General features: G+C 50.3%; 13 protein-coding genes and 1 long non-coding RNA gene across 90 annotated transcripts; 6 read left to right on the forward strand and 8 right to left on the reverse strand.

Moving 5' to 3' along the window:
- The first annotated feature begins 7,771 nt into the window (after positions 1-7,771).
- LOC122378683 (upstream-binding protein 1-like) lies at positions 7,772-75,363 on the forward strand. 6 transcript variants are annotated; one of them, XR_006256064.1, is made up of 15 exons: positions 7,912-8,013; positions 9,258-9,529; positions 10,172-10,364; positions 55,539-55,656; positions 58,640-58,723; positions 59,089-59,241; positions 60,189-60,333; positions 61,059-61,182; positions 66,714-66,802; positions 67,271-67,417; positions 69,006-69,359; positions 71,139-71,564; positions 72,239-72,290; positions 72,689-74,224; positions 74,274-75,363. XR_006256064.1 is itself a non-coding variant. In XM_043360024.1 (14 exons), the coding sequence occupies exons 2-14, from the start codon at positions 9,299-9,301 to the stop codon at positions 72,817-72,819; spliced, it is 2,247 nt and encodes a 748-aa protein (XP_043215959.1). In that variant the 5' UTR covers positions 7,799-8,013; positions 9,261-9,298; the 3' UTR covers positions 72,820-75,363. The 6 variants fall into 6 exon arrangements, 4 of the variants coding, with proteins under 4 accessions (XP_043215962.1, XP_043215959.1, XP_043215960.1 ...); XR_006256063.1 differs by having other exon boundaries at positions 72,689-74,220; positions 74,271-75,363; XM_043360024.1 differs by having other exon boundaries at positions 7,799-8,013; positions 9,261-9,529; positions 72,689-75,363.
- Positions 75,364-76,174: 811 nt separating this feature from the next.
- On the forward strand, positions 76,175-79,303 carry LOC122378690 (ankyrin repeat domain-containing protein 49-like). 2 transcript variants are annotated; one of them, XM_043360065.1, is made up of 4 exons: positions 76,175-76,244; positions 77,206-77,923; positions 78,209-78,369; positions 78,555-79,303. In XM_043360065.1, the coding sequence occupies exons 2-4, from the start codon at positions 77,755-77,757 to the stop codon at positions 78,888-78,890; spliced, it is 666 nt and encodes a 221-aa protein (XP_043216000.1). In that variant the 5' UTR covers positions 76,175-76,244; positions 77,206-77,754; the 3' UTR covers positions 78,891-79,303. The 2 variants fall into 2 exon arrangements, with proteins under 2 accessions (XP_043216000.1, XP_043216001.1); XM_043360066.1 differs by lacking the exon at positions 76,175-76,244 and adding an exon at positions 76,245-76,389.
- Positions 79,304-79,558: 255 nt separating this feature from the next.
- On the reverse strand, positions 79,559-126,680 carry LOC122378685 (ATP-binding cassette sub-family D member 3-like). Of its 15 annotated transcripts, XM_043360043.1 has the most exons (14): positions 105,009-105,128; positions 104,718-104,757; positions 98,746-98,826; positions 97,034-97,194; positions 96,815-96,857; positions 85,899-86,086; positions 85,305-85,472; positions 84,322-85,064; positions 83,872-83,968; positions 83,392-83,533; positions 82,931-83,032; positions 81,973-82,146; positions 81,388-81,549; positions 79,559-80,964 (listed from the first exon to the last, which is right to left on the reverse strand). In XM_043360043.1, the coding sequence occupies exons 4-14, from the start codon at positions 97,171-97,173 to the stop codon at positions 80,887-80,889; spliced, it is 2,037 nt and encodes a 678-aa protein (XP_043215978.1). In that variant the 5' UTR covers positions 97,174-97,194; positions 98,746-98,826; positions 104,718-104,757; positions 105,009-105,128; the 3' UTR covers positions 79,559-80,886. The 15 variants fall into 15 exon arrangements, with proteins under 15 accessions (XP_043215978.1, XP_043215974.1, XP_043215965.1 ...); XM_043360039.1 differs by lacking the exons at positions 104,718-104,757; positions 105,009-105,128 and adding an exon at positions 126,627-126,680; XM_043360030.1 differs by lacking the exons at positions 104,718-104,757; positions 105,009-105,128 and adding an exon at positions 125,871-125,931.
- Positions 125,084-137,940, forward strand: LOC122378687 (coiled-coil domain-containing protein 92-like). Of its 8 annotated transcripts, none has more exons than XM_043360044.1 (5): positions 126,012-126,164; positions 133,992-134,156; positions 134,518-134,693; positions 135,170-135,630; positions 135,684-137,940. In XM_043360044.1, coding segments are annotated over exons 2-5 (768 nt in total). In that variant the 5' UTR covers positions 126,012-126,164; positions 133,992-134,026; the 3' UTR covers positions 135,685-137,940. The 8 variants fall into 8 exon arrangements, with proteins under 8 accessions (XP_043215981.1, XP_043215986.1, XP_043215985.1 ...); XM_043360045.1 differs by having other exon boundaries at positions 126,164-126,194; XM_043360046.1 differs by lacking the exon at positions 126,012-126,164 and adding an exon at positions 125,084-125,222 and having other exon boundaries at positions 135,170-137,940.
- LOC122378691 (superoxide dismutase [Cu-Zn] B-like) lies at positions 136,512-144,964 on the reverse strand. The gene is made up of 5 exons (XM_043360068.1): positions 144,401-144,964; positions 141,645-141,840; positions 141,190-141,304; positions 139,499-139,593; positions 136,512-139,176 (listed from the first exon to the last, which is right to left on the reverse strand). The coding sequence occupies exons 1-5, from the start codon at positions 144,424-144,426 to the stop codon at positions 138,970-138,972; spliced, it is 639 nt and encodes a 212-aa protein (XP_043216003.1). The 5' UTR covers positions 144,427-144,964; the 3' UTR covers positions 136,512-138,969.
- Positions 144,965-145,707: 743 nt separating this feature from the next.
- On the reverse strand, positions 145,708-159,623 carry LOC122378689 (ran-specific GTPase-activating protein-like). Of its 11 annotated transcripts, none has more exons than XM_043360057.1 (5): positions 159,362-159,623; positions 152,482-152,517; positions 151,531-151,879; positions 148,169-148,297; positions 145,708-146,486 (listed from the first exon to the last, which is right to left on the reverse strand). In XM_043360057.1, exons 1-5 carry the CDS (start codon positions 159,446-159,448, stop codon positions 146,302-146,304), a joined length of 786 nt encoding a protein of 261 aa, XP_043215992.1. In that variant the 5' UTR covers positions 159,449-159,623; the 3' UTR covers positions 145,708-146,301. The 11 variants fall into 11 exon arrangements, with proteins under 11 accessions (XP_043215992.1, XP_043215993.1, XP_043215988.1 ...); XM_043360058.1 differs by having other exon boundaries at positions 159,307-159,615; XM_043360053.1 differs by having other exon boundaries at positions 159,370-159,390.
- Positions 159,624-159,714: 91 nt separating this feature from the next.
- On the forward strand, positions 159,715-179,905 carry LOC122378695 (phosphorylase b kinase gamma catalytic chain, skeletal muscle/heart isoform-like). 30 transcript variants are annotated; one of them, XM_043360088.1, is made up of 12 exons: positions 159,715-159,754; positions 161,706-161,804; positions 162,869-163,032; positions 163,386-163,506; positions 170,400-170,563; positions 173,984-174,074; positions 174,871-174,900; positions 175,262-175,368; positions 175,662-175,762; positions 177,181-177,237; positions 178,339-178,494; positions 178,753-179,905. In XM_043360088.1, exons 2-12 carry the CDS (start codon positions 161,710-161,712, stop codon positions 178,885-178,887), a joined length of 1,221 nt encoding a protein of 406 aa, XP_043216023.1. In that variant the 5' UTR covers positions 159,715-159,754; positions 161,706-161,709; the 3' UTR covers positions 178,888-179,905. The 30 variants fall into 30 exon arrangements, with proteins under 30 accessions (XP_043216023.1, XP_043216029.1, XP_043216039.1 ...); XM_043360094.1 differs by having other exon boundaries at positions 159,724-159,742; XM_043360084.1 differs by lacking the exon at positions 173,984-174,074 and adding an exon at positions 172,366-172,456 and having other exon boundaries at positions 159,733-159,754.
- On the reverse strand, positions 179,901-193,881 carry LOC122378693 (prolyl endopeptidase-like). 8 transcript variants are annotated; one of them, XM_043360071.1, is made up of 12 exons: positions 193,429-193,881; positions 187,384-187,495; positions 186,823-187,046; positions 186,436-186,609; positions 186,020-186,116; positions 184,219-184,358; positions 183,696-183,861; positions 183,306-183,503; positions 182,868-183,053; positions 181,937-182,563; positions 181,103-181,282; positions 179,901-180,864 (listed from the first exon to the last, which is right to left on the reverse strand). In XM_043360071.1, the coding sequence occupies exons 2-12, from the start codon at positions 187,450-187,452 to the stop codon at positions 180,802-180,804; spliced, it is 2,124 nt and encodes a 707-aa protein (XP_043216006.1). In that variant the 5' UTR covers positions 187,453-187,495; positions 193,429-193,881; the 3' UTR covers positions 179,901-180,801. The 8 variants fall into 8 exon arrangements, with proteins under 8 accessions (XP_043216006.1, XP_043216014.1, XP_043216009.1 ...); XM_043360079.1 differs by lacking the exon at positions 193,429-193,881 and adding an exon at positions 193,003-193,021; XM_043360074.1 differs by lacking the exon at positions 193,429-193,881 and adding an exon at positions 190,795-191,016.
- On the forward strand, positions 193,433-195,354 carry LOC122378697 (non-structural maintenance of chromosomes element 1 homolog). The gene is made up of 2 exons (XM_043360116.1): positions 193,433-193,493; positions 194,510-195,354. Exon 2 carries the CDS (start codon positions 194,526-194,528, stop codon positions 195,231-195,233), a length of 708 nt encoding a protein of 235 aa, XP_043216051.1. The 5' UTR covers positions 193,433-193,493; positions 194,510-194,525; the 3' UTR covers positions 195,234-195,354.
- Positions 195,355-195,499: 145 nt separating this feature from the next.
- On the reverse strand, positions 195,500-205,785 carry LOC122378692 (CRACD-like protein). 3 transcript variants are annotated; one of them, XM_043360069.1, is made up of 10 exons: positions 203,321-203,341; positions 202,645-202,836; positions 201,909-201,968; positions 201,234-201,370; positions 199,178-200,959; positions 198,582-198,944; positions 198,145-198,242; positions 197,070-197,179; positions 196,198-196,305; positions 195,500-195,848 (listed from the first exon to the last, which is right to left on the reverse strand). In XM_043360069.1, exons 2-10 carry the CDS (start codon positions 202,664-202,666, stop codon positions 195,664-195,666), a joined length of 2,865 nt encoding a protein of 954 aa, XP_043216004.1. In that variant the 5' UTR covers positions 202,667-202,836; positions 203,321-203,341; the 3' UTR covers positions 195,500-195,663. The 3 variants fall into 3 exon arrangements, 2 of the variants coding, with proteins under 2 accessions (XP_043216004.1, XP_043216005.1); XM_043360070.1 differs by lacking the exons at positions 202,645-202,836; positions 203,321-203,341 and adding an exon at positions 205,472-205,785; XR_006256066.1 differs by lacking the exons at positions 197,070-197,179; positions 203,321-203,341 and having other exon boundaries at positions 195,795-195,848; positions 202,645-202,730.
- A 136-nt stretch (positions 205,786-205,921) lies between these two features.
- LOC122378696 (WSCD family member GA21586-like) lies at positions 205,922-209,703 on the forward strand. Its single transcript, XM_043360115.1, has 5 exons — positions 205,922-207,018; positions 208,063-208,205; positions 208,458-208,591; positions 208,858-209,070; positions 209,375-209,703. The coding sequence occupies exons 1-5, from the start codon at positions 206,585-206,587 to the stop codon at positions 209,648-209,650; spliced, it is 1,200 nt and encodes a 399-aa protein (XP_043216050.1). The 5' UTR covers positions 205,922-206,584; the 3' UTR covers positions 209,651-209,703.
- A 127-nt stretch (positions 209,704-209,830) lies between these two features.
- Positions 209,831-223,557, reverse strand: LOC122378694 (anaphase-promoting complex subunit 7-like). Of its 2 annotated transcripts, XM_043360080.1 has the most exons (9): positions 223,524-223,557; positions 214,544-214,714; positions 213,145-213,364; positions 212,726-213,020; positions 212,109-212,499; positions 211,603-211,845; positions 211,372-211,500; positions 210,966-211,111; positions 209,831-210,690 (listed from the first exon to the last, which is right to left on the reverse strand). In XM_043360080.1, exons 2-9 carry the CDS (start codon positions 214,607-214,609, stop codon positions 210,498-210,500), a joined length of 1,683 nt encoding a protein of 560 aa, XP_043216015.1. In that variant the 5' UTR covers positions 214,610-214,714; positions 223,524-223,557; the 3' UTR covers positions 209,831-210,497. The 2 variants fall into 2 exon arrangements, with proteins under 2 accessions (XP_043216015.1, XP_043216016.1); XM_043360081.1 differs by lacking the exons at positions 214,544-214,714; positions 223,524-223,557 and adding an exon at positions 216,196-216,212.
- Positions 217,220-223,045, reverse strand: LOC122378715 (protein RFT1 homolog; the record flags this gene model as incomplete). Its single annotated transcript, XM_043360152.1, has 9 exons — positions 217,220-218,200; positions 218,582-218,710; positions 218,964-219,214; positions 219,995-220,234; positions 220,589-220,816; positions 221,112-221,301; positions 221,783-221,899; positions 222,223-222,308; positions 223,034-223,045. Coding segments are annotated over 9 exons (1,527 nt in total), but the record flags the coding sequence as incomplete, so codon positions are not given.
- Positions 223,558-234,014: 10,457 nt separating the features above from the next.
- Positions 234,015-234,917, reverse strand: LOC122378698. Its single transcript, XR_006256067.1, has 2 exons — positions 234,631-234,917; positions 234,015-234,386 (listed from the first exon to the last, which is right to left on the reverse strand). It is a non-coding gene; the product is annotated as an uncharacterized LOC122378698 (long non-coding RNA).
- Positions 234,918-253,107: the final 18,190 nt, after the last annotated feature.

Below are 253,107 nucleotides of genomic sequence, written 5' to 3' on the forward strand. Positions count from 1 at the left end.
ATTTTAGGCTAGCACAAAAATAAAACCACCACAGGACATTAAAGTCAAATTTTCCCTTTTATAGCGCGCTTTGACAGCTTTTCTTCCAGCTTGTGATTTAGAGGACCTAGAACACTGCAAACAAAACATTTGATAGCTTTTTTTAGGACTCGCTCGCGAGTAACATTTCAGGTGAACATGAAAACCAATCGTTTGTCTTCAAGAGGGCCACAACTCAAAATTAACATTTTTGTGTGGAAAAAAGTTTCGTCTTTCTAGGAAATACCCAAGCTCTGCAAATGACATGAACGCAGACTTTTAAAGCATGATTATCTAGCAAATTCGACCAGTGATGTCCTGACCCTAGGTGACCTGGGAGCGAAATTCAGAACCACGATGCGAAACTGATTTATTATAACCTTAACTGAATTTCACACAAATGCTTGCCGCGGTTTCACCTACACACGTAAAATCATCTGGGGACTAAGGCTAGCAACGCCTCCGGCCCCCAACACTATCGTGAAACTTAGTGAAACACTGAGAAAACAGTGTCCCGATTTTCGGGCTCAGAGACCAGTTTTCGGGCTAATGTACCATATTCAAAACAGACAGCACATTTCGAGAATACTTTCTGAGCTAGCGCCACATGGGCTCATACGATCCCTTAAATCGGTATCATTGATCGCAGAAACAGAGCTCAGTCAGTACCCATTATCGGTGTCAAGCTCTAAAACTAGTCTCACTATGATACCAGTTTTCAGCCTGATCCCCATTTTCGAGCTCACCTGATTCCAGTTTGAGGGCTCAAATTGTGTGGTGAAGCCAATATTAGGGCTCACGTCATCGCTTTTCGGGGCTTTGGTAAAAGCTGGATTGCGTCAGCTGGCTGGCCAGCTGGCGACGCACGAAAGGTATTTAATTTTAGATATACCTAAGCGCGGTAGTAGGATGGACATAAATATTTCAAATGGCTTTAAATGAAAAATTGATTGGTAAATATTCATTCTTTTATATCTAGCATTGATATGTAAGAAGCTCTGCTAGCGCCACCATACGGCGCCAGCTGGCAAAAAATCCAGTTAATTCCAGAGCCCGCTTTTCGTCCGATGCAGCCCCTCCTCCCCCCTCCCCCGTGTCCAGCAGCTGCGAATAAGACGAAGCCGCGGACAAACTTTTTTTTTTGCTCGGCCAGCCTAGCGCCAGTCTCGAGCGGTGGGACAGTTAACCGGCAATTTTGGCCGGGATGCAAAAGTTACGTTAAACCGGTTTATGTTAACCCGGGAGCAAATAACAACGTGGGAGCCTATCTTAGGTGTGGCAAAGCTAACGGATTACTTACTTGTTGCCGAGGTGCCCAAAGAAGGTACTGGAACCGAAAACACAACATTGGTTCATGTATTTATTAACATTCATACACACAGTCATACTTGTGCAAGGTGTCAGTGTTCGGTTGTGGGGTGTAATAGCCAGGGAAAAAATTCTATGAACTGAAAAACCCGGCGCCTATTACTTCGCAACATGGTTGTGTATTCAACATGAACTGCAAGGAGTGCAGACGACATTGCCTGTGCTAACTTAACGTCTCACGGGCAGCGCCGCGCTCTGACACCTTGGTCCCAGAAGCGGCGGCGTTTCTGACCGCAAATCGCCGGAGAGCCGGTCGACGCCGTTGAGGGGACTGAGCAGGCCGCTGCCAGCTCCACCTTCACGTCCGCGCGGCGCAGCTCGGTGTGCGGCGGCGGCTCATCGCGCGGGCCGCACCCGTCCGTCCGCTGCACGAGCCGCTTTTCGATCCGACAGCGCAACACCGGCACGCCATTGTGCTGGCTGAGCGGCGGCAGCGGCACGTAGGCAACAAAACAGTAGAAATCGATGGGCCTGGATCGGCGTTGCCAGCAACGCCGGCAGCGGCGCGGCGGGAGGCGCCAGTGCCGCCGTCGGGGACGTGTGCCCTTCGCTGCGCTCATTCGAGTTGGCCGGCCGGCCGCGCGGCGTAGTCCTTTTGACACGGTGCGAGAAGAGCCGGATGAAGGTGGACTTTTTATTGGCGTTGCTGGTGCTCACGCCGCCGGCGTCCAGTTTGGGCGGCAAGTCCGAGTACCAGGAGTCGGACAAGTCCCGCGCGAACGCCGCCAGCCGGTCGTCGTCACTGCTGGCGGCGGCCCGCCGACGGCGCTGCCTCAGAATCGGACGAGTCGGTGGTACTGAGCACCTCGCGGGACGGGTAGCTGGGAGTGGGCCGGCCGCGGCCCCTGCCAGGCCGCGCCACCTTCACCGGCGCAGCCGCCTTCAAACTGCCCTTGCTGGGCGGCGGGTTGGTCGGCGGAGGCGGCAGCGGTGCCTCGACGTCAGTCCGAGTCGCTGTCACTGGGCGGCCGCCGCGGAGACGGCTTCTGTTTGACCCGCAGCCGGCCTGGGCCGGCTCGGCGCCCTCGGCCGGCGGCGCGCGCCGTTTCGAGCGTTTCACCTTTTCACTGTTACTCTCGCCTGGTCCTCAGCGTCGAGCGGCTCGGCGCTGTTCGGTTTCATGTGGCCCATGCTGCTGGGAAACTCGGGTGGGGACAGCTTTCTGACTGGAGTGCCGTCGAAGATGGAGGAGACGGGGGTGCTCGCAGAGTCCTTGCCCAATGCCCATGATAGAGCCGAGGCTCCACTGGACGCCCAGCTTAATCGGGCTATCGCCGCCCTCCTTCTATGGTGGATTCTTCGGCCCCCTACAGCCACTAGGGCCATCATATACTCCCAGATGGCGGCACCTAGGGGATGAGGGGGGGGGGGTGTCTGGGCCACTTGTCCACCTCGTGGCGTCGCCAGCGACGCCTGCGAGTCGGAGCAAATGATTATGGGGTCTTCCTCGAAGGACGGGTGCTTCAGGAGATGTTGCTTTGCCGTTTTGGGCGCCACCATCTCAGATCGGTAAATGGAGCAAATCCTCCCCGCCGCCTCCCGCAGTACCAATGTTGTACTGTCTGGGTGCTCGGTGAGGACCCCAGCGCCGCCTTCCTATTACTCCCCCGGTCGCAGACCCGTCGACCCAGGCCCACGTCGCACGCTGGGGGAGCGCTCCCAGTCACGCCTCCGCAGCACTCCTCCTCGCTGTCGCGGACGCCCCGATCGGCAGCAGGTCCAGGTGGACCGTGACGCCGTCTGTTGGCGTCTACGGGGGCAGTCTCGTGGATAAGCGCGCCTCGGCGGGCAGCGCCACTCCAGTGGTCCCACACCGCTCCCCCGCGCTCTCTCCAGCCGGTCACTGACTTCAGTCACGGTTGGGGGGAGGGGGGCTTCCGCCACGACGCGGCGGGTCCTCCGACGGGAGGGAGAGCGCCTTCGCCAGTAGGCGCGATGCCAGCGCATCCCTCCTCATCTCTCCATCGGCACGACGCCCGCCTCGGCCCTCACGGCGAGTCTTGGAGCATGGAAATCGGGCAGCCAGTGATGACTCATGCCACCATCAGCATCTCCGCCTCCAGGACGCCAAGATGTGTGGCCGCAGCCGCAGGCAGTCACGCCGACCCCGCTGCCCGCATGCCCAAGTAGTCTCGAATCGCTGACACCTCTCCTGAAACAAGAGTGGTGTCGTAAACTTAAACCCCTTGCTGGAGCCCACCAGCCGCGACAGCACCGCCACACCAATTTTTGTGACCCCGGAACTTCCGTCCCGAGCCTTATTTCACGGCACGATGCTACAGTGCGCTACACGTATTGTGGTATTCAGCTTCCATGGAAACATCAACTAATTTGGACGCTCAAACATGGGAGTCAGGAGTGGTTAAGGCCCAGAGCGTTCTGTCTGGTTTATAAAACCTTGGCCAGCAGATGTAAACGTGCTTTTTGTATAAGTGGCTTAATTTTGACGCAAAAGGGCACTAACCTTCGGCGCAAATAATGCAGAAATTTCAGCGCAAATTGCAAAATAGCTTGCGCCGAACTTCGGCGCATGACGGCTTCACGGGCGTCCGGCGTACCATATGGATGTTTTCCAGTTTGGGCTGCAGGTTTTAGCTCTAGGTTTTAGACTGTAGGTTTTGGGTTGGGTTGGGCTGGGCTGGGCTGGGCTGGGCTGGGCTGGGCTGGGCTGGGCTGGGCTGGGCTGGGTTGGGCTGGGCTGGGCTGGTTGGGGTGGTTGGGTTGGGTTGGATTAGGTTAGGTAAGTTTAGGTTAGTTTAGTTTAGGATAGATATGAATACCTATTTTTTTGTAAGTTGAATTATTTTTTTCATTTTGTAGCATCATATGCCTTCCATCTTTTAACTGCCATATTCAAGCACCAGAATAAGTATGGACTTGAACCTTTTCCAGTCTGGATGCCTGTATGGAAGTTGTGCAAAATCATGCAGTTGAAGGTATTGTAACCACAAATAAGAGCTCATGACTCAAGTCTCAACTTGTCCATAATTGGTTATCTTGATGTATACTTGTAGACCCTTCCTCTTACTTGGCACACAGGCATGGTGTCACAGTGTTCTAAAATTGGATTTCAATTGGGTGTCCCAATAAAAAAAATCTGAAGACAAAATGAGATAGATTTAGTCTTTCCGCAAAACTGCATAATGCCATTTTTACCTCAGATTTTGTCAGAACCTTCACAGGATCTGAAATGAAATGATGTAGAGTAGATGCATCAACTGTCAAGTCATGCGTAACCTGGCAGCTGGCTGTTGAATCAAACTTTTGACATATTTTTTTAGCAAAGATGAAATAAAGCCACTTGTCATATTTTTAGGATGAAAACATTTTCCCCATCATGTGTGGTAGTATTCACCTAAAATTCTGAAACATGGAACACTGTCATACCAGCATTCCATCATGTCAACCAGCATTCCGCAGCATGTTAGCAGAAGCAGCAGCATGTTATAAGTATATGAAAGATCCAAATAGGTTGTAGGTTGGTAGGTATTGGTACTAAGTTTAACTTAATAGGTTAGTAGGCAAGGTTAGGATTAATTTTAGTTGAGCATCAAGATAACCATTACGAACAAGTAACAAAATCCTTACCTACCCTTGAAAGCATTGCTTCAATCACATCATCACGAAGAACCAGACAAAATTTTTGCACATTCTTACACTATTTGACATCCTGAATCCAGATATGATGCTTTCATGTGGCGCAAATACAAGAAAAACGAATAATCAAACCCGTGCGTATTCGTATCAACGGCGCCACAATTGTAGATCAGACCTTTTCTGAACAAATGCCACCACAATTTTAATTGATAAGGGATTAAAATGGCATGAGCATCAACATCTTGATTTTTTCTAAAAGATAGCGATAACTGATAACTAATAACTTACCATTCATTTTGAAATCACGGCGGTAGGTACACCAACACATGGCACTGAAAACAGCAAAAGACGGAATGGCGGAATGTCGTATGGAGCCCTAAAACGCAGCTCGAATTGAGCCCGAAAAGGAAGACGAACTGATGCCGCTTTCGGGGCTAATGTACTTTGAGCCCGAAAAGGGCGCCTAACTGATCCCGATTTTAAAATCATACAGATTTGAGCCCTGTTTTGGCACTCATATGAGCCCTTATTCAAAAATGTTCTCAAAGTGTTTTCTGAGTGAATGAGACGAGTTCACTTGATGTGACCTGTTGGCCTGACTTGAATGAGCTGAGTTAGGATAAAATGTTTATCCTTTAGCAAACACAACATCCATTATTACATTAAACGGAGAATGGGTTTGTTGATAACCGTTTACAAATACTATTGAGCATGTCGTCTTTCCCATGACTACCAGTCGCCGGCCGGGGTAACTTTTTCAAACATTCTCCACCCATGCCGGTGACCGCGTCACCGCGGCCAAGAAGAAATGGCTCCAACTTGACTGAGTTGCGGTAAATCAGCATCTGATATTAAGTTATTATTACGAGACCATGTTTGGCCGGAATCGTGATTCGGCGTACGTCGGCGCGCACTAGCAGCGCGTTTGCTGTCTTTTCGTGGCTTCAAGCGTTCAAACATGTGATGTGATGTTGGTCACATGCAATATGGTGATTGGTGGGTGTCAAGGTCACGTGAAAATTAGGTCAAGGTCACTGACCTTTAATGACCTTGGTTCACCTTTTCGAGTTTTACATGTTTCTAGGACAGTTTTTGGAGCTGATTTGATTTCGAATTTAGCATTCAGTTCAACATTTAAGAAGTTATAGTTTTAGTGCATTCGTAACATGTTACGACGCCATCAGTGGTGGTGGACACCTACTATGGATAAGCTACTTTACTATGGATAAGATACTTTACTATGGATAAGATACTTTACGTATACCTATATGGTGCTCTTAAAGGAAATAGTTCACTTTTTAACATGGGTTTTGAACTGGAATAGCAGTTCCGTAGCCTGGGCTGAGACGAGCATAAATCAGGAGCTTTTACAGCCCAACGATCACCCTAGGCAAAGATATTCTATTTCTCGTCCCGAAAAAGGTGTCTTGCGTTGAGGATGTGTGCCTTGCATATATTCGCATCCAGTATGAAAAGAGCATGGGTACCGAAAATTCTTCAGAAACTAGAGAAATTATCTACGAGAACTGTAGAGAAATTCTCGTACTGATCAATAAGGACATTCAGCAGCAGCAGATCGCCCAAATGCCGGTGGCCGCGATCATTTCTCTAGTTTCTGAAGAATTTTCGGGACCCATGCTCTTTTCATACTGGATCGCCTGTGCCTTACAGAAACTGAAAAGTTCTTCTTATTATCAAAATATAGAAAATAATCTTTTGTTATAAATAGGTTTTATTTTCTTTGCTGATCATTTTGAACATAAAAAATCATAAATCCATTGCAAAAAAAATAATTTCGTGAAAGTGAACTATTTCCTTTAATAATCGCCGCCAACGTTTTAGACCGATTGTTCAGTCTGTGTAGCATGACGGGCATTATAACTTTTCCTAAGGTAAGGCCACTTGGACGTAACCTGGTGACCTAACCTTGAGTGACCTGGGTCTGAAAGTTATGCAGCATGCGTGAAAAAGATGCATGAAAGGGTGTGCTAAAAACGGCGGCGCTCCACAACGCCGTTTTCGAGATATATTTACATAAACCTACATGGGGTGTCCAAGCATCCCCACCGCCCGGCGAGGATAATTTCTTGCACGTGCAGAGCGCACCTTTGGGGTCCACCAGGCACCAGGAGATAGATATGCTCAATAACTATGCTGGAATGCATTCTGGGTGGCCTGTGTAAATTTGGCACTTTGAGCTTGCCAGCGCTACCCGCCCTATACCCGCATGTGTGACACAGAGTGCAACATCAAAAGGTTTGCACGTGCACAGCACGTGCACCGTGTACCCAAGCACGCCTATTTATACAGCACCTTAAAGCGCGTGTCCATCAGTGTCAGTGTACCAAATTTGGTGTGCCTAGGTCAAGGTTTTCCGGAATCGGAGGATGCATCCTCAAAACATGTTTTTCGCCCCTGGCGCGTGCATTCCGCACCCCCTGCTGCCGAGCATACCATATGGTAATGGTCAAACACCGGGACATGTGACCTGTGAATTTGGCACCTGTGCCGTCCACGGTTTAATTTGGAGCGTCTTGCCCTTCCCGACTTTGTCGGCACGTGGCACGCGCCACGTGACACCGAATGACCTGTGTCATGCATCATCACCTGCCTCAAAGCATTACCCATCGAACGGTACCACCAGCATCTCGATCCGATCATCCGTTTAGACGCAATTCCAATTGTAATGGTTCGATGACCTTTCAGAGCATGGGTTTTTGGCAACGTAAAATGGCGCCTTGTCGGCTTCACCTGAATGGAGGTGGTTGCGGGTCCAGTTTAATTATACGTCCGTGGGGTGAGTGGTGTGCGCGATATGAGCGCTGTTCGGCAGCCGGCTATTTTGTGTGCAGGGTATGACGTATTTCGCGAGCCGACGTCACAGGCGGTGACGTCGGCTCGCGCGCGAGCCGAGCGCCAACGACAAACTAACGGGAACCCTCGGACACCCTCAGTGAAATGCTCGCAATTTGATCAAGTTTGATGCTGTTTATCACATTTTTAGTGCATAGAGAATAGTTTGACAAGCATGTGAGTATCTGTTGCTTTCTTTGGTTGAATTTAATCGAAGTGGTATCCACAGCAATGTGTGTGCATCTCACATCTGTGAGCTTGATCTTGATTTCATCTTGATCTGCTTCATTACTTGTGTTATAATCAAGCTGGTTAATGTTGATGTATTTTTTTCATATTGTTAGTTACTTGATATCCCTGTCCCATTGTTTTGCCAATCCAAATCACACCACATAATTTTGCACTTTGTAATGTCATTTGCGCAGACTTGTTACCTAGTTGCTAGTGATGACAGCTCTGAAATTTGTACATTTAGATGAAGATGTTCATTATTTTACAATGAAATCATTAAAGGATTAATTAAAAAATAGGCATTAGTAGAGCAGACGTCACACGAAGGTTTTCCAACCAAGGAGAGGCGCTGTAGGTTTGTAGGTTGTCATACCTATGTAGTAACCTTGTGTGTTATTTTATCTACAATTTCTTCAGCCACCTATTCCCAGTGGCGCGGGAACTTCTTCCAGACTGGGGGGGCTGAACCATAATAGAAATCAACCTAGGGTTCCCCCAAATCTAGTTTTCTCACCGGTTTTAGGCCACTTATTTTTCAGACCTTGGCCTTTTCAACAACAAAAAAAAAACACGAAAATATTTTCAAAAAGTGAGGTATTCCGTCTCAGCTGAGTGAAGAAATTACCGTTTTGGCAACCTGGAGTAAAGGTTTTAATCTGCCAAATGAGTTGCCGAGCCAGTGAAATAGGTGGATTTTTCACTTACATGTTTTCTTCCTTTGCGACCCACAACCCCTAATTTGGGGAGGACAAGCTGCCCAACGGTTCCTGGCCTCATGAAACGTTGTGGGGCACCGCCCCCACTGCCGCAGAGTTGTGGGGGCAAGCTTCCCCCACTGCCCCCTCCCCAGTTCCCGCGCCTATGTATGAATCTATGAAATTATGTTGGTAGATTTCCGATTTCGATTCCTCCAGCTTGGGGGGGGGGGCTCAAATACATTACGAGCCCCCCCAGCCGAAAAGCTGGGGGGCTCAACCCCCGCTAGCCCCCCGGTTCCCGCGCCACTGCCTATTCCTTGCATTTTTTGTGCTCTATGCTGGCGACAAGGCATGGGTGGGCAGACAACTTGGAATAAGTTTAGCTGGCGATTGAGCAGTTTTAATGCTTTCATCAGTCTGCATGTCTATTCCATCCAATTGCCTTAGCAGTGAGCGTTATTACGGCGGCGTCCGTGGGTTCTTTGCTTCCAGCAGCTCTCCTGCCGCACGTCTAAAGACTCCGCCGTCAGCCAATGGCCCGCGTGGACCGCGGCGCAGGCATCGGCAACCGCGGCCACGGCATTGAGCTCGACGAGAACGCCTCGGACGAGTCCGACTTTTTCCTGGTGCAGACCGGACGCGGCGACAGCACCATTCACAAGATTCGGCCGGCCGGCTTCGCCACGGTGCCGGCCGGCGGCGCGCCGCTCAGGGAGGCGCTGCCGCACCCGGGCCGCAACAGCTCGCCCTCCTTCTCCAACACGGTGCGTGACGCGCCGCCGGCCGGCCGAGGAGCGGGGGCGGGCGGGTCTGGTTCGGGTCGCTGGGAGGGCCTGATGGTTTATGGGCGGTCACGCCATTCAGAAGCCACCGTCTCGAAGCCAGCCACAGAACCACTATTGTGCAGATGGCCTGACGTCTCTGGAAATGGCTGCAAAAAGGTGTATTACGTGATGTGATTTTCGAGTGCGCCGTGGCTGCTTTGTCTGGCGGGGCTTGGTAACGGGCCTACACAGTCACACTGAGCTATATCGGCACACATCCTGTATTCATTTTGATCACGTCTGTCGTCAACGGCCGCCGGATACTGCCCGCCCACCCATTTACCGTCCCAAGGGGCCAATCGTATAAAGTGCCGTAGGTACTTTCCTATGCACGGCATTTGGTAGCATATGCAATGATGCTGATATTGACAAATGTGTATCTGACTAGAGAACTCTATTCCTGGGAACAACAAATTATGATGGACTGAATTGCTTACAAACATTTTTGCATTTAATAGGCGTTTGTTATAGCTGAACTTTTGCACCAGCGATCCCAAACCTTTGGTATGACACTTGTCGCGAATGGATCCAGGGACCGTCAGACCCGCCGTCTGACATTCTCCTGCCCTCGGCGGCCGGCAGGGCACGGTGCCGGCAGCGCCGCCGCCGCCCTCCAGCGTCACCCGGAAACGGAAAATCGAAAAGGAGGAGAAGGACAGTGCCGAGCGCGAGGGTCGCAAGACGCGCACCGACCAGCACCACGGCGGCGCCGGCCACGGCGTGCCGATGGTGTTCGAAAAACAGTATCTGCGCGTCGAGCACTCGCCTGTCGACGGTGAGTGGTGGCCGGCGAGTGGCGACTCTCGCCGGCCTGCCCGGTTTTTGTCTGCTCCGCTCTCTGAACACACGCTTGAGTGTCGTTGAATGCAACCCTTTGGACGGCAGCAGGTGCGGCGAACGCAGGCAATAACAACGCAGTTGCGCCCATAATTCCTAGTAGTTAAATTAAGGCAATGATAACACAAGGATTAAGGATATCAAGCATTCATACCAGACGTAGTCCGAATAAAATATTTACCCCAATTACGTTTAGATAAATGTGCTAGGGCATTCATAAGAAATTATCAGCGAACATCTTTCAGCATAAGGCACATATCTCGTGTTTGGTGATGCTTCCAGGCCAACATTAAGAGTTAAGACGCTGGAAAATCATTTTGGCGTTCATTGACCATGCATTTTTGTCGTTTAACCCGCGCCCCGCTGGGGCTCCTGGATTTCCACGCCCTGCTAGGGGGGAGGGGATTGAACATCCCTTTTACTTCGGTTCCTGGTCCACGTAGCGACACGTGGTAGGCGTTGCTCGAAAGAGCGTCAAAACTAATGACGAATTGATTCGGCTATTTTTTAGATCATGTCAACGATCAGGTTACCAGACGTCACCGAAGGTCAAATTTCGCCTATTCTGATTATTTTTGACAAACCAGCGCATATCTCGGAGATGAATAGAGCTCCAGCGCCGCAGAGAAGCGCATTTGTTAACCCTGGTAACGTTCTTTCTGAACAATCCTCTCAGATCCAACCTAAGATCGACACCCAACGCTTTGGCCTGCAGGGGGCAAAAACTACCAAGTACCAACATAGGCGTTTTCATTGCAGAAGCGGTTTTTCTGCAATAACTTTTGACTAAAAAATGCACGAGAAAACTTGCATGAGCTAACTTTTGCCGGTATCGTGTTCCTCTCGTCGAGACGTGTCGAATGAATTATAATTTGACGTTGAAAGGTAAATTTGAAAATTTGACCTCAGTTCAAGATCATGACATGAGCGAAAAAGGTCGTCTTGCATATCAGTCGATCTGTATCGTCGAGCTGAATACATGTAAGGTGTTTTCATCGCTCTATTATGCCTATATCAAAAATGATAAGCAAAAAAAAAACTGATGAATACCTTTCGCGACCTGTGGTGACCTCAGGGACATAAAGAGAGTTCACGAGCTTAATCATTCAATTCGATACCTTATATTTATATGTTTATAATGGATACTGGAGAGAAAAAAATTGACCTGACGCTAGGTCACCGATATCAAAATTCCGAGATATACACCTTTTACGCCCAATTTAGGCGGCAGTGCTGAGTGCACACAGTTCAGTAAAAGTGCAGGTGATTTCGACAGTACGGCATAGTCTGTCAAGTGTCAATAGCGAACTGTCGAAATGGGTTGCGCCATTACTGAACTGCACTATGTCACTATTTGCACTATGCACTATGTCTGCATAGTATTTGCATTTGCACTAGTTATATGCACTATGTCTGTATTTGGCTGTAAAAAGGGATACAATTTATACATACTGTTGGTCTTATCAATTGCTGAAAGTTTCAAAGGGATCCGTCACTCGGTGGAGCTATGTCAAGCACTAAGTTCCAGTTCTGAGGTGAAGTCACTTGACGTGACCTGGTGACCTGACCTTGAGAGACCTGGAGCTGACATTTTTAAATGTGCAAAAAAAGATGCATGATAAGGTGTGCCAAGCGCCTCCCGTTTTGAGGATATTCGCAACAACCCGCAAGGAGAATGTTCTTACCCCCCCCCCCCCCCAGCAGGACTGGGGTTAATGAGGGCGTGTTTTGTGGACCGAGATCATCCGATTCAGGTCATAAAGGCAGACATGCGCCGTCCTGGGTTGTAAAATTGCAGAATGGCCATTGCCGGCGAGGTTTAATTACACTGAAGGACATATTTGTTGTCTCCGGCGAATGAAGTGATGGGGAGACGAATATTCTCGCTTTTTTCGCCGGTAAGCACAAACCCAATGCGCATATTTAATGATATTTTCTAAGGTACATATTTTCATCCAGTTAAAAATGATTTATGTATGATGGAGACCTGCACTCCTTATTATTAATTAAAACGTCTGACATGTCTTAACTTCGCTGTGATTATAAGGCCCAGACTATAAGGCCCAGACCCCAGACTGTTTCCTGTTTTCATTGAAAATGGAAAACGCAGCAAAAGATTAAAACTAAGAATTTTTAAAAACTGCGAGCAAAGCTATGGACATTGCACAGGTATCCTACAAAATGGCTCTGTTGGCCTTTCCATTTTACTTAGGAACACCTTTAATCGGATCTATACAGTGCACTGAGCCGGGAGCCTATTTACATGATTTCAATCATGTGATGCCCGTCCGAGCCGGTTAGTGCGCCGCGAATCGCGCTGGTATGGTGTCCGTCAATAGGCCGTATAGCTGTGGCGTTACCGTGTCATTGCGGACGTCCACGGCGCGGTCTCCGTCGGCGCCCGGCGCCTGACGGGAGGCGCGCTGTGCCTCGCCGGGGGCGGGAGCGCGGCGCCAAGTCTCGCTGCTAGCGCGGATACGCTGACAGATGAATACGCCACCGCGGTAACTGGTGACACCTCGGCTATACGGGTATTCCTGTCCACGGGCTCCCCACCCGCGCTGGAGCGAGCATCCGTGTGCTGACGCCTGTTGATGTTTTGATGCTAATTACTATGCAATGTCGTGAGAAGTTTGCAAACGGACAAGCACTACATGGCGCGATGTACCGTATCATTGGTTTCTGAACGCAATGCTGGTACCGTAATATTAATATCAAACCTTTTTGTGTGTGGAAAATTATGTGTTGCCTGGATACTTCTGTCGTTCTCACTTCATACCGATAACGGAACAAATATATTCGAATACCTAGTTTATGTTTGCCTTAAATACAGGCACGACCGAGCATGCGTAGCTGTTGTGACAATGTGACGTACATCGAAGTTGTCGATATTAAACGAATAGAGTTACAGGCTGCTGTAACGAAAGGAAAAAGTGGCATCCTGCACGTGTGCACGGGCAAAGTAAGACTACGACTGGCTTGTGTTGGTCACTTGTCTACGCACTCCCTACTAGCGTGGCTACCCACTTCAGAAATTGGCCTATCCGTTATTGAGATGTAGGAGTGACCCCGTGCGTGCGAAATGATCCTCAGCTGGCTAAGTGCGGCGTGCACCCTTCGAAAGAGTCCTTAACGGCCCACCAACTTCGAGCGCTATCGGCCCAGCCGTACCTACCTATTTGAGATGTAGGAGCGGCGCCCTACACGTACTCTCGTGCCACCCCAATCGTGACAGATGGAAAACATTGCCCCGTGGGTTCCTATTGCCCATTGCCCAGTGCCCACACATGGACCAAGTTCTGTTTATCAACACATCACACCCATTGATAATGTGCTTAAACAAACAAACAAACAAACGAATGGCGTAGGTTTTCTTGCCCTTAATTTTGTTATGGTAAACATTTTGAACATTTGGACCAAATACAAACAAGCAAACAAACAAACAAACAAACAAACAAACAAACAAACAAAAATATTAAATTACCAGTTCTCGGTGAGAGCCATTCCCAAATAATTTGAAAGTTATTTGCATGGCAGCGGGACGGGACAATGATTGACTGCACACAATTAATTTAATTAAATGCCGTTTTGCTGGCAACTCTTCAGAAATATCAATCTTTTCCGCTTCCGCACAAACAATTTTTTAAATCAGCCCCACTGCATTTTTATCCGCAAATTTAACATATAGAATCAGGGCTGCGGAGTCGATGGATTTTCGGCGACTCCGACTCCGACTCCGACTCCGGCTTTCAAAAACCAGCTCCGGCTCCGACTCCGACTCCGGGCAGAATTGTCGACTCCGACCGACTCCAACTCCCGACTCCGACTCCGCAGACCTAGCAGGGCTGCGGAGTCGACAGATTTTCGGTGACTCCGACTCCGACTCCGGCTCGGGTTTCTAAAATCGACTCCGACTCCGACTCCGACTCCGGTCACAACTGTCGACTCTGACCGACTCCGACTCCGACTCCGACTCCGACTCCGCAGCTCTGTATAGAATAACATTTTGAATCTGTATTTGATGGCGTAAAAATTAAGCCCTACGCTGATGTGTATGTTTTTTTTGGGTTTGAAGCTGCACTTGATGTAATTTATTTTATTGTAATTTATTGCACTTGCCGTGAATAAATTACGTGAACACCGATTCGAATGTCTGGCCGAACGTCTGTATAAGCTGTCCAGTGTCCAATGTGTGTATTAGTTTTTACTGTGCGTAGCATACACGTCATGCCCTCTGGTATGACGAGATATTAATCTGTCCACAACGCCTTGAGTCTTAAGATCGCTCTTTTCGCTGAAAAGTGAGGATGGAGATCAGAGGAATTCTCACTCGTTTTCTAAATTTTCGGTCCCCCTACTTAGTCATGTGGAAGCTTTGCGTGACCGCCTTCTCGGAGCGGCTGTGGGCCCGCGGCGGCGCGCCGGTTTGCACCTCTGCGGGTCAGCTGACTGCCGGCTGGCCGGCCGGCCGGGCGACTGCGTCTCAGTGGTGAAGAGCTGAGGCGGTGGACACCTCGCGCGTCGACCGCGTCACGTGATCGTCTCCCTTCTGTGCACGGGTCACGTGGTTGTCCGCCGCCCGTGGACCAATCGAGTGCCATCGGAACGTGTCGCGGCCACGTGGTCCCGTGTCGTGTTCCGTGCGCGGTCGCGGCAGCCCGAGTCGCCGATCTGACCGATCGGTCGTGCCCGTGTGCGCGCCGAGGCCGCCCGAGCTGACCTGTCCGGCGGCCCGTCCGTCGGCGCTGACTGAGGCTGCAGGCTGTGGGTGGCGGCGCCGGCAGCGTTGCGGCCCGGATCGACCCCTCGGCGGCCGGCGCCGGCTGGCTCGTCCGCTGGGGACGGCGGCCCCTCGGCGCCGGCGGCCGGCATGTGTCCGCGGCGTCAGTCGGCGGCCGAGATGGCTGCCACCGGCCGCTACCTGTCCGAGGCCTCCTCCGACCACCTGCTCTCCTTCTGGGATTGCGGCTCGCCCGGTGAGCGTCCCCTCGTCTCTGACGGCTCCTCCTTCCCCCTCAGAGGGCCGGGAGCCGGCCACTGACCTGTCACAGGGATTGACCGGTCCTGCGGCCCCCGACTCCCTGCCTGACTGCCGCGATGTCGGGGATCGCTACTTGTTTGGGTCCTTGCGTATGCTTTGACTTGCGCTTGTCTTCTTCAGTAATCACAGTTTTTATCGACAACTGTTGCTTAGGGTGTTTCACATTTTCAAAGTGCCATATTGCGAGTCATATCGATGTTCCCCTAAAATGTCATCTGCTCACAAGTTTCTGTGTAAAATTTCACTTCATTCTGATGATGTTTAGAGGTCGCACATTTCTGCGACTTTTCATCTCTGATTTTGTTTCTGGCCGTAACATGAGTAGTCTTCCTGCGAACTGATTTGGTTGAGAAAGCCAGGCAGTGGCGGCGGAATAGGGGGTGCAGGGGGTGCAGCTGCACCCCCATCGAAAAACATGGGGGTGCAAACATATCTTTTTTGCACCCCCAAAATCCATACAAGGGGCCCGTCGCACCATCCTATATATTTTCTCCTGAAAACCAGTGATCGGGAAACGAACACTGATGTTGAATCATCCGGGGTGTCTATTTATGGTCAGGAGCGCCCCATGCTAGTCGGGGCCTCCACACCGGCTAGAAGTGTCCCGAGCCGCGTTTGGTGCTCCACACGGCATCTGAGGGCCCCCACGACGGCCTCAGAGGGCCCTTTTATGACGATCTCTGAGGGCTCCCACCTGAGGGCTTTGTCCCCTGGGGCCCTACAACGGCCACTAAGGGCCCTCGTGACGACCGCTGAGGGTCCCACAGAGACTCCAGGGGCCACGCTGGCCTCTGAGGGCCCCTATGACGGCCTCTGAGGGCCCTTACGATGATCTCTGTGGGCTCTCACGACGAACTCTGTCCCCTGGGGCCCTATAACGACCACTAAGGGCCCTCATGACGACCGCTGAGGGTCCCACAGGACTCCAGGGGCCCCACTGGCCCCTGAGGGTCTCTACGACGGTCTCTGAGGGCCCTCGTGACGGCCCTAGACCCAACTCAAGTCTGAGGGCCCATTTGGCTTCAGGCGGTCCAGCGACGGCCTCTGAGGGCCCCAACACAACCAGGCTGCGGGGGCTATGCTGGCATCTGAGGGCTCTGCAACGGTCTATTGAGGGCGGCAGGGCCCTAACAACGATGGCCTGCGAGTCGTGGAACTCAACCGGAAGGCGCTGCCCAAGCGCACCAAGGAAGGATGTGCCCCCTTCTCTGTGTAACGAGTTTTGGTGACAAAAGTGTGCGACCCCTAAATATTGGGTTTCAAGCGTATCAATCGATTCAGTTTTACTGGTAGAGTTGGGGCAAAGTCGATATGGCTGAGTTTTGAACCAAAATTATTTTACCATAGTGTAATGAAACACCCTACGTGTTGCTGGCATCCAGTGAACCTATAATTCGTGGCGTTTTTGGCTGTTGTATGGTCTGGTTCAGGGTGTTTACTATTTATGGCTACCACATTGTCAGGATTTTCAGTAATCCCGGGCTTCTCTAATATCACCGGCCAACAGACTGGAACGTTCCCGGGCAGTGCCGTGCTCAACATTATAACGGGACTGGTTGCTGGCAGTCTCTGCGGTTATTGAACGAAGCTGCGGCCGTTTTTTGCGAAGTTCTATGACGCAGTCATGCACCAAGGCAGGGCTGCGGAGTCGATGGATTTACGGCGACTCCGACTCCGACTCCTACTCCGGCTTTCAAAAACCAACTCCGACTCCGACTCCGACTCCGGGCAGAAATGTCGACTCCGATCGACTCCAACTCCCGACTCCGACTCCGCACACCTGGCAGGGCTGCGGAGTCGACAAATTTTCGGTGACTCCGACTCCGACTCCGGCTGAGGTTTCCAATATCGACTCCGACTCCGACTCCGACTCCGGTCACAACTGTCGACTCCGACCGACTCCGACTCCGACTCCGACTCCGACTCCGCAGCCCTGCACCAAGGTGCCTCGTCCGGTTTTACCAGCTGCATGTTATCCTGGTTACTGTTATTACACACAGAGTGGTGTTGTCATGTCCAAGAGCGGGGTTGTCTGTGATATGCTCATTATACGAGTATAGGTGACCTTAGACCTTTGTTGTACTGCGACCGTTTTTACCTTAACCTAAAGTTACTTATTTATTTCAGCTTAAGTTCGTTCCATTAGAAACAGTTTTGGCACAAATGTCCTTGACTTTTGGCCCGGCTGTCGCGGACAGATACACACCATGGCCTTCGTTCTGTTCGGCGTTCAAGATGTCTGTGCTAATCGCAGATATGACATGTCCCAGGTGTCCGTCTGGACAACATCTTTTAGAAGAGATGCGAAATCCCTGGGCCTGGTGTGTGCCATAACCAACTCGGCGGCTCCCGAGTTGTCGATGCTGATTGATTATGAATTAGTTCTTACAGGGTGTTCCAGCTACATACATTACTGAAATATTTTGATCCCTACATACTGAACTATTTTGCATCGATTGTCAGAAGGAAAGTAGGATATAATTTGAAGTTGAGAGGCATCAATAAAGGAGGAAAATTGAGTTTAGCAACTGAAAGTTGCATCCAAGGATGGCCGTCATAGACAGCAGGGCACTTCGGAAGCCGAAGCACCGCAATCGCTCGGCGTACAGCTCCGGGCCCTCCATTCCAACCCGTCCACTGTTGGGGAGGTCCGGAGCCGGTTCCCGTCTGTCAGCTTCATGGAGCTCAGTCGTGAATAGTGAATACCCACGATCTCCGTCCGGCCAAGCTGTCCTGAGCCGCGGTTCACGACTTGCGTCACGGTTATCAGAGGTCCAAAACAAAATTTACGCGGGGAAAACAGTCGATGCATTCATCATCACATGTCCGTCAAGACAGTACATACTACATATTCAGTCCACATTAAGCTTGGATTCTTGACACCTTGAATCGACTTGAAAGTCGTACACCATAGGGATACAGGATATGTGGTCCGAAACCATTCGGTTCCAGCAGTTTGACTCGAGGTGAACAAATTGTCACAGTCCCCAAATTTAGACATTAGACTGATCCACCCCGGTAGGTAGAGCCAGAACACTGCAAATAGTGCCAAACGTCTCACCATGACGAGGAGGCAGGAGCTTCTTTCTTTCATCAATTTAAAGGTAGTGTGCCACCTTTGAAAGATTTCCCATTTTATTTTTCCTAGGATAAGAAGCTTCTGTTTTTACCTAATATCGCAAAAAAAAAATCAAAAATGGGCCTGGAATAGTGCCTTTTTCGCCTAAAAGATTATCGGTTTTTCGATATGTATAACAACTGTAGTGGGCTGACCTGCAAACAGGCGTCGGCAACAATCGCGAATGCGGCGCACATGGGACAATAAGCAAAGGTCATTATAGAGTTACGACGTACGGGAATGAGTTATCAGCTGTCTAATCGTAGACAACACAATGTCGAATTTAAACTGTAAGCCTGTATTGGTATTGTTTCTTTAATTTGGCTGTCGAACATTATTTATGGTTTGAAATATGATTCTATGTAAAATAATTGATATGAAAAAGCCGTCTCTTAAGTTATGACCCCATTTCACCACACGCAAGTGGCAGAAATGACAATGATCAGCTGACGCATTTTTCTTGGCCGAAGTCAGAGCGCGCGGCCCGACGCACCACCACCGTACCACAAAGTATGAGCAGAAGCCGCGCCCAAAGCCAGGGCCCCGGTAACGTGAGGTAGCCGAGTCGGGGCAGCGTGCGCTGACCCAAGCCGGGGCCGCAGCTTTGGGCGCGGTCTACCGCATCCCCGCGGGCAGCCCCGGGCTATCACATGACACCGGGAGGACGCGCGGCCCCGGCTTGGGTCAGCGCACGCTGCCCCGACTCGGCTACCTCACGTTACCGGGGCCCTGGCTTTGGGCGCGGTCTACCGCACCACCTAACAGGCGTGTTCGAAACCGCAGGAGATGATGCTGAACGGGTTTATCGAAACTTGATTGGATGAGCATATCGGTAATAGCGATTTCAGTGTGTGCATTTATTGTTCATAGTGGTGTGAAATGTGGTTGGGGTACGACCGACAACCCGTCGGGGCGAATTTCGCACTGGGGTACTCAAAATTTGAAGAATTTAAGACGTTTCCATGAGTTTTGAAGGTATGGATAAGTTCTAAAAATCCGGTTCTCCTTATCTGGGCCATTAACTCCATACGGTCCAGGAAAGCTGGCACACTACCTTTAACTCATTCTATCATAATTCAAATGCACTATGATCTTGGTTATTGCACAATGCACATTGTTATAAAACTGCGACAAAATCGTGGGTATATAGTGTAGGTATGCTTAGCTTAGAGTAATTACGGGAATGGAATTTGTAAGTCGTTTTTAAAGCTCTTGTTTTTAAATGTTGAGTAAATAGTATGAAGAGTTGAGAAGTCAGAGTAGGTATCAAATAAGAGTATGCTTGTATGCATAGGCAACTCAGGCAACTGTGCCTGCTGTTTACCTCATTGCAAATATCATAGGTACCGTAAAGTGGGGCTATTTGAAACGGAATTTACTGTTTTTGGCCTCTCCCTTCAAAACGGTTGATATTTCCTATAGCACGTTAATAGCAAAAACGTAGTTCTCTGTAACCGCTTTCAGATAGGTCAATTTTGGTTCACCTATAGTAACCATGAATAAAGTTATTTTTCTAATTGAAGCCTGTTTCAAATAGCCCCATAGTGTGGGACTATTTGAGACAGTTTAACCCGGCAGGCGGTGGGCCTACCAGCCACCTTCCGCGCGGTGGGGGGGGGGGGCACTTTTTTGCCCCCCCCCCCCGTATCTCCGAAACTACTGGACGGATCCGGAAAATTCAAACGGCGTTCGATAGCCCTGTCAAATTTGTCGAAGGAAACCAAATTTCATTGACCTCGGGGTCACCGATGACGTCACAGGTCAGGTCAAAGATAAAATGTTTCACCGTTCACGGGGCTTCTAGGGAAAGCGCTATAACACCAAGTAAAACGCATTTTGTCGAAAATCAGCGATAAGGCGTCAGTTGTCTAGTACATATGTTGCTATTAGAGGTCACTGGTCATACCAGGTCAGGTCACAGGTCAGGTCACCAAAGGTCACCAAGGGTCACCACATGAGCCCAACTTTACTAAGGTTATGCGATGCATGTTTTATGGCCATTTTTTCATTTCCAACTCAATGGTGTTGGTTATAAGACCATTAGGTACGGTTTAGGTCACTTTCTGGTGGAGGTCAGGTCAAGGTCAGGTCAAAAAAGGTCAAATTTCAAAGTTGATATTTTTGCATAAAATGGGTATCGATTCGATGCAGCTCGTCACGGAGAGTCTAATGGTGGTCTTTGTTTTGCGCTACGAGGTCTAGAATGGCTAAAAATTGAGTTTGAAAATTTGACGTCATCAATTTTGAACAGTTTTTTTCGCTATAACTTGGCCAAAAAAAAGAGGTATCGATCTCAAATTTGGTATGTAGATAGAAGGCGGTAAGGGCTATCACATATATTCCGTTTTTTCGAAATTCAAAAAACTTTTTGGATTTTTTGGCTATTATATTCAAAAAATCTATTTTTTCCTTTTTCGGGGGTCAAAATCCACAAAATTCGAGAAACCGAAATAGCAGTTTTGTAGCCCTTTTATTTCCATACCTTTTATGTCTGAAACATTTTTCTGTATCTCTAAAGCTGTAGTCCTGACAGCTCTTCCCGCGAAACCTTTCTTTGGGTCGAAAATGGCAAAAATGACGTCACTCTGACGTCATTAGCGGCCAACCTATCATAGCCTTTGGAAAAATTTTTGGTCACCATGTGCGCTAGCTGCTCCCGGGAGGGTACTGAAAGTTTGGTGACGATCGGCGCAGCGGTTCTCTAGATATATCGAAAAAACTAAAGGGGGGGGGCAAAAAAATGCCCCCCCCCTCCCACCGCCTGGAAGGTTAAGTTGCAAGGAAATTGAAGAAAACTGGTCAATTGCTAGGGATAATTCTTTTAATGCCATGCGATTTGAAATTAAATTGTTAACTTCTGGCAACAAGTATTTCTTTCAGCTACAGTTATATAACCCTTATAATCAATTTTTTTTCGTTTTTCGTTGCACATAGCATTTCGGTCTGCTAAAAATTGCATAACTTTATGCTAGGGCTGTCATAATATGATGTGATCCTAAGCTCTAACAATCACAGGATGATTATCTAGGACTATTTCTAAGTAAACGATAGTGAAATTTTCAAATAAAGTTGTGTTTATATCTGGCGGCGTAAAACATATAGTCCGAAAGTTGGTGGGGCTGTTTGAGACAGGCTCGCTACTGCATTAAACGCACCGTAATGCATTTAAAAAGGGAAAGCAGTTTCCAAAATGGTTGAATGAATGATATGCATGATCGATTGTTCCATTGCGCATCAACCTGTGAAGAAATAACAGAAAAAGGTCAAACGGTTTTGATTTTATACCGATTTTCCTAGATCACTGCATGTTGTATCAAATGGCCGGTTACCGCACTGTATCAAGTACAGTCGTGTACAGGTTGATGGTCCTCCACTCTTTATCTACCGGGTTCCTATGGCTCAGCATTGGCAGCAGCCGCCTGGTACCGGTAGGCTGTGCCGCATGACCCGAGAGTGAAGCGGCACAGCCTACCCACACTGTATGACACCGGCTCGGGTCGCCTGTTAGAGCGATTTGACCGGACGCTGCGTCACACCGGCTGGGGGGGGGGAGGGTCAGGCTTGTCGATTTGGCTCGGCTCGGTGGATAGGCGGGCTGGTTGTGGTGTGGGGAGGGGGTGATGTGGGGAGGGAGGGAGCGGACCTGGGGCTGGGCGTGTCCTGGGGCTGGTCGGGTGTGTGTGGTCACTTGCTGCATTGCAGATTTTGCGTCGCTTAACAATTGCACTCTTGTTTTTGCTAAGCACAATGCACGGAAGACCCAGCGAATATAATTTACTTTACTTGTGCATTGTGCAATACGTGATTTGGCACGGTATCGAGGCAACGGTCTTGTGCCTATGCATGATATTTAGGCAATACGTTTATGGATTGATGCTGGATGTCAATTCGTATGCTAAATTCGGCACGTATTAAATGAATGAATGAATCAATGAATCAATCAACCAATCAAACAATCAATCGGCATGTATAAAACCGTATAAACGGCTCGCAACCACTAATAGCAATCAAACCATCCTAACTCGGAAAAGCAGCCGGAGCCCTGACGAGGCTCGAACCGGGACTCCACGCTGTAAGTTTTTCCAATGATCCACCATTATTCCACCAAGCTAGAGTGATCGGCACCCGAACCCGCAAAAACATTAATTGACTTTGCCGCCGACCTCCCGGCCCCGCCGCCCGCCCGGCCAGACTTTGCCCCGGCTGTAGCCACCATCCGGTGTAGCTCAGCGTAGGGGTGCTTGACTATCAAACTGACCGGTAGTGAGGGCCCGGTTCGAAGCGCTTGGCGTGCTGGATATTTATTTCTCGGTGGGAGGCTTTGCGTTTAGTCCACTTTTCAGAAAGACTATTTGGTGACTGACCTGTTTTCTTTCTTTGCTGCAATTCATGAGGAGACCGTATGCACCCTTACCTGTCCTTCCGCACCCCACTTGGGAGATGGGTGGTTGACCCCCCCCCCCCCATGGGTTTGTGAATATCTCTAAAACGAATTTTTGGAGGGGATACGATCGGTTCTATGCGACAAGTGACCACACACGCCCAGCCCCAGTCATGAGGAGACCGTATGCACCCTTACCTGTCCTTCCGCACCCCACTTGGGAGATGGGTGGTTGACCCCCCCCCCATGGGTTTGTGAATATCTCTAAAACGAATTTTTGGAGGGGGATACGATCGGTTCTATGCGACAAGTGACCACACACGCCCAGCCCCAGGACCAGGGGCGTCGCCACGGATTTTTGAGTGGGGGGGGGGTCGGGTTTCCGGTCTTCGTCTTGATGGGTAGTGGTGTTTTTAGCCTCACTCCCGGTTTTTTCGTGTGCCCGGAGAAAAACCTCGGCGCGCAGCGCCGCGAAAGCAGCGGTATATCTTATTATACATCAATTTTGCATCGTGCATAAAAATCAAGCAGAGGTCACCTGAGGTCAGGTCACAATGTCATGTCAAATTCAGTTTTAATGCCTCTTAAAACTGCAATCTTGTCATTCCTATAGATTATGTCCTGACTCCTATAAGTCTGAAATTTGGTGTAATGAATGGGATTATAAGTGCCAACAGTTCATGAATCTGGGATTTTACACCTGAGAAGCGAAGTCAGGTCAAATAGGTGTGTGACCTCACCAATCATGATAAGATATGGGAAAAAGCACGATGCCCTCTGCTTTGAAAGAAAATGCTAAAAACGCTAGATACTTTTGTAGCCATGGCACCTTGTTCATTTTAGAGATAAGGTGCAGCTAATGACCAGTGGCGACTGAAATGGTCAGTCATTAGGTCATCAAAGGTCTCTAACACATTTTCGACAACAACTTTTGATGGAGACGTTGTAGAGCGATGACAGCACCTGGAGTGTGTTCAGCTCAGTAACACAGATCGATCCATATGCAGCAGGTTCTTTTCCGGTCAGTTCATGACCTTTACCTGACCTGATGTCACGTTTTCTATTCGAGCTTTTAAGTTCAAATTGTAAGCCATGCGACGTGTTTCGACGAAACAAAAACGATGGTGATATCATGAATATCATACACATTCACTGATCATAGGTTGTTACAGAACAAATGTTTCGGCAAAATCCGTCCGTTTAGCTGTTTGGACTCTATGGTACACAAGCCATAGACCCGAAGTCATATCTGAGGCGAAGTTGGCTTTTACAGCCAACTTTAGCAACAACTACAGCAACACGCTTTCTGTGTTGCTGTAGCTCTTATTCGTATTTTGCGGGTCGCTAAGGTAAAACGTTTACCAAGGTAACGCATAAGGCATGCTTTCGGCCCCTGATCGAGGTAGAGTTTCGCGGAAGAGCGAAAATGTTGCCCGTAATGAGAGAAAGCCGATGATGCCCAATTTCAAGGTCTTGGCCGGGTCATCTTAGGTCAACGCCCAAAAGTAGGAAAAATCTGGCCGCCTGCTAGAACTTAGTAAGCCGTAGCTGTTATCGGGGTCCCGAGTACGAGTTCGATGTTAGTCTTGAACAAAGATGATGACTCCATGCATTTTGGGTAGATCGGGTCGGGTCAGGTCAGGTCGACCAGCAGGCTTCCTGCCGGCCATCTATGTAGAGTGGGTGACTGACAACCACCAACGATAGCTTCGTAACATGTTACATAACGATCATTTATCAAAACTACTTCAAACGGTTCAAACCGGCGCTAAACTCGAAATCAGCCCCAAAAACCACACTTGTAAGTGGAAGCAAATAAAACTCAAAAAAGTTAACCAAGGTCATCCATATTCGAATCAGGGCCATTTTTTTAGAATAGGTGTAAAATTCATTAACTCGAGGTCAGTGGAAGTTTCGTTGCAATATACTCCTTTTTGCGCGTCTTATTAGGGAAGCCCCAGAGGGATCCACCATCTGACCCCATTTCCCCTATGCAGGCAGGTCCGAGGGTAGCAGGGCTGAGGCTAGCCAGGTACAGTCTGTCTTAAAAGTACCGCGCAAAGTGGCGGTGGATCCATCGAGCCTGACTGAGGAAGGGCCTGCCAAATTTGGGTCACCGAAGCAATTGACATCCTCGTCCATTCCCTAGGTCAATTGGTCGGTGACTTTCAAATTAAAGCAGACCCTTTCTCGGTCAGGCTTGATGGATCCACCGCCACTTTGCACGGTACTTTTAAGACAGACTGTACCTCGTAGTTACTGATACGTCATCCGACGAATCGACTGCAACCATTATTTTGACAATCAGACGAACGCTTGGGTCAGTTTTGACGCGCTCGCTCATTTGAGGGATAAAAAGGGACTAAAATCATATTGTCATGCTGATGTTCTAGCCCACAGCCTATTGACCTATAAGCAATAGGGACTACTGTTAACGCCAGACCCTTTGAGACCCTAATTTTTCACGATTATTTTTAAATGCGTGGAATAATTTCAACCATATTTAGGAAATAGCCGTTTCAAGACCTGCCGAAACTTTTTCTTCAAATACATTTTGTTGTCACTTAAATATTTGTGGCACTTGTCATTGACTCGTAATGTTAACTGTTTTTCCATCCTGGATAGAGGCTTTCATACGTCATATGACATTAGGCTCCGCCCACGACTGCGGCATTGACCCGTGCCCATTAGCGACCTCTGTATGTACAGTCTGTCTTAAAAGTACCGCGCAAAGTGACGGTGGATCCATCAAGCCTGACCGAGGAAGGGCCTGCTATAATTTGAAAGTCACCGAACCAATGGAGCTGGGGAATGGACGAGGATGTCCATTGCTTCGGTGACTCAAATTTAGCAGTCCTTCATCGGTCAGGCTTGATGGATCCACCGTCACTTTGCGCGGTACTTTTAAGACAGACTGTACAGTCTGTCTTAAAAGTACCGCGCAAAGTGACGGTGGATCCATCGAGCCTGACTGAGAAAGGGCCTGCTAAATTTGGGTCACCGAAGCAGTTGACATCCTCGTCCATTCCCTAGGTCAATCGGTCGGTGACTTTCAAATTAAAGCAGACCCTTTCTCCGTCAGACTTGATGGATCCACCGTCACTTTGCGCGGTACTTTTAAGACAGACTGTACAAACGGCACCCCTGCCATCTGTAAAGGACTATGAATTTCGCTGACGCTTCACGTGCTATGAATCAATTTCAGCAGACAGTCAAGTAAATGTTAGGCTCGCTCTTGTTGACTCTTATATATAGAACCAAGAGGACCATCACTCCTCAACCTACTACTCACACATGCTTCGAACAAACGTTAACGATTCCTAACAAATACGATTTTCGATGGAGGTTTTCTGCTTGGTGAAATGGGAGCGAGCCTTATGATGTGAAGCGAAGGCAATTAACTAATTATTGCGTTGATCGATGGGTGCACAGTGATGTACAAATCAGCAGTTACTAGATGACATCCGACATCCCATTATCGCATTATCTGCAACGCCATAGGCTTTAAATCCAGGTGAATATTTCCTAACCTTGTGTCAGGTATATGTCATCCGCCTGTCAGTTGCAGCTTATAAAAATAAAACAAATATCCGCGAACATATCAGCCGTGTACAAGCAATGCGCATTGAGCATTTATTGCTCTTCAGTCATCATGTCGCTCTTTGGGCACTGCCAGACAAGACGTTACGCACAACTCCGCCGACTTTCGGCACCGCTCGACCGTCCCCGCCACAGCGCGAGTGAACGCGCGCCGGCCCGAAACGCGTATTTACAAATTGCAACCGAGCTCCGCCGTGGGGTAAGGTGGGCAGGGTTTTTCGCACTACGAAAACAACACCTAAAAATGAGCTGCGGTTGAACTACCGTCTGTGGTAGAAAGTTCAGGACGATGGCGCGTTTCATACGAAATCTGGCGCAATGTTTGTTTGCTTCTGAACTTGTACTGTTATTGCTGTGAATTCTTGAAGTGGGAGTGTTTCAATAACAATTTGTGGATAATTTGAGTTTCTTTATATAAACATAGAATAATATTATGAAACATTGTGTGGAAACTGCAAATACTGATATGATCAATTACTTAGTTTGGGAATTGATACACATTTTGTAGCGATTTGTCTGGCAAATGGTGTAACAAACCTCAAGCCTATCATGATCTGAAGCTGCTGTAACAAATCAAAATTGCTTTGATGTTACATAGTACCTTGTTGGAAAGACTGGAGCATGGTTCAAGATGATGTGTAAAAATTCAAGATTTGTGCGAAAGCTTGTGACTGAAGAACGAAAACAGTTCGATATGATGGCTCAATCAAACGTGGAAATGGAAGACAAAAGTAGAGTTTCAACGTTCCAGCATGTGAGAATAACTTCAGAAATTCATAGTTCTTGTAGCATTGCATTCTTTTTATGTACATTTATAGGTTTTGCTAGGGTATTTCTATTGGGGAATATTTGTTTCTGGTCCCTAAAAAGCTGTTTCTGGCACCTAATTGCTGATCAGCCCCAAAATGCTTACTCGACCCTAATATCTGAATCTGGCACCTAATTGCTTCCACACAGCCTAAAGTTGCCAGATCGTCTAGTTGAACTCCGTATTTGCTGTTTGCTGATTCAGCACCAAAACCAAAACATCCAGCACCTATTTTATTCCACGTTTGCCTACCTAATTCGCGTAATCTTCCTGATTTTATGTATCCTAACAAACATGAACGTTGATTCGGTGATGTCAAGTGCCATTTTCGCCAGTGGAGATAATGATTAATGCCATTTCTAGCCAAAAGAGAATCACTAGCCAGCTATGGTGCAGCATAGCAAGACGCTCCTATACCAGCCCGCTATGTAGAGATTATTGCACCCTCAGCCATTTTAACGTGAAAAGTTTGGATCCGTCACTTCCAGCCAGGCTCTCAGGTCATAAACTGGAGTAAAGCAAAATGTCAACTCCACTGGCGGTCGCAGCCGCTAGCAAAAGGGGGGGCCAAAGTCGCACTCGCGGGACATAACATTTATCCGTCACCGGGAGGGGGGGGGGGGGTGATCGGCTAATTTTTTACGTCCACGAGGTGCCGCGCAGTTGGCATTACTTATGCTTCATCCATCTGATTCTTGCGTGAATTTTTTAAGCTCAATTTAAGGCAAAATCACCAATTCCATTTCCCGTCCCATGGTGCTTCCACCGGTCGGCCCACTGCACCATGACGACGGATCGGTGTAGCATAGGTATACTGGAAGGTCAGGCACGCGGATTCATGACCTTACCACTATAAAACAATTCGGAAAAGTACAGATACCTCTTGCTTTGAACAAGCATGTGAAACCCAGAGAGCATTTTCAGACTATGACATTTACCCATATAGGTAACATACCTACAAAGTTGTGTGGCGGCGGGAGAGAGTAGGTACACCGACCTCTGGAGACCCCCCACAGGTTCCGAGCTTTCAAAATTGGCATCTGAGGGCCGCGCGCGACTCCTGCGGGGCTTCGCAGCGGCTCTATTGGGGCTCACTCAACCTGCCTAGTCTTACTGCTAAAAAGACTGGCCCTGAGCCCTAAGGACTTCATCAGTCTCTGCCAGCCCCAGGACCCACACCGGCTCATGGGGTCCCGACGTCGAAATATGAGGGAATCTGCGCCGGACCATCAGGACGCAAAGTAATCTCGATCAGGACCAACGTAAGGCTGTGCCGGAGACTGCGTGAGCCCTCTGATCTTCAGAAACCCACCCGTATGTTTTCACGTAGAGGCCAGTTTCGGGGCCCTCAGAGACCAGTACAGGGCCTGCAAACTACAAAGGCCAGTAGTTTGAGACAATCAGTGACCGAGTTGGGCTCTCAGAGGCTAATGTGGGTTATTACAGGCCAACATGGGCCCTCAGAGGTCAGCGTGGGGCCCTAAAAGACCGGCATGAGCCGTCGTTGGACCCCAGAGGCCAGCAGAGGGCCCTCAAAAGCCAAGATGGGCCCTCCTCAAATGCCAATGCAAGCCCTTAGAGGCCGGCATCGGGTCTTCAGCAGCCAGTGCGGGGCCCTCATTGGCACCTTAAGGTTCGTCTTGGGACACCACAGACAGAAATAAGGCCACCAGAGACCGGTGTGAGACCCTCAGACGCCGGTTGGGACCCCTGAGGCCGGTTAGGGGCCCTCATAGGCCAGATGTGGGGTCTCAGAGGTTGATGTAGGCTCTTAGCGGTCAACGTGGGCACTTGACCGCCACTGAAGTTCCCTCAGAGGTCAGTGTAGGACGCTCAAAGACCGGTGTGGGAGCTATATTAATAGCTGGGCGTGGGTTTTTTGAGCCTCGTGACGATCGAATAATTGCCAGGGCCCCATACACCTATATGGGGGCCCATTGGTTGTTTGAGGGGGGGGGGGGGCAAATGATATGATGGCCCCCTTTATTGACTTTTGGGGGGGGGGGGCATGGCCCTGATGCCCCCCTCCGCGACCGCCACTGTGTATACACACATGCCTCTGAGATTACATACTAGCTCATGCAAACTCTATGCAGGCCCCGGAGTTCCCACGCTAATCCTTAAGAAACCAAGCCGGCATACGGCGTCACCACCGGGCTTCTGAGGTGCACAGCATCAACCCATGAGGTCTTACTTTACATAGTGTCTTAGAGCCAATCTCCTTTAGCAGGGCCCACCCACCACTGCCGAAGAGGGTCTCATGCCAGCCGTTGCTGGGCCTACGAGAGCCTCAAGTAAACCCACGCTGATATTCCATATAAGTGTAAAAGGTAGTCTTTGCCAAATTGCTTTGTATTTCTCGCTCACCCTCACACACCACCGTGCGGTCCCATGGCTCGGACACGACTCCCTCTCTTCCCTATCCGGCGCGCCGGCATGGCCCCGAAACTGGGACGAACGGCCGCCGGGACCGCTCCGACGCCAGATGTGCCCTCCGTCCACACCGGAGGGGATGGGGCAGACGGCGGCCGGCCGACGCTCCCCGCGGCGCCGAGGCGACAGCCTCCAAACCCAACTCTCACACTACAATAAGATCCGGCCATACTCGTGAACCGGTGCCAGCGACGCTGACCACCAAATTGACAGAATGCGAAACTGAGCCCACTCATGAGTGAAATTTACGTCCTTTGATGGCGCAAGAAAGAAAATGAAACATATGAAAAGCTTTTCTAGGACTTTTGTTCGATCTGAAAGGTGGGGCCAAAAGATAGTATGGCCCCACCTTTCAGCACCAAAGGGGGGGCCATGGCCCCCGTGGCCCCCCCTGGGACCGCCAGTGGTCAACTCTGAACAGACATGCCACGCAACCGGCCCGGGCCCTCTTTTCAATAGCTTTCTGCAATCATCGTCTGACTCCATCTCGATCAAACGCAGCATCCAGTTTCTACAGGGGCGTTTGACTGACCGGCCACACAATAACCAAAAACAAAATCAAAGCTTCATGCACACATAAGTAAGAAACGGATGAAAAAGGCACAACCACGGCACAACTCTGCGCGGCAAACAACGGACAATGTCCCACGCAAGATCTCGCGTTTCTTCAGCGGCCTTGAACGGAATGAAAACATTACATTTCTTTTTTGGAGCTATTTGATGACGTCAAAAAATGCAATACCCGTTTGAATGGTGAAAATCGAGACAATTACTCACAAAAATGTTTCCCTTTAAGCATTACAAATAAATACTTTCAAATATTTAAATGACATTGTTTTTTTTCGAACAAATCAATATTATTTGCTTACTTAAACGTCATATACAATGCTGAGATCACTACGGGGCTGTCTTAGAGTGTAGCTGCACTGGCAACCTTTAGGCTAGACTCCAGGGGTCATTATACCAGAACAACATGATTCTACCAGCCAGTAGTTCATTTTTCTACTAGATTGGTGCTACGCTCAGCATTTAGGTGCCAGATTCAGAAAAAAGAGTAAGGCGTACCGATGAATAGGTGCCAGAAACAGCTAATTAAGGTCATTTTCCATGATTGGTGCTGGTATCCACCAAATAGGTGCTGAGGACCAATTTTGGGGCGAGTCAGCTTTTAGGTGCCAGAAATAGCTTTTCTGGGACGCAATTAAATGGCGTCCATTTCTATTCATTGTGTCAGTTGAGATATAGATAGATGGATTGCGGAAAATTTGTAGAATCATTGTATGGTAGCTAGGTACTTGTTCTGTAAAAAGGTATGTGATGAATGCCATGAGAAGGTTTTTTATGATTTAATATATGATCGTTGTGGTACCTACAAAAATGCAAGCTTACTAGCAACTAGTTTCTGAATCAAATCGAAAGTATTTGCCATGAATGTAAATATGTACCTGCAAAGTATGTCAATAAATTTGTGTGATGTTGACCAGAGAGTTTTATCATCTGGGCATTTATGTCGCTTCTTACATTAGGTGTTAAGCATAGTAATTACGGATGAACTTTGTGCCAATATCTTCAATGCACAATGTATGTAGCATGTCTACAACCCTCACTGATCCTGCTATAGCTATAGGTATTTGGCACCAGCTTGACCAAGGGCATGAACTTCACAGTTGCACAACCTTTTGTCATGTACCACCAGTCACTTTTTTACTTTAAGGTGCACATAGCACTGCACACAACAATGTGCAGAGGGCCTACACAAAAACAACATGATTAGTGTGCACTATGCAAAGCATTGTACCCTGATTATTTGAATATTTTGATCACTCAACAGTCAGCAGTCACGAGATAATTATTGAATATCACATTTATTATACATCACTTGTCAAACAAGAGCATGATGACACACATTTTGACAAGCAATCATGGTAGTACCTATTCCAATAAGTTGGACAGTCACCTCCCTGGGCGTCATTTTTCCAGGAAGGTACCTCTGCAGGTGTTGTGGTAGGCTAGGTTGAATTGGGTTAAGTTAGGCGAAGTAAGGTGGTTAGGACCAGGTCAGACCGTAACCCAAGATTTAACCTAGTGTATCCAGAACCTACTCGACGAGATCGGGACCTTCAGGCGTTGTGCCTTTCTAAATCCCGATAAGTGTAGGTAAGGTAAGGTAAGGTAAGGTAAGGCCTGGTCGGGTTGATTTTAATCTTTCATTCATAATTTGACATAGATACCTATTACCTATGTTTTTGCTCCAGCCTAAATTTCATTAGGTAATGAGTTAATTTTGCTTTGTTTTTATCTGTCTTGTTTTGTGTTTTTGTCTTTTATATTTTGCCCCATAGGCAAGGGTGGAGCTTTTCCAGGGAAGGTGTAGGAGCATGATTGGAGGCGCTCAACCAGACGGCATAGGAGGGCACGGTTTCTGAACGCGCACTGATGCCTGATTCAAGCCACACTGTCTTCATGCGGGGCGGCGCGCTACTTAAAAGTCCCTAAAAGAACGGGAAGTGATGCCGATAGAACCTTCAATCATTCTGGGCTAACGCTTATGACTTGGAAAAAGTCGCGATCCCTATTCAATCGAAAACCTGTGGGGCGTGGTCTCTTGTTCAGCAGGAGGTGTATGAAGAGCCACCCGCCATAAGCACTGCTCAACCGCAGGCACAGGTTTAGACGGCGTTGGTCCGCATCAAAGTCAGTGTGCTGGAGAATCCATTGGCTGAAATGCTCCAGAACATTCATCACTGTGTTTTTATGAAAGGTGGCTACAAGCTCAGTTAAAAGAAAAAGTACCAGATTTTTTTTTTTTGCTTTTTAATTACAGCGGGAAGAAAGGTGTTCGGATAATTTCGTTACACCCCCCTGTTATGTTCAAATGGTTGCTAAATTCGAAATCAGCTCCAAAAACTAGCCTAGAAACATGTAAAACTCGAAAAAGGAACCGAGGTCATCAAAGGTCATTGAGCTGACCTGACCTTCAGGTGACCTTGACACCCACCCTAATGCATGGGACCAGCATCGCTGCATCATATCACATGTTTCAACGCTTGAAACCACGTGAAGACTGCAACTGCGCCGCTAATGCGAGCCGACATACGCCGAATCGCGATTCGGGCCAAACATGGTCTCGAGAAATAGGTCACAGGTCAAAGGTCATTTGGTTCAGGGTAGGTGTAAAATTGATAAAATCGGGGGCATTGAAAGTTTCGTCGCGATCGGACGGTTTTTACGCGAGTTACTCACGAAAAACCGATAAAGCGCACCTAAAAAGGCAGAAATATGCACATGCGATATCCTATACTGCGAAAAAAAGGTGCATCATTTTTTAACGTCGCCGACAAATTGTAATTACCCTGAGCTCAGGCAAATGTATGGTAGAAAATCCCCCAAGTGAAATACACTACGGCGGAAATAAAATACCCTACGGCGGAGCTCGGTTGCAATTTGTAAATACGCGCCCGAAACCGCCGCAGGCCAAGACCACAGAGGCGGGGCTTAGCTGTGACGTCATAACGTATCACAGACTGACTGGTGATAGCCTCTACGCACCGGGTGAAAATTTTGCTCGAAATTTAACATTACGAGTCAATGAGAAGTGCCTGAAATATTGAAATGGCGACAAAATATCTAAATTCTAAAAGTTTCGGCAGGTCTTGAAACGGCCATGTCCTGAGCTTGGTTGAAATTCTTCCACGCATTCAAAAATAATCGCGAAAAATTAGGGTTTCAAGGGGTCTGGCGTTAAAGGTAGTGTGCCAGCTTTCCTGGACCGTATGGAGTTAATGGCCCAGATAAGGAGAACCGGTTTTTTAGAACTTATCCATACCTTCAGAACTCATGGAAACGTCTTAAATTTTTCAAATTTTGAGTACCCCAGTGCGAAATTCGCCCCGACGGGTTGTCGGTCGTACCCCAACCACATTTCACACCACTATGAACAATAAATGCACACACTGAAATCGCTATTACCGATAGGCTCATCCAATCAAGTTTCGATAAACCCGTTCATCATCATCTCCTGCGGTTTCGAACACGCCTGATAGGTGGTGCGGTAGACCGCGCCCAAAGCCAGGGCCCCGGTAACGTGAGGTAGCCGAGTCGGGGCAGCGTGCGCTGGCCCAAGCCGGGGCCGCGCGTCCTCCCGGTGTTATGTGATAGCCCGGGGCTGCCCGCGGGATGCGGTAGACCGCGCCCGAAGCCGCGGCCCCGGCTTGGGTCAGCGCACGCTGCCCCGACTCGGCTACCTCACGTTACCGGGGCCCTGGCTTTGGGCACGGCTTCTGCTCATACTTTGGTGGTGGTGCGGTGGTGGTGCGTCGGGCCGCGCGCTCTGACTTCGGCCAAGAAAAATGCGTCAGCTGATCATTGTCATTTCTGCCACTTTCATGTGGTGAGATGGGGTCATAACTTTAGAGACGGCTGTTTCATATCAGTTATTTTACATAAAATAATATTTCAAACCATAAATTAATGTTCGACAGCCAAATTAAAGAAACAATACCAATACAGGCTTACAGTTTAAATTCGACATTGTGTTGTCTACGATTAGACAGCTGATAACTCATTCCCGTACGTCGTAACTCTATAATGACCTTTGCTTATTGTCACATGTGCGCCGCATTCGCGATTGTTGCCGACGCCTGTTTGCAGGTGAGCCCACTACAGTTGTTATACATATCGAAAAACCGATAAACTTTTAGGCGAAAAAAAAGCACTATTTAAGGCCCATTTTTGATTTTTTGCGATATTAGGTAAAAACAGAAGCTTCTTATCCTAGGAAAAATAAAATGGGAAATCATTAAAAGGTGGCACACTACCTTTAACAGAAGGGAGCTCTTGAAGCGATTCTGAATCTGACGTTGTATTTGTTGATGTTGCTGACGCCAAATTCCCTGACATGATAGCTAAAAAAAAGCATACTCAGCATCGCCAAAAGTGGGGGGGGGGGGGTCGACCCCCCCCCGGTTCTGACGAGTGGGGGGGTCGCGACCCCCCCCCCCCCCCCCGACCCCCCGTCGGCGACGCCCCTGCCCAGGACACGCCCAGCCCCAGGTCCGCTCACTCCCTCCCCACATCACCCCCTCCCCACACCACACCAGCCCGCCTATCCACCGAGCCGAGCCAAATCGACAGGCCTGACCCTCCCCCCCCCCCCAGCCGGTGTGACGCAGCGTCCGGTCAAATCGCTCTAACAGGCGACCCGAGCCGGTGTCATACAGTGTGGGTAGGCTGTGCCGCTTCACTCTCGGGTCATGCGGCACAGCCTACCGGTACCAGGCGGCTGCTGCCAATGCTGAGCCATAGGAACCCGGTAGATAAAGAGTGGAGGACCATCAACCTGTACACGACTGTACGTATACTGAAGGCTCACATAACAGTAAGTATGTGTGATAAATAACCTTCAATGGTGCTTATGGTCAACCAGAGTAGACATGGGTCGATTACCGACCACGTCAGTGACTGATGAACCACATTCTATGCACATTGCAAATATTCATAAAGGTAACTTATATCGTTTCAAACTGGATGGTCGTATTAAGTTACAATGTGTAAATTTTGCTTGCTGCTAAAAGTACCATGAACCCATGGCATTCATCGGTGCCCGCAGGTCGAACGTTTGATACACCTTAGGCAGATGGCGGTAAGTCTTTAGGATGCATCATATCACCTGTTTTTTTTTTGGGGGGGGGCCTTGGCATCACAATCATCGGTATACGTTGAGGTTTGACGAGGTGGGTATCATCGGGATTCTGAGACATCGGGTTACACAATTGTCACTACCGCTAACAATATATAAAATGCCTTCATGTAAAATGTGATTAAGCAAAACTATGTTACGATAGATTCGGTTGCAAAGTTTTTAAAACTTCAACCATGTTAAGCTGCAGCTAGGGGTGCTTTTCGTATAACTTAAATTGTGGTTTTTCTGTATTTCTCATTTACCTAATACCAAATTGCTTTCAAAATTTTCAAAATTCTCAAAAAACTATCCATGGAATTCATTGTTAAATTCCACATTAGTTTGAGCAAAAACTGATCAAAAATATCAAACGGTTTTAATTTTACATCAATTTTACTAAGCCACTACCGTACTTTCTCAAATAGCCCCACTGTCTCAAATAGTCCCACTTTACGGTACCAGACACGACATTTACCACGTACCATTATTTCCTGCATGAGGTTCGAGCTAAATATAACTATATACATACCGCTATTCTTTAATTCATCTGTTTCACACATATTGTCTGTGAATTATGTATGTATGTTGTCTGGGGAGCATAGGAAGCGATTAAAGGGACCCTCCCACCTTAACATTAGATTTGAGTTGAGATAGCCAAAATGGGGTCCCTGGCTCACAATTACCGGTTTTGGCACGGCACTCACAACATCGAGAAATGCCTTAACCCTCGCCGGCCGAGGGGGGGGGGGGGCGGGTGCCGCCCCCCATAGGGTTTTTTCGCGATAGCTCCGAACACGCTGGCGATAGAGAGCTGAAACTTGGCATACCTGACCTTTGATCCAAGCCGCATCTTTTGACACCAACCGCATTTTTGGGTCAGGTCAGGTCACTGACCTATGACGTCATAAGTGGACCTATGCACGGTCTTCAGATGTCGCAACTTCGCAACGCCCTCAATGCCAGAGGAGATGTCACAGGGAAATGAAACTTGCAGAATCTAGTATCCATTATGAGTCCCACAACTTGTATATCTCGGATTTTTCCTAAAGGTCATATGAGGTCAGGTCATTTTCGTGACCTCACCATTATAAGTCAATGGGGAAAAATGAAAACTGCTATTCTGGCGCCGGGAACGATCTCCAACTATCCCAAGCACACAGAATCGTGATTTGATGCACTCCTTGCAAGGTTAGATGCGTCACTTTTGCAATGTTGACCTTGCGTGACGTCATTTATGACGTCATCAAGGTCAGATTAGTTTTTCGTCAATAACTCTTGATCAAATTGAGCTAGCGAGTCGGGAAAGCCACCAATGGACTCAGGAAGACCTGCCGAATCGAATGATATGCGACATGACCTCTTTCGACCAACTTCGTGACCTGAGGGTGCTGACCTGAACTTGACCTGAGGTCAACACCCCAAGTTGACCTGACCCGGACAAAAAGTATATCATTCGACGCGCCTGAGCGAGACGAACACGATGCTGCCAAAATCGGCGCTCTGCGGCCGTTTTTTTTGCGAAGTTATTCACCAAAAACTGAACCGTACCTTGGGGCACTTGACCTGACCTCAGAGGTCACCGGTTGACCTAGGACCTTAAAATCGGGTACCAATCTCTGCGTCTCGTAACGGCGCACACGCTCGTTTTTTCCGCGACGCGCTAGCTCCACCAGGGGCGAAACGGCGAGGGGGGGGGTCGTACTCGCCCCCCCCCCCCCCTCGGCCGGCGCGTATGTAGAAAACCAATAGGTCCGGCGAGGGTTAAATCGGAAATATTGAATTTCAAAATTGCAGCATTTTGATTCAGAGGGGCTAATGCATAGGAATACCCCCCTGAATGTGTGACGTCAGCGCAGATATCTAACGATTTTTAAATGTTTGACTAAAACGTTTTGTAGCACGCGGTGGTATATGCTGCTTTGCGCGCAACAAGTGCCGCACTTTCAGCTGCCAAACTATTGCTTCCAAATAAAGTCGCTAGGAACAGCGGAGATCCCAAAAAGTAAATAAAAGTAAGTCTAATATCTTGAAAACCGGTGAATATTTTTCGGTGAAATTTGGTTGATATTCGTTTTCGCTCTTTCTGAACCGAGCGACATCACTTTCATGCCAGTTCATAAACTTTTTTGAAGGTGGGAGGGTCCTTTTAAGTTCAGGAAAGGATGTCTTAAAGAGGGTCAAACGAGAATATTTCACCCCTAGCCTTTCCCAATGCCTCCGGCACCCACAACTACTCGCGGAAAGTTTCAAAGTTTGGCACCATGGCGGATGCAGTAGGCCCTAACCCGGGAACCCCAGGGGCACATATTATGCATTATGCATCGCCGGGGCTGACGCCGCACTATGCCCCATGCTTTGACGGGTCTTATGCTTGTAACATTTTTTACGGTTCTAGTTTTATCTACTTTTGTTACTTTTTACTTTTAGTTTTACGATCCGCGTCAGATAGTCCGATTCTCATCCATTAGGTGACAACTCCTGAGTAGTTAAGAGTGGGGTAACTTGCCCACTTTTTGTAAAGCGATATACGAGTATATTGAACGAGCAATTTTGCCGTCCTCATCAGCAGCTCAAAAGTTGCTCATTTGGTTGGCGGCGTTGTTGGAAAACCTTATGATATGTTATGTTAATCAAGTGCCACCTAAGCTAACCAAATTTGACGCAATTTTTTACAGCAATACTTAATCATTGACCACATGCTTCTTGCAAAAGTGCATGAAATAATTCGAATAAATTTTAACCGTCCTCATATTTAGCCTTCTCATCGTCTTCTCATCTCCATCGTCATCTACGAGACCGGCAGCTGAGCTGCGGAGATTCTGGAAGCATTGACCATTTTCTTGAATGTACTGGTAGACTGTGCCGCAATGTCACCGCTGGCGGCGCTGGCTGTTATGAAACCAGGCCGATCGGTACCACGCTAAGCATTTACAGTAAAACAGCTCTGAGGGAACCGGCCAAGTAACTCCGCGTGTCCCGGCCTAATAACCCCGCATTGACATTTTGAACCACGTTGTCTCGTTACCATTATCAAAAAAGATACATTGGTCCGAGGGATGCCGAACCCATCAACACGATTATCCATTCTCCACTCCACGATGTCTTATTTTGTTTACACAAATTCAATACCTACTTAATACAACTTTTGCAACGGAAGTAATAGTGGCCATTTTACACACAAATTCATGTTGATTAAATGGAAGGAAAATTACCATGGCTGAATTTTGATACTTTTCCTCACAGTGGCACTGGTAATGGCAAATAATTAGAGATTGTAATCACTAATCATTTCATTCACTTGTCAATTATGGCACAGGTGGGGCGGCCAATCAACCCCACTCTCTTCCACTAAGTATGTACTAGTCCTAGTACACTGTATAGCTGTAGGAGTAAAGTCCTAGTACACTGTAGGAGCTGTCGACTGTTCTCGCGTCTGTGCCCTGCTAGTATATCTGATGTAAACTTAGCCTAGCCGACTCTCTAGTGACTCCGAGTAGCAACGGGTGGAGACGTGCTGGGTGTTTGTAACTGCATGCAAACACGTGTGGTATGTTCCAGCCAACTCTCGTATATGATCACATAAGTCTAACCATAGACCTCTGTACGGTGTACAGAGGTCTTTGGTCTGACGTGTAGCTAGAGTCTCGCTCAAGGATAACCAATCAAGTATTTCGTGGCATCTGCTTCATAAGCCGTCGGTCGTCGTTGCGAGATCGCATCGTCTACATTTCGTGATTATCAACAGTTCCGAAGGTTATTGGAAGGAATAAAATGTTTGATTCTTGCCTGCCTGCATATCAATACAGCCGACACGAATGGATCATCATGATCAAGACCACGATTCTTTGTCAAGTCAGGCTATATCATACCTTTCTATGAAGCATTCGTATGCTTTGTCATAGTCGGTCGTCTGGAAGCCGGGTAGGATTTGAAGGTTGTGCGAGCATTAACTTTGCGTGTATGTGCGTACTGCGACACTTAGCGGCCCAATTCTCGGGATGGCCCAGGCAGTATGTGCAACATGCAATTACATGACGAAGTTCAGGTTTGGTAGTCGATACCAGTGGTGTGGGACAACTCTTAACAGCTTTTCATTGCTTTCTTTCCTGCCCGCATCTCTGTGCCTTCTGGTTTGGGAACATTAATTTTTCGCATTTATAGGGAGGGGGGGGGGGGTCGAACGGACCCCTTCCCTTAGTTTTTACAAATAACTTGTGTAAAAAGCAACTGATGGCGGTGATTCTTTTGGTACCATCGAGGTTATAAATTTTACATCAGTTATAAAAAAAAATTAATAATCATGGTCCAAATAGCCCTTGAACCGGGGACCTTTTTCTAGACCATCTCAGGCTAGAATAGCCATTCGGCGTACGCCAGCACATATTATCCGTGCGTTGCCAGACTTTTTGTGGTAAGAAACGTGCCTACATCAATATGTGAAATGCTGTTTGTCTATGGATGGGTATCATGGCTACATGAAGGCCCCGTCAAGGCCATTGACCCCACATAAATTGACCCTAGATGACCTCGGTTGACTCTTTCAAGCTTTGTTACTTCTTGGGAAGTTTTTTTGGAGTTAATTTCAAGTTAAACACCCAGCTGAACATTTGAGGACTACATAGTTTTGGTGCCTATGCAACATGTCGCGTAGATGTCGGCGGCGATTGACATTCAATTTAGATAACCGGCGGGACGCCCTCTAGCCTCTGGTTGACCTGACCTGACTCGATATACCCCAAATGCATGAATACATCATATTTGATTGAAAAATTGCATACTTGCCTAAATTCCTAACTTCAACCTAACCTAACTTCAAGACGTTCTAGCAGGTCTTAACTTTAAGACATTTGGGTCATTGACCTGCTCTTGAAGGTCAACCAATGACCTGGGACCTTACAATCGGGTATCTTCGGTTTCCTCTCGTTACGGATAACACGCTGTTTTTCCGCGAAGCTCTAGCTCGCTCAATGGCCGAACAGCTGGGCGTGGTATTACGCCTCCTTCCCCCCATAGGCCCTAGGGTAAGGGCGGGTAAGAGTACGCGGGCGATGAGAGTACGCATCAGCTGTTTCGGTTGCTTAGCAACGCGGGTTTGTCGAGTTCATGAAGTGACATGAAGCCGCCAGTGCGTGCATGTCACCAACGGAACGTGGGCGTTGTGTTGAGTTTAAAGGGACACTCCCACCTTAACATTAGTTTTGAGTTGAGATAGCCAAATTGGTGGCCATGGCCTGCAAATACCGGTTTGGGCACTCACAACATCGAAAAATGCTTTAATTCGAAGATATGGAATTTCAAACTTGCAGTTTTCGGATTCTAAGGGGCTAAGGCATTGGAATGCCCCCTTAGAATTTGTGACGTCAGCGGAGATCTAACGATTTTTAAATCTTAGACTAAAACCATCGTTAACACGTGGTGGTATACGCTGCTTTGCGCGCAACGTCTGCCGCACTTTAAGGCTGCCAAATTATTGCTTCCAAATAAAGTCGCTAGTAACAGGGGAGATCCCAAAAAGTAAACAAAAGTAAAAGCCTAATATCTTGAAAACCAGTGAATATTTTTCGGTGAAATTTGGTAGATATTAGTTTTCGCTCTTTCTGAACCAAGGGACATCACTTTCATGCCAATTCATTAACTTTTTTGAAGGTGAGAGGGTCCCTTTAAGGCGATGAATATTATTTTCGAGCGTTATGATAATATTATGATATGGTACAATAATTTTGATACTTGGCAGTTGAGATAAGGTACATTTCCGTGATTGTTGTGGAAAACTTGTGAGGTTATCTGGGGAAATACTGTACAGTCTGTCTTAAAAGTACCGCGCAAAGTGGCGGTGGATCCATCAAGCCTGACCGAGAAAGGGTCTGCTTTAATTTGAAAGTCACCGACCAATTGACCTAGGGAATGGACGAGGAGGTCAATTGCTTTGGTGACCCAAATTTAGCAGGCCCTTCCTCAGTCAGGCTCGATGGATCCACCGTCACTTTGCGCGGTACTTTTAACCCGCGCCCCGCTGGGCTATTCAGCCATACGCGCCCTGCTGGGGGGGGGGGGGCAGATTCTGCCCCCCCTGTCTAACTTCCGAACCGATGGTCGTAGAAAGACGGGGAAAACGGCAATCGAAAGCTCTCAACAAGGCGGATCTTAAGAGCCCAAATTTTTTTTGCTTAAGTAGGTCAGAGGTCAGGTCAAGGTCAGGTCAAGGGTACAAAATGCAAGTTTCTACAGTATCGGCCTTGCACCGTAGTTGCCGAAGAATGGACTGAGACTGATTGCCCAAAACGTGTTCTTAGACTACCAAGACAATATTCGTTGCATACAATGTCATTCAAAGGTCAAGGTCAAGGTCAGGTCAGGTCAGGTCAGGTCACCAAAAACAAAATATAGTAAAGGGCATGTGCGACACATGTTTTATGGGTCATTTTACTCATAGAATTCAATAGGCACACTCAATAAGTGATATGGACCACCTCTGGATGAATTTCAGGTCGAGGTCAGGTCAAGGTCAGGTCAAGTGAGGTCAAATTTTGAAGTTGGTTTTTAAGGCCTAAAAAGGTGTCTATCTGATGCAGTTTTTCACGGCAAATCGAATGGTGCTATTTTTGTTGCCGTACGAGGTCTAGAACTTCCAAAAAAATCATTTTTCAAAATTTTTGTGTGTCGTGACGTCATAAAATTTTGAATAACTCCCACATTTTTGAACCGATTCTTCTCAAAATTGGTATGTAGGTGCACATAGACCACTTCTCTGACATATATTCCGGTTTTTTCGATACACTCAAAATTTTGGATTTTATAATTATTTTCCCAAAAAAGTCAGTTTTTTTTTAAATTTGGGCCAAAATCCAAAATTTTCAAAAAACCGAGATAGCCATTTCATAGACAAAGTGGAATCACGCATAACCTTTTTTGTTACGTCTTGATTCCTTTAAAAATGAAGATGTTAGCGGCGTTTGAAATTTTGCCGTTTTTGAGGCGAAAATGGCGAACATGACGTCACTAAAACGTCAATTTCTCAAACATTTTCCGACGGATTTCGCTCAAATTTTCAGGGAACGTGTCAAATTGATGTATGATAAGGTACCGAAAGTTTGACGTCGCTGGCGTAACGCGTTTAGAAGTTATTGGCGAAAAACGGGAGGGGGGCAGATTCTGCCCCCCCCCAGCGGGGCGCGGGTTAACCCTCGCCGGCCGAGGGGGGGGGGGGGGGCGGGTGCCGCCCCCCCCCATAGGGTTTTTTCGCGATAGCTCCAAACACGCTGGCGATAGAGAGCTGAAACTTGGCATACCTGACCTTTGATTCAAGCCGGATCTTTTGACACCAACCGCATTTTTGGGTCAGGTCAGGTCACTGACCTATGACGTCATAAGTGAACCTCTGCACGGTCTTCAGATGTCGCAACTTCGCAACGCCCTCACTGCCAGAGGAGATGTCACAGGGAAATGAAACTTGCAGGATCTAGTATCCATTATGAGTCTCACAACTTGTATATCTCGGATTTTTCCTAAAGGTCTTATGAGGTCAGGTCATTTTCGTGACCTCACCATTATAAGTCAATGGAGAAAAATTCAAACTGCTATTCTGGCGCCGGGAACGATCTCCAACTATCACAAGCACACAGAATCGTGATTTGATGCACTCCTTGCAAGGTTAGATGCGTCACTTTTGCAATGTTGACCTTGCGTGACGTCATTGATGACGTCATCAAGGTCATATTAGTTTTTCGTCAATAACTCTTGATCAAATTGAGCTAGCGAGTCGGGGAAGCCACCAATGGACTCAGGAAGACCTGCCGAATCGAATGATATGCGACATGACCTCTTTCGACCAACTTCGTGACCTTAGGGTGCTGACCTGACCTTGACCTGAGGTCAACACCCCAAGTTGACCTGACCCGAACAAAAAGTATATCATTCGACGCGCCTGAGCGAGACGAACACGATGCTGCCAAAATCGCGGCTCTGCGGCCGTTTTTTGCGAAGTTATTCACCAAAAACTGAACCGTACCCTGGGGCACTTGACCTGACCTCAGAGGTCACCGGTTGACCTAGGACCTTAAAATCGGGTACCAATCTCTGCGTCTCGTAACGGCGCACACGCTCGTTTTTTCCGCGACGCGCTAGCTCCACCAGGGGCGAAACGGCGAGGGGGGGGGGTCGTACCCGCCCCCCCCCCCCTCGGCCGGCGCGTATGTAGAAAACCAATAGGTCCGGCGAGGGTTAAGACAGACTGTACAGTGCAATATTCTGTTTGCGAAGTTTTGCACAACGTTTCGGGGTTGTTTTGTGCGCGAATTGCATGTACGGTAAGAGGACGCACTGTTCAGGAGGGTAAGAGTACGCAGAATTATACATTAAATCGAATATACAGAAATATAGAATTATTAATCTATCGCTCAATGACGTTTGTTTTGTAGGTATATCATCAATGGAGCACTGTGATGCAGATGCGTACATGAAATTCTTCCAAATACGAGATATTCTCCTTTTTGATTGTGCATTTTTTAAAAGAAACACACGACATAATTATTTCCTGATTTATAGACTTGAAAGATTTATTTTATGTTTTTCTTTTTGGATACTAGAATTAACTTAAATGCCTTCTGAGTTTGAAGTTAAGCATTTGGACAGTGCAAGCTGCATAGGTGTGTGTTCATATGCTTGCGTACTCCACCCGCCTGGCGTGCGTACTCTTACACACCCCATATGGTAAGAGTACGCAAGTGCAACGGTTCAGAAAATGTCAGTTTTAGACCACTTCCATTTACGCTGAAGGATCGTTGCCCCATGGGTTGATGGCTAATTCAATGAACTTTAATATTCCCTATTTGCGATTTCTTTCCTTCAAATATTAAACAAATGAGAGCAAGAAATCCACTAAGTGCGTACTCTTATACGACTTCACCCTATATTAGACGCTGTAAAAAGGCCGATACGGGCACAAGTCTTATGATTGATGAAGCTGTTACAATCACATAAGTGCATTGTTGATTTTGTAATGCGATGAGATGTGATTTGCGGCTCTCCATTCGACGGGCGTCTTTCTCGGAGGTGCCTTTTTTAAGTGATATCTTGTATGGCGCTGAATAGTGCGCCAGATTTACCTATCTAGCTCTTGTCAGGTGTTTGGTTAACGATTGATTTACATAGCCGTGAGGCGATTGTTGGTTGCTCGTATACCGTGTCCCTTGAATCGGCTCCCTGCCAAAGCACTCGACACCGGCTCAGATAGCGGCGTGTGGGCGCTGTCGTCACACTGCCAGCGGGTCTGTCTGTGACGGAGCCCGCGCTGCCACCCGGCGCCGGCCCCGTGTTCGTGTACCCGGTGGCCCCACTCGGGACGGGTCGTGGCGCCGTGCGCCGCGCGCGCCGCCTGCCGGCCTCTGTGGCGCTGCGGGTCAGTCGGGGAGGCGACTGGTGTCCGTTCCGTCAGAGCGACCGTCGCCGCCGCCGACTGACAACAGTCCGGTCCGGCCCCGCGCCGCCCTACGCAGCGCTATGCAGCGACACGCGGCGGCACACGCCGCGCCGCTCTGATGTGTCTCACTAGGGCCGCCGAGCCGAGTCTCCGGCCGGTCCTCAGCCCCAGAGTTGTCTGCCACCGGCGCCCGGGACCGGCCCGGCGGCTGCTAGTTATCACTGCGTTAGGTGTCCGGTGTCCCGTGTCCGATAACCGGTGTCCAGTGTCCGTCGGGCGTGTGGCACGGCCACCCTCGGTCATCTGGCGTCCGGCTGGCCAGTCTTCCCTGCCCGATCGCAGGCCCGTCGGCTCGGAGTCGCACCGGCAGCACCGGCGGACGGAGAACGGTCATTAACGCAATCATAGTCGCCTGCCGGATGCAGCTCGTGAAGCCGGGTGACGGACAGCGAGGCCGCCGGGCTTAGAGAGGCTGGGCAACGGACATGAGAGAAGCGCGTCAGCGAGTAGGGGGCTGTCTCATATTGGTGATGTTTGTGTGTGCCGCACTTCCTCTGCGCCCACAGAGCCAGCGCAGTGCTGCGCTATGGGGCGGTTCTTCTGTTAGACTTCATTCGTAGTGCGAATCTCCGATCCGCCCTGCCTTGCCGTTACAGCCCCAGCCAACTGCACCGGTATGATGGTGCTGACTGCTGTGGTCGTTGTTCACTGTTATTCCTTGCACTTATCATCCCATTGGACGTCAAGTACATGTCATGCATTATTTGGTGTCAAAGTAGCGAAGCATGGAATGGCCCTTCCTCCGAAGTTAAAGGGACCAGTAGATATCGAAAGCAGTTGCAATATTTGTGCAACACTCCTTCAAATTTCAAACATTACGTTTGTGTCATTTGTCCTATTTTTCAGACGAGATTAGTTATGAAGGTTTGCTGTTAATCGTTTGTGGAATCTGCACTTTTTTACAATTAGCAGGGCCAGCAGCGTATTTAGAAAATCGCGAAGGGGGGGGGCCAAGGGTTTGGAGGGCGCCACCTCACCCAAGGAGGGCGCCATACGGTCGCGAGATAAAAAATCACTCAACGGGGGGGGGGGGGGGGGTTGGGAGGCGTTTTTTACCATGCCACCAGTTCATGGTAAAAAGTTTTTTGAGTTTTTTTTTTGCGTAACCTCGTATAGGTCGTGCTGCATTGATTTTGCATCGTGTGTATTCTTTATACTCCAGCTCACAAAAGGTCAAGTGGTCTTGAAATGCTGCGCCGAAGGCGCGCGAAATTTTTGAAAACAACCTTTTCCTCCGCTTTTTAGGCACGCCTTTTATACGATCAGTGTTCAAAGCTCCTCTCGCTCTTTTACCAAATTTGAAGGTATAAAAAATACCTAAGGTTTGGTCGGGCCGCTGCCACACAAACTGTATAGAAAGCTTGGCTCATGGGTGTCGATGTATAAAAGTTTATTGGCGGTGGCATATCTACGCACCAGATCACCGTATCGGATTGATACCGGAGCGCGAGATGCGTAAACATCATCCAAATTACCTCAGACCAGCCTTCATAGCCTTCTCACAGGTGCATACAGTGTACCCACATAACCAGTTTCAATCACCGAAACTTCAGATGCCTGCTGTTGCGGCCGAACCTGTTGACAATACTTAATCGTAATACATATAGATGCCATGATGCACGTAAAGTAGGATCAATCCGTTAAGACCAAAGACGTGTTTTATGCATCGTAGAGCGTAGATAGTTTTGGTAGGTATAGGTACTTCATTCATTGTGCTGAATGCACGTTCATTTGTGGCAGTTTTCACAGGCAAGACATCAACTATGTGCAATAGAACGACTAAGTTGAAGAACATGCCAAAGGAGTAAATAAATGATAGGAGGGCAGCGATCAACGGATGTTGCCAATAGGTAGAAGGGCTGCGATCCACAGGAGGGCGCTAATAGGTAGAAGAGCCCCGATCAACATCCCGAGTTTCGACAGTAGGGCACCGATAGGTAGGAAGTTGGCGAGCAGCAGGAGGGCGCCAATGGATAGAAGGGCAGCGATCAACAGGAGGGCACCAATAGGTAGGAGGGCCCCGATCAACAATCAACAGGAGGGCGCCACCAGGTAAGAGGGTGGCGAGGAACAGGAGAGCACCAATAGGAGGGTGGCGATCAACAAGAGGTCGCCAATAGGTGGGAGGGCGGTCATCAACTGCAAGTCGCCAATGAGCGGAAGGGTGACGATTAAAATGGGGGTGGCAATGGTGAGGAGGGCGCCTTTGCTCAAGAGGATGACACGAACAGGACGGCGTCTGTGCGGAGGGCGCTGGTCAACAGGAAGGTGCCAGTAGATAGGAGGGCGGTGATCAACAGGAGGGTGCCAGTGGTTAGGAGGGCGGCGATCAACACGAGGGCGCCAATAGGAGAAGGGCCCCGATTAGCATTCAACAGGAAGGACTAGGGAACCAATAGGTAGGAGGGCGGCACTGAACAAGAGGGTGCCAAAAGGGAGAAAGGCGGCCTTCAAAATTTCACATGAGGGCGCAATAGGTAGAAGAGCGCCAATAATTATGAGGACGCCGATCAGCAGAAGGGCGGCAATGTGTAGCAGGGTGGCGACCTACAGGAGGGCGCCTTCGGGTGAGAGGGCGCTTATTTACAGGACAGCGGCTTACATAGGCGACCACCGTTACGCTTAGAGAGCTACAGCCTACAAATGTGGTTGGAGGGCGCCCGAGGGAGCCCTCCAACCGTATTTGGAGGGCGTATTTGGAATGGGCGTCCTCCGAGGGCGCCCTCCATCCGTATTTTCCCTGTAAACACATTCGCGATTGGAGGGCGCCCTCCAGTCGCGATTGTTTTTCGATTCGATTATATCACAATTGCATTTGCGATTGGAGGGCGCCTTCGGCGCCCTCCAATCGCAAAGGGCGCCTTCGGCGCCCAAGGGGGGGGCCATGGCCCAGTGGCCCCCCCCTGCCTACGCCCCTGAGCAGGGCAATAATACAACAGAAAATACAATTCTAACATATCGTGTTTTTGACTATTGAAACAACAGGCTATGGTTATAGCACATCAAAAGGCTGTTTTCCGGCATTCCATCCAAACCGGATTAAAGTTCGAGGTGGCAGATTAAATTTCGAAGTAAATGGCGTTTGGCTTTGATCTGAGCGGGCAGGACACTGCGGCTGATGGTTGTGGCGCGTTGGTGTTCACCCGCCGCCGCCGGCACGCGCTGTATGTGACTCGGCTCCTGGCCTTTAGCTGACCTCTGTAGATCAGTGGCTCGCTGCCGCTGGTGGGTGAGCTTCTGAGTACCACCAGTCAACTAAACAAAGTCGCCGAGAATGTGGCACGTTGAAGGGGTCGGCGACACTGCTAGCATGATTGCCATTTATCTTGACGCGCTCAAGATCAGGTCTCGCTCAACGTTTTTGAACCGCAAACTGCGTACCTGGTAAAGTTGCGTCATCGTTCCGGATAAGTTTGGTAACAGTCGGAACCCGTGCCAGCCGAACGCTGTATGGTCGCACATTTAAGCCCTCTTCCGAAAAAAAGAACGCTTTCTTTTCTCTGTTTCTCTGTTTCTTTGCCTCCGCTCCGACCATTTCTGACCTTTAATTGTTTTATATTATTTTTCATGTTACGCACCATGAATTGTGAATCATGCAGGGCTTCCGAGTTCATTCCCAGATTTGTTTATGCTCAATCATTAAATGAAACTGGAATGGAACCGTTTTGAGGTCATTCGTACTCTACCAGCGCTTTTAATTTAACCAAATCAAAAAGTGGACGTTTGCTCATCGATTGCCCCTGCTGCTTACACTGGGGTCTCCAGCAGAGCGTGCATATCTAGGGTAAATATTACCCCAGATCTCCGCTTATCCAAAATTGTTGTTCGTGGTAGGTGGGGAAGTTGGGAAGTAAAAGCTTTCGATGAGATTATGCTAATAACGCCTTGAATTTTTCCTAAACGCTGAAACATGAATAAACCGTCAAACGATCAGGTTAGTGGTAAAACTGCAACTCAGATGCAGTTTTACCATCAGATGCAATAATTTTTGTCAGCCGATTCTGTCAGCGCCCACTTTTGGGCAATGTTATGGGGATGCCTGCCATGTCCCTAAATTGTCTTGAATATCCGATCGGTGCTTATTATCCTATGTCAATGGGGTGACGTAACGCCTGCTTAGGCTGTGCCGCCGTGCGCCGGCGCGGGCGGGACAGTCTACGCTCCCGGCGGGGCGGGCCATTCCGTCCATTCCGTCCACATCAGTATTCAGACTGCTAGCGGCCGGCTGACGGAGCAGTCATTGCCGCAAGGCCCTATATACCCATTGCCGGGGCGGCGGCGGCTCTGTGGTGACCCGTCAGAGCCGACCAAGTTATGCTTGCGCTCCTGATGCTTATAAAGTAAAAGAACCGTGCCAGCTCCATGCCTAATGTGCGCTTACTTATTGTGTGTGTATCCTACTTCCTAGATCAGTAGGCGGAACTATGGTCAAGCGTACCCATTTTCGGGAACGCATTTTCGTTCCCATCTTTGGGAACGATAAACCCAAATATGGGAACGCCATGTAGGAATTATTTAAAACAAGAAAAAGAACCGTTAAATGACGTCCAAAAAATATAAAACGATCGTGAACCGCCTGATATTTGTCTCAATATTGTTGGGAAAGAGTTTGATATTGTAAGGCCCATCGTAGTTTCAAATCGTTCCCCTATTTCTAAAGCAGTCCATCATCCGGGCCGCGAGCCCAAATTTGGGAACGCTCTCGTACACTGGCGCTGCAAGCGTTCCTTATTATGGGAACGGCGTACCCAAAATTGGGAACGATTTCACCGACGCCTTTCATGGGCTCTTTTCATTAACAAGCATCACGTCCAACGCCGCAAATTATTGTTAACGTAACAATCATCAGATGACCTTTCCGGCAAGACCGTCGCATGTTTCGCCCGGTCTTCTGCGCTTTTATTCCCGTCGATCTCGCAGCGGGCACGCCCCCCTCTGCAGGATTACGTAATTCACAACGCTCAGCGATGTTCAACAAGGTCTTCCATACCTATATCCACCGTCCGCGCCGAGGGTGGAGACATGTCAAGCACCTGTCTGTTTATCACCGATAGTTGACGAGCACAAGGAAGTATCCAAAAATGGGAACGCTGAATATGTTACACCCGCAAAACACCTAGTCCCATGGAAAATCTAGTTTTTTCCTTTCTTAATGAGTGTAAGTGGCAAAAGGCCTGGTAGGATGGGCACGAGGAATGATCGAAATCAGCATAAAAATTATAAATAAGCCACACAGAGCGACCTATATAAGAGAAATTCCCCCAAAACGATCATGCTTAGAAACACGGAAGACAAAAAACACGCTCATGACGCTCCTTATAAAACAACGCTAAACAGCTAGCATCCAAATAAAATATGTCTTTCCGGACTGTTAAAATACAGCTGAATAATTTTAAACCACTGAAACTGAGTTTACAACAGTAGTTCGGTAAAATCACTGACGTTCCACGCGGTCGTGCGCCTCGACACCAAAAGTCAACAATATTACCTCGGGACTGTCCGCGTGTTCGCTTGCATATGTCAGCATCTGGTGTCGCTAGTACGAAACTTCATAACCAGGCGAAAATGATTATACTTGACCTCAAAATGTAAAAACGCTTCATTTTCCTTTAAATTGCATGTTAAATGTAGTATAACCCATGTTTTCATCATTCCGCCATTTCAAAAAATCATTAAAAATATCATTCGACGGTCAATTTCCTTGTTCAACGGTCAGAATAAAGATAATTTTATAGAGATTTAGTAGATACTTAAATTAGCGTGCACTTTTTTGAGACGTGATGCACTAATGAGTTTTAGTGGGCGAACGGCCGAAAAATTATCTTCCGTTCTCATAAATGGGAACGCCCGTTCCCATATTTGGGAACTCCGTTCCCAAAAATGGGAACGTTCCTATATTTGGGTACTCATGACCATAGTTCCACCTACTGAGATGTTGAAATAAACGGTGTGAAAAAAAAACGTTACACGAAATTCACGACACGAAAAAAAGAGCCGACCACGTGACGCCGCCGCCTCCGCCGTGCCGCAGCTGGGACTCGGGACGGCCGGACCCAGAGGTCGGCCGCCGCCCATCCAAACATTCCTACTAGCGGCGCGTGCTGCTGCACCGGCGGGCTCTGCCGCCCCTCAGTGATACATCTCCGTATAAAACATGGGCGAGAACCGTGCAGAAACCCCCTCTTTGGGAACCTTGTTTGTATCGGTTTGAGTAGTTGTTAAACGCTTTTGACTTTTTTAAATGCCTGATCCTTACGTAATGTATCGTTGTAAACTAAAAGGTCCTAGGATGTTACATTCCGGCATGAATGAGCGTTCGCAAGATCTTTGCAAGTCTGCGGCCCCGATTGAGTCTTCACGTGGTAATGGCTCACGGGAACCGTTCCACCAATGAAGCAAGCAGAAACAGATTTGTGCAAATAGGTATCATGACCTCTGGAGAATAGGGTGAGATGGATGACAGTGTCAACAAAGCAAAACAATGCAATGCTTGAGCAATAAGCATTTGCAAGCAAAGTCGTCTAACATGACAAACGAAAGGCTCGCAAAATACTCATTGTTCAGTCTTTCGAATATCTTCCATATCTGTCTGCCAAACCCAACGACAACCAATTTCAATAAAGCCTTGTGTGGAATGTAAGGCACATAGGCATGCAAGACGGCGTGCCTAGGTATCGTAGAAACGAGTTGCCATGGCATCATGGGGATGTTGCTGTTGTAGACGCGGTGAGATTTCTGATCATTCGACAAACGTGGAGCTCCAAATTCGCATTGCTCTTGGTGAGGAATTAGTTCGTCTTGTGTACCGGAAAACGTCAGGTAAAGCAATAAATGAACGGTGGGAGCAGGAGCAGTGTCATTTTAATGACTTACATGTCAGTTAAGAAAGTATCAAGTTTAGCTCCATGAGTATTGCGTTTAAATGATATATTCTTATGCTTTATAGCATTTTGTATTCGAATTGTGTATTTCTTTCCTGGGAGTCTTGAGGTTCATAAAGTCTAGCAGACAATGAGGTATTTCGTAAATGCCTAGCATGAGGCGTCATAGGGGAAGGTGGGGTAAGACGGACCAGCTAAGGTTTGAGGCCGCATATCTTGCTACACTGCTCTCGTAATTCATATTATTTATAGTCTTCGGAATGCTCAATCCTTCCTCTGTTGATATGTGTAAAGACTAAAGTTCAACTTAAAGGAAAAGGGCCACCTTTAACATGGGGATTGAAACTGAGATAGCCATCTTGTAGCCCGTGTCCGAAAACCTGCCTGTCTACCTCCTTACGGCCGATTTCGGCCTCCATTCGTAGTTATCGGCAATTTTAAAAGAAAATACGCCAGGAATGCGTCCTTATCCCAGGAATGCGTTCTTATCCGACAATACAGCCACCCGCGGCGAGGCTTTGGTTTTTTACCAATCAGCTCCAACCAGCTCAGCTTTAACCAATCAGCTTATCTGACACAATCCGACGAGTCTGTCTTCTGAACGCTGATTGGCTTGAGTGTGACGTCATCGCTATGCCATCATACAGTAGGTGCCGTAGAGAGTATCAACATAGTACCAATATGTTAAATAGTTTTAAATACTTTTTCGCGAATTGTGCACTTCTGGCACCAGTTTTAAAAAGAAAATGAAAAATAATAATGTCAAAATGAAAAACAACGATATCTTCATATTTCACGAAGGTGGCCCTTTTCCTTTAAAGACATCTAGGTGGTGGATGCTCTTAAAGAGGGACATGTCAAAAACTCAGACAATAAAAAACGTGGGGTAAGACGGACCACCCAGCAGTGCCTGCTATTCGTTCATGTGTGTTACACTTCTGAGCCATCTTGCACCAAAATTCTCTTGCACCAATGCTTGGATTATTTTGCATCGTATACCCAGTCCAAGTCTCAAATGTAACAATTTGCGTGCAAAATTTAGCAAGCACATGTAGGATTATGTATTGGGCTATTGCAAATAAATTTACCACCGTTAGATTAGCTTATTCTGAAACCGGTTTTTCGATTTTACCTAGCTAGGTAGTTTGGTGCAAGAGGCCTCTGCTCTGTACTCTTGTAAGAAAAAGTAACCAGAATGGTAAAATAACAAAATGAGCCTTTATTCTTTACTCATGTGTGATGGAAGTGCAGCTAAAAGCTGGGAACATGTGTGTTGATTGTCGTTTGGCATGAATACATGCTAACTGAGCACTTGCATGCATGACTCACATGCAAAAAAAAGACTCCTTCCTGAAAATTAGCTTACTTAAACTTGTGTCAATGTTTTGGAAAAGAACTTTCCATATGCAGGGTACAATGGACCACCACAGGGTAAGATGGACCACAGTGGTCCGTCTTGCCCCAAATCTAAATTCTGTCATTATCATAACGTATATGTCAAATAGCCCAACATTGCGAAACCTTACCTTTCCTAAAGTGTGACTATAACTAAGTTTATAACTTTGTTCTTCACAGTAAAGTGCAAAATAGAAACTAATCATGCAAGAAAGGCGCCGTAATTGAATCACCCGTAGACCTCTTATATTAGATCTGTTTGACGAAAAACAACATTTTTCTCAATAACTCAAAAGCTGTGCATCCTAGCAGCATGAGCTCAATGTGGCCATTGTTACGAAGGAAAACAAATATAGTGAGTGTATAAAGCAGTAGATACCAGCAGCGGTTCAGCCGGGAGGGCTGGTGGTCCGTCTTGCCCCGCTGGGCCGTCTTACCCCACCTTCCCCTACTTGCTCGGGGTGCCTAAGACGGTTCTCCCCTCATACCTCCTAGGCATATAGTAAAATTGATGTATACGTTGTAATGTACACCATCCACATGGGAAGTTGCGCTAATGAACAGTTAACAATGAATTTGTTAAATGGATCGGATCTTCAAACTTTTAACCGATTGGGAGAGTTTTTTTTTTTTTGCAGCCAGGGTTCGCTAGTAGAACACCGAAAAGAGTGTAAAATCTGAAGCTGCTGGGAGAACATCAGGAGGTGCGAGTGCTGTGTAGCCGTGTACCGTGTAACCACGAGGGAGTTACTGGGAGGTCACACAGCGGAGACTGGGAGGTCGCCGCGGGTCAGTTCACTACGCTCGGCTCCGGCCGTCAGTCGGCCGCGTGCCTGTGGCACCTGTCGCGGGACTCATACCGAGAGGCGAGCCAGCTCAGCCGCTGCCGGCCGGTAGTTGGGTGACAGGTGCCTTCAGAGCTCGGCCGAATGAGCCGGTCGTCGGGCGGGACGCTGTGTAGATCGGCGTTTCCCCGTCAACGGGAGGCTGCCAGATCGCGATGGAAAGCTACAGCAGCGCGCTGCGCGCATGGAGATTACCATCACCGCCGCAGATAGCCTGGTAACAAATACCCATGCTGACAGACAAGCCACAAGCTTAATTGATGTGGCTGCGGTACCCAACAAAAAAGTAAATATTCGGCATATGGAAAACTGAGGCATGTGAACTCATATTACGCAAAAACGTTGCGCTGGTATTGAACGATGACGGAAGCCAATCAGAGTAAATGTGCACCAGTTATGCTTTGTGCTGTAATTCCATTTATGCTGTAAGTATGATAGAACAAGCCGTACATATTCGTAAACCAGCAATACAGTGGTACACACCAATACAGTGGTACGGTATCCCAAGCTGCGAGAGATTTCACCGATGCTTTGTGTTACCACCAATAATAGTTTTGAGGGAAATGTTTCGCAGGCGTGCCTCTGCTGCACAGCTCCTTTTATGACATTTTCTGCGTTTATACAGCTTCATTTGATTTTCGGTGTTTCATTAATTAATACGATCAAGTAGAAAGGATAACAGAATTAACAAAGCCAGAAACGGCGGGGATGGCGATTCCGTATTTCGATTTCAGGCTGTTTGAGACCTCCTCTTTGTTTCCACTTACTTTCATCGGCGCTACAGGAAGCGATACCTTACTGCTGTGCAACTCTATTTTGAACATACTCGCTCCTTTTTATTCATTTCCGAGCTTATGTGGCTTGCCACTACGTCTCAAATACCGCTTTGTTGCTGGTTCTGGATACCTACTGGCATAGATAACATGATTCATGTTATCTACTATGCTACAGGCGATGCGCATCCGGTGCTACTAAGACGCATCATCGGTCTAGTCTGGAACAGGAATTAGCATACGGGAAGTTCGTCTTTGCCTTTTCCGAACACTCATTATTATGGACATCGGGCTCATCTTGTTGCAGACATCGATTCTCTAGGGGCATCTGATCCGAAACTTTTCAGGCTACCGAAGCCTTTGGCCTTTGGCTCTAGCTGACGGCCAGAACCTGTTTTCCCAGCATTGACTTCCAGCGGTTGCACTCAGTTGCGAAACTTTCGGTTTTGAGCACCAAGGAATGCGTACTTGTCCTGGGAAGCAAACTGGTTTAGGTCAGACGATGGCGATCGGGCTAGTCTTCCTTTGGCTATGTCGCGTTGCATCTAACGTTACTGTCACTTCCGTGCAGTAGCAAGCTACACATAACCCCAGTGATGAGTGACCAGCAGCCCGAGGCCGGCGGTCCGGGCGCCGGTGTGCCGTGTCGCTCGACTGACGACCGTCTCCGTGTCGACAGGGGACAAGATCGCGCACTGGCAGGGCGGCGCAGATGTGGACCAGGGCCTGGCCGCCGACTTCGACGACTCCCTTTCCGGCCTGGGCGTCAACCTGTCGTCCACCACGTACAACATGAGGTGGGTCAGCCGGTAGCAGCTGGTGCGCCCTGTCCCATCAAATCATCATCATGAGTAAGGCGGTAACGTGTCCGAGCGGCGGCCTTGCGATCCGTTTGAAGCGGCCGCTGGGGTAAGCTGTGGTGGTTGTTGATGAAGCTCCTTCCTTTCAGCCGTAAGCTCCTGACGGGGATTATTGATGTGTTGGGAGTGGAAGAGTGAGCCACACTGACACTACAGAATGAACAGTTTTGGGGATATTACAGTCGCACTTGCCGCTCCACCTTATGTCGATTGACGCCGGAGACACTAGTATCGATGCTGGCTGTGCCGGTCCCTGTTGGCACGATGGGACAGGGACGGGGCTGAGTGCCAGGTCGGGGTCCCGCAGCGAGTCGCCGGAGGCCGCGCCGCCGTCGGACGGACTGCCGGCCACCCGTGTCTCGGCTGCGTAAATGTGTGATTGGATATCCGCCGCGGCCTGACTCCGGCTCGGACCACCGTGAGGGGCGACCTGGGGCAGCGGGCAATAGAGATGACGCACGCTTGTCATCCGGCCGCCCCTCCCCATCCAGCCCCCTTCCCCCCACCGCCCGCACCGCTGTTGTATTGCCGGTAGAAATTCTGCACGAAGAAACTTCCCCGGGGACCCGTCAGCATAAAAAGCATTTGTGATCAAAGCTGGATATGTAGGAATGCGCGGTGGGTAAGTAAATGCACAAATTTTCTAGCAAAACACTAATGCACTGGTATTCCGTGCGGAATGAGACATTCCGTCAATCAATTAAAGGTGATGTTAAGGTGATGCAGAGACGATTTGTTATGGGGACAGAGTACGCGGACAATATCCGGCTCGGTTTATAGTAAACAGTATTAACCCGCGCGGGGCTGGGGTCTCCAGCCGAACGCGCGGGGCTGGGGGGGGGGGGTAAATTTTACCCCCCCCCTGTTATCTCCCGAACTAATGGTCCGATTTGGAAAATTCAAACGCCAATCGAAAGCTCTCATCACGAACTACTAAAAACATGTACTTAATTTAAAGTTTGAGGTCAAGGTCAAGGTCAGGTCAAGGGTACAAATTGCAAGTTTCTACAGTATCGGCCTTGCACCAGAGTTGCCGAAGAATGGAGTCATGGACTGAGACTGATCGCCCAAAACGTGTTCTTAGGCTACCAAGACAATATTAGTTGCATACAATATCATTCAGAGGTCAAGGTCAAGGTCAGGTCAGGTCAGGTCAGGTCACCAAAAAACAAAATATAGAAAAGGGCATGTGCGACACATGTTTTATGGGTCATTTTACTCATAGAATTCAATAGGCACACTCAATAAGTGATATGGACCACCTCTGGATGAATTACAGGTCGAGGTCAGGTCAAGGTCAGGTCAAGTGAGGTCAAATTTTGAAGTTGGTTGTTAAGGCCTAAAAAGGTGTCTATCTGATGCAGTTTTTCACGGCGAATCGAATGGTGCTATTTTTGTTTCCGTACGAGTTCTAGAACTTCTAAAAAAGTCATTTTTCAAAATATTTGTGTGTCGTGACGTCATAAAATTTTGAATAACTCCCACATTTTTGAACCGATTCTTCTAAAATTTGGTATGTAGGTGCACATAGACCACTTCTCTGACATATATTCCGGTTTTTTCGATAGACTCAAAATTTTGGATTTTATAATGATTTTCCCAAAAAAATCAGTTTTTTGAAAAAATTTAGGCCAAAATCCAAAATTTTCAAAAAACCGAGATAGCCATTTGATAGACAAAGTAAAATTACGTATAACCTTTTTTGTTACGTCTTGATTCCTTTAAAAATGAAGATGTTAGCGGCGTTTGAACTTTTGCCGTTTTTGAGGCGAAAATGGCGAACATGACGTCACTAAAACGTCAATTTCTCAAAAAATTTCCGACGGATTTCGCTCAAATTTTCAGGGAAGGTGTCAAATTGATGTAAGAAAAGGTACTGAAAGTTTGGCGGCGCTGCGCGCCGCCGTTTTTGAGATATCGCAAAAATTCGCGAGGGGGGGTAAAATTTACCCCCCCCCCAGCCCCGCGCGGGTTAAAGCCGGCGCCCCTCGGTGCTCTAATAGTGCAGTAGGAGCTCTGTTGGGTGTGTTTACGTGCAGTGTGCTTGCTGTGTGACTTGTGCCACGTCTATGTGCCGTGTACCACGTCTCTGTGCCGTTTATCGTTTTTATATACGTGTGCCACATCTGTGCGTGCTGTGTATCGTGTCACAGTGTGCGGTGTGCACTGCAAGCCCCAAAGCCCCAGTAAACAAACAAACAAACAAACAAACGGTGTGCACTGCAAGGTGGCGGCTCTGTGTGCCACGTCTGTGCGTAGATCTGTGCGTACCTGTGAGCAGTTTCTCCGAACTGTTGCCGACTCCTACCGGCTGGTGGCTGTATCCCCACTGACTGTCTGGTGTCCCTGTCCCCGTGTCTCCACTGACTGCCGGGTGTCCCTTTCCCCGTGTCTCCACTGACTGCCCGGTGTCGTGTCCCCGTGCTGTGCCCCCCTGACTGCCCGGTGCCGTGCCCCCGTGCCGTGCCCCCACTGACGGGCCGTTGCCCCTGTCTCCACTGACTGTCTGGTGCCCCTGTCCCCGTGCCCCCACTGACTGCCCGGTGTGGTGTCCCCGTGCTGTGCCCCCACTGACTGCCCGGTGTGGTGTCCCCGTGCCGTGCCCCCACTGACGGGCCGTTGCCCCTGTCTCCACTGACTGTCCGGTGCCCCTGTCCCCGTGCCGTGCCCCCACTGACGGGCCGTTGCCCCTGTCCCCGCTGACTGTCTGGTGTCCCTGTCCCCCGTGCCCCCACTGACGGGCCGTTGTCGTGTCCCCGCTGACGGCCCGGTGTCGTGTCCCCGTGCCGTGCCCCCACTGGCGGGCCGGTGTCGTGTCTCCACTGACTGCCCGGTGCCCCTGTCCCTGTGACCTGTGCCCCTACTGGCGGGCCGATGTCGTGTCCCCCCTGACTGCCTTCTGCGCCCGCGGCTGTTCCAGCGAGGCTCTGCTGGCGCTGCCCAACATATCAAACATGTCCACACTGCTCAAGAATGAGGCCGCTTCATTGCCATCCGATTCAAAGTCAGTGGCCTCACGGTTTCATATAACATCCGCCCTGTAATACGTGGATTAGCACATATGCTTATGTTCACTTTACTGTGCTATTCACTGTGATCTCGACTACTGCCTCTGGTTCACGGCATTGGAGTTGGATGGTAGGTCATAATTGGTGATGGTATTCTTTGCCTTCGTTCTCTTTCTTACTGAATTGATCGTTACAACAGTTTTATTGCGGTGGGCATTGTAGGCGCACTCTGTGTCATTCGCGGGCGGTGGACAGTGGGGTGGGGTTTGGGTGACTGTCTGCGTGTGTGCCGTTCGCAGAGTGGGGCCGGGCGGGACGGTGTCGGCTGACCGTGCGTGTGTGTCCGTGTGCGCTCGCTCAGCTCGCTGCACCAGAACATCGGCGAGACGCTGTCGCCGTCGCTGCTGACGGACGTCTCCAGCGCCGAGGACATCGCCGGCGGCGACGGCGCCTCGCCAGGCCGCCCAGCCGCCGCCGTGGTCGTCGCCGACTCCCAGAAGCGTCAGCATCACAGGTGAGACGTCGCACGTGCGCGCACTGCGAGCCATTGGCGGGCGCGTGCCCCAGACTGTCGGGGGCCCGCCTCCCCAGTCCCATCGCCCGTGTTTTGTGATCGGTACTTATGTTCCATTATGCATTCATGAATCTGTCAGATATGCATGACATCTTCACCTGAATGCTTTATTATTCTAGACATACATCGATAACCTGAGGTGCTCATCTTACGTTGAACCTTTTCAGCGTCATTTTGGCTCGACACAGTCTGAAAGTGCGCGTTGCGTTGTCTTTGTAGCCAACGCAGCGACATAAATGGGACGCCGACGCATATAAAATAATTCGTGTGATGTATGCGGTGGTGGACACAATGCTAGTACGACCGGACATGTGTCCGGTGTCACTGCTGCGTGGGGCCTGCAAAAGCCAGACCATTGATCCAACAGATTTATGCTAATAGTTCGGTAATATCAATTCCATTCAAATCGTAACGGCCTTAAGATAACGCAGTCGATGGTTAATTCGAGCACGGATTATCGGAAAGAACCGAAGGCATGCAATGCGTACTGTCACCAATGAGCAATATTTTATTTTTGTGACCGCTGATAGTTGACAGACTATTTTCATTTGGCCTTACCGCTCTTGTTTGATAGATGAGCCCTTTTTAAAACATGTACCGTAGTGTGTTAATAATACGGGACAGACCAGGCGGGACCAGGCCAGGCCAGGCGCGATCTGCAGCCGAGCTCGGCCTTGACTTCCGACCTCCGAATCCTTGGGCCGATCTGCGTCAGCCGCTCCCTGTCGCTCTTCAGCTGTGGGAGCCGAGTGCTAGTGAGGCGCTGCTGGTGTGGAGATTACCTGTGTTGAATGGAGTTTGGGTTACGCTCATTTTATAAAACACCTCGATGATCTGTCTGTCTCTCTCAATGGTTTGTCAGCCGGTAACAGCCGTTCGCCGCGCAGGTTTCAGTACGTCCTGAACGCGGCCACCTCGATCGCCACCAAGGTCAACGAAGAGACGCTGACCTACCTCAACCAGGGACAGAGCTACGAAATCCGCATCAAAAAGCTGGGTGACCTCACCTCCTGCAGCGACGCCATTTTTCGGGTGAGCGCTCGTCAGTGACTCCCTGGAAGTAAGTCCGTGACCTTAAGCTGACCTCATTCTGTCTCCAAGGAAGGGCCGGCTGTGGTGGTGGCCAGCTATAAATCCCGGTTGTTTTCCACATGGCTGGCGGTCTCGTATTTCGCCGCGAGTGGCACGCGCCGCTCGCCGTCCGGGTGTGGCGGAGACATCAACAGAGGGGCGAGCGGGCACCGGGTTCGCGCACCGGTCCGCCACGTGATGGGACGCCGTGCACCGGCCGTCAGGGCACACTCGGGCCCGCACTTATTACACCATAACGAGTCCACGGAATGTTTACACTATGTCTGACCGACCCGGAGCGACGCCCCAGCCACCGCTCCCCGCGGCAGCCCGGCCAGACCCTCACGGGGGAACACCGCCCACGTGTCCCGCTCCAGCGTGGTAGATGAAGTCAAATCCGAGCGGCTGTGACATAGCAATCCGAAGATTTATCGCGGTCTACCCTTTGACACGTCGTGAGAAATGCAATACAAATGATGAATACATCGGAGATTTATCAGAATTTCCACAGCTCACTTACTGTATTGCCTTTACTGGATATCGGTCCGTAATGTAAATCTGTCTGGCCTGCCCATTTCATGCAGATTTTCGTCAGATGCAAAACTCGGCGCTGGTGGATATCAGTTGTTCATCTGCAATCCGCCGTGATGCTGTCCACTGATCAATGTCAACGTTTTACCCGGCAGACAAAGTTGAAGCTGTGTTTCCATGAGCGGCGACTGCAATACATCGAGAAGGAGCAGCTGGACGCGTGGAGGACCTCTCGGCCCGGCGACCGGCTGCTCGAGGTCGACCTGCCCCTGTCCTACGGTGAGCCGGCGCCCTCCCTGCTCCTCAGGAGCTGACAGCGCAACACTGACCCGCCTGATCTGGGAATTTGTGGTACCGTGTCAGCCGTCTCTGCCTTTAATGCCAATATTGGCTCCTGTTAAAAGGTACAATGCAGCCTGTCCTGTTCTCTCCTTGGAGATATGGGACGAACACAGCGAGAGAACTGTCTCAGCCAGTCGTCCGGACGCCGCCAGCCCGCGTTTTCTGACGATCATCGCTGGGTCACTGAGTCTGGCCCCGGTCCATTCCCTGAGTTGACACGCGTCCTGCCCCGCCGCTCAGCACGGTGCGAGCGCACCGGTCCGCACTCGCGTCATACGAGCACGTGCGGTTCGTCTGCATGAGCGTCCCTGTAAGTTTATGTAGGCGCGTTTAGGAGCGGTACGTTAGTCATGTCCATGTAAATAAGCCACTGGAGAAATTCCACCTCGTGAAGGTAGTTTTCCGCTTGGCCGATGGTGTGCTGCAATATGTACACTTACAGGCTGCCAAAGAGGGGGCTTTGCCACATGGCTGCTCGTAAATTGGTGTTATGGTAATCTTAGGAAACATCATGACTAATGAACTACTATAGAACATCACTTTGACTAGGAGCCATGGATAAGATTCACTTACCCGTGCTTTTTTAGGCTCAAACATTGTCTTATTTGGGACCGGTATCCTAAGGATTTCCTCCAAGATCTTTTGTTGCTTAGAAAAGGGCTATCAGTTTCCGAGATGTGCAAATTTTTAAGAGCATGCTCTCAGAACCGACATATTCTGAACAATCTTTGGGGCGGTTGCACGCACACATGTGTCAGCGTGTGGTTGGCAGGGGGCGTCGGCCCCGGCAGCTGAGGGGGCTGCTCTGCTTGCTGACCGCGGTAGCAGTAACCGTACCGGCAGCTTGCCCAGACCAGCTAGCTGACGTACGATGTTCGTGATCCGAGACAGCTAGTGCAATGCTGCCTATAGCCAGAGTTCGGCAGCCGGTTGTTTGAATGCATACATATTGCATACTTTGGTACACCCCGCTGTGGTTTCAGTCATGCACTTTGCATTGAACCAAAACGGGTCTGAGTCGCGAGCCTGGGTGGCCGCGGGCTCTTACCGCGGGGCCGGACCCTCTGATCAGCAGTGGGTTAGCTGGTGATCGGGCAGGATGCCGCGGTCTCCAGCTCAATGCTACCAGTGGGCGACAGAGGCGGGCCGACGAACAGACCCTCGGTGGTCGCCCCGCGCCACCCGAGAGGCGCGCGATCCGGCTCCCCTACCCTGCAGTAGTATAGTGCACCGAAAGAGTGTACACGACAGATACGAAAGAGTTGAGACAATCGTCAGAATAGCAGGGCCACTCTGCTAGGTGACGGTCACTGGCCGGCCTAACAGCCTACCTGATACCTGTGTTAACCCTCGCCGGCACAGGCCATTTTGAGTCCTTCGACGGCACAAGGGGGGGGGGGGGGGGGTGGTACGACCCCCCCCCTCGCGTTTGGCCCCTGATCGAGCTAGAGCTTCGCGGAAAAAACGAGCGTGTTGCCCGTCACGAGACGAAGCCGATGATACCCAATTTTAAGGTCCTAGGTCATCGGGTGACCTTCCAGGTCAGGTCAATGACCCGAAAACCGGGAAAATCGGGACCTGTTAGAAAGTCGTAAAGTGTGGCTGCTATGTGGTTTTCCGGGGTGCTGATCACGAATATCGTGTTAGTTTTGATCAGAGATGATGTCTCTAAGCATTTAGACCAGGTCGGGTCAGGTCAGGTGACTCAGGTCAGGTCAACCGGTAGGGGTTGTGACTGGTATTCGTAATACATGTCAATCGCCTCTGACAGCTTCGTAACATGTTACGAAGGCACCAAAACTACTTCGTAAATGTTCAAATGGTTGCTAAATTCGAATTCAGCTCCAAAAACTAGCCTAGAAACATGTAAAACTCGAAAAAGTGAACCGAGGTCACCCAAGGTCACCAAAGGTCAATGACCTGACCTGACCCTCAGGTGACCTTGACACCCACCCTAATGCATGGGAGCAACATCAAATCACATGTTTGAACGTTTGAAACCACGAAAAGCTTGCAAACGCGCGGCTAATGCGAGCCGACATGCGCCGAACCGCGATTTCGGCCAAACATGGTCACAGAAAAGAGGTCACAGGTCAAAGGTCATTGGGGTCAGGGTCATGAAATTTTCAGGGTAGGTGTAAAATTGATCAATGCGAGGGTACTGAAAGTTTCGTCGCGATCGGCCGCTTTTTACGCGAGTTATTCGCGAAAAACCTTAGGGGGGTTGCATCAACCCCCCCCCCCTGTGCCGGCTAGGGTTAAGAATCCGTCCGTTCTTTGCGCCGGTAAAAACAGAACAGAAATATAATTGACCTCAGTGCTGTATTGGGGTGCAACAGCTTCGTCACCAACAGGTTGAGAGGTAGTCACCGTATCATTTAACGACCAGGCACGGTAATGATAAGGCACAAATCAAATACAGCTCATTGCTTTCTCACATCCAAGGGACAGCCCCTCTAAATTCGCCGTGAAACGTGCACAGTAACGACAGGCACGATTACATTATACTTGTATCAGGTAAAGGGTGCATTAATGATGCATCGTGAACGGTATCAAAGACACACGTATGATCTGTATCATATAATGCCCCGTCAGGATTTGGGTGCAAAGAGGGTTAGGCGTTAATTTTGTCCGAGTGAGGCTCAGGAAAGGACCGCCAAGTCCGTTTCCTATACTCGGCGGCCACAAGCGCTACAGCCAGGAGAGCCGTGCAGTGCCACTCCAGAGGCTAGCGCGCATTGAGACCGACCCGGTCCAGACGAATGCTGAGACACGAGTGGCTACGAGAGACACGGACAGACTGGAGGTCACCGCGGGTCACGTGACATTCGAGCGACCGCCAATTATACCGCGCGCCAGAGCACCGTGCCGGCCGCGCGCCCGCAAACATACTGTGCCGCACGGCCCACCGGCGCGCCGGCGGGCCGCGGCCGGGCGGCTACACACACGCGGCGAACAGTTGCGATATGAATAATGAACGCGAAATCATGGAACTTAACAACCTGAGACAGTCATCAGAGGCAGGGCCATTCTGCCAGGTGGCAGTCACTGACCGGCCGCGCATACCAACTTCACACGTTTTTGGATTGAACGGGGATGTGGTGCGTTAGTGGGCCAATCTCGATGTAGTGATAAATTGCCTTGTAAAATAAGTGAACTAGTTTTATTTTATGTCTGACTGGACGTGGCCGTGGCTGCACAGTGCACTGATTTGACATTTAATTTAAAAAAAATATATGGCAAATATGGGCGTAAATTTCAACCGCTCCATTCATGCGTAGTAGAAACGGTGTTTTCTCAATTTCGCATCCCTGCCGCACAAGGGTAAAGACGCATACCTAACCAACATGCGCCTTTGATAATTATGCGATATGATATGATATATGTTGGCATGTTCCTTTGCCTTTGTGCGGCAGATCCTGGTGCAATACATGGTGGCAGATCCTAGTCCAATACATGGTAGTTAGTTTTCGTGTTCAGGCGGACTCGGGATAGTTATTGATGCATCTATTTAGGACCTTGTTGCTGCAGAGCTCCGAGCTCTACGTCATCCGTTCCCTCTCAGCGCGTCAGAAGAGGCCGTGTTATTGCGACTGTATGCCACTCAGACGAGGAGTGGCGAGCCGAGCCAGTCCTTAGTCTCGGCCACAAACGGCACCGACAGCAGTGTCATTACCTACCCGCACCAAGTAGATCGTCTGCATTTCTGGAAAACCAATGGGTAATTCATTCCTCCGAAAATGTGCCTTCCAAATGATCTCAGATCAATCGAATTACCATATATCGCGTATCGTTTCATCGTCGTTGATCCAGAAGCTGTTATCTGGGGTCTGTGAACTCAGCTTGCATGTCCCAGCGTCTGAACTTCACGGTACTTCTCATTACACAGACATAAAGGGAAACTTCAATAACAATTCGTTTGACAACGGATGGTGTATTTTGCAAGGCATTTTTCCAAGCTTTAACGCGCGCCCTGCTGGGGGGGGGGGGGGTGTTTGAACACCATCGCCCCCCTTGTGGTTTTGCGCGAATATCTCAAAAACGGCGGCGCGGAGCGCCGCCGTTTTTCGTACACCTTATCATACATCAATTCTACACATGTTGTTAAAATTTCAGACCAAGGTCATTCAAGGTCAGGTCACCAGGTCACTTGAAGTGGCCTCACATCACAAAAAGTGTCAATGTCTGCCATAGCTACATCGAGTGACCGATCGCTTTGAAACTTTCAGCGATTGATAAGGGTAACAGTATCTATAAAATGTTTATCTCGGAATTTTGATATCGGTGACCTAAGGTCAGGTCAATTTTGCGACCTCTCCATTATAAGTCAATGGGAGAAAATTGAAATGCGCCTCTTTTGGACGAAAGACATTATAAACACTCCCAAACACCGAATTACAAATGGTTTAGACACACTGAACATGAGAATGGTGTCCGTGACCCCCTATTTATGCCCCTGAGGTCATCTCAGGTCACGAATGGTGTCCAACAGTTTTTCGCTAATAACTTTTGATAGAGGCATGCTAGAGCGGTGAAAACGCCTTAGATGTGCTCAGCTCCACGATACGGATCGACTGATATGCAACATGACCCTTTCCGGTCAGGTCATGACCTTGACCTGAGGTCAAATTTTCAAGTTGACCTTTCAAGGTCAACATATAGTTCATTCGATGCGTCTTGACGAGAGGAACACGATGCCGGTAAAAGTAAGCTCGTACAAGGCTTGGGTCAAAAGTTATTGCAGAAAAACTGTTTCAGAAAAAATCGGCTATTTTTGCAGTTTTTGCCCCCTGCAGGCAAAACCATTGACGTTAGGTCAAATCTGAGAGAATTACTCAGAAAGGGCGTTAATAGGCCTATCGAATGCGCTTTTCCGCGGCGCTGTAGCTTTATTGGTTCCCGAGTTATGCGTTGGCTTCCTGGAAATTGTCGACATTCGACCTGAAAATCGGCGAAATTTTGCCTTCAATGACCTCTGGTGACCTGACCTTTGACCTGACCAAAAAATTGACCGAAGTGATTTCGTCATTATTTTTGGCGCTCTTTCGAACGCCGCCTTCCGCGTATCGCTACGTGGCCCAGGAGCCGAGTTAGAAGGGGGGTGTTTAAACACCCCCCCTCCCCCCCCAGCAGGGCGTGGAAATCCAGGACCCCCAGCCGGGCGCGGGTTAATAAAGAGTCCATTGGGAATTCCTCAGGTGATTCCCCAGTCTCTACCCGTGTAAATACTTGGAGAGCTCCGACTACAATATTAAACAAGCCAGTTTTTACCTGTACTTGAACGGTGAACTATCTAAGGAAAAATGATTTTCGATGTGTATATCTGTATACTTCAGCTATTTTGTCAGCTCTGACTGATAATCTGTTTTGAAAACACAACACTGAGTACTTGCGGGGATTGACGCCCTCCGCCAATACTGAACACTGCAGTGGTGTGATCTAACCTCACTCGCCGCCGTCCGTTCCAGGCATTTTTGACGTGCGGCAGGATCGGAACCAGCTCAACTGCTGCGAGTTCCTCTGGAGCCCCAACAAGGACGTGGGTGTCTACGTCAAGGTGGGTGCCGCTGCCGCCGGTCCGCTCCGGTCCGCAGGTCGGGACGGAGTCAGCGCGGAGTGTTGACGGGCCAGACGAGGTTCCAGAGACGCGCCTCAGAAGGCAGCCGTAAAACCCGGCTCATTTGTGGATTACTGGGATTTAATTGGCGGTATACAGTGCATTCTTTGTAGTGTCTGCTGACTGTCACCATTTCTGCGTCATTGCTTACAGCTGACCAAACACTCGGGGCTCCGCCCCAGAGTTGAGTTAACGATGGCTGTCGGGCCGGCTGTCGCTCGTCAGCCTCTCAGCAAAGAGGACCGGACCCGGATTCTGCGCCACAAGCGGCGATCCCTGTTATTATCTGTGTCACGATTGCCAAGTTTTCCGTTTCATGATATCCGTTCCTGGTGCACGACTGTGGTTTTCCTCGCTTTGAGAGTCGAGTTGTCAGTCTGATGACCGTGCGTGTCTCTTGCCGGCCAGGTCCATTCTGTGAGTACAGAGTTCACGCCCAAGAAGCATGGTGGCGAGAAGGGCGTACCGTTCCGGATTCAGGCCGAGACCTACAGCGGCGCCGACTCTTTCGGCGCCCTGCTGCACTGCGCCGCCTCGCAGGTCAAAGTGTTCAAGGTACGCCCGTCGCACTGGTCGGCGACCGTCGGCTGTATCAGATGGCCGCGGGGGGGGATGAGGTTGCGGGGTGTTTGAGGCTCCCCGGGTGGCAGACGGACATGAGCTTCGAGCCGAGCGTCGATCAGCTGTGATCTCAATGGATCGACCTTCTCTCTGTATCCCGAGAAAAACTTATGTGGCGATGTGTATGTTATCGCTGTAGATCTCTCGACAATCTAGGAGAACTGGCTATATGATCCATTATTATCCCAGGTGAATGGTCGTGGGATCAGTTTCTCAAATCAATATGCACAACGGATATGCCAACTGGGAGAGCTGAGTTGGAAGGTAACGCATTCTGTTTTGCGATTAGCCTGTGACGTCTCACACTTATGAGGATGGTGTGCCGTGCGCGGTCCCTATTCTCGGCGGAGGTTGAGCAGGGTTATTGATTCACCAGATCGGCAGTGGGACATTCACATTCAGCATTGTGCTCTGACACCATACAGTTTGCGCCACATGGGGCCTCAAGATCGCTAGGAGCTCGCTGTTTCTCATTAGACCTCAATGGTAATGTAATTCACCTAGGAAGCAACTTCCCCGTAGGGAGTCCGTTTTGCCAGCCTTGGATGAAACGCAGAAGGCATGGAACTTCTGTAGAGCAATTTCAGATACTATATTTGGCGTATGCGGAATGCGGATTTAGTTGTGATATTGGCGTGACTCGTCACAGTGTCGACAAGGACGCTCCAGCAGTGCCGGCGTTTTCCTGTCCTTTCGGCTGGTTGCGTGTGGGATGGTAATCGAGTGCAATATGGGGAGTGAAACATAGCCGTCTTCTGGGACAACAAGTTCCCCGCAGCTGCTCGGGGCTTAAATTTGCAGACTCCTGAGTCCTGAAATCCACGCTTGGAATCCCTGTTTATTTTGTCCTGCTTTCAATAACGGTTTGTGGCTCGTTTATTGCATATTCCGAACAGTGACGCACGGAGGCGTAATTGAAAGGTTTGCTTTCGCCAATAGTAACTATTCGTTAGAATCGTGTTTTCCTATTAAAAAACGAATCTAAGTTTCCTGATAATATTGCAAAAGCAAACGGTGAAAAAGCTATTATATTTACGCACTTGCGTAGAGTTCTGACTCATAACTTTGTAGCATTTTATGTGTATTTGAGTGTTTGGGCCGTGCACTTGTGTACTTGATACAGCACCCAGTGCTTCACACGACTACAGTCGTAAGTGTCCTCATGTCAAAATGGGGCTACCTTTCTCAAAGGTATCAGGTACAAGTGTTGCCGATAAACACGAGGCTTTTTACCAAATTAAGGGCATGTTGACCTTGTTAGCGTTTTCAGAAAGAGTGGTTACAATAAATTGGTTTGTAATTGTACACTTAGCATTAATCTAAAACATTAATCCCTCAGCATTAATCTGTTTATAGGTTTATAGGCTTTAGATTTATCCCAGCCTGCCTAGGCTGGCAACCTAAATGTCAACAGAAAGCTCACGAGCCGACTCTCCGTTATTTGCTGTGAAGGTGCGTAGCGTGCAAAGTTTAGCTGGTGCACGGTTCTGACTACCGCACTCCATCCGCCTCTCCCCGGCAGCTCAAGGGCGCCGACCGCAAGCACAAACAGGACCGTGAGCGGTTCATGAAGCGGCCCGCCTCCGAGATGGGCAAGTACCAGCCGTCCTACGACTGCACGGTGCTGACGGAGATGCCTGTGGAGCTGGTGTACAGTCCGCAGCTGCCGCCCACCTCGGCCGGCCCGAGCAAGGCGCCGCCGCCGGCGCCGGCGCCGGCGGTGTCCTCCGCCCGGCTGCCCAACGTGTCGCCGCCGCCGCCGCCGGCCGTCTCTGTGGCCGCCGCCGTCACGCCCGCCGCCTGCGCGGAGGTCGAGTACAAGCAGCAGTGGTCCCAGCCCAGCTCCAGCCCCACCGACAGCATGAACGAGGACGAGGTGGGTGCGCCGTCGCAGACAGCAGAGTCCTGGCGGGTCTACAGGGTGTCCCATAAGTTCGTTCTCACCTAAATTTTACGTTTTTAGGCTCTCTTGCTTAAAGGCACGCTGAAATTGGTTCGTTACTGAGCTTACGTGGTTGCCATGGCTGGTAGAAATATGCTCCACAGTAACTAATTTCTGTAGACAAAATAGTTTTTGCTAGAGAGCCCGTTTCCTACACAGACGACTAACGCCGCAACATAGAGGTCTCCAATACGGGTACGTCTCGGTATTTAGTCAGCACGTGACCATTCGCGACGATTGAGGGTGATTGAGGCCTACCAGTCTGTAGACAATGTCCATCGCTAACTGGACGCACAGTCAGCAAGTGACACCGATGATTTGTCGGGAGTCAATCATTGCAAGTTTATCCTCTTTTTTTTGTCAGCTCTCAGGAGTGAGCCATGTGGCCAAAACTGTGTGGCGCCAAAGTGGCCATCAAAAAGGTCAAAGAGTTAGAAAGTTGGTAAGCAGACTTTTCAGGATGGATTACCAGCTGTCTAAAATTGTTCTTACGGGGTACATAACTCAAGGTGACTTAAGCTTTGCTTACCGGAGGGCTCAAAACAGTCAAAAACGTCTTAAAATGGCCAAACATGAGTTTCGCTATGCCTGAGGCTAAAAAACTAAAGGGCTGAGAACATCAACCACGTCATCTGGACTAACTAGTCCACGTTCGAGATGAAACACCCGTCCAAACCCGAAAACAACCCCATAAGGGCGAAGGAGGAGGCCTCCGTTTCGTCCCGTTATGTTCCTATGCGAAAGGCCAAGGTCACGGTATTGTGGGGTTATAGGCGTCCAGACGCTGACCAGGTTGCGATTGGTGTCCCAGAAACAGCTTTGGGAAGCATAATGCTTTTCCAAGAAAATCTAGGAAGAGTTTCAACCCTCAAGCTGAACTCGAACCGCGAGTATGAACACATTTATAGAGGAGAAAATGGCATCCGAAAGGTCGTAGGCTCATCTTCAGGCAAGACAGTGCATCAGTGCACAGGTCAAGCAAGGCTTAAAAACGGTGCAAGGAGACTGTGACAGGCGTTTGTGGCAAGACCACATGCCAGGCACCTCATCGGATCAAAATTTCATAAAAATTTGTTGGTTGTGCTGAAATTGAGGCTCGTCGAAGCGTAGTGCTGTTCCAGCCTCGAGGAGCTCACGGCGCATGTCAAGTCAGTCTGGATTAACTTTAAGCCTGCTATGCAGCCAAACATGCCGGTTGGCATGCCGCAGCATGTGTTCATGTGTTTGCCTATTAAATGGGGAGCACATTGAGGGGTCATAAATATATCAAAACGCAATGTACTCTGTTTCACATGCAAATTAAATGTGAGAACGAACTTATGGGACACCCTATACTGGTCTGTGTGGACTGACCTATGCATAATCAGTATGGGATCTGCTCCATGTGATAAGTTCAATGAAAGCGTTGATACGCATCGGCGGACATCATGCAAAGTTTTGGGAAACTTTATGTCCAGGTTTCATGCAAGCATGAAATCAATCAATTCAGGCTCGACTGCGAGGGATATCAAGTCGTTTCAATTGCTTTTTTTCAGAAACAGTCAGTATGCACGTCTACATATTTGGTAGCCGATGGTATGTGTGTGTGTGTGTGTGGGGGGGGAGTCTGTTGCCTAAATTTAACCTGATCTATTTCCGTAATGCTGTATCTGCAGTCTTGCACCCTCCGTTCACCCGCCGGTGTCTGACGTTGTGCGTGTCGCTGTTGTCCAGGGCCCCCAGAGGAGCGGCGCCGCCGGCACGGAGGTGCCCATGTCGGACGTGCTGTCGGCGCGCGCTACCGCCGAGCAGACGCACGCTTGGCTGCAGCGGCGCCGGTTCGGGCCGCACGCCACCGCTCTCTGCAACTTCACCGGCGCCGACCTGATGCGGCTCTCGCGCGACGACGTGGTGCAGCTGTGCGGCCTGGCCGACGGTGTGCGGCTCTACAACAGCCTGCACAACAAGCTGATCGTGCCGCGGCTGACGGTGTACGTGTGCGTGCCGCCGGCGCCGCTCTACCACGCCTTCTACCTGTACCAGACCACCCACTCGGAGATCAGCCGCAAGCTGGCTGCCCTGCTGGGCTGCAGCTCGTCCCAGCTGCGCCAGGTGTGCGTCGAGGGGCCGGGCGGCGTGCCCGTGCTGATGACAGACGAGGTGAGTGGTGAGCCGCACAGCGCCGCCGGCCGCCCGCCAGCACTGAGCCAGCACTGACGGGCAGGGGAGCACCCGGACGGGCAACACTGACGGGCAGGGGAGCGGCCGGACGGCCAGCACTGACTGGGGCAGGGGAGCGGCCGGACGGGCGACACTGACTGGGACGGGGGAGCGGCTGGACGGGCGACACTGAGTGGGACGGGGGAGCGGCTGGACGGCTAGCTCACTGACTGGGACGGGGGAGCGGCTGGACGGGCGACACTGACTGGGGTGGGGAGCGGCTGGACGGGCGACACTGACTGGGGCGGGGAGCGGCCGGACGGCCAGGGCCCAGGGGGCCGGCGTGATGAGTGCGGTGTGGGAGATCCGCCATTTATTCTTAGGAGTTTGGTAATGTGAGGAATAACAAGTAAGGTTTAAAAGAATATTTATATGCATTGTACATTTCAGTACTTTATTGTGTCATCAATTATTTTGCCTTGTGTTACAATGACCTGACTCATAATTTGAAGACTTGCATACAATTTGTTCGAAATGCCAGTTCTGCAGCTTTCCTGGACACATTTACCATGCTCTTTTATATGTCTGTTTGCTACCTGCAGATATCGACACGATTTGCCGATGGGAGGATTTTGCATTCAATCTGGATGTTTCACGCATTTTACTTTTCACAGGTGGTGAGGCATCTTCAGAACGAATCTCTGTATATGATTGAAACTATACCCGGTGAGTGTCACAAAGTAGACGGATCGTATGCGGTGTATATTTCAGTGGTCAGTGGTGCGCTGCTGTAGTCTGTGCTAAAGGAGATTGGTTAGAAAGTCACTGATTAGTGATATCTTTAACGGAGACTTGTAGGCATAAACCGTCCCATGTTTAGTTTGTCATGGTGGTTCATCTCTTCGTTGATCATGGATAAAAAGCTCATTGCAGGTTTAATCCAGAGTGGATCAATGTTTTCTGGTAACCCAGTTATCATCTTTTTCCTCGGTGTCGGCTCTGTGCTTCCTGAACGTGCACGTTTATGTCAGTCGTGCAGTACTCTTCAGTCGGAGACCGCGTCTGCCGTGCCTCCCTCCCCCTCATCCTAATCTGACCGGAGGGCCGCCCCTGTGCCGTTGCAGTGTCTCAGGAGAGCAGCGACCGGCTGGACCTGGTGCTGCACCGAACTGTGACGCGCAGTCCGCCGCCCAGCACCGGCGGCGGCGGCGGCGGTGGACCCTCTGCCGCCAGCTCGCCTCTCAGCAGGCAATAACTGGCGCACGGCGGGCTGGCCCCCGCACACAAACACAAACACGTACACACACTCACACATTGCTGCTGGCGGAGCGTCCCGGCGTCCCGGCGCGGCGCGTCTCACCGTCTGTCTGTCCGCGCTGCGCGGCACACCGGATAGTGAAGACCAGGGAGGTGGGGCCGCACTGTGGCCGCCTACTGGAGGAGCAGACACCTATTTTGAACCGTGACACGGGTCGGAAGCAGGTACCGGAATGAGCGAGAGGCGACTCACAGTACCCTGACGTCAGATGAACCGGTTAAAGGGAACTAGTCACTCAAAAGGAAGGAATCTTAGTTGAGCGAACATCGTTGCATTTACTTTGGTGAATCCCCATTTTGAAAGAAATGTATTTTCTTTTCTATCTGAAACACATTTTTGAGTTAGAGTAGCGAAGCAGCGCGGGTCCAACTATTGGTATATCAGAGCTACTAGCGACGAGTTTCACTAGAGCGTTGGGCTTTGCTTGCCTTACGTACGCCTCTGGAGCGCCGCAGGCCAGAGCTGACCCCGGCTGGTCTCATTCCGTGCCGTATTAATCTAGTGTCGACAGTGGATTGACCGATTGCGAGCTGTGTCCTCGACTGTGACTGGATAAAAACATCATCATTGATAGCATTGTGCATGTCGCAGTTATGAAAATACATTGTCGATTAATGTAGCTTCAGAGTTCAGACGCGGTCATTTGGCGGCATCAGTTCATTATACAGAATTTCATGTAGTTTGCATCATGGACGTGATCCTGAGATAGTGACTAGTTTCCTTTAACTCTGGGGGCTGGCGTCGTTGCTTGGCTGCAGAGCTACTGATGTATGAATACAGTCTTGGGTGGCTAGCTTCTGATATCGGCTAGCACCGGTCTGGAGGCGGCTAGCACCGGTGTTCAGACAGCTGGTGTCAGCCTGAGGGCGGTCAGCGGTGGTCTGAGAACGGCTGGTGTCAGCCTGAGGGCGGTCAGCGGTGGTCTGAGAACGGCTGGCGTCATCCCGAGGGCGGCTGGCGTCAGCCTGAGACAGCAGCTGGCGTCATCCCGAGGGCGGCTGACGCCATCCTGGGACAGCAGCTGGCGTCAGCCCGAGGGCGGCTGGTGTCAGCCCGAGGGCGGCTGGTGTCATCCCGAGGGCGGTCGGCGGTGGCGGGTCTGTCCCGGGGCAGAGGCGACCGGCGCAGTCCCGGGGCAGAGGCGACCGGCGCAGTCCCGGGCGCGCGCACCAGGCAGCGGTGTGCCGTGGGACGCGGCGGCAGGGGAGGCGGCTCGCTCGCACCGGGGGGACGGGGAGATCGGGGTGCCGTGGAGCACCCCTGGCTGTGTGGTTGCGAGGCTGTTGGGTGTGCGCGGGCGGTCCAGTCTGCCGGGTGCGGAGTGGACCGGCCGTGAGAGCGACCGGCGGCGCCGGAGCCGGCCCGCCAGCTCACCGGCCGGCCGGCCGGCTCCGGCGCGCCTACACAGGGCCATACCGGTCGTCTGAGTATCCCAGGTGACTTCAGTGTGTGTGTGAAATCATATACGTACGATGTTTGATGGTGCAGTGTTTGTGTGTGCGAGTGTGGAACAGCGGTTCATCCGTTTCATCGGTTCGGCTCACCAACACCGTGTTAGTCGAAAATGTCAAAACTTGCAGTACAAACAGAGTTTGCGGAAAAAAACGCAACTGCCTACAAAAAGATACGTTCTTCAAATATTTCGCAATTTGATGCTATTTTAGCAGCCTGAGCCATCGCTTAGTTTTAGGTGTGCTGATGCTTTGTCATGTTTGATGTCAGTAAACGTTCAAAACGATTGTTGGTATATGTTGCCCTTGTCAGGTAGTTTGTAACCGTTGGGGTTTTCGGCATGCTAGTATACATAATTTTGATTTGAGTATTGTTATACTCGGTATTTAGCAGTTAAGATATGGCTCCATCGAGGCTTACTTCACGTCAAAATTGTGAGGATCGGTTATTTCATCCTTGCAATTTTATATCGTGAAGTTGGCTTCGGCTTTCCTGTATCGTCGCGAATGTTGCGCTTCATGTCGTGTGCCATATGTTCTGTGCAGAGATTACTTATTGGCGTTTTCGTGTTTCGGATCTCGCGAGCCGGACTCACTCGAAACAGATTCATGACGCCGCTTTGACCAACTCGCGGACCCAATCTACAAAGCGATTGAAGACTTGTCAGAATCATGGCGCCCACTAAGCCCCTCGGGGAATACAGATTGAGTGTTTCATACTTGTTTACGTGACGTCAGACGTGTACGGGGCAACCTTGTGCCGCGCGTCCGGCCGCCAGTTCCCGATATCCTCCGTTAGCAAATCCGTGCAATGGCCCCGGGCGCCGCCACCGGTCGGCCCCGGCCTCCGGCCAACCAACCAGCCGTCCAACCGGCACCGTGTGTGCTCGCACTCGCTCCCACACACCTGACCAGTGCGTCGCTGGACGCCTGACTGCGCGCCGCTCAGCGCTGGAAATACTTGGCGAAAATGTCTGCTATCATTTGTTGTGTCGCATGAGAAGATATTTTAATATATCTGCGCTGTCAAGTGTCGAGTGTCAGTGAGGCGAGGCTTGTATTTAAATACCTACTTTATCGTAGTGTCGAATATGGGGACACAAGCACAGATAGGCATGACTGGCATGAATCGCGGCGCACAGGAAGTCCGTTTGTCTCTACATAGTTACTAGAGCGGTTCGCGGCCAGTCGGTCACCGTCTGGGCGTGACTGTTTTCATTTTCCAGTTCTTAGGCCCTGATGCGCGTAACTAACGAACCCCGCGTTACCGTTCCTTCGATGTGAGCCAAACCAACCAGAGCTGGAATCTGGATACTGCTGGAGCTCATGCATAATTTAGGCCCTCTATGCATAATGTAGGTATGTATAAAATGCCTCCATTGAAGGTCTCATCGGGTTCGAAACCACCATGTGATGGCTCCCCAAGCGACAACGGCTGGGCGCAACTTTCTCTATTCCACGCATCGAATTTCCCATTGTCTACGCCTAGGATAAGCTAATCTGTCCTCGAGGCTTGTGGGACGATATGCGTTCGATTCAGCAAACTGTAAAAGATGAGGGTTCATGTAGCTGAACTCAAGATTACTTTGCTGAACTAAGTGGTAACGTTACCTTTGGTGATTTGGCGTGAAATGGAGAAGAAAGTACAAAATGTGTGGATGATAGACAAGCGGGAGCTGCTTTCACAAATGTACATTGGTGTACATTGACTGAAATATATAGTCGCAGACACCTGACAAGTGACAACCAACGAACGAGGGCGGCCTGTCCTTGCTACTCTATGACGTCAGTTGATGAAACCCATGACATGCAGCACTTTAGTGCCGAGATGTACCGATGCGGCATTCTTGAAACAAAAGCGCTAGGAATGTCTAACACAAGTATAACATGTGCGCTGTTGGCTGCTGGGAGGTAAGAGAATTTAATTATTATTAGCAAGGCTATTTACAAGGCCCTATATGCCTATACCAATGCCTATATTTATATGGCTATTTATAAAATTATTGGTTTCTTTGACAAATAGCTCTTAAATAGATCTACAATCCTAATTGTTTCGGTAAGTAGGTACTTGAGATTTGAGAAGAACGTGTAAGTTAGATTGTCTGATAATGTGTTAGTTGTGTGTTACCTTCCTGTTTGGGTATGTGATATTTCAAATCGTGCAACTGTAATTGTCAGCTGTTATTGCAAGCGAGACAAGTTTCAATACCTTTATGTTGGAAAAATTGTGCGTGTGGGTGGCCTGCCTGGCTTGCGTGTTTCATTTTGGCAACAAAGGAGAGGTGCTACACAGGGATGCCAATGCTTGTTTTATAAATAAATCAAACCAAATCCAATGGAACCTAACTTAACTTGACCTAACACCTAACTTGACCACCTAACCTAACCTACAACATGCAACCTACACCTATGAATTACGATAGGCATACAATGGGCCAAAACATTAAATGGGTGGCCTGTTGCAAAACCTTGACCGGTGAATCACGATGTATGCATCCTAAACAACCACTACGCCACCGAGCCAGCTGATGGGTTCGAGGTGTAAGCTAGTTTCCAATGATGCAATGGATTATTCTCTGGGTAGCACCTCCCCTTTGTTGCAAAAATGAAATACCCACCTTGGCGTGTAGAAAAAGAGTAACATTTTGTTGGTGCTTATGTATATCTCAGCAAATGGTTGAATTGCAGCCTTTATCGTGTTGGTGAATTGATATTGTACCATGCTGTCCAGGCTCCAGCCTAAGTTATCAATTGATTAGTAGCTTAGCATGGGCTGCTTTACAAAAGTCAGTTGATAAAGAACAATAACTTGTACTAAATCTCTATGAAATGAAGTGCCCATATTCAACATTTAGCAGCATTTTTCTTTCAGACGCTACTGCAAAATGCAGTAGGTGGTGTGTTATGGCCTCCGAGGATTCCAACTGCTCTCAGAAGAGCTCAGGAGACCTGCTGAACATTGGAAAGCAGCCTGCAGGTGTTGAGTCCTTGCTACTCTTGAAGAAGCAGAGAGCTCAACATCAGTCTGTTGAGCCCGAGCAGCGTGCTACCTTCCGAGTGCCGGCCAGCTCTGTGCTGGACCGCGTCCGCTCCTTCCTGCCGCGCATGCGCGAGGCGGAGGCGACGCTGCAGGAGCGTGTGGCCAGCGAGGGTGCCGACGCCGTGTGTATCGAGGCGGACGACTCGGAGCGGCCGCACATCGAGCTGAACCTGGGCCTGTGCGAACTGGAGTCGGGCTCGGACTCGGACTCTGACTCGGAGTCGTACTCGGACGGATCAGAGTCGGACGCGGAGCGCGCGGCGGCGCCCGTGGGTCCGGTGACGGCGGCCAACCTGCGCCTGCCGGGCGGCGGCGGCGGCGGCGGCGGCTCCCGGCGGCTGGTCACCGAGGTGGGCCAGTCGCGGCCGGCGCCCGCCAGCCATGAGCGACACGGACAGTGACGCGGCCGGCTCGGAGCCCGACCTGGAGACGCTGAGCCGGCGCGCCGCCGAGGCCCGCCTGCTGCGGGACGCCGAGGCCGGCCCGGCCCGACTGCGTGCCGGCTCCTCTGGCAGCGAGGACGGGGACGCCACGGACAGCGGGCCGCCAGGTGAGCCCTCTGACATAACCAACAACTATTCTATTTGATATTTTAAATGTCGTTTCCGATCAAGCGTTTAAAGAACCAGTACATATTATAGGTACATATTATGTTATGTCGTTTTAGCCATCGGAGATGTAACACAAGATATACTTGCCCGTTTGTTGAATGAAGAGTTCATACTCTATCAATATGTTATCAAGATACGTGTAATAAGGCAATCCTTGACGGCACAGTATCTCGTCACATCAGAAGCGTTCGCTATACGCTTTGCTAACCTGGACGCGTTTTCAGACTCTCCCGAGGAGGAGATTCTGTGGGCGGCCGAGCGCGGCCTTTGCGAGCGGGTGTCCCAGCTGTTAAAAGAGGATCCGAGTCTGATAGGTGCCAGAGACGGCGACGGCTACACTCCGCTCCACCGCGCCGCCTACAACGACCACGTAGCAGTAGTGGAGGTAAGGATTCATAACTGTGGTGGGAGGGATTTGAATGAGTTTTATCTGGGAAATATTTTTCTCGTTGTCTCAGTTATCCCCTGGTTATTCCATTAGCCTCGGGAAAGGAGAGCCGTGTGCGGCACAGACGGTCCGTCATCTCCCGTTCCGACCGGCACTGACTGCGTCACCCCTCCCCCGTCCAGCGCCTGCTGTCGGCCGGCGCGGACCTGTCGGCGCGCACGGCCGAGGGCTGGACGCCGCTGCACTCGGCCGCCCGCTGGAACTCGGCCGGCTGCCTGCCGCTGCTGGTACTGCACGGCGCCGACGTGAACGCGCCGACGGCCGGCGGCCTGACGCCGCTCATGGTGGCCGCCTCGAGCGGCGAGGCGCGCGACACCTGCTACCTGCTGCTCACCACCGACGGCGTCCGACTGGAGGCGCGCAACGACAGCGGCGACACGGCCGCCGACATCGGCCGGCGCACGGCCGCCATCCAGCCGCTGTTCGAGCTGACAGAGCCGTACATGACGGACATCTGAGCGCTGTTCAGGCAGACCGAGCCGTATATGACGGAACTCCGACGGTTATTCGAGTTATCAGAGCTGTACATTACAGTCTCTGAGGCTGTTCGTGATGAGAGTCGTGTACGTTGTGGACCTTTGAACCAGGCTGGTTCATGACGGAGCGGTGAACAGAAGACGGGAGGTGAAAACATTCCTCTAGGCGCGAGCCAGCTGGTGTACCGTGTTGATCCCGAGTGGGGTATATTGGCCAGGTATACCCGAGTGGGGTCCGTACTCCCGAGTTCGGTCATGCGGGACGCTCGCCATGATTTGCGGCCGAGAGCTACGGATGATCGGTGCCAAGTGTTTTTGTACCGTGTCTGGTTCTATGATCTTTGTGTGTTGTGGATATAAGGTAATACATTCTCGAACCTGTCATAGGACTGAAAGGATATATGGACCATAAGCACCTGTCGCCTCATGCTTCAATAATTTTTCGTAATCTGCCAACTAACTATGCGTTGTATGTCATTGTGCTCACAAAGCAAACCGTACAAATCGTGTAAAGAGGCCAGCCGCAGAGACTCCTACCAGAATTAAATGATAGCAAAAAATCTATTGACTAATCAAGCCAGTAACATCACATGAAGTCAGTGGGTGTTCGCGTATGTATGGGCATTTCGGCGTCGAGCAAAACCACGAGAGGTTCTTATGTGTATGTATTGCTCTCTCGACGCAACTCGTATCACACCCATGATCGGTGGCAGGGTCGGACTGAGCAAGTCAATCTAGATACGCACTGCTGCTTCTGCCACCGATTTAAGGCATAAACCCTGCGTCAAGAGAAGAGAATTGTGCACTGAGTAATCATTGAGAGCCTATCACACGTCGATGCACGGACGCGAGCCACAACCGCGACCCTGCCGGCGTCGCGACAAGAGCACGACGCCGAACAGAGCGAAACATCACCGATTTGATGCTAGAAAGTCGCCACGCGCAGAATTAGCCCAACAGCGCACACTCCTGCCACAGCTGCGATTCTGGCCAAAAAAAAAAAAAAAACTACCTACGACCCCCAGCCCCACTCAATCAGGACAACCGACGCCTGTTCTGCACCACGCAAAGCTCGAGACGCATCCATTGGAGCTGCATTTATAGCTCCTCCACCACTGATCACCAGTGGGCATAATGATAGCACGCAGACGCACGTCGCAAGCTCTCACATATGCTCACTGTCAAATTACTTCTAACGAACAACCCAACCATTGCACGTATCCAGTTGGCAGTCAAATCGATCACACATCAGTCTTCGTGACTTCCGAACGGCACTCACTGCGTACCAGTCTGGTATGCTCATTAGCACACACCACTGACCACACAATCATTCGAACAGGTACAACTAACGAATTCAAGAGGTCTGAAATTCACGCGTCCGCCCTCAGTGCTAATAGCATAGTAGATGCTAGCATTCATTGAGACGCGCTGACGCTACCGACCATGAACACGAGTTCATCGCTGAACAGGTAGGATGTAAAAGTGCATATAAAATGGACCAGGTCATTGAGCAAAATGAAACAAAATAAATCCTAAATCCTAGCGTAAAGTGAAGTCAGTTTGGACGTTGAAATGTGTGTTGAGACTAGGTTCTCGCGTGAGGAAATATATCTACACATGCATTCACACACAAACATTTATGGCTGTCGGGAGTCGGGGTTCTAACCCCAATAAATCAAAATTTAATTCGAATACAAAATACCACTCGAGCTAAAAATGAGGGCTACAGCTATTAAATAACCGCCCACTAGTCCCCCTAAGCGCCGCCGGGGACCTGGATGTCGCGTCTCAGCGGCGCTGTGGGTTATGCACGTCGTCTATCACAGACCGCACACCGGGGCGGGCCCAGTCTCGACTATGGCTGGTGCCGGCGGGGCCCCCGAACGGGACTGCTTCCCACCGAGGGACAGCGTCCGGCGGGGACTGACCGGCGCCTGGCCGAGCGCTGGCTGCCTACCGCCTACCGCCGCTGCCCGGCTCACGAGCCAAACTGGTCCGTGCCCTCGGTGATGGGCTTGAAGACGAACTCGCCGCGTCCGTCCATCTGCAGGTAGTACTGAGGGGGGGGGGGGGCGGCTCCGGTCAGCGGACACGGGACGGCTCAGGTCAGCGGACAGCGCGGAGATCTGGGGGTACCTAGTACTGTGGACAGGGGACGGGGCGGTTCTGGTCAGCGGACAGTGGGACGGAGACGGGGGGCGGCTCGGTCAGCGAACAGCGGGGAATTCTGAAGGTAGCTGTACTGCAGTGGAGTGTGGACACGAAACGGTCACGGTCAACGGCGCAGCCGGCAGCGAGGGAGGTCGCAGCCACCGTTATTGCATCGGGTGAAACCAGCTGCAGTGGCTCAAATTAACCACTCATATAAATTTAATGAACGGATGCAAATCAAATGGCCATCTACAATTCTCGCCATTTAATAGAAAATGTCATATCGCAAAGAGTGACCGAACCGGACCGTCCGTCCGTCCAGACTAACCTCATGGTGGACCCAGAGCGACTTGCGGTGGGACACGGTGAAGAGCGTGATGCCCATCTTGCGGCAGTAGCTGTACATGGAGCCCTCGACGTCCACGCTGACCGCCGACGTGCACTCGTCCAGAATGGCGAACTGGGGCCGGTGGTAGAACAGGCGCGCCATCTGCCAGCGGGGGCACGAGGCCGAGTGTCACAGAGCACATCGACAACGACGGCGGCACAAAACGAGACACAACACATCGCCACTAAAAGCGGCACCAAACCAAACACAGCGCACTGATCCCACCGACGGCGGCACAAAACCAAACGGTTTTTTTTGCATGCCGCATGGAATACAGAAAAACAACAGATAATCGTCATACATATATCCGCCGAGATAAAGTTGTTCGTGTGCTGATTATCCACTATCCAACGAGTTACAAAGACTGTAACACTCCAGCTATCGATAGCCTCGTCGCTGTTCCGTGTGGTACATGATGTTGTCATGTGCCACACAGCGCCATGTGGCTGTCATGTGGCATATGACAGCCTCGTCGCTGACAGTCACACTGACGCAGGACGCTGCCCACGACCCCGCCCGACTCACGGCCACGCGCTGCTTCTCGCCGCCGCTGAGCACGTCGCCCCAGTCGGCCACGGCGTCCCAGCCATTCTCACGCTCGTGGATGTAGCCGAGCTGGACCTCTTCGAGCAGCTGCAGCAGCCACTCGTCGGTGCGGCCGCGCCGCCGCATCGCCGCCACCGTGTCCGGGTAGATCACCTGGTCAGCGACAGAGGAGGGTGTCAGGTCAAGGGCGGGTCACGGACGGGTCACGAACAGGTCACGGGTAGACATCAGCTCAAATGCTCATGGGCCGGTCACGGTTGGAAGTCAGGTCATGGAAAGGTCACGGATAGACGTTCACGGATGGGTAACGGATGAACGTCAGCTCACAGGTAGGTCATGGACAATGTCTAAATCCCGACCAATAACACCAATAATGGGATGTCACAGACGAACGTCATGCCACTGGATATGGCTCATGGCTGGACATTAAACCAGAGGCCGGAATGCCAGCATCCATGCATGTTCGGTGAAAGAGCAGTCAGAAGACGTTACGTAAGAAAACGGCCGCATATTCCGTGAAACATAAGGCGATTTAGTATCGCGTGCTACGTTACGCTGACGGCGCACCTGCCGAACAAGAGCCATACATTGATTGCACAATGTAAACAGAGTTAGTTACCGCTGACAACCAGGCCGCACCTAATGGCCCTCTTATTTCAAAGCCAACAGACAGTAAGCCATGCAGCGGTTATGTCATGCCTTCTTCAGTAGCCTGTGTAGTGTGTGACAACGTATGTACTATTTGCTCACGCGACCCCCCTATCGCAGCACGCCAAGACAGCCATGATAGCCCAACCTAATACTAGCAGCAGTGCAACCGCCACGTCAAACCCCGTCGGCCTTTATCTTTCCATCGCCGGCACGTTTCACACTACCGGCGGACAGTCAGTACGTGCCGGCGGGCTGGGGACCGACCGTCCGTCGGCGGCAGACTGACCTGGTCACGCAGCGTGCCCAGCGTCATGTACGGCCGCTGAGGGATGTAGAACAGCTGAGACCGGTCCGGCTTGGTGAGCGTGCCGCCGAACACGGGCCACAGCTGCCGACACGGGCACAGAGAACGGTCAGAGACGGTACCTACCGGGACGGTTCCGCGGACCGCACGTGGTGGAATCAGGTCATATGGGGACACGCACAGGCATGAAACAACGCATATCAAACACTGAGTGCCTGTTTCAGACACGCACAATATCAAACACTCTCTGTTTGAGGAACACGAGAGTCGATGCTATCAAGATAACTGCAAAATTAAATCACCAGCTAATAAATTAACTGTAACTGCGGTTGTACACATTAGAGTCCAGTACAAGCGTCAGAGGCACTTCCCGACCACTCACTATCACCACAGCGACCCGGCGGGCCGCGTGGCGCGTCCGTCGCCGGTCACTGCTGTCTCACCTCTCCAAGGATGCGGAACAGCGAGCTCTTGCCACAGCCGTTCGGCCCGCAGACGAGCACATTCATGCCGGAGCGCACCTCGAAGTTGAGCTCCTGCACGAGCACGTCTCCGTTGGGCGTCACCAGAGGCACGTGCTCGAACCTGGCGCGTGAGGGATCAACAGGTAAGTGAGACGCGGGGAATAACTGGTCATCTACGAGTACGTTCGATAAACCGAGCCATATGAAAGGCGATTAGGACTGGGTGGGTAAACGTAAAAAAGTAATAAAAAACGTAACGTAAAAATACAACGCTCATGAGCGTGACATCCGCCTGTTTGTTTGGTGGAGAAATATGTAAGTAACGGCCAACAGATTAGCGCATCCCACTAGGGAATGGTGACATTTGACCAAAATCAATGTGACCAGAAAGGCCTTCATTTCTAACATTAATTGTGAAAAACTCAGGAGGGCCAATGGGGAAGGACTGCAGACACCCACCTGATGATGTGATCCTGCAGCACCACCTTGCCGGCCTTGGGGTCCAGCGCCATGACGGGTCGGGCCAAACTGCTGGACGAAGATGACGACTTCAGACCTGGCAAACAGCGAAAGAGATGGGTGTTCATTCACGCCGACACTACAGCTGCCGACTCTAGCACGCAGCGCGATACAATCACGTTACCATATCCTAATGCCAAGAAACTTGTGAAACGCGGTGACCGGAGACGGACGCAATAAAGGAGCGTGCAAGTCTGAGGACTGTTGGCGTCGGAGACAACAACACAACAAGAGTATTCGATAAGACTGTGCTTATAACTTGAAGTGATGGCACGTCATCGCCGGTAGCTGCTTTTGTAACAAATGTCGTACCTAGTGAAAGCCGCAGTAAAGAGTGCCCGTTAGGCATCTAGCTCGCTCAGAGAACCAAGACTTTCGTCGGGCGCTCACCGTTGCTCTGCGGCGTGAGCATGGTCCTCTCGTAGTGTCCGTTGTTGAGGTCGTTCAGTACCTCGAGCAGCTTTGAGATGCGCACGGTGAAGCCGGAGAGGCGCGTCATCTCCCTGCCGGCCAGCACCAGGCGGCCGATGCTCTCCGCCAGCCGCACCATCATGCGGCCGTTCTCGTAGTAGCGCTGCTGGCGCTGACCGGGCGGCAGGCCCGCCATCGGCCCGGCCGCCGCCAGGAACGGAATGCTCACCGTGAAACAGCCCACCAGCGTGGCCAGGTACTTGGCGATGATGTTGTCCACGAAGCCCACCGAAAACTTGAAGTGCAGCAGCGTCTTCATGTGGTCGATGAGCTTGCGGAACTCGCTGTTGAGTGTGATCTTCTCGCGCTCGCTGCCCTGGTAGAAGGCCACCTCCTCGCAGTTGGTGATGAGCCGCGAGTTGACAAACCGGTACTCGGCCTCCAGCTTCTGCTCCTTGACCGTCATCGAGCCGACGGGGCGGCGCAGGTTGGTCAGGAACAGGCCCGACACGAGCAGGTAGGCGATCATGTAGCCGGGCACCTGGCGGCCCAGGCCGGCCGACAGCCGCTGCACGTACAGCACGATGTCCAGCAGCGGCTTGGACAGGTTCGAGTAGAGGTCCACCAGGCCCGTGCAGAACTGGTTCACGTCGTTGGTCAGCAGGTGGTCGGCGTTCTGGATCCGGTTGTCCAGATTGTTCATCTGGTAGAACGTGTAGCCCCTGGGACAGAACGGGAGAGGTTTAGCAAACGGATACAAGTACTGTCAATCGCATCCTGAGGTCTGCAGCCATTCCCCAAATACACCCGTTCCGCACGACAGCCATATACCACAAAACTAGCATTATTTACCAGCTTGACTAAGACTGAATCATTTTCCTCTTTAACGTATGACTTAAAAAGACGTCAGCGCATTAGTTTGCGCAGATCCTTCTGACCAGCGAGTATCTCCTTTCACTTACTTCATGTACTGGTCGTAGAGGTGGCGCGTCAGCCTCACGCGCAGGTCCAGCTGCAGCTGGTTCAGGCTGTACTTGAGCAGGTTGTTGATGAGCGACACCACGGGCATCATGCGGGTGTAGTCCCAGGCGTGCGAGAGGAACGCCGACCGACTGCCGCCGATCAGAGAGCTGCCCGGGCGCGGGGGGGGGTCAGAACGGCACAGGAACATCGGCAGTGGGATGGACGATGCGCACGAAGTAAAACACACGTCCGTTCCAGAGCTGATCCAAGCAGTGTTCAAAAACAAAACGATGGTCGGTGCACGTCTGCCAGGCATAATATAAAAGAAATACGAAGACATTAAATGCCCTTCAGCGATTAATACTTCTGGTTACTTTGCAGTCCTCTCAACTCACACAGAAGTCATCCATGTATCCGACATCCACATCCAAAGCGCTTACCTATATCTAGCACAGGACAGTCTAGTGCCATCTGAACAGTTCCCGACAGCATCACCCTCCCTCTCCCATCGACCGGCCCGCTCACAACACACCGTCCCCACCTCCGTCCCCAGCTCTCACCCCTAGCCGGGCCCAGGCGGCCGGCTTGCTCACGTTTCGATCATGGTGTGGTTTTTGATGAGCCACACGTCGCAGGCGGTGCGGGCCACCAGCACGAGCGCCACCAGCACGATGTAGGCAACCGGCGAGCTGAGTGGACCCGGGATCAGGATACCCAGCAGGCGGCGCAGACGGCGGAAAAACACCGCGTCCACCGCCGCCCGCTCCTTCTTAGACGACGCCTGCAGCGGACAGCGTTAGATGGTCAGCCAGGGCGAATCAATGGAGCGACACGGACTAGAACTTAACCCTCGCCGGCCGAGGGGGGCGGGGGGCGGGTGCCGCCCCCCCCCCCCCATAGGGTTTTTTTCGCGATAGCTCCGAACACGCTGGCGATAGAGAGCTGAAACTTGGCATACCTGACCTTTGATTCAAGCCGGATCTTTTGACACCAACCGCATTTTTGGGTCAGGTCAGGTCACTGACCTATGACGTCATAAGTGAACCTCTGCACGGTCTTCAGATGTCGCAACTTCGCAACGCCCTCACTACCAGAGGAGATGTCACAGGGAAATGAAACTTGCAGGATCTAGTATCCATTATGAGTCTCACAACTTGTATATCTCGGATTTTTCCTAAAGGTGATATGAGGTCAGGTCACTTTCGTGACCTCACCATTACAAGTCAATGGGGAAAAATGAAAACTGTTATTCTGGCGCCGGGAACGATCTCCAACTATCTCAAGCACACAGAATCGTGATTTGATGCACTCCTTGCAAGGTTAGATGCGTCACTTTTGCGATGTTGACCTTGCGTGACGTCATTTATGACGTCATCAAGGTCATATTAGTTTTTCGTCAATAACTCTTGATCAAATTGAGCTAGCGAGTCGGAAAAGCCACCAATGGACTCAGGAAGACCTGCCGAATCGAATGATATGCGACATGACCTCTTTCGACCAACTTCGTGACCTGGGGGTGCTGACCTGACCTTGACCTGAGGTCAACACCCCAAGTTGACCTGACCCGAACAAAAAGTATATCATTCGACGCGCCTGAGCAAGGCGAATACGATGCTGCCAAAATCGCGGCTCGGCGGCCGTTTTTTGCGAAGTTATTCACCAAAAACTGAACCGTACATTGGGGCACTTGACCTGACCTCAGAGGTCACCGGTTGACCTAAGACCTTAAAATCGGGTACCAATCTCTGCGTCTCGTAACGGCGCACACGCTCGTTTTTCCGCGACGCGCTAGCTCCACCAGGGGTGAAACGGCGAGGGGGGTCGTATCCGCCCCCCCCCCCCCTCGGCCGGCGCGTATGTAGAAAACCAATAGGTCCTGCGAGGGTTAGAGTGTCAGCCAGGGCGAATCGATAACGAGCACATACGAGTATATGTTGATTTGTAACAATTTTAGTTAATCGTCCAAAATGATCATAAGAGACAGGAGCGCCCATGACAACAACGGAGGGTCATGGATGGTCTGGTGGAGGGAGGAAATTGTTTTTGGTGGCATCTGACGGCGATTGCCTTCACTGAACTTCAGTGAATACTGGTGAGGACTAAGCGGCAAGCGCCGAGACGGTTCGAAATGGTCTGACACCAGTTAGCTCAGAGAGCTCACTCTCTCCTAGGTGCGCTCGGGCTGTGAATGCGAACCTTATCACCATTTATGTGCATGCTTGCCTGTCTGATGTGCGTCTTCTCAAAACATATTCGTAAAAGTTATCAACAATTCTATTTACTCGTTCTCACAATTACCCGACAGCGTGTCGATTACTGCATCATTGCTGTGATAGTATGCAACGTGTCACTTTTTTAATGGCTGGCACGTTGCCCTCGATGTCATGCGGATGTTTGTGTTTAAACTGGGAGACGAACGAAAACATAACACTGGCATAATCGCGGCGGTGCTAGGTGGCAATATTACGCATGAAGTCGTGTGGCAGATTAAATGTTGAAACGGTAAGTACGAAAAATGTTTAAAATTATGTCAAGCCATCAAATCGATGCGATTGCACAAAGTTAGAGTCTACCGTTATGATCAAATGCCCAATGAGGTATCATTCATTCTAGTGTGCTCTGTTGGTGCTCGGTTGAAAAAAACGGGAGTACAGTCTGAGCACGTACTTTTTATGAAAATATGTCGTTTTATTGGAATAGCTAAATGATACCATGGATGAAATAATACGATACCAAGTTAAGCACTGGTCCGATTGAAACTTGCTCTTTTACTAGTACGGATTAGCCACGGTCGAAAGAGAGCAAAATGTTCAATGCTTGAACATAAAGCATTGCATTGTCATCTTCAGCCAATGCAATGTTTTCGGAAATACGGAAATTCCAATGCAATCGGAAATACTTAAAATTGGTGCTGAGCTAATGGGGAAGATTAAAGATTTAGATAGTTCGATCTTCTAATAGCAACATACATACATTCTGAAACCAGTATCCTGAAGCTGAAGGAATTGTCAATAGTTCACGATTTTGCAGGAGTTGTTTCTCACGCTACTGAATATGCAGGTATATACGGCATAAAAATACAAAAGCATGATTATGTAGTTTCAAAATATTCAGCGGCTCGGGGGCCGAAAACGGGGTAGGTGAGGCGGTGAGGCAATAAGATGCGGTTTGTGCCGATCGCCAGGCGGTCGTCCGTGACATTATCCGTGGCTCGGCTGTATAACACAGTCATATTTTGCGGGCTTTATATCGGTACAATGGTTTCGGTCGGTGTGAGATCTGCGCTCTAACAGCTCTGATATCTCAGGGTATGTTATGCAACAGATAATGTTACATAACGTCCAGTAAGGGCATCGCCACCAGATGGCGAAACTCGAAAAATTGGCGTCGTACCAGTTCTTACCTAACAGAGCTAAGTGGGAACAATGCTTCAGTGATACGGTGCTCTGCCAGGCTGCATGATTTTGCATTTCCTGAACCACCACTATTCACTTCTGGCAAAATGCCGCGACCCGATCGTTCTTTAACCTTTTCGGTTTTCATTTAGGTCATTATGTTGCATTGGGAAACCGGGGAAGGCCGATTTGTTGAGCCTCTGTCAGCACGCCCCGCAGCTGCGGAGATGGGCCTGGGAGCGCGCCTCCGCGGCCGAACCGGTCCGATTACGGGGCCCTCTCCGCGGCCGGGTCGCTCGCCCGGGATGGAGAGCTTTCCAAACAGAGATCGAAAGCTAGAGTAGATACACCAGGACAGAGTATCACATCGTAGGCTTCACTGGATTGTATTGAATGCAATTAAAAGAAGAACCTCTTCAAGAAAGGTAATTCGCTAAAAACCAGCTAAAACTTCCGCCACGAACGAATGGATCAACAGCTTGAAGCGGGTGAGTCGACGATGAGCCACGATACATTGCTTGACCGAATCTAAAATAAACCAAGCGTCTAGAAATGTGTTATACACACATAGCTTCCGTACCACCGCAGCCGCAGGCCCCAGCTGAGCCCACATCGTACACCGGCTGTGTGCTTACAATGAGGTGAGCGTCCGGCCGGGCGACAGGTGACCGCACAGTCACACCGGTCGCCGCGCCGGCGGACACCGTGGGTCGACCGACAAAAACCCGTCCCCAAGGCGCGGCCCGGCGTCATACCCGGTACGTCCGGTGTCCGGTGAAACCGACACAGGGGCTGGACGGAACGGCTAGGAAACGGAACCGATAACTCCATGGCCGCGCGTGAGCTCCGCCTCGTTCGAATACAAACTGTTTGGTTTTCTTCGGGCGCAGGCGAGATCCGCGGAATCAGGATGATATAGGTAAATCTTGTCTCCATCGGTGGACCACGTAAATTTTCAGCGCAGGGACATCACGTAAATCATCAACACACCACTCGTCAGTTCACAAAAGCAATTTTCTGGCTTCACCAAATGCATTTCCTTGAGGGGCGGATCATACTTTGGGAGGATCAATGGGCAGGCAGGTGAATCTGCGTTTGCTTTGATATATGCCTACACTGATCTCTCCAGTGAGCCAGTGGGCGATGTCTGTGTGTGTGCCTCTGGTCAGTCCACTCGCCGACACCCCGTCTGAATTAATCTCCCGAGTGGGCCAGTCAGCGTCAACGGCCGGCTATGAGCCGTCCAAGGCCGCCACTCGGGCCCGGCCTCCGTGCCGGCGGGGGGACTCATCAGCGGCGCAGGGTCGTCCGCTCTACCCCCGCCCGTCAGCGCAGCACACACGGACGGCAAAAAGCAGCATCACCACGGCCTCCTTACAGTTACCAGGAAGCTTATCACATGGACATCTTTTAGCCTGGCAATTTTATAGAATGACTAATGCAATGCAGCTTATGTTATAATCGATGAGGTGCAAGCGAAACGGAGCGCATTAGTCTCATGCAAAATAACCACCGAAAATTATTAAAAGTTAATACAAATCATACCATAAAAACGGAATACGGAAACCGGTTTTGCCACGTTAAAGCCCTGGAAGCTAAGTAAATCGTTGAAAAAAAAAAAAACTTTGGCGACCATAAAAACATTCAGCATTGCCGGGTATGGCAGTGAACATCGCAGTCACTACTGGATTTGAAATAGGATCACCACTAACAATACGACGATCTTCTTAGCTACTCGAGTGGCTAAGGAGTTTCTCCATCGGCTCGTATTACGACAAAACGTGTTACGACTTACGAACATGGCAAAAATCGTTTTCGGCCAGCCTAAAGTAAATGTTTCCAACAGACGCACAAGCATAAGCATTCCCTCTCGGGACCGCCGGAGTCGTAAAGTGCGCACCGCACCGCGCGGCCCTAGTGACACAGGCCGACCAGACGGCGAGCGAAGTTCAGGGTCACCCCGCGCCGAGCGACCGGCGAGCCCAGTACCTCGCGCAGCGCACGGCCGGCCCGGGGACCACAGTAAAGTGGCGTGGCCCAGACCACGCCGTGACGGGAATAACATGAAAAAAAACGCCAGTCAGCTAAGCCATATCGGCATTTTATACGACCACCCAGTCAGTCCCGGGCCCCGTTCGGTGGCAACAAGATTTGCGGATGAATAACGATACACCGACCAGTGAGTTCTGTGTAATTCATTTGAAGAGACCTTTGCACATAATTCTACATATAACACGAGCAAAATCACGTTCAGAGCCCGTCAGTTGTTGATCAATTTCTCAACGAGAGAGCGGCGACTACTCCCTATAAAAAATAAAGGCGATGTAAGAAAGAAATCTGCGCCTTTGGGTGCGTTATTGGGTTTGCAATTCCGTGCAGAATCTGCCAAAACCACCCAGCCGACCGGACAATTCTGACCATTATTTACGATTAGGTTGTCGGTTAGCCTATAAGACACCTCAACAGGGCTCACCGTGTCGTTGGGAACAACAGACATAAACCAGGCGACCCTCGCAATGGCAGACACCCGTTGGCTGGCAGTGAATTGGCGAAAACGTGGCGGCTTGCCTGGTCCGCACCAGCACTGGCTTATCAATCTTATGAGGCATGCATTGAATAGCAGAGATAAATTACACCCATGAATTAATTAGCGACGGCCCATGTTCAGGCGTTTCAGTTCATCATAAGGCATCAACAGTAATTGATAATTCCTTTTGACGTTTTTTTTTTTTTTCTAAGCCGCCGCCCATGATCAGACGACCAGGAGTGTCCACCCACTGACCCACGCGACAACAGCACCTTACGTTAACACCTCCCAAGACAAAAATATGAAGAAAGTCGCGACACTCCCTGCTAAGAAAAAGGAAAGCAAACAAAACAAAGCTAAATACAATACTTAGTAAGTTAGTAAAATGTCATAAGAAGAGGCAAAGAAGTCAAGACTAAATGTAGCTTGACTGGCCGCTACACCATTCCCAAAGAAGATAGTGAGAAGGAGAGAGTGATCCAGGGGTTAGTGGTAATAAGCGCATGCAAAGCTTGCATCATAGAAGAGGGACAGAGCCTAGTCACACCCGGAGGAGTCAGATCCTCACCGAAAAGGGATACCGAGCTAAGCAAGCTTGTTGCTCGGTAAACCCAGTTCGGTGGGAAGTATCGTAGGGCTGATTTACGTATTGTTACGTATCCAGGAGTACTTAAGTGTGACTTGTAAGTACACAAAACAAGACGAGACGACCGGTATACAAATAGCAAGTAATGTAAATAGACAGAAAGCTAGGTCATTGAGCGATGGCGATGATTCAAAGACATACAGTTAGTACTGTACGTACTGTACAGGGTGTCTCACAAAAAGTGTACACATTTAAAATGAATATATTTCAGCATATAAGCACGCGCTCACGTCAAATTCAGGCTTAAATTGAAGCTTAGCTTGTGCAAATTTATTTGACATACAATTTGTTAGTGAGAGTCATGAAACAGTTAAGTGAAGAGGAAAGGAAAATAATCGTGAAATTTTATCTTCAAACCGGTTCCCTGGTATTGACTCAGAGGAAATTTAGGGCTCATTTCCCTACAATAAGAGAGAAACCACCGGCAAACACAATAAAACGGCTTACTGAACATTTCTTGGTTCACGGAACAGTCGGAAATCAAAACACTGGAAACAGCGGCCGCAAGATAACTGCCCGAACACCTTTGAAAATCGGACAAGTCATTCGGCGAGTTGAGGAAAAGCCTGGAGTGTCCGTGCGGCACCTTGCGCAACAAGTTGGACTCAGCCGCTGTTCCACGCATCGGATTCTTAGGAAGGACCTGAAGCTTAAGGCATACAGGTTATCAACATCTCAAGAGCTTTCCAAGTCTGATTGCCTACAACGGTTGGAGTTTTGCCGTTGGTTTTTAGGAAAGTGCTCGTCTTGCCCCGGTTTCATCGGCAACATTTGGTGGTCCGACGAGGCACACTTTTACCTTCACGGCTTACCTAATCGTCAAAACCACAGACACTGGGGCAAACACCCGCCAGAGAAGACTTTGGAAGTCCCATTACGTTCTCCAAAAGTGACGGTCTGGTGCGCGCTTAGCGTCCAGGGCATAATCGGACCGATCTTCTTTGAAGACGGTGACGGAGAACCAGTGACGGTGACTTCAGACCGTTATCTGGCAGTGTTGAAGCGCTTTTGGCGGTCTCTCAACAGCAAGTGCGCGGACACCATTTGCCTGCAATGGTTCCGGCAGGACGGCGCTCCAGCGCACACGTCAAGAGCCACGCTGGTCTGGCTGACCGAGCGCCTGGGAAGCCGGCTGATCTCCAGGCGGGCCCCCCACAGCTGGCCACCCCACTCATCCGACCTCACCCCCATGGATTTCTATCTATGGGGGTATCTGAAGGATGTCGTGTACGTGAAGGCGCCGCACACGCTAGACGAGCTAAAAAAGGCCATCAGAGGAGCCATACGCGGGATAACCATGGAGACATGCGCCCGTGTAGCTCAGGAGACCATGAGGCGCGCCACCACGTGCGCTGAGCGCAAAGGCTGTCATTTGAGCATCTAAAAAATGAGCGCATAGCTAGAGTATGGGAAACTGATTCGGTATGTGAATATAAAGACGTGCAAATGATATGCGAATAAATTTGCAAGCTTTGTGCTTTCCAGCGATATTTGTGTTTTTTACGTATGTTTTTAACCCTCTAATGCCCACACATAGTTCCACGGTTCCTAAAATTAGCACCTTGTGACATATGATTCATTTTGGGTCCCTTGTTCGAAATCTTAAGTCAAAAAAAATTTCGCAGTTCAAATTTCGGAAATAATTTTTGTATCAAATATGATACATTGGGCATTCCACTTGGTTATTTTCAGTGGTATCAGACCACACAGAAGGAAGTTAAGACGTAGATGAGAAGGTTGTGTTACCAAAAATTTCAGTCATAAAAGTGGCAGTTAGAATGTGTAAAATGCAAGCAAGAAATCCTTTACTGTGCGCGCCACTTATCAGAACATTTTCTTAATATTTCATTGGCATCCTACCTGTATCAAAATATCATTTCAGTCGGTGCTTAGGGAACAACGCTAATCATAGGCATCTATTCATGAGTGCCTTCTATTCTATTCCTTATTTCCACGATACAGCGCGTTGAACTTGCGTAATTTTTCATACTTCAGACATGTGGGCCATGCTTCTCAAACGTAAATGCGTTATGCATACTTGATATAGAAATGAAGACATGACAGTTGGCTCGCGGTAAGTGGTCGAAGTGAAGCAGTTCTGATGCAAAATGCTGGACAGCCCGCCGACGGACCGGAATCAATGCCAAAGACGATGTTGGTTTATCTTCATGATAGCCGGACAATCTCGGGTGACTGAAACTCTCAGCTTGTGAATCGTCAGTTCGCACTTTGACTGGTCGTGCGGTCCTGATGTCATCGGCGTCAGTATAACAGCCGCGCACTGACCAGTGCAGTAACCGTTGTACGCATGTCAGACAACAAAGGTACAGGTAACTGTGCACCGATCGGCAGGAGCTTGCACAATATTCATTGACCTCATATGGAGGTGAGCATACGCAATGCCGCACTTTAGTACAGAAGTAGTATCCATGTTTTAGTATAAATCCTTTTTGTTCAGTGGCACTCGCTACCATACTTGGCGGCATACGTCAATATATGGACAACAAATGACACCTGGCAGTGAAAATGCTTGCCAGGTGTCAGGCACCCGCTGGAACCTGGCAGCAGTGCATGGTTGCCTACTTCTTAGATAGGAAATCAAAGGAACCACGTCCTTCGGCCCTGAGTCTGTCTTCATTGCGAGCCCGTTTCGCGAGCTTCCTCTGACGATGACAATGTAGTTTTCCACTCCACATTCAATCTCTTACAACTGGGATGAACCGAGGAGATTTGAATCGCAAACAAATTGTGAGGCGTTCTCCAGTATGAACGAAAAATGCTGGCTGGCTGCTAATGCAAGTCTTCGGCCATGCCCATTGCCCAGCTATCACATAGACCCACAAGGCATAAGCCCGTCCACAACCCGTTGGAATATCGAAATTGTGCAAGAGACCGCTGAATCCTCCTGTACCAAACAAAGTCAAGTCTCAATTTTTTGTTTCACGAGTATAAATGCTCGCACGGATGATCGCTCTTTGAAATCAACAAGCTTGTCATCGATAGCATGACATTCCTAACGTGGTTTTAGAAGACATGGTCTGCTAGTGTCCTGCGATCAAAAAATTCACTATCGTCATCGTCAAACAGTTGGAAAACCAGATTCCTATGAGCGTTAGAAAAGTCGAGATGTATGAGGCATGTAAGGCCATTCATAGAAAGCTAGATGTTAGGTGATTGACAAGGATGAGAGGCGGCATAAGCGTACCAATATTGTTGTGACATTTTAAGCCCGGAACGAAATAGAGTTATCTGGCGCAAGAGGTGCGAACTTCACAAATTTATGCAGCTTGTACCATCGCCATTTGCAATGACTCACAGGCCATTGCAATGCTTATCACCTGAGAAAACTATGGTATTGGCACACCGTATGTTGCAGCGGCGAAAATTTCACAGAAAATATTGGAGTGCTATGCCCACTGTATCATATCTAGTATCCCCAAAATTAGGGGTCCATATCTTTGACCCTGAAATAGCTGCAATGTTTTGCAACATACTATGATATATGGTGAAGATTTGTCTCACAGTATACCAAGTTTCTTTCCAAATAACCAATTTTTTGTTTTCTAAATGCTCAAATTTACACTTGCATCTCAAATTGATTTTCAGCAAAGGAGAAACTGACCCTCTCCAAAATCACCTGGTGGGAAACTGAGAAATCATTACTTAAAAATTTTGCCACCTGGTGGTTGCCAAGACGTACCACTTCTGATACAGCAGGGTTTTCAACAATTTTCACCTCTATGATTAGCAGGCGAATTTTCTGCAAATTGACTTACAGATATGATACCGGGGGCACTAGAGGGTTAACTTACGGAGCTATTTACAAAACAAATATGTACACTTTTTGTGAGACACCCTGTATGATGTTTATAGGGAGAAAAAGCAAAGCTTAACAAAAAGAAAAGGGCAAAACAAAAATGTGGGATAAAAGTTCGAGAAGAAGTAAAAGACAAACAGGGAAAAGACATAAGGACCACTAAATACCACCACCTCTTGTGGCGATCTAGGTACCCAGTTATAACATACCTACCCAGTTACAGAGATGTACAGTGCTCCAAAATTAGGTATGCATTAGTGATATGCATTAAAGACAAATTCTGTAATTGTGTACATATAACTATGTACTGTGCAAGTATGTACCTGTGAGAGAGCGGGTAAAAAATACATTATCAGGTAAATGTACGTACATACCCACAATAAATAAAATGGGGGATCATTTCATTGGCAGGTATTCGTATGTTTACGAACGCAGGTGGAACACAAGAACATAAATGTCAGTGTTGGCAATGGTATCAGTATTGATAACGACGTTAGACTCGTGATTCGTGAAAATACTGAGTTGCGTTGGGATAAAGCAAGCAAATCCATTAAAATTGCAGGTACTCTGACCTCTGATGACTAAATTGATTTTGGACAGTTTGAATTGCTGCCCATTTTTGTTGAAGTTACGGAAAAGCATGACATACGTGTCGAGAGAAACATCGTGGCGGTAAGCACCCAAACACTCGTGTTTTTTGTGTTGAAGGAAAAAGCACTGTGGCTGTAAAAATTGGATCAATTTGGTAAACTTTGACTCCTATTGGGAGCCTCCTGATCTAAAGATTTATTTGGTACAAATGACAACACAGTGGAAAATGCAAAACAACTGAATTATTTTCGTTCGTTTTAATTCTCCAGTCTCCTAGATCATAAGTTCTGGCATGATTTCTTAAGAAATGCGAACATCGAGAGACCACGACCGTTTATGCATTTCATTCATTATAAGGTCTTTACCAGAACAGTATCTTTAAAACAATTAGGAAGAACGTGAAACCTACTACTAAAATTAGCAAAAACAAAGCCAAACCTAACTCGCAACAAACTTTTAATAAAATGATATTGCACAAATGAACTAACGCCCCTGAATACATCCAGAGCCATTAGAATACGGGAGCCACGTACCTTATCAGTTACACCAAGATCCATTGTTTGTGACGTTTTTATTCTGAAAAAGGTGGGAAAGTGTTACTTCATTGCCTGATGCGTGACACACATCAATTACGTATCCGGCTTTCAGGTACCTACGTAAATGGCTACATCGTTTGATTCATGAGAAACTCCACTGTTGTCGCAAATACTAAAATACCTAACATTCTAAAATGTCACACTCGAAGTAGTTACCGTTTCTGTCGCTGGGCGTATCTCTTGAGGAAGTGTCCGATCCAGAGGCACATGGCGGCGCCGGAGAGAGCGTTCATGGCGGCGGCCGGTGGTATCCGGCCGACCACCTCGGGCGTCAACTTGCTCCACACTCCCGGCATGGTGAGCGGCGACCGACCAGTCTGCGGTAAATGAACACACGCAATGGTGAAAAACTGCAAAAATAATCGGATCGAAAAAGAGCATGTTACTCTGCACGAGAGAACTGTTGCACCCAATCACAAGGTCTCAGGTTAACCAGTGATACCTATTATATGTCAGATAGATGACTGCAAATCTGCATTGTTTTTTTTTTTAATGAAAAACATATGCCGATGCCGATTACCCACCTAATGACCCCAGGTGGGTAAGGTCACCAGTTCAAATAAACTAACCATGCCTCTAAAAACCTCATTGCTCTGTCATTCCTTCAGTTAAGCTTCAGGGTGCTTCAAGCATTCCTTCAAGCTTCAAGCATTCCTTCAGGGTGTTTCACTAAAAGTGTCAAAAAGTAAAAGGTCATAATGCACATAATAACAATGTTTTCTACGGAAATTTGCCTACCATTTCATCCGCAATTGTTGGACATTTGAATATATAAAAACGATAGCACCGTCACTCAAACCTATTCCACATATCCGCCCCTTCTTTTGATGCACCGTTTCGGCACGTGTCCGGAGGTGCCTCACAGCCCGTTTTCATCTTCAGCGTCCAGACTGTCGGCAAAGCCTTGAATGGTGCTCTTCAGCTCCCGAAGTGATGCGACTTGAGTCTTCCTCAGCTCTGCGAGAGCTACTGACCAAAACCAGAAGTAAAGCGGTGACAGATCGGGGCTTCGCGTTGGCCAGAGGCGGGCGGCGAGGCAGATGATTTTTCGGCGCAGGAACTTCTAATCCAGCCTGGTGGTTACAGCCATTATAGTGGCTGTTTTTGATAACTTGTAAGGCCTTGGCTATTTCTGATGTTGAAATTAGCTTCTTGTTATCTTCAAAGACCCTCAAAAAGACCCTGACCTTTTCAACGGTTTCCGCCGAGAGGTGGGGGACCCCGCCTTTTTTGGACTGGGAGTCTGGGACCGGCATCGAAGAAACCCTTTTAAACCACTCAAGAAGCCCTTTAAACATTATAATCTGGAACGTAGCGAGGTGAGAGAATAAAACGTATCCTGAAAAATCGGCATACGGTTTCAATGTTTCTGATAGCACCAAAGGTAAGTGTAATTCACCCCTCCTGTTGCGGTGTAAATAACACGTTCTTGTTCTGCATAAGGGAAAAACACTAGTAATTCCTTGGCCTCCTGCCCTCGCTCCGCATGAGTGTAAAATATATCTTAAATGGACAAAGCATAAATGTCCAAAAATTTGCAACAAAGCCACGTGCGCAAACACGTGATTTGCATATTTTATATAACTTTAATAGGCATTTACTTTTTGACACTTTTAGTGAAACACCCTGTAGAACTTCCAAAGTTGGTGGAATGCATCAGGGTATCAATAATCAATTCCAGCAATTTGTATATCTCTAATTTTCAAATCTGTCACATGGTGTCTGGGCAGATTCATAATAACTTAGAGGCTAAATGGCATACGAAATTTCTATCTAAAACAGTGCAAGTAAATGAAGACAAACTGCCCCACTGAGAAAAATGACCACATCAGTCAGATCAGGTTACAGACGAGTAGGAAAGTACTTACTGGTCAATCAAGCTGTAATGAATTATGAATCAACAATTTTTTGTCACCAAATCCAGTGTTTTTGAATTGCTCAGAGCTCTCCTGCAAAAAAAAAAAAAAAAAAACAATACAGCACAATTACAAAAGCATTGCACACCAACCAGGGCCCTATTACATGTGAAGTGTGAACAATGCTTCTGAGCACGACTGGTACTGGCAATCAGAGCTCTGTTTGCACCCCGTTTATTTATCAGCAGGCTGCGACCATGCTGCTATTTCTTGGCTCCTCATTGGTCGAATTCAAGTGGTCTATTCGCTAGACCAATGAGAGGCCAAGCCGCGCCAGCAATAACTTCCTTATATGGGGAAAACAGACAGCACGCTGATATAAAAACAGCGAGCGAACAGGGCCCAGGGCCCTGTTTCACCGGTGATAGCAGCACGCTACTATCAAATTGCGCGAGCTGACGTAATGTTATGGCGTCACCGGTCACACTAATGACGTTTCGTGTAATCCGTGAGCTTTTTCATAGCTACGTTTGGAACAGAGTTGCTGTCTTGTTGAATGCGTGTGATACATTCGCACGACCGTGAAGGTGTTAGTAGCAATATTTGATGACATCACACAAATTGACGATGGCATGGTTTGTTGATGTTTCCATGGAAACCCAATTTGACATATGTGATAGCAGCGTGCTGCTATCACCGGTGAAACAGGGCCCAGTTTCTATGGAAACATAACCAAAAATGAAAATAAGCAAAAAATGAAAAGTCTGCATGGGTTTCTATGGAGATTGAGGGCCAATACTCGTAGCATCAGGTACCTAGCAACAAGGCAGTGAAAGAGGGCCATGGTCACCAGCACACCAAGTCACTCTACATCCCAAATTCAATTGGCAGTCAGGGTAGGGAAGTTGACCACCACAAATTTCACTTGATTCCTATAATATAGACATGATTTGATAGAAGACCTTCTCATTAGTAAGTGTGGCATGGATAAAAGCTCATCCTTACTGTATTTATATCTAACTTTATCATAAATAACAATAATCACCGCCCACCCAGTTAACGAGATTGTCGGACACGCCTAAGAGCTGGACTTTTTGATGACGTCTTCGGGTGACGTCATGTCGTGTGTGACGTTTCGTGAGCAGGTAAGGAAAAGTCACCACCGCTGGCGAACATTGGTGCGGTAAATGGCAAACACAAATGCTGCGCAGAAAAGACAAAGGTGTAACTTCAGACAACATTCGTTCGGACGACAATGTCAAGGCGAATCAAGAAGTTCTTCATGCGATTGTTAGTTATCTGTCGTGCTATTTTAGTATGATTGTTATTAGCAGTTGATTTGTGAAATGTATTATCAAAATCAATGTTTATTGAACGCAGATTCAGTTTATTTTCAGATGTACCTGTAACCTAGGTACCCTTACACTACACTCATCTCAAGCTGTTCAAACACCCTTGACAAAGTCGATTAAGATGAAAGGTTGGGTATAATTTATACTGTGTTTTCTCTGCATTATTAACATATTCATCATATATACAATATAAGGACCACATGCTTTTTACATGTGTCCACATGTTTCGGTCAAGACGCGTGATGGTCGTGTCGTGTAGCTACAAAGTGATGGATTTTTTTAATTTTAATATAGTCCGAATGGTTGATTGGGCGGCTTGTTGCACATAATGACCCGAAGTTTGTGGTAAAACTAGTTTGCGGGGTATTCGATGAACAAGTGATTTATTGCAATTCTTATTGCCTGGCTATATTGATGAAAACAATAATTATTATTGCCATTTGTTACATGTCATATTACACTCTACAACACGCATCATGGTCATTAATAAGACAATTTGACGTTTAACAAGAGAATTTGAGAGACAAAATAACGATGTTAACTTCTTGCGTTTTGAGCAATAATGGAATGATGTTAAGTTTTGATACAGTCTTGCTTACACTTGACTCCCAGCTGTTGTGTCTTTGCTATGCGATGTTAAACATATAAAACATCTTACTATTCATGTATGCGCCATGACTCATGTAATCTTTTCACAGCCAAGACGCTCCTAAGGTACTGGGAATGTGGGGAGTGCAGCAGCACCGATGGTCGGCTGCGACGGCTGCGATTAATGGTACCACTTCCGTTGTGCGGGACTGACTAAGGAGCCAGGTAAGCGCAATTGTTTTCTGTCTCAGTATTTTTGTTGCAGCTGTAGTGATCAATGAAATATTTTCCGCACTGTTCAGCCAAACATGTATTTCAAACAATCTGCTTCCCAACCAAGGGTGTCGCCACAGGGGGGGGGGGGGGGACGGAGGGGATCTCGTCCCCTCCACTTTTTAAAATTTTAACATTACGCCTATGGCGTTGCATGGAAAGAATCGACTTCAAATGGTCCTCGTCCCCTCCAAAATGGTCAATGTCCCCTCCAGTCGTCGCATCGTGGCGTCGCCCCTGTTCCCAACTACACAAATTTAGTCAAACAATGTGCCAATATGGAATTTTCAGGTTCAGTTGAATGAAATAGGAACAATGATAATTGTAGATTACGTATACCTGCAAGAGAGGAAAACAGAATACATTGTATTGCTTGTCCTTCACCGATACTGTTATTTTTCCATTTCTAGAAACACCGACATGGCGATGCAGGTGGTGCTGCCTGGTGAGGCCGCGGTCTCCGGAATCGCCTGCAGACGAAGTCACCTGGCGTCCATCTGCACATCACTTGCAGCAGTGAGGCCTGCTGACAGCGTCTGGCAGTGTCGGCAACGTGCCAGACAGCTATCTGGAGTCCTGCTCACCGCAGGTTGCCGACAGGAGGGGCGACGCATCGTCTCCGAGGTCGCCTCAGCAGCAGTGAGACCCCACTGGCCGTCTTCTTAGGCTTCAACTAGATTGCGAACAACCTATGCTGAGACAACGCCCATGACGTGTGATCCGGTACCGCTACCGCACTGCGTGCCTGTGCCCGCCGTGAGCCGCTAGTGCATGGGTTCGACCATGAGAATATGTGTTTATGTTGCTTTTACTATTGTTTATACGTTGAAGTGACGAATTGTTTATTTTTCGCAAGCCTCCGCTGTCCGGTTGCCTGCAGCTCCATGCAACGCCAGCTGTACTGTTGTTTTAATGTTGTCTCTCCGCTCAGCTGTACTGTTGCCTCTCCGCTCATATATGACACCCTCTATATGAATGGCACTACTGATTGTCAAACCCACTGTCCGTATTGTCCGTAGTGGTGTCTACGCCCATGTGCATACAGCGTGCAGAATCCAGATTCTATTGACTGTATCAATACTGTATCAGCGTATGGGGTGCCTGCTGCATCGCTCAGAGGAAACGCATCCAAAAGGTGCTGGATTTCGGCGCACGTGTCGTGTCTGGCCTCAGCCGAAGAGATCACGTGACTCCTGTGCTTAACGAGCTGGGTTGGAAGTGTGTGGACGATTTGATTCGTGACAGTGACGTAGCTGTGGTTAGTCGCCTACTAATTCGGACAGTGCACCACAAATCCTGCGGAGCAAGTTGGTGCTCAGCTCCGACGAGTCAGCTCGCACCACGCGTGCGACCGAGCGGGGACAGCTGCGTCTGCCCCGGGTCCAAACCGAGTTCGGCCGTCGTGGATTTTTGTTTCGCGCCAGCCAGCACTGGAACGAGTCCTCAGGAGCGCGTCAACAGTAGGTGTGGTCGACTGGTTAGTGTACCGGAAGATGTCTTAGATGTGTATTTTACTCTGTGGTTTCACTTCTATCCGGTTTTACTGCAGTGTTTTATCCAGATGTGTTTTCGCATGTATACGACGTGGTCACCACAAAACCCATGTAATGGAGGGACCTAATAAAATTGTATTGTATTGTATTGTATTGAGGAGAGTTGAGCCAAGTCACCATAGGCTCGGGAAGAGAGCAACGTGGAGGCCCACTGCCCCTTCCTTGGCCCCCACTGGGGGCGCCAGCCACTCCAACTTTTGACTGGATGTCAAGAGCGTCGCCACGAGGGGAACGAGTCGCCGGCCAGCCAAGGTAGCCAACGGCGTGTGAAGGTTGCCTGACCTCGAGGAAACTGAGATGGCACCAACGGAGGTTTTGTTAAGTAGGCGACCAAAATTCGAGCGGCAGCAACCTGGGCACCTTCACTGATAGCAGTGCCGCGTATCAGGGCGCCTTCGACGCTGAGCTGGGCGCCGGCCGCCGATCATCAGGACGCCGGGGGAATATGACCCAATATCCCCCGTAAATATGTGCCTCGGAAGGGAGACCCAACCATAAAACTGAAAGCTCGCCGTATTTGATCCACTATTTTTCGAGCAGGTCCATAGATTTCCGTCCTCAAAAGTGCGGGGATATTCCCCAGTGTTTGAGTTGGATGGGACTATAGTGGCGTTTACACCGACAGGAGATTCCCATTGCCGGCTGTGGGAAACTACTGTCGGTGTAAACGCCATTCATATTTCCTGCATCACCCCTGTGGGGACGCCCTTACTCCATGGTGCCGAGCTTATCAATTGGGATATCAATGGAATCAAAATCTCTTATCGATCGATGAAGAACTAAATTACCCCGACCCGGAGAGCGTCTTTGAAATCAAAGCAGTAGCACATGACGCAAGACTTCAGGCAAATAAATCCTTCTTGTCTGAAATAAAACATTTGTGTATTGATAAGCACGTTTTATAAGCAATAGTAGCAAGATTCTCGATGTATTTGTCCTTGGTGATAATTTAGTAGCAGATACTTACCGTCGCATTTCGTTTTTTCTAATTAATAATTTATATTGTCAGAACTAGCAACATGTCTCTTCGCTCAACAAAAATTACAAAAGTGAAAAGGAAATGATAAATTGCTTATATTTTGGTGAAACTGAAAATTAATTCAGCACATATTTTTTTTACAGCGTTGAAGTCCAGCTCCAAAGGACAGCTGACGATCGTAGCCGAGCAGGCAGTTTGGTACTTCTTCACTACTTCTTAGAAGTACCCGTTAGTACCGATCATGTCTCACATAATAAGCTATTGGAACAAAAATATGCATGTTTTTCTAATAATTCTCCTTTCACACTTAAAATAAATACTTTTGAAATGCATTTACTAATTAATTCAACAAAAACGGCTTGAAATTTTACAACGTCAAAATACTTATTCCAATTTCCACCATGAAACCACCACTATATTACTTGCTTACAGAACCGTGCGCACAGTGCGCGCAGTTTTATCGTGACGTCAGAGGGTGCTTCCTCAGTGGCGCCCCCTGGCGGGGAACGCGTGCAAAAAGTCCAGCTCTTAGGCATGTCCGAGATTGTCTACCCTTACAATTGTGACACGGTGGTTCAAGAAGCGTCTCAGGTGCTGCCACCTTTGTGAAAAGTCACAAGTCTCACCAGTTCTGAGATATTTGCACAAATTTTGCTGTAGGCTGCACATTTGTGGGTTTTAGGCTGTAAATTTGTAGGTTATAGGTTTGTAGGTAGGTTTGTAGGTTGTAGGTTTGTAGGTTGTAGGTTTGTAGGTTGTAGGAAGTGTAGGTTGTAGGTTGTAGGCTTGTAGCTTGAAGTTTTAGGTTGGTAGGTTGTAAGTACCTAAGGTTAAGTCAGGTTAGGTTATGTTTTGTTCTGTAATACCTATGTACTATTTGATGAAGACTTCAATAAGTGAAATTTGGGTAAATATCTCAAGAACTGACGGGTCTAGGGGCTTTTCGCAAAAAGGTGGCAGCACCTGAGATGCCTGCTTTAATAATATGGCCTCAAAGAAAACCGAGGCAGCGGGAGGGGCAGGAAGTGTTTGTCTGTTTTGTAAGTATTTTTTGTGGGTTTTTATGGATATTCTGAGGTGAAATGTTTAAAAACCATTCCAAATGATGTCTTAGCATTCAGTAGCATTTGAAAGCTAATTAGCTACATCGCAAATGCTACGTCACGTTACATACTTTCACCCAATTGGCAGTAACCTCCTTGTTAAACAGGTGTCACTTTTTTAGTGGCCTAAACTTACATTATTAGCCTCACGAGGAGGGGTCACAATTCAACTTCAACTTCTGAGGGGTGTTCACGGGCACCGCACACTGCTGCGTGCGGTGTGTGCGGAGCGTCCAGCAGGCGTGGGGGTAGGGGATGGGTAGGCGGCTCTGACGTCACGGCTGCGTGCGGTGGACGGTCCGCTGTGGCCAGTCCCGACCGGCCACAGCGATCGCTGTGTGCGGTGACGGAGGGCTGACGTAGGGACGAAGTGGGCGGAGCTTCGAGGCTGTGTGCGGTCCGACCGCACACAGGGCCCGTGAACAGCCCTCTGCACAATGCTGAAGCAGTTTATATAACCTTGTATGAAGCTGAAGGAAACGTGACAACTGGTAGATGCCTACCATACCTAATGGGTAAAAACCCTCGCACATATTAGTGATTTGAACTGCATGAAGCTCATCTATCATTTGAAAGAGCACTTCAATTTGTGACCATTTCAATTTACCGACGATACAATTAAACTATCGCTACAAATAATTCTCTTCTCAATTCGAATTCAAATGAATTGATTTAGATGCATCGCGCACTAAAGGCGGCCGCACACTGGGCCATTCGGCGGGCGAGATTCCGCAAAAGCGGAATGTCGCGGGCGACATTCCTACAGCGGCTTTCCGCTTGTTTTCAGCAGTTTACAGGACGTTTATATACTTAGCTTCAAATTCAGATTCAGATTGCAGATTCATATTCGATGGAAAAAATGATAAAAACGGACCCCTTAGAATCTCACCAAATTTACACCAGCCACTCAGCATGACCTGGTCATCACAGAATAAAATTATCTAAGCTCGGCAAGCCCTGGGGGCTGAGATATTAGGGGTCAAAGTTCAAGGTCATTGAGGGCGGACCCCTCAGAATTACCTCAAAATTTGCACGCAGATGCAAATTGACATGCTGAGCACGATGGGCATAAAATCTAAGCCCGGCAAGCCCTGACCTAGAAGTTAGGTCAGGTCAAAGGTTGCAGCCACGTGGAGGTCACGTGACCCATTTTAAAGCGGACCCCTCAGATTTTGATGAATTTTTGTGAACTGATACATCTAGACACCCTCATTAATATCCTAAATTGTCTAAGTTCGGCAAGCTCTGGGGGCTGAGATATGAGGGGTCAAAGGTCAAGGTCATTTGAGAGCGGACCCCTTCAATTTTTGTTAAAACGTAAATCACCCCTCAACTTTGTCTTCTGAATTTAATGGTAAAAATTTCTAAGCTCGGCAAGCCTTAGAAAAGCCAGAATGAGTATTTAGAAAACGAGCATTTGTATTCCAATATGGCTGACAGGTAGGTATTGTGGCGCATCAATGACATAATTGACGCGTAAAATGTAAACAAACTGCATGCTTCCAAATGAAGCAATTCCTTTACAAATCGATCGATTTTACTATTTCCTTCATAGATAGTGGCCGTTTTATGTCTATTGATGGATTACGAGTCTACGACCTCATACCTATCTTCATAACGGGCCAGTGACCCCTGATATAAGCCCTTGGTGGATGAATGACCTCTAACCTTTTCCAGTACCTACAGGTCACACACATTCGACCTATCCCCGAAGATCGCTAACCATAGGTGTCACTTCAACTTGAGCTCTCACATCTCCTAACTCAGATCTGACCTGAACTGAGATGAATGACGCGTCACGGGCCTCTGACCTCCGTCATGTGGGTCATTGACCTTTGACGTACCCAGAAAGGAATCACTTACCTGACATGTTAAAAGGACCAGTGACCTCTGATTTGTCTGAACTCTCGCCCGTGTGCGGTGTGCGGGTGAAGGTGCCGGAGGTACGTTGGAACCCCGCCCGCCGCCGTTCGGGCCCCTGATGGGAGTTAGAGCTTCGCGGAAAAACGAGTGTATTGCGAGCGTTACGAGTTATCTTAGGATAACCAGTTTTAGTCCTGGGTCAGTGACCTCAGTTGACCTCGTATGACCTGCACACCAATATGACCTGCTTTCACATACGTCACAGACATTTTTCCATAAAGATGACTCAGTCGTTTTCATCTCATTGTCACTTTGTAGGTCGCACCATTTATTGATGAACCAAGTTAGATAACCCGACGACTTCACGTGAGCATACATAGTAACATGTCACAATCGGCATTAAGCAGCCTCGCCTCGGCAAACACTGACGAATAGAAAACACTCCCCAGTCCCCACGCCTCCGCCAGTGATAATAAAGCCTACAAAACGTTAACTGGTCAACTCCGAGCAGTCGCGCAGCACTAGTCAATCAATGAGTACATTGCGACGCCGTCAACATGGGCGGGTCCCGTGGTGGACAGTGTCAAGTCGTGCTTAGCTACGATACGTAACATAAGATACGGCCGCGCCCGTACAGATCACCCGCGCCGTACGGCCCCAAACACGACCAAACACTGGCGGCGGTACACGGGCTCGCTCGGACCGCTCCAGTCGCTGCTGGGTGACTCACTTCAAGCTGAGCTCAGCAAATCACTCAGAGATCCTACCTGAGCGTCTGGCGGCGACGGCGAGGTGCCGTCTCACCGGGCTGGCCAGCAGACTGAGGCAGCTGGCGCACGGCAGCGTACCGTGCTCATATTGCGCCGGCACCACGCCGATGGCACCTCGCAACACGAGCTGAACAGCTCCGTCCGGTACTCGAGCACCTTGCGGCTGTCGCGGTAGCGTTTGAACACATTAAGTGGGTTCATGTCCTCTGTTGTTGTTGTTGTTGTTTCCCTCCAGCCCTAGGGCGTATCCTGCCGGCTCTGGAGGGGGACGAAGGCGGCACCCAGGGCCGCTACTGCGTCGATGCTGCGCAGGTCCTCGTGGGTCGGGTGTATAGTTCCGAGCACTCGGAACCGGCAGTTGCACCAGGGCGGGACACCGCATCAGCGCGTGGGCCGAGGTGTCTGCTTCCTCACGACAGAGCCCACACCGGCAGTTGGCGATACCAGCCGTCGGGCCAGGCCGCTATGGTCCTCGCACGCGCCAGCCTTGCCGCTGCTCTCTGGATCGTTCTGGTGTCCAGTGGTGTGTGTCTGAGTTCTGGTCCAGGGCGGAGGTCTCCTCCGCCAGGGTGTCTGCCCTCTCATTTCCAGGAAGGCCGCAATGCGAGGGGACCCACTGGAGGTGAATGGGTCGTCCCGCGGACGACGGCGGCTGGTTGTACGAGTGGTGCGCGGTGACGTGGTGGCCCCCGACGCCGGCCGCCGCCGCACAGCGTGCGACAGGATGTTGTTGCCTGTTGGTGCCATACCTACTCCTGTGGCAAGCAACAGAATCAGAGCGTCAGCAGGGGCGCATGTGATCAACAACGCTGGATATTCGCATATTATTTCAACAGACAAAGAAAAAAAACAGCACAGGAGAAGAATGAATAGCAACCATAGCAGCCCTTTCCCTGACGTCCACACGCATGTAGTTGGATTCACCCTATCTGAAGGGTCAGGCCGCCAGCTCACCTCGGTGGGCGGCTGGTGACTCGGTTTGGGCGGCGCGCCGGGCGCCGTCGGCAGCGGCGGTGGCGGTGGCTGCTGCTGCTGGGGCTGCGGCGGCGGCGTCGGTACCACTGTGTCCGAGTAGGTCTGGAAGCCGCCAGTGGGCGTGTGCACCGCGCTGTGGTCACCTAGCCCGGAGCCATCATCGAGACGTGTAGGTACTGCCGGCGAGAGCATGCCAATCAGCGTCATGATGGTTGTATGAGCAGTGGCGAAACGAAGCTTAACCCGCGCCCTGCTGGGGGGGGGGGGGGGGGGGGTGTTTGAACACCCCCCCCCCTTGTGGTTTTTCGCGAATATCTCAAAAACGGCGGCGCGGAGCGCCGCCGTTTTTGGTACACCTTATCATACATCAATTCTACACATGTTGTGAAAATTTCAGACCAAGGTCATTCAAGGTCAGGTCACCAGGTCACTTGAAGTGACCTCACCTCATAAAAACTTTCAATGTCTGTCATAGCTACACCGAGTGACCGATCGCTTTGAAACTTTCAGCGATTGCTAAGAGCAATAGCATGTACAAAATGTATATCTCAGAATTTTGATATCGATGACCTAAGGTCAGGTCAATTTTGCGACCTCCCCATTATAAGTCAATGGGAGAAAATTGAAATGCGCCTCTTTTGGATGAAAGACATTATAAACACTCCCAAACACCGAATTACAAGGGGTTTAGACACACTGAACTTGAAAATGGTGTCCGTGACCCTTGTTTATGCCCTGAGGTCATCTTAGGTCACGAATGGTATCTAACAGTTTTTCGCAAATAACTTTTGATAGAGGCATGCTAGAGCGATGAAAACGCCTTAGATGTGTTCAGCTCGACGATACGGATCGACTGATATGCAACATGACCCTTTCCGGTCAGGTCATGACCTTGACCTGAGGTCAAATTTTCAAGTTGACCTTTCAAGGTCAAGTTATAGTTCATTCGATGTGTAAACCCGTGTTTACTGAAGGTGAATCGACATAATCAAAAGTGAAGAACATTACATTGTATTTAGCTTAGGTTACATTATAACAGAGCCAGGAGCGCAACCTCACTCCTTGAGCTCTCGATCCAGACTCCCCGCCCAAGTCAGCCGAACACCTGCCGTGATCAGCTGATGGGCGAAAACATAGTGCACCATGAGATGCTCCGATCGCGGCATCCGCTATATAAAACATTATACTAATTGGTCAGTAAAACCGCTAAGCATGAATAAGAGTGTTTACCATTCTAATAATATGCCGTACATAATAAAAAACATTTAATTACATTATCTAGGACAGCTTCGAGTTCATACCTGAAGCAACAATTGAATAGCAGACGATCACGCGCAAAACCGTTGAATTAAATTCCTGTCCAGACATCATATGGTCACCGGGCTCCTCTCGCCGGTGAAACAGATAAACTTTAATCGGCGCAAAGCTTGCCGATTACACTTCTCCCTCCTTTGAATGAAAGGCGTGCACTTACATCTAGAAACACTCTTTGACACATGCGACATCATCAGCACGCGCCACGCGACACCAGAACACCGTGGTCGCTAGATGATGCTTGGCAGCATCCGGCTGACTTTGACTGGTAGTCAGCAACAACGAAAAACACAGACACGTCATCGCACAGTATCGCTCACTTATCAACTAGCTAGCTGAACAGGTATGGCTAACCGTCAATGGTGGCAATGGGTACGCTGGGTCCCATCCCAAACACATGTTAACCAGACCACGCTATTTACATCCCATGCCATGATGCTCTGAACAGGCTGCTAGAGGGCTCCTACTCAAACTGAGTTTAATGACATTTACATGTCAATCAGAAACGTCCCCAGGGATTGACCGAATCTAGCTCGACGCGCACACTCTCTTTCCATAAAGAGTTAAACAAATCTATCGCACTCCGGCGCCAGGAGCCAACCGATTGTCTGCTGAGCTAGTTAAAAGGAAAATCAGGGCGACTGATTTTACGTTAATTTGAGCGCACCTCTTACCTCTTGCCTTTTGAAGCATTCATGTTAATCAGGCTACCTACAAGCCTGGGACAAAGCGATCAGGCGGTCGAGTCTGTCGCTCGGACCGTCTGGCTGGCACCGGCGGCGGTACCTCAGACCGCGGGGGCACCGGTGGACACTCGGGTGTCGGCACTGCCATCTGAACTGTGCCGGACGATTGCTCCTCAATCGCTGGCTCCTTACCTTGCACAGCTGTGCCGATGATGGGCAATCGTGCCCAGGCTGTGACACCAGCCGGGTCATCCGCTGACCCACTGTCCACGGAGACCGACTCTATCTCTGCTGGCGGCGTGGTCTGAGCGCGTGTCACCGGTGACGCAGCATCAGCACCAGCCCCATCCTGACTCTCAGTGACCTCTGGCTCAGGTGGGGTAACTATCGGCTCAGTCCGCGGCTTCAAACGATTATGGTGAACCAGTAATGTTTTCCTGGAGCCCGTGACCTTGATACGATAGTTCAAATCCCCTACCTTTGCTACAATCACCGCAGCCTTCCACGGTCTCACAAACTTATAATATTGTCCCTTAGGAACTACAGCTTTGTGCAAAAATACCAAATCTCCCTCTTTGTATTCAAACTCATTCATTCGTTTTTCGTAGAATCGTTTGTTTTTCCCATGTGAAGCGTCAGATACCTGTAGCGCATGCTTGTGTGCAATTCTCAAAGACTCGCGTAGCTTATCTACGTATTCAGTGACGGTCTGAGATTTGCTCGCGACTGGAACCTGGAGCTCAGCCTCCACAGGCAGGCGCGGCTCTTTACCGAACATGAGAAAATACGGACTGTAGCCCAGCGCACTGTGCTCGAGCGATCTGTACCCCAGCATCAACAACGGGAGGTGCTCGTCCCACTGATCATGATTTGCGTCGAGATACTTCGAAAGCATGTCGAGCAGAGTCCTCATCATCCTCTCGACCTTACCGTCACCCTCTGGATGATAGGCACTTATCTTTGTCTTCTCGATGCCGAAAAGACGACACATCTCGGCAATCACCTGACCCGTGAAATTGGCGGCACAATCCGAATGGAGCTTCCTCGGGCACCCGTACCTGGAAAAGAATTCACTTACCAGAGTGGACGCTACTGTGGTGGCCGTCATATCCTTCAGCGGGAACACCTCACACCAGCGAGTGAAGTGATCGATCACCACCAACAAATGCTTATGACCACTCGGCGTCACTGGTAGGTTAGTCAGAAAATCAATCGCTACCGTCTCGAACGGCTCGGAAGCATGCAGTTCACCCAGCGCGGCTCTCGGTCTCGGCACCGGCTGACTTCTGGATGAACACCGCTCACAGCGCTTGCAGAACTCCTTGACGTCTGTCAACATTCCCACCCAGAAGAAGCGTCGGGTCACTGCTGCGTGTAACCTGTCCGGTCCGGGGTGACCGGCGGTCGGGCCGCTGTGCAGTGACGTCAGCACACCGGTCACGAGAGATCGCGGAATCACCAGCTGCAGCTGAAACTCATCTCTCGCCCTCCTGCGGTACTTTCGGTACAGGACACCGTCAAGGAGGGTCAGTCTGGACCACTGCCTCAGCAGAGGACGCAAGGACCTGTCGACACTGCGGCGATGTGGACGCTGTCCCGAGGAAAGATGCTTCACGATCTCTGAAATTGTTGCGTCCTTACCTTGCTCGTCTTTCATGAAACTGGTGGACCACAGACTCGCATTGATCTGATGGCACCACGCTCCCTCAGTCTGCACGCCTGCGTCAGCTGTGCTCTCGGGACGCCGGCTCAGACCATCAGCTGCTGTATTAGTGGCCCCCGGGCGATAAGAAATGTCAAATTGATAATTGCCCAAAACTTCAAACCACCTGGCTAGCATGCCGGTGGGGTTCTTAAAATTCAATAGCCATTGCAGGCTACTGTGATCAGTACGTAATTGAAATCTCGCTCCCTGAAGGTAGTGGTTAAAATGTTGCACAAAATGAACACACGCTAATAACTCACGCTTCGTGGTAGAGTAATTTCTCTGTGACTTTGATAGCGTCTGGCTGCCGTACGCGACTGGACGCTCGACACCATTCTGCACCTGTAGCAAAACGGCTCCCATACACTCTCCACTGGCGTCCGTCTCCAAAATGAATGGACCTGCCTCTGAATCAAAACGCGGAAACGCAAGCACTGGTGACTCGCATAAGGCCTTTTTCAATGAATCAAAAGCAATTTGAGCGCTGTCCGACCATTCAAACTTTTGATCCTTAATCGTGAGGCGGAACAGCGGCGCTGCAATATCCGCAAAGTTCTTAATGTACCGTCTAAAGTACGAAGCTAGCCCAAGAAAACTGGACATCTCCTTGGCTGATCTGGGCACAGGCCAGTTACGCACCTTGTCCACTTTGACAGGATCGGCCTTGATACCCTCCCCTGACACTTCATGTCCCAGATAGGTGACCTTTTTCCGAAAAAACTGACACTTTTTCAAGTTCAAAGTCAACCCCGCATCCATGAGACGACTCAAAACACAATCCAGTGACTCCAGAACACTCTGAAAGGTTGACCCGTGCACAATGATGTCATCAAAGTAACTGACACATTTTTCCGGTGCAATATCTCCTAACACTATGTTCAGCAGACGAGCACAGCTCGCTGGCGCTCCTGCGAGACCAAAACAAACCCGTGTGTACTGCAGACACGAGAAAGGTGTCACGATCGTTGCCTTTTCTCTATCCTCCGGTGCAATTGACATCTGATGGTAAGCCGAGTTCATATCAAGGGTACAAAATAGCGACGATCCCGACAGCGCGTCTAACGTGTCATCAATTCTGGCTATCGGATAGGCGGGGACTCGAGACACAGAGTTCAATCGACGCAAATCGGCCACTATTCTCGCCGACCCGTCCTTCTTGCGAACCACGCATATGGGCGACGCCCACGTGCCCTCTGACTCCTCTAAGATCCCCTGTCTGACTAACTCGTCTAGCTGAGCCTTCACCTCCTCTTTGAGGTGCGGCGGAATTCTACGTGGGGCCTGTCTGATCGGAGGGCTGTCACCCGTATCGATACGGTGCTCCACCAGCGTGGTGTGGCCCACGTGACCATCGAACATTGACTCGTACTTTTTAAGGACGCGAAAAAGGGCAGCTCTCTGTGATGACGTTATATCTACTCCCTCTAAGTTCATAATTCTTCCAAGTTCACAGACTCTTTAAGCTCAGACTCTTTTACTTTAGGCTCCTCTGAAAATCCTACCTCCAACTGAGCCAGCTCAGCGTGCTTGGGTACAGTAACAAAACGATCAGAGTTGTTTCGCAATACTAATGGAACGCTCGTGCCAGACACTTCCACTATGCTTCTCACAACCTCTAATCCCGGTTTATCCCATGAAGGTTCGATCAGAGCAGAGCCCCTGTAGTCGCAATTATGAGAAAACCCACGAACCACCGTCTCACTACCGGGTGGTACAGTAATATCCTTGCCCAGAACTACGGTTCCTACAGTCACTGCCTCCGCTGAAACAGATCGAACTGCCTCCGACGGCACAAAGCTCAGGCATTTCCGCTGCAGATCTATTACACACGGTTGCACGTGCTGAAGGAAATCAATGCCAAACAGGCAGGGCACATCAATCACATCTGACACATAAAAGGGAACAGTCTTTTGTACGCGACCTATCTGAACGGAAAGGACAGTTCTCCCAAGGAGAGGCAACTGTTCCTGCGCGGCCGTCCGCGCCCGTGTCGCTGTCATGCTCAAAGTGGCGTTCGGTAAAGCATCAAACACTGCCTTATTGATAATGCTAATCGTCGAACCCGTATCCAACAAACAGTTACACTCAACCCCACCGATCCTAGCCGGGAAAGTCATATCTGGGTTGAGCTGTACGCTGTCACCAGCATCACTTACTGTTCGGGTGGTGCCGCGGGACCCGGTCTCGGGCTTTGACCTGGGCCCCGGTCGGCGTTTCCCGACGGAGCTTGGCACACGGCTGCCAGGTGTCCCTTCTTACCACACGAGTGGCAGGTGCTATCACGAAAACGGCATCGGGACCGCACGTGATCAGCACCACCACAGGCCCAGCAGGCGCGCGCCGGCGCCTCGTTTGACCGGGACGGCTGCGACCCGCGGCGCCGTCCGGTCCGCTCGGGGCGTCCGGGACCGTCCAGACGCCGCTCGAGCTGCTCGATGCGATCGAGTATCAGGTGCAACATCGGCGCCTGCACCTCTACCTGCCGCACTGACGCGCTTCGCAGCACCTCAGCGCTGCGGATATTGCTTACCTTTTGCACGGCGGCCGGGAAATCAGTAATTCCCGCCATCACAATCTCTGAGCGATATTTCTCGGGGACGGCTGACAGAAAGTAGTTAAAAAGCAGACCATCAGTCGGCTGAGCTGGGAAGGAGCGCCTTACCAGAGACTTAAACCGCACAAGGAACTCGTCCAGAGACTCGGCGGGGTCATACTTTAACTCGGTCAGACGAATGTGCGCGTCGATTGTGGTCCCCACTGTGAACGTTTCCCGCAAACCATTGAAAACGCTGTCCAGGGATCCCTTCTGACTCGAGCTCAGAGCATCATAAGCATCCCGTGCAATGCCTTCTAGGGTCAGTGGCAGAAAAGCCAGCTGCTGGTCATCATCCCAGCCCTGAAGCCGACCAAACGTTTGAAAATCCTCACGGAAACGGGACAACGAACCCTTCCCACCGAAACGGGGTGCCGGTACAATAAAAGAACTCATTTCAAATTCCTGCTTAGGTACCACATTAACTGGTTAGCCAAACCTGACCTAGCTTTACAGTAAACTCTAATATCATTTCCATTGCGAATTCACTTTGATTTTTTCGCACATTGCTCTGACACCACTACTGAATTGTTCATTGTCAGACACTCAAAACACAGTTCACCGACCCCGAAATCCCAGTTCCCCAGGCACAGTACCGTGAGTGCAGTGAAGGCCAGTCCTCTCCATCCGGCGCCTTGCCTGCTGCTCCTCGAATCAGCTGACGCGGTCCAGTGCAGCGCCGACGGGCCGCAGAGCTGGGCAGAGCTCACAGCCGAGTCGCGGTGGGCGAAACGGCCGGCTAGTGCCGATCACCAGCAGCGAGGAGGTCGGACGCCAATCGCTATGGCGGTGCCGACTCGTCACTCGCTCACCACTCGCGCACCAAATCACTGAGCACTGAACACGGAACTCGCAGGCCGCAGCAGCGCGACGGCTGGGCCGAGATCACCGCAAGCCACTGCGCACTGATCGCTGTCTCTCAGCCTCCTCACGGACGTCACCTCCATCACAGCTGGGACTACAGAGTGCAGGTAGCCGGTACCACGAAGATTGCAGAAGCAGGGAAACAGCGCGGTCCAGGACTAGGCTCCTCTTGCTTCGATAGCCCTGGGCTGGTCGATCTCCATGACGGCTCGTAACTGGTCCATCTTCCGATAAACTTGATGAGTAAATGTGTTGCAGCAACGGCGCTCAGTCGACACTTGCAAAGCCAAGTGGACCAAGGATCAGTCGACCGTAGCACAGCTCAAGAAGCGGAGCTCATGTTGGCGTGCAGCGGCCAACATGCCGCAGTCTTCAGTCGGGACAAAAGGCGAAGTCGACCGACCTTACCGGCTAACTGACAACTCGTCAGAGTGTTGCAGAGCCGGAAAACCAACAGCAGACATCTTGCACTGGCGATAGCTTCTCCGAAGAGTTCAAGCAGTCAGCTTCATCTTGAGGCCGCGAAAACCGAGGACGTCGGTTCGGGCTCCAATCTTCATTTCGACTAAGTCGATCCCACCGCTGCCACCAATTGTAAACCCGTGTTTACTGAAGGTGAATCGACATAATCAAAAGTGAAGAACATTACATTGTATTTAGCTTAGGTTACATTATAACAGAGCCAGGAGCGCAACCTCACTCCTTGAGCTCTCGATCCAGACTCCCCGCCCAAGTCAGCCGAACACCTGCCGTGATCAGCTGATGGGCGAAAACATAGTGCACCATGAGATGCTCCGATCGCGGCATCCGCTATATAAAACATTATACTAATTGGTCAGTAAAACCGCTAAGCATGAATAAGAGTGTTTACCATTCTAATAATATGCCGTACATAATAAAAAACATTTAATTACATTATCTAGGACAGCTTCGAGTTCATACCTGAAGCAACAATTGAATAGCAGACGATCACGCGCAAAACCGTTGAATTAAATTCCTGTCCAGACATCATATGGTCACCGGGCTCCTCTCGCCGGTGAAACAGATAAACTTTAATCGGCGCAAAGCTTGCCGATTACAGATGCGTCTTGACGAGAGGAACACGATGCCGGTAAAAGTAAGCTTGTACAAGGCTTGGGTCAAAAGTTATTGCAGAAAAACTGTTTTCGAAAAAATCGGCTATTTTTGTAGTTTTTGCCCCCTGCAGGCAAAACCGTTGACGTTAGGTCAAATCTGAGAGAATTACTCAGAAAGGGCGTTAATAGGGCTATCGAATGCGCTTTTCCGCGGCGCTGTAGCTCTATTGGTTCCCGAGTTATGCGTTGGCTTCTTGGAAATTTTCGACATTCGACCTGGAAATTGGCGAAATTTTGCCTTCAATGACCTCTGGTGACCTGACCTTTGACCTGACCAAAAAATTGACCGAAGTGATTTCGTCATTATTTTTGACGCTCTTTCGAACGCCGCCTTCCGCGTATCGCTACGTGGCCCAGGAGCCGAGTTACAAGGGGGGGTGTTCAAACACCCCCCCCCCCCCAGCAGGGCGTGGAAATCCAGGACCCCCAGCAGGGCGCGGGTTAAGTAATGAACAATACGGGGTCAGTTAATCAGGCCATATGAAACTCAGCAGAACTAGAATTTGCATTTCCCTACAAGATACAAAAATAAAACAGCTTTAAAACATAATTTTCATCAAAAGTCACTACAAACAGGTACACAAAACTACCATTAAATCGAACATCTCAACAAAACTCAGTTTAGATGACTATATTGCGCTAAAAAATGACTATATTAGATTGACTATATGTACAGAGGGAAACGGGAGTCAGACACTCGACAGGGGACAGCGGCGGCTGCAGGACAGGGAACGGCAGCGCTCGCCGCTTGGTCAAATTAAACGTGCTCAAAATTGCGTAAGGTGACGTTCGTTTTTGCAGACGATACAAATAGCAAATAAGTAAAGTTGAGAATATGTAAGAGCAAGAACAGCATAAGTATGACATAAGACAGCCAGCTTTAACTTACTTTTGCGCCTTGAACTCCTTCATTATATCGAGGAAGTCGTTGTGGACCTGTGGGTTGTTCTGGAACTTGGACTTGACCTGGTTCTGGTAGGAGAGCACGTCTTCCACCTTGAGTCGGTGGTAGCTGGGCTGAACAGCGCCGGCATCGGCGTCGGCGGCGGCGGCTTCCCGTCGCTGTCGGCACCCATCACCATGGCGGCTGCCGTCATATTCGGCTGGTGGGCGATCGGCCCGGTCGTCTGCCTGACAGGAGGTACGGTACATACGGGTCGGAAGCGGTTAGAGGAGAAGACAGCGTCAGGTAGGGCGGTTGGGAGGACGAGGGTCGCTCGAACAGTGCAGGATTCATGTTTCGGTTTTATCCGAATAAGCCATCGGTTCCGCAATTTGGCCAAAAAAGCTGCAGACAGAATGCATGAATATCCAGACATTCAACGGATCAACCAGTTACATATCTGAGTCTGCTTCAACACTCAAGCAAAGCCGCATATCCCAAAGCATTACAAAATAAGCATGAGTGTGGGATTGGGGCCCAGACCAACTAGGGACCACGTCCGATCCTTCAGTCTTGGGCGGGACTCTTTTCAGCGCGCTGACACTGTGAAGTAGCCGAGTCGGCCACCGGGACTCACCTGGGGCGCAGAGGAGTGCGGCACCGGCCCTGCGGCGGTAGAGGCCGGTTCTTCGCTGGCGCCGGCAGAGTACTGCAACGAGCCACCGCCGCCTTCACTCTTCACCTAGAGGTTCTCGCCGTAGGCAGCGTGCACCGGATAGGCGCCGAGGCCCGCCGCCAGCGACCCATGCCGGTTCTACATGATGCCGTCTAAGGCGCCGTCAGCCGCGCCAGGCTCGGCTGGGCGGCCAGACTGGGCGACGAAAAGGGGCGGCTCGGCGGGAGAGCGACGCACCGGCGGCACCACGCAAACCACGGCTGACGAACCGTCACTACTCTCCGGCGACTCCTGGCGCTTCATCACATTCTCGACACGGCACAGAAACTGCGGGCACACGGACACATACCGACCACACGTCAGCCGTCCGGCGCCTGACACCTGACAGGAGCTGACTGACAAGGAGCTCAGAGGGCAGGGCAGGGCAGGGCAGGGCAGGGCAGGGCAGGGCAGGGCAGGGCAGGGCAGGGCAGGGCAGGGCAGGGCAGGGCAGGGCAGGGCAGGGCAGGGCAGGGCAGGGCAGGGCAGGGCAGGGCAGGGCAGGGCAGGGCAGGGCAGGGCAGGGCAGGGCAGGGCAGGGCAGGGCAGGGCAGGGCAGGGCAGGGCAGGGCAGGGCAGGGCAGGGCAGGGCAGGGCAGGGCAGGGCAGGGCAGGGCAGGGCAGGGCAGGGCAGGGCAGGGCAGGGCAGGGCAGGGCAGGGCAGGGCAGGGCAGGGCAGGGCAGGGCAGGGCAGGGCAGGGCAGGGCAGGGCAGGGCAGGGCAGGGCAGGGCAGGGCAGGGCAGGGCAGGGCAGGGCAGGGCAGGGCAGGGCAGGGCAGGGCAGGGCAGGGCAGGGCAGGGCAGGGCAGGGCAGGGCAGGGCAGGGCAGGGCAGGGCAGGGCAGGGCAGGGCAGGGCAGGGCAGGGCAGGGCAGGGCAGGGCAGGGCAGGGCAGGGCAGGGCAGGGCAGGGCAGGGCAGGGCAGTGAGAGGCGGCGAGATGCAGTGAGAGACAGTGAGAAGCGGTGAGAGGCAGTGAGAGGAAGTGAGAGGCAATGAGAGACAGTCAGTGAGCAGAGGCAGGCAGTGAGAGGCAGGGCATGAGGCGGTGAGAGGCAGTGAGCAAAGGAAGGCAGTCAGAGGCAGTGACAGGCGGTGAGAGGCAGTCAGTGAGCGGAGGCAGGCAGTCAGAGGCAGGACAGGAGGCAGTCAGAGGCAGGACAGGAGGCAGTCAGAGGCAGGACAGGAGGCAGTGAGAGGCGGTGAGAGGCAGTGAGAGGCGATGGGAGGCAGTCGGTGAGCAGAGGTAGGCAGTCAGAGGCAGGGAAGGAGGCAGTGAGAAGAGGTGAGAGGCAGTGAGAGGCAGAGAGAGGCGGCGAGAGGCGGTGAGAGGCAGTGAGAGGAGGTGAGAGGCAGTCCGTGAGCAGAGGAAGGCAGTGAGAGGCAGTGAGAGGCGAGAGCCGAGAGGCGGTGAGAGGCAGTAGAGGCGATGAGAGGCAGTCAGTGAGCAGAGGTAGGCAGTCAGAGGCAGGGCAGGAGGAAGTGAGAGGCAGTGAGAGGTGGTGAGAGGCAGTGACATGCAGTGAGAGGCGGTGAGAGGCGATGAGAGGTTGTGACATGCAGTAAGAGGCGGTGAGAGGCAGTAGAGGCGGTGAGAGGCAGTCAGTGAGCAGAGGCAGGCAGTCTGAGGCAGGGCAGGAGGCGGTGAGAGGCAGTGAGAGGCGGCGAGAGGTGGTGAGAGGTAGTGACATGCAGTGAGAGGCAGTGAGAGGCGGTGAGAGGCAGTGAGAGGCAGTAGAAGCGGTGAGAGGCAGTCAGTGAGCAGAGCCAGGCAGTCAGAGGCAGGGCATGAGGCAGTGAGAGGCGGTGAGAGGCAGTGAGAGGTGGTGAGAGGTAGTAGAGGCGGCGAGAGGCAGTCAGTGAGCAGAGGCAGGCAGTCAGAGGCAGGGCAGGAGGCAGTGAGAGGCGGTCAGAGGCAGTGAGAGGCGGCGAGAGGTGGTGAGAGGTAGTGACATGCAGTGAGAGGCGGTGAGAAGCAGTGAGAGGCAGTGAGAAGAAGTTAGAGGCAGTGAGAGGAAGTTAGAGGCAGTGAGAGGCAGTGAGAGGCGGCGAGAGGCAGTGAGAGGCAGTAGAAGCGGTGAGAGGCAGTCAGTGAGCAGAGCCAGGCAGTCAGAGGCAGGGCAGGAGGCAGTGAGAGGCGGTGAGAGGCAGTGAGAGGCGGTGAGAGGCAGTGAGAGACAATGAGAGGCGGTGAGAGGCGGTGAGAGGAAGTAAGAGGCAGTGAGAGGCAGTAGAGGCGATGAGAGTCAGTGAGCAGAGGTAGGCAGTCAGAGGCAGGGAAGGAGGCAGTGAGAGGCAGTGAGAGGTGGTGAGAGGCAGTGACATGCAGTGAGAGGCGGTGAGAGGCGGTGAGAGGCAGTGGGAGGCGATGAGAGGTTGTGACATGCAGTAAGAGGCGGTGAGAGGCAGTAGAGGCGGTGAGAGGCAGTCAGTGAGCAGAGGCAGGCAGTCAGAGGCAGGACAGGAGGCAGTGAGAGGCGGCGAGAGGTGGTGAGAGGTAGTGACATGCGGTGAGAGGCAGTAGAGGCGATGAGAGGCAGTCACTGAGCAGAGGTAGGCAGTCAGAGGCAGGGCAGGAGGCAGTGAGAGGCAGTGAGAGGCGGCGAGAGGTGGTGAGAGGCAGTGACATGCAGTGAGAGGCAGTGAGAGGCGGTGAGAGGCAGTAGAGGCGGTGAGAGGCAGTAGAGGCGGTGAGAGGCAGTCAGTGAGCAGATTCAGGCAATCAGAAGCAGGGCAGGAGGCAGTGAGAGGCGGTGAGAGGCAGTGAGAGGCGGCGAGAGGTGGTGAGAGGTAGTGACATGCAGTGAGAGGCAGTGAGAGGTGGTGAGAGGCAGTGACATGCAGTGAGAGGCGGTGAGAGGCGGTGAGAGGCGGCGAGAGGTGGTGAGAGGTAGTGACATGCGGTGAGAGGTAGTGACATGCGGTGAGAGGCAGTAGAGGCGATGAGAGGCAGTCACTGAGCAGAGGTAGGCAGTCAGAGGCAGGGCAGGAGGCAGTGAGAGGCAGTGAGAGGTGGTGAGAGGCAGTGAGAGGCGGCGAGAGGTGGTGAGAGGCAGTGACATGCAGTGAGAGGCGGTGAAAGGCAGTGAGAGACAATGAGAGGCGGTGAGAGGCGGTGAGAGGATGTAAGAGGCAGTGAGAGGCAGTGAGAGGCGGTGAGAGGCAGTGAGACAATGAGAGGCGGTGAGAGGCGGTTGGAAGCGGTGGGAGGCGGTGGGAGGCGGTGAGAGGCTGTGAAATGCAGTGAGAGGCGGCGAGAGGCAGTGAGAGGCGTTGAGAGGAAGTCAGTGAGCAGAGGCAGGCAGTCAGAGGCAGGGAAGGAGGCAGTGAGAAGAGGTGAGAGGCAGTGAGAGGCGGCGAGAGGCAGAGAGAGGCGGCGAGAGGCAGTGACATGCAGTGAGAGGCAGTGAGAGGCGGTGAGAGACAGTGAGAGGCAGTAGAGGCGGTGAGAGGCAGTCAGTGAGCAGATTCAGGCAGTCAGAAGCAGGGCAGGAGGCAGTGATTGGCGGTGAGAGGCAGTGAGAGGCGGCGAGAGGTGGTGAGAGGTAGTGACATGCAGTGAGAGGCAGTGAGAGTGTATTAGAATCTTGTGGCCGCCGTGCCACTGCGGCGCCGCCGCCGCCCCGTCCAGGCTCGGGATGAGTTATATGGCATTGTGCGGGGCGGGGCCGGGAGGAGACGGCCGGCGGCACGCGCAGCGCAATTGTAAATTTAAGATATGTCATTTAAGGCACGTAGGCCGCCAAGCTGGCGCCTTCCGTCACCACGTCGCTGCTGTGCAAGTTCGCACTCGTTTTGGGCGTGTTCTAGACGTTTCGTAGCCTGTTGAATAAAAGGTGGGTCACGTACGACCCCCGGCCAGTCTGGGCCGGCGCGCGACGGAGGCAGCTGGCAATACAACGGCAATGTGGACGTAAGGAGTTTACTACAGAGAGGTGGTGAGAGGCAGTGACATGCAGTGAGAGGCGGTGAGAGGCGGTGAGAGGCAGTGGGAGGCGATGAGAGGTTGTGACATGCAGTAAGAGGCGGTGAGAGGCAGTAGAGGCGGTGAGAGGCAGTCAGTGAGCAGAGGCAGGCAGTCAGAGGCAGGACAGGAGGCAGTGAGAGGCGGTGAGAGGCAGTGAAAGGCGGCGAGAGGTGGTGAGAGGTAGTGACATGCGGTGAGAGGCAGTAGAGGCGGTGAGAGGCAGTCACTGAGCAGAGGTAGGCAGTCAGAGGCAGGGCAGGAGGCAGTGAGAGGCGGCGAGAGGTGGTGAGAGGCAGTGACATGCAGTGAGAGGCGGTGAGAGGCAGTGAGAGACAATGAGAGGCGGTGAGAGGCGGTGAGAGGAAGTAAGAGGCAGTGAGAGGCAGTGAGAGGCGGTGAGAGGCAGTGAGACAATGAGAGGCGGTGAGAGGCGGTTGGAAGCGGTGGGAGGCGGTGGGAGGCGGTGAGAGGCTGTGACATGCAGTGAGAGGCGGCGAGAGGCAGTGAGAGGCGGTGAGAGGAAGTCAGTGAGCAGAGGCAGGCAGTCAGAGGCAGGGAAGGAGGCAGTGAGAGGCAGTGAGAGGTGGTGAGAGGCAGTGAGAGGCGGCGAGAGGTGGTGAGAGGCAGTGAGAGGAAGTTAGAGGCAATGAGAGGCGGTGAGAGGTAGTGAGAGGCGGTGAGAGGCAGTCAGTGAGCAGAGGCAGGCAGTCAGAGGCAGGGCAGGAGGCAGTGAGAGGCGGTGAGAGGCGGCGAGAGGTGGTGGGAGGTAGTGACATGCAGTGAGAGGCAGTGAGAGGCGGTGAGAAGCAGTGAGAGGCAGTGAGAGGTGGTGAGTGGCGATGAGAGGCGGTGAGGGGCGGTGAGAGGCGGTGAGAGGAAGTCAGTGAGCAGAGGCAGGTAGTCAGAGGCAGGGAAGGAGGCAGTGAGAAGAGGTGAGAGGCGGCGAGAGGCGGTGAGAGGCAGTGACATGCAGTGAGAGGCAGTGAGAGGAAGTTAGAGGCAATGAGAGGCAGTGAGAGGCGGTGAGAGGCAGTAGAGGCAGTCAGTGAGCAGAGGCAGGCAGTCAGAGGCAGGGCAGGAGGAAGTGAGAGGCGGTGAGAGCCGGTGGGAGGCAGTGAGAGGCAGTGAGAGGCAGTCAGTGAGCAGAGGAAGGCAGGGGTTACATAACACCTGGAGTTACAGCATCCATAAGAAAAACTCATACAAAAATTATGTGTGAATCAAGATTATTTGACAAAAGCTGCTCATCTTTATCAACTACCTACTTTGCGGGCTGGTACAGTTTGTTATATGTCACATCACCCTAGGCCCTCTTAAAGCTAGTTAGGTCAGGTGCGGTCGCAACATTTTCTGCGAGGCCATTCCAGATGACGATGAGAATACATTGGGTGGAGAAAGATTGTAGACGAACATCTGGTGTAGCATGTGGCATGCATACCTTGTGACAATAGCCTTGAGTACAGTTCCAAAATTGGATAGTCTGCACATAGGAGCCTTCCTGCAACTGAATACAGAGGGGTGTTCGCGGGCATCGTAAACTGCTGAGTTCATTGTGTGTGGTATGTACAGCAAGCTTAGGGGTAGGGGAAGGGTAACCGGTTCTGATGTCACAGCTGCATGCCATGCGGTGGACGGCCTGTGGCCAGTCCCGACCGACCACAGTGACAGCGGTTGCTGTGTGTGGTGACGGAAGAATGGCTTAGGGACGCAGTGGGCAGAGCTTAGAGCTTGTGTATGGTCCGACTGCACACAGGGCCCGTGAACAGCCCTCAGATAGGTCATAGGTATGCATAGGTTTCAATTTTCAAAAGTACCTATAATAATCAGCTAGCATAAAAACTCATTCTAAGAATTGTGGCTGATAACCCTGATTCTGAAGCCACGCCCATTCCATGGATCACACACATATCACCTTCACCTTAACTTACACACCACAGCATGTTATATCAATATGTTATATGTATATACCTACACTCAAGGCCCTATATACCCTTACCCAAGATTTACCCTTACCTACACCATGGAACCCATGGGCCTACACTACAAAATAAAATGAATATGGCGCGGTGCCTATTTACACGCGTCAATTATGTCATTGATGCGCCACAATACCTACCTGTCAGCCATATTGGAAAACAAATGCTCGTTTTTCTAAATACTCATTCTGGCTTTTCTAAGGCTTGCCGAGCTTAGAAAATTTTACCATTAAATTCAGAAGACAAAGTTGAGGGGTGATTTGAATTTTGACAAAAATTGAAGGGGTCCGCTCTCAAATGACCTTGACCTTTGACCCCTGATATCTCAGCCCCCAGAGCTTGCCGAACTTAGATAATTTAGGATATTAATAAGGGTGTCTAGATGCATTAGCTGACAAAATTTCATTAAAATCTGAGGGGTCCGCTGTAAAAGGGTCACGTGACCTCCACGTGGCTGCAAACTTTGACCTGACCTAACTTCCAGGTCAGGGCTTGCCGGGCTTAGATTTTATGCCCATCGTGCTCAGCAGGTCAACTTGCATCTGTGTGCAAATTTTGAGGTAATTCTGAGGGGTCCGCCCTCAATGACCTTGAACTTTGACCCCTGATATCTCAGCCCCCAGGGCTTGCCGAGCTTAGATAATTTTATTCTGTGATGACCAGGTCATGCTGAGTGGCTGGTGTAAATTTGGTGAGATTCTAAGGGGTCCGTTTTTATCATTTTTTCCATCGAATATGAATTTGGAATCTGAATTTGAATTTGAAGCTAAGTATATAAACGTGTTTACAGGACCATTCGGCGGTGCGATTTTCTACTTAGTATTTTCAGGAACTTTATGTGAAACATTTTATGATAAATATAAACGAATGCAAACTAAATACATTTAAGTAAATACAATATTTGCTTATTTAATGCGATTATGCTATATTTCTGTACAATAAAGTTTTGAATACCTATCTATTAATTTGACATAATTTCTGCAGGAAGTTGCAAAAAATAAAGCTCGTGATTAATGTAAACAACCGTGTTTGTCGACAAATGCAAGAAACCTAAAGACAATTGTGGAGAGGCACATAGTAACCCATTATTTGAATAACCAATGAAGTGTATAAAAACCATTTAATATGGGGAAAGAAGTGCCGCTACGATTTTTTATCAAGTGAAGTCTATTTCTCGGCTGCTCCATCAATAGTTGGTGAGTTTCAAGTTCCACAATTTCGGGTGTCCGCGGCGTTGCCGCGGAATAAGCTGAACCGGTCCAGCTTTTTCCGCAACTCCGCGGCTGTTCGCGCGCATGCGCACTCTACCCGCGGACAGCTGGCTGGCAGCGGTCGGCTGATAATTTTGTCGTTTCGGCAGCTGATTCGGCGTCCACGAAAGCGTAATGTCGCCACGGAATTGCGTTTTTGCGGAATGTCGCCCGCCGAATGGCCTAGTGTGCGGCCGCCTTTACACTCCTCTCACCGCCGTCACCACCTAGACCTAACCTACCGCGCCGTTTTCGTCGTTTCCGTTACAATTTCTGCTTCAACTTTCTATCATTTTAATATATTGTTGAATATCATCATCTGCATATATATAACGTCATTAATACTCAAAAGGAGAGATATTGGAAAGGTCCGATGCGCAGGCAATTTCTGACCTTGCAGAGATCATATCCAAAGAAATCAACCATGCAAACCCCAAAAGTTTCTCTAAATTAAAAAAATACGAAGATTTCAAGGATTTCAATTTCCCATTTGCCGATATGCATTTAAAAGTAATATTTTCTCCTGAATGTGAAAAAATGTTGACTTGTTCCTCTTTTATTAAAAAAAACGGGAAAGTTGCATCGATGTCTGACACTTCAAAGTTCAAGGAGACGTTTGCCCCAAATTCAAGATTCGCTATTTTATTAGCTAATGGCGTCATTTTTGTAAACAATTTAAAAAGGTCGTGATTCTAAGCAACTTTTTTTACTGTTTATTTTATTAGTAGGCGGCCGACTTTTGCTGCCGTTTGTCGGCATTTCATTGGTTCATAGCAGAGACTACGAAAATTTCACCAATCAAAAGCCGAGAAACGGCAGCATGCTGACAAAAGAAAGTAGTGACTGAACAGCACTCAGATTATCTCGACAATTTACGTTGCGATTGGCGTAAGTGGACGGTTATTTTATCGATATAGTGTATACAAATATTGCTTTTTTTGTGGGATTAAGATTCTATAATAGGTCGGGAACATTTTTACCATCAATTGATCACCCGGAGTCCAAGTTTTGAACTTTTTTCTTGTTCTATTACGCCTTGTATGGTGGCTGCTCCGCGGCATACCAATACACTCCAAGTCTCCAGCCTGCAAAGTATTGGTATGGCTTGGAGGTCGACGATGCGCACTGGCCCAAGTTCAAAATCTGTACCAATCCTTCAAACAGAGCCGGAAAATGTGCACCAAAGCTGGCTGAGAGAACGTAAAAAGCCGCACCGAACCCTCGCAGGTGACCAGTTGACCGCACTGACCTCACTTGCCGTCACAGTAGCATGGAAACGAAACGAGAAATACGCACCGTAGAACTAGAACATAAAGAATGTCACTCAAATGCAAGAACCCTATCTGATACCTGCCCCTGGTGATTCATCGGTATATGTCAAGTTTAGGTCCTAACTACAATTGTGGCGCTTTTGATACGAATATGAAACAGCAAAAATTTTAGGTTTTAGGTTAGGTTAGGTTGTAGGTTTGTAGGTTTTAGGTTGTAGGTAGGTAGGTTTGTAGGTTAGGTTAGGTTAGGGTAGGTTTGTAGGTTGTAGGTTGGTAGGTTATAGGTAAGTAGGTAAGGTTAGGTCAGGTTTGATTATGTTTTTTTCTTTTATTTGCGAGACATATGAGTATCATTTTTGGATTCAGGATGTCAAATAATGTATAAATATGAAAAATTTATCAATGAACTCTTCTTAGGACTTAAACTTGACATTTACCGATTCATCCAGGGTATTATGTGATGTACCATGGGTATTGGTTATCGACACTGCATTTAGCTAAAAGGGTTGACAACTTGTGAAAGTCCCAGTTACAAAAATAGAAATATGAATGACAAAAAGTGGGCCCATTGCATGCATGCAAGTTTGGCATCTCTCGTCAGGTCATAGCTGTATGGAACAAAAAATCTGATAGGCAAGTGATTCACAGCGGATTTGACTACTTAGCCGCATCAAAGTGGTGGTCCTCACTTGGCCTGCCATCAGCCATGCGCAGCTTGCCCTACCTACCACCGAGAACGCCAAACCCTCACATGAGCCAAGCGCATCTCATTCACATATGCTGCAGAATGCAGAATGCAACAAACTCAGCTTCTTTTAACGCAACCTATTGGCTGTGTCGAATGTACCCATCGCATTTGACTACTTGAAGCGGCGGAGCGGTGGTTTTCTGGCCCTCCCATCAGCTGTATAAATCTTGAATCCCTCTCATCGGCCATGCTCATCTCTCTCACTCTACCGCCAGCGCCTCACAGAGCCGAGCGGTGCGGCCGGTGCGTTTCATGTTGCAACAGTGCAGAGTGCGAACTTGGGGGCGACCCACGTGATTGATGGCAGGCCGTTCTGACCACCGCACACTCATTTAGCCCCTAGAGCACGCTAGATTACGTGATGTCGAAGCTCCAACAATGTTGACTTTCCTCACCTATTTTGTCAGGTCTGTCATTTCCTTCACTAAGCCGATTCCGTACCGCACTTTACTAAATCTGCACCGCACCATGCCAAATCCGCACCGCACCGCACCAAATCCGCACCAGCTGAACGAGCCCGCACCGAAGAGATCTCGTCGAAATTGCCGTACTTTGCAGACTGGCATACACTTACTTCCTAACAGCCCATAGGGTTTGCATCAATTGCATGTTAAACTTCCTGCGCCGACGAGCTGTATCTCACCCACCATTCAAAGAAATTAACGGCCCTTAGCTTTCAACCATTTTTGCCATTTTCCTCAAACTCAGCCATGCTCTGCCCTACAGGGGAGGTACAGGTCTCGCGGGTTTTAGCGGTAGATTTTGCACCTAGAAAATTTAGTGTACTTCAGGTTATATCCTCGTCGTCTTAAGCTTTTTAAGTGTTGAAGATGCGATCGACTTGTTGGTTCACAAGCCGGCCACGATCGTGTAAAATGGCTTAATCGTATATCGATTAGTTTCTGAGATATAACCGGAAATGTTAAAGTGCAAAAACTACCGCTTAATCTCGCGAGAGCCGTACCTATTACCTATATACAGGGTGTTAAAAACAAGTGAGCCCCCAACTAATATCGACAATATCTCTGCAACCGTGCGTCCTACAGCTTTAGGAAGCTGCTCATTAGAAAGAGTAATTAAATTCCATCCGGATAGATCACGATTCCATTACATATCTCGCACAGCACGGCCAGCATTGTGAAAAGCACAATTCAATACCAATTTTTTGGTAGAAAATTAAGAAATTTTTGGTGAAAAATGTGGTAATGGATATGGTTGAAATTTCTTCACATCTGACTGCATATTTCAGTTCACGTGCATTCATTGATTCTTCACCGTGTTTCACCACCTGGAAGTTGTAAGTAAGGTTAGGTCAGGTTTGGTTAGGTTTGGTTTGGTATGGTTTGGTTTGGTTTGGTTTGGTTTGGTTTGATTTGATAGGAAAGCATCTGTGGGTATAGGGCCTCTCCGTGGTTGCAAAAAGCAAGTGTGACGCCTGCTTTACAACTACCGCACCAAGTCAGGTACCTACCGTTATTGTTATTTCATGTTAGGTTAGGTAAGGTTGGTTCAGGTTAGATAAGGTTTTGCTATTTTTAGTTAAGTGCACCTTAATTTTTTAAATGATTTTATGAACAATTTTCTAGGTTGATAAATGGTTGTGACCAAGGGTGCGGAGCCGGAGCTGGAGCTGGACCCGCTCGAGCCGGCACATTTTGCCCGGAGCCGGTCGCCGGAGCCGTGAAACAATATAGCCCGGAGCCGGAGCCGCTGCCGGAGCCAGAGCCGTCAAAGAGGGGGGGGGGCGACTCCAGCTCCTTTTTTGGAGAGGAAAAAAGTTAATTGACCTAGTTCGGTTTGACAGTACAAGGCAGTAAAACATGTGGTACGTTATGGGCCATTACGTGGATGAAAAAAAGCTGAATACGTATCCCCAGTGTCCCACAGTACGTTACAACCTCCTGTCTGCTCCTCCCACCCCACTTCTACTGCATCCCCAGAACCTGAGAACCGGTCATCAGGTGGCGGTCATTGTTTTGGCCATCCGTATTTAATTGATCGCATAGGGAATGTACTGAGTCGGAGCCGGAGCCGAAACCGCCGGAGCCGCACCATTTTACTCGGAGCCGGAGCTGGATTCAGAGCCGACATGCCATTTCACCCGGAGCCGGAGCCGATTTTTTTCTCCGGAGCCGTCTGAAATTCCCACGGCTCCGCATCCCTGGGTGTGACAATGGTAATATGGTGCAGTTCTTATTCCGTTTTGAGCCTAGGGAGCAGACTTCCTACATATTTGTGTGTCAAGGGTTCGCTATTTGCATCCTGGAAATGTTGCATTGTTTAAATTGAATTTATTGTCTTATGGGCTATTGAAAGAATCTGCAGACTTATTGACTGTTGAAAAGTATATAACTAATAACTTTGCAGCTTATGAGCCTGGATGACACCATCTGAGAGTGAAGGAAGTGTTCTTTGTTGCTTCAATCTTAGGAATCTTATTCTGGTACATATTCTTTTAGTTTAAATCATTCATAACTTGATTGAAACTCACCAAACCTAATGATCTTCCTTATCTGGTCAGTCTGCAGAGCATGGCTCCAAATCTCATCAAATTTTGTCTCATTCTTAGACTGCTGCCCCGCTAGCTTGTCTAGAAACAACACAATATATTGTATTCACATAAGACAATATCAAGTATCAACATTGGCTGTTCATTGATCACTTCATCTTTGGGCCGATCAGCTTGTTAGCCTTTGGGACCAGACAGCCGTTGTGGAACTCCATGTTGATGTAGATGGGCGAGCCGTCCTGCTCGTCCTCTGTGGCACACTCCCACTCTGAGTCGGTGACGTCCTCGTAGACCTCCTCGTGGCTGCTGTGCAGGTAGCTCAGCCGGCCTGCCGAGCCCGAGCTGGCCAGGTTCTGCAGTGAGAAGGAGCGCGGCGCGGCGCCGGACGCGGCCAGAGGCGTGCTGCAGCCGCGCGGCTGCTCTCCGCCGCGGAACAGACCCGTCTCCGAGCGCGTCTTCTGAATCGGCGACGACGACAGGTTGTAGGTGGCCTTCTTGGCCTGTTTTGTACCGAACACCTTGTTGAGCATCTGTCGCATTGTCGATGTCTTCTGCTTGCATCCGGTGCCTCGCATTCGGATCATGTTCGTCTTGCTTTTCCTGGATTTCTCGGAGCTGTTCTGCTGCTGCTGCTGGGTGCCGAAGCCGTGTTTGTTTAGCGCTGTTTCCTCCAGTGAGCACTTGTCGTCGGCGTTCGACATCTCGTAGTAGTTGTCGAAGGCCTTGTGACTTTCGGCCGACTTGCTGCTGCCGGTGAGACTCTGCGCCAGTGACGACTTTGAGCCGAAATGGCTGAGTGATGAGGACATGGCACGCGCGTCTCGCTCGGATGAGCGCAAACTGACCGGCTGTCCGGGCAGGGTGTCACTCTGATACCGGTTCTGCACCAGCTGGTTGAAGAGCGCCTCGGCGGGCCGGGGAGGCGGTGCCGGCCGGCCCGGCAGACTGCCCGCGCGCCGGTCATGCTCCGGCTGATGGTGGCTGACGCGGACCTCGTCCGGCGGCGGCGGCTCGGCCATCTGCAGCCTGCGCACGGCGTGCAGCTGCTCGCGCAGCTCACCCAGCTGGATCTCCCTCTCGCGCAGCCGCTCCTGCAGCCGGTCCAGCTCGCTGGCGGCCGCTGACGAGGCGCGCACGAACTCGGCGCGCAGCACGGCGTTGGCGGCCACCTGCTGCTGCGCTTGCCGCAGCGCCTGGCGCGCCGCCTCGGCCGCCTGCTGAGACATCTCCAGCTGCTGCCGCGTGTGCTGGTGCTGCTGCTGCTCCTGGATGAGCAGCTGCCGCTCCTGTTGCAGCTGCTGCTGCTCCTGGTAGAGCAGCTGCTGCACGGCGGCCAGCTGGAGGCGCGTCTCGTTGTGCTGGCGTCGCTCCTCCTCCAGCAGTTTGCGGCTGTCGGGCGGTGGTGGCGGCGGCGGCGGCTGGCGCGGCTGCCAGGGCTCACTGCTGCCGTTCGGGTGGCCGCGCTGCCGCACCTCTCGCCGCGCCGGTCTCTCGGGAGGCCGCGGCTGCGGCTGCCGCTGCTCCCCGCCCGCCGGCTCTCCCGGCGCCGGCCGCGGCCAGCTGTGTGTGTCGGAGCGGTCGGCGCCCTGCGACCGGCCGGTGCCAGGGGGCTGAACCGGCTGCCGGCCGCCGCTCGCCGGGTCCGCCGTCCTCTCCGGCTGGCCGGGCGCGCGGCCGGCGCCGCTGAGCCGCGCTGGTCTCGCGGGGCGGGGCGGCGGCTCGCCAGCGGTCTGCTGCCGGCCGGCGGCGGGCGACTCGGGCCGCGGGGGAGCGGGGGCGTCCCGCCGCGGCGCCGCCGACTGCTCCAGACGACGGCCGAAGAAAAGGTGCGCCAGCCGGCCGGCACGGTTCGGCCTAGTCCGTTCGGTCGCAGACTCTAATGGTGGAGTCGGCGTCGGAGTTGGAGTCGCCAATTGTTGTCGACTGCCGGCTGGCGTCAGCGGCTGCTGGCTGGTCACTGGTGTAAAATGCTGCTGGCTGGCAGCTGGCGGCGTTACCTGATGCTGGGTGACTGCTGGGGCCGTCTGGTGCTGGCTGACGGCCGGAAGCGGCTGGTGCTGGCTGACCGCTGGTGCAAACTGGTGCTGCATGACGGCTGGCGAGGAGTGTTGGTGACAGAGAGCTGATGCAGGCTGCTGTCGATTGACGACTGAAACGGGCTGGTAGTAGCTGGTGACTGTTGGCGGCTGATATTGGCTGACTGTTGACGCAGGCTGGTGATAGCCGACCGTTTGCGCAGGCTGATGTTGGCTGACTGAAGGCACATTGTGGTATTGGCTGACCGTTGGCGCAGGCTGGTATCCACTGACTGACGCCACTGGCTGGTATGGGCTGCCGGCAGGAGCCGGCTGGTGATGACCTGGTGGCGCAGGCTGCTGATTGTCGGCTGGCTCAGGCTGGTAAAGGCCGACCGCCGGTGCAGGCTGATATCGGCTGACTGCTGGCACAGGCTGGTACTGGCTGACGGCAGGAGGCGGTGGGCGATGGCCTGCGGCGGAGTGAGGCTGGTACGGGCTGCCGGCCGCTGTAGGATGCGGCTGACCGCCCTGGTGGCTGTGTGAGCTGGACACCACCTCAGCGGCGCGCTGCGGTGGCTGCGGAGCTCCGAGAGAGTCGAGGAGGGCGAGGCCGGCCGGCCGGGCGGCGTCTGCTCCCTCCGGCGGGGCGCACGGCCGGTGCAGCTGCGGCGGCGGCGGCCGGCTGTAGGCCGGCGGCGGGCCGCTCACCACACCGCCGGCCGCGGCCATCTCGGCGCCGGTGCGCTCACACAGACTGGTCAGACGCTCGAGCTCACTCCACAGATCGTCCATGACTGCGCGGCGCCGCGCTCCGACCGCCGCCGACACCGCTTCCGAGCCCATTCAGCCCGCCGCTGAGACGGCAAACAGTGCGCGACAGTGGACCCAGGGGCGCTCAAACCGGCGCGCCGCTGACCACTGGCCGCTGGCTGTCTGCGCCCCCTGCCCGGAGGGCGGCGCCTCGCCCTCAGGCGGCGCCTCGCACGGTCAGAGGCGTGGCTAGGAGCTGGCGCTGGGCGGTACCCGCTGCGGCCCGCGACAGGAGACGTCGGTACGGACTATTGGGGTTGATGATCATATAGCTGAAAAGTATTGTGTCTCAGTTGTGAAGAAATTGAAGAAATAAGTCAGAATTCCATAGAAGTTCACCAGAAAAGTGATAAGGTTATGTATGTGCTCATTGTTTTGACGTTTTGGGCCAGTGGTGATCTTATAAGTTCCACATCGCTAGAAAGCATCAGAAACGAGTCGGGAAGTTCGGGACACTACCTACACATGGTACCAGCTGTTTGTCGGTGGAGGCGTGTCGTTAGTGAGTCATGTTTCACATTGGTTTCTGTTTAGTCAATTAGATGACAGGTACCTATCACTTCTGGTTCACATGTGGTCTCCTATTTTGTTTGATCGAAATGCACATTTGAAATTGATACCCAATACCCATCCATGCCTACACGAGGCATCATGCTTGTTTTCATTGCAAGGTGGATGGCATTGTGTACATAGTTATAGTTTGGGCAGTTCTTTTTCTTCAATGGAATGCAAGCAACATTGTACTAGCAAATGAATTCTTACCCAGAAGTGATCGACACTGATAGGGATAAAGGTTGTCAGACCTTACTGACGCATAGCCAGGTATTGCTTAATGCATAATTGCTGTTTCCAAAAGAAGGCCCATCCAATGTATGGTGATCAGATTCTGAACACTTCACAGAGTGTCAACGCTGGGGGCTGTGTGTACGTTCTATCTGTTGTGACAGATACACAGAGTTCTTCCACCCGGTTCCGCCCTCCCCGCTGCCCCCCGTCCGTTCGGTCCAAGTCCAGTGCCCCGTCCGAGTCCAGTGCCGGGCAGGTTTGTGAGCCGCATGTGACAGCGGGCGTCACTGGCGCCCAGATAAATAAACAATCGTTAGCTGTCGGCCGAATCCGTCGGCCGTTGCTCTGCTCTGTGTCACCGGCTGCTGATGCAAACTGGGTGTGCAGTGGCCGCCGGCACAGGGTCAGCGCCTGACCGCGGCCAGCGCGCCGCCCTCCCACCCGCTGACCTTACCGCGGCCACCGACGAACAGACGCACTCCCCCACCCAGAACGGACAGCCGACAGGGTGTCATGTGAACGCACTGCTTACTCCCTGGCACTTATACTAACCCTCTGTTCTTTGCCTTTCAGACTGAAATTCTCCATGCATTTCTCTGGCACATCTCATGGCGCTAACGGTTTTGGAAGCGAAGCTGAAAAGTTCTAATTCGGCGCTAGTTTTTCTCCAAGAGCAGCATCAAAATGTGCTCCGTGGACTCCATGCCGAGATTGACTCTCTTCGACGACAGTGCCAAGGTAGGGACCGATTTAATTGGAATCAGGTGATCAGTATTGTTAAAGGTCATGTTTGATCAATGCTAGTCTTTCCGCTGGCGAAGAAAACTAGAGATATCATGGCGGGATCAAAATGCAACAGATTCGGAATAGCATAGAAACATATTGTTATCTATGTGGCGAGGCATTAGGGCAATAGCTGCAGATTGATCGGTACGATCCCAATGGCATTTTTCTTGACACAAACCCATCGTTATCTTCATTGAGCACTCCTATCGCGTTGTGTGTATGTGAAGCGGCGTTGGCTGATCTGGGAGCACCCCCTCTGTGTGCCGCCGCGCCGGCCGCCCGCTGACGTCCAGTACGGCCGGCGCTCCCGCAGAGCTGCAGTTCCAGCTGGCCACGCAGACGTCCCAGCAGGTGACTGAGGCCGAGGAGCGGCACCGCCGTCAGCTGGGTGAGCTGCAGCGCCGCCTGCGACAGCAGACAGAGACGGCCGACCGACTGGAGACGGAGCGCCGCCAGCAGCAGGACGCCGTGGCCGCCCTGCAGCAGCAGGTCAGATACGGGGGAACTCAGCCGGGGCGGGGAAACAGCCGTATGAGGTGGGTAACTCTCACACACCTCCTCTATCACAGGCCCTAGCGCTGATTTTGGTCGCCAGGCTAGGGCCAGGTGTTTCCGGACATTCTCGATGGAGATACGCTGCAGTACAGGTGCTCAGGTCCGCTGAATTGTGAAACTGGTTTGCTACGAAATTGCACGCTAATTGACTCAGCACAAACCACCTTTTTGCCTTACAACAGCTGCTATCCACCATTAGTTACTTTCTGTCCTGTCTGTTACATTTTTGGTGGTTACGCACACAAAACAAAATTTGTCGTTTTGAAGAGTACCTGAGTCAGAAGGCGCGCGCTGTTTGAGAAAGGCAAGGGTTGAACAATTGGGTGACGTCTTCGTGCGCAGTGCTCCGCAGGTGAAGCGGACGGTGCTAATTGTCTGTGGTGTGACGCCGACTCTCGTTTCCTCTGCAGGTGAAGTGGACGCAGCTGCAGCTGAATAACGAGGGCGACGCGCGCGCGCAGACGGCGCGTCACCTGCGAGCCGAGATCAGTGAGCGTGATGACGCCATCCGCCATCTGACGGCGCAGCTGCACGAGGCGCGTGCGACCGGCGCGCGACTGCGCCGCCTCTCGCGGCCACGGAACGCCTCGTCGTCTTCTTTGTGCGTCGGCACGGCGTCGGTGGCCTGTCAGACGGAGGCGCCGCCGGCGGTGGCGGGCACCGACTCTCGGCCGGGCACCGGTCTCAGCCGGCTGAGCGAGGAGGAGGCGGCGCTGGTGCGTCCGGTGGGCCGCGGCCGCCGGCCCTCGGCCGCCGTCTCGCTGCCGCCCATCGAGCTGAACCAGTCGGTGGGCGTGGCCGGCGGCCGGGCGCTGATCCGCCAGCAGCTGCGGCTCGCTGTCGACCGGGGCGCCGCCGCCGACTCGTTCTGAGCCCACCGCCAACTCGTTCTGAGCGCCGCCGACCGCCGCCCGACGACCGGTAAGCGCCGCCGACCGCCGCCCGACGACCGGTAAGCGCCGCTGCGGCCGGCTCAGGCGTCCGAGGGCGACTTCGATCGAGTGTTAGCGAATACTACTGCGTGCACATAGACAATATTTACTATCATCTAGTGTAAGAGCCAATGTGCTTTAGCCGAATGTTCCTGGTTTGTGAAGACAGAGCACGTCGTCCTCAAGCTGTGTATGTCGTACTGCAAATTGTATCGTTTAAACCTAAATCACTAACCATTGGCATCGGATAGGACCATAGTTATTCCCTCGCTGCCAACGGAGTGTGGGCCGTCCCGGTACGATCTAGCCCTCCAGGCCGCTCCTCGGCACAGTATCCGTCCGTGGAGTTTTCCCTCCTGCGACCGTTTGACCTACCGTCTCCGGTACGGTCCGCTCAGTATTAGTACTACGCTCCGTCCACGACCCGTCGCTGGCACCCATCCGTGGTGTGTGGGGCCGGGGGTCGGACAGAGGTCGCCACAGAGCTCCCTCCCTCCGAGTGATACGGATGCCAAGCACCGATAGATGAGTGAGTGAGGATGTCAATTCCTGAACACGCCGTCAGTCCTGGGGCTTCGAGTAAGATGATATGCGTTCATGCTCACTATCCTTGCCAATATAGACAGATGAGTTCCAGCTCAATTTAGCGGCGTCGTTATAGCGGTCCCTTGTGTTCGCTTGCATGGGACGTTTGTTGGCGTTCAGATCTTACAGAAAGTACAGATTGCACAGCATTCTTCAGAAAATTGTCCTGTCGATGATCTAGGTACCGGTGTTTGTTTAAGGTCGTTATTTTACAACAAAATGGCGGCTATTTTTATGACAATACGAATATCCCTGGATAAAAGACTATGGAATGATCAGGTAAAGCTCGTTGCCGCCTATATTCTGAGTTAAATTTTCGCTGCATCACAGTCTTTTCTGGCTCCATTAAGCGCACCTCGCCTGCTGGTAATGTGATGGTGGTGAGCAAGTAGCTGCTTCAGTGCCTTGAATAGCTGACTGGTGTACGGTACGCCTATGTATGTCCTTCGCTCTTGATAGTTCGGGAGTGTTATTCCATGAAACTGATTAGAATGGAAGGAACCATCGAAGGTAGCGATGGTACCAGCTGTTAGTGTCAGTTAGCCGGCGCCTGGTATTGAGCTTTGCCTGCCAAGTCGATCCGCAGCTATACGGAGCAGCTGAATTGATCCCTGGCCGGTGCTGCTGTTTTTACCTTTCTCTGCACTTCCTGGCGCTTCACTATCGTTCTGGGCACCCGCCTGCTCATTCCAAGAGCCTCTTTGGTTCCCCTGGCACGCACCGTAGCAGAGTACCTCCCCCCCCCCCCCCTGGTGACACTGCACGTGATACCGTGATAGAGTCCGTCCCACGCTGTGATACCCCTGCTACACGATTGCACGCTGCTAGTCACTCTCGATCTCACGGCCCGGAGAAACTCAGGCACCCCTGTAACACACCTAGTCGCACCTGATCTCACTGGGAGCACGGCTGGGACACTTGGAGGAACAAACACCTTTTGAGAACGACGGGTCGGGTGGTGCGGCCATAATTTACTCGCGATTGGTTCTCGAGGATGAGAGGATGTATTTGCTCGACTTGTTTAGCTTGAGTTCGTAATAGTATATTGCAGACTATGATAGTCTAATAAATCGCTTGTTGTAGGTTGTATGATGAAGGGAAATCGAATGGTATTTTGGGCGTTGTGTTGCTTGCTAAATTTCCCTGTCTTGTTTAAGAGGAAAATGGCGCGACATTGAGAGAGGCTCCTGCCCTGGCCCAGCCCTGGTTTCCCGGATGTGAAGAGATGTGCATGTTTTCGTGTGTCTGACTCGTGTGTTATTGCCATTGCCGTAGTGGCCGATGGTGGGTGGAGTCTGTTTTCGTCCAGTGTTATTCACTGGTCTCATTTCTGGTACTCGCCATGGGCTATATATACAGCCGTCCAAAGAACGCACCAACCTGCGACTGTTCTCCATGCGCTTGTGATATTGGAGCTGATTTCAATATAGCTCTGCGACTATTGTTGAAAATTCTTGTCCGTGGTCATATGTCTTATTTATTGCATGGAGTAACGGTGTTAAAATATCAAAGCACTATACCATACTATTTATTTTCATTTAGAATATGCACATATTTCATATTTCAGTATAACTTTACAGAGCTAACTATTGTGAGTGTTGTTAGCGAATGTCAAGTATTGGTTGAAGAATTCTCGTGTTCGTATCAATACATCGTGAACTCTATTTTTGCGCGTTTTGTCTAGTCTTTTAGACCGTTGATGCCTGAATATGGTAATCCTTTTCACCAGTTTCTTCGTGCAACGGCTTTAGTACAGAATAAAAAACATTCAAAATGATTGAAGATGCACCATCGCTTTCAAAGTACACATGTATTTACACCTTACTGTATGAGTGTATGAAGTATAGATGACGTTTATTAGTAATCACTTCAATCACTCAGTGCACTTCAGTGCAGTTATTAGTAATCACTTTCTAGGAGTCATCAGACTTACAGTCATTTATGCGACTATTAGACCTATATATTCTGGCCTCGCTTCATGACACGGTTTATAATAATGAGACCTGCCTCAAGCGAACACCTATCATGGCTTGATGCGAAGCTATGGCATTCGTTACAGACCGTGATTGCATTCACATCTTGAGCATGATCGATGTTCCCCGAAAGGACACGCGCAGTGCGCGGCTGTTGCGTGCCTGCTTGGTTCACCATGACTCAAATCCTCGACTGTACACTTGTACAGCATCTCACGTTATGCGGTATTGCTCCAGTGGCACACCCAGTTCACTCCAGAAAGCAGACTGTTTCAAAGATGGCCGTCGTCAGGAGTGCTGATCAGGGTGCATATTGCATATTGTTCATCCTAGCCTCGCTACAAAACCGCAAATTACATGAAGTGAAAACTCAGTGGACACATAAACGGTAGTTTTACCGGATAAGATTGCAATGGTCCACCCGTATTATTCTGGTCTAGCACTGTGTCAGCGCTCATCAAGGGTTATGAGCGGTCAAGGGTTAAGCAGCGCTCCGACAAGGGCTCTGTGAACAGACATGCTCTCGGAGTTTCTGAGACGTCCTCGCTCATCAGTCAGTTCTGTTCTGCGCACCTACGATATGTTCGTACTTCGTACCGTCAGTCACACATCGTCCGACGTGCCTCACACCGTGGCCAACCGGGGATGATAATGCCCTCAGACACACTCTGACACAACCCACCGAGCCTCCGTGCGGCCCCGTGCGGTCCCACGCGGCCCTCAGACGCCGCCCGACGCGTAGCCGACCACGCCGCAGCCGGTGCGGCCGCTCTGCCGGTCCTGCACCAGCACCAGCCGGCCGAGCACACTGCGCGTGCCCGTCAGCGAGACAGCAGAGTCTAGCAGACGGAAATGGTTGGACGCCACCGCCGTGTAGCCGAGGTCTCCGAGCGAGCGCGACGGGTCGCCGTGCCTGCCGTGGCTCTTCTGCCGGGCGGGGGTCAGCGGTCAGACGGCGGGCTTCGTGCAGTCTGATTACACACCACAGCTACCTATCAGCTCATGACTCGGCATATCTTGCATATAAATCACACTGGCGGCCTTTCCAGTCGATATTACTTATAGAATCGGTTCTTAATGGCCAATCTTCGTCACGCGAAGAATTAACATGCTTCAACATGCTGGTTCATGCTACTCCATCAAAGCCCCAGGAAGCCAAATTGTTAGCGACCTCGGGCACCCTCCACCCCGAACGCCAGTCTTACGAACTAAGCCCACCACGGTGGGTTGGCTGTCCTCGGTGACTTACGCCGTAAGGGTTGAACTGGTTCAGGTTCTGTAGACTGCAGCCGGCTCCGAGATCTCCGTACTGGCCAAACACCACGCGCAGACTAGTCTCCGAGTCTGTGGGACAGTCCAGCGGTCAGAACCAGGGCAGTTTGGGACAGTCAGCTACAGAAGTCTGTGGAACAGTCCACCGGTCAGAACCAGGAGTCTGCAGAATAGTCCAGCGGTCAGAAACAGAAGTCTGTGGGACAGTCCAACGGTCAGAAACAAAAAGTTTGTGGGACAATCCAGCGGTCAGCCAGTTCTCAGCCCAGCGTGGAACAGTCAACCGGCTTCAGGCCGCTTCATTGGCTGTCGCATCATTCATTGCCACATCCGGATTCCAGTTTCTGCGGCAGCTCTATAGGAGATTAACCTGCGCACCGACGGGGGGGGCGGATATCCGCCCCCCCCCCTGAGGTTTTTCGCAAATAGCGGAAAAACCGCCGCGCGTAGCGCCGCGAAATTTGGTATGACTATTCCCTCATCAATTTTACACATGGTGTGCAAGTTTGAATCTCCTACCTTTCAAGGTCAGGTCACCAGGTCACTTTGAATGACCCAACCTCAAGTCACTTTTTTGCAACTTTGTCACCGTGCCAGAGCTACAGTAGATGTCGGAGGCCTTTGAAAGTCGCAGGATGTTATTAGGTCATTAGTAGCTACAATTTGTATATCTCGGAATTTTGATATCGGTGACCTAAGGTCAGGTCAATTTCGCGACCTCCCCATTATAAGTCAATGGGGGAAAATCAACTCCCTGTTTTTACCACTAAAACGGGTCGGAATGGCCCCATATACCATACATGACTTCATATACGATCAACCTTCACTACCTTGAGGTCTGTTTTGTTGTTGGGCAGCTGTGAGGTCATGTGACGTCATCAAATGTCACCAAAGGTTTTTGGCCAATAACTCCGTACAGGAACAAGATACAGATGCGTGAATGGTCTCATTGTGTTCAGCTCGTCAAGACGCATCGAATGATATACATGATGACCTCGAGGTCACGTGACCTGAGGTCAACCTTTGACCTTGACCTTCCGAGGTCAACATATATATCATTCGATGCGGATTGACGAGAAGATTACGATGATGCCCTTAGTTTGTTCCTATCTTGACTAATTCGAAAGTTATTCGAGAAAAACTCTCTCCATATCTAGCGCCGCCATTTTGACTTTTTCGACCCCTGTGACGTCATCTTTGACCTGACCTGAAAATGACCTTGGTAAAAATTGTAGATCTTGACCGTGCGTACCCGATGCCGTTTACCGCTTGTCGCTATCTTGCTTCGTTCTCGAGATCTCAGGGGGGGGCGGTCATCCGCCCCCCCCCCCGTCGGTGCGAAGTTGGCGCAGACCCCCGTCGGTGCGCGGGTTAAAGTGGCATTGATGTTCCTGAATCACCCTGGCTTGGTTCCTAGCATTTTCCGAGCCCTCCGCTTTAGCCCCTACGAATGTGGCTTTACTGGACTATGGGAAACCGTTTCCAATCTTTCCGCTATCCCCTGGGGTTGTGTGCCGTTACCAGACTCTCAGCAGCTGCAGCCCATCCCGTGACTTTACCGCGCTCTCGGTTGCAGCCTGTCGTACCGTATATACGGCGCTACCTGTCTTTCGGCTGCAGCCCATTGTGCCGTGGTGTTAGCGAACTCTCAGCGCCCGAGTCTCTGACCTTGTACGAATCCATCGATGTCGACCGGTCCCAGCGGCGGCTTCTGCTGCGTCAGGTACAGGGTGCCGGCAATGTCCCCGCTGAGCATCACCACCGCCTTCAGCGGCTTCCGCGTCTGTGAAACACACACACATTATCAGATGACGGGTCATCTACGTGCTGCACTTTTTATAGTGGACGGTCAAAGCTCGGTTAAATTTCGCACAAGCTCACGCTCGTGTTCAATGAACAATGTTTCGAAGATGGTCAAGGGTCTGTGCATTGTGCTATGTCAATCAAAGGCTGACCACTGTCTGGTCAGATGAGACGTCCAATGAAAGCTGTGGGAGCAGATTCATAATATCCCCCTATCTGGCTTGTTCAGTCAGTGAGATCCGTTTATACTTTCGGTTCCACTCTCTCGACCGGGCGTTATCTGTGAGGTCACTGTGTGAGCGCGCCGCCGGCGTACGTACCAGTTTGGTGGGGTACAGCAGCAGCTCGTACAGTTTGTTCTTGCCGGGCAGGGTGACCACGCGCGTGTCGCCCACCGCCTCGTTGATGTAGAGCTGACTGGGCGCCGACGGGTGGCTGGTGAACACCCGCTTCCCGACCGCGTCCCGCTCGGAGGAGGTCGGCCCCGCCAGCAGCACGGCGGCCGCCACCAGTACGCTGAAACGTATACACGAGTCAAGTGAGGAGGTGAAGCTTCGTAGAGTAATAGGTTGGAATCGGACAGACCCGACACCAGGTACACTGTAAGCGCCCGTTGGTGGCGTTCTTTATAGTTATTTTTCTCTTCCCTCAGTACAGCGCAGGCTTATCATTCGGGCTACTTTACTCTAATACACTGGAATGAGACCCATACCGACATACGATTGCGTGCAACAATTGCGTGCATGCGTGAGCGTGCACGGCGACAAATCACATGCAGGCATCCGACGCACCGTGCCCCTCGGATCCATAGCCGCCGTGTGCCGACTCGCGTGTTTATGGCCGTGTTTTCCGACCGGTTCCGGCTCGAGAGCGGTGCCTTTGAGTTTGAGATACGTGCGGCGCCTCCGCCCGGTCAGAGGAAGGTCGCGGGGGACCGGCGGCGGCCACTGCGGCCCGCTCTGACTCGGCTCCTCTCCCGGCCGACTCCGTAACGGCGCGGCGGAGAGGTGACGGTATTCTAATCCGTATGACTCATCGGGCTGCCGGTGGCTGGAATAGCCGCCGGGTGCTTACGTGCGTACTGCGTAATCACTATGGTATCTGAGTGATGGAGCGACGCGCTTATTCACGCCTGGATAAACGGCGGGTGAGGATGACATCACCTCGGCCGGGTGTGACCTGGAGGGAAAGATACATCGCCCTTTCGTACCAGATCGACCTTAAGCAACAATGAAGTGCGGTCATGAAAATTGATTGTAGTTGTAAACGTAATTGCTACGCGATTTTAAACAGTACCCTCATGACCATCACGGAAGAAAATTAAATATATCGTTTACTTCGACTTCGATCCGTTTAGAGGCAAGAGGGCTTACTGATTTCTCATGGAACGAGTCGTCACATCCTGAGCACTGCCCGCGGGGTGACATTGGCAAGGCCATTGCGGACGTTTTTGCTACATGCACGTCCTGTCTGCAGGCGGCGGATCGGCGGCGCCTGGGAAAGCGCCGGTGTTTAGGGTCGGCGCCAGTCTGTGGCTGCGGTGCTAACAGGGGCCGTCCGTTGTCGGACCACGCGCGGGTTCAAGGCCGCTGGGAAGGACAGGGTCAGGGTCGCGGGCGCCGCGCTGAGGCTGCTTCCCCGGCCGCTCCGGGCCGGGCTGACCCGGAACTGCGGAGCAGGGGTGGGCCGGCAAACGGCCGTCTCTGTGCATTATCTCGGAGGAGGAGAGCCGTGAATTACCGCCCCCGCGGAACAAAGACGGAGGCACGTCGGTATACAGACGATGCCAGGGTAGCATTACGCGGGGCATCGAGAAATGGCAGTCCTCGTCATACCACTCCCTGGGGAAGGGTCAAACTCAGTGCCAGCGTCAGCAGCTCAAATGAGTTCTGGACACCTTGGCAGCCGCTTTTGTTTTGCTAGGCATCCCTATTATCACTGGTACTAACAATAGGGCAGCAGCCATACGCATTGCATACGCACCGCCGCAGCCATGGCACACCGGTCTGCGGCAGAAAGCGTCTGTAGTTAGGAACCTTGCAGCTCCCGCCCTGCCCCGACGCGACGGTCGCCGAACCGCGTTTCGGCTCTCTGAGCGTGCAAGCAAGATGGGAAGCTGATTATCATCAAGATCGATCCGAAATACATTCCTTATCGCCAGATGTGAGGTCGCCGAAATGGTGGACCTGATATGCGATATCCGGAAGAGGAAACGGTTTGGTCGTTTGCTGTGCAATCCATGGACTTTGTAATTTTTATACAGTAAAGCTTGGAGAAATCTTACTTCAGTGCGGTTAGTGGCAGGTGATTGCATGAAGCGACAAATGAAAACTTCAGGGATGGGGTGCCAGAGAAACCCTCCAATCAGGTACACGCATTGCAACCGTTATTTGATGCAACCGAGACCGAGTCCTAAAAGCGCTGTCGAAGCGGCGGGAGATTACCGAAATTCTTCACTCCGCCACGAACATAAAAACCAAGGACAGTGAAATATGTACATTATTGCCAAACCGACGAAGACCTGCGAGAGGGTCAGGTTTTACGTAGTGACACGACACTTTGTCGACGATACGTTTCAACGCGTTCAAGCGCAATTCTTAGTTTAGACGACAACTGGGGAACGGATATGTGCTTTCAGTGGCGGTTATTTCCAACTGAGACGGTACCGGCAGCACAGTGGGTCAATTTCGATTGAACTTTTCTATCCCGATGTGTCAGTCTATTCACAAAACGCATCGAACAGCAAGGGAACTTGGACCAGGAGTAGCCATTTGCGGTGATTGATCTGATGCGGATTCCCAAGTAGGACTATCCTATTCATATCTTGAGCTTATGCAGTAGCATACCTATGCATTATGCAGTCACATGACATCGAAACTGAAAACTGTGAGACGGCAATATCCGACATCATAATCGAAATGATATTGGTGCGATACAGACAGGTAGCAGCGCGAGATCAAGGCGAGACAGAGCTGGTGGGTCATGGGTGAGCTTTGGAAGTCTGGGAGCATATTAGTGACAAATTAAACATGAAACAAATCCCAATGCCTTCCGAGTGGCTGGGCTCTGGGCTCACCTGAGACTACGGATGGTCCGGTGCATGTTGTCGGCTCCGATGGCGGCGCGTCAATGCCCCGGCCGGCTCCGGCGGAGCCCGACTCTCGGCGGCGGCTCCTCTCCCGCCCGGGGCGACCGCCGCCCCCGCCCCCGCCCCCGCCGCGGCCGGTCACACGGCGCCGGTCCCACCAGCCAGCCGCAGCTCACATGTAAACGGCGAGTTCCTCGGCATACCTGCACAGAACGCAAGGGCCAAAGGCCCCATCAAACGTCATATGTTCCGCGAGCACAAACTATGAATTGTTAATCGAAATCGAGAGGTGAGAGAACCCAGAGTATTTAGATAACAGATAAACTATGCAAGTATGCTCTGGATAAAACAAGACGACCACATCGATGTTTGCTATCACATGCTGCGAGGGGACGAGAAACACAACACCAATTGACATCGCAAACGCTGAAGGCCTAAAATGAGCACCAAGGCCGAAGAACTTGCCGAGTAACTCAACAGCGTCACTTCTTTTCGAAAAAAATCTTGTCACGTTTCCTTGGGCTTCCGGACAAAGGCAATAAATCAACGTCACGCGACATAGCCTTGGGGAAGTCGCAGATGAAGCCAATTAAATAGGCACTATTGATACACACACTGAAGCTGAGGTTGTTCCGCAAACGGAGCCTGTAAAAGTAATACTATTTGCGAAATACCATGGTCGGACGCAGAAAGACGCGACTAACGTTAACAAGCAACTGTTGACAAAGTACGGTAACTTGGCAAATTCCAAGATGACACGGGTCTGTAAATATACGATCCTTAGTTAGTCGTGTCTATCACTCATGCATTTCCCCATTTTGCAATATTTTGCCACATCTCCAACCCTGAAAAAACAGCCTATAAGCGAATCTCTGACACAGCACAGCGCACTACGTGCAACATACCCTCAGCATTGAGCGTCGCCGTCATGGCCGCATGGTCGAGCGCCGCGCGGCGGCCGGTCCATGGCGGAAGTGACCGGTGACGCACCCGGCGGCCGTTAGCCGACAACCAATGACCCCGGCTCGCCAGGCAGCCGGTATATCTGATGTGTCGCCCGGTTATTCCAGCCGGGATAACGTCAGCCGACCGCAACACCGCCGACCGACGGTCTTCGTCCATCATTCCCATCAATTAGCCCGCGTCGCCACGAGCGCTGCAGCCATCCCGAAAATCCACCGAAGCTACTGTAGGCTCAGGACACAGTTACGCTATTCGATACGCACTTAACGAACATTCCACTGACGTATTAAAATATCAGTTATAGATATCGTTTGTAAAGAAAAAAACAGTGGTGGCGAAAATGCCAGTCAGATTTATTCCACCCTGGGAATGACGTCATCACAACCTGTTCTCAGGCCAGCCGCCTCCAACTGTGGACCGCAGCGGTCAGCTCACCAGGATGACGGAGACGTTCACATCACGTCACGTCAAATACACGTCCACACTACGTCGACAGAGCACAGCATGCCGAGCACGCCAGCAGCCAGGCTAACAACGCGCCGCAAGTCGCCACAGCGCACACGCCGAATTTGATTTGGTTCCCGTGCGATACACAGCCCGCAGTAGTCCGCCGTGTCACAGGAATGTGCTCCACACCACCAAACGCAAAGCAGCCGACAAAAGCCAAAACGGAAACAATGGAATGCCGCTCAGCTCATGGTACACGACAAATGCAACGAAATGTGACAGCTAACGGAACAGTCGCCCGGCTGGCAGCTCGCGTATCGCCGCCGCCCGCGACCAGTCGATGCCAGCGAGATTTTCGCACCAGCGCCGGGTGCATAGACACACTGGTAAATAAAAGCACCGCGCTCCGGCACGGCGCACCGACCCACCGCTGTCTGAGAGAACCGGCGACAGCGCGACCCGTGCCCGGGGGCGCTCCACTAGCTCTCGGCGCCCTCCCGCACCGTCAGCGAGGCCAGTTTGTCCGTCACCCCTCCGGGCGCCTCCGTCTCCGGCTCCGGCTCCGGCTCGGCCTCGCGCTCCTCGGTCGCCTCCTCCGGCAGCGTAGGGTCCTCCCGCGTTATCTTCTGCGCCTCCGTGAATACCTCCTTGAACTTCTTCGCATCTGTCCAACACACCGAGGGGATAATGAGTGGCCGTGGCCGGCCCGCCTTCGGGTCGCGGCTGGGAACTGCATACTTATCGTGACCTTTGGCGCCGCGCAACACTGCGAACATCTCCTGCGGAGGAGCGGCCGCGCCCCGGCCCGGCCGAACAGCCGCTGACATCAGCCGACGGCAAATGAGTCACAGGGAAGTATTACCGAGCCACGACTGGCCACGGCGAGATCGCCGAGAATCGCTCTTCTCTGCACGTTTTTTCGGTAGTTGGCAGTAAAGCCTGGGATCACTGACACAAAAAGAACTCAGCTAATTAACTGGCCATATAAAAGTGAAGTTTTATGTTTATTTCGGCAGCGCTGCCGGAGTTCGACAAACCCACAGGCAGTCACGGATCAGCAGCGGTATTAATCCGACCCGAAACGATCCATTGATTTGGGCTTCGTGCCAAAGACGTTCATTTCATTGCTCACGACGGGACATTACAAGGTGGCATAAGTGCAATTTTCAGTATTAAACAAAGCGAGAATGGTCCAAGGCAATTCAAATGCTATTTCAACGCATCAAGAGCCCGATGGATGCAAGGCTCGGTATATGTAAATAACGGAGATTGCATACAAATGATGGACTGCGATCAGTCACATCCAGGTAGACACTTCGAATGGGACAAACCGCGCCCGGGGCCCTGTTTCACCGCCCGACGCTGCGCGCGCTGCAGCGCGCTGGGAGCTGAGGCATACCCCTAACGTCACTCGAATTAAGTTGCGTGCGATCCGTTAGCTTATGATGAATCGCGTTTGGAACAGAGGTCCTAAGGAACCAAGTACAGAGAGAGCAGAGGTTTGAGTGCAAACGCTGTTAGCGTGCTGATGGTGCTGGCGCTGGGGTGCTAGCGTTTGCGATGACGTCATAGCGTAGCGTCAGAGTGGAGTTTGTTGATATTGCCATGGAAACCCAACGCACCGACGCGCGCAGCGCTCTGTCGTGAAACACCGCCCGGGTAAGCGGGTGCGCTATATTTGCTTTCGTTCCGTCTCCCCCAAAACTCCCTGGAACTCTGACATACCGTCCCAGATAGGACAGCATGTCAAAAGTATGCGAGCTCTAAAACCGTGGTTTGCGTCCTCGTAAGTTTGTCCACTTAAAACCTTTAAATTGCCTCAAAACACGCATACTTGATGCATAAAGAAATCTGGCAAATCTTCAAAATCTTGCAAAGTTAACATTCGAAGATCAGATGTTTCAAAAGCGTGCACTTTCTACTGCCATTTAATACCAGGAACTATTCGAGCGATATGTTTTCATTCGTTGGACCTTGCCACAACGCACGAATAGTTGATAAACTTAACATTATGCGGATACCAGCTGATCATTTGTTCCACCAAAATGCAGGTAAATGTCGATATAAAGGATGATAAAGGACTGTGTAAACCAATTAAGTCATATGATGAATATTTCTCCTCGGCTGATCACCCCCTGAGGCAACTAGGGTGTACGGATCGCCAAGAGCCCTAACAAAAATATCCACGGGAATTGGACACACGAACACAGACACTGTTCGGCACAGAAAACTACCAGGCACCAGCACCTACAATCTAAATGTGTATCGTCAGGGGAACGGGTATCGGGCAAACCATTGATTTGTATGGACAAGGCCTGCCCAATGTTATCCGCTCTAGCGACTTACTTTCGGCGTTGGCGAATCGGATGGCCAGCATCTCGGACTTGGGTTCTTCGTCGGAGAAATCGCAGGCGACGCTCCAGACCCAGGCGCGGTCGCTGCCGCAGTTGGGCATCAGATTGATGTTCTGCGTCACTGCAAACACAAGAAAGGCGCGTCAGCGGCGTCACTGATACTGAATGATTCCTGGGTTGTGTAAATAGCGACGAAAAAGCAGACATTTACGCTACGTTTTTCGGCTCGGAAAGGCCCACAAAGAAATAGAAACGGACTTCAAACTTCCACGCACATTTCCAAAGCTTCCCGAGATGAAGTTTGCCTCCGCGCACCAGTGCATTGTTCTCGTACTGGCGCCACGTCGGGAGAGTGTCGCCCACCCGATCATAAAACAACCCCGGAGTGACCCACACAGCGCCGCCAGTCCATCCACACCAGTCAATCATTCGCAGTCAAAACATCTCTCCCAGTCGAGGGGTGACTAGCGCGACCATCCCCTGCGACACGTGCCGTACCCACCACAAGGCGCTCCCGCCACCAATTACCATGGCTGGCGACACGGAACAACCGAGGGGCGGCCGGCGCGACAAACAGCGGCTACCGCACCCGGTTCCACCGAGGCCGAGCAGGGGGAGAGCCGCGCCTCTGAGGCGAGCCGTGGGTACCGCGTCCCGCGCCTCTGAGGCGAGCCGCGGGTCCCGCGCCTTCCGACACGAGCTGTAGGTACCGCGCCTCTGAGACGAGCCGTGGGTACCGCGTCCCGCGCCTCTGAGGCGAGCCGTGGATACCGCGTCCCGTGCCTCTGATACGAGCCGTGGGTACCGCATCCCGCGCCTCTGAGGCGAGCCGCGGGTACCGCGCCCGGCGCCGGCGTGTCCGCCGACGGCCTCAAACCGCCGCCGGTCGCCAACATTTGCATAATGGACGAGAGTGGGCAGAGGAGCCGGTAGAAGGAAGACACATCCTCGGACCTCCCGATGGGCCCGCCATCGAGCTTTTTACGACCCGCACTAAAACTGGGCGCCACTTTACACACTCCCCCACCGCTGGACATTTTGTGAAATATGCGCTGGTATTGGGAGAGATGTAAAATTGATTGCAGCACACTAGATAAAGCCTGACCGAGTAAAATAATACTTTGATGCTATAATTGGAACCTGCTTAAGGTGGGAATATTGGAGAAAACAATTATAAAATGTTCTTAAACATTTATGCCTACAAATACATGTTCGCGCATAATGATTGGTATCAACATATGGTCTACGTCGAACATCAGGTTATCGTTTGATATCGACGACCTATCGACGTTATCTTTTTCATTATAATAATTCGCTGACGTTACTTTACGGTCCACGTGCCGTCTTCTCTGGTGACTGAGTATAGTGGCCTTGGAGGAAGCGGGATGAGGAGAGGTCGAACTGTAAAATCAGAAACGTCTTATCACAGCAACATCACATCGCCTTTCGATAACGAGGAGTGCGTGCTATAACCGAGTGCCGATTACCGTCAGAATAATACATCCATCTGTGGAATGTGATGAATTATGGAGGCACCCCGACCGGACGGGCGGCACCTTTAATGAGCCGGCCGCCGCCCGCGGTTCGTCCCCGGCCATCTGTCATTCAGAGTCCGTTGGTCCGTCGGCTCGCCGTCCCGCCGGGAGGATAGGACCGACACAGATGGGACCGGCCGTCCACCCGGGCGGGGCCATGGACCGACCGCCAAGGACGGGTACCCGGTACATGGTCTGGCTGAGCACGGACGGGTACAGGCGGACCCTCCCTCCGCAGTCCGTCCAAGGGGCGCCAAATAACAGGCCACTAGACCCCACCCCGGCCGCCAAACGGGAGCCATGCAGTACACGAAGGCGTCCGTCTCTATAACTATCCGGGACTGCAGCAGCTGTGTCACATAGCAATGCCACGAGCTACGAAGTGAGGGAATCACGGGACTCTTATAACTATAGTTTTTGTCGTACGAAATCATTGGATTTTTAGTCAAATTTTCTTAATCAATTTTTATGATAACCGCGCATATTTATGGAAAACAAGCTTCGTTCATTCCATTCAAATTGAATAGTCTGTCAGCACTTACAGGGTTTTACACACAACACACGAGCAAGGAATGTGCCTTGTCAGCATCCGGATACTGCAGCAAACGTTGTGGAGGCTGCAAACGTCACACCAAGCCACCCACACCTCGTACAACACAGTTCCGGTCAGACATCCAGAACCGATCGTTCACGCCCTGGCGGTCAGCCGCGATCTTTGCCCCGTGGAATAAACATCCTTCGGTGAGCGCCGCGGCGAACCGCTCCACGGACCGCGGTGCACAGCGGCGGGCCAGCTAACCTGACCAGACGCGGCACCTCCAGCCGGGACAGGCACAAAGCCGAACCGCCAGCCTTGGCACCGTAGCTTGGCTTTGTCTCGAGGTCAACTGCCGGACAACGGAAACTACGGGAAACGTTTGGCTGCAGACTGGTGTGTCACATTGACCGAGGCCACGCTTGTTCATCAGGATGAGGGTCAGAGAGGATGCGGAAGGATCCATAATATGAGGTGGCATCTAATCGCTTGTAAATCTTTAAGTTTTATTATTTCAATTTATCACTATCAATGAATGTGTCGTCTAAAAGAGCAGTCTGGGAAATGCATGAAGCCCATCGGCTAATCGGTCTGACGACATTACGGCGCACCACAGAGCTACGAACGCTTCAGCTGTTGCAGGGCGAGCCGGATGGTAATGTTTACGCATCGTAAGACTTTGGCGGCTCTGTAAGGCATCACCTCCCCTTTATTATACGCTACTATGCTATATTTTAAGTTGACAGATAGTTTGACTTTAACTTCTTCGTTGCCCCAGTAAGATAAAAGTAGATTTTACCAGTCCATAACCCAACTGTACCAAAAGAAATCACTGAGAGAGAAAAACCTTATCAGTCCCGTCGCTATTTCACTTTTCGTCGCAGCACTTCAGTTATACTCAGCATGACTTATTAGCATTTCCCGACTCCGTAGTTCCACGCTACAATACATCGTTATTCGTAAGAGACATTAAAATTGCTGCATCAAGTAACCGCTGCGGTTATATGAGCGAGCAGATAATAGGCAGAAATGCAGCCATTGCCCATCAGCCATGCATTGGGAGTAGACCCCAGACTATTGGAAATAGCTCAAAACATAGGGGAAATATGTACATATTTTTCATGGCTTCTAAATCAGAAACGCTGATATAAAGTTATATTTGTGTTAACTAAGCGTGTTCATGCAATTGTATTGGTTTATCATAATGCCAATAAAAATCCGCGAACGACTTATCTTTCTCGTAAGCTCGACATATGTCGAACACCCCGGGTGGCGGCTACTCACCGAAGTGGTTGGCGCACACTTTGAGCGTCTTGTCTCGGCGCATGAGCAGGCGGGCGCGCGGCTTGCTCTTGTGCCGGAGGATCTTGACGTCGCCGGTGCCGCGCTCCTTCCACTCGGGCTGCTCGCCGGAGCGGTCCATCCGGTAGAGTTTGGCGCGCAGCTGCAGCAGGGTCTCCTCGTCGGCCTCGCTGTCGGGCAGCTCGACCAGCGGCAGCGAGACGATGGGCTCGTAGTGCGGGTCGTGCGCCGCCTCGGGCTCCTCGTCCTCATCACCGGCGGCCGGCGCCGACTTGGCCGGAGCCGGCTCCCCGGCCTCGGGAGCCGCCGACGACTCCGGCTCCTGCTGATTCTACACAGAGAGGGGAGGTTAGCACCAACAGCACAGAGGGCAGGTTAGCACCGACGGCACAGAGGGCAGGTTAGCACCGACGGCACAGAGAGCAGGTTAGCACCGACAGCACAGAGGAGAGGTTAGCACTTAGCACCGACAGCACAGCTGAGGAGCACCGACAGCACAGCTGAGGAGCACCGACAGCACAGCTGAGAAGCACCGACAACACAGAGAGCAGGTTAGCAATGCCAGCACAGAGGGCAGGTTAGCACCGACAGCACAGAGGGCTCAGGGCAGGTTAGCACCGACAGCACCGACACAAGATCAGCGCCGGTACAGTACCTGAACAGCGCCGGTACCGGCACCAAAATACCGCCAGCACAGCGCCCAAATAGGGCAGCAACATATCGTCAATCAGACACCCGGGCACTGGACAGCAAACCGAGGGTGGAGTAGCCAGCTCCAGACTAGCTCAGCGCGCGACCTACGCCCGACTTCCAGAAGGGGCGAAACAAAATGTACCAGAAATTCTTAGCGAAATACACAGTTCAAGACCGTTGTTTAAGGCTTTGTAAGTTTAAGGAGTTTTAGTATCGAAGTGCCAGTGGAATGATACTTACCTCTTTATCGGACATTTTTCCACTCAGAAATTTCACCTGGAACAAAACAAAAATATTGCCAGTTAGGTGAGCTGATAAAGTCAACGACGGTAAATCACCTGAACGAACTAACGCACTGTACCATCGCTCTCAGCGCCACCTACGACACTTCTGACAGGTGTTCGAAGGAGTGCCGACCGGCAGGCCTGTCTTGGCCCGGACTCTGGCATGGAGGAGTTACGGACAAAGTACACATCGCAAAGGTTCTCGTGGCCGATGTACGGTTGACTACAGAATGATGTTCCACTTTTCACAGGCAATCAGTTGCCTTGGAGTGATAGGCTGTGCCGCATCACACGGGGTGAGATAACGGTTCCAAGATTCTTACAGATTAACAGTTCAACGCCGTGACTCAACGCTCACTATAAACACGCTTAATTGCGTGATAAACGGGCAACGACACAACTTAGCGTTCCAACCAAAAGATACCTTATGAGGAGTAATCCATCATTCTGTAGTCAACTGTACGTCGCCAAATGACAATGTACGTAGGACGAAAGTACGTATCGCAAATATTTGTATGGCATATAGTACGCACATACAAAGTAGGTACAGGTTAGATTGCCTGGGGTAGGTTTGATTGGGTTGGGTTCGTTTACACTAGGCTGAGTTGGGTTAGGTCAGGGCATGTTATGCCATAAGCGTAACTTTATATCTCTTTGTGGGTGCTCAAGCACCCCCAATCCTGAGCTCAGCACCCCCTGCCTTCTTAAAGCACCCCCAGCCTCCTCAAAACATTCCCAGCTGACTCAAGGCCCTCAATAATCAGAATGTCCATCTCCTAGTACTGTAATGAGCCCAGTGAATCATGCAAATACTATGCTTACTCAATTCAGTGACTAAGAGAATATACATTGAATAAATCACCACAAATTAAGATGCATAATATTTGTGTTAACATTACATCTGATACTAGATACCGGCAGCGCTCGTGCGTTGCCTTGAGTCAGAATTGGAGGATCCATAGCCCAATGACTTCATTAATAGCGGCTGCGCCATGCCATCTTTCTGTTTCTAATAGCGTGTGTCTAGTTCTATCAGTGTACCGACTTTTGTGTCGCTAGATCGACGTTTCCCGGGATCAGAGGATCCCTCGTCAAAACCGTTATCCGCCCCCCGCACGCGCAGCTTGCACCCCTCGGATATTATCTCGCCAGAATGTCGTGATCAAATGTATTCTTCTTATGACCTGCAAGTTTTGAACCAGTTAGAGCTGCCGTTTACTCTGCAGGCGTGGCAACGTACGAAGGGGTGCAATCGGCTTGCACGTGCATAGCTCATGCACCACAGAGTTTAGCTCAACCAAATGTGCATTATTTTGGAGGCCTTGTCTGGGACTACCATTGAACCGCTTTTGAGGTTGATAGCTTAAAATTTCTTTGAGCCAGAGGACCTCACGTCAAAACAGTTTTCCGACCCCAGCACGTGCAGCCTGCACCCTTCGCAGACGGTGACCCCCCTGGAAACTGGTTCAAGGTGTTACCGATGTGTCCCGCCAGTATGGCTTTGCCCGTGACCTCGGGTTGACCTGTAGCCTTGACAAAAAATTTCGTGTCACCGAAACTTTGAAGCGGAATAGCATGTGCCACGAAGCACCGAGCGAACCGAGGCCAGCACCAAAAGTTTACCTCGCCGGAGACGAATCAAACGGTCCCACTTTCGTCCCGATCGGTCCATCCATTTTGACTCCAGGTCCAAAAAAGCTTGGACAAACTCACATACTCACTCACTCACTGACAAACAGGCTCAGCCGAACTTTTTTCAGCGACCCACCAATGGGAATTTCCGGATGCAAAAGCATGCTATCGCATGCTTTTGATCCTCCAATTCTGGATTATCAGGGGCCCGGGAACGATTTTCAAGTTGGGGGGGGGGGCGACCCTAAAATACCTGACATGATGCATATGAAACAGTGGCATAGCTAGGGGTCTCAGGAGACACGTACCCCCTCCCCCCCATCGGGTTCAAAGGGACCCTCGGGTCCGAGAGGCCCTGCAGCGCCATTTGACCGCTGAGGGTTAAAGATGGCCATATTTCTACTCAGAAGGGCCCCGTGGGGCTCGTTAGAGCACCTCATGGGCCATAAATAGCAGCCACACTAAGGTCTCCATAAGGGCCCCACGCCGACTTCTGAGGGCCTTTTGCGGCTTTTAAGGACACCTCGGTGGTCTCCAAAGGCCCGTTACTGGCCTCTGAGAGGTCTTACCGGCCTATGAGGGGACAGTTCTAGGGGCATTTCCCACCTGTGATGGTTCCACACTTATTTTTCTGAGGGCCCCATAACGGCAACTATGGGGCCCTCGTCGGTGCCTATGAGGGCCCACACCGGTGTCTCTGAGGGTTTCACACCCCCAACTCCGAGTGCCTACACCAGTGCCTATTAAAGCCCTATATCGGCGGCTCTGAGGACCCACCCAACACCTGCGCATCTAAAGGCCACCCACTGATGACTTGAGGGCCCACAACGGTGACCCTGAGGGCCCCACCGGCGTCTGACAGTACCATGCCGCTCTCTTAGGACCCCGCAGGACTTCTTCTGCCTTCCTAAGCCCTAAGGACCCCTTGCCGGTCACTGAGCCCCCCTGCCGGCTTGTAGAGAGTTCGCGTCAGCAGCTCTAAAGGCCCCACACCCGTCTGTAACGGCTCTACACCAGCGTCTATGAGGGCCCGGAGCAACGCCTGTAAGGACCCTCATCGGCGCCTCTGAGAGAATCACACTAGCACCTCTGATCGCCCACACCGGCACCTGCATGGCGGCCCCACACTGGTACCTCCCTTACCGGCGGCTCTGAGGGCCCTACGTCGGTGATTCTGAGGGTGCCACCGATAACTGAAGGCACCACACAAGCCCTTAGTGTAGCTGAGCTTTAATCCCATACCGGCCCTCCGAGGGCGCCACGTCAGTGCACTCATTGCCCCACACCCCTCCCTCACACCCGGAGCGGGTAAACTGTGTTATACCTATAGCAACGATTTTACCACCGTTGTACTTTATGTATTTCTCAAAGTTGACTCAAAATGGTCCAGTACAAAATCTGGCCTGCCAAACTTATGGCCAAGGTCAGGCCCAAACACGTTTTGGGCAATCAGTCTCAGTCCATGACTCCATTCTTCGGCAACTACGGTGCAAGGCCGATACTAAAGAAACTTGCAATTTGTACCCTTGACCTGACCTTGACCTTGACCTCAAACTTTAAATTAAGTACATGTTTTTAGTTATTCGTGATGAGATCTGTCGATTGGCGTTTGAATGTTCCAAATCGGACCATTAGTTCGGGAGATAACAGGGGGGTAAAATTTATCCCCCCAGCCCCGCGCGTTCGGCTGGAGACCCCAGCCCCGCGCGGGTTAATGCATTGGGTGAGCCAAATTGTTTTACAGTGGCGCTATTAAAACAAGCTCTCGAACCGATTTAACATCATTTCTTGCATGATGCCTGATAGCTACAGTAAAAAGAACAACTAAAAAAACTACAAAAACTATGGCATGCCTTTCTGAAAGCTATTGAGCACCCCCAATGATTTTTGGAAAACTACACCCATGTGTTATGCTAATTTTTATTTTTAGCGGTACCTACCTACGTCTTTTATCCTTGGACTAGAGCGATGCCTACTTTTGTTCGCGAGTCGGCACGGAGATATGTTCGGCGAGACACCATCAGAACTGGGAATTATGCTGCCTCATCATAGGCGTCTGGTAAACATACAAAACTTTTTGTTTCAAAACAAGCTCTTCCAACTTACTTAAAGAGGCTTGGCGAAAACCATCGATTTTTTTTTTGGGAGGGGGCTATTTAATAGAGTTTCCCTATGAGCTTTCCATACGTTTGGCAGTTGGCATTTTCACGCTTATTGGCAATTACTCAGTCAGTTTATCTTTAAGGAGTGGATATTCACCACTCACCAGTCATCCCCTACCCGCTACCTATGTATGTAACATGTGTTATATTAGCGGGGTATACCGCTAATATACAGGACTACGTTCACGAGCACCGTAAAGTGCTGAGTGCGGTGTGTGCACGTGCAGCAGGCGTGGGGGTGGGGGATGGGTAGGCGGCATGACGTCACACGGCCGCGTGCAGTGGCCGGTCCCTGTGGCCGGTCCCGACCAACCACAGCGGCCGCTGTGTGCGGTCCTCGCACAGGGCCCGTGAACAGCCCTCAGGGCACTACACTAAGGCACTTACAAGATCGCTCACAAAATCTCAGTCCACGGATTTGAAATACAATATTTCAAAAAATATAAAAACAAACCATTCAGAAAATTTTGGTAGAAGGAATAACATTTGCAAATATCAGGCGTGCAAGGCACGGCCCAGTCACTCCAATAGTGATTAAGATATAGAGGCTGGATGGGGGGGGAGGGTTGATTGGACTTGCTGGTTGTTAGACGGTCGAGTCGTCGGCCCATGATCGAGACAGAGTTTTCAGGAACATAACAAAAAAAAAAACATATTGCTTGTAACGAGAGGAAGCCAATGGTACCCGATTGTAAGTACATTGGCTGACCTTGTAGGCTAGGTCAATGACCTGAATGCCAGGAAAATCAGGACCGTAGGTAGTTTTCTTCAGTCAGGATCTATTAACTCAGTACATTTTATGTAGATTGGCTTGGGTGACTGGTCAGTTTCGGTTAGCCTCCACACGCGAGATCAATTCTTATGGGTCGGTCTTTATTACCGTAGATGCTTCGGCCACATGTTGCATTGGCCCTAAGATATCTAGCTAGCTCCCAGTGCTCAACTGAGTGCTAAATTTGTTGTCATACCCAAAACTACTCTTGATAAGTTGCAAAACTTATCAGTGCAAAACTAAAAAAGTCAACCAAAGTTATCATCTGAGTGCAGAGTGGCAAGTCCATTAGTCACATCCTATCACCACCCCAATGCCTGTCCCGTAGCTCAGTTGATACTTGGTAGAGCGCTGGACTCCCCCGGTAGTGAGAGCACGGGTTCGAGTAGTTCCGGCGCTCGATATTTGAGACTCCTGACGGGGATGGTCTGCGGTTGGTGGGAGCAGCCGCAGCCAGTTGAGTGGGACAGGCCGGATACGGCTTTGATTAAACTTTGGCATCAAAAGTCTCTCATCACCCAGAATAGAGCGATCGGAAGGTAGGGTTCGGGGTCAACACAACAAGCTCTGCTTAGTGCTTAGCATAGGCACTGGCTCTGTCAATCCGTCCATTCAAACATTCAAACTAAATTGTTAAAAAATATACCAGTGGGAGGGTTGGGTAGGTAGGTAGGTTATCTACAGAAAATATTATTCACTGGTTTTGACTTCAAATTGGAATTGGTCTCTTGCCAAGACTTTTTAATGCCTACTCCATTGCATGTCTCAGGTCTAACTATTATGCTCAATGTTGGGCTTTTGCCAAACATGCAAAATTGGACTTGAAATGCAATGTGCAAGGCCTTCCACGTTTCGCACTAGATAGTTAAAGTGACCATCCCACCTTAGTTGACATTAGTTTTGAGTTGAGATAGCGGAATTTGGGACCCTGGCTTGCGATTACCAGAGGGCTGTTCATGGGCACCGCTCACTGCTGCGTGCGGTGTGTGCAGCAGGCTTAGGGATAGGGAAGGGGATGGGGTATTTGGTATGACAGCACACGGCTGCATGTGGTGGACCGTACACAGGGCCGAACAGCCCTCAGTTTAGGCAATCACAACATCAAGAAAAACTTTAATTCTGTGATATTAAATTTCAAAATCTGCAGTTTTTTTGTATTATAAGGGGCTACAGGCATTTGAGAACCCACTTAGACTTTGTGCCATCAGCAATTTTGCTGATGGCACAAATTTAAATTACAATGGAAAATATTGACTGTTTTTTTTAGATTGAACTTTATTTTATGTTAAGGACCTCACGGTTCAACTGTTACCTACATCATTTGGAAGCAATAATTTGACTTTTAACTTTTGACTTTTTTGAATTTGACTTAAAAGTCAAATTATTGCTTCCAAATGATGTAACAGTCGAACCGTGAGGTATTTCGAATAACTTCGGAAGTTTTATTCAGATCATCACCAAACTTCGGCCACTTAAGGTCACACCTATGTAGCATACATCCACCAAGTTTCAAGTCTTCACTACGAATACTTTTAGTACAGTGTGTGTTTTACTGACGCTCCACAATGTGCTCCAGGTGAGCGCCACGGCACTGCAGGGCGTAGGTACACTTGCAACCGGCGGGCAAAGTTGTCGATAACCCGATGGCTGTGCACTTAACAGAGTGCAATGGCCTCTGGAGACAGTGCTCAGGGGGTGTGCTACCCCTGAAACGTTATTCTTATCGGGTTATCGACAACTTTGCCCGCCGGATGCAGGTGTGCCTATATAGCCTTGGGTGTGCCTACGCCCTGCAGCGCCGGGGCGCTCACCTGGAGCACATTGTGGAGCGTCCGTAAAGCACACACTGTACTAAAAGTATTCGTAGTGAAGACTTGAAACTTGGTGGATGTCTGCTACATAGGTGTGACCTAAAGTGGCCGAAGTTTGGTGATGATCTGAATAAAACTTTCGAAGTTATTCAAATTTTGGTGATGACCGTTTTTTTGTGTCACCCTGTAATTTGGTAAACATTCATTTTGCTCTTTCTGGACCAGGGTTCCATCACTTTTCATTTTATGCCAATTCATTAACTTTTTGAAGGTGGGAGGATCCCATTACAATTTAATTGTTTTAATTTGCTTTGCAGTCTGAAATATTGGGCCGGGCAAAGGGGCTTAGCCAGATTAACCCAGGTATATAGGGCCTTGGATTAACCAGTTGCTTGAGGACATACTTCAATACCGAATTAAAAAAAAAAACTGGCAACACATGAAAATAGAACCACACACCTCCACACCACACAAAACAATTTCAAATGCGAGGCATATGTGAAGAGCGCTTGCATTCATAAGCTGCAAAGTTCCTAATGACATCATAGAATTCAAATGTTGAAATTACTTTCCCCTTTTTTGAGATATTATCGAGCAAAAACTACCTAGCAAAACAGTTTGTTACATTTTTTATATCTTATTCATCAAAACTTTGATTTTTCAAAATCAGAAATAAATTTTTGCTAAGCAGCTCGGTCAAATTTGCAAATCACAGTCCTCCATAGAATGACGTAACAAATCCATTGAACCTAAATATTAAAGTAAAATCATTAGTTTTACCGCGCAATATTTGTCTCTGTTTCATTACATGCCATTGGATATTTGTTATTTGTGCCCTTTGTGAATTGGGAGGTCACGCTTGTTTTTTTTTTCACTATATCAACTTAAACGTCTTTTTACGAAACTAGAAATAAGGAAGAATGAGAGGGATTTCGTTTTTGTCTGAATGAATAGTGGGAAGCTCTTGTAGAATTTCATAATAATATTTTGTCTTGGTCTTGATGCATGCTCATGCTGTGAGACCTGCTGCATGTGACCTTGAGAGTTAAGCTTAGGCCTGCCAAAGTTGAGGTATACTTTAACCAGTATAAGGCCTTTTGGGGTGACTAATGGAGCGAGCGAGAGGGTGGGTCTTGCAAGTGCTAAATTGTGAGGGGTTCCTCTAACTGACTGGTACATGGCACCCTATTAGCCAGTCCCTAGCAATGTGCCAAATTTGAGCTTAATTGGCCCAGCTGTTCTCGAGATCCGGAAGCGGCACCCTGGGCCTGCATGACACATGCGCAAAATGGGTCCCAACTGACTTTTGCATGGCACCGTACCAAACGGTCCCTAACCGCATACCAAATTTGAGCGCAAGCGGTCCAGCTGTTCTCAAGATCTAGATTTGACCCCTGCATGTGTGCACGCACAGCAGCACCCCATCTGTGGCACATGCAAATGCATTGCCTAGTGGGTGCCTACCGACATGCCAAGTTTCAGCGCAATCAGCCCAGTAGTTACCAAGATACTGCAATTGTTACAAAACTGAGACCTCTTCATTTTGCATGTGGCACTTGCATAAGGGGGTCACCCACATGCATCAGGAATAGTCCAATACTTGGTAGAAGGAATAAAGCTACCTACTCTACAAAAATTACCCCAAGTAAATCGGTAAAGTGGTTGCTGAGATATAAGCCTCGCAAAAGCGTCCACACGGCCCGGGCCGGCCGGCCGCTCATACTTAAGAAATTTCTGTTAATCTACGACCGACTTTGCCTGATTGCTCGCTTCGCCGGCTCCTTAATAAAACTCAATGTTTTTATAGTGTGGAAGAGCCTGTTTTCCAGCAAAACTAATCACTTGCATAACCTAGGTAGGTACCTACTTGCCTGCTTATGAAGTACGGATTTGAGACAATCGAGATTCCAATTTCCATAGGCCTTACCATCCTAGTTGAGCTCCTAGTGGGTCTGACTAGTGGCCTGCATGAGGGGTGTAAAGTGTGTTATTAATGGGCGTCAATCAAGCCAGTTTTTGAATTGGTTCGAGTGTCAGATCCGACAACTGCCGACGGTAGGCTCAAGGGTGTTCCAGTGGTTGATAATGCGAATGGAGAACGCTTGCGCTTGAGCCTGGAGATTGGTTGACCTTTGCAGGATGAGGAATGTCTAAATGGGTGCTGGAGGTGCTTATGATGTGAAAGATACCTAATGTCCCAACAGTTTGAAAGCAAACTTTTAACATGCAGATAAAATACATATAGCATCGACTCCACACTCAGCAGAGTTCCGCATGCTGGACACTGTGTCTCGGGGTTCCCAGGGAGAGATGGCTCATGGCTTATAAAACTAGCTAATTTTGCTCTCCGCTATGACGTTTATACACCTCCCATACTGCGGTGGCCGCTGGTGCCCTGGCTGCCGATTTTTCGGCACTTCGCCATCCGGGTGACCACATGCTCGCTAGCGCTAGTGTTGGGGAATAGGCCGGAGTGTCCTATCCAGGAATACCTACTTCATCCATGGCACCCTCTAAGAACTGTAGGAATTAACTGATATAGTAAGGTAGCTAACATGGAACCTTATTCCTGTCCATGTCCAGTGATCATGGGCTTGATGCTTTTCTCGGAAGTGATTGTCATTGCTTTGGGTTAGAATATGTACTAAGTATGGTGTGATTCTAATAGTCTGCAGCATCCATTATACATCTTCGAAGAAAATTCGGACAGAAGATGTGTTTTGATACCAGTGACCATGTTTGATCGTGTTTCACATGACATGAATATGCATTGTGTGCTTCTAACGTTTGGGCCATTTTGCAGGACGATGACTGTGATCGATGAAACGGACGATGTGCTGCCCGATTCACAGACAGCCAAAGTGTTCTATAGCAAATATGAGCCCAAGGAGGTTCTTGGAAGGTGAGCTTAGCATGCAACACAATTTTGCACATTCTTCTAGGAATTTTTCATTCTACACTGACGGGACACAGCATCAAATATAGTTAGAAACAGGGCTGCGGAGTCGACGGATTATTTGTTGACTCCGACTCCGACTTCAAAGATCGACGTCGACTCTAACTCCAGCTCCGACTCCGGACATTACCGTTTAAGTCGCCACATCATCAAAGTAAAGTTAATGTCGGGAATCTTCTTATCTTGCTTGAATCGACTGTCTATGCGTTTTTTTATTGCAAATTTACTCTTATATAGCTTACAAAGTTAAAAGCAGGTTTTGGCGCAGCTACAGCCAGAGGGCTGTTCACGGGCCCTGTGTGCGGTCGGACCGCACACGGCATCCAAGCTCCGCCCACTGCGTCCCTACGTCAGCCTTCCGTCACCGCACACAGCGATCGCTGTGGCCGGTCGGGACTGGCCACAGCGGACCGTCCACCGCACGCAGCCGTGACGTCAGAACCGCCTACCCATCCCCTACCCCCACGCCTGCTGGACGCACCGCACACAGCGCACGCAGCAGTGTGCGGTGCCCGTGAACACCCCTCAGGTTTTTTTTTATAAAAACGCTCTTCCAAAACGGGTATGACCTTCGCTTCGAAATAATCTGATTTTGAAGGGACATTGAGCACAATATTGTCAAGTTAACAGTATAAGGCATGACTTTGATCAATGCGATGTTAAGTCTGACTCCGGTAAGATTTTGGCGACTCCAACTCTGACTCCTTGTAGAACTGTCGACTCCGACCGACTCCGACTCCGCAGCCCTAGTTGTAAGGTAATGTTACCTACTAGGTACGAGTCTAGGAATAGTCTATTCTGTTTGTTTCCTATCAAATGTTATAAATCTGGAGGCAATAAATGGTCAAGTTGCATGGTTGCTACTCGTTTGTGTGCAACTGCAGACACGACTAAACAGCTGTGCAGTTTATGATTCATTTATTGAATTTGCCTGTCTCGTGCATATGCTAGAGGCTGGTCTGGTTGTTTATTTTTGTATTGTTGAATGGTGGATCATTCTGTTCAAACAGAGGTGTGAGCTCCACTGTGCGGCGCTGTGTCGACAAGGAGACGGGCACCGAGTATGCCGTCAAAATTATCGACATCAGCGAGGCGGACCACGGCTCCGACATCAAAGAGTCGACGCACCGCGAGGTGGAGGTGCTGCGCATGGTCCAGGGCCACCCCTACGTCAGTGAGTGACTGCGGGTGGACCGCCGGCTGCCATGGCCACGTGCAGATACCGAGCTTATTCAGCAGACTGTATTAGCCAGATACAGCGCTGAACTATGAACAGACATGTGAGACTACTCCCCTCTGCTGCAGTGAGGTACTGGTGGCCCCAGCTTCTGTTGGAGGAAAAAAAAGCCTGTTAGGGAATAGCAAAATGTGTTTGCATGAGCAAAACAAATGTATGGTGGACTATGGACATCCTGTCTACCTTTCCAATTTCAGTACACCACTGAATCGCATCCCAGTTGAAGGAGATAACTGCATCGGGTTACGATTGTTTTCCTGTCTAGTTAAACACGCTGGTTTTTGTTTCAGTCGAACTCCACGATGTATTCGAGTCCGCGACCCATATATTCCTGGTGTTCGAACTGCTTAGGCAAGGTGAACTATTTGACTACCTCACAACCGTCGTCACACTCTCCGAGAAAAAGACCAAGTAAGTTTGCACACAGTCTGATGATTTTGCGTTTCTGCTTTTCTGTGCTACATACCTCCGAATCGATGAGGTGGGATTAACGTAGGTAGTTGACAGTGTGATGTTCTGCATCTATTTTTATATTTATTACAAACGTTCGTTCCTATAATATTTAACCCTCGCCCATGTAGGGGGGGGGGTTGGTGCAACCCCCCCCCTGAGGTTTTTCGGAAATAGTGCAAAAACGGCGGCGCGCAGCGCCGCCAAATTTTGGGTACCTTATGGGGCAAACCTTGCGCATCTTTTGATAAAAAAAAAATTGACCGGGTCATGTCAGGTCACGGAGTTATGACGTCACAAAGGGAACAGCCTCCGGCCGGATTTTCACAAACTGAGTGCCAACGCCCGAGGTTTCCTGCCGGTGGTACGGACATCGGGTGATGGATCGTGATGAAACTTCCCATGCATGTTGGGGCAAGTATTGGCTATCATATGGTATAAGAAACTTGACCGGGTCAGGTCAGGTCACGGAGCTATGACGTCACAAGAGGAACAGCGTCCGGTACTATTTTTGAAAAGCGCCCGTACCACTATTTTGCTATTTCTTGTCACCTCAATGGGAATATGCAGCAATATTAGCTTCTATAGGGAGCAAATGGACCTCCCAAATCCAAAAATACAATCAGATTTCAAAAAATTAAATTTTGATTTTTCGAATTTCTGCCGCCGACTGTGACCTTGCCGACTTCCGGCGCTCCCAACGCGCCATTTTTAGAGCTAGGGAAACGAAATACATACCAAACGATAGAGAATTGATCAAGGAACACGATAGTGAAGGTTTCAAGTCGATATCTCCCACCATTTTGCCGCAATCGCCGCCGAAAGTTGAAAAAAGTCTATTTTTCCGAAAATTTGACCTTTGACCGGTCAAAAGTAGGTCAAATGTTGACCTAGGACCAAAAAATATACCACCAATCGCGAGATCTCGGCGAGAGCAATCCGTTGGTCTTTTCCGCTAAGCTCTACGACGCTCCGTTTTCAAACGCCAAGGGGGGGGGGTCGCACCAACCCCCCCCCTGCATGGGCGAAGGTGGCAGATCGCCGTTTACGGGCGAGGGTTAACGAATACAGCTAAACCGCATTGGTGCGTTCAGTTTGAAATGCAGATGCACGCGGCATTGGTTTTATGCCGGTTGCCGAGGTCCCGTAACTTAACCGAATATATGGGTGCTGTTATTATGCAACTTTTATTCTCGGCTATCGTTAAATGCTTGTACTCCCATCAGGGCCCTGTTCCGCGGCAGTGCGCCACAGCGCGCTACGCGTAGCGTTGTATTTGGTTTCCATGGAAACATCAACAAACTCGGATGCTCGCAACGCTGAAGCGTCGCGGCGAAATTGTCGTAAACGCCGCACCAATACTGATTAAGCGCAGCGCAGCGCACTGTAAGCGGCGTGCCGAGAAACAGGGCCCAGGTCCCGGTGTCTGTGTAGGGAGACGGCAATAAGATAGGTAGCTGGAAAAAGGTCACACTTTCCGTCAGTGCATCCGTGGATATTCCGGCGTGATAACGTTGATTTATCTAAGTGCGATTTATATCGGAATCCTTGCAAGTCAATATTTAAGTGCTTTTTCGCCCTTGGAACGACGAAATTATGCTCTGGCATTTACCTGATAGTTGCACACTGCACAGAGCAATAATCGGGTTTTGCGGATTTCTCACGTGGCCGCTATTTTTATTTCTGAGGGTTGTCTCCCTGTCTTTCTGTGTGACTCCTGAAGGTTGGATGTCCTATCCCGTTAACTGGGTGTCGGGAAGTTGGCATCGTACCCAGCTGTGTGCTGATGCAAGCTGATGAAATTAGCTGCCGCGGCACCCGGTGATCGTGTGTGCTTCTCGCGGGGTTTGTCAGGCGTCTGGCCACTACATGTAAACACAAACGTGCTGAGCTGTCAGCCGCGACACTAACCGTTATTTTCCGACGGGGGAGAAAGGGGGGGGGGGGCAGCTGAGGTGTGCTGTTAAGACAGCTGAATGGGGGCGAATCTGGCACACTTTGCATTGGTGACACATTGCTTTTCATTGGCTGTCAGTTCGTTAATGTGAAGTCTGGGGCTGGGTTGTGCTAAGCTAAGTTTGTTAAGTATTATCTGACTGATTTTGGAATTTAATACCCCTATTTTATTTGATAAACTATTATTAACCCTCGCCGGCCGAGGGGGCGGGGGCGGGTGCCGCCCCCCCCATAGGGTTTTTTTTCGCGATAGCTCCGAACACGCTGGCGATAGAGAGCTGAAACTTGGCATACCTGACCTTTGATCCAAGCCGCATCTTTTGACACCAACCGCATTTTTGGGTCAGGTCAGGTCACTGACCTATGACGTCATAAGTGAACCTCTGCACGGTCTTCAGATGTCGCAACTTCGCAACGCCCTCACTGCCAGAGGAGAGACGATCTTTTTTTTCGCGCAAACCTTGGATTCTTCGATATTCACGCACCAGTTCGACGCTTCACGTCAGTTAGCGCACGGTGTCCTCACTGAGCTCCAGGGTCGTCCATGGACGACCTTGGTCGCTAACTTTGAGTAAGCCTTCAGCTCTTTTTGCTCTATGTGACTGTAGGTAGGTCATCTAGGTTAACTGCTCAGTCCGGGGAAACCTAGCGGTGATAACGAACCGGACTTTTTATCTTTGCCTGTAACAGACCCCGATCATGGCCATGGACTCGACCGGACCGCCTCCAGGGGCGCGTCTCCCACCCGACCTTGACCCACCAGAAGGCCGCGCTCTCATCCTGATGAGCCGGCCTGATGGCACTCCACTGCGAGGGAACCCGTTCGCCATCATCAGGGAAATCCGCTCGATCTGTGACTCGGAAGTTGAAAAAACGAAACAACTCGGATCTGGCAAAATTCTCATCTCGACCTTCAACAAAGACCAAAGTTCTGCCCTTCTCTCCTGCCAAACCATGCTCGGAAAACCTGTTTCGGCTATTCTCGCTACCAACCTGATGTCATCACAGGGTCTCATTCACTGTCCGGACCTCAGCGACCTCTCTGACGAAGAGCTTCTCGCCGAACTAGCCCCGCAGGGTGTTATCGAGGTTCAGAGACTGAAATCTAAAGATCGAACTCCAAACCCCCTGATTCGACTTCGCTTCAAAGGACTCGACCTCCCAAGAAAGCTCCTCTGCGGGTACCTCTCCGTCCCTGTTCGACCCTGGATCCAGCTGCCAAGGCAATGCCGTAGGTGTTGGAAGCTAGGTCATTCCATGCGCTCTTGCCGACGGAAAGAGACTGTCTGCGGGCAGTGCTCTGCCAGGGACAGCCACCCCACAGGTGACTGTACCTCGGTCCCAAAGTGCCCTCTCTGCTCTGGTCCACACCCAGCATGGGACCGAAACAGCTGCCCCGTCTGGAAAGCCACCAAACGAGACACTCGAGAGCGAACGCCATTTCAACCCCCGCCGCTCAACTCCACAGCCTGGCCACCACTCGAGAGCCAGCACCGAACGACGCAGCCCCCTCTGGCTCACACAGACGCCTCTGTCCAGACAGATGGTGAGGTCATGGCCCCTAAGGCGACCGCAGTCCCTATTCAGACCCAGACCGAGACAGCCAGCTCTCAGACGACCGACGCCAGCACCCAAACGACCAAACTGACCACCTTCGACTCGACGTCTCAAACTCGACCCGCCCGACTGGTCTCCGCCGAAGTCCAGACTGACACCCCTGACTCACCGACACCAACCACGGACCCCGACGACTTCGGCTGCTCTCGAAGCAGGCCGTTCACCCGAGGCTACACGGCGAGCTTCCAGCCTGACAACCCCCGAAACGACACCGACGATCCCGATCCAGACCTGATCCCGAAGAGACGTCCCAGGGGTGAGATCCCTCCACCTGAAATCGGGTCGCTGAAGTTTGAGTATGCCAGCGGCAGGCGACTTCCCTACCCTCCCTCCATCCTCTACTGGTTTGACCATGAAATCCGACTATACGACCTTGACCTTCGCCCAGAATCCAAAGCGTACAGTCTGTCTTAAAAGTACCGCGCAAAGTGGCGGTGGATCCATCAAGCCTGACCGAGAAAGGTCTGCTTTAATTTGAAAGTCACCGAACCAATTGAGCTGGGGAATGGACGAGAATGTCCATTGCTTCGGTGACCCAAATTTAGCAGGCCCTTCCTCAGTCAGGCTCGATGGATCCACCGCCACTTTGCGCGGTACTTTTAAGACAGACTGTACAGGGCAGCCGTGGCTGGCTTCTATTTTGACGGACCCCCTCACCACGGACGCCGTATCTTCCTTCAGAGAATTCCTCCAACGGGTAACCACTAGCCCTACCAACATCGCTGCCTAGGAGTCGAGCTATGCCTCACGGCTACTCCTCCAGAGCCACCAAATTCCAGTCAAAGTTGTACCCCTAAGACGGGCGGGACATGACTGGGGCACCCGGGTCACACCGGCTGCCATAACCCGCTGGCTGTCTCACTCGGTAGGCCGGTTTTTATTTTGGCCGATCCCTGCGAACAGCCTGCGCAATTACACTTTCACTGTCCACATTAGAGATATAACGTAACGTAACTATTGCGGGGATTTTTACTGTACTCGACAGTTTTTGCCCCTTGACTTAGGCACCAGGTTTTTTTCTAGTTAGGACTTTTCCTGGTAAATACATCCCACAACAAACATCACACATTGCAACACCTCACACCATTAGCAGCAAGATTTACAGCAGCAAGTATGAATATTCTACCCCTTTCTGGACACCCTTGCCTTGTTAATCGGACGCCACATGAGCCGAATTAAATTAAAGTTTGCTTCTCTCTCTTGCTTGGGTCAGAATTAAATAGCTGACAGTAAAGTAAAGTAAAACGAAAGATCTGGCTCATTGCCAGCCTTAGTAATTTCCCCTTCCCTGGCGGTTGCCTTAGGCATGCCGGGAAGACTAAATTAAAAAAAAAAAAAAATGCCAGAGGAGATGTCACAGTGAAATGAAACTTGCAGGATCTAGTATCCATTATGAGTCTCACAACTTGTATATCTCGGATTTTTCCTAAAGGTCATATGAGGTCAGGTCATTTTCGTGACCTCACCATTATAAGTCAACGGGAAAAATGAAAACTGCTATTCTGGCGCCGGAAACGATCTCCAACTATCTCAAGCACACAGAATCGTGCTTTCATGCACTCTTTGCAAGGTTAGATGCGTCACTTTTGCAATGTTGACCTTGTGTGACGTCATTTATGACGTCATCAAGGTCATATTAGTTTTTCGTCAATAACTCCCGATCAAATTGAGCTAGCCAGTCGAGAAAGCCGCCAATGGACTCAGGAAGACCTGCCGAATCGAATGATATGTGACATGACCTCTTTCGACCAACTTCGTGACCTTGGGGTGCTGACCTGACCTTGACCTGAGGTCAACACCCTAAGTTGACCTGACCCGAACAAAAAGTATATCATTCGACGCGCCTGAGCGAGGCGAACACGATGCTGCCAAAATCGCGGCTCTGTGGCCGTTTTTGCAAAGTTATTCACCAAAAACTGAACCGTACCCTGGGGCACTTGACCTGACCTCAGAGGTCACCGGTTGACCTAGGACCTTAAAATCGGGTACCAATCTCTGCCTCTTGTAACGGCGCACACGCTCGTTTTTTCCGCGACGCGCTAGCTCCACCAGGGGCGAAACGGCGAGGGGGGGGTCGTACCCGCTCCCGTCCCCCCCCCTCGGCCGGCGCGTATGTAGAAAACCAGTATAGCGCCTTATGGGGCGACTAACGGAGCGAGCGAGAGGGTGGGCCTTGCACGTGCGAAATTGCGAGGGGGTACCTCCAACTGACTTGTGCACGGCGCCCTACTAACCGGTCTCTAGCGATGTGCCAAATTTGGGCACAATCGGCCCAGCCGTTCTCGAGATCTGGAAGCGGCACCCTGCACGTGCGCACGTGCAAAATGGGTCCCAACTGACTTGTGCACGGCACCCTACTAACTGCTCCGTAACCGTGTACCAAATTTGAGCGCAATCGGTCCAGCCGTTCTCGAGATCTGGAATCGACCCCTGCACGTGCGCACGTGCAGCAGCACCCCAACTCTGGCACATGGATATGCATTGCCTAGTGGGTGCCTACCTACATGCCAACTTTCAGCGCAATCGGCCAAGTAGTTACCGAGATATTGCAACAATTACAAAAGTGACACCTCTTCGTTTTGCACGTGGCACGTGCATAAGGGGTCACCTACATGCATCGGGAATAGTCCAATACTTGGTAGAAGGAATGAAGCTACCCTACAAAAATTACCGCGTGTAAATCGGTCAAGTGGTTGCTGAGATATAAGCCTCGCAAAAGCGTGACCACGGCCGGCCGGCCGGCCGCTCATACTCAGAAATTTCCGTTAATCTAAGGAAAGACTACGCTCGCTTCGCTCGCTCCGTAACCAATAGGTCCGGCGAGGGTTAAGTTATAATTGTGACCACGAATAGCATGATATCTCTTCACACTTTCCACCTTGCCTTGTTAAAATGTTTGTCGTTACCGAACAAGGTGCACGATCAAGCGTAATTGGCTCGCGCTCTCTAGCACCACTGGTTTAAGCACATTTTGAAATAAATTGAACATAAGCGCACGTCTGATATGAAGCTTGCCTGGGTGTCAAGAATGTGGCGTTACGTCAACATGTCCCTTCAAACGAAACGTTATCATATGTTTTGTTTTATCAACCGGCGACAATTGATAGCGTACTTTCACCTCTGCACCCCCTTGTTTGATGCATAAAAGCCGACCAGGCAGCAGTGTAAGTGTTACGATGTTTTCTAGGCTGTGTATGTACTTGAGGTCATTGGTCTCTGTCTATGTCTCGCGATCCTTTACCATCATTCTCCCTCTGATAGCGTCCACATCTCCACACTAGGCACATAATGAAGCAGCTGTTTGAGGCGCTGCTGCACGTGCACGACAAGTCCGTGGTGCACCGGGACGTCAAGCCGGAGAACATCCTGCTGGACGACAACCTGGACATCAAGCTGACCGACTTCGGGTTCGCGCGCATTCTCCGGCCAGGAGAGGAGTTATACGGTGAGTCGCCGCCGCAGAGCAGTGGTGGGATGGTGGATAGGTGGCGCAGGGTTCTTGTACGCACGCACCTGTCATTCATTCGTATATTTCATGTGTGAGAAGCAGCTGACGGCTTGTTTCTCTGGGTGTTAAAAAAGTGCGGTAGCATTGGACCTAGGAGCACAGAAGTCAACGTTAAGATGAGCTGGTACTGTACTTGAATGGAGTGCGTAATCATATAGATGCATAGTCCTTGGTGAGGCACGCGCGAAATGACAGTCATCTGAGCACATGGTCTGTCTCACGGGGTAGATTAACCCTCGCCGGACCTATTGGTTTTCTACATACGCGCCGGCCGAGGGGGGGGGGGGGGCGGGTACGACCCCCCCTCGCCGTTTTGCCCCTGGTGGAGCTAGCGCGTCGCGGAAAAAAACGAGCGTGTGCGCCGTTACGAGACGCAGAGATTGGTACCCGATTTTAAGGTCCTAGGTCAACCGGTGACCTCTGAGGTCAGGTCAAGTGCCCCAGGGTACGGTTCAGTTTTTGGTGAATAACTTCGCAAAAAACGGCCGCAGAGCGCCGATTTTGGCAGCATCGTGTTCGCCTCGCTCAGGCGCGTCGAATGATATACTTTTTGTCCGGGTCAGGTCAACTTGGGGTGTTGACCTCAGGTCAAGGTCAGGTCAGCACCCCCAGGTCACGAAGTTGGTCGAAAGAGGTCATGTCGCATATCATTCGATTCGGCAGGCCTTCCTGAGTCCATTGGTGCCTTTCCCGACTCGCTAGCTCAATTTGATCAAGAGTTATTGACGAAAAACTAATTTGACCTTGATGACGTCATAAATGACGTCACGCAAGGTCTACATTGCAAAAGTGACGCATCTAACCTTGCAAGGAGTGCATCAAATCACGATTCTGTGTGCTTGAGATAGTTGGAGATCGTTCCCGGCGCCAGAATAGCAGTTTGAATTTTTCCCCATTGACTTATAATGGTGAGGTCACGAAAATGACCTGACCTCATATGACCTTTAGGAAAAATCCGAGATATACAAGTTGTGGGACTCATAATGGATACTAGATCCTGCAAGTTTCATTTCCCTGTGACCTCTCCTCTGGCAGTGAGGGCGTTGCGAAGTTGCGACATCTGAAGACCGTGCAGAGGTTCACTTATGACGTCATAGGTCAGTGACCTGACCTGACCCAAAAATGCGGTTGGTGTCAAAAGATCCGGCTTGGATCAAAGGTCAGGTATGCCAAGTTTCAGCTCTCTATCGCCAGCGTGTTCGGAGCTATCGCGAAAAAACCCTATGGGGGGGGGGGGCGGCACCCGCCCCCCCCCCTCGGCCGGCGAGGGTTAAGAAACTGAGCAGTAGGTATGTATCGCGGCATTTCAGCTATATTTGTGCCAGATAATACTATACCATGAAATCCAGTTTATTGGGTGCAGCTGGACTGATCGGCCTCTGGGCAGTGTTGGGCCGCAGTCAGGATTGGGGATCAGGTCGTGACCTGTGACCAGTATCACTCTCGGTCCGTGTATCAGTGTCAGTGTTACTGTGGATGTCAATGATATGGCGCAGTGTGTGCCATAAGTGATGTTACTGCGGGTATCAGTGTCGACTGTCGATGTCGGCGTCAGAGTCTGTGTTGCTGTCAGTGTCGGTCTTTTGCTACTGCGGGTGTCAGTGTCATGGCTGTGGTGTTGGACGTCGGTGTCACCGCTGATGTCAGTGTGTCGGTGTGTGTCGGTACCAGTGTCTGTCAGTGTGTCAGTGAGGTGAGAGCGGTGGCCGCCGGCCGGCGTCTCGCGCGCGTGACCGCAGATCTGGTCGGCACGCCCGGCTACCTGGCGCCCGAGCTGCTGCGAGCCAACATGATCGAGACGGCGCCCGGCTACCGGTTCGAAGTGGACACGTGAGTCGCCGGCCGCCGGTGCCGCCGGTCCGCAGCTGCCAGCCGCCTCACTCACCCGGGCCGCGGCCGCCGCCCGGCCCAGCCCAGCCCAGCAGCCAGTGTGCTCCCTAGTCGCTGTTGTGTGGTGCATTACAGCTTGCTGGCCTTTTGTTTGCGTCTCGTGTCGCTAGCCGTGTGAGGCGGGTGCCGGCGGAGTTGGGCTGGGTGACCGGGCCGCGAGCGAGACTGGCTGGGACGCCGACTGGTCGGTGGGGGCTCTGGGGAGACTGGTAGTGGTGAGGGTACTGACGGGCTGGAGAGACGGCTGGACTGTTGGCCCGTGCTGGGGGATTCTGGGCCCAAACTGACGGCATGTACCCCCGCGAGGATGGCGGGCACGATGACGGACTGACCAATGACCATGTACAGTCCACAGCAGAAGTAATGTGGGGTTTCAGTCATGGGTATGTTTTGCTTCTGAAGCTTAGGAACGATTAGCCAGACTACAATAAAACTTTGAATGTGACTTATATGTATCGTCACCCTTGCAGCTGCAACTTTAGCTATTGACATCTTCTTTTCGATCACTCCGCATTAAACAATCGTCAGTCAAAGCCAACCGTTGAGATTGGTAAAACCCTACATTACTTTAGCGGTGGGCTGTACCTGACTAACTGCAGGATAGGTGCAGGACGGGCGTGACTGACTGCACCAGGAGTGGACAGGACGGGCGTGACTGACTGCATTAGGAGTGGACTGATAGCGACTCACCTACTGGACTGAGGAACGGGATAAGCTGGATGACAAATGATCTTCCGACCATGACTCTAAATTGTTCTGTATATAAATATAAGCCACCTTGAATCATAACGACCTGCTTAGCTGCTCCAACCAAGATAACAAGTACGCAGTATACAATATTACATACAGACTGAGCAAAGTATGACATTTACCCATGATGGTCCAATGACAAATCATTTTTTTTTTTATCAGATCAACCTCTCCTCAGACACGAGAGGAACACAAAATCCTAGTGATCGGCCCAGCTGATCCCAACTGTTATGGCCCCTGGCTCTCCGTCTGCCGCCCCGAACCACGGCTAGGAGTCCCAGACGCCGCCCTAGCCACCACAGACCCAGCCAGTAGCTCTGCCATTCGTGTCGTATCCAGCTAGAGTCGCTACAGCCCTCGGTTCTAGCTGTTACAGCCCACGGCCCTAGCCCACTGCCGCAGCCAGTAGCCCCAGCCCACAGCCCCAGACACTGGCCCCAGCCCCAGCCAGTAGCCCCAGCCCACCGCCCCAGCCAGTAGCTCCAGTCAGCAGCCTCAGATACCAGTCCCAGCCCACGGCCCCAACCAGCAGCCCCAGTCAGCAGCCTCAGATACCAGCCCCAGCCAGCAGCCCCAGCTGTCCGCCCGGCGTCCCGGTCCAACGCTCCGCCGGCACCGTCTGCCAGACTGCATGGAGTGTGAGTGTGCGGCCGGCGGACGGGACGGGACCGAGCTCTGAGACCGGCGCCGGCCGTCTGTCTGTGTGTGTGCGCGCAGATATTCTGGGCACGCCCGGCTACATGGCGCCGGAGCTGATCCGGTCCGGTCTGTACGAGGAGGCGCCCGGATACGGCCAGCCGGTGGACCTGTGAGTCCGGCCCGCCCCGCCCCGCCTTGCCTCCGACCCCGCTCCGCCCCGCCCCCGCCGCACGGCCGGCCACTGCCGCTCACCCGCCCAACGGCCTCGTCTCCGAGCATGCTTCTTAAGCGTCTTTTCGATGCATTTGTACTTGCGGCTGCGTGCAATACACTTTTCAGATGCTCCAAATTGTTCCAGTATCGGATTCCGTGAATTGCATTCTGTGTTGGCAAATATGATGTCATTTATCCACTGTTGAGCAATGAAGGTATCAAGGCCACGTTATATCTTACATTCTTTATAAAGTGGTCCAATGCGGTCTAACTAGTGTCAAAACCAAGAATGCGTCTGAACTTTCCTACCTGGCTATTGGCTTGCATTTTCTGTTTGCAGTGCATGGGTATTTTACTATAGCTACCTAGATCCTACTGCTTTTCTAGGTTCATCAAAGCCTGTCATCTTGCCGCATGCTGCTTACATAAAAACTTTAATCGTGCAGTCATTTATTTGAATACCAGAAGCAGTCTGGAGAAGTGTAAACTTGGAGCCTCGGGGCTTGGATTAGTCTTGAATATGCTTTCAATGTGATTGCATTAATTGCTCCGGTATTATTTTTTAGTATGACTACGTGTAATTGTAATGACAACCAATGCTGGCTTGAAAATAGCTTATGACCGATACAATCCCTTTAGCTATGATATTATGTAATAAACAGCGGTGTGTTTTTCGAGTTCAGTATAGCCAGGCAGTGTCTCTAAGGTTCGTATATAAATGTGTTGATGCTTACCAACGGTTTGGGTTTCAGCTGGGCGTGTGGTGTCGTCATGTACACACTGTGAGTATCCTCCCGTCTCTCCAGAGCATGGTGGGGTACTTTTGTGCCAGTCTCTAGCCTAGTCGGATCACATCACAAGCGTAATAACTATTCATAGTCATTTGCGATTAGACCGTACGGGAACACCACTGTTTGCCACTGCAGGGACGTTAATGAATAAAATGATTGATGCATGTGGTGTAAATTTGGTAGTAGTTTTGCCAAGAAAGCTTTATATTATTAAAGATTTGCTTACGAAGTTACTTATGCTAGCGCCGGACCGACGGTTGCTGCCAGTTCCTCGACTGGTCACCCGGCGGTATATGATATGAAGGTATACCGAATAGCCTTGCTGTCTGACGCTGCTGCTGCCATCTCGCAGACTGGTCGGCTGTCCACCATTCTGGCACCGCAAACAGATGGTCATGCTGCGCAACATCATGGAGGGCAAGTTCACGTTCGGCTCGCCCGAGTGGGATGACGTCACAGGTGAGAGCGATGACGTCAATGACGACAACCCGCGGCATTCGAGAGGGTCAGTTTGTGACACGTTTGCAGTAACGTTACGTGACTTGATGTTTTTTTTTTGTACGAACTAAGCTGTGCCGATTTATGCTTCAGCTGACATCACATTACTATAGACGTGTGATCAAATGTGGACTGTGGTACTTTGCTTTTTAAGCACTAGTATGCTACGTTCCCTGAACCAACCAATCTTACGTTCGCCTCCCTCACACGCACACACCTGCCATGACTGACCTGCTGCGGCGCTGTGCGCTCAGACGCGCCCAAGGACCTGATCTCGCGTCTGCTGACGGTGGACCCGGCGCGGCGGATCACCGTCCGCGAGGCGCTGCAGCACCCGTTCTTCCACCGGGTCACGGTACGTACCCCATCCCTCCCCATCCCTCCCTGTGCATGGTCAACTGCCGCCATCCAGGCCGAGTGGCCGAGGCTGAGCCGCCGCTGGCTCGCTGCTGAACCACTGAGCTGAGCCGCTGAGCCGAGCTGCTGCCGAGCTGCTGCTGAGCTGAGCTGCTGCTGAGGCGGAGCCACCTCTGGTTCACTGCTGAGCCGCCCTGGGAGCCGGTGCAGGTTCGGTGGTGAGCTGGGGTCACCGTCCCTGACCGGGCCGGGCTCTGTGGTGGAGGTGCCGTGCATGGCGCCGCCGTGGCGCGTTTTCTATGGTTTTCTCTGTTGCTAACGTGACTGACACATGCTCGGGGGCCGCTGCCGACCTGCAGCCGGCCTGTGGTGCAATCGGAGGAACTCCGGCGCCGATTGACATTATAACGGGGATGGCGGCACTGCAGTTTAATACAAACGTTCCACGGTATTGACTCGTAACACCGACGTTTTTACTTTGATTTTTACTATGTTCGGGATGTAACAGCTATAAATGGCTTATATCTAAATCTCGACATTTTACAAAGTCAGCAGATGAAAAGACTGTTAGGTTCAATGCATGTTTTGGGTTAAAAATCTATACGTGCCTATATTAATAAATGGGGTAGTTGCGCTGTGTAGGAGTGCTGCACGCTGGCGGTACACGCTGGGACCGCCGGCTTCTCTAGGTGCAGAGACCGGGAATCGGTGACCTGTGCCGCTCCCCGTAGTGGGGAGACTGCCAGCGCGGTCCGCCACCGCGATGCGTCATTGAGCGCCGACGGCCGCCACAGTCGCCGGTGCAGCAGGACGTGTGTGCTAAGCGCTTCACCAGTAACCCGCCGCAGCCTCCGTAGCTAGTTCTAATCATGTTCTCTCGATGTCGCAGCTCACAATAGACCGTAGTTCAGCAGCGGCTTCACTGTATAATAGTGCTGTGTATTTGGCCAGTGTTGTATTGCCTCCGCAGCCGGTTGGGATGGCGGTTGGTCACGCCCGTGGCCAGTGTCTCAAAATCGTCTGCTTTGGACTGAAAATGTCTTTCCAAAAAAAAAAAAAAATATCCGCTAACTTATGCCAAAATGCCACGATTTCGAGTGACGTAAATAGCGTCACATAATTAATGTTGAAAATGGACAATTTTTAAGTCTTTTCAAGCACGTTGCTTACTTCTCTCATCTTTCACTCTCTCGTTACTTTTCTTTGGCATTTTCTACAAGTCTTCGTTTCTGTAATAGCTTCTACTGTCCTCTCTATGACACCTGTCGGTGGTTTTGGGACACAGTCGCGGGCGGCCACCGCCGTCTCTCCGGCGGCGCCCGCCGTGCTGAGGCCGCGCCCGACCCGGCCGGCCGGCCGGCGCTGGACACGGCCGCCTCTCTGCTGACCCGTGTGCCTGTGTCCTGTGCATGACAGGACTTTCCCCCCTGCCCCGCGGCCCCGCCGGACCTCGAGGAGGCGCCGACGGTAGAGGTGAGAGCCGGGACGGCGTGGCGCAGCCCGGGCACTGGCACCGAACGGCCGGCGCAGCCCCGGGCCCGCTACCCCGCCCACCTCCCAAACCGTCCCTTCAGCAATCAGCGGACCTCAATTTGTTACGGACCCGTAAAGAGGGCGATAAATTTAAATTTTGCTTCTAGTTATCCGAGCCAGCGCAATCGCCTTCACACTAACCCGCTTGCGATCATGAACTTGGAGCAACCTCATTGTGAGGCAACTACCTCCTTTCAATAACGGTAAATGGAGATGCTGGCTATAAAAGCTCACAGTCGCGATTTTTTAACAATTGGGTTCGCATTTATAAGAGCTTATATCTCAGGCATAAATTTACATTGTTTCCCTTTCCTTCCCCAGGTTTGCATGTCGCATGCGGATTTTCAATTTACGTGCCTTTTTAAAACATTTTCTTATCGTTTGCCTGGCTGTCACTGGTCATCTTCACACAAACATGAATCAGCCATAGCTGGGTAGTGCAGTATCTACTATAGGTACAATGCCGGCTGTAAGGGCACCCAATGGTTGCGGGTCGCGCACTCAATGGTTGCAGGTCGCACACTGAAGAAACCAACCCCTTTGGCATGCAAGGTAGGCGATTACAACTTGAATCCCTCTTGACCGTATATGCCCTTTGTGGCGATTACATTGCTAGCGTACATATCAGCCGATTAGTTTTACCCTCGTATATGATGCCTAGCTATGATTTGCGGTCATTAGTTCAAGCTGATAACGAGCATGTTACCTACTTCTAATGTAATTCTTGACCATATGTTTTCATCCAGCCTTCGAAATTCAGTCTTCTCAGTTCTTCCGTCGCCCTCGTTTTTTTTTTCTGGGACGCCGCACCTATACCGTGTGACTTATTTCATAAAGAGCATGGCGTCAGACCAGTCGATTGAAACTAAGCCACTAACAATTGACTCCGTGCTGAGCACAGTCCACGAGCCACCGATCTTACGGTGACCTGATTTATACCCAGCTGTGGCTGACCGTTATGACCCGCAGTCAGTCGCGGGCCCACCTTTCCGTACTCTGAGCTGAGCTGGCCTGTGACACTGCGCACCGTCTGCTCACCAGGCTCGCGAGCGGCCCTTCTCCGGCCGGCGGATGTTCAAGCTGGCCATCAACAGCGTGCGCGCGGCCGTGCGCATCCAGCGGCTCAAGTACACGCCCGAGGCCCTGTCCGTCTCCGTGGCCATCATGGACCCGTACCGGATCAAGGCGCTACGGAAGGTCAGGACGCTGCCTGTTTTTTTTTTGTTTTTTTTTTCTCATGAACCAGTGCACTGGTTCATGAGATTGAGATTTCAAGACACTGCGGTGTCTTGAAATCTTGACAGCACAGGTGGCTCCAGTGGTTACGTTTGCAGTTCACTGAGACTCCGAAACGCTTCACCTGGTGCGCATTCAGCACCCGCCCGTTGTATCGTCACTTACGAGCTGCCAGTCCCACCCGTGGTCTGACCGGCCTCTACCCCAACCTGTCCACAGGTGATAGACGCGTGCGCGTTCCGCGTCTACGGCCACTGGGTGAAGAAGGCCGAGGGCCAGAACCGCGCCATGCTGTTCGAGAATCTGCCCAAGACGGACCTGCGCCGCGCCGCGCCGGTGCTTGTCACCAGCTGAGCGTCCGACCGGGCTGACGACCGGGCGTAGACCGGCCGGCCGGTGGATCAGGGTAGGCCCGACTCAGTTCTCCCAGCGAGTGTTCGTATGATGGCACCGGACAGCAGTTTCTGCTGTCGCGTGCATTACACTAGTCCGAATATTGCACTGGACTTGGTCACGCACATTTAGCGCGAGAGTTGCAAAGGCCCTATCGGATTGCCGTCACCCCTTTTTCAAATGCCTCCTCTCTTCTTAGTCCTTGCTAGATTTTCGTCGCCGTCCGGCGACCTGCTACCATGACTAGTAAACTGAACAACCTTCCCGATGGGCACTGAATGAGTTGGCGATGAACGAGCTTTAGAGTGATTTGATCGTTTTATTCTCTGATGTTTGAAACGGCCGTAGGAGATCCGTAGATATTACTAGCGCGGAAAGTTGGAGTGTGTATGCGTCTCGGCCGAGCTGATATAGCGGTTATTATCAGTACGGCGCCCGACGATCACGGCAGGGAAGGGCGCCGCCCCGTTCCGGTCTCCGAGCGGGGCCGTACTCTGCTCCGACCAGACTCAGGAGCCAGTGGCGAATGCATAGTCTGTTGTCGGCGCGCAGGAGTGATCATATATCTCAGCATCTTGTAAGCGCGCCGTTTGTGGGCGCGCGTGTAGCGGGTTTGAGTTTTCCCGGGCGGCGCTACCCGGGACCGGTGCGGCTGCCTGTCAGTGTGTGAGTGCGTGTGTGATTGGTGGCTGGTCTCGGTCGGGCCCGACCCCCGCGCGCCAGTCGCAGCGGTCAGTCGGGTCGGCTCGGTGCCCACGCGCGGTCTGTGATGGCCAGAGCCGGGACAGTTCATAGGCAGGCTGATGCTCACCCGTGTTTTGAGCGACGTGCGGCGGCGCAGTCCCGACTTGCCCCGTAGCTAGTCCAGTGCATTTGTACGAGCCCAGTAAAGGTGGAGTCGTCTTCTGGGCGACTCGGCAGGGCAGACGCCGGAACTCCGAATGGAATCAGAGCGTGTCAATAAATACAGTGAACACTCGCCGTGTGTGTTTATGCAGTGCAATGAACCTCCAAGCGCATAATGAAACACACGACCACGGGGCGACGGGGCTTTATATGTCATGTGAATATCAGTAGTTGAAAATCACATTCAGAACCCGTGTTTCGGTTTTAAGACTCCATGGCAATTGACAAAACGACACATGCACCAACGCTGCACATCTTGACAGGTCCCAACATCGACAGACATCCCAATCGACATGCAATCTTGTAAGTCATACGGTAATCGAAACAAAACTGAAAAACACCAGGCCGCGGGTTAGTGCGCTTCGTACGTCCCAACGCATACGCCACACAACATCTAAGTCGCGACGGAACTACCAGCAAAGCATCTATGTGAAACCCGTCCGCGGCCATCAATGATACGTATATTGATCATGAGTTAACAGTGACATTAGCAGCTGCTTGGGCGGCCCGTACCGCGTGAATCACGCGGTACAATAGCGGACCCGAGGTATTACGAAAAGCGACAATCGGACACACGGCGCGTTGTTCGGTGTCCGTCCCGCCGTGCGCTCATGTGTAGGAAACCATTGGCAGAACGTCAACTGCCACGCAGAGTGAATACCTTGAGCAAAACGGCCCGGGACGCCGGCCCCGGGTGGGACAAACAATAAAAATCAACATAAAACAAAATCAAGGACGTAAGAGTCAACAATAAAATGAAGCGGCCGCCAGCGCTGGGCGCGCGCGGGCGGCGCTGGACTGAGGTGGCCTGCCGGTCAGCGGCGGGCCGGAGCCGCCGCCGCTGGTGTGGAGCTGGATGTTTGTGTGTGCGCGCGCGCCGGGGGCTGGAGGCAGACTGTACCCTAGATACACTGTATGTCGGAGCTGGCTAGGCGGTTGTACCATTGGCAGAGCACGCGGGCGAGGTAGTTACTGGACCTGCAGTCCAAGCGCTTGGATGATGAAACAGTAGATGTCGCTACACTCATCGATCTGAGGAACGGGACGAGATACGGTCAGCAGTCCGGCAGTGCAGATTACAGCTGTATAATGGTTTACACCAGTTTATCTGAGCAGGGTGCGTGCCTTGTGCCGCCGGGCCTACCCAGCGACACGGCTGTACGAGCGGCCTGCAGCGGCCACTGTCCCGCCTCCTTCTGATACGCGGACTGAGCTGCTGGCTGATGTTTAAGTCGCAGATAGTACCCTCCCCTGCGCCCGGCGGACTGACCTGTTTGGCGGTGGGCTTGCCGGCGCCGTGGCCGGCCTTGGTGTCCACTCGGATGAGCAGCGGGTTCGTCTGGCCGGGCGCGCCACCCAGCGTGTGCTGCAGCTCGGCGATGTACTTGAGCGAGTGCAGCGGCACCACACGGTCATCGTGGTCGGCCGTGAGCAACAGCGTCGCCGGGTACTGCAACAGAGTTCGACCAGTCACACGCGCAGCTCAATACTTGAGCAAAAACTACTATTTCTGGATAATCAACAAATTACACCTTACAAGGGATTTCTGTTAAACTGAATCAATAACACATTGTACGATATAACAAATGATAAAATATTGCTGGGAAAAGCAGGGAATATATGAAAGGAAAGAATATGGTGGTGAAATATGGTGAAGGAATATGTAGAAACGAGACACTATGCTTAGTTTAGATAACATGTTCTCAAACGGCACAAAACCGCAAGGCCATTGATGACCTTTTCAAAAGTTTCATCGCTGTTTGATAGACAACCCTGGTAAAAACGCCAGCATACCGAACACCCCCAAGAGAACAAATGACTCAAACATTGAAATAAGTGCAAAGATACATGATGCAATCAATTATCAGCATGCTGAAACAACTCACCAGCTGAATAAACAAGGAAATGGGAAAAGGCGATAGATACCGGCCCACCCTGTCCCTGAGCGTCCCAGAGGCGCTCGGGAGCAGCTCGCCCCGCCTGCACGGCTGACACCCGATCCGATGTCCCGCCCGCTCCCACCTACACAGCACAGCACTGCCGGTGCCCGCCCGCCCCGCCAACACAGCAAAGGTGCGCCGGTGTCCCTCCTGCTCCTGCTCACCTGTTTGGCGTCACCGGTCGGTTTTCGGATGTTGTGCAGCGGCGAGTACTTGATGATGTTCTCAAAGTGTTCCTTCTCGTCCGGGTTGCCGAAGTCGGTGACCCAGGCGTAGCCGATGGTGAACTTGTGGAAGCGCAGCATGTCCATGACGCCGACGTGCGCGATGGCGGCGCCGAACAGCTCCGGCCGCTGGTTGACCACGGCGCCGACCAGCAGGCCGCCGTTGGAGCCGCCCTCGCAGCTCACCAGGTGCGAGCTCGTGTACCGCTCGCGCACCAGGTACTCGGCCGCGCACGCAAAGTCGTCGAAGCAGTTTTGTTTGTTGAAGAGCCGGCCGGCGTTGTGCCAGCGCTCGCCGTACTCGCCGCCGCCGCGGATGTTGGGCAGCGCGAACACGCCGTTCAGGTGCTGCACAAACACCAGCTTGGAGACGCTGAACGTGGGTGTGATGCTGATGTTGAATCCGCCGTAGGCGTACAGCAGGCACGGCGCCGTGCCGTCCTTCACCAGACCCTTCTTGTGCATGATGAACATGGGGATCTTGGTGCCGTCCTTGCTCGAGTAGAACACCTGGTAGCACTCGAACTCGGACGGGTTGAAGCCCGCCACCGAGATCTCCTTGAACACCTGTCGAAAACAGAGAGACGCTCTTAGGGGTTGGACACGGGTGCACCGGACATGTGAGCCTCAAACAGGAAAGGTCGCAGCTGCCACCGTCCAGCATATGATGTAGATCGCGCTATCACTTTATTAAACAATACGCAATTCTAATCAACTTTATTTCTATTTACGGTAAGATTAAACAGACCCCAATTTACTGCTCGCAGTAGCCAGTCCCAATACCAGCAAGACTCGTAGCTATTCTCCACCACTATGCACTGCAGTTGCCATACCCGCCGCTCAGACACAGAGTCGGTGCCGCCCCTCTCACCTCGGGTTTGATGGTGGGTCGGTTCAGCTCGCACCGGTAGATGATACCCGGCGAGAGGAACGACGTGAACTTGTAGAAGATGGCCGTGTCCTTCTTTTTGCCCGAGTAGCCGACCACGGTGCCCACCTGGAGCGGGAACGTGGACAGCTTCTCGCCCGAGGACAGGCTGTGCAACTGCAGGATGTTCTGCAGGAGAACCACAATTTGAGGTCAGACGCACGCACGCACACCAGCACCACTGATAAAACGTAACTCATACCTGCGGCGGATGACACTCCAACAACCAACTCACAAACTTTCAACCATTCAAAGCACCAATAGATCGTCCAAAAGTTACCACGTCACCGCCACTGAACCCGGACCCTCTAACGCTACACCCCACCACCCCCGCCTCCCCCCAGCGCTGACGCCCCGGCTCTCAGATCACCGCTCCCTCACCTTGACATCGTGCATGTAGCAGACGACCAGACGGTCGGTGTTGACGCACGCGGCCCAGTCGAGCACGTCCTGCGAGTGCTCGGGCAGCAGCACGCTCCAGCCGGCGGCCGGATCCTCCAGGTCGAACGTCACCAGGTGATAGTTGGGCGCCGACTTGTTGGTGCGGAACACCACCACCGGACCCGTGTTGGTCACGTACTGGGGGCAGCGGGAAGGAGCTGGTCACGAACAATCTCGGATCCTCTCCAGTACGTTAAGCATTTTCATCACACTTAAGTCATTTGTATCTTGAAGCTCCATCCATTCTATACCCCGTACGGCAGCCTGGGAACACATCTCCCGGCCCACCCGGCAGACTGGCCGAGGGTGGCCGCCAACAGCCGCACCCACCTCATAGTCGGCCTCGAACTTGTCGACGATGCAGACAGGCGAGAGCAGGCCGCGGGGCCCGTCCTCGGGGAGACCCTGCAGGTCCACGTAGTAGACCATGTTGTCCTTGCAGCCCTCTGAGAGCAGCAGGATCAGGTAGCGGCCGCAGTCGCTCACCTCGGCACCGCTGCAGGCCGCGTGGGCAGACACAGAGAGGGATGTCAGGCCACACGGACAAACTCGGCATAGATGCACACCGCGCCAGCGAGTAAACGCGAGAGCGACAAAATTTCACCGACTATTGTAAATATGCAAATTATACAAGACGTAATATAAAACATAAAAAACGATACAGCACTGACAAGTAAAAAAAAAAAAATGCGATAAATTTACTAGTAAGCGCCTCTGTCACAGTCTAGTGCGGTCACCCAACTCCCCGGTAAGCCCGATACTAAGAGAGCGGCCGCTTGTCGAACTTGCGGGGGGGGGGGCTTGCGGGGGGCCTGCACGGTCCCAGGCCGCTGCCTCAGTAAGTGCCACTCACATCCGCCACTTGGGGTGATCGGTGAACTGGACGCAGAGCACGTCCTCTGACTGGTCCGTGCCCAGCCGGTGGTAGTACAGCTTCTGGTTGAGGTTCGACGTCGTCTCGGAGCCGTCCGTCGTGCCCTCCTGGTTAAAACGCTGCCCGGCCGCACACGAGCGCATGTCAGTGATACGAACGGGACAACGGTCATTGTGATGCAGTAAATATAATAGACTACACACAATCAGTCAAGAAATAATGACTAAATAAGGCATAATTACTATTCATGCAAGTCAAATACAGCAGGACAATCCAAGGGTAGCATAACTTGTAGCTTATGATTTAGAATACTTGATATCTATGGTGACGAAACGCTAGCAAATAAAAAACGGATCATATTTTACCAGTATAACGCCTTTTGGGGCGACTAACGGAGCGAGCGAGAGGGTGGGCCTTGCACGTGCGAAATTTCGAGGGGGTACCTCCAACTGACTTGTGCACGGCACCCTACTAACCGGTCTCTAGCGATGTGCCAAATTTGGGCACAATCGGCCCAGCCGTTCTCGAGATCTGAAAGCGGCACCCTGCACGTGCGCACGTGCAAAATGGGTCCCAACTGACTTGTGCACGGCACCCTACTATCTGGTCCGTAACTGTGTACCAAATTTGAGAGCCATCGGTCCAGCCGATCTCGAGATCTGGAAACGACCCCTGCACGTGCGCACGTGCAGCAGCAACCCAACTCTGGCACATGGATATGCAGTGCCTAGTGGGTGCCTACCTACATGCCAACTTTCAGCGCAATCGGCCAAGTAGTTATCGAAATATTGCAACAATTGCAAAACTGACACCTCTTCGTTTTGCACGTGGCACGTGCATAAGGGGTCACCCACATGCATCGAGAATAGTCCAATACTTGATAGAAGGAATGAAGCTACCCTACAAAAATTACCGCATGTAAATCGGTCAAGTGGTTGCTGAGATATAAGCCTCGCAAAAGCGTCCGCACGGCCGGCCGGCCGGCCGCTCATACTCAGAAATTTCCGTTAATTCTACGTAAGACTCCGCTCGCTTCGCTCGCTCCGTAATCAATACACTATCAAATAATAACCAGTATAACGCCTTTGGGGGCGACTAACGGAGCGAGCGAGAGGGTGGGCCTTGCACGTGCGAAATTGCGAGGGTGTACCTCCAACTGACTTGTGCACGGCACCCTACTAACCGGTCTCTAGCGATGCGCCAAATTTGGGCACAATCGGCCCAGCCGTTCTCGAGATCTGGAAGCGGCACCCTGCACGTGCGCACGTGCAAAATGGGTCCCAACTGACTTGTGCACGGCACCCTACTAACCGGTACCTAACTGTGTACCAAATTTGAGCGCAATCGGTCGAACCGTTCTCGAGATCTGGAGACGACCCCTGCACGTGCGCACGTGCAGCAGCACCCCAACTCTGGCACATGGATATGCAGTGCCTAGTGGGTGCCTACCTACATGCCAACTTTCAGCGCAATCGGCCAAGTAGTTACCGAGATATTGCAACAATTGCAAAACTGACACCTCTTCGTTTTGCACGTGGCACGTGCATAAGGGGTCACCCACATGCATCGGGAATAGTCCAATACTTGGTAGAAGGAATGAAGCTACCCTACAAAAATTACCGCATGTAAATCGGTCAAGTGGTTGCTGAGATATAAGCCTCGCAAAAGCGTCCGCACGGCCGGCCGGCCGCTCATACTCAGAAATTTCCGTTAATCTAAGGAAAGACTACGCTCGCTTCGCTCGCTCCGTAATAATATTAAATATATGAACTGTGCTTACCCCGTAGAAAATTCCTTTGTTGTCATGTGTCCATGCAATGGACGAAAACTTGACTTTTTCTAAAACTTCAGGATAATCCTTTCCCGTTTCGACACAACTGAAATAAAAGTCCAGACATGGTTCATTGAGGCACTAAAAACATTACAGTTAGAATTTAGCAACGCCAAGATAAAAAACAAGAATTAGGCCATCTACCCTGGATACTACGAGTAAAATAGGAATAAAAATAAGACGTTTTAAATATCATCAGATACGTTCCGGTACAGATATTCAGTAAATCATTGATTTTCACGCAAAAATTACTGTGGTAAATGACGGTCTCAAAAGACAAAGACTGGCGTTAATAGACAGCCCTCCGACTGCCGCCGACAGAGCTCGCGTCCCGTGCACGGTCCGGCCGGCGGCGGGCCGCTCACCGGAAGTGAATTTTGTTCCAGTCGGAGCCGCTGGTGCTGAGGCCGTACGCGAACGTGGCGCCGTCCTCGCTGAAGGCGCTGTTGGTGAGCGCCACGGTACCGTCCTCGGAGAACAGGTTCGGGTCGACGAACACCCGCGGCTCGGCGTCCAGCGAGTCCTGCACGTGCAGCACACTGCGCACCGACCGCCCCGGTCAGCTCAGAGGAGGGGTGGCCCGGAGAGGCGGCCGCTAATGGCATACACGGCAGCGGGGTACAAGATAACGGGATGCACGGATAAACATACTCTGACTCACTTTTGTCTGTGTAGTTGGTACACTTTATGGAATAAAAAAGCAATTAAGTTCCCTGCAGACACGACGTCATAACAATTAAACTGCAAATTACCTTTGATTTTGAAGACCACTGTTGTAAAAGTAAAAATAGCGGTCACCGCGTTTGAACGGACAGCCGATCTTGGGGAAGTCCATCATGGTTTTGAGCGTGTCGCGCAGTTTCTCGCGGTGCGGACAGGACTGGATGTAGGGCATGGTGAGCCGGTTCTGTGCGTCCACGAAGGCCTTGGTCTCCGGCGCGTCGGCGTCCTCCATCCAGCGGTATGGGTCGACCACCTGCCGGAGGAGGCCGCAGAGAGCGCAGCCGGTCAGCCGGGCCGAACAGACCCAACAGAGAACACAGCTGGTCAGCCGGGCGTGAACAGACCCAACAGAGAACAAGCCGGTCAGCCGGGCGTGAACAGACCCAACAGAGAACACAGCTGGTCAGCCGGGCGTGAACAGACCCAACAGGCAACAAAAGCACATCATCCAGCACACAGCTATAACACCTAGCTAAGCTGAAAACGTTTTCGGGTTAAAAAAGAAGCATGTATGATCATGTAGGAGATAATCGATGCTACATATGTCATATGCATTATATATGGTGTTTACCACTTTGTGAAGTACTCACCTTGTGGCCATGTAGCTCTTCAACACAGGTTTCATCCCTGCGTGGCTTGGGATACTCAGCTATAGACATTGCGCCTGTAGCCTTTCCTGAATAAGCTTGAAAATGTAGCAGTCTGTGGCAGGAAAGATGAACATTAAAGATGGACCATTAAAGATGAACAGAAGTTTGTATAACACAGTACCTACACCTATACAACACATTGGTGCAATGATATGGAATGGACGACATACAAATTAGCTTCAGTAGCTTATGGGCAGGAATGATTGCAATTATTTATGCTGCCTGTCAGGAACCGCGAAGGTGGTCGGAGTCAGCAACTGTGAATGGAGTCACAGTAGGATTCAACAAAAGCTGGCCTCTGGAGCAGCTGGTTATCTCCAGAGTGGGCATTTATATGTGTGGTTAAAGTCGACTTGCCCTATCTTAATTTGTTTGTCAGAACATTTTAGCTTTTTTGCAGGTAATGTATGGGAAATTATTATCCCAATATTCTGCTAGGGCAGAAAGTTGATGGTCCAACAAGGGTTGGCCCTGGTTACAGATTCTAATCGTATGAGGGTCGCAAGGTCCAGACCCCAGAGGCCAGAAGCACACTGAATGTCTATCAAAAACCCTCTCAGACTGGTGAAGTTTTGGTCACTCTCATACAAAAAATATGACTTAGACTCTAATAACTTTCAGACCCTTCACCCTAATGCTGGTGTGGGCCTTAAGGAGGCTGGCATGTGGCCTCCTTACACGTTAAGTGTCCTCTCATATCATTCTGACATTTGAGGGCCTTACAGGCCTTAGGATAGTATAGTCCTTTACCCTTAACTATCGGTTTTCTATACATCGGGTTGAGAGGGGTTCCTTCGCGGTTTCACGACTATTGAGCTAGGATTTCTGTAGAAAACACAGTGTGTCTCTCACGTGAAATTGATTCCCATCGATGGAAAGATTATTGCGCTTCATAGGCGCAGGAACCGGGGGCAGTGGGAGAAGCTTGCCCCCCCCCCCTCCCCCAGTCTGAAAGTAGTTGCTGCACCCCTGCTCCACTTCGCTACTTTCCCAGAATATTTTGACAGTGTTTCACAAAACATTCTGTCATACACCCGACGGCAAAACGAGGTGGATTTCGACGAAATTTCTGGCGTGCTCACGGCCTATGACAGCCTTACTCTGGCGTCCATTTCAAATATCAGGTGTGCAAGACACAGCCCAGGCATAAAGGCTTGCATTGGCGAATGGGGGCGTGCTCGCCCAGAGAGCTCCCACTCGAAGCTTGCCGATGAGATGAACACAAAATGTGTTGAAGAAGGTTGTCAAGTTGTCTGTTAAAAGAACAACCACACTCTTGTGAGAGCAGTATTGGGATTACGATGAGAGCAGTATTGGGGTAATATTGCGACAGACGACAGTTCACTGGAGCGGATATTGCCACAAATTCAGACATTTTCCCAGCAGCTTACATGTACCGGTGGGGTTGGGGGAAGGGGAAGTTCGGTCTGACTTCCTCCAAGCCATTCGAACCTGGAGGAAAGTATCCTCATAAAAAACTGAGCATTTTGTTTGTGACAAGCTGAGGTCATAATTGATCTTTTTTAGATTTTATGAGTCTGATCATTGGCTTATCTTCCAGCTCAGATCAATGACCTTATGTCAGGAAAACCAGAGCTCTGTTCGCATCCCCTTTATTTATCAGCAGGCTGCAACCATGCTGCTGCTTCTTGGCTCCTCATTGGTCAAATTCAAGTGGTCTATTCGTTAGACCAATGAGAGGCCAAGCCGCGCCAGCAATAACTTCCTTATATGGGGAATATTGACAGCACGCTGATATAAAAACAGCGACCGAACAGGGCCCTGGCCCAGGACCAGCTAGTCTGGAGCTAGAACTTCTTGAAGTCAGCTTTCTCATAGGTATTTTGAGGTCCTGAGTCTGAAAATGAAGCTGTTTTTGTTTGATAATGATGTGCCGGTGCATTGTTGCAATAGTTGCTAAGACGTCTGTCCTCGTATTTCACGTTTGCTTCATTTGCAAGCTTTGAGTGAGCTCTCCTGATTCATGTAGATTCATGATTCATGTAGACATGTAGATTCTCACTTTGATCTTGGTGTTACTGTCGACTCGCAGCTTAAATTTCACGAGCACATTAGGACTGTTGCACACAAGGCTAGCGGTCTGGCCCATAGTTTTCTTAAGTCTACCGTTTGCAGGTCTCGCGCATTTATGTTGTTCTTGCTCACTACTCATATCCGACCTGTTATAGAATACTGTTCATGCTTGTGGCATACAGGTTATCTGAAAGACTTGCGGGTCTTAGAAAATGTTCAGAGGAAGTGGACAAAGCGAGTGGATGGAATGAATGGATTAAGCTATGCAGATCGCCTACAGTCCTTGAACCTGTATTCTGTCCAAGGGAGGCTCATTCGTGCAGACTTGATACAATGTTGGAAGCTGTTTAACGGTAGATCGTGCCTGAGTCCAGATGACCTGTTCGACCGCCCTCCACAGGAGCGGACTAGGGGCCACTGCTTTAGGATTTTCCCCACTCTCACCCACACAGACACTAGAAAGCGCTTTTTTTCTGTCAGATGCATTGCTGTTTGGAACTCACTGCCTGAGGATGCTGTCCGTGCACCTAACATAGCTAGCTTTAAGAAAATGATTGAGGTACATGCACGTAATAGCCTGTTCAGATATGATTGAGGATGAGCAGTGCTGATTTTGTAAGTAGTTATAGGTATGTAGGTTACTTCCTCGTAGCTAAGCGTGTAGAAATGTGACTGTGTTCATCTGACGAGCTTGTGGAAGACGCACAATACCAGTCAAAACTCCAAGGACTAATGGTCAAGAATATCACAACTGGGCTGGCGCGTCTGGCATTCAGGGTTCCTTCCAATTCCTCCAGTATCGCAGGCATGTACGCCCTGATTTGTTATTGCACACCTGTGCACCTGGGCCATGCCTTGCACACCTGAGATTTGTACTGCATGCCTCATGCCTGATTAAGGCTAGCGACAGCACCATGCACGCCAGACATCTTGTCGAAACCTGCCACGTTTTGCAGTCTGGTGATGTAACACCCAGCAGAACATTCTATCTGGATTCTAGTGTGGAGCATGGCCCAGATAAGGAATAGTGCCCAGGGTCTCCTATGACATTTGGTGCAAATTATGAAACATGATATTGATACCTAATTATTCTTGTTAATCTTGATCTTGCACTGTGTTGTATGCACCTTTGCATCACCATTTTGCCGCAAAACCCAACAGACAAAGACATTTATCTCAAGCAGGTAAATCTTAAGTTGTATCAAAATTGTATAATAATTGCAAATACACACCTAACGACCCCAGCTTGAGTTGCACGTCATATATGTACAATTTAAGAAAAAAAATAGTTATTTTGTCAGGGAGTGTCAAACGTACACGTATGCATTCTTCACATTGTGGTCCGATTGCGTCATTACTAACTCGCCAATTGAGACACAGAAAGATGAAAAATTTGCAATAAATAAGGTTTAAAATATATATTTGTGATCGGTGTTGGCATTGATCCGACCCAAATTAAATTCAAGTGATTTTACAAAGCCTACTAAAGCAGAAACACTACACATATTTGTTTTTAATCTGAATTAAAAATTGAATCTCTGACGTCATAAACTTCCGTCCCATTTTTATAAAGGGGGATAATTTTTTCAGTACCTAAATTTCAGTTATTTTGCACTATCATAAGTTCAGTTTGCACTATCGTCTTTTCGCAGGCAATTCCTGTCAAACACAGGTATATCCGGTCATTCCGCACTATTTTAGTTAGTATAGAGGCGATGCCAGATCTGGCATAATAAATGGGTGTGTGGTAGCTCATTTTGCACTAAATCCGGTATATGAGCACTATTCATGATTTCACTGCCGAGCACGAGCTACTGCTATGATCACAGTATTCTTGAGCTTTGAGGTATTTATTTTTTATGTTGTACGTAAGTTGGACATCAAAGTATGATCCTCCATTCAGCGTATTACTTCCACGATGAAAACGGAATTGGAGCAAGTTTTGTTGCATAGGGGCTGCCCTCTACGCAATACACCACGCCCGGTGCTGTCCCCTAACGACTAATAGGCATGCTGGGTATATATTAGGTAAATTTGTGGACAAAAATGCGCATCGCTTAACCCTCGCCCGCACATGCCATTTTCCCATCCTAGAACGCACATGGGGGGGGGGGTGGTTGCCACCCCCCCGTGCCATTTCGTTCCTGTTGGAGATAGAGCTTAGCGGTAAAGACCAAAAAGATTCTTTGGGAAGAGACGAATCCAATGATACCCAGTTTTACCTTCTCAGGTCAGTCGTTGACCTTCCAGGTCAGGTCAAACTAAAAAATGTTGCTATTTTGGGTCAACGTTGGATATCAAGTGCGCTGCTTACCATACCTACCGATGACGATGCTGTTTTCTGGTGCCAAGCCAGCTAGAACCTCTTTGTCACACTACCCGACCAGATTTGTGCTGCTGAGGTCATGTCAGGTCAAGTTAGGTCAAGGTCAATAATATGTGTTTGTATGTCTGTGTGTGTCTGTGTGTATACTTATGTATGCACCGATTGTTTTTGTGTCCATATTACATGATATCATAATCAGAGAAGCTTTTACCAAAAATGTAGTAAAAAAACTTGACAAAAAGTAATTTCCGCTTACCTAAAACGCAATTATCTTAGATGACCTAGGTTGACCTTGACCTTGACCTTGACATCTGTACATCGTCGAACAACATGTTCCATGATAGTTGGGAGGTAAGACTGGCAAAAAAGGCCGAAATCAAGGTGTCAAAAGCTCACAAGGCCCATAGCCAGCGCAAGATGTTGAGAATTGGCCATTTGGGCCATGACATGACCTGAAAACAAGGTCATATCTCCGAAACCAAAAATCACAGAAACTTCAAATTTTCAGTGGACATCAAGAAAGGATAGAGGAGCAGCTATACGAAAAATCAGCCTTCTATCTCTAAAAATGTTGAGTGCAGAGCAGAAAGACTACCTGGGGGGTGGCAACCACCCCCCCCCCCATGTGCGGGCGAGGGTTAAGTTCGTGGGACAAAATCATGTACGCAAATGTACGGTACACGGTCTGCCCACCGGCTTCATCTGGCTCACGATGCAGCGTGACCACTCATGCTCCTCAGCAGCAAAGTACCACCCCCTCGAAATGAGAGCTGGCTAGGCGTTAGGCCGCTGAACGATGAAACGCTGCTGCGAAATGCTACAATCAAGATCCATCTAGTTGATGTGCGTCAATGACAGACACGTCCCTTCCACGACACGTACGGAAGGGACGTCGAGCGCTTCCTACTAAGCATGGGAAAATGCCACCGCACAAAATTTAGATTAAGCATTTGCTACTGCAATGCTGTACCTACATGCCCATAGCGCCGTTAGATAACCTGACAGAATAAAGACAGCAGCACTGGCGGACCAGTAGGTACGCTTGGGCGGACGGTAGGACCCAACATCCTCGCGGAAATCGTCATCACTCTCCAATTTCCATGCTAAGAACCTCGCTCAGTTCACTCTTGGACAAGAAAAGGCAGGATGATCGGCACACGCTGAGGCTGCACGTAAATCAATCTATCCAAATTCCTTGCCAAATCCGTCCAAGAAGCGCGCCTTGCGTCCTATCGGTCCCAAGATCGGTCCTCTCAAAACGCATGCGCCGAAACAGACGCTAATCGACCTGGCAACAAACAATCTGTAGCTAGTACAGACTAGTATTGTAGTTTATTTCTCCATAATATACTAAAATCCTTCTAGATTTAGTAGGGATGCCTAAACATCTACCAAAAATAGTGCGAAATGACTACCATTAGGTGCTATTCAAACTAAAAGTACTGCGATTTAGACTGAAAGCAGTGCTAAAGTCTCTTAAATAGGTGTTAAAACTGGTTAGGTGCTAAATGACCCTGTTATACCTCAAATTAACTGGAAATGCCTAGTTTTGCCGAAAATACCACAAAATGACCGGTTTTTAGTGCTGAGAAAATTACCACCCTTTTATAAATGTCATGCGTTACCCTCATGTTGACGAAAATCAGCGGCAGAAGCGGCTGAATCGGCTGAATCCATTGAATTCAAAATTGTACGTTTCAGTGCGTAATGTGGTTTGAATCAGTTTGAATCGTAGGTACTGAAAACGAAAAAGACTGCACGAGAGGTCGTATATTAGGTAGGTGGGGTGGGTGATAGGTGGTAAGTAAAAAATACACAATATGCCGAATATGTCCGGCGTAGTGGCGGGATTGTGCCGAAAATTTCCGCGCATATCGGGCGTATACCTTTGCATGCGCAGAACTCAGCGCATCAGCATGGCGAATGGTGAATTTTTCGGCGCAGAGCGGCCGCATCACCTTTTTGGTAAGACTGCCACCGAAATTAGTCGGCACGCTGGCCAATCTAGCAGCGGATTCGCCCTGTGGGCATTGCTGCGGGCGAATGGAGCAAGGACTGGAGAGGTTTTGGGACGAGACTCCCCTCCCGTGGAAATTCTTTGTTTCACATTTTCCGTCCCCGTAAATCTTCGTTCTTCAACGCTAGATGGGTGGGGTTGAGTAAGGCACGAGGAAGGCTGGTTAATGCTGAGTAAGGCTAGGCTAAGATTTTCATATGAAGGTTTGTGCTGACTGCTGATGAAAAAATGTGAAACGAAGAAATGTGCTACAAGTATTTGAGCTCACAAAGAATTGTGACATAAAGAAAGGTGCAGACCAAGAATTGCGTGATGAAAAATGCCATACAAAGACTTGTCCTAGAATCTTGATGATTTGACAGGGCAGCCACATTAATCTGATTTTTCACAAACAAAAACTTCTTTAAAAGAATAGGACACTTGCCGTGGCCCTGCTCAACTTGTCATGGACACAACATGCTGACATAACAGTAGAATCATTCAAGCTCACAGCAGTTTGTTTATGTCTGTTGCAATTAAAACTCAATTTTGTAATGGCCAATGGGAAACATAAGCATATGCTAAGTTTCCTCTGGCTATTAGTATGGCGTGAGTAGGTAGGTACCAAGTACCAATCAACCAAAATTTAGCTTATTGGATGCATTGCAGTGGGCTGGCTGGCCTAGACTGACCATTTTAATTTCCCCCAGGAATCAGGGAATCAGTATGGAGATGGAGGTAGACTGCACAGTGGACGTATATGGCGACTGGCACCGGCACTTCATGCAGGCAATGCTTAGCCAGCCAGCAATCTCTGCAGATGGGTTGAAGAAGCTGGTTGGTGACATTTCAGGTAACACCATCCGTGACCTCGATCAGATTAAGACCTTCCTGCTAACAGTGCGTTCCAAAGTGCACTCGTTGGGATTGGACCTAAAGAAGGGCCTATCGGAGCGGGACGGTCGCCCGGTGTACGCACTGATTAACACTTCGGGCGGCGAGGAGACGGTGGCGTGCGCGGCCTTCTCGGAGGTCCAGCTGCGCTACCTGCGCGCCCTCATCCAGGAGGTGGTGACCTCGGTGCGCGGCGATATCTCGGCCATGGCCGCGCTCAACCTGGCCGACGGCATGCCCAAGGCGGACGCGCAGGAGCTACTGCGCCGGCTGGTGCGCGACTGCTGGCTGGAGGAGACCGACAGCCGGCTGGCGCTGCACACGCGCGCCATCCTCGAGCTCGAGCCGTACCTGTTGCGCCACTACGGCGAGCACGTGCCCCGGTGCCAGATGTGCGGCAAGATCACCGTGCGCGGCCGACTGTGCGAGCAGGACGGCTGCGGCGCCAAGAACCACCACCACTGCCTGGGGAAGATGCGCGACAAAATGGGAGTGGTCAAATGCCAGAAGTGTAACTCGCTCATGACGGATGAAGACTGAGGAGCAAGTATCGTCGCCAAAGGCTTGAAATGAGTGAGTACAAAGATTGATCATTGTTCAGTGCTACTGTGTATCATCGTATCGAGAACAACGTTTTATAAATACATACCCATTGCGTTAATGGCCGTTTTACGACCGAAACGATCGATATCCTCAGTTTATTCGCGTTCAGTTGAATGTCTTCCCAGCGTGTGGCTAAGTAACACACCGTTACGAAGCAACAAACTTCGGGATGTCGCGCACTTAAGTTACACCACCAAGATGCGTTTAAAAACAGTAAGAATGTATTTCACTGATGACTAAATGCATTTGCACAGTTTACTAAGTCAACTGTTTAGTTTATAAGGCACATACATAAGCAAGACACGCGTGAAAGAATGTTTTGGACTAGATCCTGTGCTTTGCTGGGTCTGCACTGGTCCCCGACCGGTCAGGAGCGTCGTGCCCTGGCCCGGCCTCTGGCCCTGCCGCCTCCGCGCCGGCCGCGGCCGCGAGCACCCTTCTTCCGTCCCGTGCCGCCGCCGAGGCGCCCTGCCGACGAGAACTGGTTGTGGTAGTCGATGCACGAGCCGGTCTGCGCGCTGATCCGCTGGAACGTCGGCGAGAAGCCCGAGCCTGAGACGGGAGAGGAGGCGTCAGTCCGGCCAGCACAACGATAAGGGGCGACACCTCGCCAGCGGCCAGCCTACTGCGCTGGCCACTGCCCGGTCCGAATCCAGCCTAGTCGGCTACAGACAACACAAAGCACATTCTATTGAGAAACGCGCTATGCACCGGCTATGGAGACGTAACAGTGTCAAGTTACGAGGTTTTGCGTCGCCGTGCGATTTAGGAAACCTTGACGGCAAGGCAACTAATCAATTATAGCATGATAATGAAAAGATTACAGGTCCCACCCGGGTGCCTGAAGCTCAGTCCTGTGTGCTTGCGTTCCGACCATGTCCCTCCCTGGTGCCTGTCTGACCTGAGAATATTCCGGTGTTCGCGTGTCGGCCGCTGCCGTTCTGTACGGGAGTGAGCGGAACCGTCAATGGCGGCCGGACGTCCTCAGGTACCCCGTTCGCCTCGCCACCTGCAACATCGGATGAAGGCGGGTGCGAGTCGTAGGGCGAAGACGGGGTTAGTCGCTGGGTGGAGACGGGGTTAGTCGCCGGGCGGAGACGGGTTAGTCGCCGGAAAGAAACGGGGTTAGTCACCAGGCGGAGAGTGGGGGGGGGGGGGTAGTCGCCGGGTAGGGACCGGGTTAGCCACTGCACTGGGCGGAGACTAGGGGTTGTCGCGGGAAGAAGCCGGGGTTAGTCACCGGACGGGAGACTAGATCAGTCATCGTTACCGGGTGGGGACAGGCGTCGGGCCTTTCGACTGCTGCACGGTGGGCGCGCTACAAGGCGCCCACCGTGCAGGGGGTCCTGGAACGACTCTTATACGCACGGGGAGCCTCATCAGAGTTCGGACTGTCCTTATCAGTATCCACTATTAAATATCAACAACTCATCGCATGAGAAGAGCGGCATTGTCGAGCTATATCTATTGTAATAGATACCTAATCATCGGCAAGCGTCATGATTCATCACTCACGATCCCAAAATCGTCGATTTATTTCAACCATCCGTTACCTGACATGCACATGATTCAGGTTTCCAGCAAGGTTAACAATGCGGTTGTGTCACCTGGTCTTCAGTCCACCACCGGCCAAGAGTCAGGCACCAGACTTGTGAGGTTGCGAACATGCATTACCACTGTATCCAGCCTCCCGTTCTTCCACGCGCCACTGTCGTGGGTCCCACAAGTCTCCGCTCTGTGGCCGCCGCACCTGTCGCTCGGTGCGGTTCTCACCAGGACTCTGTCGCCGCCGCCTCAGGCACTCGTCCACGTGGTCCAGGTAGGCGGGCCCCTCCTCGAGCAGCTGGTCGCAGAGCCGGCACCGCTGGTGGCCGCGCGGCGTCCTGGTGGCACAGCGCGTCACTGTCTGCTGCCCGGGCACCGCGGATCCGCAGTGCCGCCGGCCGCCCCCGCGGGAGCTCGGTCCGTGGGTCGGAGACGATTCACTTAGGTACATTACGAGTGATCATTACTCGTGACTTGTATAAAGGAAAACTAAAAATTAATCGAAGCAAAACATAACTGAACTCGCTAAACCAAAGATCAAATCATGAGAGGTGGTGAAACATGGCGCTAGCGGGAACGGGGACTCAGTTGCGATGAACCCCACCAGCGATGGTGCAATGATTAGTGTGATGAGGCTGGAGGCAAATCAAAGGCGTGACAGCAATGACGCCCGTTACGAAATACGAGGCAAGGTTTAAATAAAAAAGGCAAGAAAAAATAAGAATAGATAAGATAACCCCTCGCTGGCGGGTCCCCATCACTTGAAAATATTTTGACCAGGACCATGTGAAGAAATGTAGCCATTCTCCCATGTAATAATTCACTGGCAGTGTTCGTCATTCCCACGTTATGATGTTCGCTGTCTTTGCAGCATCTATACCGAAGACTTGCAACCGTTCCTCGCACAGAACTGTGCGCTTGCAGTGTAAAACAGACGGCTTCCGCGGTAGTGCTGGCCATTTCTGGACATCGTTCAAACACCAAAACAACCCGTGTCCGCGATAGACAGGCCATTTCTGCTGGTATCTCGACCGTTCGACCGTTCTCTCCAAGAGGCCCAGCTAACATGCGCTGGGCAGAGGAGACAATATCTGCCCGATGACTGATCATCCCTCTTGGAGCTGACCACCACCCTCTGTGAAGCTGGCCGCACACTCTGTGCATCTGACCTTTTCCTGTGTAATGGACCGCCCTCCCCTGTGGGTAGGACCCCGCCCGACTCCCTGTGAAACTGATCGTCCTCTGTGGAACTGAACGGCCACCCTCTGTGAACCTGACCGTCCCTCTCAGAACCCGGACTGACCGTTCGCGGATGGCGTTGGTGGCCGACCGGCGCATCGGCGGAGACGGACTCTCCTCTATCTCCATCACGTCGTCACCTTCACACCGACTGGCGTGCGCCTGAAACAAAACAGCCGCTCTCACAATCTGCCACCATCGCCAACCTCCGTGGTCACCACCATCGGTATCAACAATGAAGCTTCACATTAGACTCCCGTAATGGAAATTTTTAGCTATACAATGCAATTGATATTGATAGACAACCGTTTTCCAATTATGATTCATACCATGCAATACTTTCAACGTAGCCCTCAACCCAACAGATATGAATTGTAATCGAGATTTCCTAACCAAATCATGTGTCAATTACCACATAAAGTCCACATCAACGTCTACCGCTACATTTACCGTAACAAAATCCGAATGTCAATGACAGTTCGCGTTCCTCCGAGCGTTCACCTCGATTTTGTCGCTGGGGAAGAAGGCAGCACAGAGCGGACACTGCACCCTCTGTCCGGCGGCGTCTCCTGAAGCTGCTGCAGCCGCACCGTTACTTGTCCCAGACGGGGTGGCCAATACGCCGTCGCCACCATCACCAGAACTGGAGGGTCGCGACCGGCCGATATCGGAGGGTCCCGGCCGGCCGGTGGTGGCGTCAGAGGACCCTAACCGGTTCCCACCGGTAGCGGGGAGCCTCCCTCCCCGACCGGTAGCACGGGCGCGACTGGTCGCCGGTGCGCCACCGTCGTCATCCGAAGACGAAGAGTTAACGCCGGCAGTCAGCGCGGAGGCCGCTGGCTGCTTAGACGGACCTCCCGGCGCCTGAAAAAGTGGTCTGCATTCAGCGGCTCTGGAGGAAACACATTCCTATCACAGAATGCGGATAGTGGTGCGCGAGATAACTATTTTTACCAGCGACAAAAGAAGAAATCCTGTGTGCATTTCCTGCTGAGACACTTAGGCCCGAGCTGCGACCCAGACATAACTTGTCTGAGCCTGCGCAGCCTCCCCCATTCCTCCCCTAAAGCCAAATGCCTTCACAAGCTTTCACTCACCTGAACCTTTGTTACCAGCGGCACCATGACGCGGCCGTTCTGGTCGAGCCGTGACCGACGCGGCAGTCGCAGCGGCGCCGGCCGGATCTCGGCGCTGGCCAGACGGCGACGCGACTGTCTGGCCAGACCGGACGGGCCGGCGACCGGCGAGACGGGCCGCCGGCGGGCGGGCGGCGCGGCGGCCGAGGGTGGCTCCTCCTCCGCAGATAGCTCCGGAAGCAGCGGCACGGACAGCGCAGTGCCGCGGGACAGCGGGCCGCCGCTCGAACTGGGTCGCTCTGGGGGACTGGACCCATCGGCGGCGGCAGCGTCTGGGCGAGGCCGGGTGGACAGTTTGAGTGACAGTTTGGTCGTGGCCGGCCGTTTCTTTGCCGAGTGTGTGTCGATGGCGCGCTGCAGCAGCTGGCTGGCCCGCGAGTGTTGGCGGCCACCGTCCACGGTCGGCAGACCGCCGGAAACCCCCGGCTCACGCGGCTGGGGCGGCGGCGATGTTGGTCGCCGCTGTTGCGGACTTGGTGGAGGCTCAGGACTCGGCGTCTTATCGGGTTCGGGCGTGACTGACGGCTTCCTCCGCGTCGCTGGCATTTTACCAGACTCGGGCGCCGCTGATCTTTTCCGCGCGGCAGGCACCTTATCAGTGTCGGGCGCGGCTGACCTTTTCCGAGCCAGTGGTGCCTTCGGCCGGTACTCGAGCCGCGCCGGGTCGAGCCGCGACGGCAGGCTGGACTCGTGGAAGGTGCGTGACGGCGGTATATCGTCCTGCCAGGTGCGCTGCTCGGCGGCGGCCAGCGCACGCTCCTGCTGCTGCTCCAGGTGACGCAGCACGCGGTGCACATTCTCCTCCACCGACCGGCCGTCCGAGAGGAGCTCCAGCAGCCGCGTGGCGCGCTCCGAGCGCTCCACCGCCTCCCGACGGCCCTCGTGGTTCACGTAGTACAGTTTCGGCCGCGGCGGCGATGCTGGCGGACTGTCAGCCGGCGACGCCGCAGGCTCCGATCCACTGTCAGCCGGCGACGCCGCAGGCTCCGATCCACTGTCAGCCGGCGACGCCGCAGGCTCCGATCCACTGTCAGCCGGCGACGCCGCAGGCTCCGATCCACTGTCAGCCGGCGACGCCGCAGGCTCCGATCCACTGTCAGCCGGCGACGCCGCAGGCTCCGATCCACTGTCAGCCGGCGACGCCGCAGGCTCCGATCCACTGTCAGCCGGCGACGCCGCAGGCTCCGATCCACTGTCAGCCGGCGACGCCGCAGGCTCCGATCCACTGTCAGCCGGCGACGCCGCAGGCTCCGATCCACTGTCGCGCGCCGCCGACCGTCGACGGCCTGCAGTGGTCTCTTTGACAGAACTATCGGAGCTGTCTGAGCTGTCTCCCGAGTCACGGGCTCCACCCGAGGTGGTCGCTACCTTAGCAGGCCCCTGGTCGGTGTCTGCTGTACTTCGAAGACGCTTCTCTTGGTTGCCTGATGTCCGTGACTTCCGCTCCCGAGTGTCTGTGACAACGACTCTGCGACTGTCTGCTGCCGGCGGTTTGGGCGGCTCGCTGCTTGTCCGGCTGTCCGCAGTCCGCACATCTGCAGCCCGGCTGTCTGCTGTCTGCGACTCCCGCTGCACGGGTTCTGACACGATGACTGTGCGGCTGGCGCCGGCCGGAGCGCGCAGTGGTCGCCGTCTCTGCGCCAGCGCCGCCCCGCCGATCAGCGGCGAAGGCTCAGCTCCCGGAGACGCATCGGTCATGCTCGTCCCTGCAGAGGACGCATGACGCTTCAGCGCAGGCGAACTCTGCAACATAGTACGAAACATGTTAGACAGATTAAAAAACAGGCACAGGTAGGGGGATCCCAAAGGTGAGAGTAACCTTTGGAGGTCCAAAACGCATTTAAGAATGATACGTCTGTATTATGATGCGCCGGCTTGCGCGCAAAAATATGAGCAGAACTAATGTTGTGGAGAAACTGGGCACGAAGTAGTCCTATTTGCTGTAATGGTTAGTTCAGAATCAAATAAATTCAAACGAGAGGGGAAAAATACGTGCGGACGAAGTTGCACGCTTTACCTGAAGAATAACTACGTCATCCTCTTTCTTGAGTCGACTTTCTTGCTCTGACTGCGCTGATATTTTCGATACTTCCAACGTCTGTATCAGCTGTCGTTTCTCAATTCTTGTCATTTCATCTTCATATAATCCATATTCTGAAACATCAAGTGGTGTTCGCAATAAAATGACTAAAAATAGAGTGAAGTTAACCCGCACCATCGGGGGACACAGCCGCACAACTACAAGTACGCACCTCCCCTACTCCAATAATTTTCGCAAACATCTAAAAAAAAAACCTTCGGCATGCAGGAACGCCCTTGCTTTGCAAACCTTATCACACACCTTTTCTGCTTTTACTGTAAAAACTTAAGACCCAAGTCATTCAATGTCATGTCACCAAGCCCCGTCAAGTAACCCAATCTTTAAAAAATAAATGCTCGTTATAGCTACACTGATTGAAACATTCAGTGATCGATAAGCGTGATAGGAAGCATTAAACTTAATCTAGGATTTTAGCATCAGTGATTTCAAGTCAGATATTTTTGCTTAGCTATCTCTCCAATACCTTTAACCCGATGCGAGGGCTGTTATCAATTTGAAAAGCCCCCCCCCCCCCCCAAAATAAAACATTGATTACTATCTTGGAAAAAAAAATCACTATAAGGGCAATGACACACATTGTTTGTAGCTCACCTTCGAGAATCCTGTCCATTTCTGAATCTGACATATCCTTGTCCATTGGTTGAGACATGTCTGAAACGGAATATAAATAGAAAGCATTAGTGTGGATGCAAAAGCGCCATAAGGATGATGCCTGATGAATGGGGAATGAATGGGAAAGCATGAAGCCATGAAGGCTACTGGTCAGTCAAGCCTTAAGCCTATGCCCTGTTGATGTGTAATACCTACTGAAAAAGTAAGATGCTGATTCCAGAAATAGAGTCGAGAGTCCGAGACACTTCTAACGTCCATTATGCCCAGCACTCAGCAGCAGGGTTGCGAAGTCAATGGATTTTCGGAGGCTCTGACTTTGACTTCCAAAGTTGACTCCGACTCCAACTCCGATCAAAAATGTCGACTCCGACCGACCCCAAGTCCGACTTCACAGCCCTGCTCAGCAGTGTCCACTCAAGAAGTAAAAGCTACAGAGCACTAACTGAGGAATGTGGATGCATTTCATAATTCCTGTTCCCAATGTTTAGGCATGTTCCCTATTATAGTCAGCATCTGTTGGTTTATCAGGCAGGTGACGCGTGCTAATAGGGTCAAGTATGGGCTAGATTAGCATCGAGGGGGCTGGGAAGTGGAATTTGCTTTCTTCCCGTGAAAAAGTAAAATGCTTGCAAGTCCTTTAATCCAAACAAGATATAAAATAATCAGGATACAAAATCAACAACCAATGTTGTTCAACACTTTATTCACGACTTGCCGAAGTCCATGCAGAACTCCATCAAAGTCCTCGCAGTTCGCAGATGATACTAAAATCTTCGGAACGCCATCAAACACGGGATCAATCTTAGCCCGCGCCCTGCTGGAAGGGGGGCGGGCGAAACATCCCCCTTTTCTTTTCAGTCGATATCTCCTTAAGTAACGCAGATATCGCTACCAAACTTTCAGGACCCTTCCGAGCATGAATTTACAACTTGTGACCAAAACTTTTCCCAAAGACTATGATATAATGGCCTCAAATGACGTCAGAGTGACGTCTGTCCCGCCATTTTTGACAAAAAAGGTTTTAGGGGAAGAGCTGTCACGCCTGCAGTTTTGAAGATAGAGACAATGTTTTGAATCAAAAAGGTGCTGAATAAACAGGGCTACAAAACGCTATCACAGATCTTTTTAAATTTTGATTTTGACCCTCAGAACGTTAATAGAACTATTGGTCTGCTATTGACATGCCAAATTTGAGCTCGATAGCTTCATATTTGGCAAAGATATGGCGAAAAAAACTGGTAAAAATCTATTATGTAAAATTTCTAACTCAAATTTAAGCCGTTATAGCCCACGTAGAGTAAAACGAAGACCACCATTGCATTCCCCGTGATAAGCTGCATTGAATAAATGCTTTTTTAATATAAAACATCAACTTTGTTGACTTTTTTTACCTGACCTTGGCCTGACCTCTATAAATACATAACCTAAACCGGCCCCAATGGTCGTCTAACCCACACCATTGAATTTCAAATGTAAAATTGGCCATAAAACATTTATCACACGACCCTAGTAGGTATAGTTTGGCTCACATTGTGACCCTTGGTGACCCTTCATATACTTGATTGGTAGGCAGACAACTGAACCAGTGACAACTGAACCAGGGACAACTGAACCAGTAAAACTGAACCAGGGACAACTGAACCAGTCACAACTGAGCCAGTGACAACTGAACCAGTGACAACTGAACCAGCGACAACTGAACCAGGGACAACTGAACCAGTGACAACTGAACCAGGGACAGCTGAACCAGTGACAACTGAACCAGTGGACAACTGAACCAGTTGACAACTGAACCAGTGGACAACTGAACCAGTGACAACTGAACCAGTGACAACTGAGCCAGTTCAGTTGTCACTGGTGACAACTGAACCAGTGACAACTGAACCAGTATGACAACTGAACCAGTGACAACTGAACCAGTGACAACTGAACCAGTGGACAACTGAACCAGTGACAACTGAACCAGTATGGCAAGTGAACCAGTGGACGACTGAACCAGTGGACAACTGAACCAGTGGACAACTTATGTCGTACTGCGCTGTATAGGTATAAGGTAGCGCGTGGCTGGACGGACGGTCTGTGCCAATCTGCCGGTCTGCCAATTGATCTGTGTCCGATCTATTAGAGTGTCCGTCCGAGAGCCGTACGACGGCTGACAGGGCTGACAGAGCCTGGTGGTCGCGAACTGGTATGGTAACCGTTACGCCCACCTGGGACGCCCGAATAGTTAGCAACGTATAAATAATATTCACTTTGATGGCCTAACTCGGGACAGACAGGGCACGCAACGTGGGCTTGGCAGAGTTCAGTCGGCCTGGGCCCAGAGGAATCTCCGGTATATGAATGGATTCACTGCTCGGGCTTACATCGGGCTTACGCCAAACGTCGCACAACTAGGGCTAAACAACGGCTGTCCAGAGCTCGCCGAGAGGGCATATACCTCCGGCAGAGAATGGGCTTTAGTCGGCGTTTTTGTGTCATACGCCGACTTTAGTCTTTAGCCCAAGCGCTTGCCGACTTTAGTCCAAGCGCTAGCCGACTTTGGCCCGACTAAAAATCTCGGGCAAGCCGCACTTCAGCCTGCTTAGGCCCAGAGTAAAATTGCTTGCTGGGCTACTGGTTAGTGGTTCAGTTGTCACTGGTTCAGTTGTCACTGGTTTAGTTGTCCACTGGTTCAGTTGTCACTGGTTCAGTTGTCACTGGTTCAGTTGTCACTGGTTCAGTTGTCACTGGTTCAGTTGTCACTGGTTCAGTTGTCACTGGTTCAGTTGTCACTGGTTCAGTTGTCACTGGTTCAGTTGTCACTGGTTCAGTTGTCACTGGCTCAGTTGTCCCTGGTTCAGCTGTCACTGGTTCAGTTGTCCCTGGTTCAGTTGTCACTGGTTCAGTTGTCCTGGTTCAGTTGTCACTGGTTCAGTTGTCATGGAACCGGAGGAGGGCACTGCCGACTTTTGGTCCCATTCTTTCCATGCAATGCCCATAGTGATAGGGCTAATGTTAAAATGCCAAAATCAAGTGGTTCCATGACAACTGAACCAGTGACAACTGAACCAGAGGGCTGTTCACGGGCCCTGTGTGCGGTCGGACCGCACACAGCCTCCAAGCTCCGCCCACCGCGTCCCTACGTCAGCCTTCCGTCACCGCACACAGCGATCGCTGTGGCCGGTCGGGACTGGCCACAGCGAACCGTCCACCGCACGCAGCCGTGACGTCAGAGCCACCTACCCATCCCCTACCCCCACGCCTGCTGGACGCACCGCACACACCGCACGCAGCAGTGTGCGGTGCCCGTGAACACCCCTCAGGACAACTGAACCAGTGACAACTGAACCTTTCAGACACTGTTTCCATCTCATCCCATCCCACTCCTCATCCGCCAGGTTGCTAAGCGAGGAAACCCAACTAGAGAGTTTGAACATGTCAGTTTGAAACAAAATATGTCAAATTACTAGAAGTTATAGCAAAATTATAGAATCAGAATGCGATCAATGAAGTAAATGAGTTCAAGTTGAATTGAAGAGAATAAACAAAATGAAACTTACCTAGTACCTACTACTTACTACCTTTTCACTGATGTAGACAATCAGATCTCATACAGTGACGTTAAATTGAGATGCTCATTGGCACAAATGACAGGATTTATATCTTCAGAGCAAGAAGCTCAAAAGGTAAAAAATTAATTTCAACTTAGACGCCCGCTAACAACCGCCTTGGCCCATCACTGATCACCATAAAATTTTGATTTGAAACCGCGGATAAATCGAGGCCATCCAAGGCGATACTAATCGTACTGTTCTTTTTCAAGCATTCCCACAAACATGTGCACAAACATGCAAAAATTATTTCATTGATTTGTCGACTTTTTCAATTGCCTGTCCGTCATCATGAATTGCGTATCAATGAACATAAGAGTTGGAAACATTGTAACCGTTTTTGTATTTCTCTGTTGCTGCCAAATGTTAACGATGAACGAAGTATTCCCTTACAAAATTAGTGGCGCTTACAGAGGCTAGGCTAGCTCATTTATTTTTCGATAATTTCGATGCATTTATGTTTGCATATTAAGAGGGGATAAGTTTGTAAATTATAAAGCACCATTGGCATCTTTTGCAACATAACGGGTACAGCGATAAGCGTGCAACAATCCCTATGTAAACGGGGCTATATTGTTACCTAGGTAGGTACGTACCTACTCATATTCGCGTTTTTCACCGAAAACGTCCACAAGTTCACATCGCTCCAAATACGAAAAAAAATCCATTTTCCATGCAAGGTGCTTACAGGCAGTAGTGACCGAAGTAGCGATGAGCAGTGAACCGTATTACCTGGTCGTCCCGCGACCCCGGCACCGTTTAGTAGTGGCCCAGATTCCAGAAGGCCGGCTGGAGTTCGGTCGATAGTATAAAGCGTAGCCTGGATACTCAGACCGTACACAAACACAACACACAGCCCCCGCGCGGCACGCATATAGGTACCTAGTGGGACTTGGGTCCGAGCTTTGAGAACTTCCAGTACAAGTGTAGCTCAATGCTCAACACAGCTAATTTAGTGGAATAACGGGCATTGGGTGGCCTAACTAAGGCAGAACACGGAAGTTCTCTGGCCAAACGGTCAAGCAAAAGCCGGCGTGGCTGGACTCCAGGACCAGGCTCGTGATGCTGAAAGCTGCCGAAATAGCGCCGTTTCTCCGTAAGAAGACGGTCCGGTTCGCTGACGACGAGCATCTGCTGCTGCCCCCTCACTCTCGGCTGATGCCGGCTGTGCTGGAGCGCAGGATCAGCCGCGGCCGCCGGTTGCGGCTGCCGGGCGTGCTGCTGCGCCTGATGCCGCTGCTGGTGCTGCTGGTGCTGACCACGGCGCTGCTGCTGCACTCCGGCAGCAGTCGCCCAGTGAGAGTCCGTGTAGGGCCGGTCCGGCCCGCCGCGCCCTCCTACACCACCTGGCTGGCCGGCCTCAGCCCGGAGCTGGCGGCGCCGGCGCGGCTCCAGCGGACGGTGCTGTTTCGCGACGAGCCGGTCAGGTTCAACGACTCTGCACCGGCGCACGTGCCCTGGCCGAGCGATCCCGACTGCCGCAATTTTGTTACCAGGTAACGAGCACGCGATTTTCGGTGTGCAGAGCCGGGCGAGGTCATTCACGGTGTAGAGCGCAATTCATTGTAGAGTGGCTGTGATATAGGTACGCATATCTAGCCATATGATAAGCCAGTACCTATTGAGAATGCATATAACGGAATCTTTGCTATAAGAAAGATGGCTTTCCTAAAAAGGATATCAAGGACTCAGAATCATTAGGTGCGTCATATGTGCCTTTGGCCGTCCTTCGAATCAAGTGCAGTCTTGTTCACTTGACTTACCAGTCAGACAACGACTAGCCTTAGGTGAAGATAGTGACAAGATCTTTGTGGACCCGACTAGCCTTGGATATCATATATGCCTGGTTATATACTTATATAGCATTGGACTTCGAGTCATATGGCCTTGTACTAGCCTCTGCTTCACGGCAAAATTACTTTACTTTCACACAAGATTGCTTTCTTTCTCCTCAAGGCTCACTACGATCTACGAACGGAAGGTTTTCCCTTCAGGTGCTATGCGGTACAGACTACCTTCAGGCGTTTACCGCTAATGCCATCTAGTGGTCTTTTTTAAACTAAGGCTTGCAGAGCCTCCGCGCGGGAGCCATGCGGCACAGTCTACGTTCAGGCGTTTTTCACTAGTGACATCTAGCGACAAGGTTCAAAGTTATCTTGACGAGAATCGACTCCTGACTGCACTGGTATGAGTTTGATTTCTTCACCAAAAAGCATTGCACGCTACATTGTCTCATTTCAGCACAATTAAGCGGTAGCGGTGACTTCAGGCAATAGCTATTATGTCCCCGCGCGCGGGGACATAATAGCATATCGCTATTATCCCGCGGCTGCGGGATAAAAGCGATAGGTAAAAGTCGATATCCCAATGTCACCATCAGCATCAGCATCAGCATAGGAAGGACTAGTAAAGAACTGTATGACAAGCATGCCGCAGTTCGCGTAGTCTTCTACTCCTGAATAAGATATTTTCAGATGCCTACTTGTATCGATAGTTTTTATAAATATACTTCAAACAGACATTTGTTCGGCTTGTTTCAGATTTTCCCGTGAGAAGGAGCTGCCCCCAGTGGCCCTACTGTCTCTCCCCGGCAGCGGAGCGACGTGGCTGCGATACCTCATAGAAGGCTCCACCGGAATATTCACCGGCAGTGTCCACCACTTCACCGAGCTCTACGATAAAGGTATGCCTAACCACGTATCGTATTCTTCTTCAGCTCACAACCGTAGCCATTCCATCTTTCAATTCAGTCCAATCCAGATGTCAATCCAATGTAGTATTTATCTTCTGTATCACTGCGTACAATTTGATAGCGGGTTACTGGGGGACAGTCGAAACAGATACCGGCTGTGGAGTTGTGTACCTACTGCTCGGGTCGGTCGGTTGGGTAACCGCCGTAACCCCTCCTCCCCCCGTCGGGTGCACCGGCCCGCAGGTCTGCTGGGAGAGCTGGCGCCGGAGACAGACGGCAGCACCCTCGTGCAGCAGACCCACCGCGGACCGTACGTCGGCGATCAGCACGGGCACACTGACGACGTCCCACTCGCCCTCGAATTTAAAGTGCCAAAGGTGAGCTGATCCTCTAGCCAAGATCAAACAGGGCAACATACTGCATAGCCACATGCACAACACAACACAGGAAGTGTCGATCGATTCTATAGACGTCGACGCATGATATAGAATACCCGATTTTACACATTGCATGGATCATAAACAACCTATCAGTGCAAGGGCATCTAGCGTCATCAATCAAGTCACGGTCCCAGTATCATTCCGCGTGCAGTCTCTATCTCTGTGTGAAGTCATCTGCCCCTCTGTCTCCCCGCGGTCGGCAGGTGGTGCTGCTGCTGAGGAACCCGTACCGGGCGCTGGTGCACGCGCGCGGACTCGAGGCCGGCCACCGGGACGACCTGCCGCCGTCCCGGCTGGTGCGCGGCACGCGCTGGCACCAGTTTGTCCGGCTGCAGCTGCAGCAGTGGCTCTTCAAGGTGCAGCTGACGCTAGGCATCTCTGAGCGGGTGCACGTGGTCCACTACGAGGAGCTGCAGGTGGGGCTTGCTGAGCTGCACGTGACGTGAGGCTCGTTGGGCTGCAGGTGCGCTTGTCCAGCTTCAGGTTGGGATTGCCAAGGCACAGGTGGGGATTGTGGGACTGCAGGCAGGACTCGTGGAGCTGCAGGGTATTCTTGGAAACGGAGTCCTCAGGTGCCTGTAATGACAGGTCCACATGAGGACATGAGGACCTGTCAGAGTAAATCACCCTTCCCCTCCGTTCATAGCGGCCAGTTGAGACACCCACAATTAGCTAACCCATCCGGGCTCGTTCCTCTGACCGGCGGCCGTCTGTCGTCAGGCGAACCCAGAGGCCGCCCTGCTGGCCGTGCTCGAGTTCCTCGAGCTGTCGGCGCCGGATCGGGCGCGACTCGACTGTCTGAGTGCGCACGGCGACGGTCCGACGCGGCGCGGCCTCGACGCCGCCGTGGCAGTCGAGTTCGCGTTCCGGGAGCCGGAGCTGCGCCGACTGGTGGACAAGCACATCGAGGCCGCGGAAGAGCTGCTCGAGGAGCACACGGCCCGCCTGCCACTCGAAAAATACGAGCTGTACGGCGCCGAGGGCCGGCCGCCGTGACGACCGAGTCGGAGAAAGGCGGCCGCGGAACGCACTGTGAACGGGAGGAGAGCAGCGATACTGTGCTTCAACTGTCACAACGAAGTACTAGTCAGCGGATACTTTAGAAAGTGGTGATAAAAATACCGAAGGGCTCTTGGTGTCTTGGTACATATTCCAATTTCTATCACTAAGCACAACTTAATATGAGCACGTTTATTTATCAATCGCAAAACAGGACGACCACCGACCTAGCAAGCACAAAGCAAATGCCCACGTAGACGCATCGGAAAAGCTGACAAACAATGTTCATCTCGTACAATGATTATGGTGGTGTAATTAACCAGAAATTCCCTTCCGCATCACTTAAATGACACAGAACATTCCAACAACGATGCAGTGAGCTAGAAAAGCCTCTGGAAGGAAGAGCTACGGTACGAGCACTTCTGCCCCGGGTCCGGCCGTTGCGGTCCAGCGACACCACTGCTGACCCACCAACTACCACGCACATAATATAAACAACATATACAAGAATCTGATGATGATGTGCTTTGAGATAAGCATCAATCTCCCAGTTTCTTCCGTTGAAAAAAGGTAATAACGGGCCACAGGAGACGATGAGTGTCGTACTTACATATAAGCAATATCATATGGCTTTATCAGGTCGACGCGAAGTCATGTTCATCGTCCACCTCCACTTCGCTTCATTCACTTCCGTCCGACCATCTGATTCACTCACGTCACCGTCAGAAGAACCTCACGTCACATCACCTCACAGGATACCGTCCCGCCCAAATCAGCCGGACCCTGTTCAAAGTCACCCGTCCGCTGCCCCAATTGTACCCTACCTCGCCGGCATTGCGCTGTGCTATTGCGAGCTGAACGTCATGTCCATCTCTGTCCAGTTCTGTCCGAGGTCGCTGTCCGTGTCCTCCACGGCCTCGTCATTCTCCGACTCGGCTACCTCGTCCGGATCGAGTTCGTACGAGCGCTCCGGCTGGTCGGGGCCCTGCTCCAGTCTCCGCAGGGAGCGCAGCGCCCGCTCGCTGGTCGGATCCAGGCTGAGGGGCACGCGCAGGGACGACCGACGGTCAGGGAGGGTACGACCAACGGCCAGGGACGGCACGGACCAGCGGGTTTAAAATGTGCGACTATCAAAAGCCACCTTATTTTATGTTATTGAATTTTTTAATGAACTTAACATTATTTGAGGTTCAGCTGGAAAAACTACGTTTAAGAAGCTGATATGTGGTTGCCATGAAATATAGTTTGTTCTTGATATCACCAAATGCTGTTAGATATATGTACACCACGTATGACCAGTAGGCGGACTCACTTGAGCGCGATCTGGTAGTGGTGCAGGGCGCTGGCCTCGTCGTGGTCCCTGACGAGCAGGTCGGCCAGCGCCAGGTGCAGTCGGCACGTGGAGTGTGTGGCCACCTGGCGGCGCAGCAGCTCGATCGCCAGCTCCGGCAGGTTGCTCTACACGCCGAGCGGGGAAGAGGGGGAGGAGCGAGTCAGACAACACGTCATGAAACGATAGCCGCGTGAGCGGACGTGATGTCGGTAGTGAAACGAAAACAAAATTGCGGGCAAGCTATGTCTATGTAGAATCATGTGGTAACCGAAAATGAGCACCAGTACTGTACACGTAATGCAATAGATGTAACAGTCTGAAAAAGATGCAGCAGAGACACGTAGAAGGCAAATCGATTTGACACAACAAAAATTGTCGCTCTCACCTTTTCGTAAATTTCCGCCAGAAGGTACGCGGCAGGTAGGTAGCTGGGGTCCTTGTCCAGGGCTTTCTCCAGACAGGAGCGGACTCTGCTCAGGTACAGCGGCTCCTTTACCATCACACTAGCGTAAAGCTGAAACACAACATCAGCATCCTCAGTCCTCACCCTCATACGATACGGATTCGCTCAACGAGGCATCGGTCTAGTCTCCATCCCATTAAACATCTCCCTTACCGTGAGTGCGCGCGCCGTGAAGCCCATCTCCTTGCAGGCGCTGTTAGCCAGCGCGATGGCCTCTTTGCACCGGTTGAGCAGCACGTAGCACTGCACCAGGCCGTGCACCGGCTCGTAGCGGTAAGAGGCGATCTGCATTGCCTCGCGGAAGTGCACCACCGCCTCCTGCGTCTTCTTCAGCTCCAGCAGCAGGTTCCCCTTGAGCACGAGCGCCTCGACGCTGCGCGGCGCCAGCAGCGACGCCTGTAGGGCCAGACGGGATGATTGGTCGACGAAAGTAATTTGGTACTCGGACGACAATATCAGGGATCAGTCAGTGTACTACCCTCGATCGATCAGCAGCATGTTTGGAGGGCCAAATGACATTATCGAATGTGCTTTTTGCTGGACTAAAAAAGACGGAAACTCTCAGAGAAGCAGTTTCATACTTGTCATTAAAAGTATATCTCCCTCCAATTCGCCTGCTCCTACCTCACTCCGACTCTCGATCGGAGCACTCTTCTCACCTTGTGCGCAAAGTAGAGCGCCCGCTGCGGCCGCTTTCCGAGCAGCGTGTGGTAGGCCATGGCGATCCAGGGCTCCGGATGCACGTCGGCGCCCACGGACATCAGCTGCGTGGCCAGCGCCTCGAGCTCCTTGGCCTTGCGCTCGTGGTGCAGGATGTCGGCCAGCAAGTCCATGCCGTCGCAGAGCAGCGGCTCCAGCAGCCGGACGCGCTGCAGCGTGGTGGCCGCGTTCCGCTGGTCGCCGCCGCAGTAGAACGCGCGCCCCAGCGTCACCAGCATCTGAGCGTTGTCGTGCAGCGGCGAGCGCTCGTCCAGCTGTTTCAGGGTGTGCGCGCACTGCACGTACTCCTGGGCACTGAGGTGCGCGTGCGCGCGCAGCCACAGCGACACCCTGCCGGAGCGGCCCAGGTCAACAGCTTCAGAACACAACTGCGATAATTTCGACACCCAGACTTAACGCCAGTTGAGTGCACAGGTGTTATTAGCACCTGAACTCGCAAACCGAAAGAAATATGTCAGATTATCACGCATCGGTGAAGTTAAAACATGAGCAGGGAACATTCGCACTGGACTATCTGAGTGTACACATAAAAGCGCAGCTTTGGACGTCGACTGACCATTCCATGTTGGGCACGTTGCTGGTGCCGTTGACCATGAGGCAGGCCACCTCCGTGCCCTTGACGCCCATCTGGAGGAGCGCCTGGGCGGCCTCCATGGCCAGCGGACACTCGCGCAGCACCTCCTTGTAGGCGGTGATGGCGGGCCGCTCGGTGCCGCACAGCTGGTACAGCCGACCCAGCGCCATGTTCACCTTGACTGTGCGCTGTTTGGCCGGGATCGACTCCAGGATGCCGGTGGCCTGGCCGAACTGTTTGTGGTGCACATAGCACAGGTGCAACTGGAACTTGACGTCTGGGAACATGGCACACCCACTAAATGAGACAGACAAAGCCTAGTATAAAATGAGCATAACACAAACATGTCTGTGTTATTTCCAAATTCGGATCAACAAGAAGTGGAAAATTTGATTACCCACCTATTTCTGAAGTGCAGTCTCTGGGAAAGTCTAGCTGTTTTCCTTTAACTTTGGCCAGTGACTTGCGGTACTGCAGTGCCTTTTTGTAGAATGCTTCTGCTCGTTTGATGTCGCGCAAATGGAAGAATGAGTTTGCAGAGTACACTAGTGTTTGGTACTTGTGTAGAGGGGAGAGACCTTCACCCTGATCAATCAGGGAGGAAGGCAGTGCCAGGCACACCTGGAAAAAGTGGTATACTTCTGAATTTTCTAGGACGAGTTACATGAATAATACTTGACTATACAAAAGCAAATAAGGTCATTGAATGATAAACATTAAATATGCACAATAAATGTCACCTCCCAAGATCAAATAAACATTTTTACCTTAATTAAGAACTTTTTGGTTAAGCCCATGAATACAAGACATTGTTGGAAATAAAACATTGTTTTTTTCTGGTCCTAGGCAGGCCCCAAATAATTTATTCTCCTTAGATAGTCAACATGTACTTAGGCACTTAGAATCTTCCTTAGAATCTTAGAAAGTTTTCCCAGCATATAAGATTTATGAATGTAGTAATAATCATATGTCCTAATAGGTCATTTTGGGCTGGTACTGGTAGACATGACTAATGACCTTTCTCTGGCCAGATGTTATCCTCATGATGGGCTGACAATGATAATTCTGACCAGGCCTGCAAAGCGTGGAGTCGATGAATTTTCAGTGACTCTGACTACACAAAACCAACTCTGACTCTGACTCCAGGTAGAACTGCTGACTCAGACTCCAACTCAGACTCCGCAACTTCACTTTCAAAACCTTTACAAATAGATATAAGGTCCATACTGGCCTTAAGCATTTGGCATTTGGCAACCTCTAAGAAGTGCAGGAATTCTCAAATTAAACACATCATAGCAGATGGGAAAGACATAGGAAGAAAGAACACATCCATCTGAGATTGAAAGGTGACAGCTCATTGATACTTACAATATTTCTTACAACAAATATTAATAAGTTACACAGTACACTCAACCATGTCTATGCAATGTCTAGTACAGTTGAGTTGAGCTAGGTTAGGTTTTGGCATTGCCCCTTGCCCCCTTATAGGTAGTGTATCTGCTTTTATGAGTGGTAAGTGATTATATGAACAACTTTCTAAATCCATTTATGTCTTTTAACACATGATTTTTATTCCGTTTTGACCAAAGGGTGCATAGTACAATCTTCACTGATAAAAGCCCAAAATGGATCTACGGATCTATGAGTCGCTTAACGTATGAGCTATTCAGGGCTTAGTTTATTAATTGAAATGTTAAGTTAGAACTACCTGTTTGAACTAATTGAGAACATCAATTTTTAAAATCAACATCAACATCAACATTGACATGACTTTTCACTTTCCACTTCACTTTCACTTACCAGCTGAACAACATTCGAGTAAAGCTCTTGCTCGTACATGCGTTTGATATGATCGAACAAACTCATGACTGAGGTGTTATGTTATAGAGTAGTAATAACAAAGAAAACACAATTCCTCTGACCGATAAGAAGTAAAAACGGTAAAGAGCGTCCGAAGTCAAGTCAATAAATCAGTAGGCGGAACTATGGTCATGAGTACCCAAATATAGGAACGTTCCCATTTTTGGGAACGGAGTTCCCAAATATGGGAACGGGCGTTCCCATTTATGAGAACGGAAGGCAATTTTTCGGCCGTTCGCCCACTAAAACTCAAAAGTGCATCACGTCTCAAAAAAGTGCACGCTGATTTAAGTATCTACTAAATCTCCATAAAGTTATCTTTAATCTGACCGTGGAACAAGGAAATTGACCGTGGAATGATATTTTTAATGATTTTTTAAAAATGACAGAATGGTGGAAATATGGGTTATACGACATTTAACATGCAATTTTAAGGAAAATGAAGCATTTTTTACATTTTGAGGTCAAGTATAATAATTTTCGCCTGGTTATGAAATTTCATTCTAGCGACACCAGATGCTGACATATGCAAGCGAACACGCGGACAGTCCCGAGGTAATATTGTTGACTTTTGGTGTCGGGGCGATCGACCGCGTGGAACGTCAGTGATTTTACCGAACTACTGTTGTAAACTCAGTTTCAGTGGTTTAAAATCATTCAGCTGTATTTTATCAGCCCTGAAAGACATATTTTATTTGGATGCTAGCTGTTTAGCGTTGTTTTATAAGCAGCGTCATGAGCGTGGTTTTTGTCTTCGGCGTTTCTAAGCATGATCGTTTGGGGGGAATTTCTCTGATATAGGTCGCTCTGTGTGGCTTATTTATAATTTTTATGCTGATTTCGATCATACCTCGTGCCCATCCTACCAGGCCTTTTGCCACTTACACTCATTAAGAAAGGAAAAAACTAGATTTTCATTGGGACTAGGTGTTTTGAGGGTGTAACATATTCAGCGTTCCCATTTTTGGATACTTCTTGTGCTCGTCAACTCTCTGTGATTAGCAGACAGGTGCTTGACATGTCTCCACCCTCGGCGCGGACGGTGGATATAGGTATGGAAGACCTTGTTGAACATCGCTGAGCGTTGTGGATTACGTAATCCTGCAGAGGGGGGCGTGCCCGCTGCGAGATCGACGGGAATAAAAGCGCAGAAGACCGGGCGAAACATGCAACGGTCTTGCCGGAAAGGTCATCTGAGGATTGTTGCGTTAACAATAATTTGCGGCGTTGGACGTGATGCTTGTTAATGAAAAGAGCCCCTGAAAGGCGTCGGTGAAATCGTTCCCAATTTTGGGTACGCCGTTCCCATAATAAGGAACGCTTGCAGCGCCAGTGTACGAGAGCGTTCCCAAATTTGGGCTCGCGGCCCGGGTGATGGACTGCTTTAGAAATAGGGGAACGATTTGAAACTACGATGGGCCTTACAATATCAAACTCTTTCCCAACAATATTGAGACAACTATCAGGCGGTTCACGATCGTTTTATATTTTTTGGACGTCATTTAAAGGGACCCTCCCACCTTCAAAAAAGTTTATGAATTGGCATGAAAGTGATGTCGCTCGGTTCAGAAAGAGCGAAAACGAATATCTACCAAATTTCACCGAAAAATATTCACCGGTTTTCAAGATATTAGACTTTTACTTTTGTTTACTTTTTGGGATCTCCGCTGTTTCTAGCGACTTTATTTTAGAAGTGCGGCGTTTGCGGCAGATGTTGCGCGCAAATAGCATATACCACCGCGTGCTACAAAACGTTTTAGTCAAACTTAATGACGGACGTTCGAAAGCCTGATGACGTCATCAGATTCCCGTAATGGTTAAGAGATAGGGACCAAGCTGGTCCCGCGTATATATCTTTCCCGAGCGAAAAAAGCAAACATTCCAATTTTTTGGCGCTTTTGTTTCAATTTTGGTGGCTCTGTTCGAAGGCCCATACAGATGGTGTTTGCGCAAAATTTCTAACGGAAAATCACCGACTATTTAGTGTCGACAGCTGCATATTAACTTTTTGAACACGCCTCCATCACTGCTTGTTTATTGGCTCTCTGGCATTGGGCTGTGTTGCTGTATATACCGTGTGTTGCTGGGTGATTGTGATAATATTTTGATGATTAACCTTTTTATTCAGCGGTAGAGAATTCTGAAAATCCCTGGGGGTGCTACAAACCCCTAATTATCCACCCCTGTTTTTTATTTTAAGTTCCATCCAGTACCAGTATGAGTGTTTTTGGCGATGGAAGGTAGGTGAAACATTTCATTATTGTAATTTTAATCTTTTGAGACCTGAATTTCAACATTCTCTTGAGAGCCTGAGAGCATTCATGCCAAGGTTTCTGAGTCTGTTTCATGATAAAGAGACAATATTTATGATGGAGTCAACTTGTGGGTCAAGTCGGCAGAACTTGATGAGTATGACATCACCTCTACACCTGTCGCCTCCTGTATTGTAGTGATGGCAGGTTCAATGCTGAGTCTCAGAATAATAGCCAGCGAGCGTATACTGTTGTTTTGTATTTCTATGCCCGATCGGCCCTAATATGTAATGTCTTGCATTTCTAAATATTGAACTGTAATGAATGAGACGCTGTAATGAGGTACTGTAATGAAAAGACTGCCTCAGACTGCAAGGTTCTATTTAACCAAATATGACTGCATGTCTGCTACAGAATGAAACACTGACAAACACTGACACTGACATCAGGCACTGACAAAGTGAATGCACAAGAACGATAAGGACTTCTGGACTTCAGAGCAGGAGATGCACCCTACGCTCAGGAACGCCGCTGTCACCACATATAGCATACAGCACCCGGTCGTGCCCATCATTATTCTACAAGCCCTACCAGACGCTAACCGGCCACGATTTTACCGCCCTCTACGAAAAGCAGTCATCTCACTTTGCAAGCGACCTCCACAACGATAGAGGAATCGACAACTGGCAATCCGGCCTGATCGCGTCTCTCCGGTCTTACCACTTTGGCTGTGCAGTGGTGGTAAACGGTAATAGGATTCCGCGATTACCATAAGCTCCAGGGAGGTGCCATCCCCACACCTCCTCTGCCGTCCCCTGCATCGCCATCGTCCATCACAAATGGCTATAATTAGGATCTGAATGCCAAAATTCATCGGTAGGAAGTTGCTTTCAAGCACTGTCCAGCTCTCAAATGGGCGATAGCCACAACGCCCCCTGCAGTCGCACCAGTCTTAAAATTGATAGATCCACTCTACTGACAGGCACGGTGTATATTCAACCCAAAATGCACATAAATATCACAACAAAACAACCCCTATTCCCTGCGTGACCATGTGAGTAGCACTCCCCCCTAGCTGCGCTTCAGTTTATCCCCGACCCGCTCCCTGACCGCCTGGAGGAGGCGGGGCTCGCTGTACACCGCCGCGGCCACCACGGCGGCCCCACAGAGCGCGCCCACAGCCACATGGGCGGCGGCGGAGCTGGGGTACAGCCAGCTCTCGGAGCCGGCTGCCAGCAGGCCGGCGGTCACCAGCGCGGCAGCCACGGCGGGCGGCGGGCGGAGACCGAGCAGCGGCGGCACGGACACCGCCGGCTCCAGCGGCAGACCGGCCACGAACCGGTAACTGGCGACACAAGGGGCGGGGACAGGGTGAGAGAGGTACGGGACACTGCATCAAGCGCCAGCAACACACTGGACGGGGCGAGCGGGCAGCAGCAGCAGAAAATGGGACGAAGACATGATGGTTGAGAGTGGCACGGGACACTGTATCGGGAACCAGCAGCATACGGGGAGGGGACGGGATGAGAATTGAGAGGGGTACAGGACACTATTGGGGACAGCAGACATTCGTATCAGTCGATGGACGGGTGAAGTAACGAGATCCAAGTATATCGAGATCGGCGAATAAAGCGTGATATTGACTATCCATGACAGATTGGATAATGATGTAAATAATTAGACCAATTAGGACAAATCAAATCTATTCAAAAACACAAAAACTCACCAAACGTATATCCTGGTCAGCATATTGACGCAGTTGGCGAGGATAAATCCAACCCCGCCGAATAGCCTAGTAAAGATCCCTGTCGAGATGACGAATATCACAGATAGCAGCACCATCTTCCGGTTATACCTGAAACACCGGAAAACGCCACAACACCTGTCAAAGCGCCCGATAGTAACGTTCCTAGCTTCACTTTATCGACACGACTGGCCAGCCTTTCCACTTCGCCTTTAGCCGCAAAAGGCAGTCTAACAACAACAAAAACCAACATGAGAACGTCATTTCCTAATCCGCTCAGCCTCTACCGACTAATTTACCTCACTGCTTACTAAGCCACCGACCATTTCCCGACTGCTTTCCATAAACCCTCCACGGCACTTACCCATTGATCTGTTCCTGGCGCATCACCGCGAACGTGTAGCACTCCAGCACTCCGTTCACCGCCAGTAGGAGCACGTAGGCGCACTGGGCGCGCAGCAGACTGACGGCCGGACCGGCGGTCAGCAGGGCGCCTCCGTACAGCCGCAGCAGCAGGTGGTAGTAGCTCCAGCCGAACGTGACGGCAACCAGACCGAGCAGGCTCATGGCGCGCAGCAGGTCGTGCAGAACCCGGCCCGCCGCGGCAGGCACCGGCTGCAGGGAGAGGGGGTAGGGTCTAGTGGTGCCAATTTCATGAAATTTCCATTCCAATTCCGATCCAATTCCAAGAAATTGCCAAGTAAATTTCCAATTTTGTCCAAAGCGGGGGCTATTCCAATTTTTAACGATTTTTGCATTTTTTGCGTAAATTTTAAAAGTGTTTAAAAGCGTTTTAAAGGCCTCCGTTTTAAAATTTTAAATTTTAAAGGCCTTGTGTTCCGATTAATTTCCAAAAAATGTTAAGAATTCCGTCCAAATTCCAAATTGGAATTGGACAAAAATTGGAATTCCAAGAAAAGAAATTCCGATTGGCACCAATAGTAGGGTCAGACTCATAGCGCGGAGTAGGTCGTGTAGCACCCGGCCCGCCACCGCAGACACCGGCTGGAGGGGGAGGGAGCTGTCAGGCACCGGCTGGAAGAGAGGTGCCAAACTGTCCCCTTCCAGTGACTGGCGAGAAGGGGAGAGATGGCCAGAAGGATAGAAGCTGGGCAACAAAACAAACTGAATGACAAAAAAGACACCAAGATGAAGATCACAACGACTGGCAGTAAGGACTTATAGCGGAGATGAAGAGTAGCTACGAGTATAATTGGCTAATATCAGAGGAGTGTGTGCTTACAGCTTTTTCGGCGCCTCACCGGGCATCGACACACTGTGGTCAACGTTACTGATATTTTCACCAAATGCCACTACTCCTCAGTAAAAAAACAAACAAACAAAAAACTAACATCAAACACCTCCTACCACACAATCAGCCACGTTGCCACCTACCTTTCCCCGTTCCACTGTGCGCGAGAAGTAGACGTAGGCGTTCTCCTCGACTGGCTGAAAGAGGAAGCGGGCCGCCAGGCTGCCCAGGTTGGCCACCACGTCGTACAGGCCCTGCTCGGAGAAGTCGAGCAGGTGGAAGGCGGTCATCAGGTAGCGCTCGCCCTCCGTCAGCAACTGCTTCAGAAGGCCTTGTTTGAAGAAGCTCCAGGTGAGGGCCAGCTGGTCACGGTCCAGCGCCGGCTGACGGGGAGGGGAGGAGAGGTATTACTGATCAGTGAAGAGAGATGGCAGCAAGGGTCACATCGCCACCGTCGCGACAGGAAATGTTAGAGGCAGACGCGGTTGCTGGTAAAACGTGGCAGCACAACTTTGGCTCTATTTCTGAGGATACTCGATCCAGCGCTGCCGAGAGCTGTCTGTAACACAGGTAGGTCTTAATACCGTTTGACTGCAATCTAAGAGGCCTTAGACCTAAAGTTCTAGCTAAATGAAACGAAGAATGCGACGACTTGGCCAAAAGAAACCACTATGACCGCGAAAACGCTTGACTTCATTTGAAACCCCGCCCCTTTACAAATAGTTCACTGGCCTCACCTGTCCCGGCACCAGTCTGGGTCCCAGCTCGCTCGCCGACTTCACCGGTAGACAGTTATCCGGTGAGCGGACGTGCCAGAGCAGGGTGCCGTAATAGATGACCACGAGGAGAGCGGAGCTGACCGCGTGGCCCACACAGTAGGCCCAGATGGCGTGGGACGGGTACAGGGCGATCAGCCAGGCTTTGAGCGCCACCCGACTGCACAGACTGACCATGTCGGCTACCACCTTGGGAGAGAGGGAGAGCGGGTGGGTGAGAGAGTGGTGAGAGGAGATGGGGAGGGGCGAGAAGACGATAAGAGAGTCAGAGATAATCCACATATGCCAGCAAGGTAGGGAGAATACAGTACTTCAACGCGGTGTGAACGATCGACGATCCGCAAACGACTGTCACAGCAGGCGATTTGAGCTTCGGATATAATTTCACTGATATAGCAGAGTCATCGGGGAACCGACGCGCCTCAAATATTTTCCCCTGACACCCTGTTCCTCTCCTCTGCGTCACCCCACCGCCGTCATTCACCTTCAATTTGACAAAGAGCATGGCCTGCGCCAGGATGACCAGCGGCTGGGCGGCCGTCTCCAGTACGACCATGGCCGCGGTGACCCACACGCCCAGACGGTACTCTGAGGTCACCTCGGGCGCCGGCTGGCTGAGCGCGTGCAGCCAGAGGCCGGCCAGCGCCGCCGACACCGCCGCTGACACGGGCACGCTAACAGGGGAGCGGGGCGTCAGTCAGAGGCAATTACAACACTGCTCTTTTGTAATACACTCAATTCACTGGCAATAAAACATTACATACTTATGTGCCTATGACGATCCCACATCTGAAGAAATAAACGTCATTTATCGAGGCAATGACCTTTTAAACCCACTACTACTCAACAGAACTGTGCCGATTAGCTGCTACCCATTGACTGCCTCCACAGTCCACATTCCACAACAACACCTGTTTTTGAAGTAGGTACCTATATCGACAGTTCCCAGCAAGCACATCCTAAGTGTCAAATTTTTGAAATTGAGATTTCTATACCATTCGACTCAGCTCGTCGAGCTGAGTCGAATGGTATGAAAATCACAGTTTCGAAAATTTGACACTTGGGATGTTCTTGCTGGGAACTGCCGATATGCAGCTTCTCCCAACAGCTGTGACCATTTCGAGTTAAACTGATGTCCGGACCGGAGCGATGTACCTGAGCCACACCAAGTTGATGGCCTGGCGCCACTTGCTGCTCTCTGTCACGCCCAGCGCCGCCCGACGGAAAGCCTCCACACTGACAAAGGTGGCAGTCGAGTAGAGTAGAGCCGGCCTGGGAAGCAGACTAGGGCTTCAGAACTTTGAACAGAATTGATTTACCTACTTTAAAACTACACTTAAAAGAACTGAATGTCAGTCAAAAGGAACAGGTAATTCGGTTCATGCTTATGAAGATAACCGTATATTACTTCATTTTATACAATAACTAGAAAATAAGAACAAACTCTGTTCAACTAGAAACATATGAAAAATTAGCATTTTTCTTATGGAGTACACACTACAGTTCTGGTGAGAAAATAGCATATGTTCTACTTAGGAACTCAGACATTGGATGCATCACTGATGCATGAAAGGAAAAAAGTAAAGGGTGCATACCTGACATTGATGATGCCCAGGACATCAGATGTAACATACCGGAGAATGACTGCATTTATGATGAATGTGAACACTCGGTAGGTTATCTGAAAGACATTTGATAGGTATAGCTTCAGCATCAATATGTGCAACACAGACCATGCTATTCTCGGCCCTGTTTCACCGGTGATAGCAGCACGCTGCTATCACACGTGTCAAATTGGGCTTCCATGGAAACATCAGCAAACCATGACGCCGTCAATCTGTGTGATGTCATCAAATATTGCTGCCAACAGCTTCACGGCCGCGCGATCAAACACATAGCATTCAACGAAACAGCAACTCTGTTCCAAACACAGCTCACGGATTACACGAAACGACATTAGTGTGACCTCATCACATTACGTCAGCTCGCGCAATTTGATAGTAGCATGCTGCTATCAACTGTGAAACAGGGCCCTGGTCTCTGCAGCATATAGGTACTTCATTGGTGGAAAATCCCAGGGGGTGCTACAAACCCCTAATTATCCACCCCTGTTTTTTATTTTAAGTTCCATCCAGTACCAGTATGAGTGTTTATGGCTTGGAAGGTAGGTGAAACATTTCATTATTGTAATTTTAATCTTTTGAGACCTGAATTTCAACATTCTCTTGAGAGCCTGAGAGCATTCATGCCAAGGTTTCTGAGTCTGTTTCATGATAAAGAGACAATATTTATAATGGAGTCAACGTGTGGGTCTCTACCGCTGAATAAAAAGGTTAATCATCAAAATATTATCACAATCACCCACCAACACACGGTATATACTGATACAGCAACACAGCCCAATACCACAGACACAGCCAATAAACAAGCAGTGATGGAGGCGTGTTCAAAAAGTTAATATGCAGCTGTCGACACTAAATAGTCGGTGATTTTCCGTTGGAAATTTTGCGCAAACACCATCTGTATGAGCCTTCGAACAGAACCACCACAATTGAAACAAAAGCGCCAAAAAACTGGAATGTTTGTTTTTTTCGCTCGGGAAAGATATATACGCGCTGGTCCCACCCTGCAAGTAAAGGGAAGAAATTTCTTGAATACCATAAAGCTGCGGGGGTTGCGACCAGGATAAATGGTGGTTTCTGAGCCTGGCCGCAAACTTGGCTATCTCAACTCAAAACTAATGTTAAGGTGGGAGGGTCCCTTTAACACTTCTTTTTCTTGTTTTAAATAATGCCTACATGGCGTTCCCATATTTGGGTTTATCGTTCCCAAACATGGGAACGAAAATGCGTTCCCGAAAATGGGTACGCTTGACCATAGTTCCGCCTACTGAAATGCTCCTCTCCTCTCGCTTGCTCTCTCGCACAGTTCAAGTTTCAAAACAGAAGATTGCGCTGATATCGTCGATGTCGCGCCAGAGCCGAAACTTTATTTGATTACTACTATTTTACAGCACTGTTTCAATATGCAGCATTTTAAGCGAAAAGTGTATGTATGCCAAGGCCCTATATACCAGGTAAGGACACCAGCCGTTTGACCTTGAACGCCGCCGGCCGGCCGATGACGTCATTGGAGGCAAGCCGGCTCGGCGGACACACAAGGCGAATGCATAACGGAGGGGCGTTGGAACGTTGCGGGAGCCGGGGAGATATTTTAATGTGGTTTCATACCACCATTGTTATGTTGATTGATTTACAGACTGCAATCTTTTAAACCTCGATGCATCCTAGGCCTGAATGGTGCGTACATTCGTGGAACGATCACCCCGTCCGACGTCCGTGGTCGAAGCTGTCATATAGTATTAAAGACACTAAGACGGCCGACGGGTGCAATAACGGCGATCTGATCCCGTCTCTGGCGAATCTAGAGGGGTCGTAAAGGCCGAATCTGACCGTCTATTTTTAGGGAAACGGGGTGGGTGAATTGACAACCGATGGCTTAAGAGATGATGAGAAGGGATCCCGTCGTCGATTGTTGTTTGACAGACAACACATGTTGTACTGGGCGTATGACCATCAGAGGTAATGCCTGAACGTAGGCAAGCATAATTGTTCTGTCATACTGTTTAGGAATATAGAATGGTAATGGAGATTATTGAGGATATGATCTCTACATTACAGGAATTCACTAATTACTACGGCCCATAGGGGCACCGCCGGAGCTGTTGTTTTGCCATCGGTCCCAGGCAACTCCAGGGAGCTGCAGTACCCGGCGGCCAAAGCGGCCACCTCGTCGACTCGCAGGTCCTGTGGGATTCCGTGATGCTTTAGTGCTTCACCCACAGAAGCACGGGCATAGCAGTAGGATGTGGGGCTAGGTGTCTGTCCACCTCTTCATTGAAAGAACAACGTATACAGCGCCTGGTCCCGCCGAAGCTCGGTATCGACCGTGACTTATTCACAACTGGCGGATCCAGGAAGCGGTCTTGGACACTGCGGGGGCTTACCCCAAAAAGGTTTCTCGGAATTAATTTAAAAAAAAACTCGGATTTCGATTCCTTGCGCACTGCTGTGCAGTGTGATTAACCAACACTTCCTCTGAAAAGTTGTGAAGTTTTCTCTGATTCTCGAAAAGCGATTTCGGGCGCTGCCAATGTGGGGGAAGACATTTGCCCCAAATGCCTTCCCCTGGATCCGCCAGTGGGTTGCCCCACTCCGAGCTTGACTAAAAACGTCTTCAAACCCCACCAGAAACCGATGGTAAGGTGAATTTAAATCCAATAACTCATCTCTGTCTGCCAGCCTAAATATACAACACATGGTACGGCACCCGGCCCTGTCTGAGCTATGAGCCGATCGCGATATTTTCGGCTTTCCCCATCCCAAGCTCGATTAGAAACGTTCTCCTTCCCCACCCGATTGCTGATGTCAATTCAAATTCAATACCTCATCTCTGTCTGCCCGACCATAACCCATTCATTGCACACCGTTCAGCGCCCCGCCCCGCCAGAAGTATCCTAGCGCGCTGAGCATTTGCCTCCAGCCGCGTCATCGCGAGGCCCCGCGCGGCCCATAAATTAATACATTGCGCGAATAGCCGTGTCACCCCCCTGATGTATCATGTATGTATGCATGTATGTATTGACGATCAAGAGCAATCCACAATCGGCGTGGCGATTACACTCCGAGTCCGAGCTGGTTGAAGATAACACAAGAAATAGGTACCTACACAAGAAAACGCACACACTTACGGATACGAAATACACAACGCGAACGCCGAACACGCACATACTTGGTGTAACCCGCACGAAGCCGCGTTCATAACTATGTACACACAGACTCGTTTGCCTTTCACAGTCCAAGAGTCATGAGGCTAGCTACTATGGCTACTCTGGCTACGCTTAAGCCCCTTTTTTACAGCACGGGCAAATCTGGCTGGAGGCAACTGCGTTAGCTCGAGGGGGAGAGTATTTAGGAGCGCCGCGGCACGGTAGGCGAATCTACGTTTTCCGGTCTCTAGTCGGGGTCGCGGTAAGTGGAAAAGGTGGTCTTGGCGAGTAGACCTTGCTCGTGTTTGGGAATTTTTGGAAAATAGGGTCGCGATCTCCTCGGGTTCACCTCTCTGGATGGCCTTGTGCGCCGTGATAAGGGTATGGTATTCAGCCATTGTTTTAGGTGCCATCCAGCCGAGTTGGTCCCGGAGATGGGAGACATGATCAAATTTACGGCGACCGAAAATGACTCTAGCGGCAAAGTTAAGAATTTTCTGAATGCGATCGAAGTTCTTTTGGCTACCATTACCAAATACGGAGAGACAGTACTGGATCCGTGATATGACGAGAGCCACCACTAGTGTCTTGGTGACACCGTCGGGGAGATAGTGGCGGACATGGGAGAGGCCAATTAGGAGACCCGTGCATCGGCGACTGAGCTCGGACACATGCGCGTCCCAGGACAGGGTGCCGTCGAAGATAACGCCCAGGTTGCCCACCTGCTTGCATGGCACTAGTTTGGTGTCGCGAAAAGAAACGGTGAAAGCAGGTATGCTTCTCAAATTTTGCCGACTGCCGAAAACCATGAGCTGAGTTTTAGCAGTGTTTAGGGGAAGCCGGGGGAAGCCCGGCATAGTAAGCTCTTTTTCATTTTTTATTACATACCATACGTGCTGTATAAAATGCTGATATCCTGTTAGCTAGCTAAGTTCATTGGCCGTGTTTTCCCAAAAATTCGGTTTCGTGGAATAAGTATAAGGTTGAGAAAATCGAGTTTTAAAAAAGTGTTGATTTTTCTGGGGTAAGCCCGGCATAGGGGTAACGCCGGCCACCTCCCCAGCGCCTTACAACGAGTTGATGAAACCATTATGTGTCTTCCAAATATTAACGGAAATTGAAATAGTAAGGTACTGATTAGCTCTGGACATCTTAGAGTTTATGTCACTACTGGTATTTTAGCTAGCGTCTACCACATTATACAGTACAGGTCGATGAAAATCGTGATGCAAAATTGACAAAAAATGTGTATTTCAAAATTCATTAAAATTTATTTTTCTTTTAACTTTAATGCATCATATTGCATATCATTCGACTCGGCTGATGAAGAAGAACACAACGACACCATTTTTGAAGCTCTAGCTTCATTGTCTGTCGCGTTATCTGCAAAAACGTAGTTTGACCCTAGTTGACCTTAAGTGACATGACTGGCTTTGTCTATGATAACATGTTTATTTTCGAAATTTTTATTTGATCTAGGTGTAAACCAAACCTGCTCAGTACCTATTATCTCATGGAAAACAGTGGTTTAGAGGCATTGCTCTCGGTTGGGGGTAAGCTTGGCCACTCGCCCGGGGTTACCCCAATGTGCTAATTTTTATTTTAGAACAGCGATATTCGAAAAAATGTCATGCTTAAGCCAGCCTGCCTCGTCACCCCTCACTACAAACACTAAAACGGTCCTTACATAACATTCGTATAAATATTAGTACTGTATGGTATAGCATTAACAGTGCAACATATCTCACTTTTTAGCTAAAAACCCTTAAAATATCATTTTTGCGCTATAACTTTAACAATATGCAATTTTTGTTAGCCTTAACTTGTTTGCTGGCGTTACCTTAGCTGCCACGCTGAAAGGACAAACAGTTGAGCATTTTATTGTCAATAATTTAGCCGGAAACGGGGTGGCCGGGCTTCCCCCGCGCCCGGGCTTCCCCCGGCTTCCCCTACTTTAAGAGCATTTGCACTGAACCAATGGTCGAGAGACGCCAGTGACGCTTCCAAGCGCGAGATGAGTCCCCTAAGGTCGTTTAAAGGGCCACTCACCAACAATTGAGTATAATCAGCGTACTGGAAGACTGCTGCATCCTCAGAATAAAGTGATCACTGAGAAAAAAAATTATTCCCCAGGGGTGTTTTACGGGTGTCAGACACCATTGGAGGTGTCATCGAACACCCAGATTGGTGTTGAAAAATGCTGTTTAGGGAATCATTAAGGTGTACAACACCACGATGACACCCTTTCAAGTGTTCGTTCGCATGCGAGCGTTTAGATATACCTTAATGGGATTCAGCATGACACCTTAATAGGTGTCCGACACCCACACCCATCCGGGTATCAAACACTCTACATAAGGTATCAAACACCCTAAAAGGTGTCAAAAATGTTCTTTTAAAAGCATCTGACACCCTTATGATGCCTTCACAGGTGTTGCCATTTATTGAAGCGGAATGTTAAAAGTGTCCGACACTGCTAGAGGTGTCACATTGACACTTGCAAAAGGATCTGACACCAAAAACAGCGTGAAAAAAATGAGGAAAAATATTCCCATGGGGTGTCTCACGGGTGTCGGACATCATTGCAGTGTCATATATAACGCCCAGATTGGTGTCAAAAATGTTGTTTTGGGAATCATGGAGGTGTACAACACCACGATGACAACCTTCAAGTGCAACGCGCTTTTAAACACACCATGATGGGATTCAGAAAGACACATTAATGGGTGTCCTACACCAACATCCATTCGGGTGTCAAACACCCTAAACCATCAACACTTCAAAAGGTGTAAACAAAAATGTTCCTTAAAAGGGATCTGATACCCTTGTGATACCTTCAAGTGTGTTGTCATTTGTTGAGGAACATTCCAGCATGAGTCATGAAATGTTTGAAAGCTGTCGTGTATTCGAACCTAAATCATCACATAAATTGTTCTGACGTCACTTGTGTTAGGAACCAGGGATGCGGTGTCTAACGGATTTTCAGTGACTCGCACTCCCGCTCTGTCTTCCAAAATGGACTCCTATTCCGGCCAGAACTGCCAACTCCATCAGACTCCGACTCTGACTCCGTAGCACTGCTAGAAACCACAGCAGGTCCAGTGGTTTGAATCATTACCCAATCAGCAAGCTTCATTGTGTGACGTCATTTGTGTGCTAGTCACGGCGTCAACCATGCGAAGATCAAAAAGCGCCACCTTGCAGGAAAGCCGTTAGATTTCAGTTGGCGGCGGCGTGCCACGTGGTGCGTGTGCGGTGTGATTGATGGCAGGGCTTTTTTTGAATTTATGTGGATATAGTGGCGCCGAACGTTGTTCGCAGTGTACTTCTTCAAGTGATTGTGCGTTAATGATAATGTTTAGCTTTTATTTGTAGCTTGCTCCGTGTTTATTCAAATGATGAGGCGGGCGGTACTCGGTGAAATTTGAAGTCTGGAGTGAGGATGACAACACAGCATTGCACCATGGAAACGAAAGCAAGTGAACTGCGGAATAACATCTGGTTGGAGATAATCGACGGTTAATTATCATTGCTGAAATGCGAGTAACTTCTCACTGTGAATGGACCCGATGTGTTTCGGTGAGTTTTCATTGGATTTCTCCGTAAATATAGGGCCCATATTTTTTGTACTTTATAGTTTGTTGCTGTATACAAGATAGGAATGCCATTGTATGCGATATGCCTGTTTGAACCAATAAATGTAAGAATGTGTCGACACCTTTTTTGGCATCCAATGGACACTCTCGTAACACCTTTAAGGGTGTGTACCAAACTGCACCTCGCTGGGGTGTCAGACGGGTGTCACTTTTGACACCAATACAGGTGTCATTGGGAATCAAACACCGGGTGTCTGACACCCTTTTGGGTGTGCACCCAAAAGGGTATCAGACACCTAAAAGGGTGTCAGACACCCGGTGTTTCATTCCCAATGACACCTGTATTGGTGTCAAAAGTGACACCCGTCTGACACCCCAGCGAGGTGCAGTTTGGTACACACCCTTAAAGGTGTTCCAGGGGAATAATTTTTTTTCTCAGTGTAGATCATTGGAAAATACCGTGAAGAGTAAGGGACCGAGTGCCGAGCCTTGAAAGACGCCCATAGAGTTGGGGAGAGGTTGTGATAATACCCGGCGACCGGACTCGTCCTTCAATGACACACTCTGTGTGTGACCCTGGAGATAAGCGGCGAACCAGGATGTCTCTATGCCGTGCATTGCCAGTTTAGCGAGTAATAACTCATGGTTGATGACATCAAAACATTTGCTTAAATCAATAAGGCATAGCATAGAGACATCCCCCCTATCGGTGGCGGCCAGGATTTGGTCACTGACGGACAGAAGTGCTGTCTCAGTTGAGTGCCGGGGTCGGAAACCGTGCTGGGTATTGGCCAGAAGATGGTTTTGGGAGAGATAGCGATAGAGCTGTTTGTGAATGACTCGCTCGACCACCTTCATAATGACAGGTACTAAGGAGATAGGTCGAAAATTAGTGGGATCAGATGGGTTTCCAGACTTGAAGATGGGGTGAACTATAGAGTGTTTCCAATGAAAGGGGATATCGGACCTTGAGATGCAAGTGTTAATGATGTGAAGGATAACGTCACCCATGGGTGTAGGAGCGCCAAAAATATTGGTGAAGGATGCCACCTGAACCTTATGAAAAGGGACAGGACCGTGCCAACCAACACGCACAGTGCAAGCGGGGGGGGGGGGGGCGAATTTCGCCAACCCCTTGTTTTTCGCAGATATCTTACGCCCTTATCATCGTCAAATTTTCAATGCCTGCCTAAAATTGAATTGTGCATCTTGCCATGACAGCAAGATGTAAATCAGGGCCTCGGCTAAAGAATTTTGACTACTGGGGCAAATGGTCAAAGTGTGTTAACCCGCGCCCTGCTGGGAGGGGGGGGGGGGTTGAACACCCACTCACCCTGCGGTTTTTCGCGGATATCTGAAAAACGGCGGCACCTTATCATCTATCAATGTTATACATTTTGTGAAAATTTCAGACCAGGGTCCTTCAAGGTCAGGTCACCAGGTCGCTACAAGTGACCTCACCTCATAAACACATCATAAAATGTTTCAATGTATGCCATAGCTACACCAAGTGACGGATCGCTTTGAAGCTTTCAGCAATTGATAAGTGCAACAGTATGTACAAAATTCGGAATTTTCATATCGGTGACCTAAGGTCGGGTCAATTTTGCGACCTCTAGGTATTATAAGTCAATGGGATAAAATTCAAAACCGTCTTTTTCGGACGAAAGTCATTCTAAACACTCTCAAACACTAAATTACAAGTAACTTTGACACACTGAACATGAAAACGGCACCCGTGACCCCTGTTTATGCCCCTGAGGTCATCTCAGGTCACGAATGGTATCTAACAGTTTTTTGCGACTAACTTTTGAAAGAGGCATGCTAGAGCGATGAAAACGCCTTATATATGCTCAGCTCAACGATACAGATCCACTAATATGCAACATGACAATGTCCGGTCAAATCATGACATTGACCAGAGGTCAAATTTTCAAGTTGAACCTTCAATGTCAAATTATAGTTCATTCGATGCGTCTTGACAAGAGGAACACGATGTCGGTAAAAGAAAGCTCGTGCAAGGCTTGAGTCAAAAGTTATTGCAGAAAAACTGTTCCCGAAAAATCGTCTATTTTGGCAGTTTTTGCCCCCTGCAGGCAAAACCGTTGACGTTAGGTCAAATCTGAGCGAATTACTCAGAAAGGGCGTTAATAGGGCTATCGAATGCGCTTTTCCGTGGCGCTGTAGCTCTATTGGTTCCCGAGCTATGCGTTGGCTTCTTGGAAATTGTCGACATTCGACCTGGAAATCGGCGAAATTTTGCCTTCAATGACCTCTGGTGACCTGACCTTTGACCTGACCAAAAAAGTGACCAATGTGATTTCGTCATTATTTTTGGCGCTCTTTCGAACGCCGCCTTCCGCGTATCGCTACGTGGCCCAGGAGCCGAGTTAGAAGGGGGGGGGGGTTCAAACACCCCCCCCCCCCAGCAGGGCGTGGAAATCCAGGACCCCCAGCCGGGCGCGGGTTAAAAAATAGACATTTGATCAACCGTCGAATCCATTAGTTCTAAGCATAGGTAGGTGAAGACCCTCCCTTGCATTGTCCAAGATTGGTGAAGGATCCTTCACCAATCTGAAACTTTGGTGAAAGGTATCCTTCACCAAAGAGATAGGCAGCCCCCGTTCACGAGCTTCAGAATTCCTTTACCGTGACGTCATCACGGCGCATGAATTTTCCTTCACCCATAGAAATGCATGCAAAGCATGGTGTGTTTCAGGCGGGCTAAGGAGAAATCTAAGGCCTACATGTGTTCAAAAGACGTACCACTAAGCCAATGGATTCGTCTCATTACGATAAATGGGGTTGAAATCGAAAAAATCGGCCTATATTTGACTAAAATGGGCCTATCAAATGGTCCTTGCAACTCATAATGAAGGATTTCCTCTGCGTTAAAAAGATTGTTTCTTGTGATTTTTATCAGCTACAGGGGAAATCCTTCATAATTGCTACCAGATTACTACCATATTCCCTCGCATTTCTGTTGCGCATTGCCTCACAAATCAGAGTTTTGTGAAGTTTATATTAATTTAATCGTCATATTTCGACTGATTTTGGCGATTTTCAATTATTTCAACGCAGCATGGATCAGATAGCTCTCATAGTTTGCTGAAGAATGTGGCTTTTGCTGGACATGCCTAAGAGCTGGACTTTTTGCACGCGTTCCCCGCCAGGGGGCGCCACTGAGGAAGCACCCTCTGACGTCACGATAAAACTGCGCGCACTGTGCGCACGGTTCTGTAAGCAAGTAATATAGTGGTGGTTTAATGGTGGAAATTGGAATAAGTATTTTGACGTTGTAAAATTTCAAGCTGTTTTTGTGCAATTAATTAGTAAATGCATTTCAAAAGTATTTATTCAAAGTGTGAAAGGAGAATAATTAGAAGAGCATGCATATTTTTGTTCCAATAGCTTATTGTGTGAGACATGATCGGTACTAACGGGTACTTCTAAGAAATAGTGAAGAAGTACCAAACAGCCTGCTCGGCTAGCATATTTACGTCTGGACAACGAGTTGCGTTGGAGAGGCCGGAAATAGTGGCGATTTCTGGACCGCAAGAATGGACCGTCATTGGAATGATTCTTTTTCAAACCGTGCACTGTTTTTAGCCGGAATTTAATAGTTACTACAAAATATTTTTGTCATTACATTTGGCTAAGAATGAATGCCATCAGGGAAGGTTTTACTGCCGCTGCATTTTGTCCAGAAACATATAGTGCTGTTATATTGCAGTTTTTGCGCTTTTGTTACAAAATATGAAGCGAACATGCATCAGGCTCTCGTCCATCCACTAAGAAGTTATTAAATATTTTGTTTTGTGTATTCCAAGAGGAGAGGAAACTATTTTATTTGTGCCTTCATTGAGAATTGAAGATCGATCATTAAATTTTCAAGGCAGTTAATCAATCAAACCAAGCATTTAGTCATTCTCGTATAGCAGTGGCTATAAGAAGAAAAGGTTGATAAATACTGAAGTTCAGTCATCTTACTTCAACTTGGCAGCAAGATCCCAGAGGATAAAGGATATAAAAAGTATACCTATCCTGTAAATCAAAGCATTTTGGTGCCTGCAAAGGCTTGCGTTATTTGTGGTGTGCTCGCGGAGTGAGGCTTTGGGCGTTTTTGTTGTGTTTATGTGGAGATTGAATATAACTGTGACCCTGTGTTTGTTTGTGTATTTACTACAGTCAAACATCACATTCACATAAAATACTCACCTAGCTCATAGGTGTACCCTGCAGAATTTGTACTTGTTGATGTCTGGAGCATGAACAAAGCACTAAAGTATCTCAATTATCATTTCCCACATTTTCTGAGCATCTAACATGGCAATACAGCAGTGCAGAGCAGCTTCAGAGAAGAAACACTTTCAATGCACAGACTGACACCAGCCACCCAATGAGCCAGTTCCTCATTTGGCTGTTTCCATGGATGCGGCTTGGCAAAGGTGAGCTAACTTGGCAACGGCTTGACGCGAGCTGTTTTTAAGTTGTTAGCAGGTAAGATTGAGTCATGGTGAGTATCTATCATATAACTGGGTGCTTCTGCTATGAGTAGATTGCAAATATGTGTGATGATTGAGGTTAGGTTAGGTTAGTCAGGGCCCTGTTTCACCAGTGATAGCAGCACGCTGCTTATACACGTGTCAAATTGGGTTTCCATGGAAACATCAACAGGCCCATTGCTCCAACACTACCACAAGTGTGACGTCAGTTCGTGCAATTGGATAGCAGCGTGGTAGCAGCATCCCGTGAAACACCGCCCTGGTCACATTTTTTATGGACACCTGGCAAATTAACTAAAAACTAGCATAACCTAATCTAACCTGACCAAACTAAACCTACACAACTACTAACTATAGGCACTAAGCACCTAAGTTCTTGTGCCTACATCTCATACCAACTCAAAATAAAGTTCCTTGCTGGAAGATAACCCTCCAGTACATTTTATAACATCCCTGTGAAGAAGACTAATACTTCTAAATCCTGAGTCACACTTCTGGCCATCCACAGAAAGAAGCGCTGAGAGCTTTGCTATTGTATATTGGACCAAAGATCATTGTCACGAATGACTATTAACACGTATTATATGATCATATCGTTGCATGGCTTGTCACATTCACAATTTTACTGAAATCCTTTTTCAAGAAATGCAAAGTTTCATTTGCCAGACACTTGAGTAATGCACATTACCATCTGCATAGCAAAGTAAAGCTGCCTGAGTTCGCTCATTCTAGATTTTTTCACTTCATAGTCAGCGCTTCATAGTTATAATCTTGCTGTTATAAGTTATAATTAATTATTCATCCCAATACATCAATAGACAATATGCAATCATCATCAGCAAACATTTTCTGGCTTGATACTGCTCGGCGTACTCTTCAGTATTGATCTCCTGCAATAATATGGCTTGTTTTTAGCCAATAAGCTCTTTTAATTTTACTTTTATTGCTGATAAGTGAGCCAGATCAACCTGCGTTTATCAACCAACATTTCATAACTTCAACTTGATCTTGCTCAGGACGATCAGGACCTCTCTTAGCCTCCTCCTGGATACTTGGGATTGTTTTCAGTCAACATGCTTCTTTAATATGCTATAAGTCAATCACAAGAGATTTAAGACATCCAACAAAACGTACACGAGTACACGAGTACGAAAACCTCCAGATGAACTCGAAAAAGGCCTTGGAACAGAGCCAAGTGGTGCTCCGTTTGTTTGTTTACAATAATAGTAGTACTGATGTATTGTTTTAGGACTCTAACGTTCGGCTTATAAAAATTGAAACATTTTTACAAAATCTGTAAGGCAAGTAATATTTCTCTGAAAGAACTAAAATATTCAAAAGCCAAACACTATGAAATACAGGAATCGGAGCGAAAAAGTAACCCAAAAAACCAGCCTAATCACCGACTCCTAAAACTGCGACAAAATCAGCACTTTTCCCCGCAACTCGTTGTCCAGACGTAAATATGCGCTCGGCTACGATCGTCAGCTGTCCTTTGGAGCTGGACTTCAACGCTGTAAAGAAAATGTGTGCTGAATTAATTTTTAGTTTCACCAAAATATAAGCAATTTATCATTTCCTTTTCACTTTTGTAATTATTGTTGAGTGAAGAGACATGTTGCTAGTTCCGACAATATAAATTATTAAATAAAAAAAAACGAAATGCGACGGTCAGTATCTGCTACTAAATTATCACTTAAACCAAATACATGGAGAATCTTGCAACCATTGCTTATAAAACGTGCTTATCAATACACAAATGTTTTATTTCAGACAAGAAGGATTTATTTGCCTGAAGTCTTGCGTCATGTGCTACTGCTTTGATTCCAAAGACGCTCTCCGGGTCCGGGTAATTTAGTTCTTCATCGATCGATAAGAGATTTTGATTCCATTGATATCCAAATTGATAAGCTCGGCACCATGGAGTAAGGGCGTCCCCACAGGGGTGACGCAGGGAATATGAAAGGCGTTTACACCGACAGTAGTTTCCGACAGCCGGCAATGGGAATCTCCTGTCGGTGTAAACGCTAGGAGATTCCCATTGCCGGCTGTCGGAAACTACTGTCGGTGTAAACGCTACTATAGTCCCATCCAACTCAAACACTGGGGAATATCCCCGCACTTTTGAGGACGGAAATCTATGGACCTGCTCGAAAAATAGTGGATAAAATACGGCGAGCTTTCAGTTTTATGGTTGGGTCTCCCTTCCGAGGCACATATTTACGAGGGATATTGGGTCATATTCCCCCGGCGTCCTGATGATCGGCGCCCAGCTCAACGTCGAAGGCGCCCTGATACGCGGCACTGCTATCTGTGAAGGTGCCCAGGTTGCTGCCGCTCGAAATTTGGTCGCCTACTTAACAAAACCTCCGTTGGTGCCATCTCAGTTTCCTCGAGGTCAGGCAACCTTCACACGCCGTTGGCTACCTTGGCTGGCCGGCGACTCGTTCCCCTCGCGGCGACGCTCTTGACATTCAGTCAAAAGTTGGAGTGGCTGGCGCCCCCAGTGGGGGCCGGGGAAGGGGCAGTGGGCCTCCACGTTGCTCTCTTCCCGAGCCTATGGTGACTTGGCTCAACTCTCCTCAATAGAATCTGGATTCTGCACGCTGTATGAGCGTATTGTATTGTATTGTATTGAACAATCATGAGCGATCCACATTCTGAAAGTGCACGGCGATTACTGCTCAGACACCACTACGGACAATACGGACAGTGGGTGTGACAATCAGTAGGGCCATTCATATAGAGGGTGTCATATATGAGCGGAGAGGCAACAGTACAGCTGAGCGGAGAGACAACATTAAAATAACAGTACAGCTGGCGTTGCATGGAGCTGCAGGCAACCGGACAGCGGAAGCTTGCGAAAAATAAACAATTCGTCACTTCAACGTATAAACAATAGTATAAAAAGCAGCATAAACACATATTCTCATGGTCGAACCCATGCACTAGCGGCTCACGGCGGGCAGAGGCACGCAGTGCGGTAGCGGTACCGGATCACACGTCATGGGCGTTGTCTCAGCATAGGTTATTATGAGCGGAGAGGCAACAGCACAGCTGAGCGGAGAGACAACATTAAAACAACAGTACAGCTGGCGTTGCATGGAGCTGCAGGCAACCGGACAGCGGAAGCTTGCGAAAAATAAACAATTCGTCACTTCAACGTATAAACAATAGTATAAAAAGCAGCATAAACACATATTCTCATGGTCGAACCCATGCACTAGCGGCTCACGGCGGGCACAGGCACGCAGTGCGGTAGCGGTACCGGATCACACGTCATGGGCGCTGTCTCAGCATAGGTTGTTCGCAATCTAGCTGAAGCCTAAGAAGACGGCCAGTGGGGTCTCACTGCTGCTGAGGCGACCTCGGAGACGATGCGTCGCCCCTCCTGTCGGCGACCTGCGGTGAGCAGGACTCCAGATAGCTGTCTGGCACGTTGCCGACACTGCCAGACGCTGTCAGCAGGGCTCACTGCTGCAAGTGATGTGCAGATGGACGCCAGGTGACTTCGTCTGCAGGCGATTCCGGAGACCGCGGCCTCACCAGGCAGCGCCACCTGCATCGCCATGTCGGTGTTTCTAGAAATGGAAAAATAACAGTATCGGTGAAGGACAAGCAATACAATGTATTCTGATTCCTCTCTTGCAGGTATACGTAATCTACAATTATCACTGTTCCTATTTCATTCAACTGAACCTGAAAATTCCATATTGGCACATTGTTTGACTAAATTTGTGTAGTTGGGAACAGGGGCGACGCCACGGTGCGACGACTGGAGGGGACATTGACCATTTTGGAGGGGACGAGGACCATTTCAAGTCGATTCTTTCTATGCAACGCCATAGGCGTAATGTTAAAATTTTAAAAAGTGGAGGGGACGAGATCCCCTCTGTCCCCCCCCCCCCTGTGGTGACGCCCTTGGTTGGGAAGCAGATTCTGATTGTTTGAAATACATGTTTGGCTGAACAGTGCGGAAAATATTTCATTGATCACTATAGCTGCAACAAAAATACTGAGACAGAAAACATTTGCGCTTACCTGGCTCCTTAGTCAGTCCCGCACAACGGAAGTGGTACCATTTATCGCAGCCGTCGCATCCGACCATCGGTGCTGCACTGATGCTGCTTCACTCCCCACATTCCCAGTACCTTAGGAGCATCTTGGCTGTGAAAAGATTCCATGAGTCATGGCGCATACATGAATAGTAAGATGTTTTATATGTTTAACATCGCATAGCAAAGACACAACAGCTGGGAGTCAAGTGTAAGGACTTTTGACAATGGTGTTTGAGCTCAGTGGGGTGAGGTTTGGTTGGTCAAGAGTGGTCATTTTTAGCAATACTGTTTTTGACTACAGCTTTGCTAAGTATGACTACGGTGATGATGTCATGGTAATCAAATTTGACCACCATTATACCAATTTTGCACCCTGGTGGAGAAAACACAAGTTTCAGGTTACGGGAAGTAAGATAGGAAAGTTATTCCGGCAGTTCTTAAAAGAAGACAAAGAATCTTGATTCTGGCTGTTGTAAATGGGGGTCCAAGGTTGAACAGAGCCAGCATTTGGCGCTGAAATTCAAAGTTTGAACACAATGAAAAAAGATGCTTGATATCACTATAAAAGTTTATTTCAGGGGGAAATGGATGCATTCACGTAAAAGCACACAAAAGTACTCTAGCAAAGTGGATTACTTAGGTACTGAAAATATCTTGCCAAACAGCTGTTCAGTCCCACGCACAAGGGGGAAAAGCTCAAATTATTGAGCGCTCAAAATATTGAGCGTGTGACGTCAGAGGCTTCCATAGGCGTAATGCTGAGGGCTCAAAAAATTGAGCCGTTTCAGGAACACGTTTTGCAAAAGCAACTCGCAACACCTAGGGAGAAATGGCAACACCCTAGGAGAATCACTAATGGTGCAAAACAGATTAGGCTTTCATATTTTTCACTGCTCAAGCTTCAATGATTGGGGGAACACCACTTTATAGGTCGAAATCTTACGGCATACCAGGATGACTTAAAAACAGGCCAATATTTATGTCGAAATAAAAGTTATTTTTTGTCCATTCACGTTTTTTACTAGGGTTCTGTTGGAAAGAGCATTTTTCATACTACCCAAAATGATTGCGATTCAATTTCACATTACCCATATCGGAGAATATTTTTCATTTGGCGGCGCCGTTTGTTTATTTCGTCGCGACGTCTCCGGTCGCGTGGTTGTCGTCGTCCTTGTGTTGAAGGTAAGTTTTTATCGTTTTAGTTGTACTTAGATGTTAAAAGGTACACTGAAAAGTTTGAATATGCTGTAATTTTAAATTTGGAAACACGTAAACGTCAATCAAATCACGTTTTCCTCGATTTGCGTGCAGATAAGTAACTGTCGACGAAAGTGGCGCCATCCGATATGATGTTTTGAAGGAAGGAGACACAACATATTTACGTGAAAATTTTTGTTTTTTAGTGGTCTAAGTGCTTCAAAGAGGCTGTGAATGTTTTCTTCACACAATTTTTCATTAGTTATGACGAGGTAAAAGGTAGTTTCAGTCTTAACTTTCATATAATTGACATTAAAACATATGATAGTCCACTGCCATCAGTGATTGAGTACCTTGATATTTGGCATTTCTTATTAATTTGAATGTATTCTCTATCCATATGTCCTGATAGTAAGTGACAATACTCTGCCAATATGTTTCCATAGTTTTCACATTCATTTTCCAGTCCTTTACATAACATCACAATTTATAATCAACAAAACTCAACTCCTTCATTACTTCACAACACTGACAGCATGACAGACTGACAGTCAACTATTGTGTGGGTGAATGCTGAAACAGGATAGCCACTTTGCTAACTGGCTCGCTCATATGATCCTTTATATCATTTCCATCTGAAGGATCGGAGTCAACGGAAAAGGAAGGCCACTTTCAAGCCTCAAGGTCTAGGCCGCCAGACGCCAGTCGGCAGTCACCACCAAATTTATAATAGATTAATTCATTATTATACTTTGAGACCCTTAGGTCACTGCATCAGCATCACATTTTCAGTTTCAATATAGTAAAGGTTTTTATTTGTATGATGTGAAATATTTTCCTGAATCAGAATTTAATTATCCCTAGGTACCTGGTAGAGGTTTTGGATTTAATGCTCATTGTTGGTGTGCAGTCAGGATTTTTTGACAGGTCCAGATAGGGAATCCTGAGCAATTTTATAGTAAAGTGGTCTCCTTATAATCACCACACATTTTATCAAAAGCATTTGCAGAATTCATTCAATGAAGAATTTTATCAATGTTCACCCATTTCTTAGACGACCTAGGCTGCATCTTTTTTTAGTTCCTGTTGTATGACATAGTTTCCGTTTTGTTCCACTGCATAAAGAAAAAAATCGTTTGAGATCACCAAACAGCTTTTCTTTTTCTGGCAGGTCTGCACAACCAAGCGGTCGCTGGCGAGGACGTCGGCCGTCCCTGTGGGTAAGGTCATCTGCTCAGCCTTTGTGGAGATCAGCAAGACGTCACCAAGATGAAGACTTCGCTGGAGCAGAAGCCACTGACCCGTGTCCGATCGGGCAGGTCATGCTCGACGGCACGAGCCACAACTCGAACGACTCGGTGACATCAACAACATGGTGGAGCAGGTGAATGAGTTTGGCGACGTGTTGTGCGACTGCAAGAAGGGTTGTCTGCGTGTTCTGGCCGGCGGAGCGGCGACGCTGCGCAGTCTGTGCTGGCGGTGAGCAGCTGGCCGTGGTGACCGCGCGCGCCCACATGCGCCGACAACCTGTGCGGCTTCGACGGCCCGGGACAGCCCGATGCCGCCCACTATGCGACGCCGACCGCGCACTGTCTGCACGGCCACATGGAGGTGTGCCCGCGCCTTTTGCCCGCACGCCGCTACCTCGCAGCTGGTCTGCAACCACGCCGTCGCCGCCTGTAGCCCGATAACAAAACGGCTGTCTGATAATGCCGCTTGTTCTTTGTGATGTTGCTACTGTGATCGTTGCTACTGCTGGTCTGAGACTCGATGTTTCCATTCGTCCTTTACATGTTAAGGATTTAAATGTATTTTCAGTTGTGTGCTTTCAACATTCAATACGTGTTTAAGCTTTTGATCAGATTGCTCAAAACTCTGCACAAAGAAATGACTCAAGAACTGAAGTCAAGCGTCACATACACATACACCTATACACACAGAGCCGGTCGGGGTCTTTCCGCCGTCGGTGCCGCTACCCTGTGCTCCCTAGCGCGCCGCGGTCACAGCGCCCCTCCGGCTCCCTCCACGCTGACTGCTTGGTTGCAAAGGTCTTTGTGGAGGTAGAAGAATATGTATCCGTTTCTCTGGTGTCCCTCGCCCAAAACTTCGGCCTCGTCGACGCAGCTGACTCGGCTATCGTTATAGCGGTACCAACGGTCCCTGCCGACGCTGTATACGTCCGACACGTAGTGTCCGGAGTGCGTGTTGCCGCCGTGGTGGCTGACGACGCTCACCAGTCGGTAGGTAAAGTCGCCGGCCATGTCCGTTGAGCAGAGAGACTGGTCGTCTTCCACGCAGGACTTCGGGAAATGTACCTGCTCCGAGGCGTCGGCCGGCGCTCCCTCCTCCAGCGACCTCATCATGGCTTCCTTGAGCTCGCGGTCTTCGCGGGTCCGCGCCGGATTGGACTCGGGGTCGGCGTCCTGCGCTACCAGCTCGGCCTGCGCTGGCGGCAACGGCGGTGGCTCGGCACCGGTCGCTGACATGGGACGCGCCGGCGCCGCGGCTCCGGCTGTCACCGGCGATCCGGCGGCGGCGGACTCCGGCGGGCCGGCGCTGGCGGTCGGCACTGATGACGGTCCACAGGCGGCGGGCGGCGGCGACGGACCCGACCTGGGCGCCTCAGACTCCTCGAAGTCGGAGAGGGTGCACAGGGAAGGCTTCCTGCACTTCCACTCGGGAGGCCGGGTGACGTCGTCCGCGACATACTCGTTTAGCGAAAGGAACTTCGGAATGTCAACATTGGCACGGATTTTTATCGATTTCCCTCCAAGGAAGGCGTACCGGTTGAGCTGGAGTATCAGCGTCCTGGGCAGCTGGCTTATTTTGGTGGTGACGCGGCACTCGTCGTGTCGGCAGTGTTGACAGAGCAACTCGCGCCGGTCAGGCCGCATGCTCAGCCGCAGCGCGTCCAGCAGCGTGGGCGCCTCTGTGCCCTGGTGGCGCGGCACGCTGACAAACCAGCTGATGTTCTCTTGTTGTCTCAGTACCGTTTCATGACACTTGGTGCACATGTAGCTCTCGATGGTCTGGTACTGAAAGTTGTCTCGCACCGGGTTGTCGGTCGGCCGCTGCGCGTCGATCTCTTCCTTCAGGGTGTCTAGCAGGCGCAGCAAGAACTCGTTGGCGTCCTGCATCTCGATGCCTCGGAACGCCGGATCAATTTCGGCGAACACGTCGCGTAGGTCGTTAAGATGGCTAAAGACTGATTTGCTAAGCGCCTTCTGGCGCAGCACCATCAGTTTGGCGACGGCGCGCAGCGTGCGACACTGGTCGCTCACACCCGGGTCCGAGATCAGGGAGACCATCTCACTAACGAACGGTCGCAGGCCCAGCAGCGACTGCAGGGTGGCGTTCTGATAGCAGGAGTTCCCGTAGTTGGGTAGGCCGATATGCAGAGGGTCCTTGCCGTCCTTGTCGGAGTCTAGGGGCCGGATGGTCGGGATCAGCTGCAGGTCGCGGCTGTCCGTCTGCGCCTTACCGCAGTGCAGCTGCAGGCTCTTCCCGCCCTCACTGGACTTGCGCAATGACGACGGCGGCCGCATCTGTTGACTGGCGGCGAACCGCGAGCCGCCGGGGTCGGCCAAGTCACCGTAGCACCGACGTGAGCCGGCGCTGGCCACCTGCAGCCGCTCCAAGTTTTCCTTGACGGCGCGGTCCGGGCAGCTGGACGCCCGCTCAACCGATCGCGACGGTCGCGGACGCCTGGCCTTGGGCGGATGCGGCGAGCCGCCCCCTCGTCGGGAGACATCGCTGAGCCAGCGCGGCGACGGCAACTCGTTCTCGCGCGCCCGCAGAGGAGACGAGCTCCGCCGCGGCGAGGAGCGCCATCGTGAGCCGCTGTCGTCGTTCTGGTAGCTCTTGCCGCTGCTGTAGCTGGACGTGGGCGTCGGCACGGAGGCAGGCGCGCCGCCGGCCAACGACTTGGCCGCCTCCGCTGCGGGGCTGGTCGCCAGCGCAACGGCTGGTGGCTTCACACTGGCTGTGTTGGTAGTTGTATTCACCTGTTGCGGCAGTAGTCCAGATGTTAGTAGGACAGAGGTGGCGTTTCCCCGCATCACGGCAATTGACAGCCGTTGCCAGAGCCATTCTGTCTCCCGTTTCTCTCCCGACGCAGCGGTCAAACGCGCACCAAGCTCTCGGATCAGGGTTCTGGTTCCAGGGCCGCAGGCACCGCCGGTCTCAAACGCAACCGGTTCGAAACGATAGCGCTGAGCAAGATCGGCGTACTTGTACCGTTTCCTGACCTCGGCGCCCCGTGCTGCTTGGCCAGCAGCTACAGCAGCTGACGCAATGTTGCAGTCGGCGAACGTGCTGACACACGTTGCGTCCCACACTAGAGACATGCCGCTGGAGAACGGGTAGAGCGTCATGCCATCTGGGCGCTTTCCGTCCCCACGGTCCAGACCGATGGGCTCGAGTAGAGCAGGGATGTTGGCTGAGAGCAGAGCTCGCCTGAGCACGTCGTTCAGTGCTGTGTGTCTGGGATGCCTTCCAGCACTGTAGCGACAGGTCAGTGAGTGATAGCCCAGGCCATCTGCCAGTGAGCCGCATCTGCAGCGATGAGGGCTACACACTGCGGCTCCCACACGCAAAGCGATCGAAATCCGCAGCGTCTCGTTATTCAGTAGCGTACCGATGGTGGCTGACGGTATGGCACGCAGCCAGGCTCCACTTTCAGGAGTTGCTGCACTCAGCATTCGAGCACGGGCAAATTGATTTGCCTGCGAGAGCAGGGAGTCAAGATGACGCTCGGCTAAGGGAGAATCCCATGCTCTCTGATGGTTTTTGGCCTCACCATCTGGAGCCGATCTGTCCCCGGCTTTGCTCTGCCAGACCTCTGTCACTTTTGCTCGTTCTTGCATGACAGAGGCGGTGCATGCGGTTGGCAGCAGTGCACAAATGTTCAGCTGACTGCGGTGCAGTGAGGCCACGTAACTAGGCAGAGCTACATCTTCTGTTCGCCTGAGCCCAATACCGCCATACCTGACTGGCAAGACCGCCTGTTCCCAACTGGCATCATCAAATCTGACATTGGTCAGGCCAGCCAGTGAAGACTTGAGCTTCTTGTCGATCATCTGCAGCAGGTCAGGCTGTTCATACAGGGGGGCGGCTCTAAGAAGATACTGCAATTTCGGCAGCCAAAGACAGTTGCAGAGCAGAAAGAAGGCGCTGTGTGCGTCAAGGTGGTGGAGACGCTCTATCATGAGGTCCAGTTCCTCCATTTTCTTCGCCATAACTGCTCGGGCAGCAGTGTCCGTGATGGGAGCCCCGAGAACCGTCAGCTCGGCGTCGGGCACAACGGGGGCGCGCGGGAGCAGCTGGTGGATCTTGCCTACCGCTGAGACCCTCTGCTCGTCTGTGGCAGTTGAAGGTAGGATAATCTCACACTTAGCCGGATTTATGTCGAGACCAATTTTTGCCATGTCTGTGGTCAGTTCTTTCAGATCCGCGCAGATGGTGCTGACCTTCCCACCGAGGGTACCGTCATCGAGATACCAGCAGTTGAAGGGCGCGGTCGCAGCGCTGATCACTTGTTGCACTGCCAGGGAGAACACTGCCGGACCACAGGGGTCACCCTGCTGCAGACCGGTGGCGGAGGAGATCTCGGAAGTGCCGTAGAACAATGGTGTGGGCTCACTGTATGCCTGCCATAGCAGGTGGTACATTGATGGCGCACTCTCCCTTACTCGGCGCAGAAAATGGTCGCGGCGAACCGTGTTGAAGGCGTTCTTCATGTCAATTTTTACCATGACACTTTCTGTTCCGAGCGAGCGGCTGAAAGCCCGTGTTGCATGGGCAGCTGCTTCGCATCCTCCTTGCGTACCGTATCCCAGCTGCGTGGGCCTCAGCTGTTCGCCCACTTCAGCGCTGAGGGGTCTCAGGGCGAGTTTGGCCGCCAACCTGCGGTAGGTGCAACCAACAGCGATTGGTCTCACACCACCGTCTGACTTGCGGAGTGCCGTTAGCGCTGCTCCAAAGAAGGCGGCTCGTGCTGAACGAGGCAACTCGCCGCTGAGCGCCATATTGACGAGGGCCGTGAGGGCGGTGATCAGTCGCACGCCGGCCTCTCCTGCCGAACGGCTGGTCAGGTCCTTGAGGTGAGCCGGTCGCAGACCATCCAGTCCAGCACTAGAGCCGGTATCGAAGGAGTTAATCGTTGTTCTGACCTCCGCTTCATTAGCAAAGTAGGGCTGTGTCCCTGCGTCGGGAGGAGGAGGCATGTTCAGGTCAGACGGAGCGGGCGGGTGTTTAAGTTTTAAGCTCTCTGCGACGTCCGTTGAGTTTTGCACAATTTCTTCACTGGAAGCCAACATCCTTATTGAACCCTGTATATCTCCGTCTGACAATTTGGCTGCCACCTTTCTCTGCAGGATCTCGCCGGACATTTCCGCTGGTCGGTGACGTTCCATCTTGCGATGGACAGTTCCGTTTCGGTTGGGGCCTGCAGCAGCCGCTGAAGCTCTCTGAAGGCTGGAGTCGGAATCCATATACATAGAAATCTGTCGCTTTACTTTTGCTGTCAGTGTCGAGCTGTCAGCAGAAGCCTGGTGTGTACTTGGCAGATGAAGCGCCAGGAACGCAAACAAAAACAGTCTCGTCCATGCTGCCTCATTTTTTTCTCCCACAGCCGTCTCTATGAGGGTTGCCAGGGCACCAGCAGCTTGAATTACATTGTACATTGTAATGTTACATTGTAACATTGGGTCGTTACATTGTAATGATAAGCTTAGTCCGAGCTTAGGTTGTTTATATCATTTGTTATATGGCATATTTTGGATCAAAGCAGTACGACACTGCCTCCTGCTTTTGTGATGTATGCTGGCAAGACGCAGGTTCCGGTCGCAGGTCACCCGGACCCGGTTCCAATGTGGTTGGGCTGGCATGCGATAATGTGATGTTGTTTTGCTCGTCTCTGTGTTCCACACTTGATGTTTGTGAATCTAACCCACATTGTATACTGTATAGTATTTTTGTTTGTTTGCGGCCGATGGCCTTGTAAGTTGTAACCGTGGCAATACAGTTTTTCCTGCTATAATTCTCCAATATTCAAGCGTGGGTGGATATCTTTCTGTATTCACGTATTCCCTTCTCCCAGTACAGTCAGAGAATATCAATTACAGTATTCATACGGATTATTCAAGCCTTGTATAATTATTTGAGGTGTGCCGAATCCGAAAGACCGATAAAACTACTAGCGGAAATGTGACATGATGCCATGGGTTTGTGAAAAGTTTAGGTACCACGTAGCATTCAACTTCCTGCATTTCTGTTTCAACTCAGTTTAACGTATTTCAACGAACATAACATCAAAAATGGCAGCCAGTACCGGCTTCACCTGTCACGGAGAACGCTCAAAAAATTGAGTGTAGATGCTGGCCGGCACTCAATTTTTTGAGCGCCAGCTGACTGCCGTCTGTCGTGGCGCTCAATTTATTGAGTATCGCGGTCCCGAACGACAAGTGGCGCTCAAAAAGTTGAGCGTCTTTAGGGCATTTTCTTTCCAAAAACACCGATATAAATTATCACGGCGAGTGTTCGAGAAGAAACCTTGTTGCTCTCTCTTGCCATTGATACCTTATTTGGATACGATATTTGCCGTAGTGTGACGCTAAAGGCATTGTAAAATACCATCGTTTCGCCTATTCCTTCATAATGGGGCCCGCTCAATTTTTTGAGCGCTCAATTTTTTGAGCTTTTCCCCCTTGTGCGTGGGACTGTGTTCGGAATATCAAATCTGACATACAGAATTTTCAATGGCCATTAAAATAATATCATATCACCATTTTCCCAGTGAGTGTTGTCATTTTAACTTTTAAGCCAGAAAAGCTTTGCTAAAAATGACGCTTGACGAAGCCTCATCCTACTGGGCTGTCTGACATGTCTCCCTGTAAAAAACATGTGGCCCTATTGTATATATGATGAATATGTTCATAATGCAGAGAAAACAGTATAAATTATACCCAGTGTTTCATCTTAATCGACTTTGTCAAGGGTGTTTGAACAGCTTGAGATGAGTGAAGTGTAAGGGCACCTAGGTACATCTGAAAATAAACTGAATCTGCGTTCAATAAACATTGATTTTGATAATACATTTCACAAATCAACTGCTAATAACAATCATACTAAAATAGCACGACAGATAACTAACAATCGCATGAAGAACTTCTTGATTCGCCTTGATTCGTCGTCCGTGGTCGTCCGTCCCAAGTCCGTCCGAAGTGTCTGAAGTACGTCTGTCAAACTAGCAGCGAGCAGCGAGCAGCGAGTCCAGCAGCGAGAAACGGGCCATCCCGATTTAGCTGAAATTTGGCTCACAGAGCCTTCTCAGCACGCTGATTCCGAAAATCATGGTCTCCAGGGTGGAAATATTGACCGTTCTCGAGATAGAACCCTCTAAAGTTCTTACCACCCATGACCGGGCCATCCCGATTTGGCTGAAAATTGGTTCACAGAGCCTTCTCAGCACGCTGATTCCGAAAATCATGGTCTCTAGGGTGGAAATATTGACCGTTCTCGAGATAGAACACTCGCAGCGAGTCCAGCAGCGAGAAACGGGCCATCCCGATTTGGCTGAAATTTGGCTCACAGAGCCTTCTCAGCACGCTGATTCCGAAAATCATGGTCTCTAGGGTGGAAATATTGACCGTTCTCGAGATAGAACCCTCTAAAGTTCTTACCACCCATGACCGGGCCATCCCGATTTGGCTGAAAATTGGCTCACAGAGCCTTCTCAGCACGCTGATTCCGAAAATCATGGTCTCTAGGGTGGAAATATTGACCGTTCTCGAGATAGAACCCTCTAAAGTTCTTACCACCCATGACCGGGCCATCCCGATTTGGCTGAAAATTGGCTCACAGAGGCTTCTCAGCACGGTGATTCCGAAAATCATGGTCTCAAGGGTGGAAATATTGACCGTTCTCGAGGTAGAACCCTCTAAAGTTCTTACCAGCCATGACCGGGCCATCCCGATTTGGCTGAAAATTGGCTCACAGAGCCTTCTCAGCACGCTGATTCCGAAAATCATGGTCTCTAGGGTGGAAATATTGACCGTTCTCGAGATAGAACCCTCGCAGCGAGTCCATTAGCGAGAAACGGGCCATCCCGATTTAGCTGAAATTTGGCTCACAGAGCTTTCTCAGCACGCTGATTCCGAAAATCATGGTCTCTAGGGTGGAAATATTGACCGTTCTCGAGATAGAACCCTCTAAAGTTCTTACCACCCATGACCGGGCCATCCCGATTTTGCTTAAAATTGGCTCACAGAGCCTTCTCAGCACGCTGATTCCGAAAATCATGGTCTCTAGGGTGGAAATATTGAGGGTTCTATCTCGAGAACGGTCAATATTTCCACCCTAGAGACCATGATTTTCGGAATCAGCGTGCTGAGAAGCCTCTGTGAGCCAATTTTCAGCCAAATCGGGATGGCCCGGTCATGGGTGGTAAGAACTTAAGAGGGTTCTATCTCGAGAACGGTCAATATTTCCATCCTTGAGACCATGATTTTCGGAATCACCGTGCTGAGAAGGCTCTGTGAGCCAATTTTCAGCCAAATCGGGATGGCCCGGTCATGGGTGGTAAGAACTTTAGAGGGTTCTATCTCGAGAACGGTCAATATTTCCACCCTAGAGACCATGATTTTCGGAATCAGCGTGCTGAGAAGGCTCTGTGAGCCAATTTTCAGCCAAATCGGGATGGCCCGGTCATGGATGGTAAGAACTTTAGAGGGTTCTATCTCGAGAATGGTCAATATTTCCGCCCTAGAGACCATTATTTTCGGAATCAGCGTGCTGAGAAGGCTCTGTGAGCCAATTTTCAGCCAAATCGGGATGGCCCGGTCATGGATGGTAAGAACTTTAGAGGGTTCTATCTCGAGAACGGTCAATATTTCCACCCTAGAGACCATGATTTTCGGAATCAGCGTGCTGAGAAGGCTCTGTGAGCCAAATTTCAGCTAAATCGGGATGGCCCGTTTCTCGCTGCTGGACTCGCTGCGAGGGTTCTATCTCGAGAACGGTCAATATTTCCACCCTAGAGACCATGATTTTCGGAATCAGGGTGCTGAGAAGGCTCTGTGAGCCAATTTTCAGCCAAATCGGGATGGCCCGGTCATGGGTGGTAAGAACTTTAGAGGGTTCTATCTCGAGAACGGTCAATATTTCCACCCTAAAGACCATGTTTTTCGGAATCAGCGTGCTGAGAAGGCTCTGTGAGCCAATTTTCAGCCAAATCGGGATGGCCCGGTCATGGGTGGTAAGAACTTTAGAGGGTTCTATCTCGAGAACGGTCAATATTTCCACCCTAGAGACCATGATTTTCGGAATCAGCGTGCTGAGAAGGCTCTGTGAGCCAAATTTCAGCTAAATCGGGATGGCCCGTTTCTCGCTGCTGGACTCGCTGCGAGGGTTCTATCTCGAGAACGGTCAATATTTCCACCCTAGAGACCATGATTTTCGGAATCAGCGTGCTGAGAAGGCTCTGTGAGCCAATTTTCAGCCAAATCGGGATGGCCCGGTCATGGATGGTAAAAACTATAGAGGGTTCTATCTCGAGAACGGTCAATATTTCCACCCTAGAGACCATGATTTTCGGAATCAGCGTGCTGAGAAGGCTCTGTGAGCCAATTTTCAGCCAAATCGGGATGGCCCGGTCATGGATGGTAAGAACTTTAGAGGGTTCTATCTCGAGAACGGTCAATATTTCCACCCTAGAGACCATGATTTTCGGAATCAGCGTGCTGAGAAGGCTCTGTGAGCCAATTTTCAGCCAAATCGGGATGGCCCGGCCATGGATGGTAAGAACTTTAGAGGGTTCTATCTCGAGAACGGTCAATATTTCCACCCTAGAGACCATGATTTTCGGAATCAGCGTGCTGAGAAGGCTCTGTGTGCCAAATTTCAGCTAAATCGGGATGGCCCGTTTCTCGCTGCTGGACTCGCTGCTCGCTGCTCGCTGCTAGTTTGACAGACGTGTCTGAAGTTACACATTTGTCTTTTCTGCGCAGCATTTGTGTTTGCCATTTACCGCACCAATGTTCGCCAGCGGTGGTGACTTTTCCCTACCTGCTCACGAAACGTCACACACGACATGACGTCACCCGAAGACGTCATCAAAAAGTCCAGCTCTTAGGCGTGTCCCTTTTGCTTGGTTATTTTCAAGTTATCTGTGATTTGGTGCGCCGTGATCGTAGCATTATACAAATTACCTATATCAACTTTAAAAATTGAATCAACTTGAAGTGAAGTTCACATGAAAAATCAAAAGTTCAAGCATAATAATTGTTTAAACATAATGATGCAACATGTGTCTCCCAGATGGAACTTATATTTCAATTAAAAACTGAAAATGGAAAACAGAAGATGGATCTGTGGAGTTACTGAGATCACAAGGTGCTCTTTATTGTTGGTAATTGAAGATGTTGAGAGAACTTGTGAATCTGCATACCAGTCCTGACTTGCTTGATTGTTTAAAACTATTTTAATTCTCATAATTGTGTAATGTGTAGTGACTGTGCACACTGCGCAGCACATGTGCGCAGAAATGTGCAGGTGGCTGGTAGGTGGGTTAACTTCGGAGATGCGAATTTGGATGTCAGTTATAAAATTAATGGTTATGCCTTGTAGAGTAAGCTCTGCTGTTTTTTTTGTAATTGTCTTTTTTTATAATTGTAACCTACAATGCTGTTAGTTTCATTTTTATTTAAATGCTCGACCAGAATTTGCACTTGTTCATGCATGAATGGCTAAGTTCGGGGTGTTTATTCAACCCTGACTGCTCAAGTTTTTCAAAGGCACATGACACAGCACGGCTAGATCAGCTGGTACCTACCTGTTGACTATTTTTGTTTTTGGTGGTGATGTGTTTGCTGTTTGTCTTTTGCAAGGTGGTCAATGAAATAAAATAATGCATTATTTTGGAATGTTTCCTTGACAGAAGCCAGGAGCCGGATTGATGTGTGCTGGTTAATGAGATGGTTCAAAAGCATTATCTGATGTTTTTCAATGTGCATAAGCCATACATCCCTTTCATACGCTGAAGTTTTAATAGCTTCTCAGTCTCTGTCATTTTCCTGAAATATTGGTGTACAGTAGTACCTTCTCAGAGGTACCTGCCTTCTGCTGGATGAATATTTAATTGGTTGGACGAAATGGACAGGTAGCCTTATGATAATGTAATGTGAAATCTTATTTCTATAAAACTTTGAAAATGAAGTTCTAATTATTCATATGTGCATACATTTTTGATGACTAAGAAAGTTTTCCACAAGAGTAGAAAATGTGGGAAAGTCTATCAAATAACACATTCAGAAGGCTCAATGCTGACAGAGTGCTGCCTCAAAGAATAACTGACTTGCTGGGTTACGAATATTTCTTTATTTTAATTTTCAAATGTAATGTACAATACATTGCAGTGAAATAACAAAATAGTGCAGTAAAATAGTATTGGCGACGATCAAACAACACGTGCGCCATTGATGTCTGCAAAAATTGCTACCAGATTGCTACCAAATCCGTGACGTCACCACGGCGCCTTTATTTCCCTAGTGAACCAACCTGAGTAGTAAAGTAATCTTGGAGATAGGTACGTTGCTACACCGTCACCGATAGATGGGAAAGCGGTTTTCAGCATGCGAATGCAGACGCCATCAGACGCACAGGCGGCAGAATTGCGCATATTGAAAACGGTGTGACCGAGTTCACCGAGAGAGATAGGTCTGGGCTTAAATCTACCGGTTACGACACGCGGCAAACGGCCAATTTGCTCAACAACTGGATTTTGGTCACGGATCTCTGTAGCGACGCGGGGACCCACAGAAACGAAAAAAGAATTTAAAACGTCAGCCGATACATCAGGTTGAACACTAGGTCCGTCTTTCTTTCCAGCCACAACCGACCTAATACTTTTCCACACCTTGTTGGGACCCCGCCCACTAATCTCTCTGTGAAGTTCGCCGCGTCGGTCTCGTCGCACTGCGGCCCGGACAGTTCGGTTCAAGTCTTTGTAAACCTCCGACTTTCTACCGAACTGCTGTAGCGCGGTACGACGTTGATCCATGATTTTAAGTGTGGCGGGGGTAACTGGTGGTGCTGTAGGATTACGGATGGTAATATTCTTTATAGGTGCGCCGTGCGTGATCGTCAAAAATCGGCAGAAATTCGGTCAGGAAAGCATCCCACTGGTCACATACGTTCGTGGCACTAAACACGCCCTCCCAATCGGCAAACATCAGGTCAGAGTTCAGGGCATCGACATCTATACGGTTGATCGAGCGGGATTGAACAACTGTAGGATTTTTGCGTTGTTTCGGGACGTTAATAGACACACGAAGGAGTTTGTGTGGGCTGAAGTGGCAAAAGGATGCAGAGCAATCACGCACAAGCTCTCTATTTTTAACCATACAGACGTCTAGCAACGAGCCGGAAGTGTACGTTGGAACGGTTACAAGCTGCTCGAGAGAATAATTCGATAAAAAGTCACTGAGGTGTACACGCGCACGAAAACTCTCCTCCTTCAACATATCACAGTTTAAATCACCACAGATCATAAATGGAATCTTGGGAAAATCAATTAATACACGCTGTAACTGCGTCTCGAGGTCCGAAAAGTCAGCTCGCAGAGCGGCATCGGTCTGTCGGGGCGGCCGGTACACAGAGCAAACAATTAACTGGCGATTTCGTTCGAGCTTGAACAACATCTACCGAGTTTCCAGGAGACTGCCGGGGTGCGGGGATGTGCTCGGTTTGATGGTCACAGTTTTCATATCCGTTTTTGACAGTACGGCGACCCCGCCGTAGCCGCTGCCGTCTGGTCGGTCGACTCGGCTGAGAGTGTACATACATATCGTGTATCTTCATACACCAAAGAATATCAAAGCACCGTGCATGGCCCTAAATAGTAAATACACCGTACACCGTAGTCTTTGAGCCTGTCAACGTACCACCCATCTGTAATAAAAGCGCATACCATCTCCCAGCAGAATCCGCAAGATCATCCTGTCATGGATGAAGGTTCTTTCATCCATGATCCTGTCCCCAAGGCTATAAAACTCTCCTGTCCCGTAAGGTTTGGGAGGGGAGTGTGGAACCATGCATTTTCAATCCGTGATTCCCATCATACCTTCAGTGTTATGTGGATACAGCCTTGGATATAGCCGGCTTATGAACACTGTTATGCAGTCATTGTGAAGTTTTTTTTTTATAAATTTAGCTCGAATGTTTGAATGTTTGATTTTGGCATTTTAACATAGGCGTTCCGCGTTGCATGGAAAGAATGGGACCAAAAGTCGGCAGTGCCCACCTCACCTTAATTGAAGGTGTTCCGCCGCTACTGGCAGTTGTCGAACTGAGGTCACTT

The sequence above is a fragment of the Amphibalanus amphitrite genome, unplaced genomic scaffold, assembly GCF_019059575.1.
Source record: "Amphibalanus amphitrite isolate SeventyFive unplaced genomic scaffold, NRLGWU_Aamphi_draft 000063F_arrow, whole genome shotgun sequence".
NCBI lineage: Eukaryota > Metazoa > Arthropoda > Thecostraca > Balanomorpha > Balanidae > Amphibalanus > Amphibalanus amphitrite.

Bases quoted from the DNA above. Each gene is read 5' to 3' on its own strand.
- LOC122378693 (XM_043360075.1), bottom strand. From the start codon at position 190,648: ATGTCTTTGTCTGTTGGGTTTTGCGGCAAAATGGTGATGCAAAGGTGC. The intron at 187,047-187,383 runs GTGAGTACTTCA...CTCCTCCGGCAG, and splicing joins AAGAGCTACATGGCCACAAG to GTGGTCGACCCATACCGCTG. The intron at 183,504-183,695 runs GTGGGTGCGGCT...CGCTGCCCCCAG, and splicing joins AGTTCGAGGCCGACTATGAG to TACGTGACCAACACGGGTCC.
- LOC122378692 (XM_043360069.1), bottom strand. From the start codon at position 202,666: ATGGAGTTCTGCATGGACTTCG. The intron at 200,960-201,233 runs GTAAAGCGTGCA...ACTATGTTGCAG, and splicing joins ATGACGTAGTTATTCTTCAG to AGTTCGCCTGCGCTGAAGCG. The intron at 195,849-196,197 runs GTCAGACAGGCA...CTCCCGTCTCAG, and splicing joins GAACACCGGAATATTCTCAG to GCTCGGGCTTCTCGCCGACG.
- LOC122378683 (XM_043360024.1), top strand. From the start codon at position 9,299: ATGGCCCGCGTGGACCGCGGCGCAGGCATCGGCAACCGCGGCCACGGC. The intron at 10,365-55,538 runs GTGAGTGGTGGC...CCGTGTCGACAG, and splicing joins CGAGCACTCGCCTGTCGACG to GGGACAAGATCGCGCACTGG. The intron at 61,183-66,713 runs GTGAGCCGGCGC...CGTCCGTTCCAG, and splicing joins CGACCTGCCCCTGTCCTACG to GCATTTTTGACGTGCGGCAG.
- LOC122378691 (XM_043360068.1), bottom strand. From the start codon at position 144,426: ATGCACCGGACCATCCGTAGTCTCAG. The intron at 141,305-141,644 runs GTACGTACGCCG...TGTGTTTCACAG, and splicing joins TGCTGTACCCCACCAAACTG to ACGCGGAAGCCGCTGAAGGC. The intron at 139,594-141,189 runs GTCAGAGACTCG...ACTGTCCCACAG, and splicing joins CATCGATGGATTCGTACAAG to ACTCGGAGACTAGTCTGCGC.
- LOC122378697 (XM_043360116.1), top strand. From the start codon at position 194,526: ATGGAGATGGAGGTAGACTGCACAGTGGACGTATATGGCGACTGGCAC.
- LOC122378689 (XM_043360057.1), bottom strand. From the start codon at position 159,448: ATGATGTCATTAGGAACTTTGCAGCTTATGAATGCAAGCGCTCTTCAC. The intron at 148,298-151,530 runs GTGAGTAGCCGC...TTGTGTTTGCAG, and splicing joins AGTGTGCGCCAACCACTTCG to TGACGCAGAACATCAATCTG. The intron at 146,487-148,168 runs GTAAGTCGCTAG...TGTGTTGGACAG, and splicing joins CCGATTCGCCAACGCCGAAA to ATGCGAAGAAGTTCAAGGAG.
- LOC122378696 (XM_043360115.1), top strand. From the start codon at position 206,585: ATGCTGAAAGCTGCCGAAATAGCGCCGTTTCTCCGTAAGAAGACGGTC. The intron at 207,019-208,062 runs GTAACGAGCACG...GGCTTGTTTCAG, and splicing joins TGCCGCAATTTTGTTACCAG to ATTTTCCCGTGAGAAGGAGC. The intron at 209,071-209,374 runs GTGGGGCTTGCT...GTCTGTCGTCAG, and splicing joins TCCACTACGAGGAGCTGCAG to GCGAACCCAGAGGCCGCCCT.
- LOC122378695 (XM_043360083.1), top strand. The intron at 172,457-174,870 runs GTGAGTCGCCGG...TTTGGGTTTCAG, and splicing joins TACCGGTTCGAAGTGGACAC to CTGGGCGTGTGGTGTCGTCA. The intron at 175,369-175,661 runs GTGAGAGCGATG...CTGTGCGCTCAG, and splicing joins CGAGTGGGATGACGTCACAG to ACGCGCCCAAGGACCTGATC.
- LOC122378694 (XM_043360080.1), bottom strand. From the start codon at position 214,609: ATGAGTTTGTTCGATCATATCAAACGCATGTACGAGCAAGAGCTTTAC. The intron at 213,365-214,543 runs GTAAGTGAAAGT...CACTTTTTCCAG, and splicing joins ACTCGAATGTTGTTCAGCTG to GTGTGCCTGGCACTGCCTTC. The intron at 213,021-213,144 runs GTGGGTAATCAA...CCATGTTCCCAG, and splicing joins AGACTGCACTTCAGAAATAG to ACGTCAAGTTCCAGTTGCAC.
- LOC122378685 (XM_043360028.1), bottom strand. The intron at 86,087-96,814 runs GTACGTGGCTCC...TGTCCGCTGCAG, and splicing joins ATCTTGGTGTAACTGATAAG to GCGTCGTCTAAGAAGGAGCG. The intron at 83,969-84,321 runs GTGAGCGCCCGA...GCTGTTTGCCAG, and splicing joins GCTCACGCCGCAGAGCAACG to GTCTGAAGTCGTCATCTTCG.
- LOC122378690 (XM_043360065.1), top strand. From the start codon at position 77,755: ATGAGCGACACGGACAGTGACGCGGCCGGCTCGGAGCCCGACCTGGAG. The intron at 77,924-78,208 runs GTGAGCCCTCTG...ACGCGTTTTCAG, and splicing joins CACGGACAGCGGGCCGCCAG to ACTCTCCCGAGGAGGAGATT. The intron at 78,370-78,554 runs GTAAGGATTCAT...TCCCCCGTCCAG, and splicing joins ACCACGTAGCAGTAGTGGAG to CGCCTGCTGTCGGCCGGCGC.
- LOC122378687 (XM_043360046.1), top strand. From the start codon at position 134,027: ATGGCGCTAACGGTTTTGGAAGCGAAGCTGAAAAGTTCTAATTCGGCG. The intron at 134,157-134,517 runs GTAGGGACCGAT...GCGCTCCCGCAG, and splicing joins TCTTCGACGACAGTGCCAAG to AGCTGCAGTTCCAGCTGGCC. The intron at 134,694-135,169 runs GTCAGATACGGG...TTTCCTCTGCAG, and splicing joins TGGCCGCCCTGCAGCAGCAG to GTGAAGTGGACGCAGCTGCA.